Below are 263,299 nucleotides of genomic sequence, written 5' to 3' on the forward strand. Positions count from 1 at the left end.
ACTTAATTTAAAATATCAATTATGAATATTAATCATAATATTTTAATGATACTATATATGTATTATAAAACATATATATTTAAAAACTAAATTAAAATGATTTAAAATATGTCAGTATTTCAAATATCATTTATAAATACTGTATATCCAAAATCTAAAACTAAACAAAACATATTTACACAAACAATTGAAATTTTACACGTAAAGATGTGTGTGTTCTCACCTTCACGGTCCTGTGGTGCTTTTTGGACGGGTGGCAGCGCATGTTGCTGGTGTTGCAGCAGCCCGAGCATCGTCTCACCTCCACACACGGAGGCCAGATCAGGAAGTTGGCGGCCGTGGGATCGACCTGACTGCGTGGGATCTCGTAGATCACTGTGCGAGTCTTACAGACGGCGGGCACTGCCTCCTCTAAACACACAACAAACCCATAAACACACAGAACAATCACGGGAGCTTTGCAACATGAATGTGAATACTTGTATGTGTTGTTTTTACCAATGCTTCTCTTGCGTCTGGCGTGAGAGTTCTTGAGGTGTCTGCTATCATACAGATGCTCCTTATGGTAGCCTTGTTTAACATCCTCCAGCACCTCATTCTCTGCACCGAAAGAATGAAGCACAAAAGTCAACAATGCAACATATTTTGGCTTGTAGAACAAGCTAACATCCCTCCCTCACTATTGTCAAGAAAGAGCGCCCTTGAACCTCTTTGTGAATGCAATTGAAAAAAAATCAAGAAAACCCGGTCTGATTACTACTGTAAATAAAGAATACAGGTGTCGGTCAACCTGCCAGCACACTTCATATGAAAAACTTCCTCCTTTACACACAGATCACAAAGCAAATATATGCACCACCAGAGGACACACAGAGAAAACCCAGACTCAACAATAAGATGTTCGGAAAGGATTGTGTCTGTGAAAACGCTTTAAGGACCACAGGACTGTTAGTCTGACCAAAGTGTGCAGTATTTAATCATGCTGTGCCGCAGAGCCATTCAGCCATACAGCGGGACGACGGGGGACAGAGATGCCCCTGTTGTTGCCCCCGGAAACCAGCCCAATGGAGGAGGAGGGTGGTTTTAATTCAGGGTTGAGCACCGTGGCCGACCAACCCGCTCGTCTTTTCACACAGTCGTTAGCGGAGCAACAGACCTCACAAACGCAAACACTGCTTGAGCTTCAGCCTCTTTTCTCTCCCAAACACACACTTGCACGCAGAGACGCACACAAACTGAGGAATTCGACATGAATAAAACATTACAGCAGCGCTGGCATTCAGCCGCACTCAACTCATAAAGGCGGCATGACAACAGTATAATGGAGAGAGTCTCTTGACCTCCCTCAGGCACCAGCCACACAGACGCAGCTGTTTGCATTTCAATTACAGCGCTTATGGGCCAAATCGAATTTGAGACTCATATCGTTATGGCTGCAGCATTTCCTCATTAGATGCGCTGGAAGTTTATATTTGAAGCACGAGGAGATTTTAACCCTTTCAGTTGGCTCGGTAAATTCATTCTCATTCGTCGCCGTCAAAAGTTTCCAATCAGGATCAAGTGAACTGAAACCGAAACCAGCCAAATCGTACAGGGCTGCCTGCCTTAAATGTGATTCGTGGGGTGTGCAAAACGACATATTTTATTGCGCAAACAACTAGTCAGTTTTGAAAATATGTAGTTTTGCGTATGTAGTTGCGCATCTTTCCAGTGTAAAGGCAGCTGGAGATGACGAATTACGATTGAGAACGCAAATAAATGCCAGAAATAGGACCAATAGCAACGCAGTATGCAAATATTGCAATGACATCATCACAAACATTCTATAAACAGATTTTTTTTAGAACTCTGAATTCTAAAAGGTTTTTTTTTTTTTGGTACACAAAACAAACACTTATTGAAATTTCTGAATATGAATGAATTATCGCTCAAACACTTCATGATTGGACTGCTTTTTAATAAACGAGACAACCCTTTAACAAAAATGTTATGATATAGGCTAGTTTACTGGATATTTGCATTTTCAGGGTCTAAAGGCCCGTTCACACCAACTATAAAGATAACGATAAAGATATAGTTCTAAAAATCGTTCTCAATATTAAAGAATAGCAGAGTCCACACCACAGCTATAACGATAAAGGCACAGAGAAACGATATCGTTGGAATCACTTTCAGAACGATTTTTTCCAGCTGATGAATGATACAAACATTGACACCCAATCAGAATGAAGTTCCAAACGTAGGTTCGGGAGGAGCCTAATCATTCAGTCCTGTCAATCATCATTATGAACATATAAGCAGCATTCTTTGGACCGCCCCAGCATCAATTCTTCCAGCATTCCTCCACCTCCCCTTCTCCTCCTCTATTTCTGTTATTCTCCCTCTAGGTAGTACCCCAATGGGTGGGGGGTTGAACTCAGAGCTCGGGTTCGAGCCTCCACTGAGGCCAGCAAGCCAAGTTTGTTTACCATTAGCCATCAGGACTAGAAGGGCAGGCGAACTCGTGAAATTCATCCAGCTATCACAAGAATTTAAAGCGGCAGATGAGTGTGCGCTTAGAATAAACAGACGATATCGTCCGCTGGTGTGGACTCTAATATCTTTATCTTTACAGTTATCGTTCTTGGTGTGAATGGGCATTTACACTGATCTTGACATTGACGTATTTAATTTGGTGCCGCCAAAACATGACATAATTTACCAAGTTCAAATACTCCAGCGACACATGTGGCGCCACAAGTGCAGGAACGGCACTGTGGTCTCTAGGCAACAAGTGCTGAGGCGTTCACTTTAAACTCGATTAAACGTCGAGGTCCATGAACTTTGAATGCAGTGAAAGATTGAGTGAGTCTCCTCTGAAAGGATATTTCCCAGAGTCTTGTTCTCCTAACAGTGTGCCTCAACGCCTTGGTGACTTGACACGTTTCACTCGTGAACAAACCAGTGTTTTGTGGTAGTTGTAGTCCTTATTTAGCAACTTGTTAGTAAGTGAGTTTTAACAAATCAGTTGAGTGAATGTTTCAATGAGTCACTCTTAGCATTAACTTCTTGCCACCTATTACATTAAGATGTAACCTGCACAAAGGGCCACTGAGGAAAACCGTAAACGAATCTGAACAAATCTTTTGCCTTTTGAAAAGACTCAAAAGATTCAAATCAGTGATATGAATCACCGCTAGCCGCCATTGCCTTTTAAGATTAGGATGTACAACTTACTCAACCTACTCACTGGTCTTATTAAATAATAAGAAAAACAGTGAGATTTTTACCTAAGAAGTCAATCTCCAGGATCCTCTGGAGGTCGCTGATGCTACGGATCTCACTGTTAGAGAGTCTCTCAATCAGCTCTTGCGGAATTGGCGCTTCCTGTGAGAAAAAAAAAAAAAAAACCTTATTCAAAAATACTTCAAATTAAGTTTGTTGTAGCATGTCATAATATTTCATCAGTTTCTTTTAAAAATCGATAAAGCTGTTTTTTTTAAATATATATATTTCCGGACTTTATATAACTTTATAAAAATAACCAACATGCAAGAAAACAGAAAAGTCCCATTTAGACCCTCATGATTGTCAAGCATTAGGTTAAAAAAAATCTCACATTTTCATCTTTTTGTGAAAAAACACGCTTTGTGGATCAAACCCTACCAATTCTTAATATGTATAACTCAAAATGCATAAACACACAAACAATCCATTAAAAACATCGTGAATAATTAAGTGCACACGTGTGTTGAAAGTCCAGTGAACTTGATGGTTAGATGTTGACTGAGCTTACCTCAGCGGCTGCTGAAAGCAGAGAGAAGCAGCAGAAGAGAAAGTAGATCAGCGCGGCTCTCATCTCCCCTGTGGTCCAAATGTGTCCCAGCGCAGGCGAAACCTTCCCGACCGGAGCCGCAAAGATGCTCCAACCGGCGTGGAGCCAGGGAACATGCCTTTCCACAGACAAACCTCTCAAAGCATAAACTCTTCACAAGTCCAACAAGTTCACAAACCGAGCCCGAAAATCGACTCTATGAAAGCAAACGAACCCCTGTTAATAAATTCTTGTCGCTTTTAATCCACTAAATTAAGTCAAACCCACAAATCAGTGAGCAAGATCATTTCACAGAAAAAGAAAATATGAATGAAGCGATCCTTCATCCTTTCACCGCATCAGAATTTTATAGAAAAAAAAATTCTAAATCCAAATGTACTCCTATAGGCTCAAAATAGTGGTACAAAGAGTCCACATTTATCCAAAATAGTCCATTTTTATGCACCGTCCACTCTGTGTCCTCACATAAAAGTGGTTTGGTTCAAACTTGAGCAGGTCTCGCGGCGTGGAAAGGATCTGACAGTGAATGAACTGCAGCTTCTCTCATCTCCTCATCTTAAACTCAACGAGGCGCACGCCCCCTCAGGACGAGCTAATCTCTGCTAACCACGAGCCTTTCAAGTCACCGCGTCAGTGAATGTGAAAACTGCGGTGGTGAGGATTTGATTCATCTCAGTGACTCAAATCTTAAAAAAGAAGAAAAAACAAAATTTCATTCAGAGATCCTTTCTGCGGGTTGCGTCACGACGAGCGACATCAGTCACTCAAAGCAATCTGTGTTAACACCGTGTTTGTTTACATATTTGTTCAGAAATTATCTACTACTACAAATTGGAATGTTACTTGAAAGATAAGCCGTCGCGTGCATTAAAATAAGGAATATATTTTGCTTTATATTCCGACTCTGGAGGTGAGTTACACTTACGAAAAATAACCATGGTTTTAAAACAAATAAAACTAAAAACCATACTGTTACTGTAGTTGAATGGTTACCACAAATTAACCATGGTTTTGCGGGACTAACCGTTTGTAGTAAAAATGTGGTTATACAAATGATACGCTAAAAAAATCCCTTTTCGTAGCAAGGTGTTTTCCTCAGAGCTATTATAAAGTTAATAGTTAACACATTTCGTTCAGATTCAGACAGTGTTTACATTAGCCATGTTCTGTCAGACTAATATCTAACAGGAGAAATAGGGGTGAGTGAGTTTCAGGGTCTGCTGAAGCCAGTGTTCTCCTCAGTTTTAGATGGGTGAATCCTTAATTAGCCCCACTGAGACAGGAAGCATCACAGACTGACAACTATTGAGGAGAAGTGATAGGAAAGAAAGCAACACTGAATAGGCTACAAGGGGGAAAAAGGAGAAGGTGAAGACAGCAGACTGCAGGAGGTGAGCACATTGTCCTAGAGTTGAAACAATAGTTGATAAAATAGACACAGCATACACTACTTTCCAAATTGGGTTTGGTGCGATTTGGTGAGGTAAAAGTGAATAACAGAATTCTCTGGAAGCTTTCCATCCATTCCGCTCATATCAAAGACAGGAATGCGTTCTGGTTGTGCATGTTCTTGTTTCATTTCATATGAGTGTGTGTGTGTGTGTGTGTGACAAGCATGAGTTGCATTCCTGACCCTGGCTTTAGCCGTAAGATGGAGAGGAATGTGTGAGGACCCACGCACACACACACACCAAAGCTTCAGCAGGTGAAGAATCTGGAAACCCAGCATCTATATAGTTCATGACTGACATCTCAATGAAGACAGAGGGGGAAGGGGTATGAGGTCAGATTAGCTGAACTGAAAGGGCTGATACAGAAAGACGTTTTGATATGGATGGCTATGAAGTGACGGTTTGATATGGAGGAAAAAGGAAAAGCAAATGAGGGGACATTTATTATGGCTGTGGTAAAAATAGGCAGAGAAAGAAGGGACTATGGGAGTTGAAGTCCCCTGAGACGCCGCCTTGCCAAAGAGAATGAGTCACGGCGCAACCACATCTACCAGTAATGTGTGTGTGGGAAACCTCCATGGAGCACAGAGATGCATACTTGTACCTTTTCTGTAAGACGGACACACGGATACCCACACATACCTCGAGCACCGGTGGTCCATGCCAAGCTGGGATTCCTGCCAAAACCAAAAACCTTTGCTCTCCTTCCCATCCATCCAAGCATGAGAATAATAAGTTGAACTTCTATCGTGTACAAACACTGCACGCTTGCTAGCTGGTCAAGCTCTTGACTTGAGGGACTTTTAAAGAATAGTTTATAGTTTATAGTCTATTCACTCTGATGTCATTCCAAACCTGATTTAGTTTATTCTGTGGAATGCAAAATGAGAATTTAATCAAAGCAGTTTATAGTGTTAAGTATTATACTTTATGTAAATTTAGAATAATAACATGTGGAAAAATCCAAAATTTGAGTACCTCCCTACTATATAGTATACGGAAAAAAGGTACACTAAAAGAGTAGTTTGTCCGAATATATAATATTCAAAAAACAGTATAGGCAGAAAGTACCTGGATGACCTACTACTACCGGTGCATTCGATGGACATTTTACTATCCCATGAAGCCACTGGAGAAGATTTATGAATGGCAGTGAATTGACATGACTGATGCTGGTAGGTCATGTTATAGAAACAATATGGCGAATGTAGTACATACAAATTTAATTCATACCACCCATATTCACACTATAGAGAACATTATATGCATTATATTTTGAATAAAAAAAGGTTAACATTTTGAGATTTTATGGTAACACCACTTGACATTTTTATTTCAACATATCTGAAGAAAAATATTTGTAGAAAATGTTATAAAAATAAAAAACAACAACATAAAAACTATTGCACTAAAGGTTTTCTGAAGCTATATGAAACAAACAAATTTTAGACAATATGATTTTATATGTACAGAGCCCCACTTATTAAATTTTGGCCATATTTTAGTTAAACTGTGGCAATGATTTAATTTATTCCCACAACTTTGGAGAATAAATTGTTCCCTCATTTTAGGTATATTGTGGCCATGTTCTACTAATTAATTCCCATGATTTACCTAAAATAAGGGAACAAATTAATAAACCATGGGAATTAATTTTTAATTTGTGGCCACAATAATTTGTCAACCTGATTTCACAGGAAAATGTAACTATTTCACGAGGTGCCGTTTTGTATGAATTTACACAATGTGAATTGTACAAAAACATAACATTTTTAGAATAGTCAAGTCAAGTCACCTTTATTCATATAGTGCTTTTAACAATACAGATTGTGTCAAAGCAGCTTTACAGTATCAAATAGGGACATAGTGTGTCGGTAATGCAAAAGGACAATAGTTAACACTCATTTTTCAGTTAAAGGCAGTTCATCATTGAATTCAGTGATGTGATCATCCAGCTCAGTTAAGTTCTAATAGTATCTGTGCAATCAAGTCGACGATATCGCTGGAAATTAAGTGTCCCCCAACTAAGCAAGCCAGAGGAACCAAAACTCCATCGGTGACAGAATGGAGAGAAAAAAAAACCTTGGAAAAAACCAGGCTCAGTCGGGGGGCCAGTTCTTCTCTGGTCAGATGAACCAGCAGTTTGTGCTGAGGACTCATCTGGTTCCCAAGGTCTTGTCCTGATGGCCGTCTAGGAAACAAGGTCTTCACTGGGGATCTGTCTCTGGGGCTCATCTAGTTGTTCTGATCTCCGTTGACATTCAGGGCTGTAGAGGTCATCTCTAGGTGCTGATCCACCATCTGGGCTGGATATGGACAGGATCTGATGGCTACAGTGACCTCGGAATAAGAAAGAAACGGACTAATATTAGCGTAGATGCCATTCTTCTTACGATGTAACAAGTACATTGTGTATTATGGGAAATGTTTCCGGTTCCGGTTGACCTAATTAATGCAGCCTAACAATCATTTAACAGATTTGAATAATAGAAATGTGTTAGGGAGATGGGTTTTTAATCTAGATTTAAACTGACAGAGTGTGTCTGCCTCCTGAACAGTGTTAGGTAGATTGTTCCAGAGTTTGGGCGCTAAATAGGAAAAGGATCTGCTGCCGCGCCCCGCAGTTGATTTTGATATTCTAGGTATTATCAAATGTTCAGAGTTTTGAGAACGCAGTGGACGTGGAGGACTATAATGCAATAAGAGCTCGCTCAAGTACTAAGGTGCTAAACCATTCAGGGCTTTATAAGTAATTAGCAAGATTTTAAAATCTATACAAAGTTTAATAGGGAGCCAGTGCAGTGTTGACAGAACCAGGCTAATATGGTCATACTTCCTGGTTCTAGTGAGAACTCTAGCTGCTGTATTTTGAACCAGCTGGAGTTTGTTTATTAAGCTTGCAGAACAACCACCCAATAAAGCATTGCAATAATCTAGCCTCAAGGTCATGAACGCATGAATTAATGTTTCTGCATTTGACATTGAGGGCATAGGTTGCAATTTAGATAAAATTTTGAGATGGAAAAATGCAGTTTTACAAATGCTAGAAAGGTGGCTTTCGAAGGAGAGATTTCTATCAAAAAGCACGCCTAGTTTCCTAATTGATGATGAAGAATTGATAGAGCAGCCATCAAGTTTTAGACATTGATCTAGGTTATTACATGCTGAGGTTTTAGGTCCAATAATTAACTCCTCTATTTTTTCAGAATTTAGCAGTAAGAAATTACTCGTCATCGCTAAGATTGTTAATTTAGCCAATGTATTGAATAAATATCTGGGGTTATGTTTGTTTTCTTCTAAAAGAGACTAAAAGTAATTAGATCTAGCCGTTTTTAATGTTTTTCTGTAGGATAGGGTACTTTCCCACCATGCAATATGAAATACCTCTAGTTTTGTTTTCCTCCAGCTGCGTTCCATTTTCCGGGCTGCTCTCTTTAGGGCACGAGTGTGCTTATTATACCACGGTGTCAAACTGTTATCCTTAATCTTCCTTAAGCATAAAGGAGCAATTGTATCTAAAGTGCTAGAAAAGAGAGAGTCTACAGTTTCTGTTACATCAAGTTTTTCTGTGCTATTGGATATGCTGAGGAGTGATGGTTCTACCATACTTCTAACAAGGAGTAGAATTTACAGTTTTAGCTATATGGAGTTTACACAAGACCATATAATGATCTGAGATATCATCACTTTGCTGCAGAATTTCAACACCATTAACATCAATTCCATGTGACAGTATTAAATCTAGAGTATGATTTTGACAATGAGTAGGACCTGACACCTGTTGTCTAACCCCAATAGAGTCCAGAATGTCTATTCTTTTTCATTATCAACATGGAAAGTACAAGCATGAAAGTACATCAGTGAATATTAAAAAGACGCAAGCAGATCGTACGAAAATGTACTAATTCATAGAAATTATTCAGTTTGCAAAAATGTGAAATTGTTACGAATTACCATGACATTGTGTTGCATGTCATGTGCTCTTTACAGATGCTATTTGTTCTCATTTATCTCACATTCGAGCATGCCGTGCCAACTTTGAAAATGTGGAGGCATGAATAAGAATGAAGAATTTGGTGTCCCAAAGTACTGGCTCTTATGAAAGCGAGTGAAAGTTGAGCAAGTGAGAAATAACGTGTCTTGAAATGTCATGTAGCATCGGTGCCAGAACAGTGGGACCAAAATATGTTCATCTGTAATGGAGCTTTGCAGTGGAATGACAGCATCACTTATTTTGGTTTGCTCTGCAGCACTCATGAGTGGACAAAAAAAAAATATATATAAATGTACGTACAAAAGTATTATTGATGGGGGAGGAAAAACCCTCTGCTCTGTCTCTACTCTGCCTTCTCTTTCAATTCCTGCACTGTTCATCATCCCCAGTGTCTCTGGCTCCTGCAGAGCTTCAGTGTTGTCCGGAGGAATTAACAGACCAAGACCTCTGCCACCAGAGACAAGCCCTCAAGCCCTCACAAGAATAACAGTGTGTTGCAATGCTTGAGCGAGGAGAAAAAAATTAAGGGAAATTCCCGGGAGCAGTCCAGACAGTTTACACAAAGAGACACAGACTAGACTTCTCTCACCATCCTCCAATTACTGGCTTTGCGTATTTTCTTATCATACGTAGACTGTGTGTGTTTGTGTTTGTGCATGTCTCATCTCATCCCTGTAAGCCATTTAATAAGGAGACCCTAAGATGGAAGAAGAAAAGAAGGAAAGAAAGGTGTGGTTGAGCATGTTTGCTGTACCTGGAAGGTGTATTCTTTGCAGCGCGTGTAAGTCGTATCAAAAATGTCTTTACGAAATATTAACTAGCATCCTTGCTTCTCCCTCAGTGTTGGGGAGTAACTAGCTGTATGTAGCGGTGCTGCTAACTTAACTTTTCAGTAGCGTGACATTAGCTCAGCTATTCTCAAAATAGCGTCGATTTTCCTTTAACAAGCTACTTTTTTCCAACATGTAGCGGTGTAGCATGACAAAACTCTCCATTGCTGTTATGGTTTATGTCACAGTGCATTATGCTAACAGCCTTACAGCTAAGCAAGGCGAATTGAAATCAACATGAAATCCAAATGGACTTAATTTGCTTTCTTAATAGATGTTCCTGGTTTAATTCCAAAAATAATTTTGTAATGTTTCAGCAAAATGTAGCATCTTGCTAGTAAAGCTAACCAATAGCAAAATGGTTACATACCACTCCTTACAAAGAAAACAAACAAAAAAAACTCACATTCAGTTTCTGTTCTTGTATGTAACTCTGACCTTTTAATTTAATAAGTTCTCAATGGATAAAATTTAGTCTGACATTTATCCTCCTTGAATATTCTGTTTTACTTACTTTAATATATCACATTATGGAAGTGGAAAATTGGTTACATAAAGACCTTCAAATTGACTTGAATCAAAATATCTTTTAAAACATTCTCTCTCTCAAACTAAAAAGTATTAAAAATTTATTAAAAAGTAAAATATAAAAAAAATAATAATAATAATTTTCGTTAATTGAATTAAACCTCAAATAAAATAAAACATAAATATTAGACGAAAAATGCAAAAAACTGAAATGAAAATTTGCCTTTAGTTTAAAAATAGAACTAAGAAATAATTAAAAAAAAAAGACAAAAACTAGTAAAAATGACAATTGAAATTACACATGAAATTATTAAAATTAAAACTGAAAAGGCTAATTCAAGCTATAATATAATAATAAAAAAATTATATTGCACTCAAGTAGCTTTAAGAAACCTGACTTAAAGTCATGGACAACTAAAATTTCTACGGTAAATATAAAATTTCACAGGAAAAATACAACAAAATAAAAATTACCAATTAATTTTGAATTCCTGTGCAACATAATCTTGAACTAGCTGGCAGCTAAACAAGCTCAAGTTTCAAAAGGAGCTTCCCTAACCCTGGTCTGCATTAGTAGGTAGGTCAGAGAGGACATCAAAGCCTAAGAGTAAAGCCTTGTTTGGCTGCTAACCAAAACCTATTGTGCGTTGTTGCAGGAGCATTTGGATGGTAGCCAACCAAAGGCTTATCCTAGATAATGCACGAATATGCTTAAATATGCCAGAGTTTACTCATAGGTACTACTGTCATACGTCAGATGCCATCTGCACGGTGAGGATGCAGTTTGCTTGTGAGAGCAGCCAAAGAGGTCAAGACCGATGATGTTGCACGGCTATCAAGACCTGCTGCAATCAGCATGAAAATAAAGCTTTGTTTTGATATCTATGATCTGACACACTCAAGCAGGAACATGCTTACATGTGTGTATTGCAGTGTGGAATGCTCTTACTCTCAGAAACAGCGTGGTATAACTTTATCTGCATTGTGCAAGGCCAAGTCTCTATCTTACAGCATTTGCACATGCGCAGTTATTGACCTAAGTATGCTAAATCATTAGTGGTACTTGGTAATGCTGCATATTTAGAGTTAGGGATTTGAACAAACCCCTAAAGCCCAAATTGTACTTACAGACTTTCATTGTGTACTCAATTTGATATCATACATGAACACAGGCTTCAAGGTGCATGTGTGAGCTGAGCATACAAAGTATGCACAATTCTGTCATGACAACTGTCTGAGAGTTTAGCATGGTAATATTCATGGCAATATTAATGTGTTTGGTCTTAGCAAAATAAATATGCTACCTTGCTGCTGCTGTGACAGAGCGAGTACAGAGACTTGCTACTGTCAAGACATCCTGCTGTGAGCATGTAGGAAATACTGGCCCTGCACAAATAATATATGAAATAACCCCCATATTTAACATACATGAAATCACCCCGTAGCAGATCTATACAGGTGGAGCTGGGGAAGGTGGAGGGTTTCTGACACACTGAAACTGCTACAGCAAGCACTAGCCAAGAATTTTAACGTTGAGCACATTAAACTTGTATGCTAACAGATAGTTTTGCACCACTCACATTTCCTTTCAAATAATTTTATACCAAATATTGCCATCACCTTAGTGAAGGATAACCCCCATATATAGCATACATGAAATCACGAAAGGAACCAATCAGCTGGGCCATGTGAATAATGATGTCATTATGTCAGATTGAGTTAGAACCTATCGGGCTGCGCCATCTAGGGTTTCATGACATAACTTGAATTATATTTATAAACATCGGACTGCGTGCAACTATGTTGATGCCAAAAATTGAATTACGTTACGCACACTGTACATATATATTAGCATACATGTAAAAACCAAAGTATACTGGTTTTTTACTTTACCCTAATTTTCCTGGAAACCAGGAAAATTTTCTAGGTGTGGAAAAGAATTTCACAGAAAATATAATAAAATGCAAATACATACATTATATATATATATATATATATATTTGCCAAATAAATTCAACACATTTGCACTAGAAAGTTTCATCATTATCAAGTGCCTTTGCTATTTCTCTCCCAAAGTTATATGAATTAAAAAGGTATTTTAATCTTTATTTCTAGAGTATCTCTTAATCCACTCACACAAGTGCTCAACAACATGGGCATGTGTCTGTTGTTGCATCTCCAGTAATTTGTTAATGTTGTTGTATTTCTTCAGCTTCATTATCCACTGTAAAATGGTCCAGAAAAGTCGCCGCCTTGTGAAACCATCATGGGTGCGTTCCATTTCACTTTAAGACACACTCTCGCAAACTTCCTGTCACTTGCCATCAGGGAATCCCTGCCACCATTTTGAAGTACGTTCCACTTCATCAACTGGACATGGAAAGTTTATATGAACAGACCCTAAAAATAGTTTTAGATATGAAATTGGCAATGAAGATACGAGTCAACACCAGGGAAGCCCTATGAACATCCTTAAACCACTCATTCCACTTAAGCATGCTAATTTTGCATGCTAGAGTCACATTTCCTTTCGAAGTAGTTTTAGACAAAAAAAAAAATAGCTCATACTTGAATCCCCACCCTGTCTCCTCACCAAAATAACCATCTATGGAGCTTACAATGCCTATTTTCATAATGAATAACCTCATCTGCTCATTATTTCCATATGCATATTCCCATCCAGAAAACTCCCATTTTCTATTGGCTATATTGAATTGTAAACTATAAATGACATGGTTGGGAATATCCATTTGGAATTTATATGTAGAGGAGGTTGTGCATATTAACACTAGGCATTGTAAGCTCCATGTATGGTTATTTTGGGGAGGAGACAGGCAGAGATTATACATCGGGCTAATCTATGAGAAGTCTTATAGATAAAGCTGAAGCACATAGATAAGTGCTTTCCTGTTTTCCATTTTGATTCCTTATCTCCTATGCTTTTCTTCTTCTTTATATGCTAAAACAAAGGCTCTTTCTTTGATTGCTTCCCCTTGCTCTCTGTCTGCTGTTGTATTTTTTCCCGTGTCCTTGATCTTGTGTGTAAGATTAGTGGTCGTCGTGGCATTGTTCTGTTTATCATTGAGCAGATGTGCTGAGCACTGCTGAGTGGCCCACATCTTCCTCTCTCCTTCCTCTTCCCTTTTCCTCTGAGTGACAGTGATGAAGGTATTTGGGTAAACAGGACTCTGTGTTGATGGATGGGTCAGTAAGCAGCTGGTGTGTGAGATCACCGGCAGCCGTATGACAAGCACCTGCGAAAGACTCAGAGGAAACAAGCACCAGACACACACTTGTTCATTCTTCTAATCTATATTTAGAGGTTTGTTAAAAGGGTTCACCCAAAAATGGAGTTTCTGTGCACATTGATTCGTTTTAAACCTATATCATGTACTTTCTTTGATGGAATACTAAAATAGAGATTTTGAAGAATGTTCACGCTGCTCTTTTCCATATAATAAATACACATATATAGTTTGATGTTATAGGATTTTTGAATGTACAAATGCTGTATTTATTTGATCAAAAATACAGTAAAAAGTTATATTGTAAAATTGTATTATATTTAAATTTTAAAGCTTTATTTTGGCATTTTCACCTTTATCGCAATGGTGCTGTATGTCGGCACGCTCCACACAAGGCTATTGGCGCAGACATAAATATTTAAATTTTCTATTGGGATATATTTTAAAATGTAATTTATTTCTGTAATCAAAGCTGAATTTTCAGCATCATTACTCCAGTCATCAGTGTCACATGATACTTCAGAAATAATTGTAATATGCTGATTTGATGATGCTTATTTCTTATTTTTTTTCTGGATTTTTTTTTTTAATAGAAAATTACAAATACAATTTTCTGTAGTACAACCTGAATTCTGTAAATGTTTTGAATGAAATGAAAACGAAAATAATTTCAAATCACATGAGCCAATATTTTACTCACAATAGAACATAGATAACATAACAAATGTTTAAACTGAGAAATTTTACAATTTTATGCACAAAATGAGCTAATTTCAAATTTGATGCTTGTTGCAAGTCTCAAAATAGTTGGGACGGGGGCATGTTTACCATGGTATAGCATCTCCTCCGTCTTTGACGTATTTTTCATTTAAGGATGCCCCAAATGTTCTCTATAGGTGAAAGATCTGCACTGCAGGCAGGCCAATTCAGCACCCGGACTCTTCTACTACGAAGCCATGCTGTTGTAATAGCTGCAGTATGTGGTTTTGCATTGTCCTGCTGAAATACACGTTGTCTGGAGGGGAGCATATGTTGCTCTAAAACCTTTATATACCTTTCAGTAGTGTTGTCACGGTACCAAAATTTCAGTATTCGGTACCAATACCAGTGAAAATCCACGGTTCTCGTTACCAATTTCGGTACCAAAGCAAAACACAAAAACATGCTGATTAAAAAACACTATTTTTATTAATAAAGTCAAACAAAAATAAAATATACAAAAATCAATGCCATTCATTATACTTATTTAAAATTGTGTTTCAAGTTTTTCCACAAGTAATAAAAGTATGAAAAAAAGTAAACAAGTTTCACCCAAAAGTTTTTGTCATATTTCTGCTGCTACTGAAAAACAACTGTAAACTGTTGTCTGTTTTAGGGTTTGCTGGTGTGTTTCATGATCTTCCTCAGCCTGCGGCTGTAAAAGGAAAATATGATATACTTAAGTAAAGCAATGGACTGAGTCTGACCAAATGCAACATTAGATTATTGACAATAGCTAAAATAGAATTTTTCAGTAAATAACAAACCTCAGCTTTTTTCATAAATTTAGATACGATTACATATATTTTAAGTCAAGTGTATATCAAATAGATGGAAACTGTAGTATTAAAAACACTTTACAATAAGATTCCATTTGTTAGATAACATGACCTATCAATAAACAATAGTTACAGCAATTATTCTTATAGGGTTAATTTCAAAATTACATAAAATACATCAAATCAAAAGTTCAATCTGTTAAAATTATTCAATGCACAATGAACAAACATGAATGACCAAGTGTTTGTATTAAATAACATTCAAAAACATGAATTAATGTTGTAAAAATATATTGTTCACTCACTGTAAGTTGATGTTAGATAACATGAAGTCATGTTAATGAATGGTATCTTATTGTCTATACAGGAGATAAAATTAGACTACTTTCATTTAATCCAAACTGTGTACATATTTAATTTTAAAGGGCTTTTAAAACCTGCTAGAGTTATCTAGCCAAGAATAACAACTAAATAAGTTAGCTTTAAAAAAAAGCCCAGAACTGCTTTTCTGACGGACTGATGTGACACAAACACTGTTAACAATTTGTACATTCTCTAACATGCATATTTTAGATACACAATTCATTTAAAAGCCTCTGGTGTGTAAAAATAGTAAATACCATCATGTCCTCCTGTTTTTTTTTTACCCTAATAAAAGTTATTGGAGCATTAAATAGTTAATAAAGAAACTTAATTCTAATGCTATATTAGCGTTAGCCGCGCTTATGCTAACGGCAATGTTTATTTCAATCCGACATTCAAATTAAAATATGGAATAATATTCATAACGAAAGATCTAAATATTAAAAATTCAATTGAAACTTACCTGCTTGAACTGTTTCATTAGATCCGGGTGTCGGTCTTTAAAGTGTTTTGTTAATTTGATGCGTTTCCTCCTTTTGAGGTTGCCATGTCTCAGTGTTTTTATGAAGAGAGTGCATCTGTGCACCTTTCGGATTGCGCAGCAAGAACCGGATTGACCATTTACTCGGTACCACCGGTACTTAAAAAAACCTGGTACCGTAACGTTTTCATTTTTTTAGTACCGACTTGGTACCAAAGTACCGGGTCTTTTGACATTGACAACACTACCTTTCAGCATTCATAGTGCCTTCCAAAACATGCAAGCTGCCCATACTATATGCACTTATGCACCCCCATACCATCCCTTTTCAAAATGTCTTGCTTTTTCAGCCCTTTGTTGCCCCCATGCCAACTTTTTTGAGACCTGTAGCAGGCATCAAATTTGAAATGAGCTCATTTAGTGGATAAAAGTGTAAAATTTCTCAGTTTAAACATTTATGTTCCATATGTTCTATTGTGAATAAAATATTGGCTCATGTGATTTGGTATGTGGTTTGTAATATAAATGTCTAAAATAATATTATTCAGAATAATTTTATAATAGAACCTAATTTCATTTGCTTATGTTGAAATATGATGCATGAAGACAATCTGCCTAAAATCTCCTTTTGTTTTGCACGTAAGTCATACACACAATATTAAAAAACAATACCACTAAATAATAACAGAAAATAATTTTGGATGAACTATGCTCTTGCATAAATAATTTCCTTAATTTATTGACAAATAAAATTGATAAGCCCTCGCATCTGTTTTGAAGCCACACCTGTTTTCTGCTCTAATTAGGGTGAATGCCATTGTTCTCAGAAAACAAACTCTACAGTACATGCACCAGTGCAATGCATTATGCCAATGAAAGGTGTTTTTGGACCACATGACGCAATTTATGATTTGTTTGGGTTGTTTTGGGGAATTTTTTTTACATGCAAGATTAGCACAATTAGCAACGCGGTCACGAGCGCAGGGGCTTTGCGAAGAGTATTGTGTGAGTTGTATCGTTCATCCGCAGTGTCTTACAGAGAGGAAAGAGAAAGGCGTGAAAGCGCAGTGTTACTCACTGGAATAATGAGGTCATTTTTGTCTGATCACACAATGCTTCCAGTCTTCCCCCGACGTTAAAGATGAAGCTCTATTGGCGGGAAGCAGCAGTATTGTTCTCACTTTAGTGTCAACACTGTGTGTGTGTGTGTGTGTGTGTGTCTGAGAGTGTGTGTGTGTGGGAGCGATAACTACAGCTAGGTGACATCATCAGTGCAGAGAAAACCCCTCATTAGGAGTGATTCATCTTATTAGTAGCATTTCAAAAATGCAGCACGTGGGGCCCAAAGAAAGGGTACTCGCGGTCAGCTGATGACGACGAGCTTAAATACACAGACAAACACACGCACATGGCCACACACCTGTGCAAGTGGGCTTTTTGAGCTGCTTCATTTGAAGCCTGGTCAGATCTGCCCACAATAATAGATCAAAAAGGTCTCGCTGCCTAGCCCCAGCTTTTATGAGAGCTTTTAAAAATAAAGTGTGTATGTGTGAAAAAGAAAAGAAAAAAGTTGTGACGGTGGTACAAACACTGCTTTCTAAAGACAGGTGCACTGATGGGCATATATAGGCCTACGTCAAAATGATCTTTCTCACAGTACGTGTGGGCGATGTATTGATCATTTATAAAATATTCTATATGTTTGTGATGACATTTTAAAACACCTTTTTCCAAAAAACACTGTTTTATCCATGACTTGTGAGTACAGTAGGCCTATGTGAGTGTGAAGTCTATATTTAGCGTTAAATATATTAATATAATTAGAAATATTCGTGGAAATCCCTCTGCACTTTAAAATCATAGTAGAAAAAAATATATTTAAGTGATTATTGTTTATTACCATTTATTGTTATACTGGAGCATAATCTTATTTTATGTATTTTATGTCTTGCTTTAAACATTTTGCATACTTTATAAAAAATGATTGTTTGGTAAAAAAAAAAAAAAAAAAAACTTTTTAAATTTATAAAGTTATCCTTTATGATTAAATACTGAGATGTAGGCCAACACAAATATCATAAAAGTAGAAAAATAAATAAATAAATACTATTTTTAAATAAAATATACAATATCAGTTAAAAATATATAGCAGGGTATAAAGAAATATAAAGAATGTAGGCTTACATACATTTTCAAATGGCTGTAAAATTATAATTTTAGAATATATATAATATATCAAATATAAAAGAAGTTCTAAAAAATGCAATAAAATATAAAGAATGTTGACTTACTCAAATATTGTCAGATGGCATAAAATTAACTTGCCAGATATAATATATTAAATATATGAGATTATATATAGCCTATTTTTTTTTTATCTTGTACTGTATATTTTTAATAAGCACACTGTATCTAGCGAAAAAATATATATAAATAAAATATATAAAATATATTTTGGTGTATAACAAGCATGAACCTCTAAGATCTGTAGGATCAGAGAATCCACAAAAGCCAAAGTGCAGTAATGACAGTGTTGAGTGTATTTATGTTGAGATTGAGTGCTGAGAGTGCAAGTCTGTGCTTGTGAGTGTGAGATGGAATGACTTTCAGTAACAGCCTGTTACATTAGTATGAAAATAAAAAAGTCTGTCTCTATCACCCTGAAGAAGAATTAAACTATCCTAATGATCAATGTTGAACATCTTAGGTACATATGTGGGTGAAAGACAGTAAATCAGGCTTTTCTTTCAATACTTGACAAAAACCAGTCATGTATGTGCTGGGAAATACTCTCTCCCCAACATCACTAATATTTTTGTATAATTCATTGCTTTTTCTTTTTTTTTTTACCAATACAGTCATGCATGACTGGTCTATCTCAGATAAACCAGGTTTGGCTTAACCGCACAGGTTATCTTTGAACTGCACACCTGTTGGTACTTTAAAGGCTGGCAGGTGAGTGTAGATGAAGGGGAGCATGAGACGAGGGAGGGACGGAGTGAGAGGAGGAAGGAGAATGTGTGTGTAATGTTGGCAGTAATTGTCTCTTTGGCCTCGTGCCTGGTTTGTAATGGCTGCTGCTTTTTAATGGCACTACAGCAGTTTGAGCCAGTGAATGAGGACATACTGTTACAGTAAATATCATAAAACAGAGCAGACAATCTAAACAGGATGCCTCTGTGGCAGTGTCCTTCAGTATGAGCTGGCGGGGAGAGTATTGTTTTTATGCTTCCTCTGTGTTATGACTAGACATTAAGCTGTCAGGGTCTTTCACACACTTGTTTAACAGACACAATCTCTTATGGGTTGCGTGTGTGAATATATATATATATATATATAACCTGTGAGCATGTCTTCAAAAATGTGATTTAAAATTACTTTCACTTTAAACTATATTTAAGATTGTATATAATTGAAATGCGATGACTTGTTTAACAATATACTGGTAAAGAGGATCTCACTTGAATGTGTCAGCTTATACTTGTTAAATTACGCCCTCTGGTGGCATTTGTACTCATTTAATTAATTTGTTCCCTCATTTTTATTTATTTCTTTTTGAATGGGGACACATAGTACTAATTTGTTCTCTTCTTTAATCTTTGCCATATTGTATTAATTTTAGTTATGTTAAATAGTAGCCAAATTGTACTAGTTTGTTTCATTGTTTTAATTGAGTTAAATTGTGGTTATGCTGTACTAATTTGTTCCCTCATTTTAATTTATTTAAATTAATTTATTTAGTAATGATTTATTTCCATAAAATTTTGCCTATGTTGTATTCATTTAAGTGTTTTACTTCCATTAATTCATGGTCATGTTTACTAATTCATTCCCTCATTTTACTTTTGGGAACAAATTCTTAATTCATAAACATGAGAAATATGTTTTGTCCACATATTGCTTCACACTATATTAATAAACTAATAATAATTTTAAAGGATTAAAAAAAAAAAAAAAAAGTACAACATAACAGCACAGTTTTGTAACACTTATCGTTTGTTTTTACAAACACTCCGGTACACATGAAGTATTAAATGACTGTCAATTACCGTATTTTTGGTAGCTGTTTTTTTTATGCATGTGAAAGTGCCATAGACTCAAAATCCACAGTTTTGCCATTAGTACTGTATGTTCAAAAACAAACATCCGTCTCAAGTCTGACAGCCGCTCTCTGTCAGGTCCTTTGAGAAGCTCTTCAGCTCGCTGCATTTCACCTCCAGTGCAGATCCAGCCCCACATTCAGACTCGGACGGCCAGCGCTCAACCCACGTGTCCTTACCCAGCGTATACACATACCTAAGAGAGAAAACAACACAGAATTATGAAAAACGAACCATAATACGTACATTTTCTGTGACTAATGCTGCTCACCTCTTGGATGTGCTCCCTGCATGCCAAACATCAGTGATGGGCCCAATGATCAGATAGTCCTGACCCTCTCTCAAACCAAGTCCTGTCCTACATCTTGCATGAGAGAGAAATATACTCCTCTCATTCTCGTTCAGGCCTTCCTCTGTCCCTACACAAACACAAATGGAGATCCATGAGCCAGATGGCAGTTACATGAGAAAATCAGACTCTAGTAGACGTACCCTCTTTAATAACCTGCACAATCTCCATCTCATACTGGTCATAGTGACTCTGGCTGACACTGACTAGTTTGACCCTGTAGGCTGAAGAAAAGACACATTTATTGATGAGAGGATGTGACATCATGATGGCTTTCCCTAAAAAAACACATTCATTTGACAGAAGAAACACTCACCATAATGTAATCCATTGCACACAGCGGCCTTCCTCTGTTCTTTACTGAAAGACGAGGAGTCTTCCTTCATTACACAACAGTCATCTATGAAGAAAGGTTTATAACTGCTTTATAACTGGTTAAAGATGTTGATTGAAAACACAAAGTCCAACTAAACTGACCCTGTGAGCAGCGACACACATTGTCTTTGCAGATCTGATCAAGCTGCTGTTTGTCTTCAGGAGGAGAGTAGAACCTGCTACAGCGTTTATCTGAAACAACAGAGTCCGGAAACACAATAACACTAATATAAGCACTTCAAACTAACAAACTAGTCAATAAAACAAAGATAACTAGAGTTTATTTGACAAGAAAGTGGTATTTCATTCTTTCCTATTTTACAAAGGGAATCCCTTGTAAGGAGATCCTCATATTTAAGGGTGCATGGTAGAGGTCTTCACAGGTCCAAAAATTCGTGCTGCACCGAACCGACCCAGACCCGTATTTTATTTGAAAGTGGGACCCGAACCCGTGCAGACCCGAGAAATGCCTTAAATGTACTACCTGGACCCGACGCAGACCCGACCATTATTCGAAAGTTGGACCCGAACCCGGCCCGGGAAGACACAGACCCGACTGCACCCGATCGCCACATATTGCACAGCAAATTGCTATTAAGTCAATAACAAGTTGCGAGAGCAAAAAAAAATTCCCTTAGTACTGTTAGTAGCCTTCTCCCTGACTGCGATGCATACAATCCTCCTAGACAATAAATTTCCATCCATGTTAGGCTGTTCCTCTCTATTGCCGACTGAAAGAGCCTTCTTAATCCACTAATTATTGCTTTAAAAGTCTATTTGCTGTCACGGTCAGTGACGGATGACTAATGCAACTTCGCAGTTTTTTTTTTTTTCTTCTCGAGTCAACTTCGACTGTTGCGTTTACGCAACAATAATGATACTTTTTGCTGGTTGTAATAAAACTCGGAGCAATTCTTTTTTAGCAAAAAACGTGCAGAACAAGAAGCTTTTTTTTTTCCAAATCACTCATGAAGGAATCCATGATCACTGTCCGCGTGCAGTAGGCTACATTAACTCTGGGTCGGGTCCCGGGTCCTCGGGTCTCGGGTCCTCTGTGAAGACCTCTAGTCCATGGCACCAAAATGTTTGAAAACACCTGACATAAAGCATGTTTAAAACATCTTGACCTCATCAGAATCAATCATGTTATGTTAAAGGCAGGGTAGGTGATTTGGTTCCAAAACATTTTTTGTTATGTTTTGAAATTGCCTACTCTACCTTTAATCTTTACGTTTCACGCATAAAATGCAGCAATCCACTTAATAGAGATTTTAAAACAGAAATTTTTTTTCCCCCCGCATTCCACTACCCTGCATCTCGCATTTTTAAATAAAAAAAAACGTGTTCTGTATGAATGGCCCACAAGTGTGGTAAATCGCATTAATGATTTTTAATGTTAATGTCGCTTAAGTGCTCAAAAGTCATATACACCAAGAATTCCTTGAGGGTGAGTATATCAGTATTCATTTTTGGGTGAACTAACTAACCCTTTAATAGCATATTCAGTTGCTCAGAAAAGTAACAACACACTTCAATTTGCAGAAACAGTGTGATGCAAGCTAAACACCAAAATATTATGCTTAATGGTTTAGGTTAGCAGCCTAACTTTAGCAATATAGCTAATTAAACATGTGTACTAACCTTTGTTGTAGTACTGGTACACTGTGACAGTGGAGGGCTGAAGGAGTCCCACTTTAAATTTCTGATGCAGTCTGAATGAGATCACATCTGTCTGAGTACTGGACACCTGTTTAGGACATTCAGACAAAGACAAACATTCAATGCAAAAAAGAAAAAGAACTATAATGTTGGTGAAGGATAGGGCAGCTCGGCATCCGGTTGTTAAGTTACCCTAAACAGGTGAATTATGAGGGATCTTCTGTTGCTCAGGTTGTCCACCACTTGGAAGTTGTTGATGTAGCGATCCACTGAATTTGTGAGCTAGAAAGTCACCACAGACGTTATCACTTCTATAACCTAACAAGATGCTGTGCTGCATACTGTCTTCATAGGTAGCTGCCTACATAGTTGGCATCCTAACTGTCAAGGTGACAGATTTTAAGTGCTCTTTTTAATTAGTGACGTGTGCCACACAAATAGACCCAGTTAGAATTGATTCCAATAGAGCTTGATGTTAATGTTACAAAGCACAAAAAAATGTTGGGTAGAAAAGTCCACTGGTATTAAATGAAACATTTATTATAATACTTATAATCAACTTTTTTCAACCATCTTGGATGTAGCTTTTTGCAATGCATTATGGGAATATTAAATTTGGCAAAAATTAGACTTTTCATGTTCCTCGAGACACTTGAGCACAGTTGTGATGCTGTCTAGGTAGACTACTATAACACAGTTAGCTACAGAATTAGCTGCTACCACTAATGTAATAACACAATATGTCATGTTGGTCTTACCAACTCTAAATCTGAGTTTTCAGGCTCAAAGCCGGTGGGCAGGCTGATATCCAGAATCGCCATCCTCACCTGGCGTCCCTCCAGAGCCCTTGGGGGTGCAAAGCAGTGAATTATGGGTACCGAACCAGTTTATTTAGCCATCTAAAAAAAAAGATGTCTACCTATAACTGCTTACCTCACGTTGATATTGAGTCTGTATGACTTTTCTACATCAGGTGGGAGTTTTTCTAAAATGGATCAAAGAGTGATCTTTTATTAAAAGATGATTTGTTTTTTGATTAGTTTTTTTCACTTCCAAGAACTTGCAATGAAAAGTATTGTACTGTAAAATTACATGTAAATGTCACTGTAGATCTATCCAGACAGTAGATTTTTACTGTACAGAGTAAGGATTTTACCATAGCATTTTCACAGTCTTTTTCCATTCAAATTAAGATGATTTTTTATACACAGTAAGGAATCATAAAACAGAGTTGAGAACACACCATTAGTCTCAGCGATGGAGACGTCCAGCTGAAAGCCGTTACACGTGCTGTTCTCATACACATCAGGAAGCTGGTGGTACACTGTTACTACCTGGGATTCATAAAACACGACAGAGACAGGTTTGGAACTAAATTACGTCTTGATTTTATATTCTAATTCAATACTTCAGTGAAGATGTGGGGATGTAACACCTCTAAAACACCCGTGCCCTTCCCAGAAGCCTCCACTGTGAATTTCTGGTCAAGAGGCACCTGGAAGAGATAATAAAATTGAGTTACTGTATTTCACTCCACTCTTCCTTTCTTTTAATCTATAGCATTATTATACTGCCAAATGTCAAAAGTGCATTTGTTAATGCAACAATGCATCCATGTAAAATCAGCATAAATCTCTCAGCTCACATGCATATGTTCCTTCGTTCACGCTTTACAACATTAAATACATAAATATCACACCAGCTATGTTTTTTTTTTTTTCAATGTTTTGAAAAAAGTGGTTGCTAACAAGTGGCTAAGTTGGACTAAAGAGTTTGTCTGGACATTAAACGTCATTATGATGAACAGGTAAACTCATCAACTCATTAATCTGCTTCACAGCCTCAGTGTGTTTATAATCACACTTTTGCAAACTATTCTAACACAAACTTTCAGGAAAATGTTTTTAGGGGGAATGTTTTGTTTAAAGGGCACATCGACGGCAACTTTTACATGGTGTTTGCATATAAATGTGTCATAACAGTGTGGTGTACACAACCACTCTACAATGACAAAAATACCCAAATAACCTAAACAGTCTCAATAATCAAGCCGTTTTGATTTCCTGAGCAGTGTGACATCATAATGCTTAGGCCCCGCCCATAACCTCTGACGGACTGTCCCATATCGTCCCGTATCAGCATATTTCCACCCTCAGCCAGTTGCACGCTGTCCTCCAATTTCTCTGCGCTCGAGCAGTTCAAGTCAAGTCAAGTTGAGCTTTATTGTCATTCCGCTACATGCGGGGGCATACAGTGGAACGAAATGTTGTGCCTCACAGGACCACGGTGCTACATAAATACAGGCATACATCAATGAAGTAAAACAATATAAACCTATACACAACTATCCTACTGATAGATTTTGACTATAAACATACTACACATACATTTTTTTTTTTTTTTTTACCTATACATACAGGTGCTGGTCATATAATTAGAATATCATCAAAAAGTTGATTTATTTCACTAATTCCATTCAAAAAGTGAAACTTGTATATTATATTCATTTCATTACACACAGACCGATATAATTCAAATGTTTATTTCTTTTAATTTTGATGATTAGAGCTTACAGCTCATGAAAGTCAATAATCTGTATCTCAAAATATTAGAATATTTACATTTGAGTTTGAATAAATGACCATCCCTACAGTATAAATTCTGGGTATCTCTTGTTCTTTGAAACCACAATAATGGGGAAGACTGCTGACTTGGCAATGATCCAGAAGACGAACATTGACACCCTCCACAAAGAGGATAAGTCACAGAAGCTCATTACTGAAAGGTGTGGCTGTTTACAGAGTGCTGTATCAAAGCATATTAAATGCAAAGTTGACTGGAAGGAAGAATTTGGGTAGGAAAAGGTGCACAAGCAACAGGGATGACCGCAAGCTTGAGAATACAGTCAAGCAAAGCCGATTCAAACACTTGGGAGAGCTTCACAAGGAGAGAACTGAAGCTGGAGTCAGTGCATCAAGAGTCACCACGCTCAGACGTCTTCAGGAAAAGGGCTACCAAGCCACTTCTGAACCAGAGACAACATCAGAAGCATCTTACCTGGGCTACGGAGAAAAAGAACTGGACTGTTGCTCAGTGGTCCAAAGTCCTCTTTTCAGATGAAAGTAAATTTTGCATTTCATTTGGAAATCAAGGTCCTAGAGTCTGGAGGAAGAGTGGAGAGGCACAGAATCCACGTCACTTGAAGTCCAGTGTGAAGTTTCCACAGTCAGTGATGATTTGGGCTGCCATGTCATCTGCTGGTGTTGGTCCACCGTGTTTTCTGATGTCCACAGTAAACGCAGCCATCTACCAGGAAATTTTAGAGCACTTCATGCTTCCTTCTGTTGACAAGTTTTATGGAGATGCTGATTTCATTTCCCACACTGCCAAAGGTACCAAAAGCTGGTTCAATGACCATAGTGTTACTGTGCTTGATTGGCCAGCAAAATCGCCTGACCTGAACCCCATAGAGAATCTATGGGGTATTGTCAAGAGGACGATGAGAGACACCAGACCCAACAATGCAGATGAGCTGAAGGCCACTATCAGAGCAACCTGGGCTCTCATAACACCTGAGCAGTGCCACAGACTGATCGACTCCATGCCACGCCGCATTGCTGTAGTAATTCAGGCAAAAGGAGCCCCAACTAAGTATTGAGTGCTGTACATGCTCATACTTTTCATTTTCATACTTTTCAGTTGGCCAAGATTTCTAAAAATCATTTCTTTGTATTGGTCTTAAGTAATATTCTAATATTTTGAGATACTGATTTTTGACTTTCATGAGCTGTAAGCTCTAATCATCAAAATTAAAAGAAATAAACATTTGAAATATATCAGTCTGTGTGTAATGAATGAATATAATATACAAGTTTCACTTTTTTAATGGAATTAGTGAAATAAATCAACTTTTTGATGATATTCTAATTATATGACCAGCACCTGTAAACTAAAAAATACAAACTATACGAGTGCTTCAGATAAATACTGTACATGTGCGAAGAGAAACATTGTGAGTCAGCCGCTGGCTGGGGAACAGCGCAGGATGATTTGTAGTGCATGAGCATGTAAACATACATATATTACTGAGTCTTTTTGTGGGATTTGTATACACACAGCAGTGTGTGTGAAAAGTGACTAGTGCGCATAGGAGAGTGTGCTACTACAGGTGGTTTGTACAGGCCCACTCACCTGTGTGTAGCACACTTCGATTGCACAAAAGAAGTTGCATAAGTTTCAGATGGTCCATGTTTCATGAGGTAGGGGGTTTGTATGGGGTTTCAGAGAGGGGCGGGGTGATTTGAGTTCAGGGCTCTCACAGCCTGGGGGAAAAAGCTGAAGCTGTTGAGCAGTCTGGCAGAGCGGGCTCTGATGCTCCGGTACCGTCTTCCTGATGGTAGGAGCTGGAAGAGACTGTGGGAGGGGTGTGTGGAGTCCTTCACGATACTATTGGCTTTGCTGGAGCATCGTGTAAGGAAAATGTCCAGGATGGAGGGGAGAGGGGCACCGATGATCTTGCGGCTGTGTTCACTGTCCGCTGGAGGGTCTTGCGGTCTGCTGTGGTACAGTTCCTGTACCAGACAGTAATGCAGGTGGTCAGCACACTCTCAATGGTGCCCCTGTAGAAAGTGGTGAGGATGGGTGGAGGGAGACTTGCTCTTTTCAGCCGGGCGGAGAAAGTGTAGGCGCTGTTGTGCCTTCTTGGAGAGTGACATGGTGTTGGTGGTCCAGGTGAGATCCTCTGTGATGTGCACCCCCAGGAATTTAGTGCTGCTGACTCTCTCCACAGTCGAGCTGTCGATGGTCAGTGGGGGGTGATCACCGGAGTTTCTCCTGAAGTCCATCACAACCTCCTTTGTCTTACTCACATTGAGGGACAGGTTGTTAGTGCCACACCATTCAGCCAGCTGTGCCACTTCCTCTCTGTAGTGCGTTTCATCATTGTTGCTGATGAGACCTACCACTGTTGTGTCATCAGCGAACTTGATGATGTGGTTGGAGCTGGACTTGGCAGTGCAGTCGTGGGTCAGCAGCGTGAAGAGCAGTGGGCTGAGCACACAGCCTTGTGGGGCACCTGTGCTCAGTGTGGTAGTGCTCGAGGTGTTGTGGCCGACACGGACTGACTGAGGTCTTCCGGTTAGAAAGTCCAGAATCCAATTATAGAGGGAATTATTAAGGCCCAGCAGGTTTAGTTTGTTGATGAGCTGTTGTGGGATCATTGTGTTAAATGCTGAGCTGAAGTCAATGAACAGCATTCTAACATAAGAGTCTTTGTTTTCTAGGTGGGTAAGAGCCAGGTGGAGGGTGGAGGAAATTGCATCGTCTGTAGAGTGGTTTGGACGGTATGCAAACTGGAGTGGATCGAGTGTGTTGGGGAGGCTGGTTTTGATGTTGTGCATGACTAACCTCTCAAAGCATTTCATCATGATTGGAGTCAGTGCTATGGGACAGTAGTCATTTAGACAGGACACAGGTGATTTCTTTGGTACCGGTATGATTGTTGTGGATTTGAGACATGTGGGGACGACTGCCTGGCTCAGCGAGGTGTTGAAGATATCTGTTAGGACATCTGTCAGCTGTACAGCACAGTCTTTCAGTACACGGCCAGGTATGTTGTCGGGACCCGCAGCCTTGCGTGGGTTGATCCTAGATAGGGTCTTTCTTACGTCGGCTGGGGACATACAGAGTGCCTGGTCGTTGGGAGGTGTGGGCAGTTTTTGTGCAGGTGTGTCATTCTGCATTTTAAACCGTGAATAAAAGTGGTTGAGTGTATCTGGGAGGGATGTGTCATCATCACAGGCCTGTGGCGGGGGCTTGTAGTCTGTGATGGTCTGAATGGCTTGCCACAGACTCTGTGTGTCTCTGCTGTCTGTGAAGTGATTGTTGATTTTTTGAGCATATGACCGTTTTCCATTTTTGATGCTGCGGGACAGATTAGCTCTTGCTGTTTTGAGGGCTGAGTGTTATTGAGTGTGTTATTTCAGTTGCAGTGACAACAATGACTACGTTTACCTGGACATCAGTAATCTAATTATTTACCTTATTCTGAATAAGACAATATTATGTTTAAGGTGTTTACATGAGTTGCTTTTAGAATAATCCTTTCATGTTCCTGTTTTACATGTTATAGTACATAGATCGATTAATGGCATACGTCATTACGTCACCACGCGATGCCATCTGACGTCCCCTCCAGAATTTCACGTAGAAACATATAGTTTGTCTTCGTGATGATGCCGTATATAGTTTTGGTGTTTCATTTTTAATTTTATAAAAGCTTCAAGTGCAGTTAATTATTTGTACGTGCACACAGATGACGGCGGTGTTGAAGCTCTTTTATTTGCCATCAAACAGTTGATCGCTGCCGTGTGTGTATCCTGTCGCAAAATGTAAAAGTGAATATTAGAGTCTTCATTTTCCCCCAACATCAGAGCCACTGAGGACGCAATGGATTAGTTTTGTTTTTGAGGGTAATGCGCCAGAGAATACACTTAAATTCATTTATGTCTAAAAAAAATATTTTATTCCAGACTGCTTTCTGAACGAGGGACAATTTAAGGCAGGTTTTGCTAAACATTTAACTCAAGGATGGATCAATACCCACTGTTCGTGATCCAGCTGCACCTCCAGAAGTAGTAAGTCTCATACTTTATATTTTTAATGATTATTTGCGAATCGTCATTCCTCTTCCACAGAAGAGAGGGGCGGGGTGAGCAGAGCTCATTAGCATTTAAAGAGATTTGAACCGAAATGGGTCGCAATGAACAGAGTTAAAAAGGGTGTTGTTTTACATGACCATTGAGGAATTTTAACCTGAGTATGTTGCAGATATTTCATGAAAAGTGAAGACCCTAAAGAATCATACCAACTTGTGGAAAATGGGCATTCGATGTCCCCTTTAAATAAAGACTAAAAGAGTTGTTGAAGCTTAATGATGGTGACATTGATGTTGTGATCGTGAAGTCACTTTTTACTTCTGACAACTGAATTTAGGCTTGACAAGTCATAAAAGTTGTGTTCATTTGTAAAGTTTATCATGATGTGACAAATTGTAAGAATCACAGAGCCATTTTCTGCAATAATCCAAAAGTCAAAGGGAACCAGAGAGATATGATTTCTGGTCTACAAAGAATCACTGCAGCTCTCTATTCCTGTTCACTCTCAACCAAGTTTTCATGTAGCATTTGTCAGTCATGGAAGCCTATTCTGATTGGTTGACACACACAGTCTCTGACCAAGATAATTCCATAAAAGAGCTCTGTATATTTAAGAACGAATGTCCAGTTTCATGCAAGAGTGAAGGAAATTCGAACTCATGCATTACATGACTGTAATTTCACATTACAATAATGCATTTTCAACATTTGGCAGTATATTGCCATATTTGTCTACAAAAGACAGTTTTGAAAGACTGAAGATCGCACCCGTGAAGATCGGGCCACATATGCCACTTTTGGATTGAAGGTCCAGCGTACGTCACTGCGACCGGGAACACTGAGCTGCACCAACAGATTGAGGTCATCGGGAGGAGGCCTCTTCACCAGGTACTCAGACAGCACCTGTAGCACCACCATAGTGGACTGATGGGAGAAAAACAGTCATTAATGTACCTCAAATACAGATATGAGACAATTAGTGAAGGTTTTCTTGTGGTTTTTACCTGAGTAGAGCCGTATCCTCCTCCAATGCCACGCTCCTCGTTCAGCCATCGAAAGGGGGCGGCTGCCTCTTCCATGTGGCCACCTTTGATCAGCGCTAACAACGCATAGCCAGTAGCTTCCAGCGTGAAGAAATAATTACTAGAGTCAGGCCAGTGGGTACGATCTGTTGATGGAAAATAAACAAAGATGAGAAAAACAGGACAATACAAAGCTAGATATTTTTTGTTTTCAAAGGCTAAGTACCAGGCGAGGCTAAATTTAGTAACATGCTCTTCATGCAGCCATGGTTGGATACTGCTAAAGCGTAGCATGCTATAGCCGCTGTGTACGGCCTCTTCACCCGGGTGAAATGTTCCCTTAGATACAACGCTGCTTTTCTGGTCTTGTCCTGCAACAATTAAATGGAGAAAATAAAATCAGCACCACTGAACATGTAAGAACGTGTTAATAATACAGTAGTCCACTGGGCCTGGTAATACAACATGAATTAGTTTTGTGCCTTTGTTTACTTAATATTAGATTTTCTGAGGAAACTGGGAAACATACTTCAGGTGTGAAGGATGCTGAAAAAGTGGGATTTTTTAGAATCATTATTTTTATTTTTATTTTTTTATTGGTGGACCTCCCTTCAGTATTGTGGGTACACTGAATAAGGTGCTTTTTGTAAAAGCTGCTAAATATTTTCCTAAAAAAAAAAAAAGTTAAAATGTTCTTAACTTTGTTGTATTTTCTTTTTTGACAAAGTAATTAATTTTAAAGTAACTTAATTTACTATTTATATAATAAAAATTATATGCATTTCATATATTAGACAAAATGTACAATTATTTAATTTCAGCTACTGTTTCAACCATTTAATTTCTCTTTAGTTCCAATTATTTAATTTTTCTCGTTCTAATTATCATGCGAAGCGTTAGTTCTGGCAGGTCACGTTAGTCAAGCTTGCATCAGCTGACTCTCAGCTGATCCACGTCTACCTATAGTAATACGACACCTATCTCAGCATTCATATTTAAGGTCCTTCAGTATTATCAGCAGACTTTACGTTGCTCAATAGCTAATGACCCTCCTCCATCCCCAATTCCTCCTCTCATCCAGTCAGGATTCGGCCTTCTGATTCTCTTTTGGATCAGGCTAATTTGATCCATGTGCATTAAATTATTGAACATTTATGTTGGTTCTGTTCTGTTACCCTAGGAGGGTTATTGCTGCTTCTCCATGCTCTTATCCATGCTAGGCTGCATGGATGCGCAAGGGATTTCTTGCCCAGAACAGAACCATACCACCAATCCAAATTGTATTATTTTATTTAATTCTAATTATTCAATTTATCTTTTTATCTTATTATTTAATTTAGCTTTTATTCTAATTATTTAATTTAGCTATAGTTTAATTCAGATGTTTTTAGCCATTTTAAAGAGTAATGACTGAAGTTACCTGTATGTTGAGGCCTGGCTCTTGGCAGGAAACAGCATTTTGTGCCTCTGCCAAAGCAATGAGCACGAATGCGGTCAGAGACACTCTGGATTCAGAGCCTCGCAGGCCTCCCTGTATCACAACACAGCATAATACAACGTATTAGTACTGTACCCTTTCACTGATTTTTGTAAAACTACTCCAATTAATTACACGCAGTTATGAACTCCCACCGTCATACTGGTGTCGTAGACAGGATTGTCCTCCTGAAAGGATCCATCAGGACGCTGTTTATTCTTGAGCAGGTACACCAGAGGGCCACACAGATGCTTCTCATTGACGCTAATAAATGATTTTGCCATAGAGAAAACCTTCACCACGTATGCAGTGATCCTGAGATGGACAGAACATAACATAACAGATGAACTCTACAGAGAAATGTTCAACGTGAAGCTATAAATCAGTAATGTGTCAGCATTAATACCATGTGCTGGTGCCTTCTTTGGCGTAGGGAGGATATGAGTCATCCTTTTTCCGGTAATTAAGTTGATTTTCATACCCTGAGTATGAAAAAAGTTAAAAGATCCTTTATTTTGTCAATATCTAAAGTAATGGTGATGTTAATCCCTATTTGAGTCTCACCTGTCTGGATGTATTTGATGGCCTCTTGTCTGCGATCTTTTCCCACAGCATCCCAGTTTCCACTGCGGTCCAGGTAATGGGTGGCAATGAGGGGCAGCGTGGTTCTGGCCAGGTTCTGCTCCACACACCCGCCGGGCATCCAGATCAACGCTGCCAGAGAGTCCTCCTTAATGGAGTTATCAATGCTGTCTGCCAGCAAATTACCTGAAGAAATTATATTTAAAAAACAAACTGGGAAATTCTTGACAGTTGACATATTATCACGACAATCAAATATCCATAATGTAATTGAGGGATAATACTCAATTACTAAGATGTTATGAATATTGCTTAATAAAATGTCAAACCTCTGACATTGACAGATGTCTGTGGCAGAGATTTTGGCACAACTGCGTTCAATTGCATCTTCTCCACTTCTATCTGCTGTCTACCAGCTGAGATCAAGGAAACAACAATAAACATATAAATAAATATATATAATAAAATAAATATAGAAATTCCCCAGTGTTGGCTTGTTTTAAGAGGTCTCTAAGGACTTTTTACAGCCGCTTATTGTTGCTGTATTTTAATATTGCTGCTGTATTTTGTTATTGTATTTTGCATGTTTTATTATATGATTCTTTGTACTGTTGCACTTTTGAGTAAAAGCACTTCATAAATAAAATGTATTATTTTTATATAAATGAAAGCATATACAGTAAATAATGAATTATTACACACACAAACATCCATATAGATAGACAGATTACACATAAATAAAAAAAGCTATATTATATATTTTCATGTGTATTGTTTATATATATTTATACAACAGTTCTTTCTGGTCCTCGAATCTGATTGGTTGAGAGGAGAGCTATATTCTAGCGATACAAGATCTCCAACCGTTTCACCATTTGTATAATTCTGCTTGCAGTATTTCTCACAGCGAATGTCATGGTGGATGCTCAAATCCACTATAATTTTATAAATACTGTTTTTGTGTCACAATGTAATTTTAAGAGTTTTAGGTGAGAGTGTTTAGTTTAGACTTCAAATATGTGATTTGTTAATAAAGATAATGTCTATTTGAAAATTTGCTTAAATGTTTTCAGAGATGTGAGCTCCAGGGCATCAGCGGCTGCTCAGCACCAATGAACTCAGAGAGAGCACCTCACCTCAGACAGATCATCTGGAATTTTCCACTGACTCTGATGTCTCTATAGTGGTTAAACATGAGATAATTTATTTTGGGTAAATCTAACGGGTAGTCTTCGGTCTCATTAATCTATTATTTGTTCCAGAGCAAATAGTTTTGGCTGAGGGCAAAATCTCATCACATTATATTTTATGTAACTTCAATGCTGTATATCAGAGCGCTGCCTTTGTACTTTTAACTGAATTGCCTAGAAACTTTTATGATAGCTATTGTTTTCGTTTATTAAATATAATTATTCAATAAATATTTTATATAAATAATTATGGAGTCAATTTAATGCCGAATATATATGCAAAAGAAAATACATTTTTGCAAAAAGAAAATAAGTTTTGCAAAAAGAAAATAAGTTTTGCAAATAAAAATAAAGAATTGCAAAATAGATAAATAAAACAGAGCAAAAGCAATGATTTTGCAATACATATTTTCCATGGCCATATCTACTAATTTATTTGCAATGCAGCTTTTATTTTGCGTTTCAGTCAAGTTTGAGCTTGCGATACCGTTTTCCCTTTGCACTTCACGTTTCTGCGCGTCTCACTTTGTGGCGCTGTTTTGACATGGGGGTGGAGTCAGGGGACGGGGGCGTGTCTAACAGGCCTGGGCATGCCTCCCTGGAAGTGACGTCATCGGCCCGAGACGCAGATCACAGCTGATCCAGGCACCGTCACTGAGCAGAGGCATGCGGGTGGATCATTTCCTTTTATTCACTAGCTTTAAAACATGCATGTTTTCATTTTATTAACAAATGTATATGTGTATTAGCAGCGTTTGCTCAAGTTAAAGAAGTTGTTAATATGAACATCTGCTGTTTATTTCTCTCAATGTGTGCACACTTTTATAGCATTAAAATGTGTATTGTTTCATCTGGTTAACTAAATGTGCATTAATAGTGCTTGTTTAAAATCTCTTAACCTGTGCACAGCGCTCTTTGTTTACATTAGTTCAGAGTTACTGCTAGTTTTAATGTAAAAGAATGCAATTAACTTCACAAACATCATTAAAAAGGTCTAAGACTCAAGCTTCATATCCATCTCGACTTCGTTTTTCATTTACATAACTCCTGGTATAAATTAAGAAATGACTGGCACTGGAAGTTTAAAAAAAGATTAAAAAGTATTTTTGGTTTAGTTTTGTCGTGGCCACGAGATATTAAGTCGTGGGAACATGATAATACTGTATGTCGTGGCCATGAGTTTAATCATGCATAAACAAACCCGCGTGACCATAGCAACCTGGGATTATCAGAGATTGATCAAATATATTTATCCATCCCACAGTCCGTTGATCGTGTCTTTTTATGTAATATATGTGTATATTAGGCTATTATTATTATTATTATTATTATTATTATTATTATTATACAGCCCTGAACGTTAAGAGATCGAAATGAAGGGAAAATAAATCAAATACATAACAACGAATATAAAAATATTACCAATTCTAATAAAATACATGGACTTACAAGACTTGTGGGATGGATAAAAATGTTTTCTTGTCGGCCTATTTTATTATACTTTATGTAACATTTATTCATAATAAACTTAATTCGAATGTTGTCTACATCGCGATACAGTCCAGTACGTAGCCTATGGTTAACACTTCAACCACCAGAGGTCGCTGTATACCTAAAAGCGCCAGCGGGTCAAATTTACCCATGCCATGACTACTGTTTTGATATGGCTAAAAACTTAGTATGTCACTGTATTATGCCACTGTCTTCACAATGTCTAGAGTCATAAAATTATTATTTTTAGTCATCAGCTATGTTTTTGTCCTGTTGTTTTAAGTTCACAGCTATTTTTAAGCAGGTTACACTAATCACTTTTCTTAATGATGAATAAACCAGCCTGCAATTACAACGAGAATTACGAGGAAATAAATACATATTTGGGTGTTGTAATATTACAGCTAATAAAATGTTTCAAGATAACCCATGTTATTTAAATGACTAAAACACCCTAAATAGACTATTATAAGCAATACTAATTCACCACATTGCAAAGGATGTACAATGACAAATTCAAGTGCACAGTTTCACCTAATTAATTAATTTGTTTAGTTATATAATTTATCATTTGAATAAGAGAACAACACCAATAAACTTGGGGTAATCATAAAAATTGTTTTATTCATTACATCATAATTCAGATTTTTTTTTTTCAGGAATAAATAAGCAACACAGTAGCGAACCGTAAACAATAAAAAATTGCAAACACAAATTAATATTTAATCCAAAGTTTGAACATTTATGAGTAGAGGAATAAACATCTAAAACATCTTCATTTGAACGTGATGACAGGAATTATGCGTAAATTTGTCCTGATGGCGCTTATAGGTATAAATGCCCCATTTTTGTTCTGGTTTTATCTAAACAATTTTTTAACAATAAACAGGGATTGTAAATAACACAATTTTAGTAAAAGTCAATGATTGTAAGACTTGGATATTTTTAATTGAAAATATACTATGTAGCCTATTTGAAAAACAGCCATGGGTAAAATTACCCCGTGGTGGTGTTAATATAATAATTTAATAATGTATTTTTTTTTTTGTATAATTTCTTAATTAAAAATAAAATATTAATAAATACATCTCTGATAATCCCAGGTTGCTATGGTCACGCTGGTTTGTTTACCCATTAATATATCGTGGCCACGAGAAATTTAAACCAAAAAGACTCAAGCTTCATTTTTTTTTTAAACTTCCAGTGCCAGTCATTTCTTAATTTATGCCAGGAGTTATGTAAATGAAAAACGAAGTTGAGATGGATGTGAAGCTTGAGTCTTAGACCTTTTTAATGATGTATAGTTTGTGAAGTTAATTGCATTCTTTTACATTAAAACTAGCAGTAACTCTGAACTAATGTAAACAAAGTGCGCTGTGCACAGGTTAAGAGATTTTAAACAAGCACTATTAATGCACATTTAGTTAACCAGATGAAACAATACACATTTTAATGCTATAAAAGTGTGCACACATTGAGAGAAATAAACAGCAGATGTTCATATTAACAACTTCTTTAACTTGAGCAAACGCTGCTAATACACATATACATTTGTTAATAAAATGAAAACATGCATGTTTTAAAGCTAGTGAATAAAAGGAAATGATCCACCCGCATGCCTCTGCTCAGTGACGGTGCCTGGATCAGCTGTGATCTGCGTCTCGGGCCGATGACGTCACTTCCAGGAGGCATGCCCAGGCCTGTTAGACACGCCCCGTCCCCTGACTCCACCCCATGTCAAAACAGCGCCACAAAGTGAGACGCGCAGAAACGTGAAGTGCAAAGGAAAACGGTATCGCAAGCTCAAACTTGACTGAAACGCAAAATAAAAGCTGCATTGCAAATAAATTAGTAGATATGGCCATGGAAAATATGTATTGCAAAATCATTGCTTTTGCTCTGTTTTATTTATCTATTTTGCAATTCTTTATTTTTATTTGCAAAACTTATTTTCTTTTTGCAATACTTCATTTTCTTTTGCAAAACTTATTTTCTTTTGCAATTCTTTATTTTTCTTTGCAAAACTTATTTTCTTTTGCAAAACTTTATTTTCTTTTGCATATATATGCGGCATTAAATTGACTCCATACAGACAGTTCAAAATCAGGCTCTTTGGTTAAAACGGGACAGACATAGAGTGCATTTATGGTTTCTGAGTTCATGACAGGCAGGGTTAAGAGTTCAATGGCGGGTCCTTGGGCTGTGACAAGGCTACTAGAGCCTACAGGGAGCTCGGGTAAGGTTTCTGGGGTCGTGACTGGACTAGTGGGGCAAAAAACTGATTCATAGATTGAAATGGGACAAACACATGGTTCTACATCAGACGCAATGCTTAAATCAGAACCGACAGATTCAGACTCAACAACAGCATTGAGACAGATAGACAACTCAAGTTTAGATTCCTTGACGGAAATGGGCAGGACAGACAGTTCAAAACCAGATACATTAGATGAGACTAAACGGATGAACAGTTCAAAATCCATGGCCTCCTCGGCCGGTTCAGAGCAGGACAAAAGTTCATAAGTGGCCTCTGTAGCCATGACAGGATGGGACGAGGATTCACAGATGGCCTCCTTAGCCATGACAGGACAGGACAAGAGTTCAGGGACAGCCCTTCTGGCTGCGACAGGACAGGCAAAGAGTTCACAGACGGCCTCCATAGCAGCAACAGGACAGGACGAGGATTCGCAGATGGCCTCCATAGCTGTGACAGGCCAGGACGGAAGTTCAAGGACAGCCCTTCTGGCTGCGATAGGACAGACAAAGAGTTCATGAGTGGATACCACTGACACCTCCGAAGGTTCTGCAGCGGTTGCTGCCACCTCTGGAGGTTCTACAGTGGTAACAGTCTCTTTGACCGCGACACGAGAGGCTGAGAGTACATTGCTGGGCGCCACCACCATAAAAGGAGCTGAAGCGAGCACTGCCTCTTCGGGAGGTTCTGCAGCATGTCCCGCCAGAAACTGCAGGGGGTGCCATCGCCTGGGGCAGTTCTGAAGTGGTGTACGCAGCCCAAACGCAACATAAAGCGATCCCCATCATGGGAAGCGCTTTGGACAGGGGAATAAGAGCAGGAACAGGAGGGTTAAAGTGAGCTGGTTTGGGGATACCAGCTACACTTGCAGACATCAGTGGTGCATCCCTCACACTGGATACCAGACTAGGATACTGAAGGACTGACCTTGAATATCTGGGTGTGGCAGACAGGACGTGGCAAGACACTGGCTGATCAACTGTAACGTGACGTGGGTCTGGATGGTCAGCAGTGACATGAAGAGACTCTGGAAGGTCAGCTGTGACGTGACGTGGCTCTAGACGAACAGCTGTGACGTGACTCATGACGATCGACTTTGACTTGACTTGATTCATGACAATCAACTGTGACTTGACTGGACTCACGAGGATCAGCTGTGATTTGACTGGACTCACGAAGATCAGCTGTTATTTGACTGGACTCACGAAGATCAGCTGTGATTTGACTGGACTCATGAAGATCAGCTGTGATTTGACTGGGTATTGTTGTGGCCGCCATTTCAGTCACGGACTCGGTGTCGCATTCTTCCTCCGCAACACCAACAGTAAACAAAGAGCCAACAGTCATCAAGGCATAATCCGTAAACTGAGCAAGTGACGAACACGGTCTATCACGTCTAAGCTCAGAACGTAAAGGTTGATTAACGCCATCACAAAAAAACTCTATCAAAAGACAGTCCGGTAAATCAGAATAGTTCGCGATGGCTATAAATTCACGAATATGGTTCTCTAGCGATCGCGGACCTTGTCTAAGGGCTAACAAGATTCATGCTGTGTCCATACCTGGCCAATGTTCCTCAGAAAAGCCTCTGGATCCTTGTGTGGCCGAGTATTCTGTAACGGGGCAAACGAGATGTGAGACGTGCGGATCCATGTGCAAAGCTTTATTTAACAGACGTGGTCAAAAACACAGGCAGGGTCAAAACATCAGCAAACAGGTATAACACAGGTAAGACAAAGAGTAATCCTAGGGCAAACGTGGGTCTTTGATCGGCGAACAACATCCAGAGGGCTAGAGAAGAGGGGTAGTCCAATAACAAGAGCAATAATCCAAACGAGGTACAACCAGAGTCCGAACGGCGAGACAAGGGTTAATCCAAGATACACGGGCAGGAAACAGGAAACGAGGCTATAAACAAAATAAACTAAACATAGACTTAGAAAACAAGGAAGGGCTCCGTAATGTAGCTACCACTAGGAGAGCGATAAACTCTAGACAATACTGGAACTAAACAAACACAGAATGGCTCGGTAAAGCAGCTAACACTTGGAGAGTGCTAAACGCAGAACAATACTCGGCGATCTGACTGAGGAAGTCCATGGCTTAAGTAAAGTGTGTGATGGGAATCAGCTGTGTGTGTGTCGTCAGTGCAATGGATGATGGGAATTGTAGTCTGGGGGTGACGTGCAACAGTTAGTGTAGTGCAAGAGTCAATGTGGTGAGCGAGTGACCTCTGACGGTGAGTGAATGGAAGTTCATAGACCGGATTTGTGACAGTGTGTGTGTGTGTGCATTTTTGTGACAAATGAGGACATAAATTTGTATAATGACAAGGGTATGACATAGGTATTACAAGGAGAAGGTGACTTTTCAGCACATGTCCCCACTTTTCAAAACGCTTATAAATTACACTGAATGAAGTGTATTGAAAATCTGAAATAGCACAAAGTTTCCTGTAAGGGGTAGGTTTAGGTGTAGGGTTGGTGTAGGGCATTCAGCAGACATTCAAACTAATGTTTTATTGTGAATATGAGATTGAGCTGAAGAATGAATGCTGTATCAGATGCAGGCAATCACACTTGCTCAGTCCATCTGTCTCTCATAATAATTTACATAATACAGTGAGCTTCTAATATAGTAATACAATAAACTTAACGTTTCTTTGTTACTAAAGTGACGTTTTCAAATTAGTAACGGAGGCTTGGGCTCAGCTGTTAAACTGTCAACTTCAGATCTGAATCTGTACCGGAAGGAAGTAATGCTGCACAAAAGAGGGTTTTTAAAGACACTCCGTTGTTGTCTCTATTTTGATTACACACTTGTGTCATTGAACTGTCATATAAACACAATTTCACACTCGTAGCCATGCGATATGGCTATATATCAGCCATGCTGATATACAGCCATATCATGTGGTTACGAGTGTGATATTGCTAATATACAGTATAGAGAGAGAGATTATACATAGTACTATACATAATACAAATTATAATAAATATGTAATATTTTTATGCATGATTTTGTACAATTTACATTTATTATTTATTATTTTATTACATATACATATTTTTCATGCATAACGTCCCATATATACTGTGTAGCACTCTGTGGGGAAATGTTTAAAGCGTGATATTTTGTGTATACCCAGCAGGCACAGGATGTCAATATAACATTAGGCTGACGTTGGACATAATGTCAGACAGACATTGCATTTTGGTTGAGAATGAAAATTGGGTTGACGTCAGTATTTGACATTGACTTAATGTTGGATTTTGGCTACACAAACGAAAAACAACAAATATCAACATCAGCTGACGTCGGTATTGGACATCAAATTAACATTGTCATTAGACGTTGAACTGACATTGAATTTTGGTCACCCAAAGTCTCAACCGAAATTTAACCAAATATCAATGCCTTATGACGTTGTGTACCTGCTGAGTATAGTTTTATTGTTTAATATATTTATTCTAAAATTATACACACATTTTTTATATCAAGCTTTCATGCTTAAAGACCCATTTATATTGTGTTACATAGTTATATATAATTATTTTTTTATTAAATATTGATACTTTAAATCTTATTAAATGTATACTGTTATATAAAACTGACTTTTTAAAAATTAATAGATTTTTTTTTTTTTTTTTTTTTGCCATTACATTGATCACATTTAAACTCATTTTTTTCCAGCCAGTCTTACCGCTGTCAGAGGGGTTCAGCACATAGCTCCTCGCTTTAATTGTCTGGATGCCTTCGACCTAAAACATTTATCATTCTACACAGTTATTGGACCAACATTTAAAAAAAAAATACACAACATGTACCAAGCAATATATCTAATATAATATATTTCTAATATTATGCGTGAGACCAAAGACAGAGCAGGTTTTAGGAGCTCACTTACTACGACACGCAGATTCTTCCTCACAGCATCCTGCCCCATGGAGGAGGCAGCGACGGCTGTGACCTGTAGAGGGAGCTCTCCTGTTTTCAGAGGGATGATGGTGTATGAAATCAGCTTGGAGGAGCCGGCCGGTACCGAAACCTGCTGTCTGTGCTGTCCACTAAATGCTACGCTACACATGTCCGCTGTCTTCTCCAGAATCACCATGACCTGCAAACAGACACAGTGTCCATGTCAGGACACAAATAAACTAAAGAGAGAAAGTGGTTGTTTTGTGATATTGTGAAACCGACCTCTAGTTTTGAGTTCTTGTAGTTGTGGACCACAGCTTTGATTTCCACATGTTCATTTCTGGACACTGAGTGAGGCAGCCGCAGATCTATGAAGAACGACTTTGATGCCCGGACGTTATATGGTTCAGCTACACAGACACCTGTAAAACGATCACAAACCAGGAATAATCTCATTCTCAGGGACAATAATTTTGACAATACCTTTTTTTACGTTTTTTTAAAGCTACTAAAATTATAGTGTCAAATGCTTTTTAATACTTTTTCTTGTCAATGTTGTTGTTAATCTTTTTAAACACTAATTAAACATAATAAAAATATTTGTAATTCGTATGCAAAAAAATGCTTGACCTGTAGAATTAAAAGCTATTAAAAGCTTTTATTAATAAAATAACTATTAATAAAAATATTTTAATTAATATGCAGAAATACTTGACATGTAGCATTAAACGCTAAATAATTCATAATAAAATATTTGTAATTCATATGTAGATATATTTGACATGTTGCATTAAAAGCTAAATAACTATTATTAAAATATTAATTAAGTCATATGCAGAAATGCTTACCATATTAAAAGCAAATGAATTAATAAAATGTAATGATAAATATATAATAATAAAATGTGTAAGTCATATGTAAATATACTTCACATTTTGCATTAAAAGCTAAATAATTATTAATAAAAATATTTTTTAATTCATATGCAGAAATGATTGACATGTAGCATTAAAAGCTAAATAATTAATGATAAAATATTTGTTATGAAGATATATTCAACGTTGCATTTTAAGCTAAATAACTATTAATAAAAATATTCATAATTCATATGCAGAAGTGCTTGACATCTAGAATTAAAATATAAATAATTAATAAAATATATGTAATTCATGACAAGTAGTATTAAAATCTAAATAAATGTTAATATATTTATAGTTCATATGTGAAAATGCTCAACGTGCACTATTAAAAGTTAAATAATTATTAAAATACTCAAAATTCATATGCAGAAATGCTTGACATTTAGGATTAAAAGCTAAATAATTATTAATAAAATACACATAATTCATTTGAAATGTATCATTAAAACCTAAATAAATGTTATTATTATATTCACAGTTCATATGCGAAAATGCTCATAATTCATATGCAAAAATTCTTGATGTAGTAATAAAAGTTCAGTAATTATTAATCAAATATTTGCAATTCATATCTTTTGATTGTAATTATTTAGTCATTGTGACGGAAATAAAATTATTTAAAATGGATTATGCATATCAGTTACTGAACACTTAACACACATAAAAACAATGTGTATCAGTTGTAAGAAAACAATATTGGCTGTATTCTATTCTAGCTTATAGAACTTGTATAAAAGCAATTGCGCTTTATGTTTTGCACAAGAAAAAGAAATTTAGATTCTGCTATTTGTGGTTTTGAAGACGGAGCCATTTACCTTTCTGAGGTGAAGCACTGACGGCTAGAAACCCCCACTGAGTGATGCTGTCAGGAAGAACAGTGTTTACTGGAAATACAGCCAGCCTGGAATAAAAGCATGGAGATACACTTGCATCACTGAACATGATAAAAGTGAGATGTCTACACCGAATCGAAGGACAAACTCCTACCCATCAGACTTGGTGACACTGGGTAGCCTGATGTAGGTCCACAGCCACGACTCGAAGAACTTGCTGCGCACATAAATGTCCTCTAAGTCAGCTAAATCATCTTCATCGAACTCTTCCACCTCCTCCTCTTCTTCTTCTTCATCATCATCATCATAACTGTCTTCACGTGCTGAATGGATGGAAGGTCCCGGATGCCCTGCAAGACCGAAAAGAATCATCTCATCAGGAGCATGAAAAACACGTCGTTCCTCAACAAGATAATCTACATGAAACTTGCGGGCGCTGATGGTGGGTACAAGGGTGGTGGTTGGTGGAGGAGTGGTTGTCGGAGGTCTGGTAACATCACCGAGCTCCTCCCCTCTGTACTCCGCACAACAGCGAAGGAAAGCCAGCACGCAGCTCCAGTCCTCTGTGATGTAGAAGGAGCGACGGTAGCAGGAATATGGCATGGGAATCTCCCTCATGCCGTCCACACAGCATCTCTGCAGGAACTCGTCAGAATATACCTTCTCTGAGAGAAAAGAATGTGTTTAGGATAACCTAGCTTTACTTTTAACACTTTCATATCACCGCTTCTCTAACAAATTGTAACATACCAAACTTTTAAAGGATTTCTTATGTAATAATGACAGAGACTTACCCAGTTGCTCTCTAAGCTGCAGTTTGGCAGCAGAACGTCTTCTTCTAGATCTATTGGAACAATCTATTCCAAACAAACCAAAGAAAACACATTGTTAAAATGAAAGGTTTTCTATTGGTATAGATGGTTCCATGAAGCACCTTTAACATCCATAGAATCTTTCCAATGCACAAAAGTTTCTTTATAGTTAAAAAAGGTTCGTTACATTTTTAAAATGTTCTTCTAAGAAATAAATGGATCTTTTAGGAATGGATCTGTTCGTTGGAGGGTTCTTTGGAAAACCAAAAATGGCTCTTCTATGGGAGTTGACTGGATTGGTAAAATGGGGCATTTTGAACTAGACTGACTGCAAGTTTGTAATCACAATCACAATGAAGAGGATGAACATTTCGTCCGAGTAATCGACTAGTTGGAAACCAAGAAGGCAACTGTAATGTGGATGCTGAAGGTCAAGTTCACCCTCAAGCACATCTCAATGTAATCCCAATGATAGTTGGGATCACTGCCATATAGTGTTGTTTTTGGCGGCCTGTTTTAATTTTAGTTTTAGTCTAGTCTGTGTGTGAAGCTGTCATTTTAGTTTTTATTAGTTTTAGTCACGTTCATACTCTTTTTAGTCTAGTCAAGTTTTAGTCAACTAAAAGTCTCAGCATTTTAGTCTTATTTTAGTCAGAATTATCCATGACTATTTTAGTCTAGTTTTAGTCGACAAAAACTGATGACATTTAGTCTACATTATACAGGAATCTGAAAATTGTACTTTAGTCTCTTTTTAGTAATGCAATTCTATTTAACCCAGTCAATATAGTATAAGTACCTAGTAGTATAGACGAAACCAAAATTTTCTTTTAGCCAAATCCATTTCAAACAAGGTTATCTTATTATATTATTGTTAACTTATAGACTCAAGAATACATCCATTCCAGACACGGAAGACGCTCTGATTTGAATTTACAACATTTATTTTACCAACCAAACATGTTAGAAGTGTCACGGCCCTGCTGGTGTGCCCTGGTTGGCCACCAGATGTCACTGTGTGTGTTAGCACATGGCTTATTGTTTGTTGTTTGTGCCATGTGCTTTCCTGTCTATTGTCTGACCCCACCCTCCTTGTTATCTCATTATTGTTTCAGTTACTTCACCTGTGTCCTCCTCGTTTGGCTCCCCATATAGTCTCCTGGTGTCTGCAGTCCTGTGCTGTTTCGTTGTCAATGTTGGATGTTTGGTATCGTGTGTGGGTTTGTCTATGTGTGCTGTAGCTCTCTGCCTGCCTGCCTGCCTGTTTTCCCCCTCGGGGTGGTTTTTGTTCATCTTTTGTTTCTTTTTTTAATAAAAGACCCACTTTTCTCCTGCACTTGAGTCCTCGCCTCATCTCTCGACCGATCCCTGACAGAACGAAACAGCCAAATGAGGACTCAGCGGAGAATGGGCTCACACCATCCACCAGCCTCTAACGTCAGCAGCCCCCTCTACCAACGTATCCTCCAGTTCCAGGCCCTGAGCTCCCTCCGTCAGCAGGGCACTGATGTGAGGAAGTTTGCCCTGAGGTTCTGTGGTGCAGCAGAGGGTTTGGGGTACTATGATGCGGCCCTCAAGGACCTTTTCAATAGTGCCCTTGAGGAGCCCCTCAAATGGTGGAGGATGAGGGGGCTGGACCACCTGACGTTTGGGGAATTTGTGGAGTTCCTGGCACGTTCCCCAGCTAGGGTAGCTGGAGTGCCTCAGGCAGTGCTCGCCGAAGCTGCAGCACCTCCAGTGGTGGCCGACTAAGCTGCAGAAGCTGCAGGGCCCCAGCGGCAATCAAAGGGTGTCAGAGGCCTCGTCTGCCGCACCCAATACCTCCAGCCCGCTTCCAGAGCGTCCCGGGCTGATACGAAGCGTGCAGGAACCCCCACTGATGTCAATGCGAGCGGCGTGGTCTGCTCGCGCTCCCGAGGCGGCGGTACCCGCTCACGTTCCTCCCGAGGCTGCGGTACCCGCTCACGTTCCTCCCGAGGCTGCGGTACCCGCTCACGTTCCTCCCGAGGCGGCGGTGTCCGCTCACAAGGCTCCCGAAGCGGCGGTGTCCGCACACGTTCCTCCCGAGGCGGCGGTGTCCGCTCACAAGGCTCCCGAAGCGGCGGTGTCCGCACACGTTCCTCCCGAGGCGGCGGTGTCCGCTCACAAGGCTTCCGAAGCGGCGGTTTCCGCACACGTTCCTCCCGAGGCGGCGGTTTCCGCTCACGTTCCTCCCGAGGCGGCGGTGTCCGCTCACAAGGCTCCCGAAGCGGCGGTGTCCGCACCACGTTCCTCCGAGGCGGCGGTGTCCGCTCACAAGGCTCCCAAGCGGCGGTGTCCGCACACGTTCCTCCGAGGCGGCGGTGTCCGCCACAAGGCTCAGCGGCGGTGTCCGCTCACAAGGCTTCAGCGGCGGTTTCCGCACACGTTCCTCGAGGCGGCGGTTTACGCTCACGTTCCTCCCGGCGGCGGTGTCCGCCACAAGGCTCAGCGGCGGTGTCCGCCACAAGGCTCAGCGGCGGTGTCCGCACCACGTTCCTCGAGACGGCGGTTTCGCTCACGTTCCTCCCGAGGCGGCGGTGTCCGCCACAAGGCTCAGCGGCGGTGTCCGCCACAAGGCTTCAAGCGGCGTTTTCCGCACACGTTCCTCAGGCGGCGGTGTCCGCTCACAAGGCTTCCGGCGGCGGTTTCGCACACGTTCCTCGAGGCGGCGGTGTCCGCCACAAGGCTCAGCGGCGGTGTCCGCCACAAGGCTCCCAGCGGCGGTGTCCGCTCACAAGGCTCCCGGCGGCGGTGTCCGCCACAAGGCTCAGCGGCGGTGTCCGCCACAAGGCTCCCAGCGGCGGTGTCCGCACCACGTTCCTCGAGACGGCGGTTTCTGCTCACGTTCCTCCCGAGGCGGCGGTGTCCGCCACAAGGCTCAGCGGCGGTGTCCGCTCACAAGGCTTCAGCGGCGGTTTCCGCACACGTTCCCGAGGCGGCGGTGTCCGCCACAAGGCTTCAAGCGGCGGTTTCCGCACACGTTCCTCGAGGCGGCGGTGTCCGCCACAAGGCTCCCGGCGGCGGTGTCCGCTCACAAGGCTCAAGCGGCGGTGTCCGCCACAAGGCTCCCAAGCGGCGGTGTCCGCCACAAGGCTCCCAAGCGGCGGTGTCCGCACATTCCTCAGCGGCGGTGTCCGCACACGTTCCTCAGGCGGCGGTGCCCGCCACGTTCCTCCCGAAGCGGCGGTGTCCGCACACAAGGCTCCCGAGGCGGCGGTGCCCGCTCACGTTCCTCCCGAGGCGACGGTGCCCGCTCACGTTCCTCCCGAGGCGACGGTGCCCGCTCACGTTCCTCCCGAGGCGGCGGTGCCCGCTCACAAGGTTCCCGAAACGGCGGTGGCCGCTCACGATTTTCCCGAAGCGGCGGTGTCCGCACACAAGGCTCCCGAAACGGCAGAGCCTGTCATTGCCCGTTCCCAGGTGGCAAATCCACACATACCGCTGTGGTGGCCGCGGGCTCTGCCCTGGGTCCCCATCCCGCCGGCGCTGCCTCAGTCCCCAGGTCCCCCTCTGCCGCTACATGGGCCTGGCCCACCATCTCTCCCCCTGATCCGCCTCCGGCCCACCGCTCTCCTAGACATATATTTTTTTTTTCCTCTTCTCAGTTTTAGTGTGTGGAGCGTCTAGAATCCGCTCCTTAAAGGGGGGGTTGTGTCACGGCCCTGCTGGTGTGCCCTGGTTGGCCACCAGATGTCACTGTGTGTGTTAGCACATGGCTTATTGTTTGTGCCATGTGCTTTCCTATCTATTGTCTGACCCCACCCTCCTTGTTATCTCATTATTGTTTCAGTTACTTCACCTGTGTCCTCCTCGTTTGGCTCCCCATATAGACTCCTGGTGTCTGCAGTCCTGTGCTGTTTCGTTGTCAATGTTGGATGTTTGGTATCGTGTGTGGGTTTGTCTATGTGTGCTGTAGCTCTCTGCCTGCCTGCCTGTTTTCCCCCTCGGGGTGGTTTTTGTTCATCTTTTGTTTCTTTTTTTAATAAAAGACCCACTTTTCTCCTGCACTTGAGTCCTCGCCTCATCTCTCGACCGATCCCTGACAAGAAGCAGTGGCAGAGCCAGGATGTTTTTATAGGGGTGGCCAGGGAGGGGCCAGCAACCAGTCTGGGGTGGCACAGAAATCTTCCTTATTTCAATAGAAAAATGTGATTGACTATAAAGTATTGGACTGTTTTAGTGCCTAAAACACAACTGAATACAATTAATTTCTACTAAATTGTAATTTAGATATTTGTGAATTAGATAAAGTAATGCTGAGTGAATATGACAACTTGAGTCTATTCCCCACCTCCAGGTATTTTAATAAAGGGGATCTCTATAGCTTTATTGCTCAGTCAGCTTGGTTCTGGTTCTCAAAACCCCCAAAAGCTTGTTCTCCATCATTGCATACTCATTGATGAGACATGCAGATAGTGATAAGAATTGGTTATTAAAAAAATAAATAAAAAAAGCACATAAACGCCAGAATGTAAAATTAGTTAATTTATGCATTTAAATTGTTTCATTTTCATTTATAATTGCACAATATTTTAATACATGCATTTGAGAGACGTTGAAGTGGTGAAGTTGAAGTGCGCTTCTGAAAAGTCTCCCGTTTGATGTGGTCATGAAGAGATACGGCGGTTCCGTGTATTAATAAATGCATTTCTTGTCAAGAAAAAAAGGGCCAAAAACTACAGTTTTGAGTGGGGTGGACAAAGGGGTGGCCAAGCTTAGGTCAGTGGTGGCCACTACCTGGCTCTGCCCCTGGTTAGAAGTACACGCACATAAATTGTTTGTTGTCGTCTTCTAAATAATGCCGCGTGTGAGTCTGCGCAGCTCCTGAAGCGAGTCACAGGAAACATAAATACTGCAAAATAATATATAATAACGAGACGAAATAACATCATAACATTTCGTTTCGTCTCGTTTTGGTCAACGAAAATGAAGAAACATTTTAGCATAGTTTTTATTTTGTAAACCACATTTAGTCTTGTTTTTATTCGTCAGCAATATTGCATTATACATTTAATTATAGTCATCGTCACATGACCAGCATTTACGTTGCGTCTCGTCTCGTTTTCGTCACTTGATAAAGGTTAGTTGACAACGATATTTAGTCAGAATTTTCGTTGATGAAAGCAACACTACTGCCGTAACAATGCATTAACCTTAACCGACAATAAAATATTGTTAACTATCTGCAAAATTTTAAAAAGGCTGTTGTAGCAAATTAGCTCAAAAGGGAAATGTATATAATTAATTACAATTAATTATGATTAATTACAATTATGTATATCAGCTGCCAGCAATAACTGTAGTAGAATTAAATTGCCATCAACTAATCTGTTCGTCCAGCGAACATTCAGTGCAAGTTCATATCAACTCTAAGAAAAGATATTTTTTGTGGCCACAGGAAATACTTTCCTAAGTATGAATGCATTAGAGCATGTAGTAAGCATCAAAATCGTAAAGGGACATTATCTACAAGCAGAATCAGAAACTCATGTAATTTGTGCACAAGAGTTGTATTAACTAAACACTAACACCAACTAGTCTAACAAACAAACAAACAAACATACATACACTCACTCACGTGTACATACAAAAGGGGAGCTGAAGTGGATGAATGAAGCCAATAGAGAAACCAGAGAATGCAGTTATGGAAAATGAGTCAGAACCACCTGAGTTAAAAACCATCAGTGTCGTTTTACAAAGGGGTCTACCGCTTAGACTAAACCTCTGTTTCGTTTAGTTAAATGTACAATACTTGCATTGCCTTGGTCGTTGAACAAGTGTCCTGATGCAGTCTTGGATGAAAGTTTTGATGGTTTGAAGGTTTGGTGGTGTTGGAGTTCCTCAAGTTCTTCTGGGTTTGAAGGATGATGAACTCCAAAAGATGTTATCCTGGCTCGGTGGTGATTGGGAGTTTCTTCCCAGGTAGAAAGTGAAAATGAGCTAAGAGAAACATCGGCTGAGATCCGAGGATCTTTGGTTGAATGGAAAGTCAAGGCCGCAAGGCCTGGCGCAAAACTTAAGGGTTGCTGAGGAGCTCACATCCTCCTCATCCTCTTAGGATCTAAAGGAACTGCAGACTGGCAGGCAGGTTACTGATGGGAGAGCTTTATGTGATATAGAGGTCACACCTCTGGGGAGTCAAAGAGCCAATGGTGACTTTCACTTTTGGAGGGAAAGTTTACGACTCTGTCTCTGAACATGGTAATTTGCATATGTAATTCGCCTGGGGTTAATGCAAAAACTACTAAAGATTCTTAGGACACTAATATGTTGCATAGGTATCAACATGTAATATTCACTATAGATTAGATCCAAAGACGAATTGATAGAGACCAAACATGGTCAAGAACAGTAACAATATACACAATGACCTGAAGGATATGCGTGTTCATTCAAAGAAAGGTTTTTTTATTAATTAGTTAGAGAAGAGTCCATTTTTATGGCATAATGTCTTTCCTAAGGTTCAAAGATGGTGAGAGGGAGAATTCTCAACATGCCATTAGGTCATAAAGTTTGAGGTGTTCTGGTTACCTGAACCTGGTTCCAGGGGCCTGGAGTCATTCACAGACATACTGGCACCCAGTATGTGTATTGGGTGAGGGGTCTGTGATTATTTGTTAATCTAATGAATAATTGATTTGTTAAATCTAATGAAAAATTGTGTGTCTGATTTGTCCAAATGTTTCACTGTATAAACTAAAGCTATATGGCTAATAGTTAACATTAATCTATTAACTAACAGCATGTGCAATGTGTCACGCGCAGCTACTGCGTTGGAGACGAAGGAGCGCGGAGACGAAGGGGAGTCATATTCAATAGTCTTTATTCATCCAAAATCAAGACACACAGGGACAAGCAGGACACACACACACGTAGCTGGGGATTTGATGAACAATACTGGAACCCAGAATAAGGGACAGACAGGAACTTATATACACATGATAATTAAACTAAATAAGATAACTAAACACAGCTGACACAAATAAACCAATAATTAACTAATAAGAACAGGAACTACCAAATAAGGGCAAACCAGGAACACAACGGGAACACACATGTGACACAATGTATGCCAGTGTACTACCAAAGAAATATATTTCTTCTGGATTTTTGATGATGCATTTGTAATTTTGGAATTAAAATTTAAAACCATTTCATGACAATTTGTGTTGCTATCCTCATTAGCTTTGCCTAATTCTGAAACTTTGGATTTGTTTTATATAAACTCCCAGTCAATAGTTTGGGGTCAGTATGATTTTATTATAAAGAAATTAATATTTATATTCACCAAGGTGGCGTTAAAATGATCAAAAGCGAGAGTAAAGATGTTTATAAAGTTACAAAAGATTTCTACTTCAAATACATGCCAGTAGAAATCAAAGAATCCTGAGTAAATATTGAAAACAGTATTGTGAGACAAGCGTCCATAGTAATGAAATTTATTTTAGGAAAAAAAAAAAATGTTAATGCTGTGTATGCGTGTAAAGAACCTTTTTTGTAGTCCGTGTATCCTCCTGTGCTGGAATGAAACAGCCATATTATTCCTGCCTCCTCCTGCGGTGCAGCCCATATCACCCTGACCCACCACCTCCCACACCTGAATCAAAGAGATATGAGGATCCACGAGGCTCTGGAGAGGGTTCTGGAGTGAAAACTACATCATCACTCACCTTCTTCTGCGTCAGACGGTTTTTACTCAACAGGAAGATGGCATTATCCACAGCAACCAGGCTGACCTTTGCCCCCGGGTCTCCTTTCACTTCAAATGTAATGCTGCTGCCTGGCAGGTATGAATTGGCCTTTTCTCCTTCCACTGGACCTACACTGAGCTAATACAAATCACAAATACAAAAAAAATAATTATAGTTATTTAACTTAAAGGTGCAGTAGAACATCTTGGAAAATGCTAACTTTAGCCTGATAGCACTGAAAGCGTACGTCCCACCCTCCCTGCAAACGCATATACACACACACAGACCAGACGACCAGAAACAACATTACTACAATACAGGTGCATCTCAATAAATTTGAATGTCGTGAAAAAGTTCATTTACTTCAGTAATTCAACTCAAATTGTGAAACTCGTGTATTAAATAAATTCAGTGCACACAGACTGAAGTAGTTTAAGTCTTTGGTTCTTTTAATTGTGATGATTTTGGCTCACATTTAACAAAAACCCACCAATTCACTATCTCAACAAATTAGAATATGGTGACATGCCAATCAGCTAATCAACTCAAAACACCTGCAAAGGTTTCCTGAGCCTTCAAAATGGTCTCTCAGTTTGGTCCACTAAGCTACACAATCATGGGGAAGACTGCTGATCTGACAGTTATCCAGAAGACAATCATTGACACCCTTCACAAGGAGGGTAAGCCACAAACATTCATTGCCAAAGAAGCTGGCTGTTCACAGAGTGCTGTATCCAAGCATGTTAACAGAAAGTTGAGTGGAAGGAAAAAGTGTGGAAGAAAATGATGCACAACCAACCGAGAGAACCGCAGCCTTATGAGGATTGTCAAGCAAAATCTATTCAAGAATTTGGTGAACTTCACAAGGAATGGACTGAGGCTGGGGTCAAGGCATCAAGAGCCACCACACACAGACGTGTCAAGGAATTTGGCTACAGTTGTCGTATTCCTCTTGTTAAGCCACTCCTGAACCACAGACAACGTCAGAGGCGTCTTACCTGGGCTAAGGAGAAGAAGAACTGGACTGTTGCCCAGTGGTCCAAAGTCCTCTTTTCAGATGAGAGCAAGTTTTGTATTTGCATTTGGAAACCAAGGTCATAGAGTCTGGAGGAAAGGTGGAGAAGCTCATAGCCCAAGTCGCTTGAAGTCCAGTGTTAAGTTTCCACATTCTGTGATGATTTGGGGTGCAATGTCATCTGCTGGTGTTGGTCCATTGTGTTTTTTGAAAACCAAAGTCACTGCACCCGTTTACCAAGAAATTTTGGAGCACTTCATGCTTCCTTCTGCTGACCAGCTTTTTAAACATGCTGATTTCATTTTCCAGCAGGATTTGGCACCTGCCCACACTGCCAAAAGCACCAAAAGTTGGTTAAATGACCATGGTGTTGGTGTGCTTGACTGGCCAGCAAACTCACCAGACCTGAACTCAAGAGGAAAATGAGGAACAAGAAACCAAAAAATGCAGATGAGCTGAAGGCCACTGTCAAAGAAACCTGGGCTTCCATACCACCTCAGCAGTGCCACAAACTGATCACCTCCATGCCACACCGAATTGAGGCAGTAATTAAAGCAAAAGGAGCCCCTACCAAGTATTGAGAACATACTGTATACAGTAAATGAACATACTTTCCAGAAGGCCAACAATTCACTAAAAATGTTTTTTTTTTTATTGGTCTTATGAAGTATTCTAATTTGTTGAGATAGTGAATTGGTGGGTTTTTGTTAAATGTGAGCCAAAATCACAATTAAAAGAACCAAAGTCTTAAACTACTTCAGTCTGTGTGCATTGAATTGATTTAATACACGAGTTTCACAATTTGAGTTGAATTACTGAAATAAATGAACTTTTCCACGACATTCTAATTTATTGAGATGCACCTGTACATCATGTGTCATTCACCGGTGAGAAAACGTTATAGTACAGTTAGTAACAGTACTACAATACCAGGAAGGAATATCAGGTTGTTGGTGTTTGCCTGCCATTCTCGCTCTGTCTGCACAGCGTACGTGAACGCGCTGATGACGTATCCTGTCTGCGCAAAAAGGGTGCGCAGAGGTATGCAAATACACATGTTGACAGGCAGGTAGGAAAGTCAATAAAAATGATCGGAACGAGCGTTTTGATTGGACGAACATTTCTTGGTCTTACGCCTTCCACAGAATATATAAATAAATACTTAGCAATCATTAAGTTAAGTGGTCTAAATGTATTTATATCAGGATGTGAAGAGACTTTCAACCAGCATAACAAAAAATGTTTCTGAAGACAGTCAACTATTGCACCTTTAAATTAAGCTTTTTAAACTTATTTTTGCACAAAGTAATCATTGTGGTGGTTTTTTTCCCCAAAGTAATCCTTGTGAAAGTAAAGTAAAGCCAGAAGCAGACACATCTATGAGATATTTTGGATCTAATATAACAAGTATTATGTTCATAGGTTTTAAATTAATATTACTGCAACTATGAAATTTCTCTTTTACATATTTTTAGTATTTTTACTATTTTTGCGTTATTATTTATTGAATTATTATTTATTCAATAATTTATATACACTAAGATTCAAAAGGTCACAAAATATTTTATACATTCACCAAGGCTGTATTTATTTGATGAAAAAATACAGTAAATGTAGCAACACTGTCAAATATTACTTCAATTTAAAGCAACTGTTTTCTATTTCAGTACATTATAAAATCTAATTTATTCATGTGATGCAAAGCTGGATTTTCAGAATCATTGCTTCAGTCTTCAGTGTCACATGATCCTTCAGAAATCATTCTAATATGCTGCTCAAGAAACATTTATTATTATCAATGTTGAAAACAGTTTTACTGCTAAATAATCTTGTGGAAACTGAAACATTTCTCGATGGAAAGGATTTTAAAATAACAGTATTTCTTTGAAATATAAATATTTTATCATTATAGATGTATTTACTCTCACTTTTGATCAGCTTAATGCATCCTTGTTGAATAAAAGTTTGTTTGTTTGTTTTTTAATGTGCATGGTAACATTTAGAAAATGTATTTCTTCTTTAAATTTTTTATTCTCTTTTTTTAAACCTTCAGATTTTTTCTTATCAAAAAACATGCAAGTGAATTGGGAAAAAGATGTACATGTGTTTTTTTATTTATTGTTTTTTTTTATTATTATTATTTTCTTTGCATTTTTTGTCTTTATGATAGGACAGATGAGAATTGACAGGAAGCGAAGTGGGAGAGAGAGGGGAGCTGGATCGGGAAAGGTCCTCGAGCCTGTAGCGCAATGGCGTTGTATGTCAGCGTGCTGCCCACAAGGCTATCAGCGCCGACAATAAATGTACACGTGTTTTTAACAAAATTCAAATTGGCTACCATATAAATAAGGCCAATATTAAACTCTCATGGTAGGAGAATAAGAATAATTTGAATAACAATTTAGTTTTTGGCCTCCAATGTACCACGAAGCACTAGAATGTGCATCTTTCCTGTTAAAAATTGGTCACGGAAGTCGCATGAACTCACCGAACCAACACACCGGTCCTGCACATCCACAAACACAGAGTCTGCCACCACTTCCGCCTTGTGTTGCCATGGCAAAATGTAGTAGGCCACAATGCGAAACGCAGGTAGCATTTCTGAGGTAATCAGCAGAGGAATGTTTATGATGACCAGGTCTTTAACATTCATCCTTACAGCGTGGATTATGTTTCCTTTACTTAACACCTACAGAAACAATCATCAGTGTATTTAATACTGAGATTCCAGTCATTCTCATAATCTCACAAAATGTTCCCAGTCACAAACTCACGGCATACGTCAGTTGCTCCACAAGTTTTCTTCGTTCTGGTGGGATAGATCTGATGTGAGCTTGGATGGTGAGTGAGCCACCCACCACCACTGGACTGTTGCCCACTGAGATGTGCAAGTAGTTCCTGTAGTCATTAAAAGAGACATATGGCTGCACACGCATCTCTTGAACAGCCTGCTGTTCTGGTTTCAGTGAAGGATCTGCTGTCTCCACCTATATAAGAATACAGTATAGTCAAATATAAGAATACAATATTCAGCATACAGGTAAAACACAATTTTGTATTGTTTCTGTATGCGTTTCTGTGAGTGACTTACCTTCAGTATCTGTGAATCATCATATGAGCTGTACTTCTCAGGCATGTTGATGGAGACTTTGATGGTGCCGCTGTGTACGGTGAGTGGGCTTTCAAGAAAGCTGATTTTAACAGGAATATTATGGACTGGAGATCCATCGTGGTCACTCACGGTAACCTAAAAAGCAAAACAAATTCACTAATATCAACAATGCAATCATGGCATTGGGTTAGATTATTGGTTGGATAGTTCACCCAAAAATGAACATTGCATTTACAAAAAAAATTAAACACACAAATACACACGCGGACACACAGATGATGATAGATAGAGTACCTCTTCCTTTTCAAAAAACATTCGTTATTTGTCATTTTTCTATCATTTAAAGTGTCAAAATATCATGTGGTGTGCCCGTCTGGCCAAAACTGCTTTGTTTTTTATGTTGAAATCCATTCAAAGGCAGGATGTTGCATCATATACCAATTTTCTTAATGACCCATGGAAGCATCAAGCAGGTTTGTAGCTCTCTCACAAATTTTGTAAAAAAAAATAAATAAAAAAATTTAACAGCTGGTATGTAGTTACCACATTTGGATATCACAAAAACAATGAATATTAAATTAGTTCTACAAATATTAATTTTTTTCTCTCCCGTTGCGTTGCATGCCATGGGGAAACTCCTGTTTACTCTGAATTACTCTGAAGCCTGATTTGTTCACGTTTGTGTAGCTGCGCAAACAAATGCCGCTTCAAACCGCCAAAAGGGGTGGAGCCGACTGATCTACTGTGATCGGCTGTGAGCGTCATGTCGTCAGAATCTTTCTCCTTCAGTGCTAAGATAATCTCCCTGCTGAATTCTGAAGTAGTAAGAAGCAGAAGGAAGAAGCCATCCGGCAAATTAGAACAAATTTCTGAGCAAATCTCCAACAAATTTCCTAGCAACATTGTTTCAAACGTCGCACCGTAAGTGTGGCTCACTCCCTGCATGACTCAGACGGTGCACGGTGAGTGCGACACTTGCCTGGGCAGCACTCATGCTGAGGCTGCACTCACCAGGACAGAGTGCTCTCATTGCAAGAGCATGAGTCTCAGCCTGCTTTGCTGATGAATTGCCTTTTTTCATGGAGGCAGTCCTCCCCGGTCTTCTCATTTCTTCCCTCTCAGAAACCTAGGAGGAAGAAACAGCGGGGCAACGGGACTCAAACATCAGGCTTGAGCAAACTTACACTGGCACAGGTCCCGTGTGCTTCACTCTCCCCCCAATGCCTTGACTCGTCTGTGTATTTCACAAGTGATGATCAGCGCCCCTCGTCAACTGCGAGCGGCTTGATCTTTTTTGGCAGGTCTGGCGAGAATGTTCCAGTGAAGATCCAATACGCCCAGTGTGGACAGCAAGCTGATCCACTTTCTAAGGCTGTGGAGGACCTCGGCTTGGACTGGTCAGCTCCTGAAGAGCCTGCCCATGGCAGCTTAGACGAGTGGTACCTGCAAGGATCCTGTCAACGATCCACCTGCCAATGGCCCACCATGTTCTTCCAAGAGGTTCACGACAAACTCATCAGGGCTGCGTTTGCCAAAAGTATCGTAAGCCCACGTTGATCGTAGCTCCATTGGTTTCAATGGGTCTATGATGTACTTAAGCTTACAATGCTTTTGGGAAACGCAGCCCAAGACATGGCATTTCCCCTACTCAGCAGGTGTTCATTCCTCCACTTCTGCCGCTCTCACCACTGTTGATGGCTCTGTAGAAAGAGGTTATTGCAAGCTTCCCCCTCTTGAAGAGGTGGTCGCCGCACATCTCTGCCCTCCATCAGCCCTGAGATTGAAGGTAGAGGTCTTCACGGGTCCAAAAATTCGAGGAGACCCGTAAATGTGCTGCACCGAACCGACCCGGACCCGTGTTTTATTTGAAAGTGGGACCCGAACCCGTGCAGACCCGAGAAATGCCTTAAATGTACTACCCGGGCCCGACGCGGACCCGACCATTATTCGAAAGTTGGACCCGAACCCGGCTGGGAAGACACAGACCCGACTGCACCCGATCGGCACATATTGCACAGCAAACTGCTATTAAGTCAATAAGTTGCGAGAAAAAAAAAAAAAAAATTCCCTTACTGTTATTAGCCTTCTCCCTGTCTGCGATGCATACAATCCTCCTAGACAATAAATTTCCATCCATGTTGGCTGTTCGTTCCTCTCTATTGCCGACTGAAAGAGCCTTCTTAATCCACTGATTATTGCTTTAAAAGTCTACAGGCTGTTATGGTCAGTGACGGATGACTAATGCAACTTCGCAGATTTTTTATTTATTTTTTTCCTCCATCTCGAGTCAACTTCGACTGTTGCGTTTCCGCAACAATAACGGTACTTTTTGTTGGTTGTAATAAAGACTCGGAGCAATTTTTTTTTTAGCAAAAAACGTGCAGAACAAGAAGTGCGTTACACTTTACTGCGTGCGTGTTCAATAACAGGTGCGTCTCTTCAGTTTTGTTTCAGCTTTTTTTTTTCCAAATCACTCATGAAGGAATCCATGATCACCGTCTGCGTGCAGTAGGCTACATTAACTCCGCCCGCGCTCTGCTTCTGGCGGCTGAGGTAACGCATGTTTTTTTTGTTTGTTTTGTTTTTTCTTTCACCTTATTTCCCGCTCACAATTTTCTCATCCTAATTTTACAAACTGCAAGTTACAAAACACACGCATGCTGACTGACACTGATCACTGGCGGGTGCGGTGTTCTCCGATCGACTCGGGTATTACACACAATGTTAAACAGACCCGGGACCCGAAGTAATAGATTGGGACCCGACCCGGACCCGGCTGACCATTTAAAATATAGACCCGAACCCGTACGGGTCCCGGGTCGGGTCCCGGGTCCTCGGGTCTCGGGTCCTCCGTGAAGACCTCTAATTGAAGGTCCATGCAGCTCACCCATCTAAGCCCTGCAGGGCTACCTCCGCTCTGGCAGGCAGGGCTTATAAAGCAGCTGGCCAGGCTGGCTCAGCACTTCACATGATGGCGGTGATCCAAGTTTTTCAGGCCAAACTTCTCCGCACCATGGACGAGGCTAGCCAGAGTTCCAATGCCTCTAAGGAGCTGCGCATAGTGACTGGCCTGGCTCTGCGTGCTACAAAGGCCACTGCACAAGGCCATGGCCAACCTGGTGGAGCCGGAGTGCCACCTTTGGCAATTCTGACAAGATCGCCTTCCTCGACTCCACAGCTCTCCCAAGGGACTATTTGGCCCTGCCATGGATGTTTTTGCTGAGAGATTTAAGGCAGCACAGAAGTCATTGCAGGGCATACTTCACTTCCTGCCGAAATGCTCCAGTTCGGTGGCTGGTAAAAGTCGCCACAAGGCTTCAGCCTAAATCTGAGCCTGGGCTTCAGCTCCAGTTTCCGCCGAGGCTGGACTACCCACAAAGAAGTGTCGCACTTGCTCTCCATTCCCCCTCTTAGCTCTGGCCGATTGAAGCTCTGTTCAAACTGGACCCGTCCCTCTTACTCAGCATGTGCCCAAACAAACTACTGCTGTGACAGCAGACCGACATACTCAAAAGAGAACTTCTCATCTTCCCACTACCACAAGTGCCTCCTTGCAGCGACATACCACTCAAAAAACTCAGACCACTTGCTGTCTGGCTCCAGGCTTGGAAAGCCATTCTGGATGTGTCAAGAGGGATTCTAAAAACCATAAAATGGGGTTGCTCACTTCAGTTCCCTCGCAGACCACCTCGCTTCATAGGTATTATCCAAACTTTGGTATGGAACAACAATGCTCACATTCTCCAGTCCGAAGTGCAAAACCTGCTTGCAAAAGGAGCCATAGAAACGGTTCTTCTAGCGAGTCAGGCTTTTCTAGCAGTTACTTCCTCGTTCCCAAGGAAAAAGGGCCCTTGGGAACCATGTACTTATGAAATGGCCTTTCAAGATGCTGACTTTAAAGCATGATTTTCTTGGGCCAAAAATCAATGAAAAAATCCAGTGAGTCATCTTCCTGGGGACAGTTATCGATTCAGTCCAGATGTAGGCATGGATTACATTGGAACTCTCCCTGACAATTCAGCGGCTAGCAACGTCATTCAAACTTGGGACTTCACGTCCCCTCAGAGTTTTCCAGAGGATGCTTGCCGCATCCTCTGTGATTCCTCTGGGCCTGATTCACATGCGGCCCCCTCCAATATTGTCTCAAAGGCCATGTATCGTCCCTTGTTTGGTGACTGTTATGTTTTAATTTCAGGGTAACCCACCGCTGCTTCAGAACTGTGGCCCCTTGGAAAACCTCTCGCCTGTTTTAGTCAGGCATCCCATTGGGACTGACCTTCAGAAGGAAGGTGGTCACGACAACTCGAGTTGGGGGCACTGTAAGAGGACAAACTGGCATTCGGCTCCTGGTCAAACCAGGAGCAATGCTTGTACATCAACCACTTTGAGATGATGGCAGTTTTTCTAAAACGAAAATATTAATATACACTATATAAATGAAATTAAAAGAACACTGTCCTTTTATGACATGGGTCTCCAAACTCGGTTCTGGAGGGCCTGTGTCCTGCAGAATTTAGCTCCAACCCTAATTAAACACACCTGAACCAGCTAATCAAGGTGTTACTAGGTATACTAGAAACTTCCAGCCAGGTGTGTTGAGGTAACCTGCAGGACACCGGCACTCCAGAACTGTGATTGGAGATTCCTGTTTTAGTGATTGACAGCCTGTGGTCACCATTCACTTTCATTTTATGGAAAAGAGCAGATAGGAAATTTTGCTGCATTTCTCCATTTCTTTTCTGCAAATGAAGACAAAAGGTTTAAAACAACATGAAGGTTGAACTTTATGTCTTCAAGCAGTAACTGTCGCAACAGAAATGAAAATTACCGTCATGGCTAATGGCAGGCCAGGTTTGAAATACTTTGGTGTGTCTCTGATGGAGAGCATGTAGGGTGACATTACAATTTTAATACCAGATTTCTCTGCTTCCACAAGGTCGCTACCTGAGGGGAAGAAAGGAGACAGGTTTTTTTTTTTTTCAAAATAAAAACTTTGGAGTGGTTGCCAATGGGTTGCTATGCAGTTGCTATTGGATTGTGAGTAGTTTTAAGTTGTTTTTCAATTATTTTCTCACCTGAGCTGGTCATTACTGATGCTTTGACATACACAGAAGACCCCAGTAGGCTGTTTGTGTCAGGATAGGCCTTCTTTATCTCTTCCATAGTCAAACTAACTTTTCCTCCATTCAGCTGCAAAATAATATGTGGAGTAACAAGAGTCTTGTACTATAAAGATGATTTAAGGTACTTAAACTGAAATTTTTTTTCTTGTTTAACCACTTACATCATTTAGTTGCTTCATAGATGTGAGTTTCATCTTCTCACCATCAATTTCAATACCAAACAGCACATACGCAACACCTTTCACTGGTTCACCATAAAGATACCTGGAAGAAATGCATATGGTGACCTCAAAATATTTGGCAATTCAGTAACACAAGTGTAAGAATTCAGTACACTAGCATTCAAAAAGCTGCATTTAACTGATCAAAAATACAGTGAAAACAGATTAATTAAAATATTTTTTTGCAATTTAAAATAACTCTTTAATATATTAACACATTTTAAAATATAATTTATTCATGTGATGCAAAGCTGAATTTTCAGCATCTTTACTCCAGTTTTCAGTGTCACATAATATTTCAGAAATCATGCTAATATGCTGATTTCTTTGATAAATAGAATGTACAAAAGAACAGCATTTATTTGAAACATAAATCTTGTGACATGATTTAACTGTCACTTTGGATTAATTTAATTCATTTTTGCTGAATAAAAGTATTACTTTATTTAAATGAAAGACAGAAAGAAAGAAAAATGTAAAATAATAGTAATATTAATTTTGAGTGCACATTTTTGTATAAGTTTCAGTTTCACTCACTCCATGTCCAATAAAGAAATCTATGTATTCCGTTGTCTGGTCAAATATCTTCCTTTAATCTTGACTAAGAGATGAATCAAACAAATAAAACTAGATCTTAAATATCACGCATGCGGTAAAGAAAACTCCGTGAGTCTGCTGTATTCCAAAGAACGGACACCGACTGACTTCACAGTCGCGATTCTTAAAGAGCCAGTACACAATTTTAAAGGGGTCCTATTATGCTTTTTCACTTTTTGAATTTTAGTCAGTGTGTAGTGTGTATGTTTGGGCATAAAAAATATCTACAAAGTTACAAATTTCAAAGTCCACTCCAAATAGAGATATTTCGTATTTTTAAAAATCCCTTTTCAAGAACTACAACGAACGGCTTGTTTGGACTACAGTGTTGTTTTCCGGGTGTTGTGACATCACAAATTGGCCCATTAGAATATCATTAAAATAAATCCTGCCTATGGAAATTCGGATGGTTTGGGGGTGGGGAGGGGAGATGTCGTGGTTAGAACGCTTGGGTGCATCAGACAAGATGACAACAACGAAGAAGTGCTGCTGTAGCGTGAAGTTTTCTCAAGTTATCACACATGCACTTGAATAATTATGTATGTAAATATGTAGGTTACAATCATGAAAACGTTTTTATAAATTGCTGACAGTATAATACTGGATAATGATGTAATCTGCAGAATTTACACTTCAATTATGAGACTACAGTGTTTCCCATACATTGATTTATTTGTGGCGACCCGCCACAATATCAAAACTGACCGCCACAAACAGATTTTCCAAACGGCTGTTACTTCGTTGAATAAACGTTACTGGGGAAAACTCGATCTCTACCACTCCAACAGCGCCTCCTGCTGGCACAGAATGAATTTGCATATAAATGCTGCCACAAATAGAGCGTCTAGGGCAGTGGTCTCAAACTCAATTCCTGAACAGTTCTGCAGAGTTTAGCTCCAACCAGCTCCAAATCACACCTGCTTGGAAGTTTCTAGTATTTCTGAATACCTTGATTAGTTGGATCAGGTGTGTTTGATTAGGGTTGGAGCTAAACTGTGCAGAGCTGTGGCCCTCCAGGATTTGAGTTTGAGACCTATGGTCTAGGGGAAACACTGGACTATGGTGTAAATAAATTAAACTGTATAACAATTCATGTTATAATGTGAGACTCAAAGAACAATAAATATAATACATATTACCGTGGCACTTATCTGTACATAGTAAATGCAGTTATTTTAAGCGGTTGTTGACATCCTATCTAAAATGTGATTTGGCCAAAAAAAACAAAAAAACAACAACAATAACATTACTACTCTAATATGTCTTGCAATATCCGTGCATGCAAAGGTTCTGCGTGATCCTCTTGTTCAGTATTCTCGGGGCCTGAATTGATATGGCAATATTGAAGCCAGACAGAACTTGCTGCTTTGGCAAGGGGCGGGGCAGTACTGAAACGCCGTCTAAGCTGTTTGCCAATCACAACGCACTGGGACAGCTAACAAATCACAACACATTTGTACCAGGCTAGGGAGAAATATGGAATGATTTTCCGGACTATTTTCAAAAGTAATTGCAAATTGTATTTTCAATTGGGTTTTCCACATGTGGGCGCATAAATTGTGACATAATCCAAATGCAATTGAAAATCTTGCATTACCGTTTGCATTTTCGCGAACGCACAGTGACTGCCACATTTTAAATGAAAAGGCAAAGTCCATTTGCAATTGTATTTCCCATGTCTTAAGAGTTATGAGCCTGTCATATTTAAATAGCAATATTAATTACCACATTTGGTTTTTCACTTTCTCTGCGTCACACATGTAACCTGCCAAAACTCAAATGAAATCACTATTCCTTTTGCGTTTGAATTTCCGATGTCTACACGGAAAGCTGTCAATCAATGTGAGGGGGCGGGACTATACTAGGGGGCGTGTTTGTATTGGGAAGTGATGTCACTCACAGACGACCGTGCTGAACGCTTTGATTAATGAAGGTAATTGGTTAAGGCTCCGCTAAAGGCAGCTGTCAGTCAGTTCGTGCCTGTGTGAACCAACAGACAACCTTCTTGGCACAATACATAATTCTGTCTTTTTTACCCCAAATGCAGCGATTATACCCTGCTAACAGTGGGAGCAACAACGGTACGCACAATAGGTCAATATTCACTATTAACGAAACGCTTTACACCTGTCTCAACATCTCACTGTTTCTCTCACTCCGATTTACACAAATGAGTAAACAGACAGTGCAATTCTACACTTATGGTTTCCTACAAATGCAGAAAATACAAAGGATTAGGCTACAACATCACTGAACTAAATTATACCCATATGCAAATCACATTTCTTATTAATATATATTTATTAACAATAAAGATTAAAAATAAGAAAGATGCACATTACAAATACGTTGTTGTAAATGTGACCCTGGATCACAAAACCAGTCTTAAGTCGCTGGGGTATATTTATAGCAATAGCCAAAAATACATTGTATGGGTCAAAATTATTGATTTTTATTTTATGCCAAAAATCATTAGGACATTAAGTAGAGATCATGTTCCATGAAGATATTTTGTAAATTTCCTACTGTAAATACATCAAAACATTGTATCTCTGTCAAATATTGTCCTATCCTAACAAACCATACATCAATGATGTATAAATCTCAGTTTAAAAAAAAAAAAAGACCCTTATGACTGGTTTTGTGGTCCAGGGTCACAAATGAGAAACTGTGATGAGTCGTGCAGCAGTAATAACGTAACAAAAACATATACAATTTCAAGCAAAATGATCATATTTATTCAAGCATTTAACATAAGTTTAATTAAATGTCAGTAATGAACTGCATAAATTATAGCGATCACTAAGGTCCTCTTTCCCAAACGCCTACAGTAAGATTTAGTTGATACAGTATCAGCTCGCCATCAGTAGTTCTATACTGCCACCTGCAGGCGCAGTTGTGTAACTTAGAGAACAAGTTTTGTTATGTTGAGTTTGTGAGAAAAATAAGTTGTGATAACTAGAAAACAACTTTTATGTCGTGTCGAGACCACAAGAAAACAACAAGGGGAAAAAAATGCATGGCTGCTTAGAACTTCCGTAGTAATAGAGAACGCATCACCTGCCTCAAGATCTTTTACTGTTTAAACTCCGATTGAGGCACATAAACAAACAGACAGTGCAAATCTGCACGTATTTACCTATTTGCCATCTATATCTTATTCCTATCTTATAATAGAGCACCTGCCTCAAGATCTCTCAGTCTGTTTACACTCCAATTGATGCACGTAACAAAACAGAAAATGCTGCTACTCCTGCTCCTGCCCTAGATGAGTCTTCACACCAACGATCACAGAACATGCCACAGCCAAAGTGAATTAATATTAAAAATCATGTGCATCAATCGCAGTGTCGGGTGGCTGTACACAGTGAGAGATCTTGAGACTTGCGCGACGCTTTGGTGCCATGGGACATGTGCTCCATAACGGATTAAAACTGTTAAAATTAAATTATATATATATATATATATATATATATATATATATATATATATAGGTGGAAATGGGTAAATAAATATAGATTGGCACGTTTTTTTTTTTGTTTTTTTAAATATTGAGGCAGGTGTAGAAAGGAATAAAATGTACTGAAATAAGTGTAGAATGGCTCTGTCTGTTTACTCAGTTGCATCAATCGGAGTGAGAGATGTTGAGACAGGTGTAAAGCGTTTCGTTAATAGTGAATATTGACCTATTGTGCGTACCGTTGTTGCTCCCGCTGTTAGCAGGTTATAATCGCTGCATTTGGGGTAAAAAAGACAGAATTATGTATTGTGCCAAGAAGGTTGTCTGTTGGTTCACACAGGCACGAACTGACTGACAGCTGCCTTTAGCGGAGCCTTAACCAATTACCTTCATTAATCAAAGCGTTCAGCACGGTCGTCGAGTGACGTCACTTCCCAATACAAACACGCCCCCTAGTATAGTCCCGCCCCCTCACATTGATTGACAGCTTTCCGTGTAGACATTGGAAATTCAAATGCAAAAGGAATTGCGATTTCATTTCAGTTTTGGCAGGTTACATGTGTGACGCAGAGAAAACCAAATGTGGTAATTAATATTGCTATTTAAATATGACCGGCTCATAACTCTTAAGACATGGGAAATACAGTTCCAAATGGACTTTGCCTTTTCATTTAAAATGTGGCAGTCACTGTGCGTTTGCGAAAATGCAAACGGTAATGCAAGATTTGCAATTGCATTTGGATTATGTCACAATTTATGCGCCCACATGTGGAAAACGCAATTGAAAATACAATTTGCAATTGCTTTTGAAAATAGTCCGGAAAATCATTCCATAGAGAAAGGTATTGAAATAATGTAAATTATGTGAAAAATAATGTGTTTTTCGAACCACCAAGCATGAGAGCATGTTCTAGTACACCCCCAAAACAAAATCAAACTAAATAATATAAAATATTTGCTATTGAATCCAAGCAAAAATATAAAATTGTCAAAAAAAATTTAAAATCCATACAAATTCAAAGTGTTACTAATTTTGTCCAAATACATTGAGGTAATTCAGAACAGTTTGATACAAATTGATCACACACCTGGCTGTTATTTCTACCTCCAACTTTTCTGCGTCTAGTCTGAGGTGGGATGTCTTTGGAGTCAAAGTGACATTAAATGCTGGGAGGACTTAGAAGAAAGAAGAAATGCTGTTAACCAACCAGCAGAGAAATATCTAGTAGAATCTGAAGGTAATATGAAGGACTTACCGTATTTCTTGACTTCAAACTCTCTGCTAAAAATGTTCTCTTTTGCCTTATAAAACTTTGCAACAACTTTCCACCTGCCCTCCCTAGAAAGAAGATACTTAGTCAGCAGCCATATATTTAAAGTGTCAGGTAAATCAATACCATTCTTTTGTCAAATCAATTATTATTTTATAATATATAATATCTGTTTTGTGTGCATACTTGACCACAGATGAGAGGGGGTAGGTGTTAGAGAGTATGCCATCGATTGCTTGGGCTCTGGACATAACATGTACTGTAATACCATCTGGATTCTGAAACATGTACAAATTGTACCATAAAGCATTGTTCCAGAAAATTAAAATATTTCCTCGCAAATACTGTATGCCAGTGACAGTCACCTGAATCTCCAGAGAAATGGTCCTCTCAGCTGCACGGAATTCAGTGTCAGACACAAAAGCCCTGAAACGCACTGAAAAATTACAGTGATCAGCAAAAACAGAATAAAGTTCATTATAAATGAGCAGTATGACAAGTGCTTGTGTATGTGAGAGCAGACCTGTGTCTCCAGGGTTGTAAACCGGTTTATCGGTCTGAATGAAGATGCATCCAGAGCGGAACGACACCGGTAATACTCTTTCTGCACGATGGAATCCGCTAAACTGAGCAACCAGCTTCACATATTTCTTCCTTCCATCTGGTTGTAGCACATTTGGATCAATCTAAATAATAAGACAACATTTCATTATGTTCAGCACGCAATATTTAAACAAATTTAACCAACAAAGTTTTCTCTGAACTAGAACAAATACACTCATAGCTAATTTCACCTCGATGGTTTTGAGGGCGCTGTAGTTGTTTTCTGAATTCAGGATAACAGATCCCATCATTAAAACAGTTTGGGAGGCTGGATAATCATAGACCGTGATGGAGACTTCTAATGCCTGGGAGGGTTTGTGAACCTCCAGCAGGATGTTCTGTTTTGTTCCAGGCCTTATCTTTGCTGGAGCTAAAACATAAAACCTGAACCAGAACACACATATCCAACATGTTGTCAGTCCTCTGTCGTGTGTGTCATGTGTTCCCGCCTCTTGTTTCCATATTCGGTCATGTTCCTGTCCTTGTTTAGTGTGATTATTGGTTTATTCTGTTCAGGTGTGTGTATTTATCAGTGATTGTCATGTGTATTTAGTTCCTGCCTATTTAGTTAGTTTTTGTCTGCTCTACTCGTTATTCCCCGGTGTTCCTGTCTGTGTCAACCTTGCCTTGTCTTGCCCTGTCCTGATGTCACCATTAAAGACTATTATTTTGAAGTATCTCCTCGTCTGCGTGTTCGTCGTTCCTCCCTGCTGTGTGCACCGTGACACATGTTTAGTTTCCATATTCAGAATTATTTTAAATTATTCTGTTTTTATGCTGCAAGATGTAAAAATGTCAAGGTGGCCTATAAATAAACTGCCTAAAACTCAATAATAATAATAAATAATTTAAAAATGTTTGTTTGTATAGCTCATGAGTCATTAAGATAATAATAATAATAACAACTATTATTATTATTATTATCATTATTTTATTATAAACTAGAAAAAAGCCATGCACAGCCTGAAATACTACTACTAATGATTGACTGATTGATTGATTGATTGGTTGATACACTGAACAAAATTATAAACGCAACACTTTTGTTTTTGCCCCCATTTTTCATGAGCAGAACTCAAAGATCTAAGACTTTTTCTATGTACACAAGGCTAAAAATCTGTCTAAATCTGTGTTAGTGAGCACTTCTCCTTTTCCGAGCATTATCATGCTGCAACATGAGGTGATGGTCGTGGATTAATGGCACAACAATGGGCCTCAGGATCTCGTCACGGTATCTCTGTGCATTCAAAATGCCATCAATAAAATGCACCTGTGTTCGTTGCCCATAGCATACGCCTGCCCATACCATGACCCCACCGCCACCATGAGCCACTCGATCCACAACGTTGGCATCAGCAAACCGCTCACCCACACGACGCCATACACGCTGTCTGCCATCTGCCTCGTACAGTGAAAACCGGGATTCATCCATGAAGAGAACACCTCTCCAAAGTGCCAGACGCCATCGAATGTGAGCATTTGCCCACTCAATTCGGTTACGATAACAAACTGCAGCCAGGTCGAGTCCCCGATGAGGACGACGAGCATGTAGATGAGCTTCCCTGAGACGTTTCTGACAGTTTGTGCAGAAATTCTTTGGTTATGCAAACCGATTGTTGCAGCAGCTGTCCGGGTGGCTGGTCTCAAACGATCTTGGAGGTGAAGAAGCTGGATGTGGAGGTCCTGGGTTGGTGTGGTTACTCGTGGTCTGCAGTTGTGAGGCCAGTTGGATGTACTGCCAAATTCTCTGAAACGCCTTTGGAGACGGCTTATGGTAGAGAAATGAACATTCAATTCACGGGCAACAGCTCTGGTGGACATTCCTGCAGTCAGCATGCCAATCCCTCAAAACTTGCGACATCTGTGGCATTGTGCTGTGTGATAAAACTGCACATTTTAGAGTGGCCTTTTATTGTGGCCAGCCTAAAGCCCTATTCGGACTGGATTAGTTTCACAAGGAGGGTAGATGGTGTAATGTTAATTTTCCACAGGACGTCTGTAATATTAATGGCCAATTCGCACGGGATAAGAAATCGCAGTAAAATTACCAGAAGTGGGAGGAGTAACTCGATTTACGTACCGCCGTCACCTCCCTGTCATCATGTTCACGCTACATCGATCGATTTATTAATTACATTAAATTATGATTGGATTCTGTTTGCAGTAGGAACTTACCAAAAGCTAACAGAAGTCCCGTGCCTCTAACAAGTGCTTTCGACCTTCTTTTTGATCTGAATAGTATGCATTGTCATATGCAGAAAACATTTGAGGTTTGCCAGACTTGTCCCACTGCCTAGAATGCAACTGAATGCTATTTCAAGCATGGAAAAAACACGGAAAACTACTTTAAATGGGAAATTACGGAATATTTACATACATATTTACAGCTGGTCTATTCGCACGGGATTAGTATTACCTGAGGTAATTCTTCCGGACCTTTTTACAGAAGATAAAATTCGCCATAATCTTTACTGACATCGTCCGTAATGATTACTGAGATGGCACATTCGGACGGGACTAAAATCACTGAGAAGCTCTGGTAAAAAATTACTTTACCCCACCTCTCCATGTAAAACTAATCACGTCCGAATAGGGCTTAAGGCACACCTGTGCAATAATCATGCTGTCTAATCAGCATCTTGATATGCCACACCTGTGAGGTGGATGCAAAGGAGAAGTGCTCACTAACACAGATTTAGACAGATTTGTGAACAATATTTGAGAGAAATAGGCCTTTTGTGTACATAGAAAAAGTCTTAGATCTTTTAGTTTTTTTGTGAAAAATGGGGGCAAAAACAAAAGTGTTGCGTTTATAATTTTGTGCAGTGTAGATAGATAGATAGATAGATAGATAGATAGATAGATAGATAGATAGATAGATTTAACCAACATGCAGAGTGCCGGTTTGCTGTCATGTGACAAAAAAACAATATAGGCAATATGTCACAGTCACTGCCGGAAGGAACACGGAGCCGTGGATAACACAAAATAGTCTTTAATAAATCCAAAAGCACAGGGTATATCCACACAGGAAACAGGAGATGACACACGAACACAACATAGTAGACCAGACAAACACTAACTGAACGGACTGGGGCTTATAAACACAGGATAATTGGGGAAACACAGGCGCACGGGATCACAATCAAACTAAACAAGGACAGGAACATGACCAAATAAGGGCAAACAGGAACAGAAACAGGGGCAAAACAAGACAAAACAGGTCCATGATTTTGACACAATACAGGACCCTCATGACTGTGTGTCAAGATTATTAAAGTCTCTTATTAAAATCAAATAATTGGGCCTTATTATTAAAAGATTTGTTCAGGTCGCCAAATGGTACATAACCAAAAAAAAAATAGTAATATTCATTATTTTAAAAATGTTGTGTTTAAAAAAAAAAAAAAAAGCTTACCTTGAAAACTATGTTTGAAAACAACTTATGAAATGATTAATGATTAAGATCTCACACCTGACGGTAATACTATTTAACATATTCTTCAAATAAATGAACCTGTTCTCTGTACATTGATCAGGAATCTGTTTGTTAGCTTTAAGGTCATAGGACAGAGGGCAGTTACTTACGTTGCAGATTGGTCTATGAGCGGATCACTGTAAACACAGATAACACACTCAGTTACAGATAACCCTATTTAAACCACAATTTGATTTTAAACACAACAGAAATGTATAGTGACAATTGTATATCCAACTATTTCCATAAACATTTTTCACAACAGATGCATACGCTATTCGTAGTTGACAAGATAAACAACATTATAAATCAACATCGAGATGAAAAGTAAAATCTTTTGTACATTATATAAAAGTTATTAATATTAAACAACCTTTGAGAGGAAGTCTGGCCATCGGAGACGTGACAGAACAATGCCGTCCATAACAGCAGTGGAAAGAGCATCATCCTGCTGGACTAAACTCTCACAATATGTCAGAGACAACAGCAGGAGAACTGAAATACCCCTAATATCCCTCCCATTAACCCACAACACAGTCATCTCCAAACTACTTGTGTAATGTTTGCTTTATTCTAAGCACAAACAAATGGCCACATATCTGACAAAATTCAAACAAATTCAGGGTTTCAGCATTAGAAAGATCTCTAACTTAAACTATTCTCAACAAAATGCTATTAAAAGTATGAAAAAAAAGTGTTTTTAGTACATTGTTATAAATGTGAACAGCTTTTTTTTTGGCAAAGACATTAAGCTGTCAGGGTTTTTCACACCCTTGTTTTACAGACACAATCTCACATGGGTTGCATGTGTGAATATAGAAGGAACCCATAAGCACATCTTCAAAGATGTGATTTAAAATAAATTTCATATATTTATGACTTTATATTAGTGGTAGGCATAGATTAATTTTTTTAATCTAGATTAATCTCACTGTAATCTTGGAATTAATCTAGATTAAAATGGCTCATTTGAATTCTGCCAAGTAGATCAGAATAAATTCACTACTAGTAGTAAACAACTAGCAGTCATCAAGAATTTAATATTGATAATAACATTGAAGACATTGTATGATTATTCCTTAAAGATAAGGTTTTAATAGTTTTAGTAGTAGTAGATTACGTTCTGCCCAATGTCTTCAAGTGAAACCGAACTTTTATTTTGACGGGTTGCCGTGAAGATAGTTTTTCTCAAATGAAACGCTGGAATGCTCATGAAGTGACTCTCAGAGCAGCTCTGGAGATGTTGTTCATGTATGTCCTCATTTAGTGAGACGACAGACGTTAATATCGCCGCAAGCCTCACGCGGTCTTCTGTATGAGTAGTGAACAAACCCGTGCGTCTGCGCCATACACACAGAAGTCATATTTAAATAGACGTTTTGCGGCTTAATATTTACAAATAGGAGTGGGAGTGTGCTCACTTGTGTGTGCGCTTACGTGTGTATGTGTGTGTGTATGTGTGTGTGTGCGAACCGGGGCGGAACTCCGCTGTGCGCGAGATACAGAGAGCGCGACCATGTAACGTAGAGACAGAAATGACTTGCCGATTTCCATTGGCAAGCTTCTTAAAAATAAATTTTCCGTGAAGCAAACCAGGCGGCTTCATAGCTGCATCCATGTTAGCACGCATACACACAGGTTCGAAGACTCGTTCTCTCACCCTACAGTGCTATTCGGCTAGGTATACATCCGCGCTAAAATATCAAGGTGAAAGTCATCATAGCTTGCGTATATAGACCCAGCTCCCAACCCAACTTTGAGAATAGATTAACGGCGATATTTTTTTTATCGCCCGATAAGAGTCTCACGTTAACGCAGCAGGTTAACGCCGATAACGGCCCACCACTAATATATTTGAAATGTGATGTCTGAATTTATATACTGGAAAGGATAATCTCACTTGAATGTGTCAGTTTATACTTGTTAAATTGCATACTCTGGTGGTTGTGCTCATTTTATTAATTCCTTCCTTTATTATTATTTTTTTTATTTAAAAAACAGGAATACAGTGTACAAATTCGTTCCCCTCCCTGGGGTCGACGGTATCGCCGGCGATACCAGATAGCTTTTTTAAAATCAGTGCAAAAGACACTGAAAATACTCTGTTGATTTTGGTCACACAAATAAGTGTTATACATCAATCGAAACTGTTAAGTGTCTAGTTTTATTTGTGTACACTCACAATAACAACACAACTTTGTGCTTTTGGACAAATAAGAAAACAAACAGGGTGCGCTCTCTGTCTTCTCCGTCTCCGCGAACTGTTTTTAGAAATGCGTCATTAAAATGAACTGTAACTCAGCAAATACTCAACACAGAGACATGGGAGTAATATCTATAGAAAGCTTGAAGTCTTATCGAAAACAAACATTCTGTGATGAAGTAACCGTATGAAACCAACACGATGTTCAGTCTGTCCCGTCTAACTCATTATCTCTAATGAAATCCCGCCGCTACGCGGCTGGCGCCGTTCATATGTAAATAGCCGCGTGGGACGTGCGCGTGAAAACGCCCAAAACAAACAAAGAGCGGAGATCCTCATTGCGGCTACTGTTACTGTTAGCACTGAGTAAAGGCAGGATTTCCCTCCAAAGAAGAACACGATTTCATCCAGTAGAGGAGCTCAATCTGATGAGTAACTAATGTTTCTTTTTTGCATTAGTTACTGTGTTATTGTGACATAAACTTGAACAGATTTACTAACAGTTAGTTGGGTTTTTACCAAACCACAACATGATGAATGCTACGCATCTAAGAATGTTTAGACCATGTTTATTATTAATACTCTGTTCACAAATAGATTTTAATAGCGTGCTAAACAATAATAATTAGTTTCTCAGATATAAAATATCATTTTGTGTAGTACAAAGTACATAGTTTTATTGTACAAAGCATGTCTGAGTCTGTGGCTATAGAATCATATCATAGGCTACTATAAAATCATACATACTAGACTATATGACTACAAAATCATAGTTTGGTTTTTCCCAAACTATAATTCCTGACTACAATGTTTGAAATCGTGTAAAACATTTTGAATATGATGGGCAATTCATTGTATTTAAATTCCATATGGCGCCATGATGTTTTCATGCTCTATATAAAACAATAAAAGTAATATGAGTGTACACTGTAACATGATGAATGCTACGAGTCTAAGTATGTTTTGTACATGTTTATTATTAATAGCCTACTCTGTTCAGAAATAGATTTTAATAACGTGCTAAACAATAATAATTAGTTTCTCAGATATAAGATTTTTTTCTCTTTTTTTATGATAGTACAAAGCATGTGTGAGTCTATGGCTACAAAATCTCTCTCTCTCTCTCTCTCTCTATATATATATATATATATATACATACAGGTGCTGGTCATATAATTAGAATATCATCAAAAAGTTGATTTATTTCAATAATTCCATTAAAAAAGTGAAACTTGTATATTATATTCATTCATTACACACAGACTGATGTATTTCAAATGTTTATTTCTTTTAATTTTAATGATTATAACTGACAACTAAGGAAAATCCCAAATTCAGTATCTCAGAAAATTAGAATATTGTGAAAAGGTTCAATATTGAAGACACCTGGTGCCACACTCTGATCAGCTAATTAACTTAAAACACCTGCAAAGGCCTTTAAATGGTCTCTCAGTGTAGTTCTGTAGACTACACAATCATGGGGAAGACTGCTGACTTGACAGTTGTCCAAAAGATGGCCATTGACACGTTGCACAAGGAGGGCAAGACACAAAAGGTCATTGCAAAAGAGGCTGGCTGTTCACAGAGCTCTGTGTCCAAGCACATTAATAGAGAGGCGAAGGGAAGGAAAAGATGTGGTAGAAAAAAAGTGTACAAGCAATAGGGATAACCGCACCCTGGAGAGGATTGTGAAACAAAAGCCATTCAAAAATGTGGGGGACATTCACAAAGAGTGGACTGCAGCTGGAGTCAGTGCTTCAAGAACCACTACGCACAGACGTATGCAAGACATGGGTTTCAGCTGTCGCATTCCTTGTGTCAAGCCACTCTTGAACAACGGACAGCGTCAGAAGCATCTCGCCTGGGCTAAAGACAAAAAGGACTGGACTGCTGCTGAGTGGTCCAAAGTTATGTTCTCTGATGAAAGTAAATTTTGGTAAGTAAGGACCATGGTATCCCTGTTCTTAATTGGCCAGCAAACTCACCTGACCTTAAACCCATAGAAAATCTATGGGGTATTGTGAAGAGGAAGATGCGATCTGCCAGACCCAACAATGCAGAAGAGCTGAAGACCACTATCAGAGCAACCTGGGCTCTCATAACACCTGAGCAGTGCCACAGACTGATCGACTCCATGCCACGCCGCATTGCTGCAGTAATTCAGGCAAAAGGAGCCCCAACTAAGTATTGAGTGCTGTACATGCTCATACTTCTCATGTTCATACTTTTCAGTTGGCCAAGATTTCTAAAAATCCTTTCTTTGTATTGGTCTTAAGTAATATTCAAATTTTCTGAGATACTGAATTTGGGATTTCCCTTAGTTGTCAGTTATAATCATCAAAATTAAAAGAAATGAACATTTGAAATATATCAGTCTGTGTGTATATATATACACAGATGTTCCTGATATTAACATGCTCACAAATGTTTTGTTTTTTTTGGTTGTTTGTATTTTATTGAATCAGATACCAGCACCAGATGAATCCTGATGTCTCTTCAAACTGTTTTCCTCTGAGAGCGCTGTACCAACATCAAATGTTCAACTACACTGATATTCTATGTTAAAACAAGCTCCTTTTCTACTGATTATGTTTTTTTCTTCTTGAATGCATGGAAAGAAGTAGAAACACTTAAATAACACGTAAATATCAGGTATGATTTACTTGTTTCACTTGTTGAACAGAATCTGTTGCAGTAATGACTCAAAGTCTGTTCACATCTCTGTGGTTAGATCAGTGTGCACAATAATGTGTCTTTGACCTTCATTATGTATGTTTTGATTATACTGTGTTGTAAATAAAATACAAATAATATAAAAAAAACTTTTTTTCAATCTCCTCACATTCTCTCCTACCTGCCTCAAAGTCACAGTCACACTGATGGGCCATCAGGGGCCATTAGGGGAGGGCCCTTTGTCTCTCAGGTGAGACTCACTTAATATTCATGGCCATTGCCAACTCCCTCGCATATAGACCCTCGACCACAAAACATGTCTTTGTTTTAAATCAATATATTGTTTTCTGTGAATGAGTAAGCAGAATGATTTTTCACATAATTTTGAAGTAAATATTCTAGCCTACAAGACTGATTACTCAAAAGTCTTATTCAGAACTATTTAGTGTGGGTTTTATGGCCTTATTTCAGCTACATTTTTTCCCCAAAACCTACTAACCACGCATAATATTTGTTTTCTAAAAAATGCAAACATGTACATCCATCTTGGTCACATATTATTGTAGCACAGTTTGTGCTGATTACAAAAAAAATTACATGTTGGTCAATAGTATGTTTTAAGTAGCTGAAATAAGCACAAATATCAGGGCATGTCAAAACATCTCAAGGGCCCCAAAATGACCTCAGACCCCAGAGGGTTTTAATATCTTAAAATTTTACATTTTATTAATCATTCCCTCATTTAGTTATGTTAAACTGTAGCCACTGTCATGGTTCTGTTAGTTTGGACTTTCAGTTTGCACCTTTTCCCCGTTCGTTATCATGGTTTTTGATTTGATTTCATCATTCTGTTCAGGTGTGTGTCGTTAGAGTCCTCGTTTGCTGGTGTATTTAAGCTGCTCTCATTCTGTTCTTTATTGTACAATTTTATACGTCAATTGTGTGGATGTGTTGCTATTCTCCCTTTTTGTGGATTATATAATTATTATTATTGTGTCTATATTGAACAGTTTGCCTGTCCTGTTACGGCCAAGGAGGCCGTTTATGAACTCCCTGTCTGTTCCAGTCACGGCCATGGAGGTTGTGCCCGAACTGTTTGTCCACCCTGAACTGTCTGTTTATCCTGTCATGACCACGGAGGTCGTTTCCCTTTCGACAACACTCCCGGAAAACCCCATCTGCCATGAATTCCCACCCAGCCTCCCTCTCGCACCTCCTCTCATGAGTCATCTACCATCTTCTGCCCTGTTGCCAGTCCCTCAGCTCATCCTCAGCTTTACAGCTGTGGAGCGGATTCGCTTCCATCTCGGCCCGTCGACCCAACGGCTCCGCCAGGCTCCCTCGTCCCTCCGGCTCTGCCTGGGTTGGTCGTCAACCTGCTGTCGCCTTGGGACTACACTCCTCTGGCTTCGCCTCCTCCCTCCGTCCCTCTGGCTCTGTTAGGCTCCTCCCTCCCTCCAGCTCCACCATGGTCTTCTGTCGCTCCGTCTCCACCACGGCCTTCCTGATCCCCGCCTGCACCTCGGTCGCCTGAGCCATCTGCTCCGCCTTGGCCCTCTGAATCCTCCGCATTGTCCTGGCTTTATGGCTCTCTCTTACGGCTCTTTCTGGGCTCCCTTACCACCGGCTTTGCCTCCATCAGTTGGCCCCTGGAGTCGTCAGCCCTTCCTTCATTATGGCTCCTCCCTCCATCGGCTCCACCGTGGGCCGCCTTCCTGGCTGTGGTCTGGGACCCGCCTGGCTCCTCCCTCTGTCCCCTGGCTTCTTCCTTCATCAGCTCCGCCACATTGTACCAAAATGTTTCTTTGTTTTAATTTTGTTAACCCATGGCCAAGTTGTACCAATTTGTTTTGGTTTTTTGTTTGTTTGTGTTAAATTGTGACCAAAAATGCCAACTTGCAACTTGTACAATATAAAGTACTTCACAGATTTCACTTAACCGGACAGAAATTGTTTAAAATGGGATTCACTTCAGAAACATGTTCACATTGCACCCAAAATGAAACAGATACATATGTTCACGCCCTTTGGTATTGCACCCCAATTAAAAATTTTGGGAAAAGGCCATTGAATCACTATCGGTCACTATGGGATGTCACATCCCAAATTCGCCATCAGTTTGTTTACTAGGCGATATGTTCATAATCAGTTTAGACAATATAAACAGTCAGTTACTCCTGGTGGCGCTAGCTATCGCCAAGAAAACTATCCTCATGAATTGGAAATGAAGAAATTCCATACATGTCGCATCCTGGAAAAATCTACTAATTGATTATATCTCAATGGAAAATCTATCCTGTTCATCTCATAATACAGTAGAATTACGCCCCTTCTGGTCATCTCTCATTACCCATCAGTATGTTTGTTTGTCCAATTGGTTCTACATTTTGGCACATGCAAATATTGTCACCTTATAAACTCTGTCTTTTTTTTTATTTATTTTTTTCCTCAGTTTTGTTTTGTTTATTTTTTCTTCTCTTTGTCTTATATGTTATATGTTTGGTATATTATGTATTTGGTACATGTAAACATTGTCACATTCTTTACTTGCATAATAAAAAAAAAAAAAAAAACATTGTGGCCACATTGTACTAATCGGTTTAGTCAATTTTGCTAAATCAAGGCCAAGTTGTACCAATTTGTTTTGCTGTTGTATTAATTTGCACCCTCATTTTAATTTATTTTCATTAAATTGTGCCTATGTTGTTTCATTTGTTTAGTCGTTTTATTTCCATTAATTCATGGTCATGTTGTAATAATTAATTCCCTCGTTTTACTTTTGGGAACAAATTTTTCAGTTTTCTTATGTCCTCAAGGTGCAATAGTGCAATATGTCCTCAAGGTATTGGTTTGTTTTTACAAACATTCTGTAACAAAAGTAACATTAAATTACTGTCAATTTTTTTTTATTTGTAATGCAGGTAAAAGTGCCGTAGACTCAAAATCCACAGTTTTGCCATTAGTACTGTATGTTCAAAAAAACAACAACATTTGTCTCAAGTCTGACAGCCGCTCTCTGTCAGGTCCTTTGAGAAGCTCTTCAGCTCGCTGCATTTCACCTCCAGTGCAGATCCAGCCCCACATTCAGACTCGGACGGCCAGCGCTCAACCCACGTGTCCTTACCCAGCGTATACACATACCTAAGAGAGAAAACAACACTGAATTATGAAAAACGAACCATAATACGTACATTTTCTGTGCCTAACGCTACTCACTTGTTGGACGTGCTCCCTGCATGCCAAACATCAGTGATGGGCCCAATGATCAGATAGTCCTGACCCTCTCTCAAACCAAGTCCTGTCCTACAGCTTGCATGAGAGAGAAACATCCTCCTTTCATTCTCGTTCAGGCCTTCCTCTGTCCCTACACAAACACAAATGGAGATCCATGAGCCAGATGGCAGTTACATGAGAAAATCAGACTCTAGTAGACGTACCCTCTTTAATAACCTGCACAATCTCCATCTCATACTGGTCATAGTGACTCTGGCTGACACTGACTAGTTTGACCCTGTAGGCTGAAGAAAAGACACATTTTTTTGATGAGAGGATGTGACATCATGATGGCTTTCCCTAAAAAACACATTCATTTGACAGAAGAAACACTCACCATAATGTAATCCATTGCACACAGCGGCCTTCCTCTGTTCTTTACTGAAAGACGAGGAGTCTTCCTTCATTACACAACAGTCATCTATGAAGAAAGGTTTATAACTGCTTTATAACTTGTTAAAGATGTTGATTGAAAACACAAAGTCCAACTAAACTGACCCTGTGAGCAGCGACACACATTGTCTTTGCAGATCTGATCAAGCTGCTGTTTGTCTTCAGGAGGAGAGTAGAACCTGCTACAGCGTTTATCTGAAACAACAGAGTCCGGAAACACAATAACACTAATATAAGCACTTCAAACTAACAAACTAGTCAATAAAACAAAGATAACTAGAGTTCAATTAAAAGATAATTAAAAGATAAAATTTGATGTATAGTTATTATTAAATATACTACAAGGCAAGCAGAGGACCATGCAAACTTTCACTTTTCCTCCCATACAGCAAAACGCATAATGTGGCATAATGGATTAAATTTAATAATAATAATAATAATAATAATAAGGGACTTAAGGGTATTCTGTAGTCTTTCACTAAGATGATAAAGACAATTCATTAGCCTATAAGTCTTGTTGACACAAAGATACATACAGACCAGCAGATATGAACGTGCATTATGAAATGCATTAAGTGATATTAAAAGGACGAAATGCGTTAAATTGCACGTTAAACATTTCCTCCCATAGAAAATCATTTTAAATAAAACACATGATATAGCTTAAATGGACAAAGACAATGATATAAAAGAGCTGTAGACCGTTTATTCTATTAGGAAAAACATTGTGTTTATTCTGGGCTCACCTGCCTGTACATTAGGCTATGTATATTTTAATAATGATGAGGAGCATATTGAGTTTGCTCTTAATCATCTTGCTTTCTATCATTTTGCTCTTTATCATACATTATGCCACATTATCCCACGTTTTGCAGTATGGGAGGAAAATATATACATATTCATTATATTAATAAACTGTATATTGAATTTGATATTTTAATAGCACTATCTTAATACATTAAGCCATATTAAGTGTTTATGGCTTTCTGCGGGAGGAAAACGCTTCACGAGAGACTTTGCACATTGTGTTCATATTCTGCTGTACTGTAGCCACGGATTTGCGGGTCTTGTCTTTTTCTCCTACAGGTAACTTGCGGGACCCTGTATGTTATGATATTAAATTAGTTTTAATCGTTTAACCACCACAGCGTCTCGTCTCCATTGGCAACATGCACGATTCGTGTCGAATGCAAGTGACGTCGCAGTAGCTGAAAGTGCAAGCGGCGATTGCAAGTGACATTGTAATTTAGTTTCTTTTTTCTTGTCTTCACCACCTGGCTACTGTTGTAAAATGTTGAGAGATTCAAACAAAAAATAATCAATAAATAGACCGAAATAAAAAATAAAAAAGACTGCAAGTGACGTCACTGGCGGAAGCGCAGGTGTCTGAGAGTACAAGTCTGAGAGTGCAAGTCTGCAGCCAGACCCTTCTTATTTTTTAAGCTAATGTCGCTAAAGTGCTCAAGTCATATACACCAAGAATTCATTGAGGGTGAGTTTATCATGGGCTAATTTTAATTTTTGGGTGAACTAACCCTTTAATAGCATATTCAGTTGCTCAGAAAAGTAACAACACACTTCAATTTGATAGCAGAAACAGTGTGATGCAAGTTAAACGCCAAAGTATTATGCTTAATGGTTTAGGTTAGCAGTGCACTTTAGTAAACATAGCTAATTGAACGTGTACTAACCTTTGTTGTAGTACTGGTACACTGTGACAGTGGAGGGCTGAAGGAGTCCCACTTTAAATTTCTGATTCAGTCTGAATGAGATCACATCTGTCTGAGTACTGGACACCTGTTCGGGACATTCAGACAAAGACAAACATTCAATGTTGCCTTCATTTACATCATGTTAAACAAATATGAACTATAACGGTGGTTGTTAAGTTACCCTAAACAGGTGAATTATGAGGGATCCTCTGTCGCTCAGGTTGTCCACCACTTGGAAGTTGTTGATGTAGCGATCCACTGAATTTGTGAGCTAGAAAGTCACCACAGACATTATCACTTCTATAACCTAACAAAATGCTGTGCTGCATACTGTCTTCATAGGTAGCTGCCTACATAGTTGGCATCCTAACTGTCAAGGTGACAGATTTTAAGTGCTCTTTTTAATTAGTGACGTGTGCCACACAAATAGACCCAGTTAGAATTGATTCCAATAGAGCTTGATGTTAATGTTACAAAGCACACAAAAATTTTGGGTAGACAAGTCCACTGGTATTAAATGAAACATTTATTATAATATTTACAATCAACTTTTTTTCAACCATCTTGGATGTAGATTTTTGCAGTGCATTATGGGAATTCTCCATGACATTAAATTTGGCAAAAATTAGACTCTTCATGTTCCTCGAGACACTTGAGCACAGTTGTGATGCTGTCTAGGTAGACTACTATAACACAGTTAGCTACAGAATTAGCTGCTACCACTAATGTAATAACACAATATGTCATGTTGGTCTTACCAACTCTAAATCTGAGTTTTCAGGCTCAAAGCCGGTGGGCAGGCTGATATCCAGAATCGCCATCCTCACCTGGCGTCCCTCCAGAGCCCTTGGGGGTGCAAAGCAGTGAATTATGGGTACCGAACCAGTTTATTTAGCCATCTAAAAAAAAAAAAGTCTACCTATAACTGCTTACCTCACGTTGATATTGAGTCTGTATGACTTTTCTACATCAGGTGGGAGTTTTTCTAAAATGGATCAAAGAGTGATCTTTTATTAAAAGATGATTTGTTTTTTGATTAGTTTTTTTCACTTCCAAGAACTTGCAATGAAAAGTATTGTACTGTAAAATTACATGTAAATGTCACTGTAGATCTATCCAGACAGTAGATTTTTACTGTACAGAGTAAGGATTTTACCATAGCATTTTCACAGTCTTTTTCCATTCAAATTAAGATGATTTTTTATACACAGTAAGGAATCATAAAACAGAGTTGAGAACACACCATTAGTCTCAGCGATGGAGACGTCCAGCTGAAAGCCGTTACACGTGCTGTTCTCATACACATCAGGAAGCTGGTGGTACACTGTTACTACCTGGGATTCATAAAACACGACAGAGACAGGTTTGGAACTAAATTACGTCTTGATTTTATATTCTAATTCAATACTTCAGTGAAGATGTGGGGATGTAACACCTCTAAAACACCCGTGCCCTTCCCAGAAGCCTCCACTGTGAATTTCTGGTCAAGAGGCACCTGGAAGAGATAATAAAATTGAGTTACTGTATTTCACTCCACTCTTCCTTTCTTTTAATCTATAGCATTATTATACTGCCAAATGTCAAAAGTGCATTTTTGTAATGCAACAATGCATCCATGTAAAATCAACATGAATCTCTCAGCTCACATGCATATGATCCTTCGTTCACATTAAATACATAAATATTACACCAGCTGTGTTTTATTTATTTTTTTCCATTGTTTTGAAAAAGGTGGTTGCTAACAAGTGGCTAAATTGGACTAAAGGGGTTTTCTGGACATTAAAGTTAATTTCATTATGATGAACAGGTAAACTCATCAACTCATTAATCTGCTTCACAGCCTCACTGTGTTTATAATCACACTTTTGAAAACTATTCTAACACAAACTTTCAGGAAAATGTTTTTAGGGGGAATGTTTTGTTTAAAGGGCACATCGATGGCAAAATTCACTTTTACATGGTGTTTGCGTATAAATGTGTCATAACAGTGTGTACACAACCACTCTACAATGATAAAAATCCATTCACTTTTTTTAACCCCCAAATAACCTAAACAGTCTCAATAATCAAGCCGTTTTGATTTCCTGAGCAGTGTGACATCATAATGCTCAGGCCCCGCCCATAACCTCTGACAGACTGTCCCGTATCAGAATATTTCCGCCCTCAGGCACTTGCACACTGTCCTCCAATTTCTTTGCGCTCGAGCAGTTGCAGCGACAACAATGACTACGTTTACACGGACATCAGTAATCTAATTATTTACCTTATTCTGAAAAAAACAATATTATGATTAAGGTGTTTATATGAGTTGCTTTTAGAATAATCCTTTCATGTTCCTGTTTTACATGTTATAGTACACAGATCGATTATAATGGCACACGTCATTAAGTCCCCACACCATGCCATCCGACATCCCCTCAAGAGTTTCACGTATAAACACATAGTTCGTCTTCGTGATGATGCCATATACAGTTTTGGGTGTTTCTTTTTTAATTTTATGAAAGCTTCAAGTGCAGTTAATTATTTGTACGTACATACAGATGACGGCAGTGTTGAAGCTCTTTTATTTGCCGTCAAACAGTTGATCGCTGCCGTGTGTGTATCCTGTCGCAAAATGCGGGGAAAAGTCATACATGACAGTAATAATGTGATTAAAGTGTCTACATGTCTGTACTGCACTTCAGTAATGCGACTAAAATAGGAATAATAAACATGTCTTAATTTGATTTGTGTTTACTTCGATTATGACTTTAGCTGGATTAAGGTCATCAAAAATCTCTGTTTACATGGTAGATTCTTAATCAGAGTATTGTCTTAATCATATTTAAATCGGAGTATTGACGTCCACGTAAACGTAGTCATTGTCTCCTAAGCAATGCAGGTATTTTGTAGTTGGATATAAAAGTGAACATAAGAGTCTTAATTTTCTCCCAACATCAGAGCCACTGAGGACGCGGTGGATTAGTTTTGTTTTCGAGGGCAATGCGCCAGAAAATACACCTAAATTCAAGCCAATTTAAGGCAATTTAAGGCTAAAAATTTTACTCAAGGATGGATCAATACCCACTATTTCAATAGGATCAATACCCACTATAACCTAGAACATTATCTAACACTTGATGGCTGCTCTGTCAATTCTTCTTCATCAGTCAGGAACCTAGGTGTGCTGTTTGATAGCAATCTTTCATTTGAAAGCCATGTTTCTAGCATCTGTAAAACTGCGTTTTTTCATCTCAAAAACATATCTAAATTGTGACCAATGCTCTCAACGTCAAATGCAGAAATGTTAGTTCATGCGTTTATGACCTCAAGGTTAGACTATTGTAATGCTTTATTGGGTGGTTGTTCTGCACGCTTGATCAACAAACTACAGTTGGTCCAAAATGCAGCAGCTAGAATCCTTACTAGAACCAGGAAGTATGACCATATTAGCCCGGTTCTGTCAACACTGCACTGGCTCCCTATCAAGCATCAGATAGATTTTAAAATCTTGTTAATTACTTATAAAGCCCTGAATGGTTTAGCTCCTCAGTACTTGAGCGAGCTCTTATCGCATTATAGTCCTCCACGTCCGCTGCGTTCTCAAAACTCTGGCCGTTTGATAATACCTAGAATATCAAAATCAACTGCGGGCGCCAGATCCTTTTCCTATTTAGCACCCAAACTCTGGAACAATCTACCTAACACTGTTCGGGAGGCAGACACATTCTGTCAGTTTAAATCTAGATTAAAGACCCATCTCTTTAGCCTGGCTTACATATAACGCACTAATACGCTTCTATTATTCAAATCCGTTAAAGGATTGTTAGGCTGCATTAATTAGATCAACCGGAACCGGGAACACTCCCCATAACACATGATGTACTCGTTGCATCGTAAGTAGAATGGCATCTACGCTAATATTTGTCTGTTTCTTTCTTATTCTGTTTCTCAGTCCGTATCCGATCAGATGGTGGATCAGCACCAAGAGATGATGTCTGCAGCCCTGATCGTCAGCGGAGACCAGGACACCCAGATGAGCCCCAGAGACATATCCCCAGCGAAGACCTCGATTAAAATATAATAAAACTAAAAATATAACAAAATAACTAAAAATATAATAAAATACCTAACTACATAATACTACTATTGTTAGAACTTGCAACAAAATTAAAATAGAAATATAAACTTTTGAACTGCGGGTTTCGTCTGGTCAGAGGAGAACTGCCCCCCCGACTGAGCCTGGTTTCTCCCAAGGTTTTCTTCTCCATTCTGTCACAGAGGGAGTTTTGGTTCCTTGCCGCTGTCGCCTCTGGCTCGCTCAGTTAGGGACACTTAATTTCTAGCGATTATCGCCGATTTGATTGCACAGATACTATTTAAACTAAACTGAGCTAAACAATGACATCTCTGAATTCAATAATGAAGTGCCTTTAACTGAAAATTGAGTGTTTAATCTTATCATTATACATTACTGACACTCTGTCCTCCAATTTGATACTGTTAAGTGCTTTGACACAATTTGTATTGTTAAAAGCGCTATATAAATAAAGGTGACTTGACTTGACTTGACTATTTGTGATCCAGTTGCACCTCCAGAAGAAGTAAGTCTCATACTTTATATTTTTAATGATTATTTGCGAATCTTCATTCCTCTTCCACGGAAGAGAGGGGCGGGGTGAGCAGAGCTCATTAGCATTTAAAGAGACATGAACCGAGATGGGTCGCTATGAACAGAGTTAAAAAGGGTGTATGTTGCAGATATTTCATGAAAAGTGAAGACCCTAAAGAATCTTACCAACTTGTGGAAAATGGGCATCCGATGTCCCCTTTAAATAAAGACTGAAAGAGTTGTTGAAGCTTAATGGTGGTGACACTGATGTTGTGACGTGGAGTCGCTTTTTACTTCTGGCAACTGTATTTAGGCTTGACAAGTCATAAAAGTTGTGTTCATTTGTAAAGTTTATCATGATGTGACAAAAAGTGTAAGAATCACAGAGCCATTTTCTGCAATAATCCAAAAGTCAAAGGGAACCAGAGAGATGTGACTTCTGGTCTATAAAGAATCACTGCAGCTCTCTATTCCTGTTCACTCTCAACCAAGTTTTCATGTAGCATTTGTCAGTCATGGAAGTCTATTCTGATGGGTTGACACACACGATATCTGACCAAGATAATTCCATAAAAGAGCTCTGTATATTTAAGAACGAATGTCCAGTTTCATGCAAGAGTGAATGAATATTGCAGTATATTGCCATATTTGTCTACAAAAGAGAGTTTTGAAAGACTGAAGATCGCACCCGTGAAGATCGGGCCACATATGCCACTTTCGGATTGAAGGTCCAGCGTACGTCACTGCGACCGGGAACACTGAGCTGCACCAACAGATTGAGGTCATCGGGAGGAGGCCTCTTCACCAGGTACTCAGACAGCGCCTGTAGCACCACCATAGTGGACTGATGGGAGAAAAACAGTCATTAATGTACCTCAAATACAGACATGAGACAATTAGTGAAGGTTTTCTTGTGGTTTTTACCTGAGTAGAGCCGTATCCTCCTCCAATGCCACGCTTCTCGTTCAACCATTGAAAGGGGGCGGCTGCCTCTTCCATGTGGCCACCTTTGATCAGCGCTAACAACGCATAGCCAGTAGCTTCCAGCGTGAAGAAATAATTACTAGAGTCAGGCCAGTGGGTACGATCTGTTGATGGAAAATAAACAAAGATGAGAAAAACAGGACAATACAAAGCTAGATATTTTTTGTTTTCAAAGGCTAAGTACCAGGTGAGGCTAAATTTAGTAACATGCTCTTCATGCAGCCATGGTTGGATACTGCTAAAGCGTAGCATGCTATAGCCGCTGTGTACGGCCTCTTCACCCGGGTGAAATGCTCCCTTAGATACAACGCTGCTTTTCTGGTCTTGTCCTGCAACAATTAAATGGAGAAAATAAAATCAGCACCACTGAACATGTAAGAATGTGTTTATAATACAGTAGTCCACTGGGCCTGGTAATACAACATGAATTAGTTTTGTACCTTTGTTTACTTAATATGAGATTTTCTGAGGAAACTGGGAAACATACTTCAGGTGTGAAGGATGCTGAAAAAGTGGGCTTTTTTATAATCATTATAATTTTTTTTTTTTTATTGGTGGACCTCCCTTCAGTATTGTGGGTACACTGAATAAGGTGCTTTTTGTAAAAGCTGCTAAATATTTTCCTAAAAAAAAAAAAAAAGTTAAAATGTTCTTAACTTTGTTTTATTTTCTTTTTTGACAAAGTAAAATTTAAGCTTAATTTACTGTTTATATAATAAAAAATTATATGTATTTCATATATTAGACAAAATGTACAATTATTTAATTTCAGCTACTGTTTCAACCATTTAATTTCTCTTTAGTTCCAATTATTTAATTTTTCTAATTATCATGCGAAGCGTTAGTTCTGGCAGGTCACGTTAGTCAAGCTTGCATCAGCTGACTCTCAGCTGATCCACGTCTACCTATAGTAATACGACACCTATCTCAGCATTCATATTTAAGGTGCTTCAGCAGATTTTGAGTTGCTCAATAGCTAATGACCCTCCTCCATCCCCAATTCCTCCTCTCATCCAGTCAGGATTCGGCCTACTGATTCTCTTTTGGATCAGGCTAATTTCTAAAATGTGTACATTAAATTATTGAACATTAATGATCTCTGCAATACATTTATGTTGGTTCTGTTCTGTTACCCTAGGAGGGTTATTGCTGCTTCTCCATGCTCTTATCCATGCTAGGCTGCATGGATGCGCAAGGGAGTTCTTGCCCAGAACAGAACCATACCACCAATCCAAACTATTCAATTTATCTTTTTATCTTATTATATAATTTAGCTTTTATTCTAATTATTTAATTCAGCTATTGTTTAACTCAGATGTTTTTAGCAATTTTAAAGAGTAAAGACTGAAGTTACCTGTATGTCAAGATCTGGCTCTTGGCAAGTAACAGCATTTTGTGCCTCTGCCAAAGCAATGAGCACGAATGCGGTCAGAGACACTCTGGATTCAGAGCCTTGCAGGCCTCCCTGTATCACAACACAGCATAATACAACGTATTAGTACTGTACCCTTTCACTGATTTTTGTAAAACTACTCCAATTAATTACACGCAGTTATGAACTCCCACCGTCATACTGGTGTCGTAGACAGGATTGTCCTCCTGAAAGGATCCATCAGGACGCTGTTTATTCTTGAGCAGGTACACCAGAGGGCCACACAGATGCTTCTCATTGACGCTAATAAATGATTTTGCCATAGAGAAAACCTTCACCACGTATGCAGTGATCCTGAGATGGACAGAACATAACATAACAGATGAACTCTACAGGGAAATGTTCAACGTGAAGCTATAAATCAGTAATGTGTCGGCATTAATACCATGTGCTGGTGCCTTCTTTGGCGTAGGGAGGATATGAGTCATCCTTTTTCCGGTAATTAAGTTGATTTTCATACCCTGAGTATGACAAAATAATTTATTGGATAAATATCTGAAGCAATGGTGATGCTCATCACTATTTGAGTCTCATTGCACCTGTCTGTATGTATTTGATGGCCTCTTGTCTGCGATCTATTCCCACAGCGTCCCAGTTTCCACTGCGGTCCAGGTAATGGGTGGCAATGAGTGGCAGTGTGATTCTGGCCAGGTTCTGCTCCACACACCCGCCGGGCATCCGGATCAACGCTGCCAGAGAGTCCTCCTTAATGGAGTTATCAATGCTGTCTGCCAGCAAATTACCTGAAGAAATTATATAAAAAATAAAAAAAAACTGGTAAATTCTTGACAGCTGACACATTATCACAACAATCAAATATCCATAATGTAATTGAGGGATAATACTCAATTACTATGATGTTATGAATATGGCTTAATAAAATGTCAAACCTCTGACATTGACAAATGTCTCCGGCAGAGATTTTGGCACAACGGCATCCAACTGCATCTTCTCCACTTCTATGTGCTGTCTACCAGCTGAGATGAAGGAAACAACAACAAATATATAATAAAATAAATATAGAAATTCCCCAGTGTTGGCTTGTTTTAAGAGGTCTCCAAGGACTTTTTTTTACAGCCGCTTATTGTTGCTGTATTTTGCTACTGTATTTTGCTATTGCTATTGTTGCTTATTTTGTTATTGTATTTTGCATGTTGGCATCAGCGGCTGCTCAGCACCAATGAACTCAGAGAGAGCACCTCACCTCAGACAGATCATCTGTAATTTGCCACTGACTCTGATGTCTCTATAGTGGTTAAACATGAGATATAATTCATTTTGGGTAAATCTAACGTGTAGTCTTTGGTCTCATTAATCTATTATTTGTTCCAGAGCAAATAGTTTTGGCTGAGGGCAAAATATCATCACGTTATATTTTCTGTAACTTCAATGCTGTATATCAGACCGCTGCCTTTGTACTCTTAACTGAATTGCCTAGCAACTTTTATGATAGCTATTGTTGCGGTTGTTTATTAAGTATAATTATATACATATATATATTTATATATATATATATATGGTAATACAATAAACTTAATGTTCTTTGTTACTAGTGACGTTTTCAAATTAGTAACGGAGGCTTGGGCTCAGCTGTTAAACTGTCAACTTCAGATCTGAATCTGTACCGGAAGGAAGTAATGCTGCACAAAAGAGGGTTTTTAAAGACACTCCGTTGTCTCTTTTTTAATTACACACTTGTGCCATTGAACTGCCATATAAACACAATATCACACTCGTAGCCATGCGATATGGCTATATATATCAGCCATGCTGATATACAGCCATATCACGTGGTTACGAGTGTGATATTGCTAATATATAGAGAGATAGAGAGAGATTATACATAGTACTATACATAATAAATTATAATACATATTTACTATTTTTATGCATGAATTTGTACAATTTACATTTATTACTTTATTACATATACATATTTTTCATATATAACGTCCCATATATATCGTGTAGCACTCTGTGGGGAAATGTTTAAAGCGTGATATTTTTTGTGTATACCCAGCAGGCACAGGACGTCAATTTAACGTTAGGCTGACATTGGACATAATGTCAGACAAACGTTGCATTTTGGTTGGACTGTTATATAAAACTGACTTTTAAAAAATTATTTAATAGATTTTTTTTTTTTTTTTTTTGCCATTACTTTGATCACATTTAAATTCATTTTTTCCGGCCAGTCTTACCGCTGTCTCCTTTCTCAGAGGGGTTCAGCACAAAGCTCCTCACTTTAATTGTCTGGATGCCTTCGACCTAAAACACAAGATTTATCATCATATACTACACAGTTATTGGACCAACATTTAGAAAAACACACAACATGTACCAAGCAATATATCTAATATAATATATTTCTAATATTATGCGTGAGACCAAAGACAGAGCAGGTTTTAGGAGCTCACTTACTACCACACGCAGATTCTTCCTCACAGCATCCTGCCCCATGGAGGAGGCAGCGACGGCTGTGACCTGTAGAGGGAGCTCTCCTGTTTTCAGAGGGATGATGGTGTATGAAATCAGCTTGGAGGAGCCGGCCGGTACCGAAACCTGCTGTCTGTGCTGTCCACTAAATGCCACGCTGCACATGTCCTCCGTCTTCTCCAAAATCACCATGACCTGCAAACAGACACAGTGTCCATGTCAGGACACAAATGAACTAAAGAGAGCAAGTGGTTGTTTTGTGATGTTGTGAAACCGACCTCTAGTTTTGAGTTCCTGTAGTTGTGGACCACAGCTTTGATTTCCACATGTTCATTTCTGGACACTGAGTGAGGCAGCCGCAGATCTATGAAGAACGACTTTGATGCCCGGACGTTATATGGTTCAGCTACACAGACACCTGTAAAACGATCACAAACCAGGAATAATCTCATTCTCAGGGACAATAATTTTGACAATACCTTTTTTTACGTTTTTTTAAAGCTACTAAAATTATACAGTCAAATGCTTTTTAATTCTTTTTCTTGTCAATGTTGTTGTTAATCTTTTTAAACACTAATTAAACATCATAAAAATATTTGTAATTTGTATGCAAAAATGCTTGACCTGTAGAATTAAAAGCTAAATAACTATTAATAAAAATATTTTAATTCATATGCAGAAATGTACGGAAGTTCTAAGCGGCCATGCGTTATTATTTTTTTTCCTTCTTGTTTTCTCGTGATCACGACATAAAAGTTGTTTTTTCGTTATCACAACTTATTTTTCTCGTGATCTCGACATAAAAGTTGTTTTCTCGTGATCACTACTTAACTTTCTCGTGATCACGACATAACAAAAGTCGTGATCACGACATAAAAGTTGTTTTCTCGTGATCACAACTTATTTTTTCTCATGATCTCGACTTAAGAGTTGTTCTCAAGATACACAACTGCGCCAACAGGTGGCAGTATAGAACTATGATTGGGGAGTTGTATCAGCATACTGTACGCGTTTGGGACAATATTTATTTTATTGTAGACGTCTTTTCTATATCCACAAGATACAGTATAAGAGCGCAAGGTTATCTTTCGATCATTTGCACCTCAAAGGGGGCATTCCAAAACGCGTAACGTTACTCAATTCGTTAAGAGAGTGTTTTTAAAAGACCAAACTCAGTAAATACATTTTTGATAAATTATAATAGCCTGTACAGACAAGCAGATGAGTCGAACGCAACGCGTTTTTTCTTATAGCCTAACTGTTTTCTATGGGTAAAACGCTTAACGCGTTAAACACATTGCATTCTTGTTATGGACTTATTTGTTTATCTGTACATGGAATGCTTTATTAATTATGTGTTTACTGAGTTTGGTCTTTTAAAAACACTGCCTTAACGCATTAAGCCTACGCTTAACGTGAATTAAACGAATTGCATTCTTATTATGGGCTCATCTTCTTGTCTGTATGAATTACTATTAGTCCATGGGCCCAGGCCACATTTTTCACTAATTGGTACCACCCAAGGTGGCAAATTCTAGTTAGATTTTTTTTTTTTAAATCCATATCTCTAGATGATATTACAACATGATAACCTTTTGTTAGTGGTAGCTTTGTCACAGAAATCAGCCTTCAATGACACTAACCGTTGAGCCAGATAATGAAAATATCTTGTAACTTTATTTGAACAGAGCATGTCATACAAAGAAGAACAACAATTCTACCTTGTTCATGAGCTTATTTGGTCATTGCAAACTGTTTCTGTTTGCAATGAAACAAACAAAAAAAGGTATGCTACCTTCAGGTAGGTCTTTAGCAAGATCAAGGATGGGGCTGTAGCCTCTTATTTTAGCTGCTCTGAGTAGTATGTTCCATGAATCTACAGGTGCATCTCAATAAATTAGAATGTCGTGAAAAACTTTCTTGTAAGTTATTTCAAAAAGTGAAACTTTCATATATATTTTATTATATGATTCATTGCAAAGTAAAGTAAAACATTTCAAAGTTTTTTTTGTTTTAATTTTGATGATTAGAGCTTACAGCTCATGAAAGTCAAAAATCAGTATCTCAAAATATTAGAATATTTACATTTGAGTTTCAATAAATGACCATCCCTACAGTATAAATTCTGGGTATCTCTTGTTCTTTGAAACCACAATAATGGGGAAGACTGCTGACTTGGCAATGATCCAGAAGACGAACATTGACGCCCTCCACAAAGAGGGTAAGTCACAGAAGGTCATTACTGAAAGGTGTGGCTGTTTACAGAGTGCTGTATCAAAGCATATTAAATGCAAAGTTGACTGGAAGGAAGAATTTGGGTAGGAAAAGGTGCACAAGCAACAGGGATGACCGCAAGCTTGAGAATACAGTCAAGCAAAGCCGATTCAAACACTTGTGAGAGCTTCACAAGGAGAGAACTGAAGCTGGAGTCAGTGCATCAAGAGTCACCACGCTCAGACGTCTTCAGGAAAAGGGCTACCAAGCCACTTCTGAACCAGAGACAACGTCAGAAGCATCTTAACTGGGCTGTGGAGAAAAAGAACTGGACTGTTGCTCAGTGGTCCAAAGTCCTCTTTTCAGATGAAAGTAAATTTTGCATTTCATTTGAAAATCAAGGTCCCAGAGTCTGAAGGAAGAGTGGAGAGGCACAGAATCCATGTTTCCAGTCCAGTGTGAAGTTTCCACAGTCTGTGATGATTTGGGCTGCCATGACATCTGCTGGTGTTGGTCCACTGTGTTTTCTGATGTCCACAGTCAACGCAGCCATCTACCAGGAAATTTTAGAGCACTTCATACTTCCTTCTGCTGACAAGCTTCATGGAGATGCTGATTTCATTTTCCAGCAGGATTAGGCACCTGCCCACACTGCCAAAGGTACCAAAAGCTGGTTCAATGACCATAGTGTTACTGTGCTTGATTGGCCAGCAAACTTGCCTGACCTGAACCCCATAGAGAATCTATGGGGTATTGTCAAGAGGAAGATGAGAGACATCAGACCCAACAATGCAGATGACCTGAAGGCCGCTATGAAAGAAACCTGGGCTTCCATACCACCTCAGCAGTGCCACAAACTGATCAACTCCATGCTACGCCGAACTGAGGCAGTAATTAAAGCAAAAGGAGCCCCTACCAAGTATTGAGTACACATACAGTAAATGAACATACTTTCCAGAAGGCCAACAATTCACTAAAAATTCACTTTTTTTATGAAGTATTCTAATTTGTTGAGATTTGTTGAATTTTGTTAAATGTGAGCCAAAATCATCACAATTAAAAGAACCAAAGACTTAAACTACTTCAGTCCGTGTGCATTGAATTTATTTAATACACGAGTTTCACAATTTGAGTTGAATTACTGAAATAAATGAACTTTTCCACGACATTCTAATTTATTGAGATGCACCTGTATATCCATAGGTGCCACAAGGTTAGAGTCATCATCCGAACAGTGTATTAAACACTCTGACTGTGTAACACTTGCACTTTGTTCTGCCATACTTCTCTATTCTGTGATGTACATTGAAAATAACAGAAATACCGGTATATCAAGAACAAGGAACATTTAAATATGAGGTGTTAAAAATAGCATCAGGACTAGCCGTTTCCAATTATGTCATGTGTTAGTCTGTGCAACAAAGTATTGTGAAGTAATCGAACGTGAAATTTCGAAATCACATGAAATTTCAGCCGTCTTGCACTACTTCCATCTCTGCATCTCCACACACTCAATCTTTTTTTAATTATTAACGAAGTTGTTATCGCATAAAACAGGTATCAAATGAAAGAGTGGACCTTCTGCTTCACAGTGACACTAGTACCTTGCTTATAGAACAAAGATGGTCGGAGTAATCTTGATTTGAAAATGCATCAAATTAAACAAAGTTGCAATCATCGGTCATTTCTTTACTCATTTTCACACAGCTGAGTCATAGCTCAAAATAAACAGCAGGACTTACCTTTTCAGATGATGCTAGTGGCTTATCATTACAACAAAGTATGGTGGAGTAATCTGGTTTTGAAACTAGCACCAGGCATTGTTGTTGCATAATATACTATTTCATATACAGTTCATACATATTTTTTCAAATTGCTAGGTCATGGATTGTCCCACCATCATGGTTCTGATATCACCAGATTACAGACAGTCTTGTCTATCCTTATCTGAAAAGATATCCCCCCTAACATCAATATCTTTTGAGATAGATATACAAATATAACAATTTAATATATGCAAAAAATTGTATTATTTAATGTGAAGGCTAATATAAAATGTATACAACAAATATCATGTCAAATTATGTCAGATCTGGATAGTCCTGACTGTCCTGAAAAAATCAACATATAGGATGTATGGCTACCTCTTACAATAGACTTCATACAAACCTGCTGTGCAGATACTGTAGGACGATAATGGCTAAAATAATGATTGTCCCAAAAGATTAGTAAAGCTACTCATTTGAAATGGTTACCATGTTTCAAAGTACTTATATGGACTCTACAAACAAACTGGTACCAAAGAGATTTTGCCACCTTAGGTGGTACCAAATTCTGGCTTGGCCCATGGACTATATGAGTATATACTGAGTTTTGTCTTTTAAAAACACTCTCAATTAACGCATTAAGCCAGGTTAAGTATTTTAGAATGTTCCTGTCAAGGTTGCGTTCGTTACTATAGCAATAGTAATGTCGAAATCACAAGAAAATTAAGTTGTGGTCACAAGAAAATTAAGTCGTGATAACGAGAAAACAATTATGTCGTGATCACGAGAAAATTAAGTCATGATCACGAGAAAACAACTCGTTATGTCGAGATCACGAGAAAATTAAGTCGTGATCACGAGAAAACAAGAAGGAGAAAAATAATAATGCATGGCTGCTTAGAACATCCGTAAAATGCTTGACATGTAGCATTAAACGCTAAATAACTAATAATAAAAATATTTTCAATTCAAATGCAGATAAACTTGACATGTTGCATTAAAACCTAAATAACTATTATTAAAATATTTATTAAGTCATATGCAGAAATGCTTAATGTATTAAAAGCAAATTAATTAATATTAATAAAATGTAACGATAAATATGTAATAATAAAATGTGTAATTCATATGTAAATATACTTCACATTTTGCATTAACAGCTAAATAATTATTAATAAAAATATTTTGATTGACATGTAGCATTAAAAGCTAAATAATTAATGATAAAATATTTGTTATGAAGATATATTCAACATGTTGCATTTTAAGCTAAATAACTATTAATAAAAATATTTGCAATTCATATGCAGATAGACTTGACATGTAGCATTAAAAGCTAAATATCTAATATCAAAATATTCATAATTCATATGCAGAAGTGCTTGACATTTAGAATTAAAAGATACATAATTATTTAAAAAAATATGTAATTCATGACAAGTAGCATTAAAACCTAAATAAATGTTATTATTATATTCACAGTTCATATGCGAAAATGCTCATCATGTACTATTAAAAGTTAAATAATTATTAAAATATTAATAATTCATATGCAAAAATTCTTGACGTAGTAATAAAAGTTCAATAACTATTAATAAAATCTTTTGATTGTAATTATTTAGTCATTGTGACAGAAATAAAATAATTTAAAATGGATTCTGCATATCAGTTACTGAACACTTAAAACACATATTGCGCTTTATGTTTTGCACTAGAAAAAGAGTGCAAGAAATGTAGATTCTGCTAGTTGTGGTTTTGAAGATGGTTTTACCTGTCTGAGGTGAAGCACTGACGGCTAGAAACCCCCACTGAGTGATGCTGTCAGGAAGAACAGTGTTTACTGGAAATACAGCCAGCCTGGAATAAAAGCATGGAGAGACACTTGCATCACTGAACATGATAAAAGTGAGATGTCTACACCGAATCGAAGGACAAACTCCTACCCATCAGACTTGGTGACACTGGGTAGCCTGATGTCGGTCCACAGCCACGACTCGAAGAACTTGCTGCGCACATAAATGTCCTCTAAGTCAGCTAAATCATCTTCATCGAACTCTTCCACCTCCTCCTCTTCTTCTTCTTCTTCTCCATCAACATAACTGTCTTCACGTGCTGAATGGATGGAAGGTCCCGGATGCCCAGCAAGACTGAAAAGAGGCATCTCAACAGAAGCATAAAAAACATGTCGTTCCTCAACAAGATAATCTACATGAAACTTGTGGGCGCTGATGGTGGGTACAAGGGTGGTGGTTGGTGGAGGAGTGGTTGTCGGAGGTCTGGTAACATCACCGAGCTCCTCCCCTCTGTACTCCGCACAACAGCGAAGGAAAGCCAACACGCAGCTCCAGTCCTCTGTGATGTAGAAGGAGCGACGGTAGCAGGAATATGGCATGGGAATCTCCCTCATGCCGTCCACACAGCATCTCTGCAGGAACTCGTCAGAGTATACCTTCTCTGAGAGAAAAGAACATGTTTAGGATAACCTAGCTTTACTTTTAACACTTTCATATCACCGCCTCTCTAACAAATTGTAACATACCAAACTTTTAAAGGATTTCTTATGTAATAATGACAGAGACCTACCCAGTTGCTCTCTAAGCTGCAGTTTGGCAGCAGAACGTCTTCTTCTAGATCTATTGGAACAATCTATTCCAAACAAACCAAAGAAAACACATTGTTAAAATGAAAGGTTTTCTATTGGTATAGATGGTTCCATGAAGCACCTTTAACATCCATAGAATCTTTCCAATGCACAAAAGTTTCTTTATAGTTGAAAAAGGTTCTTTGAATTTTTAAAATGTTCTTCTAAGAAATAAATGGATCTTTTAGGAATGGATCTGTTCGTTGAAGGGTTCTTTGGAAAACCAAAAATGGCTCTTCTATGGGAGTTGACTGGATTGGTAAAATGGGGCATTTTGAACTAGACTGACTGCAAGTTTGTAATCCCAATCACAATGAAGAGGATGACCATTTCGTCCGAGTAATCAACTAGTTGGAAACCAAGAAGGCAACTGTAATGTGGATGCTGAAGGTCAAGTTCACCCTCAAGCACATCTCAATGTAATCCCAATGATAGTTGGGATCACTGCCATAACAATGCATTAACCTTAACCGACAATAAATTATTTTGTTAACTATCTGCAAAATTTAAAAAAGGCTGTTGTAGCAAATTAGCTCAAAAGGGAAATGTATATAAATAATTACAATTAATTATGATTAATTACAATTATGTATATCAGCTGGCAGCAATAACTGTAGTAGAATTAAATTGCCATCAACTAATCTGTTCGTCCAGTGAACATTCAGTGTAAGTTCATATCAACTCTAAGAAAATATATTTTCGTGGCCACAGAAAATTCTTTCCTAAGTATGAATGCATTAGAGCATGTAGTAAGGATCAAAATCGTAAAGGGACATTATCTACAAGCAGAATCAGAAACTCATGTAATTTGTGCACAAGAGTTTTATTAACGAAACACTAACACCAACTAGTCTAACAAGCAAACAAACAAACAAACATACATATACTCACTCACGTGTACATACAAAAGGGGAGCTAAAGTGGATGAATGAAGCCAATAGAGAAACCAGAGAATGCAGTTATGGAAAATGAGTCAGAACCACCTGAGTTAAAAACCATCAGTGTCGTTTTACAAAGGGGTCTACCGCGTAGACTAAACCTCTGTTTCGTTTAGTTAAATGTACGATACTTGCATTGCCTTGGTCACTGAACGAGTGTCCGGATGCAGTCTTGGATGAAAGTTTTGATGGTTTGAAGGTGTTGGAGTTCTTCAAGTTCTTCTGGATTTGAAGGATGATGAACTCCAAAAGATGTTATCCTGACTCGGTGGTTATTGTGAGTTTCTTCCCAGGTAGAAAGTAAAAAGAGCAAAGAGAAACATCAGCTGAGATCCGAGGATCTTTGGTTGAATGGAAAGTCAAGGCCGCAAGGCCTGGCGCAAAACTTAAGGGTTGCTGAGGAGCTCACATCCTCCTCATCCTCTTAGGATCTAAAGAAACTGCAGACTGGCAGGCGGGTTACTGATGTGAGAGCTTTATCTGATATAGAGGTCACACCTCTGGGGAGTCAAAGAGCCAATGGTGACTTTCACTTTTGGTGGGAAAGTTTACGACTCTTTGTCTCTGAACATGGTCATTTGCATATGTAATTCACCTGGGGTTAATGCAAAAACTACTAAAGATTCTTAGGATGCTAATATGTTGCATAGGTATCAACATATAATATTCACTCTAGATTAGATCCAAAGACGAATTGATAGAGACCAAACATTGTATAAGTGAGGTGATATTAACTAGTGATCTATCATAAGCATGCACAAAACAGTATACAACACAAAAGAATATATACAAGAACAGTAACAATATACACAATGACCTGAAGGATGTTTTTCTATGAACTAATTAGAGAAGAGTCCATTTTTATGGCATAATGTCTTTCCTAAGGTTCAAAGATGGTGAGAGGGGAGAATGCTCAACATGCCGTTAGGTCATAAAGTTTATTTATATTTACATTTAGTCATTTGGCAGACGCTTTTATCCAAAGCGACTTACAATTGGGGAATACATGAAGCAATTCATCTTGAAGAGGCAATCAGACAGACGAAGTTCTCGTAACACCAAGTATCAGGCATTGTTCAAATAAGTACACGCTATAATGGGAAGGAGAGAAAGATAAAGAGAAAGATTAAGTGTTTTTTTATTTATTTTTTTTATAAAGTTTAGGATGAAGTCAAGTAGTGTGGAAAGAGATGAGTTTTCAGATGTTGCTTGAAGATTGACAGGGATCCAGCATTCCAGATAGGGGTGGGAAGATCATTCCACCAGCCAGGAATGGTGAGCGAGAATGTTCTGGAGAGTGATTTTGAGCCTCTCTGTGATGGTACCATGAGGCGTCGCTCACTAGCAGATCTCAGACCTCTGGAGGGGATGTAGATTCGTAATAGTGAGTGGAAGTAGGAGGGTGCTGAGCCTGTGGTCGTTCTATATGCAAGCATCAGTGTCTTGAACTTGATGCGAGCTGCAACTGGTAGCAAGGAGATAAAGAGAGGTGTAACATGGGCTGCATTCTGAATCATTTGTAGAGGTTTGATTGTGTTTGATGGAAGTCCAGCCAGAAGAGCATTGCAGTAGTCCAGCCTAGAAATGACAAGGGCCTGGACAAGAAGTTGTGCAGCATGTTCCGTCACAAAGGGCCAGATCTTTCTGATGAAGTTTATCTGGTCTGGCTGAGGTGTCCTGGTTACCATGGTAACCGGGGGCCTGGAGTCATTCACAGACATACTGGCACCCAGTATGTGTATTGGGTGAGGGGTCTGTGATTATTTGTTAATCTAATGAATAATTGATTTGTTAAATCTATTGAAAAATTGTGTGTCTGATTTGTCCAAATGCTACACTGTATAACCTAAAGCTATAGGGCTAATAGTTAACATTAATCTATTAACTAACAGCATGTGCAATGTGTCACACGCAGCTACTGCAAAGTAGCGCAGAAACAAAGGAGAGTCATATTCAATAGTCTTTATTCATCCAAATCAAGACACACAGGGACAAGCAGGATAAACACACGTAGCTGGGGATTTGACAAACAATACCGGAACCCAGAATAAGGGACAGACAGGAACTTATATACACATGATAATTAAACTAAATAAGATAACTAAACACAGCTGACACAAATTAACCAATAATTAACTAATAAGAACAGGAACTACCAAATAAGGGCAAACCAGGAACACAACGGGAACACACATGTGACACAATGTATGCCAGTGTACTACCAACGAAATATATTTCTTCTGGATTTTTGATGTTATATTTGTAATTTTGGAATTAAAATTTAAAACCATTTCATGACAATTTGTGTTGCTATCCTCATTAACTTTGCCTAATTCTGAAAATTTGGATTTGTTTTATATAAACTACTGGTCAATAGTTTGGGGTCAGTATGATTTCATTATAAAGAAAATCATATTTATATTCACCAAGGTGGCATTAAAATGAACAAAAGCGAGAGTAAACATTTTTATAAAGTTACAAAAGATTTCTACTTCAAATAAATGCCAGTAGAAATCAAAGAATCCTGAGTAAAAATTGAAAACAGTATTGTGAGAGAAGCGTCCATAGTAATGAAATTTATTTTAGAAAAAATACATTAAGTGTTAACGCTGTGTATGCGTGTAAAGGACCTTTTTTGTAGTCCGTGTATCCTCCTGTGCTGGAATGAAACATCAGTCCTGCGTCACTGAAAACAGCCATATTATTCCTGCCTCCTCCTGCGGTGCAGCCCATATCACCCTGACCCACCACCTCCCACACCTGAATCAAAGAGATATGAGGATCCACGAGGCTCTGGAGAAGGTTCTGGAGTGAAAACTACATCATCACTCACCTTCTTCTGCGTCAGACGGTTTTTACTCAACAGGAAGATGGCATTATCCACAGCAACCAGGCTGACCTTTGCCCCCGCGTCTCCTTTCACTTCAAATGTAATGCTGCTGCCTGGCAGGTATGAATTTGCTTTTTCTCCTTCCACAGGACCTACACTGAGCTAATACAAATCACAAATACAAAAAATTGAATTATAGTTATTTAACTTAAAGGTGCAGTAGAACATCTTGGAAAATGCTAACTTTAGCCTGATAGCACTGAAAGCGTACGTCCCACCCTCCCTGCAAATCGCCATCCAAAGCCACGCCCCTTGAACACATATACACACACAGACCAGACGACCAGAGACAACATTACTACAATACATCATGTGTCATTCACCGGTGAGAAAACGTTATATTACAGTTAGTAACAGTACTACAATACCAGGAAGGAAGATCAGGTTGTTGGTGTTTGCCTGCCATTCTCGCTCTGTCTGCACAGCGTACGTGAACGCGCTGATAACGTATCCTGTCTACGCGAAAAGGGTACGCAGAGGTATGCAAATACACATGTTGACAGGCAGGTAGGAAAGTCAATAAAAATGTTCGGAACGAGCGTTTTGATTGGACGAACATTTCTTGGTCTTACGCCTTTTAAAGAATATATAAATAAATACATTTAGACCACTTAACTTAATGATTGCTATCAGGATGTGAAGAGACTTTCAACCAGCATAACAAAAAATGTTTCTGAAGACAGTCAACTATTGCACCTTTAAATTAAGCTTTTTAAACTTATTTTTGGACAAAGTAATCATTGTGGTGGGGGTTTTTTTTCAAAGTAATCCTTGTGAAAGTAAAGTAAAGCCAGAAGCAGACACATCTATGAGATATTTTGATCCTTGTCACATGATCCTTCAGAAATCATTCTAATATGCTGCTCAAGAAACATTTATTATTATCAATGTTAAAAACACTTTTGCTGCTAAATAATCTTGTGGAAACTGAAACATTTCTTGAAGGAAATAATTTTAAAATAACAATATTTCTTTGAAATATAAATATTTTATCATTATAGATGTAGTTACTCTCACTTTTGATCAGCTTAATGCATCCTTGTTGAATAAAAGGTTGTTTTTTTTGTTTTTTTTATCTGCATGGTAACATTTATAAAATGTATTTCTTCTCTTTACATTTTTTATTCTCTTTTTTAAACCTTCAGATTTTTTCTTATCAAAAACATGTAAGTGAATTGGGAAAAAATAAATGTACATGTGTTTTTTAAATGTATTTATTTATTTATTTTTTTCGCATTTTTTGTCTTTATTGTGATAGGACAAATGAGAATTGACAGGAAGCGAAGTGGGAGAGAGAGGGAGCTGGATCGGGAAAGGTCCTCAAGCCTGTAGCGCAATGGCGTTGTATGTCAGCCTGCTGCCCACAAGGCTATCGGCGCCGACAATAAATGTACACGTGTTTTTTTTTTTAATTTATGAGAATTGACAGGAAGCAAAGTGGTAGAGAGAGGGGGGGTCGGGATCGGGAAAGGCGCAGACAATAAATGTACATGTGTTTTTAACAAAATTCAAATTGGCTACCATATAATGAGGCCAAGATTAGACTCTCATGGTAGGAGAATAAATAATTTGAATAACAATTCAGTTTTTGGCCTCCAATGTACCATGAAGCACTAGAATGTGCATCTTTACTGTTAATAATTGGTCACGGACGTCACATGAACTCACCGAACCAACACACCGGTCCTGCACATCCACAAACACGGAGTCTGCCACCACTTCCGCCTTGTGTTGCCATGGCAAAATGTAGTAGGCCACAATGCGAAACGCAGGTAGCATTTCTGAGGTAATCAGCAGAGGAATGTTTATGACGAGCAGGTCTTTAACATTCATCCTTACAGCGTGGATTATGTTTCCTTTACTTAACACCTACAGAAACAATCATCAGTGTATTTAATACAGAGATTCCAGTCACTCATATAATCTCACAAAATGTTCCCAGTCACAAACTCACGGCATACGTCAGTTGCTCCACAAGTTTTCTTCGTTCTGGTGGGATAGATCTGATGTGAGCTTGGATGTTGAGTGAGCCACCCACCACCACTGGACTGTTGCCCACTGAGATGTGCAAGTAGTTCCTGTAGTCATTAAAAGAGACATATGGCTGCACACGCATCTCTTGAACAGCCTGCTGTTCTGGTTTCAGTGAAGGATCTGCTGTCTCCACCTATATAAGAATACAGTATAGTCAAATATAAGAATACAATATTCAGCATACAGGTAAAACACAATTTTGTATTGTTTCTGTATGCGTTTCTGTGAGTGACTTACCTTCAGTATCTGTGAATCATCATATGAGCTGTACTTCTCAGGCATGTTGATGGAGACTTTGATGGTGCCTCTGTGTACGGCGACTGGGCTTTCAAGAAAGCTGATTTTAACAGGAATATTATGGACTGGAGATCCATCGTGGTCACTTACGGTAACCTAAAAAGCAAAACAAATTCACTAATATCAACAATGCAATCGTGGCATTGGGTTAGATTATTGGTTGGATAGTCTACCCAAAAACATTGCATTTACAAAACAAATTTAAACACACAAATACACACGCGGACACACAGATGATTGATAGATAGATAGATAGATAGATAGATAGATAGATAGATAAAGTACCTCTTCCTTTTCAAAAAACATTAGTTATTTGTAATTTTTCTGTCATTTAAAGTGTCAAAATATCATGTGGTGTGCCCATCTGGCCACAACTGCTTTGTTTTTTTTATGTTGAAATCCATTCAAAGACAGGATGTTGCATCATATACCAATTTTCTTAATGACCCATAGAAGCATCAAGCCGGTTTGTAGCTCTCTCACAAATTTTGAAAAAAAAAAAAAAACAGCTGGTGTGTAATTACCACATTTGGATATCACAAAAACAATGAATATTAAATTATTTCTACAAATATTTATTTTTTCGAATGGACTCTCCAGTTGCGTTGCATGCTATGGGGAAACTCCTGTTTACTCTGAATACTGAAGCCTGATTTGTTCACGTTCGTGTAGCTGCGCAAACAAATGCCGCTTCAAACCGCCAAAAGGGGTGGAGCCGACTGATATACAAGTCGGCTGTGAGCGCCATGTAGTCAGAATCTTTCTCCTTCAGATCATCTCCCCGCTGAATTCTGAAGAAGTAAGAAGCAGAAGGAAGAAGCCATCCGGCAAATTAGAACAAATTTCTGAGCAAATTTCCAACAAATTTCCTAGCAACATTGTTTCAAACATCGCGCCGTAAGTGTGGCTCACTCCCTGCATGACTCAGACGGTGCACGGTGAGTGCGTCGCTTGCCTGGGCAGCACTCACGCTGAGGCTGCACTCACCAGGACAGAGTGCTCTCATTGCAAGAGCATGAGTCTCAGCCTGCTTTGCTTATGGATTGCCTTTTTTCATGGAGGCAGTCCTCCCTAGTCTTCTCTCCCATTTCTTCCCTCTCAAAAGCCTAGCAGGAAGAAACAGCGGGGCAACAGGACTCAACTATCAGGCTTGACCAAACTTACACTGGCACAGGTCCCGCGTGCTTCACTCTTCCCCCAATGCCTCGACTCATCTGTGTATTTCACAAGAGATGATTAGCGCTCCTCAGCAAGTGGACAGAAAGCTGATCCACTTTCTAGGGCTGTGGAGGACCTCGGCTTGGACTGGTCAACTCCTGAAGAGCCTGCCCATGGCAGCTTAGACGAGTGGTACCTGCAAGGATCCTGTCAACGATCCACCTGCCAATGGCCCACCATGTTATTCCCGGAGGTTCAAGACAAACTCATCAGGGCTGTGTTTCCCAAAAGCATCGTAAGCCCAAGTTGATGGTAGCTCCATTGGTTTCATCGCAGCCCAGGACATGGCACGGCCCCTACTCATCAGGTGTTCATTCTTCCACTTCTGCCGCTCTCACCACTGTTGACGGCTCTGTAGAAAGAGGTTATTGCAAGCTTCCCCCTCTTGAAGAGGTGGTCGCCGCACATCTCTGCCCTCCATCAGCCCTGAGATTGAAGGTCCATGCAGCTCACCCATCTAAGCCCTGCAGGGCTACCTCCGCTCTGGCAGGCAGGGCTTATTCAGCGGCTGGCCAGGCTGGCTCAGCACTTCACATGATGGCGGTGATCCAAGTTTTTCAGGCCAAATTTCTCCGCACCATGGATGAGGCTAGCCAGAGTTCCAGTGCCTCTAAGGAGCTGCGCATAGTGACTGGCCTGGCTCTGCGTGCTACAAAGGCCACTGCACAAGGCCATGGCCAACCTGGTGGAGCCGGAGTGCCACCTTTGGCTTCTGACAAGATCGCCTTTCTCGACTCCATAGCTCTCCCAAGGGACTATTTGGCCCTGCCGTGGAAGTTTTTGCTGAGAGATTTAAGGCAGCACAGAAGTCATTGCAGGGCATATTTCACTTCCTGCCAAAATGCTCCAGTTCAGTGGCTGGTACAAGTCGCCACAAGGCTTGAGCCTAAATCTGAGCCTGGGCTTCAGCTCCAGTTTCCGCCGAGGCTGGACTACCTACAAAGAAGTCTCGCACTTGCTCTCCATTCCCCCACTTAGCTCTGGCCGATGGAAGCTCTGTTCAAACTGGACCCGTCCCTTTTACTCAGGATGTGCCCAAACAAACTACTGCTGTGACAGCAGACCGACATACTCAAAAGAGCACTTCTCATCTTCCCACTACCACAAGTGCCAGTTCCCTGCCTCCTTGCAGCAACATGCCACTCGAAAAACTCAGAGCACTTGCTGTCTGGCTCCAGGCTTGGAAAGCCATTCTGGATGTGTCAAGAGGGGTTCTAAAAACCATAAAATGGGTTTGCTCACTTCAGTTCCCTCGCAGACCACCTCACTTCATAGGTATTATCCAAACTTTGGTATGGAACAACAATGCTCACATTCTCCAGTCCGAAGTGCAACATCTGCTTGCAAAAGGAGCCATAGAAACAGTTCTTCTAGCGAACAGCGAGTCAGGCGTTTCTAGCCGTTACTTCCTCGTTCCCAAGAAAAAAGGGCGGCTCAGGCCCATTCTCGATTTCAGGCATCTGAACCATGCACTTATGAAATGGCTTTTAAAGATGCTGACTTTAAAGCAGATCCTAGTGCAAATATGCCCCGGGGACTGGTTTTTATTGGTGGATCTGGAAGATGCTTACTTTCATATCCAGATAGCCCCTCATCACCAACCGTTCTTGAGATTCGCGTACAAAGCGGTTATCAATATGCAGTCCTAAAACATTTTTGTCTCTGACCCCACACACTTTTATGAAGTGCATGGACACAGCTCTTTCCCTTCCGAGACAGATGGGAATTCGCATTATAAAATGCCTTGACAATTGCATTATACAATATCATTATACAATTGTATTGTACAATATCTTGACAATATCACATTATAGTCCTCCACGTCCGCTGCGTTCTCAAAACTCTGGACGTTTGATAATACCTAGAATATCAAAATCGACTGTGGGCGCCAGATCCTTTTCCTATTTAGCACCCAAACTCTGGAACAATCTACCTAACACTGTCCGGGAGGCAGACACACTCTGTCAGTTTAAATCTAGATTAAAGACCCATCTCTTTATCCTGGCTTACACATAACACACTAATACGCTTCTATTATTCAAATCCGTTAAAGGATTGTTAGGCTGCATCAATTAGATCAACCGGAACCGGGAACACTCCCCATAACACACGATGTACTAGTTACATCGTAAGAAGAATGGCATCTATGCTAATATTTGTCTGTTTCTTTCTTATTCTGTTTCTCAGTCCGTATCCGATCAGATGGTGGATCAGCACCAAGAGATGATGTCTGCAGCCCTGATCGTCAGCGGAGACCAGGACACCTAGATGAGCCCCTGAGACATAAATTATAAATTATTATTATAAAAATAGACAGAGAAACAATAAATGCATTAAACTATACATTACAATTTATAGAAAATAAATAATAAATAAATAATAATAAATCGTATAAATGAAAAACTTCAAATATGGTCAGAGGAGAACTGGCCCCCCGACTGAGCCTGGTTTCTCCCAAGGTTTTTTTCTCCATTCTGTCACAGAGGGAGTTTTGGTTCCTTGCCGCTGTCGCCTCTGGCTTGCTCAGTTAGGGACACTTAATTTCTAGCGATTATCGCCGATTTGATTGCACAGATACTATTTAAACTAAACTGAGCTAGACAATGACATCTCTGAATTCAATAATGAAATGCCTTTAACTGAAAATTGAGTGTTTAATCTTAACATTATACATTACTGACACTTTATCCTCCAGTTTGATACTGTTAAGTGCTTTGACACAATCTGTATTGTTAAAAGCGCTATATAAATAAAGGTGACTTGACTTGACTTGACAATTGGCTTATGTTATCTAGACCAGAAAAGGAACTCATTGCTCACAGGTCGCTGCTGCTCGGGGAGCGGCTTGGGCCAAAAATCAATAAAAAATCCAGTGAGTCGTCTTCTGGGGGACAGTTATCGATTCAGTCCAGATGTAGATTACATGGATTACATCGCAACTCTCCCTGACAATTCAGCGGCTAGCAGCATCATTCAAACTTGAGACTTCACGTCCCCTCAAAGTTTTCCAGAGGATGCTTGCCCCATCCTCTGTGATTCCTCTGGGCCTGATTCACATGCGGCCCCCTCCAATATTGTTGGACTGTTATGTTTTAATTTGTTGGCGACTGTTATGTTTTAATTTCAGGGTAACCCACCGCTGCTTCAGAACTGTGGCCCCTTGGGAAACCTCTCGCCTTTTCAGTCAGGCATCCCATTGGGACTGACCTTCAGAAGGAAGGTGGTCACGACAGGTGTACGAGGACAAACTGGCATTCGGCTCCTGGTCAAACCAGGAGCAATGCTTGCACATCAACCACTTTGAGATGATGGCAGTTTTTCTAAAACGAAAATATTAATAAATACTATTACACTATATAAATGAAATTAAATGAACACTGTCCTTTTATGGCATGGATCTCCAAACTCGGTTCTGGAGGGCCTGTGTCCTGCAGAATTTAGCTCCAACCCTAATTAAACACACCTGAACCAGCTAATCAAGGTGTTACTAGGTATACTAGAAACTTCCAGCCAGGTGTGTTGAGGTAACCTGCAGGACACCGGCACTCCAGGACTGTGATTGGAGATTCCTGTTTTAGTGATTGACAGCCTGTGGTCACCATTCACTTTCATTTTATGGAAAAGAGCAGTTAAGAAATTTTGCTGCATTTTTCCATTTCATTTCTGCAAATGAAGACAAAAGGTTTAAAACAACATGAAGGTTGAGCTTTATGTCTTCAAGCAGTAACTGTCGCAACAGAAATGAAAATTACCGTCATGGCTAATGGCAGGCCAGGTTTGAAATACTTTGGTGTGTCTCTGATGGAGAGCATGTAGGGTGACATTACAATTTTAATTCCAGATTTCTCTGCTTCCACAAGGTCGCTACCTGAGGGGAAGAAAGAAGACAAGTTTTTTTTTGTTTTTTTTCAAAATAAAAACTTTGGAGTGGTTGCCAACAGGTTGCTATGCAGTTGCTATTGGATTGTGAGTAGTTTTAAGTTGTTTTTCAATTATTTTCTCACCTGAGCTGGTCATTACTGATGCTTTGACATACACAGAAGACCCCAGTAGGCTGTTTGTGTCAGGATAGGCCTTCTTTATCTCTTCCATAGTCAAACTAACTTTTCCTCCATTCAGCTGCAAAATAATATGTGGAGTAACAAGAGTCTCTGATTTAAGGTACTTAAACTGAAGTTTTTTTCTTGTTTAACCACTTACATCATTTAGTTGCTTCATAGATGTGAGTCTCTTCTTTTCACTATCAATTTCAATACCAAACAGCACATACGCAACACCTTTCACTGGTTCACCATAAAGATACCTGGAAGAAATGCATATGGTGACCTCAAAATATTTGGCAATTCAGTAACACAAGTGTAAGAATTCAGTACACTAGCATTCAAAAAGCTGCATTTAACTGATCAAAAATACAGTGAAAACAGATTAATTAAAATATTTTTTTGCAATTTAAAATAACTCTTTAATATATTAACACATTTTAAAATATAATTTATTCATGTGATGCAAAGCTGAATTTTCAGCATCTTTACTCCAGTTTTCAGTGTCACATAATATTTCAGAAATCATGCTAATATGCTGATTTCTTTGATAAATAGAATGTACAAAAGAACAGCATTTATTTGAAACATAAATCTTGTGACATGATTTAACTGTCACTTTGGATTAATTTAATTCATTTTTGCTGAATAAAAGTATTACTTTATTTAAATGAAAGACAGAAAGAAAGAAAAATGTAAAATAATAGTAATATTAATTTTGAGTGCACATTTTTGTATAAGTTTCAGTTTCACTCACTCCATGTCCAATAAAGAAATCTATGTATTCCGTTGTCTGGTCAAATATCTTCCTTTAATCTTGACTAAGAGATGAATCAAACAAATAAAACTAGATCTTAAATATCACGCATGCGGTAAAGAAAACTCCGTGAGTCTGCTGTATTCCAAAGAACGGACACCGACTGACTTCACAGTCGCGATTCTTAAAGAGCCAGTACACAATTTTAAAGGGGTCCTATTATGCTTTTTCACTTTTTGAATTTTAGTCAGTGTGTAGTGTGTATGTTTGGGCATAAAAATATCTACAAAGTTACAAATTTCAAAGTCCACTCCAAATAGAGATATTTCGTATTTTAAAATCCCTTTTCAAGAACTACAACGAACGGCTTGTTTGGACTACAGTGTTGTTTTCGGTGTTGTGACATCACAAATTGGCCCATTAGAATATCATTAAAATAAATCCTGCCTATGGAAATTCGGATGGTTGGGGGTGGGGAGGGGAGATGTCGTGGTTAGAACGCTTGGGTGCATCAGACAAGATGACAATAACGAAGAAGTGCTGCTGTAGCGTGAAGTTTTCTCAAGTTATCACACATGCACTTGAATAATTATGTATGTAAATATGTAGGTTACAATCATGAAAACGTTTTTATAAATTGCTGACAGTATAATACTGGATAATGATATAATCTGCAGAATTTACACTTCAATTATGAGACTACAGCGTTTCCCATACATTGATTTATTTGTGGCGACCCGCCACAATATCAAAACTGACCGCCACAAACAGATTTTCCAAACGGCTTTTACTTCGTTGAATAAACGAGCACGGCATGTTTCAAAATCGAAACCGGGTTTTTAATCGCAGGTGTTTTTATATCACTATTTCAGAAGGAAACTGACTGTCTTCAGAAAAGTTTGGATGTCATTTTCATTTCATCTTGCACGTAATGCCTGATAAAGCAGCGTTTGTGAGCACAGCGTTACTGGGGAAAACTCGATCTCTACCACTCCAACAGCGCCTCCTGCTGGCACAGAATGAATCTGCATATAAATGCTGCCACAAATAGAGTGTCTAGGGGAAACACTGGACTATGGTCTAAATAAATTAAACTGTATAACAATTCATGTTATAATGTGAGAATTAAAGAACAATAAACATAATACATATTACCGTGGCACTTATCTGTACATAGTAAATGCAGTTATTTTAAGCGGTTGTTGACATCCTACATAAAAGGTGATTTAGGCAAAACAAAACAACAACAACAATAACGTTACTTGATATAGCAATATTGACGCCAGACGGAACTTGCTGCTTTGGCAAGGGGAGGGGCAGTACTGAAACGCCGTCTAAGCTGTTCGCCAATCACAATGCACTGGGACAGCTAACCAATCACAACACGTTTTTCGGAAGGCGGGCTTTCATCAAATCCGGAACAAATCGAGCCGTTTGTACCAGGGTGGGGAGAAAGGTATTGTAATAATGTAAATTATGTGAAAAATAATGCGTTGTTCGAACCACCAAGCATGAGAGCATGTTCTAGTACACCCCCAAAACAAAATCAAGACTTAAAAGAGCATAATACAGAATATTTGTCAAAATGGTACACATGAATAAAGTAAGTTTACAAATGCAAACAATCCAAAACAAAAATATTCAAAGCTAAAATGCACTAAATAATATAAAATATTTGTTATTGAATCTAAGCAAAAATATAAAATTGTCAAAAAAAAATTAAAAATCCATACAAATTCAAAGTGTTACGTAATTTTGTCCAAATACATTGAGGTCATTCAGAACAGTTTGATACAAATTGATCACACACCTGGCTGTTATTTCTACCTCCAACTTTTCTGCGTCTAGTCTGAGGTGGGATGTCTTTGGAGTCAAAGTGACATTAAATGCTGGGAGGACTTAGGAGAAAGAAGAAATGATGTTAACCAACCAGCAGAGAAATATCTAATAGACGCTGAAGGTAATATGAAGGACTTACCGTATTTCTTGACTTCAAACTCTCTGCTAAAAATGTTCTCTTTTCCCTGAACAAACTTTGCAACAACTTTCCACCTGCCCTCCCTAGAAAGAAGATACTTAGTCTGCAGCCATATATTTAAAGTGTCAGGTAAATCAATACCATTTTTTGTCGAATAAATTATTATTTTATAATATCTGTTTTGTGTGCATACTTGACCACAGATGAGAGGGGGTAGGTGTTAGAGAGTATGCCATCGATTGCTGTGGCTCTGGACATACCATGTACAGCAATACCGTCTGGATTCTGAAACGTGCCAATTGTAACATAAAGCATTGTTCCAGAAAATGTAAATATTTCCTTGCAAATACTGTATGCCAGTGACAGTCACCTGAATCTCCAGAGAAATGGTCCTCTCAGCTGCACGGAATTCAGTGTCAGACACAAAAGCCCTGAAACGCACTGAAAAATTACAGTGATCAGCAAAAACAGAATAAAGTTCATTATAAATGAGCAGTATGACAAGTGCTTGTGTATGTGAGAGCAGACCTGTGTCTCCAGGGTTGTAAACCGGTTTATCGGTCTGAATGAAGATGCATCCAGAGCGGAACGACACCGGTAATACTCTTTCTGCACGATGGAATCCGCTAAACTGAGCAACCAGCTTCACATATTTCTTCCTTCCATCTGGTTGTAGCACATTTGGATCAATCTAAATAATAAGACAACATTTCATTATGTTCAGCACGCAATATTTAAACAAATTTAACCAACAAAGTTTTCTCTGAACTAGAACAAATACATTCATAGCTAACTTCACCTCGATGGTTTTGAGGGCGCTGTAGTTGTTTTCTGAATTCAGGATAACAGATCCCGTCATTAAAACAGTTTGGGAGACTGGATAATCATAGACCGTGATGGAGACTTCTAATGCCTGGGAGGGTTTGTGAACCTCCAGCAGGATGTTCTGTTTTGTTCCAGGCCTTATCTTTGCTGGAGCTAAAACATAAAACCTGAACCAGAACACACATATCCAACATGTTTAGTTTCCATATACAGAATTATTTTAAATTATTCTGTTTTTGTGCTGCAAGATGTAAAAATGTCAAGGTGGCCTATAAATAAACAAATAAACTGCCTAAAACTCAATAATAATAATAATAATAATAATAATAATAAATAATTTAAAAATGTTTGTTTGTATAGCTCATTGTTTAGCTTTAAGGTCATAGGACAGAGGGCAGTTACTTACGTTGCAGATTGGTCTATGACCGGATCACTGTAAACACAGATAACACACTCAGTTACAGATAACCCTATTTAAACCACAATTTGATTTTAAACACAACAGAAATGTATAGTGACAATTGTATATCCAACTATTTCCATAAACATTTTTCACAACAGATGCATACGCTATTCGTAGTTGACAAGATAAACAACATTATAAATCAACATCGAGATGAAAAGTAAAATCTTTTGTACATTATATAAAAGTTATTAATATTAAACAACCTTTGAGAGGAAGTCTGGCCATCGGAGACGTGACAGAACAATGCCGTCCATAACAGCAGTGGAAAGAGCATCATCCTGCTGGACTAAACTCTCACAATATGTCAGAGACAACAGCAGGAGAACTGAAATACCCCTAATATCCCTCCCATTAACCCACAACACAGTCATCTCCAAACTACTTGTGTAATGTTTGCTTTATTCTAAGCACAAACAAATGGCCACATATCTGACAAAATTCAAACAAATTCAGGGTTTCAGCATTAGAAAGATCTCTAACTTAAACTATTCTCAACAAAATGCCATTAAAAGTAATACATTGTTATAAATGTGAACAGCTTTTTTTTGGCAAAGACATTAAGCTGTCAGGGTTTTTCACACCCTTGTTTTACAGACACAATCTCACATGGGTTGCATGTGTGAATATAGAAGGAACCCATAAGCACATCTTCAAAGATGTGATTTAAAATGAATTTCAACTTAGACATCACATTTCAAATATATAAAGTCATAAATATAGTTTGAGTTTATATACTGGAAAGGATAATCTCACTTGAATGTGTCAGTTTATACTTGTTAAATTGTATACTCTGGTGTCATTTGTGCTCATTTTATTAATTCCTTCCCTTATTATTTTTTTTAAATCAGGAACACAGTATACAAATTCGTTTCCCCGTTTTAATATTAAAACTTACATTTTGGCCACATTTTATTAATCATTCCCTCATTTAGTTATGTTAAACTGTAGCCACTGTCATGGTTCTGTTAGTTTGGACTTTCAGTTTGCACCTTTTCCCCGTTCGTTGTCATGGTTTTTGATTTGATTTCATCATTCTGTTCAGGTGTGTGTCGTTAGTGTCCTCGTTTGCTGATGTATTTAAGTTGCTCTCATTCCGTTCTTTATTGTCCAATCTTATATGTCAATTGTGTGGATGTGTTGCTATTCTCTCTTTTTGTGGATTATTGCCTTTAGGATTTATTAAAGATTACCTTCATCATCGTGCACTTGTGTGTTTTACAGCAGCCGACAAGTGACAGAAGACCGGATCAAAAATGTGAAAGCGGCGTGTTTTTGATTTCATCTCATTTTCGTTTTTTGATCAGTGTGTGTGTTTTTTTTTTTTTTTTCTTCAATGGATCACTTTGCCGCCATCAACCTGCTCTGCCTGGAGCAGGGGAACCACTCCATCAAAGGACATTTGGAGAGAACCGTCTGTCTGCCCTGAATTATCTGCCTGTCCTATCACAACCACGGAGGTTGTGCCCGAACTATCAATCTGCTCTGAACTATCTGTCAGTCCCGTCACGGGTCTATATGGAGGTCTATATTGAACAGTCTGCCTGTCCTGTTATGGCCAAGGAGGCCGTTTATGAACTCCCTGTCTGTTCCCGTCATGGCCATGGAGGTTGTGCCCGAACTGTTTGTATATAAGTTGTTGTTAAGCAGCGCAGCTAGCTTATAAGCGTTAGCAATTATCGTTATATTTTTAAAAACCGTGTAAAAACGTTACCATATGAGAAGACATAGCTGGTAAGTTAACCTCAGTTTGCTAATATTTTAACTATCAAGTCTAGTGACAGCTTAGTAACATTGTTTGCACAGCTAATTGGTCATTTTTTGTCATGTGGTGTGTTTATAAGGCTTTGGAAGATGGGAGTGTGAAGATCTGAAGCAGTGAAGTCCAGCTGTTATGAACCACCTCTACTGGACTGCAGCTTCACTCCTGATGGAGGCCAAGTGGAAAAGCATGGTCTGCAGTGAATGTGATCTAAACTTGTGTTTGCTGCTCCCGTCTGAGAGAGGAATACTGCAGGTCACCACAGGCTCCACGAGAACGCAGCACTGTCTGTCTTCACTACACCTGCTCCTCTTTCCAGATCCCTCCAGCGGATCAACAACATCAGGCTGATGGCGTGTATCTAGCACAGCATTCACCATTTAACACACTTCAACAACACATTAGTGTGATACCCTGACTGAAAGATTGTTAAATGTTTTTAAATGGGTCAGATGGTATATTTTTCTTTCGGTAGAATATGTTTTGTGCATCTATATGTGTTAATTAACAGCTGCAATGTTGTGTTTTTGGTTGGATATTAATAGTGCTATGAAATAACATTTGTTATGATTTAGTGCTGTATAAGTAAAACTGAACTGAATTAACCATAAATGCAGATATGCTTGATATATAGCTAATGTAAACTTCATAAACAAGTTTTTATACAGTAAGACAATTTGTGATTGTGGTGTTTTTTTTTTTATTGATGGTCAACAAAATGGGGCCATTCAAAACCTCCTTCCTCTGTAAACTGTCTTCTAATGTCTGACACAACACATGCAGGTAAGGGCTGTTCAGAACACCACAGGCCCAGCGGACAACTTGTCTGTACTGTTACAGACTTACAGGTAGTTGTGACCTACCTAAATATAGGCAACTTGTAATTGAAGAAAACACAATTATTCAGATGGCTTTCAAATCTTTAATATACTATGTATTTATACATACAAGTATTTAGCTCAGAGTAATAAATGATCTCTGCCCTAAACACACTCGTGTCTGCTGGCCTGGAGAGGTCTGTGCTCCTGTCTGAAGTGCATAAGGCTATCTGTAGCACATGGGTTCAGACCTGAATACACACAGACTCAAGGTGGGGACCTAAATTGAGGTCAGAAAGTTTCCTGTAAGGGGTAGGTTTAGGTGTAGTATGTTCTAAACCGTTCTAATCTGCTACAAACCAAAAATATGTACATTTTCTACACAAAAAGGATACATACTATTTAGGGCATAGTATAAATAGGCGAATTGTGACGGGCTATACATATCAACAGCATTCGATCATTTTAAACAAATCTGAGTTACAGCTGTCAAATAAACCTAAACAAAATAATTTCCCGGTGTATAGCTAACGTCCATCAATACTCAGATTTTAATACGCTTAAGACAATACTCTGATTAAGAGTCTACCATGTAGACAGATATATTTGATTACCTTAATCCAGCTAAAGTAATAATCGAAGTAAACAAATCGAATTAAGACATGTGGAGTATTCCTATTTTAGTCGCATTATTGAAGTGCAGTAGACATGTACACACCTTAATCAAACTATTACCGTCGTGTAGGACTTTTCGCCACATTTTGCGGCAGTGTTCAACCTTTTGAAGGCAAATAAAAGAGCTTCAACACTGCCATCGTCTGTGCACGTACATATAATTAACTGCACTTGAAGCTTTCATAAAATTAAAAATGAAACACCCACAAACGGTATATGGCATATCATCACGAAGACGAACTATATGTTTATATGTGAAATTCTGGAGGATGTCGGATAGCGTCGCGTGGTGACGTAATGACGCATGCCATTAATCGATCTATGTCATAGACTGTAAAAAAAAATGGACGTAGTGTCCGTGACGTCACCCGTAGGTTTCTGTAAAGCGTTTTTGAAGCCTAAAGTGGGCGGAGCCGACCGCCGCCATCTTGGAAGCGGGTCACCGCGCGTCACTCCCGGATAATCGAAAATGGGCAAAAAGGCGGGACGTGGGTGAAGCTGAGCTGAAACCACGCCCCTCTGTAGTGACAGCAGTGCTGCTGTGCAAAGACAGAACACCATAACTTCGTTTTTGGTCGAAAATGAGTTATTGATCATTTTGGGACATTAATGACCTCCTTTATCATGTGTTTAAGTATCGGAGAAAAGCCCCGGAGAAACCAAGGCAGAACACAGTATAACATCAGTTACCGCGCTTTGACTTTGTTTTGGAAAGCTCAGATAAGTTACAGTGCTCTGCATATGTTTGCATTCGTTCGTCGATAAGTTACACGGTATTTTGCCTTTGTTTTACTGTCCATTAAAGTCTACCGCGTTTATTGTGTACTTCTATATCTGTCGGCACTTCATTAGACAAACAAATGAGAGAGATCGCGATCTAACAAACTGCTCCATATAACAAAGCACTGTAAGCAATAACGATTAAAAAACATCTAATTGCCAGATTCCCAGTGTCCTACCTATAATTATTTTTTTCTGTACAAATACAAATCATTAAAGCCAGTTTTCTAAGTTTCGCACTAGAGTTTCACACTCTGGAGCAGAGCTCGCGGCAGTCCACCTGTCACTCAAGTGGCCACGCCCTTAATTATGCAGAACTTTAAGGCTTAATATAATTTAAACGGATGAGTTATAAAAAAATTCACCCCCCTCACAGTTGTCACGAAGGGCAAAATTAGCTATATAGACCAAAATAATTTTTTGTACCAGGCTGTAAACATGTTTTTTTCTGCTGTAAAGTTGGGCATTTTAACATGGGGAGTCAATGTGATTGACTCCCTTTTGGAGCCAGCCTCCAGCGGCCAGTCGATGAATTGCAGTTTTAGTCACTTCCGTGTTGGTTTCACTAGAGGGAGCGGGAGGTTGCCGCTTGATCTATGTACTCTAACACGTAAAACGGGAACATGAAAGGATTATTCTAAAAGCAACTCATGTAAACACCTTAATCATAATATTGTCTTATTCAGAATCAGGTAAATAATTAGATTACTGATGTCCATGTAGATGTAGTAGTCAATGACTCGTAGAGCCACTGGGCAATCGACCTTCTTTCCGCCATGATGGATCTACAAACTCCCGCCAAACCGTTCGACTGCAATATTTCATACAAGGTTATATGTTGCTCAGGCAAACAATCCAACGCAGAACTTTTATAATGATCAACCAATGGTGGCATAAAGACCGCCTTCTCTGATGCTTGATAGACACCCCCTCATTAGCATGTTGAGTTGAGGAAAAATAAATACTGAACTACATTCAAAAATGAATAAACGTTTGAAAGGGGTTTGAAAGTTTAGCATTTCCTTTAGCATTTTTGTTATTATTTCCCCCAACATTCGTTTAATTTGTTTAATTATTTCTTTTCTCGCACATTTAATTATTTATATATTTATTTATACAGGAATATGTGGATTTATATATTTATTTATTTATTTGCACATTTATTTATATATTTATTTATGTATTATTTTGTGGATTTATTTGCGTATTTATTTATTTATTGCTTTTGCAGGTTTGGTCCTCCATACTCTTCGGTCATTTTTGACCGAAAAATTTTATATTTTGAAATTTAAAAAATCTTAGCTTCATCGGAATGAGATTACACTTGGTGACTTTTGTCACATTAGCAATATGAACACACAAAAAAAGCATGGACATGATTCGGATAAGTTAAAGAGTCCAAAAAAAAAAAAAAGTTACACTTGACTTCTTCGCGGTCAAAAATGACCGACATAGGAAATGGGAAATACGAAAAAATGTGAAAACTCAGTGAATCTTTTGGTGGTACAAACTACAAATCAGCCACTGGTCAGAGAAAAAGTGTGCAGCAATCAAGGGGTGACTCTCTAGAATATCAGGAGTTCAAAATAGACACCCACACATGCGCGCGCGCACACACACACACACACACACACACACATAGCCTACATATATACACAGAAATGAACTGGTAAAACTGCAACAGAGCAAATTTTGAAAATATGTTAACATTAATTGAATTACATTGAATGAAATATCAATTAATTACAAAATGTTTATATAAAGTGTTTTGAATTATCACTATCTATTCCTTATTTTGTTGTTAATTATCAAATACTGAGTAACAAAAATGCTTTCTATGTGTTCACTTTCTAACAAGATTTTAATGTTTGACTGTAATCATAACGTAAACCTGATACTTATCTAACCACAAATATCTAAACCTTGACAAAAAGTAGTCTTTTAGAATGTCTAGATATATATCTAATAGCAAAACCTAAAAAAATTAAGAAATTATGTCTAAAAAACAACGGGAATCCAAAAGCCTCTCTATATATCTATACAGGTTGCTAATACAAGAGGTTACGCAACATTACACAAGTTTTTATTTTTTAATGCCTCCAGATGGACCAATTCAACTCACTTTAAAAAAAAAAGATTTTAAATGCCTTCACTCTATTTTAATGTGAAATATTGCATTTATTAAAGAATAGTAAATAAATAAATAAATAAATATTAATTCTAATGGAGAAAATAGCTCATTAAAATTGTATAAATATTGCATAGTATCATAAAATTCCCTAAAAATCATAAATAATCATCAAAAAATATTATTGAACAAAAATACATTACATTGATTTTCCTGAGAAAATAAAAAATAAAATTTCAAGGCTTCGGTCACTTTTGACCGCGAAGGAGGCAAGTGTGACTCCTAAACGAAGAGGGCCAGAAGGATTGATCTATGCTTAATATGAAACAGATTTATGTATTTATTATATTATCTTTAGTTATGAAGGCTATTTAATTAATATTGAAAGAGATAAAGCAAAGACTTCTCGAAAAACAATGTTAGAAATCATGAATTAAGCTAATTTTTCTTTAAAATATTTTGTGGTCAGCCATTTAGACGTAATAACCATATGGTAGATTAAATACATTTTTAGTAACTTATTTAGATTGGGTTCCCCTTAACCTAATTAGATTTTGAGTTCACATCACAAATATATATTGAGTTGAAATAACTTTTTATGTTAAATTAACTAATTTAATTTAGCAAATGCCACTGATTTACAGTGTATGACATTTCACTATAGGCCTATGACTTCAATAAGTTATAAAATATATATAATTAATAATGATAAAGTATATAATTATAAAAGATTCAGTGACTCATTCAGGTGATTTGCCACCACCTAATCGAGGTTGTAGTTTCATATTTAAATACATTTTATTTTTCTATCATATTCTGTTCTATTCTATTCTATTCATGTTTTATATAGCATATAAGTTTTTTGTTCTAAAGATGTTTCTCCCAACATTATGGTAATGTTCATAAAGTAGCCTGCAATCATAAGGACATGAATACTGTTCTCAGAATGTTTTGATAACAACATAACATTTAGCAATTAATTATTAATTTAGAAATTATATTACATTACAATAACGTTCTAAGAATGTTGTTCTAAAAATGTTTTCTCTCAACATTATGAGAACGTTCATCAGGTACAAATAACGTCCGAAAGACGTTCCAAGAACTTTGTTCTAAGAACGTTTCTATCAGCATTATAAGAACGTTCATTATGTACAAATGACGTCCTAAAGACGTTCCAAGAACGTTGATTTAAGAACGTTTTCTATCAACATTATGAGAACGTTCATTAAGTACAAATAACGTCCTAAAGACGTTCCAAGAACGTTGTTCTAAGAACGTTTTCTATCAGCATTATAAGAAAGTTCATTAAGTACAAATGACGTCCTAAAGACGTTCCAAGAACGTTGATTTAAGAACGTTTTCTATCAACGTTACAAGAACATTAACAACGTTATAAGAACGTTCCAAAAACATTATTTTAATAACGTTTTGTACTAACATTAACACAACTTTTAAAGAACGTTAGTGAATGTTCTGGGCACGTTCCCTGTTAGCTGTGTTGGCCCTCCAGATCCTCTGCATTGTCCTGGCTTTACGGCTCTCTCTTACAGCTCTCTCTGGGCTCCCTTACCACCGGCTTCGCCTCCATCAGTTGTTCCCTGGAGTTGTCAGCCCTTCCTTCATCATGGCTCCTCCCTCCATCGGCTCCACCATGGGCCGCCTTCCTGGCTGTGGTCTGGGACCCGCCTGGCTCCTTCTGCTCCTGGCTCCTCCCTCCGTCTGCTCCTCCCTGGCTTCTTCCTTCATCAGCTCCGACACATTGTACCAAAATGTTTCTTTGTTTTAATTTTGTTAAATCATGGCCATGTTGTACCAGTTTGTTTTGGGTTTTTTTGTTTGTTTGTTTGTTTTTGTTAAATAGTGGCCACATTGTACTAATCTGTTTTGTAAATTTTGTTAAATCAAGGCCAAGTTGTACCAGTTTGTTTTGCTGTTTTAACTTAAATTGTGGCCATGTTGTATTAATTTGTTCCGTCATTTGAATTTATTTTTTATTCAATTGTGTCTGTTTCATTTGTTTAGTTGTTTTATTTCCATTAATTCATGGTCATGTTGTACTAATTCATTCCCTCGTTTTACTTTTGGGAACAAATTTTTCAAAGTTTTGTAACACTTTTTGATATACAGCACAATATGTCCTCAATGTATTAGTTTGTTTTTACAAACATTCTGTTACAAAAGTAGCATTAAATTACAGTCAATTAACATTTTAGGTAGTTGTGCATTTTTTTTTTTGTAATGCATGTAATGCATTTGTAATGCATGTTGTAATGCTTAGACTTAAAATCCACAGTTTTGCCATTAGTACTGTATGTTCAAAAAACCAACATCTGTCTCAAGTCTGACAGCCGCTCTCTGTCAGGTCCTTTGAGAAGCTCTTCAGCTCGCTGCATTTCACCTCCAGTGCAGATCCAGCCCCACATTCAGACTCGGACGGCCAGCGCTCAACCCACGTGTCCTTACCCAGCGTATACACATACCTGAGAGAGAAAACAACACAGAATTATGAAAAACGAACCATAATACGTACATTTTCTGTGCCTAACGCTACTCACTTGTTGGACGTGCTCCCTGCATGCCAAACATCAGTGATGGGCCCAATGATCAGATAGTCCTGACCCTCTCTCAAACCAAGTCCTGTCCTACAGCTTGCATGAGAGAGAAACATCCTCCTTTCATTCTCGTTCAGGCCTTCCTCTGTCCCTACACAAACACAAATGGAGATCCATGAGCCAGATGGCAGTTACATGAGAAAATCAGACTCTAGTAGACGTACCCTCTTTAATAACCTGCACAATCTCCATCTCATACTGGTCATAGTGACTCTGGCTGACACTGACTAGTTTGACCCTGTAGGCTGAAGAAAAGATTTATCTTTCATTCATTTATAGATGAGATCATGATGTGACATCTTGATAGGTTCTGCCAAAAACACATTCATTTGACAGAAGAAACACTCACCATAACGTAATCCATTGCACACAGTGGCTGTCATCTGTTCTTTACTGAAAGATGAGGAGTCTTCCTTCATTATGCAACAGTCACCTATGAAGGAAGGTTTATAACTGGTTAAAGGTAAGTTGTTGATTAAAAACACACAATTAGTCCTGCTAAACTGACCCTGTGAGCAGCGACACACATTGTCTTTGCAGATCTGATCAAGCTGCTCTTTGTCTTCTGGAGGAGAGTAGAACCTGCTACAGCGTTTATCTGAAACAACAGAGTCCGGAAACACAATAACAAACTAATATTAACACTTGAAACTAACTGACTAGCAAATGAAACAAATATAGCCGCAAGCAGCAATTAAGGAGCCAAGCACTAAGAAGGCAAGATAAGTCACGCCAGCATGGCTGGGAACATCAGACCCATTTCATCAACGAACAATTAAGGACGTATTTATGATTTTAGTCAAAATGGCTGAAAAATCAAATAGAGTCACTAGTAATATGATTGAAAGATTTATAATTGTATTTAATTGGTATTAATGTTCTTGGCATAATCCAAGCAATCTAACAAGAATAGTCACATGACAAGAGTAAAAACCGCTTACATGCTATTAGCATTTTCAGATTTATTTTGTATGTCATATTAATGGTTTATCACTTTTGACCAATAGAAGGCACTGTTACCAAATTGATGTGGTGTGGTCAGTGTGAGGTTGCAATAGCACACAGAAAGTTTGGTGTCAATATGTCAATGATTTGCAGAGACACGCATCATTTCAGCAAATTTGTTTATGCGTTAAACGATAAGCATTTTGCACATTGACAAAATCCATAACATTTTGCCAGCATGGTCGGAAGATGATCTGCATCAAATTTAGTGAAAACCAGATGGTCTAGGAGGCGTTTGAGTAGAGTTTCAAAAGTAGAGTTTCAACATAAATCAAAATAGCAGACAAGAAGTTCAACTGACTACGGAAAAATGTTCTTGGCATGACGCAAAGAATATACTGAGACCAGTTTCATTACAATAGGCTAATATACTCAAAAGTTCTTAGCATTTTTGCAAAAATTGTCAAACTTGACCATAAGGTGGTGGTACCCTGAAACTTGTTCAGTACCATAAGGGTATGGTGCCAAAGACACATACCAAGTTACGTAACAATACGCAAATTTGTATCATTTGCATTTGTAAAATACAGAATTTTGTGGCAAAAATTCAAAACGGCCAAAGCCCAAAATGGCTGATATGGGAAAATTGGGTATGGTTCAATTAAAGAGATCAGTTTTGTGATTTTTGGCCAAACCATTCAGAAGTTCTAAACGAAAATATGTATTTTTCATATCTCCTGACCACTAGGTGGTGCTGAGCCGAAACTGTGCAAGTTGCCTCAGGTCATGGTTATTATAACACAAACCAAGTTTGGAGATATAGCCTCGTGTCCATTTTTGCGTGCTCTACCTCAAATTCATTCACACGTTATTCGAGAATGGTTTAATTAATCAACTTGAATTCCATAAATTTTTGCCAGCATTGTCTGAAGATGATCTGAGGCAATTTTGGTGAAAATCAGACAAAGTGTCTAGGACAAGTTTGAACTATTAAAAACTGCAAAAAATCTTGACCATAGAAATTAAAATTTTGGTGTCCAATTGACTCGGCATGAGCCAAGGTATCAGAGGAAAAAATAATTTTGCTTCTAAAATTTTCAGTGCGGAAGAAGAAGAAAAAGAAACGGAAGTGGAAGAAGAAGAATAAGAACCCCAACTATTACAATAGGTGCCTACGCACCTTCAGTGCTTGGACCCTAAAGATAACTAGAGTTCATTTTAGAAGAAAGCGGTATTTCATTCTTTCTTATTTTACAAAGGGAGTCCCTTATAAGGCGATCCTCATATTTAGGGGTCCATGGTACCAAAAACTTTGAAAACACCTGACAAAGGCATGTTTAAAACATCTTGACCACACAGAATCAATCATGTTATGATAAAGACAGGGTAGGTGATTTGGTTCAAAAACATTTTTTGTTATGCTGGTTGAAAGTCTCTTCACATCCTGTTATCAATCACTAAGTTAAGTGCTCTAAATGTATTTATGAGTATTTATGTCATCTGTGGAAGGCATAGGACCAAAAATTATTCGTCCAGTCATATCCCTCGGTCCGATAGGCTATCCTACCTGCCTGTCAATGTATGTATTTGCATACCTCCATGCACCCTGTTCACCCTGCCCTTAAGTATAGTAAATCACATTAATTTTGAATGCTAATGACGCTGTTCTGAATGTTTGCTTGTGCATTTCTATGCAATTAATATCATGTTTAGTTGCTCTTAAAAGTAACTGCATGCTTCTCTGCATTATTCATGCCATATTCATCTATAGCAGAAACAGTGTGAGGCGAGTTAAACGCCAAAGTATTATGCTTAAGGGTTTAGGTTAGCAGTGCACTTTAGCAAACATAGCTAATTAAACATGTGCACTAACCTTTGTTGTAGTACTGGTACACTGTGACAGTGGAGGGCTGAAGGAGTCCCACTTTAAATTTCTGATGCAGTCTGAATGAGATCACGTCCATCTGAGTACTGGACACCTGTCCGGGACATACAGACAAAGACAAACATTCAGTGCTGCCTTAATATAGATCCTGTATAAGGGTGATTCTTAAGACTATGGGCACTTTTATGTTCTTTGGTCATATTTTTAAAAATACATATAATTTTGGACAAATTCCTCTTTCTTTGTCAAACTAACAATAAAACCACCTTTAAAACTTTCCACCACAACACTGTAATGTCCCTTTAAAAAGTTTGTGTGAAAGATTGTTTTGGTGGTTTCTATGGAAATGTTCAGTAACATCAGAGCACATGTTGGACATGGAGGAAATTAAAATTTTCATCTACATCAAATAGAAGAAAAATCAAGGTAAATATTGCTTGATCAGTTAATATATTTATTCTACGTCATTTCCAATTATACTGTACCTTCAAGGGTGTTTTTAAAAAGCTAAAAACTTTAAGTTAAATAAGAGTATTTTGCATACATGAAATGCTAAGTATTAATTCAAAGCTAATCAGTGAAGCTATCTTCCATTTTTTCACAAAAACCTACAGAAATGTAATTTCCACCACACTGCCTCTGTGGTGGAAATGACATGTATGGTTACAAAGAACAATTGATTATGTTTAATGACTTTGTGAATTGAGTTTAATGAGTGTGATGAGTTTAAGACTTTTTCTAATAAATATCTCTGCTGTTTCTCTACATTCACGTTAATTCATTGTCATTTCCACAATTCTTGAGTGGCATAAGTTATTCTATATTTAAATAACAGCTGTATATTGAGATGTGGTGGAAATGACATTTGTTCATTGCCGGTCGGAAAAATGTAAAATATTAACAATTTCTCTTGTAATCTAAGTTTGTCCTCTTACAGACCTTAAAACTAGACAAATTATTTAAACTTATGAGACTGTGTTACGTGACTTTTGAACAAGACTTTTTAACTTTTTATATTGTTTTACTTCATTGCTGTATGCCTGTATTTATGTAGCACCGTGGTCCTGTGAGGCACGACATTTCGTTCCACTGTATGCCCCCGCATGTAGCGGAATGACAATAAAGCTCAACTTGACTTGACTTGAAGTTTTTTTTATTCAACTTCACAAGGCTAAAAAAGTGCCCCTAGTTGAAGAAACGGCCATAAACTATAATAGTGGTTGTTAGGTTACCTTAAACAGGTGAATTATTAGGGATCCTCTGTCGCTCAGATTGTCTACCACTTGAAAGTTGTTGATGTAGCGATCCACTGAATTTGTGAGCTAGAAAGGCACAACAGACATTATCACTTCTATAACCTAACAAGATGCTGTGCTGCAAATTATTTATGTAGGTAGCTGCCTATACAGTTAGCATCCTAACTGTCAAGGTGACGGATTTGAAGCACTCTTTATAGTCAGTAATTCTGTGCACCACACAAACAGACTTGACTCACAGATGATTTCAATAGAGTTAGATGTTAGCATGTTGCTAAGCTAAAAGTGCGATGCTCAACATAAAAAATGTTGGGTAGAAAAGTCAACTCATGAAACATGCATTATAATATTTATGATCAACATTATAATCAACTTTTTTCTCAATTTACACTATCTTGGAAGTAGCTTGTCTCAATGCATTATGGGAATTCTCCATGACAGATACATGCAATGCTGCTTAATCTGGCCAAAATTAAACCTAAAATTAGATGTTTGGAGTGCTGTCTAGGTAGGCTACAAAACAGTTAGCTACTGTATATAATTAGCTTCTACCACTAATGTAATGCCACAATATATCATGAGATTGGTCTTACCAACTCTAAATCTGAGTTTTCAGGCTCAAAGCCGGTGGGCAGGCTGATATCCAGAATCGCCATCCTCACCTGGTGTCCCTCCAGAGCCCTTTGGGGTGCAAAGCAGTGAATTATGGGTACCGAACCAGTTTATTTAGCTTTCTAAAAAAACGATATCTACCAATAACTGCTTACCTCACGTTGATACTAAGTCTGTATGACTTTTCTACATCAGGTGGGGGGTTTTCTAAAATGGATCAAAGAGTGATACTGTAAAATTACATGTAAATGTCCCAATACATAAAGTTTTTTACTGTATAGAGTAAGGGTTTTACTGTAGCATTTTTACAGTCTTTTACTGTTAAAATTCAGATAATTCTTTACATATAGTAAGGAATCATAAAATTGAGTTAAGAACGCACCATTAGTCTCAGCGATGGAGACGTCCAGCTGAAAGCCGTTACACGTGCTGTTCTCATACACATCAGGAAGCTGGTGGTACACTGTTACTACCTGGGATTCATAAAACACGACAGAGACAGGTTTGGAACTAAATTACGTCTTGATTTTATATTCTAATTCAATACTTCAGTGAAGATGTGGGGATGTAACACCTCTAAAACTCCCTTGCCCTTCCCAGAAGCCTCCACTGTAAATTTCTGGTCAAGAGGCACCTGGAAGAAATAATGAAATGTGAGTTACTGTATTTCACTCCAAAATTCCTTTCTTTTAATCTATAGCATCTCTCAGCTCACATGCATATGTTCCTTTGTTCTCGCTTTACAACATTAAATACATGAATATTACACCAGCTATGTTTTTTTTAATTGTTTTGATAAAGGCAGTTGCTAACAAGTGGCTAAGTGGGACTAAAGAGGTTGTCCAGACATTGAACGTCATTATGATGAACAGGTAAACTCACCTACTCATTAATCTGCTTCACAGCTTCAGTGTGTTTATAATCACACTTTTGCAAACTATTCTAACACAAACTTTCTGAAAAATGTTTTTACAGTAAAGGGGACATCGGATGCAAAAATTCACTTTTACATGGTGTTTGCATATAAATGTGTCTTTGCAATGTGTGGACACAACCACTGTACAATGATAAAAATCCATTCACTACTTTTTTAACCCCCAAAAAACCTAAACAGTCTCAATAATCAAGCTGTTTTGATTTCCTGAGCAGTGTGACATCATATTGCTTAGGCCCCGCCCATAACCTCTGACGGATTGTCCCGTATCAGCATATTTCCGCCCTCAGCCAGTTGGACGCTGTCCTCCATTTTCTCTGTGCTTGAGCAGTTGCAGTGACAACAATGCAGGTGTTTTGTAGTTGGATGTAAAAGTGAACATAAGAGTCTTCATTTTCTCCCAACATCAAAGCCACTGAGGACGCAGTGGATTAGTTTTGTTTTTGAGGGTAACGTGCCACCAAATCCACCTAAATTTGTTTATGTCTGCGCAAATCATTTTACTCCAGACTGCTTTCTGAACGAGGGGCAATTCAAGGCAGGTTTTGCTAAAATGTAAAAACTCAAGGATGGATCAATACCCACTGTTCGTGATCCAGCTGCACCTCCAGAAGTAGTAAGTCCCACACGTTATATTTTTAATGATTATTTGCAAATAGTCATTCCTTTTCCATGGAAGAGAGGGGCGGGGTGAGCAGAGCTCATTAGCATTTAAAGAGACATGCACTGACAAGGGTCGCTGTCAACAGCGCTGTTTTTCACAAGGTAAAAAGGGGGTTGTTTTACACAACCATTGACGAATTTTAACCAAAGTATGTTGCAGACACTTTGTGAAGACCCTAAAGAATCATGCCAACTTGTGGAAAATGGGCATCACATGTCCCCTTTATATAAAGACTGAAAAAGTGGTTGAAGCTTAATGATGGTTACGTTGAAGTCGTGATCGTGGAGTCGCTTTTTACTTCTGGCAACTGTATTTAGGCTTGACAAGTCATAAAAGCTGTGTTCATTTGGAAAGATTATCATGACGTGACGAAAAAATCATAAACTTTTTGGTCACAGAGCTTATTTTCTGCAATAATCCAAAAGTCAAAGGGAACCAGAAAGATATCATTTCTGGTCTACAAAGAATCACTGCAGCTCTCTATTACAGTTCATTCGCAACCCGTATGTTTTCATGTAGCATTGGTCATTGAATGTCTCAACCAATCAGAATAGGCTTCCATGACTATCTGAACAAGATAATTCCATAACAGAGCTCTGTATATTTAAGAACGAATGTCCAGTTTCATGCAAGAGTGAAGGCAATTCTAACTTATGCATTACATGATCATACTTTCGTGTTACAATAATGCACTTTCAACATCTGGCAGTATACAAAAGAGAGTTTTGAAAGACTGAAGATCGCACCCGTGAAGATCGGGCCACATATGCCACTTTTGGATTGAAGGTCCAGCGTACATCACTGCGACCGGGAACACTGAGCTGCACCAACAGATTGAGGTCATCGAGGAGGCATCTTCACCAGGTACTCAGACAGCGCCTGTAGCACCACCATAGTGGACTGATGGGAGAAAAACAGTCATTAATGTACCTCAAATACAGATATGAGACAATTAGAAAATTTGAAATATTTGATAATTTGAAAGTTTTTTTCTGGTTTTTACCTGAGTCGAGCCGTATCCTCCTCCAATGCCACGCTTCTCGTTCAGCCATTGAAAGGGGGCGGCTGCCTCTTCCATGTGGCCACCTTTGATCAGCGCTAACAACGCATAGCCAGTAGCTTCCAGTGTGAAGAAATAATTACTAGAGTCAGGCCAGTGGGTACGATCTGTTAACAGAAAATACAGATTAGAAAGATAAGACCACACGAAGCAAGATGTTTAATTTGTTTTCAAAGGCTAAGTACCAGGCGAGGCTAAATTTAGTAACATGCTCTTCATGCAGCCATGGTTGGATACTGCTAAAGCGTAGCATGCTATAGCCGCTGTGTACTGCCTCTTCACCCGGGCGAAATGCTCCCTTAGATACAACGCTGCTTTTCTGGTCTTGTCCTGCAATAAAAGTAGAAATAATTTACAATTAGCACCACTGAACATGGAAAAACATATATGTTATTCAATTTCAGTTTTCTGGTGGGCCCGGAAGTACGACATGAATCAGTGTTGTACCTTTTGACTATTGACTTGTATTTACATAAGTGTTTTATTTAATTTAAAAAACAAAGTGTTTTTTTTTTTATTATTATTATTAAAAAACTGGGGAAAAAACTGGGGAATATACTTCAGGAACTCAAGATGCGGAATAAGATTCTGCTCTTCCGATTTCTGTTTTCTGATTGGTGGAGGTCCCTTCAGGATTGTGGGGAGTGTACATTTAATGGGAAGCATTTTCTTTGTTAAAAAAAAAGAAAAGTCTAAATATTCCTAACGTCATCGTATTTTAATTTTTGTACCATGTTACTTTATTTTAATGTAAATTTCTATTCATGAAATAAAATGTGACATTTTATATTTTGGAAATAAACTTGCAATAATTTAATTCAGTAATTTTCCTAATTATTTCATTGAGATATTGAATTAATTATTTAATTTAGACATTATCCTAATGAGTTAATTTAGCTATTGTTCTTATTATTTAATTTAGCTATTTTTTATTATTTAATTTAGCTTTTGTCCATATTTATTTCAGCTATTGTCTTAATTATTTAATTCAGCTAAAGTTTTAATTATTAAATTTAGTTTTTGAATTATTTAATTTAGCTATTGTCCAGATTGTTTAATCTAACTACTGTTTAATTCACAGGTTTTTAGCAGTTTAGTAATGAAGTTACCTGTATGTCAAGATCTGGCTCTTGGCAGGAAACAGCATTTTGTGCCTCTGCCAAAGCAATGAGCACGAATGCGGTCAGAGACACTCTGGATTCAGAGCCTTGCAGGCCTCCCTGTATCACAACACAGCATACATACAACGTATTAGTACTGTACCCTTTCACTGATTTTTGTAAAACTACTTCAATTAATTACACGCAGTTATGAACTCCCACCGTCATACTGGTGTCGTAGACAGGATTGTCCTCCTGAAAGGATCCATCAGGACGCTGTTTATTCTTGAGCAGGTACACCAGAGGGCCACACAGATGCTTCTCATTGACGCTAATAAATGATTTTGCCATAGAGAAAACCTTCACCACGTATGCAGTGATCCTGAGATGGACAGAACATAAAAACAGATGAACTCTACAGAGAAATGTTCAACGTGAAGCTATAAATCAGTAATGTGTCAGCATTAATACCATGTGCTGGTGCCTTCTTTGGCGTAGGGAGGATATGAGTCATCCTTTTTCCGGTAATTAAGTTGATTTTCATACCCTGAGTATGACAAAATAATTTATTGGATAAATATCTGAAGGAATGGTGATGCTCGTCACTATTTGAGTTTCACTGCACCTGTCTGGATGTATTTGATGGCCTCTTGTCTGCGATCTATTCCCACAGCGTCCCAGTTTCCACTGCGGTCCAGGTAATGGGTGGCAATGAGTGGCAGTGTGATTCTGGCCAGGTTCTGCTCCACACACCCGCCGGGCATCCGGATCAACGCTGCCAGAGAGTCCTCCTTAATGGAGTTATCAATGCTGTCTGCCAGCAAATTACCTGAAGAAATTATATTTATAAAAACAAACTGGGAAATTCTTGACAGTTGATATATTATCACGACAATCAAATATCCATAATGTAATTGAGAGATAATACTCAATTACCATGATGTTATGAATATTGCTTAATAAAATTTCAAACCTCTGACATTGACAAATGTCTCCGGCAGAGATTTGGGCACAACGGCGTCCAACTGCATCTTCTCCACTTCTATGTGCTGTCTACCAGCTGAGATAAAAGAAAATGTACAGTCATGGCCAAAAATATCGGCACCCTTACAATTCTGTCAGAAAATACAACACTTCTCTCAGAAAATTGTTCCAATTGCAAATGTTTTGGTATTCACGTGCTTATTGTTTTTGTTCCCTGCTAAAAAAAAAAACAATAGAAACCATCACAGAAATTCCAATGGTTTCCATTAAAATACCATTATAAAGCATTAGCTTTTTCCAGTAAAACCATTATAAAATTCCTTTTTGTAGTGTGTTTTGGGCATTTTTCCTATGGGATTTAACATCCCACCAATAGAATCCATCACATACCAGTAGACATTATAGTTTCCATTAAAACCAATACAATTCCCATTATAACCATTAAAACCATTACATTTTCTATTGTGTTTTTGGAAGAGTTCTATTGATTTTTTCAGCAGGGTTTGCACTGCAACAACAAAAAAAACAAGAGAAGAAAAGTCAAACTTGATAAAATTTCACACAAAACTCAAAAATGGACTGGACAAAATTATTGGCACCTTGTCAAAATTGTAAGAAATAATTGCTTTTCAAGCATGTGATGCTCCTGTAATTTGTATTTAGACACACCTGTGGCAAGTAACAGGTGTGGGCAATATGGTAATCACACTTGCAACCAGTTAAAATGGAGAAAAGTTGACTCAACCTTTGTGTTGTGTGTCACACTGAGAATGGAGAAAATAAAGAAGTGTAAAGAGTTGTCTGTGGATTTGAGAGGAAAAATTGTGGAAAACATGGACAGTCTCAAGGCTACAAGTCCATCTCCAGAGATCTTAATGTTCCTGTGTCCACTGTGCGCAATATCATCAAGAGGTTTACAGCCCATGGCACTGTAGCTAACCTCCCTGGACGTGGACGGAAGAGCAAAATTAATGAAAAATTACAACGAAGGATTGTTTGAATGGTGGATAAAGAACCCAGATTAACTTCCAAACAAATTCAAGCTGATCTGCAGACAGGGTACAACAGTGTCAGCCCGCACTATCCGTCACCATCTGAATGAAAAGGGACGCTATGGTAGGAGATCCAGGAGGACACCACTGCTGACACAAAAAAAGCCAAAACTTATGTGACAAAACCACAATCCTTCTGGGAGATCGTACTGTGGACAGATGAGACAAAAGGTAGAGCTTTTTGGTAAAAGGACATCATGGCACTGTTTACAGAAAAAGAAATGAGGCCTTCAAAGAAAAGAACACAGTCCCTAGAGTAAAACATGGTGGAGGTTCAAAGATGTTTTGGGGTTGCTTTGCTGCTTCTGGCACTGGATGCCTTGACTGTGTGAACGGTTTCATGAAATCTGATGATTACCAAAGAATTTTTGGGCGCAATGTAGTGGCCAGTGTCAGAAAGCTGCGTCTCCACCCGAGGTCATGGGTCTTCCAGCAGGACAATGACCCGAAACATGCTTCAAAAAGCACTCAGAAATGGTTACAAACAAAGCACTGGAGAGTTCTGAAATGGCTAGCAATGAGTCCAGATCTTAATCCCACAGAACACCTGTGGAGAGATCTGAACACAGCAGTTGGTAGAAGGCATCCTTCAAATCTGAATGACTTGGAGCAGTTTGCAAAAGAAGAGTGGTCCAAAATTCCAGTAGAGAGGTGTAAGAAACTCATTCATGGTTACAGGAAGTGACTGATTTCAGTTATGTTTTCCAAAGTGGGTGCTACCAAACTTTAAGTTAAGGGTGCCAATAATTTTGTCCAGTGCATTTTTGGGGTTCTGTGTGGAATTGTATCAGATTTGACTTTTCTTCTCTGTTTTTTTTTTTTGTGTTGTTCCAATGTAAACAACACAAAAGTAAATTCCCCAGTGTTGGCTAGTCTCTAAGGACTTATCTTTTTATCTTTTTAAATCTGCTAATTTGTATTATTGTACTGCATTTTGTGTTTTATTATAAGATTCTTTGTACTGTTGTGCAAAGATCATTTTTGTATATATTTATTTTATACGTATTTCATTATATATCATTTTCATGCATAAAGACCTATTAATATTGTGTAAAATTGTTAAAAATTGAAAAAGGCATAAAGTGTTATATTACAATGGCAAGACCTTAAATTGATTCTTGATTCTTAAATTGCCATTACATTAATTTCACAATTTTTTTGATTTCACAAACTTTATGAGTTTTTGGACAAAAATACAAAGAAGAAAACAACAAAGCAGAACAAAAGACAAGATCAACTTAATAACTTGATATAAAAAAAGGGGGTAAATAAAAGTGTGGCTTAGGAAAACAATGCACAATCAGTATCATACAATAAGTGATAAAGAAAAACAAAAAACAAACAAAAAAATGCTAGAACTAAGATTCAGTCTATGTCCGACAATGAAACATGATCCCTGACATATTGCTTGAAAGGGCCTCAAGCTTTATTAAACTGGCTAGATGAGCCTCTTATAGAATATTTGATTTTCTTCAACTTCAGAAAAAAGAGGACATCACAGATCCATTGTTTTGGAGTTGGAGGCCAAAAATTATTCTTAGGCAAAAATTATTCTTAGGAATATGAAATTGCTCGCACATCTGCTGGAATGAACAGAAAGCCCCCTCGTGGTACAAGTCATTAATTTCCCTGATGCCTTTAGCATGCCAAGATGTAAAAGACTTATCAATTATTGAAGGATTAATCACAATTAAAGTAAAATTTCCAGCCAGTCTTACCGCTGTCTCCTTTCTCAGAGGGGTTCAGCACAAAGCTCCTCACTTTAATTGTCTGGATGCCTTCGACCTAAAACACAAAATTTATCATCATATACCATTACCACAACATGTACCAAGCAACATATCTAATATAATATATTTTCAATATTATGCGTGAGACCCAAGACAGAGCAGGTTTTAGGAGCTCACTTACTAAAACACGCAGATTTTTCCTAACAGCATCCTGCCCCATGAAGGAGTCCGCGACGGCTGTGACCTGTAGAGGGAGCTCTCCTGTTTTCAGAGGGATGATGGTGTATGAAATCAGCTTGGAGGAGCCGGCTGGTACAAAAACCCGCTGTCTGTGCTGTCCACTAAATGCCACGCTGCACATGTCTTCTGTCTTCTCCAGAATCACCATGACCTGCAAACACAGTGTTTAGGTCAGGACATGAATAAACCAAAGCAATGTTGTGTCGCTTTGGCGCTTATGGGGAAACTCCTGTTACTGAAGCCTGATTTGTTCAAGTTTGTGTAGCTGCACAATCCAATTGCACTCTAAACCACCAGAAGGTGAGGAGCCAATCACTATATAAGTCGGCTCAGAACGCCATTTTATGATTAACGTGAGGATCAACGCCCCTCGTCAGCTGCGAGCGGCTTGATATCCTTCAGACCATCTGAGGAGGAGATCGCTGCTGATACATTCTGGCAAAGGCTGTGGAGGATCTCAGCCTCACTTGGTCGGCTCCAGAAGAGCCCGCCTATAGCCTCCTTGACGAGTGGTACCTGAAGGGACACTGTCACCAATCCTCCCACCATCAGCTTGCTCCGTTCCTGCTCGGCCTGTCTTATTCCCTCTACTTCTACCGCTCTCACTACTGTTGACAGCACTGAAGAAAGAAGTTATAGCAAGCTCCTCCCTCTGGAAGTGGCGGTAGCTGCTCATCTGCGCCCTCCATCGGCCCTGGGGTTGAAAGCCCATGCAGCGCATCCATCTAAGCCCTGGAGGACTACATCAGCTGGTGCTGGACTGCCACCTTTGGCTAAATTTAACAGAGATCAGGGATGCTAATGAGGTGAGCCTCGTTTGTTCTGACCAACCTCTATTTTCTACTCTTTCCACTTTTAAACTTCCCAGCACAGAGGAAGTAGTCCATTGTATTCACAAATCTAAATCTACTACTTGTCGCTTAATTGGATCATATTCCAACGTACTTGGTTAAAGACTGTTTAACTTCTCTTTCTTCTTTTAATTACCAATATCATACACTCTTCGCTTGTTTCTGGTATTGTTCCGTTTGCACTAGTGTTGTCAAAAGTACTGACTTCGGTACCAGTTTACATCTCGCTGGATAGTCGATGCTATAGCCTTGGCTTATGCCTCAGCAGGCTTGCAGTGGTTGGTGAGATTCTATTGGTGAGATTTGTGCAGCCACTGGCTGGTCGTCGCCATCTACCTTTGCCAGATTCTATAACCTGCAGGCACAGATATTGTCCGCTTAATTCTACCTAATTCCCATTTGTACGTGGAGAGGGTTATGTTATGTAATCCTTAGGCTCAGGTCTCATTATATGGTCATGCTTACATGAGCCCTCAGTAAGAGCACTCCGGGGCTGGGCTTGCAGAGCGGCTTTGTTCTGCACTTGCTTGTAGCACGGCCCTATTGCATGCTTTCTACATATGTGTTAGAGCAACGCAATGGGAGAGACCATTCGATAGGGAATGCTCCGGTTACAAATGTAAACTTGGTTCCCTGAGATAAGGGAACGAATGTTGCATAAGTTGCTGAGACTTGATATTTATCTACTTTGGGTCCTAATTAGGCGACGACCAGCACATTAACTATTTTGCAGCGCTGCTTACTTTAGAAAGCAATAAAAGTGCCCCTTCCCGCGCCCAAAACCAGTCTTTGTTCTGCTCCATTTCACAGACGCTGTGTGAAAGCAGAATTTTAGAATGACCAAAACTCATTTATGACACTTTATTCACCAGGAAGTACAGCTCGTTCCACGCGTCATACGTCATTACGCTATTTTTACTCTCACTCGGATTACAAAAGGAATAAACCACCCCTTAGAATCCGATCAAAATTTTAATCAGATCTGGCCAATTCAATACGATTGACGTGTTTACATGTGATTTTTTTATTCTCCCCTTCTGGCGGGTTTTTGCAGCTACACAAACGTGAACAAATAAGGTTTCAGTAACCGAGTAAACTGTAGTTTCCTCATAAGCAAAGCGACAACGCTTGTTCCCTTATCTCAGGGAACCAAGGTTAATGTTAGTAACCAGAGCGTTTTGTGATAGTTTGAAACTGACCTCCAATTTTAAGTTCCTGTAGTTGTGCACCACAGCTTTGATTTCCACATGTTCATTTCTGGACACTGAGTGAGGCAGCCGCAGATCTATGAAGAATGGCTTCCATGCCTGGATGTTATATGGTTCAGCTACACAGAAACCTGAAAAGAAAACAGAAAAGGTTATTTTTTATAACTGATTTTTTGCTAGTTCTCAGGTTTTAGACAGCTAATTGAATCTACTAAAATTACAGGTGCATCTCAATAAATTAGAATGTCGTGGAAAAGTTCATTTAATTAATTCAACTCAAATTGTGAAACTCGTGTATTAAATCAATTCAATGCACACAGACTGAAGTAGTTTAAGACTTTGGTTCTTTTAATTGTGATGATTTTGGCTCACATTCAACAAAACCCACCAATTCACTATCTCAACAAATTAGAATACTTCATGAAAGAAGTGAAAGTGAAGTGAGATACGGCCATGTATGGTGACCCATACTCGGAATTTGTGCTCTGCATTTAACCCATCCAACGTGTGCACACACAGCAGTGAACACACACACACCGTGAACACACACCCGGAGCAGTGGGCAGCCACTTATGCTGCGGCGCCCGGGGAGCAGTTGGGGGTTCGGTGCCTTGCTCAAGGGCACCTCAGTCGTGGTATTGAGGTGGAGAGAGCGCTGGACGTTCACTCCCCCCACCTACAATCCCTGCCGGCCCGAGACTCCAACTCGCAACCTTTGGATTATGAGTCCAACTCTTTAACCATTAGGCCACGACTTCCCCAATTTAAAAAAAAAAATACAAATTTTTGTGAATTGTTGGCCTTCTGGAAAGTATGTTCATTTACTGTATATGTACTCAATACTTGGTAGGGGCTCCTTTTGCTTTAATTACTGCCTCAATTCGGCGTGGCGTGGAGGTGATCATTTTGTGGCACTGCTGAGGTGGTATGGAAGCCCAGGTTTCTTTGATAGTGGCCTTCAGCTCATCTGCATTTTTTGGTCTCTTGTTTCTCATTTTCCTCTTGACAATACCTCATAGATTCTCTATGGGGTTCAGGTCTGGTGAGTTTGCTGGCCAGTCAAGCACACCAACACCATGGTCATTTAACCAACTTTTGGTGCTTTTGGCAGTGTGGGCAGGTGCCAAATCCTGCTGGAAAATAAAATCAGCATCTTTAAAAAGCTGGTCAGCAGAAGGAAGCATGAAGTGCTCCAAAATTTCTTGGTAAACGGGTGCAGTGACTTTGGTTTTCAAAAAATACAATAGACCAACACCAGCAGATGACATTGCACCCCAAATCATCACAGACTGTGGAAACTTAACACTGGACTTCAAGCAACTTGGGCTATGAGCTTTTCCACCCTTCCTCCAGACTCTAGGACCTTGGTTTCCAAATGAAATACAAAACTTGCTCTCATCTGAAAAGAGGACTTTGGACCACTGGGCAACAGTCCAGTTCTTCTTCTCCTTAGCCCAGGTAAGACGCCTCTGACGTTGTCTGTGGTTCAGGAGTGGCTTAACAAGAGGAATACGACAACTGTAGCCAAATTCCTTGACACATCTGTGTGTGGTGGCTCTTGATGCCTTGACCCCAGCCTCAGTCCATTCCTTGTGAAGTTCACCAAATTCTTGAATCGATTTTGCTTGACAATCCTCATAAGGCTGCGGTTCTCTCGGTTGGTTTTGCATCGTTTTCTTCCACACTTTTTCCTTCCACTCAACTTTCTGTTAACATGCTTGGATACAGCACTCTGTGAACAGCCAGCTTCTTTGGCAATGAATGTTTGTGGCTTACCCTCCTTGTGAAGGGTGTCAATGATTGTCTTCTGGACAACTGATCAGCAGTCTTCCCCATGATTGTGTAGCCTAGTGAACCAAACTGAGAGACCATTTTGAAGGCTCAGGAAACCTTTGCAGGTGTTTTGAGTTGATTAGCTGATTGGCATGTCACCATATTCTACTTTGTTGAGATAGTGAATTGGTGGGTTTTTGTTAAATGTGAGCCAAAATCATCACAATTAAAAGAACCAAAGACTTAAACTACTTCAGTCTGTGTGCACTGAATTTATTTAATACACGAGTTTCACAACTTGAGTTGAATTACTGAAATAAATGGACTTTTCCACAACATTCTAATTTATTGAGATGCACCTGTATATAGCCAATTGCAATACTTTATTTATATATTTATTTTTGTCTATGTTGTTTTTAATATTTGTAATAAGCACTTTTTAAACACTAGTAACTATTAATACAAATGTCATATGCAGAAATGCCTGACATGTAGCATCAAAAGATAATTAATAAAATATTTGTAATTCATATGCAGATATACTTCACATGTAGCATTAAAAGCTAAATAAATATTATTACAAAATATGTAATTCATTAAACACAGCATTATAAGCTAAATAAGTGTAATTATATTAATTCGTAATTCGTATGCGAAAATGCTTGATATGTAGCAGTAAAAGCTAAATAAATAATAAAATATTCACAATTCATATCTTTTGATTGTAATTATTTATTTATCATTGTGACAGAAATAAAATCATTTCAAATTGATTCTGCATATCAGTTATTGGACACAAACATAAAAACGATCTATATTGTTTTTAAAAATTGTATTCTATTCTTAACTGTTGTATAGCTAGCAGCAAATGTGCTTTATTGTTTGACTGAACTAGAATTGATTTTAAAATAGCTGTCTTTGTGTACAAGGTTTTGTCTGGCCTTGCACCTAAATACATCAGTGACCTTCTAGGGCTGGGCGATTTGAGCAAAACTTCATATCTTGGTATTTTTTGGCTGATGTGCGGTATTACGGTAGGCTATATATTTGGATTAAAATAAAGTGAATGTAAGCATGAAGGCATATATTATGTGCAAAAAGGGTTAAAATCACATTACATTCTAACATTGTAACATTGCAATCTAAAAACAAAAATAATGCTTTTAAAGCAGAAGTTAAATTTACTAAACTAAAATTGAAAATAATAATTAAAAAAGTACTGACTAATTGAGTAAAAAGGCTATTTTGATTACCCCATTACACTTTACAGTTAGTGCCATCATACAAATACACTTACTTGTCGGTTATTTTCCAACTACAAATATTTCAGCAAAATTTTAGTATATTTTAGTCAGAGTTATTGCGCTCCGTCTGTTTGGCGCGCATGCGCGCGGCGGCGGCCGTTCTGAATGGTCTGTGAAGTTTAGCGGAGAATCGCAAAGCAAAAGCTCACGCACTTCTGACTGCAAAATGGAAATATTTCCATGGCTTTCTAACATTTACAGATGGAGAATATACCTGTGAAATGTAAGTTATGCGTTAAGGAAAACAGCACGTCTCCGTCAGCGGCACACGCAGCCTTTCTGTCAGAGCTGCTTTAAACTGAAACTATAAACTAGGCTATTATATCTTACGATTTTTTTTAAAGCCCTTCATATAAAGCCTGATACAGAACAAATTGTATTATGCACTTTCTTCTCAGCAGTTCAGTCTGGGTCCTCCCTAGATATTTTTTCAGATGTGCTCGTAAACTACTTAGGCCATATCGATATTAACGGTAATATATCGATATATCGTAAAAACTCGATATACCGCCCAGCCCTATGACCTTCTGATTCCTCAAAGAGTACTTAGGTCTAATAATCAGCTTCTCTTAACTGTTGTCGCTGTAAAACCAAGGGTGGTCGGGCTTTTTCAGCTGCTGCCCCTAAACTTTGGAATAGTTTGCCTGTAAATGTGATCCTTCACTAGCTAGTTTTAAGTCTGTCCTCAAATCTTATTTGCTTTCTCTAGCTTTTGATTAATGTTAGTTAAGGCTATGATGTAAATTTGCTCTGATCCTGTTTTATGATGCATGTTTTCTCTTATGCTTTTTATATACTGTATTTTGTTGTACAGCACTCTGTTGCTTTTAAATGTACTATAGAAATAAATTTTGACTTGACTTGAACTAGAAAAAGAGTTTTGATTCTGCTACAAAGAAGCTCTGTCAGATGGACAAAAGGACAGAGCAGTTTGTTTACCTGTCTGAGGTGAAGCACTGACGGCTAGAAACCCCCACTGAGTGATGCTGTCAGGAAGAACAGTGTTTACTGGAAATACAGCCAGCCTGGAATAAAAGCATGGAGAGACACTTGCATCACTGAACATGATAAAAGTGAGATGTCTACACCGAATCGAAGGACAAACTCCTACCCATCAGACTTGGTGACACTGGGTAGCCTGATGTCGGTCCACAGCCACGACTCAAAGAACTTGCTGCGCACATAAATGTCCTCTAAGTCTTCTAAATCATCTTCATCGAACTCTTCCACCTCCTCTTCTTCTTCTTCTTTCATCTTGTCAGCATTAATGTTCTCATGTACTGCAATCTCAGGTGTGCGGATGCGCTCAGGGGTCGAAGGTTCGCTGACAATAGTTTTTAAAGGATAGCGATAAACATAACGCTGGTAAGAATTTAGCTTGGTGGTGGTGTGTAGAGGGGTGGTGGTTGGTGGAGGTCTGGTAACATCACCGAGCTCCTCCCCTCTGTACTCTGCACAACAGCGAAGGAAAGCCAACACGCAGCTCCAGTCCTCTGTGATGTAGAAGGAGCGACGGTAGCAGGAATATGGCATGGGAATCTCCCTCATGCCGTCCACACAGCATCTCTGCAGGAACTCGTCAGAATATACCTTCTCTGAGAGAAAAGAATGTGTTTAGGATAACCTAGCTTTACTTTTAACACTTTCATATCACCGCTTTTCTAACAAATTGTAACACACCAAACCTTTAAAGGATTTCTTATGTAATAATGACAGAGACTTACCAAGTTGCTCTCTAAGCTGCAGTTTAGCAGCAGAACGTCTTCTTCTAGATCTATTGGAACAATCTATTCCAAACAAACCAAAGAAAATACACTCTTGACATTGAAGGTTTTCTATTGGGAATGTGAATGTTGTAGGTAAAATTCACCCTCAAAAGCATTTCAATGTAATCCCAATGATATTTGGTATCACTATAACAATGCATTAACCTTAACCGACTATAAATCATTTTGTTAAACACTGGCAAAATTTAAAAAGGCTGAATAGCAACTGTAGCCTAAAGCTATATGTCTAATAGTTAACATTAACCATTCTATGTATTAACTGACAGCAAGTGCAACCTAGGCCAGCATACTGCCAATTAAATATATTTCTTCTGGATTGTTAATCATACATTTGTAATTTTGGAAATAAAATTGAAAACCTCCATTTCATGCCATTTTGTGTTGCTGCTATCCCCATTAGCTTTGAAGCTCTGGGTGTGTTTTATATAAACTACTGTTCAAAGGTTTGGGGCCAGTATGATTTTATTTAAAAAAAATTAATACTTATATTTACCAAGGTTGCATTAATTGATCAAATGTGACAGTAAAGATGTTTATAAAGTTACAAAAGATACTTCAAATACAGGCAAGTACAAATAACAGAATCCTGAAAAAAAATGTATCATGATTTCCACAAAAAATGTTAAGCAGCACAACTGTTTTTGGGATTGATAATAATAAGAAAATTCTTTAACAGTAATTAAGCATATTAGAATGATTTCTGAAGGATCATGCAACACTGAAGACTGGAGTAATGATGCTGAAAATTCAGCTTTGCATTAAAGGATTAAATTACATATATTCAAGTACAAAACAGTTATTTTAAATTGCAATCATATTTCACAATATTATTTTTTAATCAAATGAATGCAGAAATCAAAAACTGTTTTTCACATTCATGAATTATATGCAGAATATAAATTATAGAGTATAAGTGCAGAATTATGAGACTGTGAGATAAATACAGCATTCTGAGAAGAAAAGTCTGAATTGTGAGATATAAACTTGTAATTCAGAATTATGAGGGGGGAAAAAACAGAATTGTGAGACAAGCGTCCATAGTAATGACATTTATTTTAGAAGAAATAAATAAATGTTAACGCTGTGTATGCGTGTGAAGGACCTTTTTTGTCGTCCGTGTATCCTCCTGTGCTGGAATGAAACATCAGTCCTGCGTCACTGAAAACAGCCATATTATTCCTGCCTCCTCCTGCGGTGCAGCCCATATCACCCTGACCCACCACCTCCCACACCTGAATCAAAGAGATATGAGGATCCACGAGGCTCTGGAGAAGGTTCTGGAGTGAAAACTACATCATCACTCACCTTCTTCTGCGTCAGACGGTTTTTACTCAACAGGAAGATGGCATTATCCACAGCAACCAGGCTGACCTTTGCCCCCGGGTCTCCTTTCACTTCAAATGTAATGCTGCTGCCTGGCAGGTATGAATTTGCTTTTTCTCCTTCCACTGGACCTACACTGAGCTAATACAAAGCACAAATACAGATTTCACCTTAATGCATCCTTGTTGAATAAAAGTATTATTTTTTTAATCTGCATAGTAACATTTAGAAAATGTATTTCTTCTTTACTTTTTTTAATTCTCTTTTTTTTAAAAACCTTCTGAATTTTTCTTATCAAAAACATGTACATGAATTGGGCAAAAGACAAATGTACATGTGTTTTTAACAAAATTCAAATGGGCTGATATATAATAAGGCCAAGATTAGACTCTCATGGTAGGAGAAGAAGAATAATTTGAATAGTAATTTAGTTTTTGACCCCCAAATGTACCATAAAGAGCAAGAATGTGCATCTTTACTGTTAATAATTGGTCACGGACGTCACATGAACTCACCGAACCAACACACCGGTCCTGCACATCCACAAACACAGAGTCTGCCACCACTTCCACCCTGTGTTGCCATGGCAAAACGTAGTAAGCCACAATGCGAAACGCAGGTAGCATTTCTGAGGTAATCAGCAGAGGAATGTTTATGACGAGCAGGTCTTTAACATTCATCCTTACAGTGTGGATTATGTTTCCTTTACTTAACACCTACAGAAACAATCATCAGTGTATTTAATACTGAGATTCCAGTCATTCTCATCCCAAAATGCAACCTAGGCTCATTGAAAATACGTGCCTCTATATACATTTCTGCAACACTGTAATTACATACCTATATTTGCAAATCACTGCCATTTCCAGTTGAAATGAACACCAGAGGCAGTAAAACCCCGACAACTTTTATTCCTTTTCACACAAAGTATGATTAAGAGATACAGAGTTTTGATTAATGAAGCCTAATTTTAATTACTAATTACTTGCAGAATATCATGTTATGAATTTAAAACAATTTTAACATCCTGCGCAATTTGAAAACTGATACTTTTGAACATTGTCGTCACATATACAGCTACATATGCATGAGTTTTATAATTCGGTAGGTTTGCTCGCTAGCTCACGCGATACAGCGTTGCACTTAAGCGAAACTACGGTTCGACAAAAAAGCTTAAATCCGCATAAGGAAGTTAAAAGAGCACGTCTGCATCAACAAATGTGTTTTTATATCACTTTTGCATTTGTTAACACTATCAGGTAGGTTTAGGGTTGGGTTTGGTGTAGGGGATACAGCCACAATACGTACTTCAAGCAGCGTAATAAAAACGCAGCATTTTGCATGTACCAATGCAATAAAAATGTGCCACGTCACATATTAAACGTGTTTTAGCGCCACTCTCTGGACATTTCACTTTGAAACTGCCACGAAACAGAGATGGTCCTCACTGCAGAACACAAGATCCAGGGGGTGTGGTTGGATCTAGATCCAACTCCTCCCACCTTACATTTACCTAAACCTACCCATCTCCACCCCTAAACCTACCAATCTCCACCCCCTGGATTTGAAGGGCTACTGGCGAAACATGCAGTAAGGTACGTAATTACGGTGTTGCAGAAATGTACATAGAGGCACATATTTTTATGAGCCAGGGTTGCCAAAATGTCCCCAGAGACAAACTCACAGCATACGTCAGTTGTTCCACAAGTTTTCTTTGTTCTGGGTTAGATTTGATGTGAGCTTGGATGTTGAGTGTGTCGCTGACCACCACTGGACTGTTGCCCACTGAGATGTGCAGGTAGTTCCCGTACTCGTTAAAAGAGGCATATGGCTGCAAACGCATCTCTTGAACAGCCTGCTGTTCTGGTTTCAGTAAAGGATCTGCTGTCTCCACCTATATAAGAATACATATATTCAGCAGACAGGTATAACACAATTTTGTATTATTTCCGTATGCGTTTCTGTGAGTGACTTACTTTCAGTATGTGTGAGCTGTACCGCTTAGGCATGTTGAGGGAGACTTTGATGGTGCCTCTGTGTACGGTGATTGGGTTTTCAAGAAAGCCGATTTTAACAGGAATATTATGGGCTGGAGATCCATCGTGGTCACTCACGGTAACCTAAAAACAAAACACATTCACTAAAAGAATAATGCTAACATCAGGTACTAATATCAACAAGGCAATTATGACATGGAATTATATTATTGATTGGATAGTTTACCTAAATTGATCATTGTGTCTTCATTTACTGTAGGGCTGTGCAAATAATCGCAAGGTCGCCGATAATGAACGTGATATTGCATAGCTTGTCAGTGAACTACGGCTCTGTGTAGTAAATGCTGCTCCATCTGAAAGCACGTGAAGGAGATTTACTACTAATCACAGAACCGGCTTTACTGAGGATTGCATTCGATTATTTGCACAGCCCTAATTTACTATATATATATATATATATATATATATATATTTGTGTGTGTGTGTGGTGTGTGTGTGTATAAAATGAAAGTGAATGGTGACGACAGCTGTTAAGCCATTTTTTTTAGTGAATGACTTTTGATAATTTCAGTCACAAAAACAGTGTATGGCTTCAGAAGACACGGCATAAAGAGAAAAAGTCGTATGGACCGCTTTTATACATTTCTGTTAAATGAAATCATAATTAAATGGTAATATCACAGAAATATAATAATACATTATTCTAATATAAATATTAGAATATATTTTTTTTTAAACTTCAACGAAATCGGCTGAAAAAGTAGTACTGAACTGACATTAAATAAGTAGTAGTAAAATGAATAAACTTTTAACTGAAATGAAAATAAATTAAAGTAATTAAAAATATATTTAAAAAAAAATAGTAAAAATGACAAATATACATAATAAAATTACTAAAACTTCAACTAAATTTAAAATATTAATAAATACTATTACACAATATAAATGATACTAAAAGAACACTGTCCTATTTAGAGTCTGGCAGCCTGTGTTCACCATTTACTTTCATTTTATGGAAAAAAGCAGCTAGGACATTTTGCTGCATTTCATGTCTTCAAGCAGTAATCGTCACAACAGAAATGAAAATTACCGTCATGGCTAATGGCAGGCCTGGTTTGAAATACTTTGGTGTGTCTCTGATGGAGAGCATGTAGGGTGACATTACAATTTTAATACCAGATTTCTCTGCTTCCACAAGGTCGCTACCTGAGAAGAAAGGAGATGGGTTTTTTCCAAACCAAAACTCATAATAATGGTGCTAAAGAGTTTGGAGTGGTTGCTAAGGGGTTGCTATGCAGTTGCTACTGGATTGTCAGTGGTTTAAAGTGCCCCTATTACGGATTTTTGAAAATGACCTTTCATGCAGTGTGCAACACAGCTCTAAGTGAATGAAAACATCCAGCAAAGTTTTACATCTGAAAGTGCGCCTTGTATAAAATTATTGTCTCTCAAAAGAAAGAGTCGACTCTGAATCATTGAAACGAGTCGTTTTTAAAACAAATCCCAAGCTGTTTCATGTTGATGTCAACATGAAACATTAGCATATTGCCCGCCCACTTGTTGGTCTTTTCGCATTGGTCTGAATGAAAATGCAAATTCATTCTTTGCCACTAGGTGCCGCTTTTGGAGCGGTAAAAATAGCGGTTTCCCCGGTAACGCTGTAAACAAAGCAGCACTGCGCTCACAAACCTGCTTTATCAGGCATTACAGGCATGATGAGATGAAAATGAGACCAAATCGGACCAATCACCGCAGATTAGCGTCACACAAAGGAGGGGTTTCGAAAAATGAATCGTTTGGGAGTCGTTGAGCAAATAAAAATAAATGCATATTATAAGACAATGAAAGTGTTTTTTGACCTCGCATGCATTTCAACCTGTTGTTGGGGACTCCCAAAACCAAAATATGAACCTTTCGTTACCCATAATAGGGGCACATTAAAATTGTTTTTTAATGATTTTCCCACCTGAGCTGGTCATTACTGATGCTTTGACGTACACAGAAGACCCCAGTAGGCTGTTTGTGTCAGGATAGGCCTTCTTTATCTCTTCCATAGTCAAACTAACTTTTCCTCCATTCAGCTGAAAAAAAAAAGACTCAACAAGACTCTTGTACTATAAAGATGATTTAAGGTACTTAAGCCAGAGGTTTTTTTTATGTTTAACCACTTACATCATTTAGTTGCTTCATAGATGTCAGTCTCTTCTTTTCACTATCAATTTCAATACCAAACAGCACATACGCAACACCTTTCACTGGTTCACCATAAAGATACCTGGAAGAAATGCATATGGTGACCTCAAAATATTTGCCAATTCAGTAACACAAGTGTAAGAAGTCAGTACACTAGCATTCAAAAAGCTGCATTTAATTGATCAAAAATACAGTAAAAACAGCAATACTGTATTGTGAAATATTTTTGCAATTTAACAAATGTTTAATATTTTAACACATTTTAAAATATATTTTATTCCTGTGACGCAAAGCTGAATTTTCAGCTTCTTTACTCCAGTTTTCAGTGTCGCATGATCCTTCAGAAATCATGCTAATATGCTGATTTCTTTGATAAATAGAAAGTACAAAAGAACAGTGTTTATTTGATAAAGAAATATATATACACACACACACACAGTATATATATATATATAATTTTTTTTATTTTTTTATTTTTTCAATCCATTCAAATTTAAAGTGTTACTTACATGTCCAAATACATTGAGGTAATTCAGAACAGTTTGATACAAATTGATCACACACCTGGCTGTTATTTCTACCTCCAACTTTTCTGCGTCTAGTCTGAGGTGGGATGTCTTTGGAGTCAAAGTGACGTTGAACGCTGGGAGGACTTAGGAGAAAGAAGAAATGCTGTTAACCGACCAACAGAGAAACATCTAGCAGAATCTGAAGATAATATGAAGGACTTACCGTATTTCTTGACTTCAAACTCTCTGCTAAAAATGTTCTCTTTTCCCTGAACAAACTTTGCAACAACTTTCCACCTGCCCTCCCTAGAAAATCAAAAAGATACTTACTCAGCAGCCATATATTTAAAGTGTCAGGTAAATCAATATACATTTTTGTCAAATCAATTATTATTTTATAATATCTGTTCTGTGTGCATACTTGACCACAGATGAGAGGGGGTAGATGTTAGAGAGTATCCCATCGATTGCTTTGGCTCTGGACATACCATGTACCGCAATACCATCTGGATTCTGAAACATGTGTCAATTGTACCATAAAGCATTGTTCCAGAAATATTTCGGTCATGCTTTATTTTAAGGTCCAATTCTCGCTATTAACAAACAATTAACTATGACTTTTGCCTCAATACAATTTGCTGCTTATTAATAGTTAGTAAGGTAGTTGTTAAGTTTAGGTATTGGGAAGGATTAGAGATGTAGAATATGATCATGCACAATATGTGCTTTATAAGTACTAATAAACAGCCAATGTGTTAATAACAGGAATACTAATAAACAACTAGTTAATAGTGAGTGTTAGTTCCTATACTAAAGTGTTACCAATATTTCTTTGCAAATACTGTAATGACATTTATGTCAATGCCAGTGACAGTCACCTGAATCTCCAGAGAAATGGTCCTCTCAGCTGCACGGAATTCAGTGTCAGACACAAAAGCCCTGAAACGCACTGAAAAATCACGGTGATCAGCAAAAAACAGAATAAAGTTCATTATAAATGAGCAGTATGACAAGTGCTTGTGTATGTGAGAGCAGACCTGTGTCTCCAGGGTTGTAAACCGGTTTATCGGTCTGAATGAAGATGCATCCAGAGCGGAACGACACCGGTAATACTCTTTCTGCACGATGGAATCTGCTAAACTGAGCAACCAGCTTCACATATTTCTTCCTTCCATCTGGTTGTAGCACATTTGGATCAATCTAAATAATAAGACAACGTTTCATTTTGTTCATGTTCAGCATGCAACATTTAAACAAATGTAACTCTTCACTCTGAACTAGAGCAGATACATTCATAGCTAACTTCACCTCAATGGTTTTGAGGGCGCTGTAGTTGTTTTCTGAATTGAGGGTAACAGAGCCTGTCATTAAGGCAGTTTGGGAGACTGGATAATCATAGACCATGATGCTGACTTTTAATGGCCGGGAGAGTTTGTGACCCTCCAGCAGGATGTTCTGTTTTGTTCCAGGCCTTATCTTTGCTGGAGCTAAAACAGAAAACCTACACAAAAACATACATATTCCATAACACACAACATGTTTTCACTTTCCATATTAAAAAATCATTTTAAATTAATCTGTTTTTTTGTGGTGCAAGAAGTCAAAAATATTAAGGTGGTCTAACCTAGAAAGAAAATTAAAAGAAATTATGGACAGTCTGAAATTCAGTAATAATAATAATAAACTTATTCTCTGGTTTTTCTTTTAGAATATTTCTTTATATGCGTGTGTGTATATATATATATATATATATATATATATATACAGTGAGGAAAATAAGTATTTGAACACCCTGCTATTTTGCAAGTTCTCCCACTTAGAAATCATGGAGGGGTCTGAAATTGTCATCGTAGGTGCATGTCCACTGTGAGAGACATAATCTATAAAAAAAATCCAGAAATCACAATGTATGATTTTTTAACTATTTATTTGTATGATACAGCTGCAAATAAGTATTTGAACACCTGAGAAAATCAATGTTAATATTTGGTACAGTAGCCTTTGTTTGCAATTACAGAGGTCAAACGTTTCCTGTAGTTTTTCACCAGGTTTGCACACACTGCAGGAGGGATTTTGGCCCACCTCCACACAGATCTTCTCTAGATCAGTCAGGTTTCTGGCCTGTCGCTGAGAAACACAGAGTTTGAGCTCCTCCAAAGATTCTCTATTGGGTTTAGGTCTGAGACTGGCTAGGCCACGCCAGAACCTTGATATGCTTCTTACAGAGCCACTCCTTGGTTATCCTGGCTGTGTGCTTCGGGTCATTGTCATGTTGGAAGACCCAGCCTCGACCCATCTTCAATGCTCTAACTGAGGGAAGGAGGTTGTTCCCCAAAATCTCACAATACATGGCCCCGGTCATCCTCTCCTTAATACAGTGCAGTCGCCCTGTCCCATGTGCAGAAAAACACCCCAAAGATGATGCTACCACCCCATGCTTCACAGTAGGGATGGTGTTCTTGGGATGGTACTCATCATTCTTCTTCCTCCAAACACGTTTAGTGGAATTATGACCAAAAAGTTCTATTTTGGTCTCATCTGACCACATGACTTTCTCCCATGACTCCTCTGGATCATCCAAATGGTCATTGGCAAACTTAAGTCGGGCCTGGACATGTGCTGGTTTAAGCAGGGGAACCTTCCGTGCCATGCATGATTTCAAACCATGACGTCTTAGTGTATTACCAACAGTAACCTTGGAAATGGTGGTCCCAGCTCTTTTCAGGTCATTGACCAGCTCCTCCCGTGTAGTTCTGGGCTGATTTCTCACCTTTCTTAGGATCATTGAGACCCCACGAGGTGAGATCTTGCATGGAGCCCCAGTCCGAGGGAGATTGACAGTCATGTTTAGCTTCTTCCATTTTCTAATGATTGCTCCAACAGTGGACCTTTTTTCACCAAGCTGCTTGGCAATTTCCCCGTAGCCCTTTCCAGCCTTGTGGCGGTGTCTCTAGTGTCTTTGGACAGCTCTTTGGTCTTGGCCATATTAGTAGTTGGATTCTTACTGATTGTATGGGGTGGACAGGTGTCTTTATGCAGCTAACGACCTCAAACAGGTGCATCTAATTTAGGATAATAAATGGAGTGGAGGTGGACATTTTAAAGGCAGACTAACAGGTCTTTGAGGGTCAGAATTCTAGCTGATAGACAGGTGTTCAAATACTTATTTGCAGCTGTATCATACAAATAAATAGTTAAAAAAATCATACATTGTGATTTCTGGATTTTTTTTAGATTATGTCTCTCACAGTGGACATGCACCTACGATGACAATTTCAGACCCTCCATGATTTCTAAGTGGGAGAACTTGCAAAATAGCAGGGTGTTCAAATACTTATTTTCCTCACTGTATATATATATATATATATATATATAAACATTTTTATATTCATAAAAGGAATAATTAATTAAATAAATACATAAATATGGGGGCCATTTTGCTGTCATGTGACAAGAAAACATAAAAGAGGGAATACAGGACCCTCATGACTGTGTGTCAAGATTACTAATAAGTTTTTTAATCATATTTATCAAATAACTTCGCCTTTTTATTACAATATTAGTTCAGGTCGTTAAATGGTATAAATGATCTAAATAAGTAAATCATGTTAGGCCTGTGTTTAAAAAAAAGCCTACCTTGAATGATTGAAAACATGAAATGATTAAGATGTAGCCTTACACTCTCATACCTGACTGTTATACCATTTAACATTTCTGAGTCATTAAATAAATGAACACGGAGTCTTGGGGAAATTCCCTTTCTGTGTACACTGATTAGGGATGTGTTGAGTAATTTAGGCATAGAACAGAGGAGCTGTGTACTTACGTCGGATTATGGTCGATGACCGGCTCACTGCAAACACAGATAACACAGTTACAGATGAATCCAATATGAACACTATTTTTATTATAAATACAATTTTATATCCGACTATATCCATTAAAACAAAAATCACAAAATTCTCTCAGAAGCACAAAATACACGACACACAAAAAATATATATACTTACACTTTTCGCATATTATGTCCCCAAACTGTCCTCTTGCTATTCATTTGACAAGATAAACACATAAATAAATGTCGAGAAAAAAAATACAATTTTTAAGCATTATTAAATAAAATATAGACGCACTGTCTTTGAGAGGAAGTCTGGCCATCGGAGATGTGAAAGAGCAATGCCGTCCATAACAGCAGTGGAAAGAGCATCATCCTGCTGAACTTACCTCTCACAGTATGTCAGAGACAATAGCAGGAGAACTGAAATACCCCAAATATCCCTCCCACTATCCACAACACCGTCATCTCAAAACTTTGAGGAACTCTTGTGTAATGTTTGCTTTCTGAGCACAACTGATATCTGACAACTCAAAAACAACACAGGCTTTCAGCATTAGAAACATTACTTACTTCAACTATTGTCAACAAATTGCTATTAAAAGTAGATTTTTTTACTCAAGAAAATTTGAGTCGAAAAACTCACTATCCCAGGTCCAAGACCTGGGTGGGGGGCCAACTTCACGGTCCCGATACCAAGGTGTTTCTATGCTGTTTGCAATATGCGTTGCATTCTCAGTGTTGCCGCAAGGGGCGCTACAAACCATAGTTCATGAAAGTGAAAGTGACCTGTGGCCAATTATCGTGTCTCATACTCGGAATGTGTGCTCCCATACACACAGCAGTGAGTAGTGAACACACACCCAGAGCCTCAGCTGAAGTAAATAAAATAAAATAATAGACACCATCACAAAATTAGTTTTACTGGTTATAATGGGACTTGTATTGCTTTGAACGGAAACTGTAATGGGGTCCCTGTGGGTCTCTACTTGTCGCCTTCTATTGGTGGCTTGTAAAAAACACTAAATCCTAATTGAATATGTCCCAAAACACACTACAAAAAAAAAAAGTTTTTTAATGGTTACAAGTTGATGGTTTGTAATGGTATTTGTAATGGAAACCATTAGAATTTCTGTGATAGTTTCTATTGGGGTCATGGTATGGACCCTTTTCACAAGACTGTGATGACACGTTTCAACGTTCATCAGCATCATAAATCCTCGAAAGTTATATTTTGATTTATATATTAAGTTATATAAGAAAGTTATAATATATATATATATATATAAATATATATATATTTTTTTTTAATTGTATGTACATTTGTAACACTTTACTTTGTATTATATCACATTTGCATCAAATCATAAAAATAAAAAGAGTTAACAAAAAATAGTTATTGATAATGCGAGGGTGTGCAGCATCTATGCGAGGGATGGTAAATTTGACATTGCTTTCTCTTCTGACTGCCGTTATCAGTCTCTCTCAATTTTTTTCCTCACTGCTCCCAATGTTTACCGAACTATGATGACTTCTGCTGCTGAGAAATCCGTGAAATGGGAAAAAGATCCATTGAGGGTGGAAGAGAGCTGTATATTCACTCACCCCACCTACAATCCCTCCTTCCTTTTCCTTCTCATTTTTATTTCCGTCAAAAAAATTAATAATGGGACTACCCTGACTAAGGTCTATTGCGGATATTAGCATGAATGAATGAGTAAATCCAACAAGTTCAATGCTCAATGCTTGAAAGTTGAAACAGAAAACCCTGACACACTCCTCAATATGAAGGAATTTATTTTTTTGGTAAATAATTACTAATTGTTTACCATAAGATGATATGTGTAGGAATCACAGCTATACAAATTAGACCTCACTGCCCGAGTCCGAGTCACTGTAATCTGCAACCAGAGACTTTCCAGCACACAAGTCAAAGCCTTTGTCCTCCTCTGATGGGCTTTCTTTACGCGTCTCTGTAGTGCAGCTGTGAGTGTTTTTGTCTGTGCTTGAATTCACATTATTTGTCAGAGAAGAATGTGAGTCCATGGAGTTTGTGTCCACAGCTGCTGGGTTAGTGTCAGGGGACGAGCTGGAGGTCATAACATTGGCGCTTTCAGTCTTGCTGCTTTCTGACTTCCTGCGTACCAGGATGTGCGAACTGGGTGTCGTAGAGCTGAGTGCTTTAGCCACGGCTGCTCCTCGACCCTGCTGGCCTAACTTTGACAAGAGGCTCCCAGCAGCTCCTCCTGCTGCTAAAGACGGGCTACTGAACCAGGAACGAGATGATATCTGTAGCCTTTTCGACTGCTTTCTGTCATCATATGCTGGAAGAAAAAAAGATTTATCCAGCTCGTCAATTATAACAATAAATTTATTGAAATAAATCAATAGAGTAAAATAAAAATAAAAGACACAATTTAATAAAATGAAAAAAAAAAAATAGATACACTGATTGATTGATTGATTGTATTTCAGTTGAAATGGGTGCAGATTAATTCATCAGTAAATGAAAAGGTAAACAGATGGGTCAAACTCACAGTCTAGACTCTGGAAGGTGAGCAGTGAAGCTAGTTTCTTATCTTCTTCTCTTTCCGGTAACAAAGGGATCGACAGACCAGTCCTCATTCGCACTGCATTGTCTTTCTCCTCCTCCTCAGCAATCACTTTCTTCTCAGTCTGTATTTGCAAACCAAAAATAGATTACAATGCAAACCTTTCATTACGGATGCAAATCCGCTGCAATGGGCAACATATAACTCACCCTGAACTTCCTGCGGAGGGCGCTGTTAAGCTGAAAGTCGTCCTTCCACCCGGACTGGTGCTCTTGAAGCTCAGTGAGAGACGGGATGGCGGCACGCAGCTTTTCTTTATCCTTTCCTCCATGATCTAATTTATACATGGCGTCTGTCTCCAGCTTCTCTTTCTCACTGTGCTCTGAAGAAAGAAAAAAACACATATTGAGCAATAATGTCTTGATGATTGGCATACATTAACAGCAATTAATGACTTAATGTTGTTTTCTTCATATCATAAATATTAATACATTTTAAAGAATATTGAAAAGTTAATATTGACAAAATGATGACAGACAGATGGACGAACAGAGAAACAGATAGATAGGCACATGGATAGAGAGGAATGGACAGACAGACTGACGGATGTATGGACGTATGAACGGATAGATAAATAGATAGATAGATAGATAGATAGATAGATAGATAGATAGATAGATAGATAGATAGATAGATAGACAGACAGTCCGCTATATAGACAGATGGAGAGATAGACAGACAGATAGACAGACATATGGACAGACAGACACACTGACGGATGTATAGATAGACATACAGATAGACAGAGAGACAGTTATATAGACAGATGAATAGGTAGACTGATTGATGTACAGACAGACAAATAGACAGACGATAGACGGATGGATAGACAGACAGACAGACAGATAGATAGATAGATAGATAGATAGATAGATAGATAGATAGATAGATAGATAGATAGATAGATAGATAGATAGATAGATAGATAGATAGATAGATAGATAGATAGATAGATAGATGGAGAGACAGACAGACAGATAGACAGACACATAGACAGACACATAGATAGATAGATAGATAGATAGATAGATAGATAGATAGATAGATAGATAGATAGATAGATAGATGGAGAGACAAATGGAGAGACAGACACATAGACAGACACATAGACAGACAGACAGATAGAGCTATATAGACAGACAGACAGACATATGGACAGACAGACTGACTGAAGGATGTACAGATAGACAGACAGATAGACAGAGAGACAGTTATATAGACAGATGAATAGATAGACTGATTGATGGATGTACAGACAGACAAATAGACAGACGACTGATAGATAGATAGATAGATAGATAGATAGATAGATAGATAGATAGATAGATAGATAGATAGATAGATAGATAGATAGATAGATAGATAGATAGATATGATTTTTTGACAGCTGGAGTTGGTGAAAAGGCCAATTATTATACTATAATAACATTATAAACATGAGTTTCACACCAGTAGTGAGTATCTGCTCATTCTCAGCCATGTCCCATCTTTCTTCCTTCCTTTGCGCTCCAGTCACGATGACATAATCACAGGTGGCCGGGTCTGTCTGCATCTCTATGTAGTTCACACACAGATGGCACTTCATCCTGAACCTGTGAAACACAAGCCTACAGGTTAAGATATGCTGCCTTGCGATATATGAACTGATCATGAAACTGAAATGTAGGAGACTGGGATGCTACATCACCTGTATATTGGAGTTGAGTAGTAATTGCCCACTTTCTTCTTCTCTGCATTGTATCGAACCCCTTTAAAGACAGAATAATTAAATACATACACATGAATACAACTGACAAACTATGTAAATTTTACATGCTATATACTGCAGAAATAGAGTAGTACAGTATTATGCACAACATCAAAGTCATACCCATGCCGATATGATTCTTGCATCCATCACACCAAATATTATACGGCATCTCAAATCTGAAAACACAAAACACAGACCTTCAGCACATGTGAATCAAAAACAGTGAAAGAATTCACAATATTGTAAATGATTGTGTGTTACCGGATGATGAGGATGCCCTGAGACAGTTTCCTGGCCCGCTCCCGCAGCGGGTGTGTTTTCCAGTAGCCGTTGATGGAGCCATGCTGTTATGAGAGCATGATACACATATATCAGAAAGAATTTTTAATATACATGCTGTAACATGGTCTTGCAAGACAGAACCGAGTAAATTGTATTTGCCATTCTCACCTTGGCTGGATCGAAATCAGGAGGATAGTACTTGTTCACTCCTTTACGTTCACCCTAAAACAGAGAACAAACATTAACATGATCTTTTTTTTTTTTTAAATAAAAGGACCAGGGTTATTGCTTGTTATTTTCAATAATTGAAACAAAGCTAAAATAAAGCAAAATATAAATATGAAAATATGTAAACTTTAAAATAAATAAAAATTACAAAATAAAATTAAAGCTACATAGAAATATGAAAACAATAAAACTAATAAAAAAGCACATTACAAAATTATTAAAGCTAAAATTAAAATAAACATACAAACAAAAGCTAATTACAATTATTAGTAAATACTACATATACTATTAACACATCCATACCATCTTGCTGGTTTAAGATCAGCTCCAGTTGATTTTAATATCAATAAGTGTACAACTGCAGGAAAAACATGACAGAGAAAAATTATTACACATATGATGTAGCCTATCAGATTCTTATAAATGACATATGTGACCCTGGACCACAAAACCAGTCATAAGTAGTACGGATATATTTGTAGCAATAGCCAACAATACATTGTTAGGGTCAAAATGATCGATTTTTCTTTTATGCCAAAATCATTAGGATAATAAATAAATATCATGTTCCATGAAGATATTTTGTAAATGTCCTACCGTAAATATAGCAAAACTATGCATTCCTAAGGACTTCATTTGGACCACTTCAAATGCAATTTTCTCAATATTTAGATTTTTTTTGCACCCTCAGATAGTTTCAAATAGTTGTATCTCGGCCAAATATTGTCCTATCCTAACAAACCATACAATTAAAAATAAGATATATATATATATATATATATATATATATATATATATATATATATATATATATATATATATATATATATATATATATATATATATATACACACACTTATGACTGGTTTTGTGGTCCAGGGTCACAAATATCGCCTTAACTCTAACAAATAAATAAAAATAAATACTATTTTAATACATTGTTTTTATCATGGACATGGTGCTATGCCAGGAATATTGCAATCGTTCCGCACCACAGTATAATAAATATCAAAATACCACGGTAGTAACACCACAGTACATTAACAGTACTAGCTTGTTAAACGGCGCAAAAATTAAAACGTTTTATAAAACGCGTTAAATATAGGCATATTAAGTGTAGCGTTAGTTGCCATTAGGATCAACTGATAAACGATATCTGTATAAAAATAACCAAAACCAGTCAAATAGGACCAAAACAACAACCAATGCGCATACTTTGTGTTATTTACCTTAACAATTATACAAAACATGTGGAAATTACGAAGTAAATTAAAGTAATTTCGTGCGTAAAGATACTGACCAAACAACCATTTGCGTAAACAGCGTCAGCGTCGTTTCTTCGTCACCTCACGTTACGCGAGAGACGTGCGTCAACTGCGCCGCCTGCTGAGCGGAGGACACACGACGACCTTCGAGAAACACATCTGACAGGTAACTTTAATTCTGTTTATACGTTTCCAACAACTTAACGTCCAATAACGTTAAATATTATTACGCAGATAGGATATCTGAACAACGGGGAAACCCTCTAAGATGGAAAACTCCTGTGTGAGTCAGTCGTGAGGTGTAAATAATATGCTGTCTTCTGTTGGCTCGCATTCACACGGACTAACCCTGCCAAATTGGGATTTCACTTGCAGGTGGGCATTTTCCCGCCAGTGAGGGATAGTGGAACATCTCTGGAGTTTGTCTTCTGTGAATGTGTATCCAGGTGGACAGAAAAACTTGGACATGTGAGGCTTTTTCCAATCCATAAACATACATGACATGAGACAAACAGCTTACTAAATACCATTTTCACAAACCAAAAACAGTTTGGAGTTTGCATTGAAGTAATTTGTAATGGCGCAATGGACCTTTCTCACAATTTCCGGGTTCCTCAGCAGCGGAAGTCGTCGTAGTTGGGTTAACTTCAAGAACAGTTAATGGGAGAGTACCACAAATATATTTCTTGCATTCCCGTTTGCTCAAAAAGCAAAAGAAAACTCCACAATAGTATTTTCATGACTTTCAAAAAAAGAGAGAGTCACAGTCATGACTCCATAAACACACAAAGGTAAGTGCTGGTCCAGTGTGATGGAGGGATGTTGAGAAAGGTGTGAGTGGATGAGGAGTGATGGAAGAGGCAGGAGCTTCTTGTGCGCTGGTCAGATTTACAGCATAAACAGCCCTCGCCTGGCGAGTTTGAGATTCCCCACTAATTCCCACAGAATGCTTCCTAACACTGGAATGCTGCTCTTGCATTCCTGCCCGGAGCAGACGAGCCCTATATGGGCCGGATGGGAGACCCGCTGGAGTCGGAATGCAACACAGCTCCGGTAAGGTCATCCATACCTTAAACACCCCTGAGGAGTGACCCCGAACAAACACACTTCTCACCTGTCCTGAGCAGATACACATTTTATTCTGTTTGTAAAAATTTAGCCGAGGAACCAGGTGTTTGTCTGTAAACCACCAGACGCATATGAGAAAATGTGTGGTTTTAAATGCAGATTTGCTAATGTAATTTATAAAATTAATTTTTTTTTAAAAACTGAAATTATTTTATGATTTTTGATAATAAAAAAAATCATAAATAATAAACTTATATTCTGAATTAACGTTTGTCACATTCTGAATAAAATCTGAATTGAATTTTATTTTTTATTTTTTTACATAAACCCTTCATTCAAACAAATATTTCAGTGTTTTTAGGATTGACACTTTTCAGTTGTATGACACATTTCAATCAAACTGACTTGAGTGGTTTAAATTATGTATATTTTATGAATACATAATAAAAGTGAAGTATTTCATTACATTATTCAGACGTATGAACATTCAAAACATCAGTTTGGTAAATGGCAGAACAAATATATTTGCTTTGGTATAAATTGAGCTTTAATTAATTGATTTTTTAATACACACACAAAAAAAAAAAAAAAAATGTCTAAATGAAACATTATTTTTGCCAGGATTTTTTTTTGTGGACTTTAAATCCTTCGATATGAAAATGCCACGCATAAGTGTCACATATTCATAAACCATTTCGATATTATATCATAATGATTTTTTCCACACTATTGACAGTTTTACTGTAATAATTAAAACTTTTTTAAATTTTAAAACCCACATTGGTTTGTGTAGAACTACTGTAATTCATTAACAGTGTTAGTTTAGTATCACTGAGATCATTTAATATCACTTATTAATATTTTGAATCAGTGTTTATGTTTCCATATCCATTTTAATTTTAGTTGAAGTTTTCAGTGATTTTGTTGTCGTTTTTGTTATTTTTAGTAGTTTTTGTTTTCTATATATATTTTTTCTGTAACACTTTACAATAAGGTTCATTGGTTAATATTAGTTACATTAGTAAACATGAACTAAGAATGAGCATTACTTCTACAGCATTTATTAATCTTAGTTAATGTTAATTTCAGCATTTACTAATGCATTATTAAAATCACAAGTTGTGTTTGTTAACATTAGTTAATGCACTGTGAACTAACATGAATAAACAATGAACAACTGTATTTTCATTAACTAACATTAACAAAGATTAATAAATAGTGTAATAAATGCATTGTTCATTGTTTGTTCGTGTTAGTTAACACATTAACTGATGTTAACAAATGACACCTTATTGTAAAGTGTTACCATATTTTCTATATGGTTTTTTTATACAAAAACCAACCACTATTTTAGTTATTTTACCTGCAAATGTGCGTTTTTTTAGATGTTTAAGCCTTTATTTTGGGTAAGTTTCACTACTTATTGTAAAATTAAGAGATTAATGTTATATTATAACCTGGAACTTGGATTTAGGAAATAATTACATTAGATCCAAAAGATAGTTTTAGCAACACAGCGCAGATGCTACAGAACACAGTTAGCTGACTCGCTGTATGAGATTGTGTGCTACGCTAACATATTACTTCACAGGCATTACTGGCTTGTACTTTTACATCCATAATATTATAAATTTACAGTTTATGGTCTGTCATTTTACAGTGCTGTAATTTTTAAAGATTTCATATTATTTTAAGGTGAGCTTAAAGGTGCTGTATGTAGGATTGCAGTCCAAATTCATAATATTGGAGAGGGTTTTTTTTCACCCGGCCCCTCCTACTCAGACTTGACGCACACGCAGGTTGCCAGATTAATGACACCAACAGGAACGAGCGCACATGACGATGAATGAAATTAAATATGCTGTGTTTTCCGCCAACTGGCAACCCGGAGTGCCGAAATACAATTGGGTAAACTGGCAGTGGGCGGGTTTCACAAACCATAACAAACACAGACATTCTGGGCCGGAATGCACATTTTCAAAGGAGAATAACTGACTGTAGCATTGTTTTTCAGATAAACATGTTAATTTAGCATGTTTCTTAAATATCTGCAAACATATTATGGTATTTTTATGCTTTAGTAGAGTCAAAATCCTACATACAGCACCTTTAAAGGGTGCACTACTATGAAAAATCACACAGCTTCAGTGTAACATCAATATGAAAAAGTATAATTTCATAGATATTGTTAATAATAGTTGTTCATATTAAAATATGTATGAACTTAATACATGACCTAGACTATTTATTTAGCAAAAATCCTGTCATTTTAATAAATATTACATGCAATTTATTAAAAATTATTGCCGCTCCCATTAAGCTCAGTGTGCTCTCTTTAAGCTCTTCCACATTGAACGTCTATGTAAATACTTCATAAATAGACTTTAAATATTAACTGATGGTTGTCAATTTAAGTTAAGTTAATCAATTGTCTATGGATTCTGTCAACTCAAATCTGCAGAATGGCTCTGTCCTTTGGCAACTAGCATCAACTTCTCCAGATGTAAATCTGGAAAATCGGGGCAAAAATCGTGTAGTGTATTCATCCCCATGAATTAAATGTTTTATTGGTTTGTTTTATTTGATTTTTGAATGTGTTACTTTGCTGAACGTGCACTAGTCTAGATGTTACAATGTGCTTAAATGACACTTCACTATGAATATAAAACTGATCGACTTTAATGCCTTGTTGCTTGATTTTAGTGTTCTGTTTTTTTTTTTTTGTGATTATATTTTTAGTTATCCTTAAAATAAATATTATTTTTTAATAAAACATGATGTGAGCTTAATGGGAACAGGAGTGTGCTTAAAGGGTACAAAAATTAACTTTTTGAATTTAATGATGTATATCTTAATTGAAATGTTTTTGTCATTTAAAATAAAATTAAATATTTTTGTGTGAGAGATTAATATTTTATTTTAACATAACTTTTTGTACTGAAACCAATATATTGTGCACTAAAAATGTCTCAATGTAGACTTTGGTGGGCTTAATAGGTACGTTTACCCTAATGAAAATGTGTTTTTATGGTTTCAATTTAAGTTCATGTATTTGTTAATGGTTTTAGTTAACTAGTCCTGTTCATTAATATATGTTATTTTGCATCCATCTTGCCCTAAGAATTTTCTTATCAGAAGACAAAGTATGAGGAATGGCGAGACTATGAACTTTTTTTTAAGACTAAATCCATGAGTGCATGCATAGGTGAGCTCTTGTGATTTGTACCAGACAGACAAAGCTCTTTTCCCCTCTTTCCGTCTGATGGGCCGTGAGTCCACACCTCCCTTCCATGTCACCGTGTGTTTTACAGTGTGTGAGTAAGACTGTTTTTCCACTCTGTGACTTTGATATGAGATTCCTGCCTCACTCAGACGGCCTCAGATTCCTAAGAGGCTCTGTCAGGACATGCCAGAAGGGTTGCCGTATCCCCCACTGTACTTCCAAAAATATGATACACTTTGGTGCCCGAATACCATGTTTTTCATGAAAACTATTTGATGTGGTTGGGAAAATTAGCCTAACAAGAAAAATAGCTACTTTTATATGAGTCAGATGTCTGTATTCCCTGCCACCACCACACCCCCTCCCAAAATTGGTGAGGTCCAATCAAATTTAGAAAACTGTTTTATGAGGTGCTGATATATTCAAATTTAGAAAACGTGTAAGCATGAAGGTCATTGAACATAAGTCGGGGCGTAAACAGATTGTAAAAAACCATATGAATGAGATGAATGAATTCAAACAATTTAACCACTAATTTGCCCAACTGTAAAGTAGTTACGAATTGCCATGGAATTGTTGTGAAATTAAAATTAAATTGTTATTAAAAATATTATTTTGGTGTAAAGTTCAACCCTGTTTCCATAGTTAATAAAAAAAAAAAATCATTTTCTTTCTTTAATTTGGGCTAAAATTAAAATGAAAAAAGATGATTTTTTTTTCAACCCCAATTATTAAAAATTGCCATGCAGATCTTTTTTTACTTTCACTTCTTCATCATCATCTTTTCCAACTTCATGAAAGGACTGAATCATCCATATCTATGAGACGACAAACAGGAGTATGGACTGAATAATAAATGGTATCAAAAATAAATTAATTATACTTTTATTTCACTGGCGAGACAAATTCATAGATATTCTATTCCAAATCCATTCCGTCTTACGGATTTAATTCACTCTTTTTACCTAGGGACAGACATCCTAACTTAACTCTGGTCTGGATGAAGACATCTAGTTTTAACAAGCTTGTAAGGAGCTTTGAGCCAACAGCATGGCAACAGCACCAGTGGAAACTGATCTAACTGTAATCTTTGTCATGATGGATGAGTTAAAAAGTTATAAATAACGACAGACTCTAGCTGAGAAGAGATTGCTATGTAAGTTTCCCTTAAAGTAGACTGTTTTATGGTCCTGTGTCAGGTTTTAACTGCCTGACAATTGGCTGAAATCCTTTTCCATTGATCATATTTTAATACTGATGTATGTCTGACTGGAAAACATTTAAACTACACACAATCCCAGCTCTTAGGTATTCTACTTGAAAATAACGGCATTGAATAAGAATGGAGCGTTGTCCTGAAAGATTTGGTAATATTTTATAAAACCAAACTATATTTTGCATTGCATTATACCTGAAGGAAAGGAAAGTCCTGGCTTTCTAGTAAAGCCTTGTTAATTTATCTTTTTATACTTATAAACGCTCAATAAAATATGTCCACTGGGTAGTTAAAGTTGCATTACACAGACAAAAGTGCTTAGAACAGTAAAACAATTACAGTAAAGAAAGAAAATAGTGGAATTCAGTTAAAATATATAAAATTTGTCAACCCTGTTACCATCCTAACTCCTTTTATTACAATAATTCTGTCAAAATTGCAATATGTTTTCAGAAAGTAAACTCAAATAATGTCATGTAAATGTCTCCTGATTTTAATAGGGGACAAGCTTAGAATATCAACCCTGTTACCATATTTTTAAATAGTAAATGATTACAAAAAATAAGAGATTTCACTTTTGCCAGTATTAAATTCTCCTACTAAGAGCCTTAGAGTTTCATCATGGTTAGGTAATGACTAATTGAGCTATAAAACTGTCAACCCTATTACCTAATAACCTTTTATTACAATAATTCTTTCAATGAAATCACCATACTTTCAGGAGGTAAACACTGCAAAGTTAAGAAAATGCCTCCTGTTTTACCAATAGAAGACAAATGTAGAATATCAACCCTGTTACCATGATTTTAAATAGTAAAGGATTACGAAAAATGAAAAAATTATTTTATGTCAGTATTGAATTCTCTTATTAAGAACCCTGGATTATTATAATGTTTAGCAAATAGTGTCTAGCATGCAAGTAATATTTATCAAGTAATGTCTAATAGGGCTGTGCAATTAATCGAATGCGATTGTCATGCACATCTCATCAGTAAAGCCACTTTACTGATGAGGTGTGCATGAAAATCATATTTGATTGATTGCACAGCCCTAAAATTGTCTAACTGAACTGTAAAACTGTCAACCTTGTTAGCATCATAACTTTATTATTACAATAATTCTGCCAAAATTACAACATCCTTTTAGGAAGTGAACTCTGTAAAGGCAAGTAAATGGCTCCAATGGCTTACAAAGTTTACAATGTCAACCCTGTTACCATGATTTTTAAATTACGACATTTATGTTTATGTCAGTATTAAATTCTTTTTATACAAAGAACTTGTAAGTATCATCATGGTGAGAACAAACAGTTAATGTCTAACAGAAAACTGTAAAAAGTCAACCGTTATTTTTTTGAGGGTCTATATTAATTTAGCTTCAGATGCCATAATGCAGTTTATCAACAGCAAGAGACATTATTTGTTTTTAATCAATTTTGAATAAATGCACCCTTTATATTTTTAAATTGTAAGATCCTCTTGCATACAGTGGCCCCAGTAAGAAATATCAAAGCCAAAATATTCAACCCAAACCCACTTTTAAAAACGGAAAATACAGACAGACTTTTAAAGTAAAATATTTCACAAAAAGTAGATTAATTGGTTCTGGCATACAAAAACAGAAAAAAACCTCCATATTCATACATTCACTAAATATCACCATGGGTCCAGTTGTTTGAAAGTAACTAAGTTAATTTTGTAACTAAGTAACTTGTTTGCAAACACAGATTGGTTTGATATTTTGCTACCTAATGCAAAGAACGGTTAAGTGTTATTTAAATGTCCAAATATATTTGGGGTCTGCTGTACAAAACCCTTCACTCAAATAGCACAAGACAGCTAAGACTAGATATCAATGCAAGCCATGCGCATTCACTTATTTCTCCAGTGCTGCAGGATTCATGTCTTCATAGTTAAATAAGGAATGTAGATAGCGAAAAAAAATCACATTTTAATAAAATCCCCAAATTTATGTATTTGAAGACAGCCATTATTCTTGGAATTTCCATTCAAATAACTTCTGTCATCTATTTAGTTCTTTTTAATTATGGACCTTCCTTCCATCCTTCATGCATTTAACCCTTGCTTTTCGGTGTTCACCGCATTGTATAAAATGTGTGTAAAAAATGCCGATTCAATGTGCTTAATCGGCTCAACCTCCAAGATGACTACCCTTGTCAGATGTCCCACAGCTTTAAGCAATTTACCCCCATTTTCCATACTCTCAGCCCCTCAAGACTTGGACAAATACCAGTGAACTTCCCAAAAATTACAGAAAGTTGCCTCCAATCATAGCCATGAGACCAGGTGAGAGACTGGGAGTGGAAGGGTTATTCCGCCTCCCTCCCATACTGGCCGCACCCCATCATCCCCTCCGCCCCAACAGCTCTGACCCGCTTAGATGGTTATAAAAGAGACGGTGACTCTGGCGCATCTTAACATCACCTGCGCTCTCATCCTGAAGAAGAAAAACTAGGCAAAGAAAAGAAGAACAATGCGTTCACTACTGAAGATCATTGTTCTGCTCTTTTGCTTTCAAGCCGGAGAAGGACACTGGCTTAAAACGCTACTGGGTAAGACTGGGGGTCATGACCTTTGGGGAGAGGGCGACTAAATCTCTGTAGATTTGTTATAGGGTCACTATTGACATTTCAAATCTGTTTTTTTTCTTGTGTAGACCACAAAAGATATTTTGAAAACTGTTTCAGCAGGTTTTCTTGCCTGTACAATGGAAGTCAATGGGGTCCTAACAATATTGGACTCAATTGACTTCCATTGTATGGACAAAAGCAGTTAAATATTCTTCAAAATATCTTCTTGAGTGCTACTAATTTAAATTTGACCTCAAATCATGTGCCTTTGCTGGAAAAAGTTTCTTGCTTCTATTTTTCTAAGTTATCAGATGATAAAACTGGCGAGCAATTTCTACTAAAAAATTCAATAAAAACACTCAAATGAGGACTCATGATTTGAGCCAGTAAGCGACCACATATCGATGTGATAAAAAACCATGTATCAATGTTCTGGCAACCTTTCGCAACATTATTTTGCACAAGCAGAGAATGCAAAATTGTATTTATTTTTTGCTTATTCTTTTATAGACAAAGACCTTCGTGGTGAAGAACGAAGAGGAGGTGATGGTGAGGAAAAGGAGGGTTCAGAGAGGCAGTTGGAAAGGTCGATTCGGTCGCCCCGCAGCGCTGAGTCCCCATGCGCTTTGCACTCCATCCTACTGCAGGTGCGAGACCTCGGTCTTGGCTATGACTCGGATGAGACAGTGCTGTTTAAATACTGCAGTGGGACCTGCCCTCGCCTCGCATCCAACCACGACCTCACACTCACCAACCTCCTGCAAAGCGGCGTCCTTCAATACACCGGCCATTGGCACCATCAGCCCTGCTGTCGCCCCACACATCATGAAGACATAGCCTTTCTCGACAACCACCATCGCTGGCACAAAGTGGAGAAACTCTCTGCTGCTGCATGTGTCTGTATGGGGTAGAGACGAGGGTGGCCAGTCGAAATCTGGCTACATAAAGACTGTCTGTTGATTTAGACTGCCTTGAAGTAAAATAAGGGCTGATTAAGGTACATTAATTCAGGAAGTAATAATATGTATTGAAATGTATCAAGATATATATTTTGCTTTCTTTGATGACATTGGCTAATACTGTGTTTGAGAACGTCAAAACATTCAGTTTTGGTTAATGACAACACAATGACGTGTTTAGGTGGCTGATTCTGAGTCAAGATCCGACGAATTGTCCATCCAAACCAAAAATGGAATATATTTATAAATTATTTATTTATTTGTAAAACATTTTTACTACCCAATAAATTATTGTTAATCTTTATTTTTCTTCTTGTAAATATGTATAGTTCTTATTAAATATATAAACAGAAGTTGTGTTTGTTTTGTTAACTACACTCAATTACAATAATGAACTTGGAAAAAAGCCAACATAAAAAACTGTAAGCAATAGCTATTGAGATGTTAAAAAGTAAAATATAAAAAAAAACTATATGCAATTAAAACAAAACAATATATTTTATTACATACAAAATATGAATAACAATCAAACTGATGCAAAACAGTGATTCACATATTCAATGAGTCCTGCTCATGTGTTTGGTGTTCAACACGCACTACTCAGCTGTCTTCCACAGCTGCATCCTCTGGCTCCGCCCCCCACACCTGAACACACCCCTCCATAGCAGTCAAAAGGCGGGGCTCCGTTGGGTGGAAGGACAGTGATTGGACAACAGCTTTCCCAACAGGCATCTTTAAAGTCAGGGAGCCCTACAAACAGAGATTACAGGATGACAGCTTTATTGCTCATATTAAACTTGACATTTTATCATAGCATTTTTTTCTGTGGGTCAAGCGACTTATTCTGCCCACCTCCACCAGATCCCAGAAGTAAACATGGCCATCTTCTGAACAGCTCAGAATGTGTGTGTCTTTATCAGAGAGACAGCAGTCAAGCTTATAGCCTTTATTGACATGACCAGAGTACCTGTGAAGGAACACCATAGACACACACACACACACACACACACACACACATTACAAAATGAACATTGAAATGGAAATTGTATATAGGACTAGAAATAATACATTAATGTAGTTTATTATTTTATTGTTCCATTTAACTAATATTTTTAACAAACAGTTTTAGATTTTTTTTTTTCAGTTTGAAATATGAATTTATTTTACTGTTACGTTTAACTACACTTTTCAAAATAGTTTTAAATATGCATGTTGTTAACTTGAAATATGATTTATTTATGGGCTATAAATTACATTGTTTAATTACATTTTTTTTTAAATAAAAACAATTTTAAACATCTCTTTATTTGTCCATTTAAAAAGTGATTCCATTTAGTTTTCTGTCATGTTTAACTACAATTCAAATAAACAGTTTTGAATAAGAATTTGCCAATTTGAAAAATTACTTAAATTAAATTTAACTCTGCTATTAATTAAAAAAAATTATTAATTTTATTGTTGTTTAACAATGTTTTTAAACATGAATTAAATAAGTAACTTATTTTTAAAAGTAACTTATTAATTTATATTACTCTGATATTGAAGATTCATTTGTTCATTTGTCATTTTGAAAAGTCATTATTTTATTGTTACATTTAACCATGCTTTTTTATTTTAAAATTAAATCATTTGTCAAATTAAAAACCTATTTATTTATTTATTCAACGGTTACATTCAACTTCACTTTTAAGCATTTTAAATGTGCATATTTATTTGTTAATTGTCAAAGTGATGTCTCTATTTCCACTTTTTGTTTTTAATTAACACGTTTATTGATTTTTTTGTTTTTGTTTTTAAATAGCACTCAAGGTTCTCCCTACTCTTGACTTGTGGCAACTACCATTGCTAGTTTTAAACCTAGTTTTACTGTATTTATGTAGTAGTTTGATCTGTGTTGCACATACTCTCCCAGCATCTCCCCTGAGCTTTTGTCCAGTAGGCGCACCGTGGAGTCCAAACTAGAGCTAAGTGTGCACTGACCGTCCCGACTGAAACACACACAAGTGATGGGACCTGTGAAGCACACAACAGGCGCGTTAGACATCACACAGTACAAAAAGCATGTTCTCATTCCCTCATGTGTGTGATATAACTCACTCCCAATGAAATCGACATTAAGCTGCCCCATTCGTAGGTCATATCGCCTCACTCTTCCATCCACAGACCTGATATACAGTACAACACACTACAGTTACTTCTGTAAATCCAAACCTCAGATACTCATATTCTAACATCATATCCTTAGTTTGGTTCTGACCCAGTCAAAAGCTCATGCTCTGAAACCTTCAGGCTGCTGATCCCATCTTGAGCCTCGTCCAGGATCTGGATCGGCTTCATCTGCCTGGATCTAGTGTCCCAACACCGTACAGTCCCATCAATGGAGCCTGAAACAAAGAAATAGTGAGATCGAGATTCGACTGTTGTTATTTCCATAAGCATTTATGATTAAAATCAAGTCTTACTCACCTGACAGCATCACAGTAGCCTCCTCATTAAACTGCACACAGTTTACTTTCTAGGGAACGAGCGTAAGATAGATAAGACATTTTTAGTGAAAAAAAAATCACCTATATAAAATGTATTATATTTATTTACAATAATATACTGCAATAGTGAGCCTTGTCTTAGCAAAAGCAAATAATAAATACAGTATGATATAGGGATGGGCGTATTGATCCTGAATTGTAGATTTCCATGGTTACCACTACAGTAAGCATGTTTTAACCATGTATAAACTAAAATATTACCTAATAAGTTGCAATTAAGGCGTTAAAATGTTATGAATGTTAAAATGCGTTTCAAATATAAAGGTAAGTGGGTATCATTACCCATTTTACTCTTAGTAATTTAATAAATTAAGACATTTCATAATTTAAAAGTTCAGTTTAGAGGTATCATATCGGTATCGATATTGATGATACTGCCCTTCAAAAGTATCGGTATCTTGTCTAAAACAAAATAAGCGGTATCGCACATCCCAGTATGATATTGTGGCGGGAAATTGCAACGGTAACCGTCTCACCCCGGCGTGCCCGCGAAGTTTGCGGGTCACCTGACCAGACCCCACATCCCAAAGGATGACTGTTTTATCCGAACTGCAGGAGCACAGCTGGCTGTTGTCATAAGAACTGCGAAAAGTAAGTGAAATTAACGCAAACCAAACACGAAAGCAATGGTATTTTAATATAATGTAAGGTTACACTTTAGTCCACTTTAAACATTCTACAAAGCAACTACATGCCAACTAATTCTCATTCATTTGCAACTACATGTCTACTAACTCTCAGAGTAGACTGTTAGGTTTAGGGTTAGTCGAATAAGTTGACATATGTGATCCTGGACCACAAAACCAGTCTTAAGTCGCTGGGGTATATTTGTAGCAATAGCCAAAAATACATTGTATGGGTCAAAATGATCAATTTTTCTTTTATGCCAAAAATCATTAGGATATTAAGTAAAGATCATGTTCCATGAAGATATTTAGTAAATTTCTTACCATAAATATATCAAAACTTAATTTTTGATTAGTAATATGCATTGCAAAGAACTTAATTTGGACAACTTTAAAGGCGATTTTCTCAATATTTAGATTTTTTTGCACCCTCAGATTCCAGATTTTCAAATAGTTGTATCTCAGCCGAATATTGTCCGATCCTAACAAACCATACATCAATGGAAAGCTTATTCATTCAGCTTTCATATTATGTATAAATCTCAATTTTGAAAAATTGACACTGAAGACTGGTTTTGTGGTCCAGGGTCACATACTTGCACAGTTTCTCATATACTCAGTATGTTGTGGGCCCATCAAAATAAAGTGTTAGAAGATATTAAGCAGACAGTCTACTAATACTCTAAAGGCTGCTAGTTGACATGTAGTTGCAAAGTTACTTACTGTTAGTATGTATAAAGTGGACTATCGAAATAAAGTGTTACCTAATGTAACGCAGAAATACATACCAGTCCACGTCCAGCACTTCATATCCGTGACCGGTGTAAGTCTTCAGCAGAGTCCCGCGACTCACACTCCACAGCTTCAGAGATTTATCACCGCCGCAGGTCAGCACATAATTCCCATCAGCTGCAAGAACAAGAACAATCTCATTATACAGTAAAGGTCTGCTTAAAGTTTCTCTGTGTCACAATGCACAGCAGCATCGTGTGGTACCTAACGTTACTTTTCTCAGCGCTAGATTATCACTATAAGTATTTTATAGATTTTTGTAGTAGACACTTTTTATAGATTTTTGTAATAGACACTTTTTATAGATTTTTTTTTTATATATAGACTCTTTTGATGCCAAATACTCTTTTAGGTTGAAATTTTTTACAGTTTTGCACTGTAAAGGTCTCCATGAAAGCAAATAAAAACCATATATTTTAGCTTCTTGAGAATAACTAGGTAATATTTTTCATTTAGTAATACTAATAATAATATGGCCAACAACTGATATAGACAATATAATGTGGATATTAATATGGAGTTACCGTTGAAGCGCACGGCTCTCACGGCGCCCTGTTGACACTCTACGGTCCGCAAAAGATGCTGCGGCAGCTGAGGCGCTTGAGGACGCGGCTGCGGAAACGCCATGACTATTACCACAGCTTCTGTTACACGCTAGAAATATACATAGTAGGGACATTTAAAGCGGTTAAACTACGACAAGCTCAGAACTACTCCACAAACTGTCTGAAAACAGCGTTTTCTTCTGCTGAATGTGTTGAAGCAGTATGGGGCTCAATATCGCCATCTGATGTTTCGGAGTACATTTGTTTGCGTAATTTGAGAGCTTACTCAGGATGTCATTGTGGATGTTTAAATATTTTTAGTTTAAATATTTCCATCATAACCAGATATCAGTGCATTTGATGGAAAATGCATCTACATTTACACAAAAAATATTTATAAAACCCTATTCTGCATTAGAAACCAAATATGTTGTGTATGTATTTTTTCTAATAAAAGGTTATTTTCACAGTCTATACACTAAAGATATATGATACAGAGTAATAACAGCAACAAACAGGACACAAAATTGTGCAACAATATTTTACTTAGTCCAAATGGACCAGATCACATATACAATCAAATACTGTGTAATATGAACAATCTTTTAGACAATAGATGAATTGAAGGACTTCCCACCCACATCATAAACATATGACTGATTATCAGAATGTCTCTGTATGCATGAATAATAATAATAAAAAAACTATTTACTATGACTAAATTATCATAAAGAGTTTATTGTACAGATTACAAAAAAAGTTAACCTGAGTTTCACCTTTTGTTACTTGGCATGTTACTCTAACAGAAAAAACTAAACAAATAAAATGCCATGTATTGTGGACTAAAGTTCAATCCAGATTGTTATCTGTATCTGACCAGTAATGTCATTCTAATTTTTAAAAAAAAAAGAATCTAGCACTCATTATTGTCCCAAACTGGGGATTTTTCAAAATTAGGTGTTAGACTTTTACAAACGACACTTTAAACATAACTACAGACATGCCAAACACAAGCAAAAAAACACTGTGGTTTAAGAAACGCAAGCTATTTCTTCTTGCCCTTTGTGGGTTTGGCCAAGAGCGCAGGGTCAATCTGATCTGGACTCAGTCCTTTGACGGAGAACAGACGTGCAGCCCGTTCCTGCAGCGTTCCTCCACACTTCATCCCTCGTTCCATCAGCTCTTTCTTCAGCCGCTCCAGACCCAAAGCCTCCAGCTGCTCCGGCCCACTCACAGACAGCAGATCCAGCGGACCCTCCACCTGAAGAGAGCGAAAGACCAGTCAGGGGTGTGCGATATTGGCAAAAATAAATAAAATATTTCATAGATAACGATTATTAGACGATATTTTGCTGAGTGTGTTATTCTGCTGGTATGTTAAGGACTGTCGTGGACAGCTTGACTCCTAAAGTTTTTGATATTCTTCATATGCTGTGTGGTGGTCAGTTCACACTGATAGAAATTAAACTTCTCCAATAAGTTTAAACTGATTTTTACATTTTATGGGCATTTTTACCTTCATCAATCCATTTTTATTCATTATCTTTTGCTTTATCTTATCCATTATCATTTAATCATTGATTTAGAATAATAAAACATTTGGGCTGTTACCAAGCAAATTAAATCAGTATCAATAAAATTAATCTTTGCAATGCAGAGGAAACAATGCAGGACATGAATGGATTTAACTTGCAATTACAAATCCATGAATAATGTTTTGATATTAAACAAAACCTTGAATACGGTTATTCAAAAATATTGATGTGAAATGAACACTGCCAGTAGGTGGCAGCAAGTCACTGGTAGTAAGTGAGTCATTGCGATTGAACCGAATCATTTAAATGAATCATTGGAATGAATCATGTTGCTCAGAGACGCAAAACAGTGCTGCGGCTTTGTTTGGAATTATTTTTGTCGAAATGGAGCAAAAACAGGCAATATGGTGTCTAAAACGCAAGTTTCTCAATTAACTTGTTTTTTGAACTGTTGTAAAATATCAATATCACATTTGTAATCATGGTAATTAAAAAAAAAAAAAAAAACGGCACTCTTCATGTGAAATTGATTAAATATATGAAGTAGTATAAATATATAAATTTTCTGCCCGATTTTCTTGAATTTGTGATCATTCTAAATATATTTCATTATGAATCATGCAGTGAAAGAACGCACTCTAAATGCACACGCGCTCCAGTGTAGACTTTTGAATGGTTTTCGCAAAATACTCGATAATGTCAAATCACACATCATTAAAAACAATTACGATATTATCACAGAAGATATATAAAATCGCACACTTGTCAGTCAGTCAGTATTACCAAAAAACATTTCCAGCATGAAAATCCACGGTTGTGGCTAGAAGGGATACCGCACCGACCGGAAACGAACAATGAAATTAATTTTCGATCTATTAGATCGTGTTCTATTAACGTTTACACCCAACCCTAAACCTACCCCTTACAATAAGGGAAAAAAAAAAAATAGTAATTGTTATACAGTGGGATAAAATTTACGCTGTATTGATGTGCGCACGCCCAGTAGCGCCATACGTATCCCTTCTAGCCTTCACCAAAATCCACTTCAGAAGCAGAACATCTCACCTCCTCCTGTGCCTGACTGCTCTCGGCTGGGCCACTTGGTGCTTCTGTGGGCTCAACCTGCGATTTATCCTCTTTGCTGGTTTCAGCTGTACACTCCTTTTGCACCTCCTCCTCCACCTGTGTTGGGGAGCTTGGTGCGGGACTCTGGGAGGATTTATCCTCTTCGATGCTGCTGTTTTGAGCTGTACACTCCTTTTCTGCGTTCTTCTGCACCTCCTCCTCCACCTGTGTTGGGGAGCTCGGTGCAGGACTCTGGGAGGAGGAGCTGCTGGAGCTGCTGGGCTGGTCCTGAGGGTCTGTCCTGTCACTCCCCCTGGTGGCAGAAGGCGGCACAGCTGGTTTGGGAACATCTGAACTGCATGAAGCCCCAGAGGTGGACGGAGAAGCCTCGCTGTCGCTGTCATCACTTCCTTCACCAGAGCTGCCCATCTCCTCCAGTCCTCCGAGGCCAGTCCTAGTGGATTAAATGAATGAGTGTTACAGTTAGCGATTGAATTTAGTGATTCTAGTCTGCAAGATCAGCATTTTCTTTGACATATGTGAAATCAGCTCACCAGAAGCATTTCTTCTTTACTTTCTTTTCACTGTTGGCTGGTGTCGGACGCTTGCGACTCGGCCCCTCATCCGCCTTGACGAGACCACTAGAGGAAGCCTGCATACCTGCAAGAACAGACAACTTTTACCTTCACTGTCAATAATAATTAGGTTTGGGAAACATACTTGAATATTTACAATATGCAATATTAATGGGGGGTGTCAAATCAATTAGTCGTGACTAATCGCATCCTAAATAAAAGCCTGGGTTTACATAATATGCGTGTGTGTTCATGTCTATATAAATACACACACATACACTGAGGGAAAAAATTATTTGATCCCCTGCTTGGACCAATTATTTTTTCCCTCTCTGTAGATATGTATATACTTAAGCAATATACATGTAAATAAAATATACACATTACTCACACATATATTATTTCAAATCACAGATTTTTATTTTACGCAGTTAATCATGATTAATCGATTTGACAGCCTTATTTCAGCCCTTATATTAATAATAAAAAAAAACTTAATTATATCTAACAATTATAAATATTTCATAATATATTCATTTGAATTAACTATAATTTTATATAATATTGTTATAATATTAATGATACTAAATAATAAATATATTATATTTGATATATAATTTAGATTTTGTTTAAGCTAATTTCATATAACATCTTTCTAGGAAATAAAGATCATTTTCAGAATTGTAATATTTATTATTAATTATTTAGTATTATTGTTTTTGGCTATAAAATCAAGCAATGTGAAATTACTTGAACTTGTGAGTATGAGAATATTAAATAAGGAAATATTTTAGTTTAATGTAGTCTCTCATTTTAATCTCAGTACAAAAAAAAAATTCTGATTCAAGTGAATTTAGGTGGTGTATTTAAATGATTTTTTTTATATTTAACAAATCTTCAAAAGACCTTGGGATAATGGTGCAGTGATTTAACTTTCACTCACTAGGATGAAACTAAATATGTAAACAATGCTGTTTATGGCTATTTATCATTCTCCATTGTGTAAATATACTCTAGCACTACTATAATAACAAAACAGTAGATGTGTGTAATTTTTATATATGAAATGAATTCAAGTTACCTTTCAATACAGAGTCCTCCAGTCTCTCTGAGAGGTCGTGGCACTGCTGTTCATAATTGGTGTCTGTGAAATAATGTTTCGGCTCAGCCAATTTCCTCTGAATCCTCTCCAGACGACGCTGCTCCTTCTCTGCCTCTCGATCCGCCTGCTTTTTCAGCCAATCTGCCATTCTACAAACACGCATTCAAATTCAATTATTCACACAAAAGACGACCTAAAGGTGGAGCAGAAAACACCAAATCCATAAAACAATTCAGTCAATAATCAAACAAGCATGCTAAATGGATACGGCAATCATCAGCATTACTCTTTCTCATGATTGACGTCTCTCAGTCTCCTTCCACTCAGATCTCTACAGGCCTCGCGGTTAGTGGTCTTTTCGATTTGTGCACCCAGGGCCCTCAACATAGAGCCAAATCCTACAAAACAAATGAGTTTAAAACATCTTAACGGAACAAAACATTTACAAAACTTTATACAACTTCCATAAAATTTAAAATAAACACTAAAAGAGAAAACAAACACTAGTAGAACTCTATCATGATTGGTTCCAAATTGTAAATGTGTCCAAAAAGGGACATATTTATACGAAAGAACACCTTAACATATACCAATTAGCCAAATATCAACAACCCATCACATTCTAACATTCACAAGCTTCAAAAAAGATCAACATTGATGTTGTGGACTAGTCTGTTTACCTCCTTTGCCTCCACATAAGCGAGGCTCCACACGGTACACAACTCCAGCCTGAAGAGAGTCGCTCCTGTGAGATACGCGGCCATTACTCTTCACATACAAATCCGCGAAGGAGGCACCCTGACAGAAAATAACACATATTTCAGGTCGTTTTAACCATAATAATCGGCATCAAACTAAACCACCAACACAGAGTTACAGCACAATCCCGATTTCAGACTTCGGCTAACTTACTGTAATCACGGACCACTCACCTCTTTAACGGCAAAATGATCGATAAGATCGCTGACAGTCGAGCCCGGGGCGACAGTAAGGTTAGTAAACCTCAAATTTGGTGAAACTACAAAGAGCTCCATGGTTTCTTCTCCTCTGTTCTCGAAGACGCGTTTATAAACTTCCGGAAAAATCACTCAACTTCCTCTTCTTCTTTGGGTTTTTGGCGTATTCCGCAGATATCGCCACCTACTGTTTTCATTCATACATATCCAGTCCCATCTCTATTCATAGTTTATTTGACACGCTGCTTTTTTATTTATTTTGTTAAAGAAAGCAATACATTTTGGATATTTTCTACATAGTAATGAGCTCCATGAATCCAAAAGCACCTTGCGAAAAGCCTACCTTTTCCCACCCTTACGAGAATTAACCATATTTTTATTACAAACAAACAAAAAACATGGTTACTATAATAGTTATACCATGGTAACCACAAATTAACCATGTGTTTGCTACACTAACCATAGTTTAACCGTGGTATTTGTAGTAAATCTGTGGTTATACAAACGCCAACAACCATGGTTACTACACGTACTATAATAAAACCATGGCTACGTTTTTAAACGTCGCAGATTAAACTCTTATTTTGAAAAGTTCCCAGCGTGCTCTGCTGCGTATGACGTTTCAACATGGCGTCGCTCTGCAAGGTGATGCACAACGTGAGCTCCAGATCATCTTTACTACCAAAACACTGCGTTTTTACCGCGCTCAGATCATTATGCAGCTCGGATGCGAGCGGGGGAGATGGTAAATCAGCTGCGAGGGTGAAGAGCGGGTTCGCAGCCGCATACGAGCAGCATTCGGACCTGCGGCAGAGCGGCGATCAGAGGTCCGAGGACGAGACCTCCTTCGCGTCGCTCCTGCGGCGCTCCGCGCTCATGCAGATGGGTCCGGCCAAAGACAAGATCGTCGTCGGGAAGATCTTTCATATCGTCAATGAGGATCTGTATATCGATTTCGGCGGGAAGTTCCACTGCGTGTGCAAGAGGCCCTCCGCGGACGGGCAGAAGTACCAGCGGGGCAGCAGGGTGAGGCTGAGGCTGGAGGATGTGGAGATGACCTCGCGCTTCCTGGGAGCGACCGTCGATACGACGCTGCTGGAGGCGGGCGCCACTCTGCTGGGACTCATTGAGACCAAGACGGAGTAGCTGCCATTGAGGACACTCAGACTGAACGATATGTGAACGAATGGACTCTGTATTGTGAATGAGATATAAAATTTAAAATTGCACTTCACGGATTTTGATTTTTGTTTATTTTTATCTATCTATTTATCTATCTATCTATCTATCTATCTATCTATCTATCTATCTATCTATCTATCTATCTATCTATCTATAATTCTGTCTTGCTCTCTCCATACATTAGATCTATATATAAAATTTAATTGTGTGTATATATATATATATATATATATATATATATATGTGTGTGTGTGTGTGTGTATAGTGCTGTCAACTGATTAATCGCATCCAAAATGTTTGTTTACATAATAAATATACACAGTACACACATATATTATGTACATATTAGTACACACACATGTATACATTTAAGAAAAATTGTTCATATATTAAATATTTATATATAATATAAAATATGAATATAAATACAGACCTGTAAATACATGTAAATATTTTCAAAATATATACTGTATATGTGTATTTATATATACATAATAAATATACACCGTACACATTATGTACACAATCTTATTTTGGATGCGTTTGACAGCACACACATATATACATTATATATATATATATATATATATATAATACAGTACCGGTCAGAAGTTTTAGAACAGTAGGATGTTTAATGTTTTTTTTAAAGAGTTCTCTTCTGCTCACCAAGCCTGCATTTATTTGATCCGAAGTACAGGAAAAAAACTGTAAAATTTTAGAATATTTTTACTATTTAAAATAACTGTTTTCTATCTGAATATATTTTAAAATGTAATTTATTCCTGCGATTTCAAAGCTGAATTTTTAGCATCATTTCTCCAGTCACACGATCCTTCAGAAATGTCTTTATCATCACTTTTGATCAATTTAAAGCATCCTTGCTAAATAAAAGTATTAATTTCTATAATTTCTTCGCCAATAAAAAAATTTGAGAACTCTAAAAAAAAAAAAAAACTTTTGACCGGTACTGTGTGTGTGTGTGTGTGTGTGTGTGTGTGTGTGTGTGTGTATACATACATTCCCTAAATAAAATATATTATTTAGGGAATATATAATAAGGAACATTTCATATACATGGGAAATACTGTATATGTATTTATGCACACACACATACTGAAGGCTCATTCCCGCCACGGGTTGAAAAAAAAAAAAGTCAGAATTAGGAGACAGAAATTCAGAATTATGACTTTTTCCCTGAATTCTGAGTTTACATCTTACAATTCTGTTTAATTCCATGTGGTTCCACAATGGAATTAAAAATAAAAAAGGTAATTGCGATTTTATATTTTTCAATTCACAATTTTTATTATTATTATTATTATTATTTTTTTTTGAGTTTATATCTCACAATTCTTTTATATATAGCTTACATAAAGTTCAGATTATTTCTTGGAATTGTGAGGAAAAAAGTCTGAATAGTGAGATATAAACTGAGAATTGCAGGGGGAAAATGCAATTCATCAGCCATTGAAAAGCCATAACATACCAAGAAGTTATGTTTGTCCTTAATTTGCACTTCCCTAAATTAAGAAGCAGCATAAAATAAAAGATATAGTGTAGCACAATTCCCTGAATATCCTATAAGAACTTGAATTATTTTTTATATAAATAATTGCACAGCAAATCACAGTGATCATAAATGCTATCAAAATCATACACTGTCAAGATCAAATAAAAATTACATATCTTTAAATATCAAGGCCATAATGCTAAATTAAGCTACATATGCATGAGGTACAGTAAAATAACCTACAGCATAAGGTTAGTGGCATGCACTTAATCATGAAAGCTATGTTAAGTTGCTCTCTGAAATGCTGCAATATATTTTTCTGTTAACATTTAGTGGTTCATAATTGATAAACGCATCTTGCATAATGAGAATATCCATTTTTTAATCAAAAAGCATATGTGATGGTTAGTTTGAATGCGTTTTAAGGCAGCATGTACTGTATTGCTCAGGCATCTTTGGGTGTAATGGCTTAAGCTGCAGTTGAGGGAGTGATTTTGGCCCTTCTTATCCAGCACGATATGATCTTCACACATCAACCACACATGGTCAGGTACAGCCACTGTAAGAGAGCGCAAAACAGCAAATGATTTAATTGCATTTTCTTGAGAAAATATACAAATTAAGTTTTAATACACTACTAATGTAACGTTCCACCATTTTGAAAAGTATACTGTAGGTGATACCTAGAAGGTAAGAAATGACCCACCTCACTAACATTGAGCTCTGCGATGCCTGAGCCCTCTTTGTCCAGCTCTCTAAAAGTCCCTGTAAAAAAAAAATTATACATTTAATGAGTCATTTTAGCAAAAAATTATTATTTTTGTTGCAAAAACAGAATTACAATGTGTAAATGACGTACTGAACATGGCCTCCAGCTTGACCAGGCAACAGACAAAATTGTCGAAGTCAATCGTATCTCCATCAGAATATCGCGCCACAATTACTTGATGTAGCTTGTTATTGAGTTTAAAACCTGAAAACAAAGAAAAGCATCATTTTAAGCCTTTGATCTTGAATTAAACTACCGATCTCAGATCAGTTTTATATATTTGTAGACATTTTTAATGCAACAAATTTATAATTTAAAGGAAGAGTAGTAGTTTATGGTCTCTTATTAGCCTGTAGGGCCAAGCTCTCCATAGAACAAGCAAAACAAGCCTTGAAAATTAATAAAAGAAAACATATTATACACACACTCCACATTTAATGGCATTAAGTGATTTATTAATTGCATTTAATAGAGTATACTATAAATAAAATAACTGTAGTGTGTTTGTAAAAGCTGTTTTATGCATGTTTTGGCCGGAGTTTTTGTTGCATTTACACAAATTTGACCAGTAGGTGTCACCAGCGTAAGGTCTTTCGCGCGCTTCAAAATAGTGAATCGTTTTGCAAAGGAGTTGGTTCAATTGATTCAAAGCTTCGTTTAGTTCTCCCACCACTAGATTAAACGTAAACTTAATTTGAAATCCTAAAATCGATAATTGCCCATGTTCAGTAAACATATGAACCGGTTCACTTCAGTAAATCAAAAACACACGGCACCATCAATGTAGTCCGATTCACACACTAATCACTTTCATCACGTACTGTTTTTTTTTTGTTTGTTTTGAATCAAAAACATACAGCATTACCAGTGTAGCCAGATTCACAAACAAATGATTCTTATTAACCGTTTTTTAAACATAAATCACAATCAGTGAAGTCTGATTCCTAAAAGAATTACTCTTATGAACTGGTTCTTAGTTAATCAAAACATACAGCCTTGATTTCCAAAAAAAAAAACATGTGCAAGTAAACCAAAATACACCAAATTAACCACAATGATTTAAAATCAGATTTGAATCAAATCTGGATCGATACTCCTCCTTAATCCATATAAACAAAAAGATAGCATGGTCAAAGATTTTTCACAAGATGAACATTAAAAACTCTTTATTACCAGCTGACTCCACAGCGAGGCGCATTTCATACGAGCTCATTGTGCCAGATTTATCCAGATCAAACTGTCTAAAAATGCCCTGCAAATGAAAAAAAAAAAAGAGTTTGAGTTGCCACCATACTATTCATGTGGCGAGTGATGCACCATCAGTTTCTCACCAGCCACTTCCTGATTTTATTCCACAGAATCTGGAACTCCACAATTCCCAGCCGAGCACTGCCATCTTTCTGAGTTTGATCGGTCAAGGCCAACAAAATCAACCAAAGGATCAATAATCAGATTAAATACACACACTATTAGATAAGCAAAAGTTGCTTAGCATTTTACAATCTAAGGATACATCCATCAGGCTGACCATGCACCTACACGCCTCCAAACTGAACCCATCTGTCTTCAAGTCCCTGTCTGAAGAACACAGAAGAGCCGAGGTATTTCTCAAGTACACAGACCAGACATGAACACTTAAAAGTGTCAGCTGAGCTTACGTTTGCCAACCACTCGGTTCAGAATGGTCCTGAGCTCATGAACTGAAATCTCCATGTCCTACAAGAGAGTTTAGATCAAGTTTAATCTAATGGAATACACAATGATATTAATGAAAACAGACAGACAGAAACACACCTCTCCAGACAGCTGCGCAAACATTTTTTTAAAAGAGTCTTCCATGTTCTCTTCTGAAACCTCCTCCTGTGGATAAGAATTTTTTTTGTTGTTGTTTTTTGAAGAAAATGTGAGCAGTGTGTGTTTCATTGGTGTTTTTCAGGGCGGAGCTATGCGGTAGCTAAGGTTATTTAAGTGTTTTATTTAAATAACAGAAAAGTCCTTACTTCATCCTCGGGGTTAAATGAAATCTCATCATCCATTTCTCTAAAAAAAAGACAGACAGAAAGAAAGTAAGAAATATTTTTTCTCTATTTTGAAGCGATGCTGCACAATTACAAAAACAACAACACATAAGCTTTGTTTATTTTAGTTGAACAGTCAAGTCACTTACTGAGTTTCTGACTGTTTCTCAGTGAAGACTCGCAGGACGAAATCGGCTTCTTTTGCGGGCTCAAAAGTGGAAGGGACTATGAGATACTCGCCAGGTGGCAGCTTCAGTCGTGTGCTGACTTCCCGCAGGTTAATGAAGGTTTCTGAGCGCGCACAGGATTGGTGACGCAAGAAAAAGTCCTTCTTGAGGTGAACGCTCTGGGAACCATGAAACTAAGTAACAGAAGAAATTAAGAGTTTATATCACAAGTTCTTCGCTTTCAAAACAATTAGGAATTGAATGTAATTTAGAGGTGAAAGGTGTAATTTCTGCATAACCAGACAGATTTGAAAAATAATTTTTCGAACAGGTTTCCTGAACATTTGCCTGACTGTCATTGGTCAGTAAAATGAATAGCTCTGCCCCAAACTCATGCCATTGGTTGAGCCACTGTTGCTATGCTGTGTTGGTGAAAAACTCAAACAAACAGAGGAATGTTTTGAAAACACCAGAGACACAGTCTTTATACATTTAGGGAAAATCAACCAACAAATGGCTTAATTAAAGTCTTAATAAAACCATATTACAAGCATGTATTTTAACACACTTCACCTTAAATTCATTTAATACTGAAAAGATTCCATACCTCTTCTGGGACCTAAATAAAAACAGGAATAAAAGACAAGAAATTAGTCAACAATGATATTTATTAATCAAAGTTTGTGACTGTTGTATCTAGATTTTGTCCTCCAACCTCATATAAGGCGAAGCCGATGGTGTGCATGTCCTGCCCTTGCTTGCGGTAACGACGCCTGTCCTTCTGCATCAAGGCCACCAGGAAGCTGCAGGCCACCTCATCATCCTCAGGATCATCATCTTCCTCTAGCAGCGTGATCTTATACTGAGGATTTATCCAGAATGTATCTGACAACAAAAAAAGACAAGTGTGTAATGCAGTATGTCTTAGCTGATGCATAGGTTTCATTGGGACTGTGTGAATGGATCTCACTGGGGTGGTTCCTGCAGCCCCCTGCTGTACTTCCTCTCCTCCAGGTGCCGTTAAACTTAATCGTGTTCCAGAAATTTTGAGAATCTTCACTCAGAGCATCTGGCGTGAGGTTACAGATCTCCAGACGAGAAAATTGGCGTTTGAACTCCTGAAATGACATCCTGTGGCCAGAGAACAGAGCATCAGTAAAATTATGTGAAGGGAAATAGAAATGAAAATTTAGTAAACAGAGCAGGGCAGCTCAACTTCTGAATTTTTGAACCTGAAGGAGTTGATTCCAGAGAAATGATTCCAGCACATCTTATACAATTTTTACAATATATAGTTTACATATATATATATAAAAAAAAAAAAAAGAATCAATGACTAAAAGACTCACAGAACTCAAAAACAACAAAAAAAATATATATAAGAGTAAAATAACCGGAATGGATTTACCAGTAAATTAAAAAATGCGCTGCTCACACAGGCAACGACGTTACGTCTTTTTTTTTAAAAAATCACCATTCACACATCGGTTTCAAATTACCGGTAAATTCTCTGACATTATTAACGGAAATGACCTCTAAAGGGCTGTGCCTCCCAGTGTTGTGTTTGTAAACATGGAGGGGTATACGTGATCAGCGTTTTTGTTGATGGTTTCAGTTTTTGTGTTAAAGGTTCACATTCATGCAGTGCTTTTGGCCCAGAGATTTGGTAATCAAGGTAATAGACACTTCAGTTCATGCAGGGGAATCCAAAGCTTTGGGGTCGACTCTCAATTGCCAACACCTCAGAATCAAAGAATTGATTATTTTCGGGACTGACTCTCAGCCCTAATATAGAGTGCATCGTTAAAGGTGTGAGAACCATAAATATCCAATTTCTGTGGAGATTTACCAGAACTCGCCATCTTCCATGTGGTTGTTCATTTCCTCTCTCTCTGCTGGATCAATCCCATTCCACTCAGAAGAACTGGAAATTAAGTATAAGTGTTACACTATGAGCAAGTCTTGTATGAGAAAGTCTATCCGAATTCATTCTGATTGGTTGACTCACTTATCACTCCAAGCCCCTGTCCATTCAACTTGTCCCCAAGGGTTTCGGATGCGGATCAGCCTTTCTCTGCTGCCACGGAAATTCACCTAAAATTAAAACAACAAGAGTCTGATGCAAACAGTTACAATGGTAAATTAATGAGCTCCAGATACATTTTAGAGGTGATCCTGACCTCTCTGAGACCCGTGACGGAGTATGCATGCCCCTTCACCAGCTTCTTAAAGGTTACAGCCTCCATATCGAAGGCACTGGTGATCTACCAGACAAATGCACTCAAATTACACAAAAAAAATGAGTAAATGGATCCATAAATGCTGCATTGCATCTCCAGGCCTGTAGTAGGCGCTGTGGGGACTCACATCAATAGAGCAGCCCAACAGTGAGCCTCTCTCCAAGGCTTTGGCAATGATGCGGTGCAAGTCTTTGGGAGCTTTACCCAGCTCGTACATCTCGGCCACTCCACCTGTGAAGTCCTCAAAGCCTTCGGTGGTGGACCCTCCTGACAGAGCTTCATAAGAGCCATTCAGCCTACAGGCACATATGCACATGTTATGGTCCCTATGACTGTTATAAACAAAGAAGAACAGAGAGGAAGAGACTCACTTGGCATAGGCTTTTTCCAGCAGGGCACTCCAAAACTCATTTCCCTCTGCTGAGTGAACAAACATCAGCTCTTTATCCTTCACAGGCAAACGGTCATCAATCACAACGTCCACCCACTCGCCAAACTGCCAGAACTGCAGAACATGGGAAAAAACATATTAGTAAAACAAATGTAACCCAAAAACAACAACTCCTTTAGGTAAAATTAATGTTTTATAGTTCTAAAATATTAATCAAAAATATTAAATGATCAAAATAAGAATGAAAAGCAGAAGTTTAAGAACTTTGTATTTGTATTGTATCTGCTAATCTGTGTTCTACATTCATTAACAATCAGCTGTGCACCTGGAAGTGGAAGATGCCGGCATACTCGTCCGTAAAGCTTTGTCCATGAGGTACAACTCTGTGAAGCAGTCTGTCGTTTAAAGTCAGGGACCCAATGGCAGCTAACAGCCAACAGTCACCTGAGTGGAGAAAAAATGACCACAGAAAATAATAAAATTATCATGCTAAATATCTGTATGTACTACAATGCCCCATTAGGGGGAGCCCTCCACCCACAGCCAAAAAGGGGGTGGAGAATGTGTTTGTACAACGAGATAACAGCACAGTTTCAATACTGTACATTTACTCAGGATGAAAGCTGCTTTATCTCAAACACCCTTGTTAAAGCCAAACCCCTTTGGCTGTGGAGGCTTGAACCACGTCATGAGGTTTTCTGTGCTAAATGAGAGGTAAAATGCATATCTGTGATAAGCTTCACCATCCTCCTCCACCCTATATTTGCTGTACAAACACACACTTTGTTTGGCACTCACGAGTGCACACCCTCTCTCTCTCTCTCTCACACACACACACACACCATGAGCTGTGGCTTGCAGCCAGCGATCCCAGAGTTCTCTAATGCTACACACCCGTGTCTGCGTGACTCACCACTCAGGCATCATGTTTAACCACTCCCCACCAGCCAGGAAACACACAAACACACACACACTCATCTGCCCCCCCCCAACACACATTTCCTCTTTACAGCAACAAAAAAACTCTTCAAATTGTGTTATGAATCATATTTTGACTAAGAGGGATTTGCCATTAGTTCATTCATACAACCAGTGGTCATACAGCCAAAATATATAATACATGCAGTAAAATACAACACGTAGTTCCAGTTCTGGCTTCTGATTGGTTGATATAGTGTTCCAGTGATATACACCAAATCTATCTATCTATCAGTCCATGCATCCATCCATCTATTTCTATCAGTAAATCTATCATCTGTCTAACTGTCTGACTATCTACATCTATGCTAATACCTCAGTGTGTATGTCTATATGCTGCTTTTCTGCAAATATCATAACTGGCACGTTCAAAAGACAGTTTAAGGTTTCTACATTTGTGTGGCACCGTTCGACAGCAGTATGTGTGAAGTTCACAGACACACTCTGTTTTGCTTGGATTTAAGCTGGCGGATCACCCAAACTGCACTGAAGCACAAATAAAGCTCCTGACATTCAGTGGGCTAACGTGTGCAAGCATGCACAAACATACACACCCAGGCTAATACAGTACATACTCACCTAGGGCCCCCTGGCAAATATCTGTACGTGTGGCTCCGCCCACTATGAACTGAGGATTGTTTGACAGCTCCTGTGAACATTACGCAAGCAAACACAACACACAAGAGCAACACCTTAACCAAAGCGTGCTACTGTACCGGTCAACCTAAAACAACACACTTCTTTCATGATTTCACATCAACTGTGTCTTTAAACATACTTATCATACATTTGTGAGATGACGTTTTCACTCAATTTCTTTCTGTCAAATGCAAAGTAGTCCAAGTACATACAGGTATATTGTACAGGTTAGAGACTGTCAGTTAAGCTATGAAAATATTGTTTGAGCTTTGAGAAGGATACACAGTCCAATTAAATGTTTCAGAATATATAAACAAAACTTTGTTAAAATTAATTTTTTTAAAGAAGGATGGATATATTTAAATTTTGTCAGTCAATTAGGAAGTAATTTAGAGTACTTTTAAGAGTAAGAGTAAAGAAAGTAATTTCTTTAAGAGCTAAACTAAGCCTAACTCTAACTTACACATTACCTACAGTGTTGGAGCCATGGCTTAGTAGTTTTGCCTTGGTTTGCATGTGGGAAATGAGCATCTAGCTCATGTAATTTATCAATCTTAATCCTCCAACTTTATTTCCTGGCCTTTCTCTACTCTAATAATCAATGCAACTGAAAAACGTCAAAAACGAAAGCAAGAACCTTGTCTCAGTAATTAACACCAGAAATTACACCTTGGTTCTCATATGGGAAATTAAAGTTTGAGTCTAGCTCATGTAGTTTCTCAATCTTGTTCCTCCCATTTCTTTTCCTGTACTCTCTTTTGCATCCCAATCAATTAAGGTGTGAAGTTGTGCTACAGATAAAAACATGAGATTTGTCTTAGTAGTTAGAACCCATTGTTGTGTCTTAGTTCTAATGTGGGAAATGAGAGATCGAATCTAGCTTGTGTAATTTCTCAATCGTTGTCCTCCCACTCCCTCTCAATCAATAAGTGTTCAAATGTGCCAAAAATAGTGACTATGCAGTAGCTAGCAGTAACAGTCCGTGCTCTGTGAAACTCACAGTGGGCCTTATCCACTGCACATCACGTGTTTTGGAGGAGTGTGGCGCGAGCTCCTTGAAGCCCAGTGATTGAGGCACGGCAGGGAAGCAGGGGTCTTCAAACAGCCTCCCACTCTCCACACACTCTCTCTTCAGCTCCTCGTAGTCCTGATTCAGGAACTTGACCGCATTATCATTGTTTCCCATCCCTTCTGCCTGCAGGCGTTCCTTGTAGATACGCGACGACACTCCTCCAATTGAATACATACTGTAGCGCACCAAAAAAGGAAGTAGTAATTTAAACACATGCTTTAATCCAAAGTAAATCCCATATTTTTCCAAACCCATTTCCCATTCACTTTTTGTAACATGGAAAAGAGTGGACACTTCTTGGTTTGCGTTCCATGAAAAAAAGAAAGTCGTTCAGGTTTGGAACAACATGAGAAAGGGTAAAATATTACATAACTATCATTTTTAGATGAACTTCCCTTTAAACGATTATAGCTCCTGGGTTTCTTGTGAGAATCGAACCTGCAACCTTCTGATTACAAGTCTAGAGCTTTAACCGCTACACCAAACCAAACAAAAGACTCAAAGCGTGTGCATATGGCAGATGGAGACTGGTTACTAGAAGGTAGTACAGAAATAGCACCATCATTCGACAGCACACATTCAGTGTCTCGGAGCATTTAGCGCAAAGTGCTGCTGCTAAAAGGCTTATGATGCTTGCTTGTGTTTGCTTATGGTCAGCCGCGTTGCCATTATTAGTGCAGCAGCGTTCATGCAGATTTTAGTCCAGCTAGCTGAGAGAAATGCCCTCTACAACAGACACTCGATTAGCGCCCTAATGAGGTTGGAGAGAGGTTTACTAATGACTGGCTAATTCCATGTAGTCTTGTAATATGGTTACCCATCATCTCTGCAGAAAAAGAAAAAACATTGCCAGACCCTAATTACTTACATGAACCATGATTTCAGGGATAATGTCCATGGAGGGCAGTTCTCTAAGTGGTAGCTAAAGAAAACCACATAGACCCAGCTAAGAGAGCTTTGCTAGCATCGGACATTTAGTTCATTATCGTTCCTTTCTGGAACTGCAACTACAAAAAGACGAGTGAGTGGATATACCTTAAGTTCCTTGTGTGGGCAAGCTTGAGGAGGAAAAGGTCATTTAGAAATATATTGTAGACAGTAGAAGAAATCAGCTCATTGCTAATTTGCTAACATTCATGTTTATGTTGCAAAATGCATGTACAATGTGATGCTAATGCAATACCATGGTACCATAGTGTATATTCATCATATTTACATGGCAGTCCAAAGTACTTCAAATTATTAAACCATGATATATCTCCAAAAAAGTTAGTTTGTTGTACTTTTTTTTGTTGCCTGCATCATGTAAGTGTGTAAAAGTACACGTGTCAATCACATATAGTATAAAAGTACAGTAGATATTCTCCAAATACAGTTTTTACCAACTTTCTCTGAGTTGCAATGGGATAGATAATGTGGTATGTAAACACAGCATTGCCTACTGATACTAAATGTCAGCTGACTTGTGATGTGAAATAAATAGGCCAGACTGAGCATCAGCACTCTAGTGTTTGTTTTAGATGATAAATGAACACACCCTCAAAAACAGCTGCACATATTCACTCATGCTGCTTTATATAGTGCTATTACTGTAATATTTAATTCAGTTTGAGTTCATGTTTGTGCAGATGACCACAAACTAGACAAACCTAGAAAATGTAATATAATATTAATGTATAAATACACACACATACACACATGTACATGCAATGCAAGTATGATGCACGCCCTAAATGCATGAATAATTGATTGTGCATTGTGTGTATAATGTGGCCGCTTTGTTTTAAATTAATAAGACCGACTCACAAGCACTGTTAGAAATTTAATAAATACGCTATTTAAAATAAAACAATTAAAAAAAATAAAAACGTTTCGTCAGTTGCTGGAAATATAGGGCGAAGGTTTCCCACTTTGACACAGAACGGACGGATGCCACACATAGTTAACACGGAAAAGTGAAGCTAAACTTACCAGCGTTTAGTTGTCACTATGGTTTTCAGCCCAGCTGGTGCGTTTTAAAATAGACAGAGGAAAAGAGAGAATGATGAACGGATCAGTGCAGATGAGACACAACAATCAGGGTACCGCAGTGCACGGCCACGCCCATGAGGGAGGGACTAACGAATGATTGACAGGTGAGCAGTCGAATAAACTGCCTCTGAGCAAGATTTCTTAAAGGGACCGGAAATGCCGCTTTACTTAATCCAGTCATGTACAAAAACACAAGTTCGAACAGTTTCAAAAGTGTTTAATAATGTCCTTTTGAGAGAAAACATTCATAATAATGCACACACACTTTTTTTTTATTACACAGTGGTTAATTTTCTCCTAGTTTAAGGATGCTTGTATTTGTAAACGAAAATAGTGTGCCAATGTCAAACGCAATAAAATCATGCAACACTTTGGAAGTAAGACTGGTCGAAAGTGCAATAGACGATTTAAAAAATAAAAGTAAATACAAAAAATTTGACACATGTAATCTTAATAATTCACTCTTGAGTGGTGTGGTCTGGCGATGAGTCGTCTAAATCATAGTGAAATTCAGCCACTAAAAAAAGACAAAGAAATGTGTTTAAAAAGTATTTATGTATTTATCTATCTGCAAAATTGAATGTATATTCAAATTATCTAATTTTCAAAAATGTTATAGCACGACAAACCTGCTGAAAGTCCAGCTCAATGAAGCCACTTTGGTGGGGATCCATCTTTTTGAATACCCCTGAAAATGAGAGGTACATTTACTAATGATGCTCCAGAACTACAGGGGGCGCTGACCCTACACAAGGGCCCATTATAGGCCTTTATCACACTTCCGTGTTCGAAAAGTGGAAGAACTTCCGCTGCAGCCTCTATTAATGGCTATGCAGACATTTTCTATGATGGTTTTAGGGTCAAACCTGCTAAATTAGCCAAAATATTTAGTAAACAAACACTCAAGGGACTTACGGAACATCATCTCGAGACGCATGAGGCAGGCCACATAGTTATCAAAGTCAAGAGTCATGTCTGTCTCTCCGTAACGTGCTACCAGTAGCTGGAATATAGTGTTATTAAGAGTGAAACCTAGAAGAGGAAAGACAACATAAGCAGTGAATATTAAAATATGCCACCAAAAAGATTTCTATGAGAGTATCTGAGACTCACCGGCTTCCTTCAGCGCCAAACGCAGCTCTGGAGTGCTTATGGTTCCTGAATTATCCATGTCATTCTTCTTGTAAATTCCCTGGGGTTATTATAAAATAGAGCAACATGTCATGACATTTAGAAATTCTTTTAAATGGATAATTGTGTTAAAGGCGTCTGGTGTATCTCTTACAAGGTATCGCTGAACTTTCTTCCACAGAGTAGCGAACTCTCCCAAACCCAGTTTTCCATTCCCACTCTCCTGAGATACAGTTAAGCGAAATTTACAATTCAACAGCATACCAAATTCTTGTAATTCCAGGCTCAAGCACATACGCCATGTTAACACAAACAACAAAAAGTAATCAACTGCAGCTCAGAGGATACATCCATGAGGTTCACCATGATACGACACGTCTCCAAACTGAAGCCGTCTGTCTTTATGTCAGTTTCTACAAAACAACACATAAAGCAGCTCCTTAGACTCCGACTCTTCATTGGATCTCGAGCAGAAACTAAAGGATGCAAGAGTACTTACGTTTCGCGATGATTTTGTTTAAGATAGTCGTGAGCTCTGCGGCTGAGATTTCCATGTCCTACAGAGAGAAGTATGCATCGGTTGCTCTGCTTTTCAAAAAACATAAACGTTTACTACATGACAAGTCGTCTCTACTTACAGCTCCAGCGAGTTTTAAGAACATGCCTCTGAATCCAGAATCAACTTGATCATCTGAGACAGTCTCCTGAAAACAAGAGGAAGCACAGTTTAAAGAAATGTTCCCGGTTCAATAAGACCTTTTGACAATATCTTGATCACCACCAAAAATGTAACAATAATAATAAGTAGTATTGTTATTATTATTTATTTATGTATTATTTTTAGTAGTAGTGGTAGTCATTGTGTTTATTAATTAGTTATTTTTATTATTATTTATTAATTTGTTGTTATTATTATCATTATATTTATGATTGTATTTATACTTAATATTATTTAAAATTAAAAACTATAATTTAATGTATTTAAAAAATATATTTTCAGCATTAATCAACAATTTGTGGCAGTGGAAGATATTAACAGTCAATAGCTAAGTTTTTATCCGTTTATGCAAATTTTGAGATGCTGCATTTAAAAATGTTGTATGGAAACACCGAGTTGCAAATAAAATTTTAAAATTCCTATAAAATATGTATAGACTCAATAAAGCAGGATAATTTTTTGATCCGATAAGAATATTTGTACATAAACTGTGGAAATGTGTGGAAACACGTTCACTGATTAAATTCTTCAATGCGCAACAAAAAAACAGTAATGTGACTTTGCCTCAACAGATAAGACTGGAAACTAAACTTTCATTTTTATTATTGATACTTTGCACCAATTTCCCAGGAAGTGCTGATTTTGTTCTCTTGAACACATGGGATGGAAATGGTGCTTAATTTTCAAATGCTTTATGTGATATTCCAATTTTCTGCATAAGTTGAATTCGCAACTTTAGTTGGAAACTTAGATACTGTAACGCTGTTGACTTTTAAGAGCTTTGCAATCTTGTGAGTTGCTTACATCAGGTAATTCAGCATCCACAGGGTCATCACATGGTCTGGGAATAAACATAAGATTATGCAATCAAATTCAGAACCAAGTATTCAAAATAAAAATATCTACAGTCATACTGGCATATCGAGGGGTGAGAACCAGAAAGGCATAAGTGACATTTCACCAACTTTACAGGAGAGCCAAAACAAAACTTTTACCATAGTTTGATCTGACTTTGTGTACTGATTGCAATTGTTTATAATAAAAATTTGTACACTCATGGATGACAGTACTTTTGCCAGTAGAAAGAGCTCATTAAGAGCTTTCATTTGATATATATATATATATATATCTCCATTTCACCAAAAATGTCACTTACGCCCTTCTGGTTCTCACCCCTCGATATAGTAGATAAACTTTACACTGGTGAGATACATTACAGTGTTTCGGTCTGTTTTTCGGAAAAGACGCGCAGGCAAAAGTCTCCATCCTTGTTGGCCTCGAAGGTGGACGGCACGACGAGGTACTCTCCAGGAGGCAGCTTGAAGCGTGTGCAGACCTCTCTCAGGTTAACGAAAGTCTCAGAGCGAGCTTTCTGCGCGTGCGTCAGGAAGAAGTTCTTATCGAGGTGTACATTGCGCTGACCGTGAAACTGACAGAGACAAAGGCCAAACGGTGAGCCAGAAGTACTGCGATTAATGGTATGATTGGTCAAAGTAAACGAGTTTAACTCTTACCTGTGAAGGTAACTGTGGAAGCAAACAAAAAGAAATCTTAATGTTATACAAATGTGATCTGGGGGTTCTACTGAAGTAATTATGTTAATTTTCTCTCCATATATCATAATCACAATGTTTAGTCGGCTCCTTGTGTCTCTACCCACCTCATAAATAGCAAAGCCAATAGTGTGCATGTCCTCTCCTGCTTTCCTCAGACGGCGCCGGTTCTTCTGAATCAAACCCACCACGAAACTGCAGCCCACCTCATTATCATCTGGATCATCATCTTCTTCATCCAGCTTAATCACATATTGAGGATTCATCCAGAATGTGTCTGGGGAGCAATGAATGTTTGTTGTCAGCAAGATTATTGATTAAACAAACCAAACCAACCAAGCTTCGTAATCGTAACACCAAGATGCGTATAAAATAAAATACACAAAACTACAATGGAAACACATTTAGCCAACTGAATAACTGAAACACTTAAGATGTGCCACAAAAATCTCAATAGCTATGTTTTAATCAAAGTTGCGAATTTAACTTATGAGCAAAATTGTAAAATATTTCTCAGTAAAGCAGCATTACCATCCAGCAAGATGAAGAAAACTAAATCGTAACTTCCTGATAAACTGCCACCAAATATCAAAAAAGTGCATAGACGAAACATAAATAAATGCAGTTGTGTTTTATCTTACTTTCGGAGGCAGATGCCTACTGTTTAGGAGTAGTTTGTTCATTTCTGGGAGGTAATTATACCGAACCACTTCATTTCAGAATGACCAAAACAGCATTTCAGATTCTGTACAGCAACATTGATCTTGTCACCATCACCAGCTGGAGTGCCCTGGACTCTCACCAGAGGGCACTCCACCTCAGACTCTTGCCCCTGTACTCTGGACTCCATTTCCCATGTGTTCCTTGCCCCTCATTTGATCTTGTCATGTGCCACCCTTGTCTGTGTGTTATGTTCTGTTTGGTTCCTTGGTTACATGTGTCTTGTTCTCATTGGTTAGTTTTGTCATGTGGTCTCCTTGTCTAGTATAAAAGTTGTTCACACACACTCCAAGATCGCTGATTATTGCATAGCCATTCCCTGTTCCTAGTTTCTGAGTTTACCCTTTCCATGTTCCCTAGTTTACCTGTGTTTTTGATCCTTGGACTGTTTCCTTGTTTTTTTTTTTATTGTTTGCTGCCTGCCCTGGCCATTGCCTGTCTATTGGATTACTCTTTTGCCTATGCCTTGGGTTATACTGTTTGCTGGTGCTCGTCCCTGCCTGTTTTGACCACGTTTGGAAATAAATCCTTGCATTTGGATGCCCAAATCCGTTGTCACGCTCCCTATGTTACAGATCTGCTGGTTAGTCCAGTTATGCCTTCCCATTGCGCAAAGTCACATGACTTTTTTTGATGCGCATTGAGGAATTTATTCGGTAATTGTGTTTTCATTGTAGTTTATGAGCATGTTTACGAGCAATTTACCCGACTCAGTTGAGCACATAAGTATTTTTATGCATATTGTTAGAATTTATGCACATCTTGGACTTTCCATTCAGCATTTTTTATGCGATATCCCAAAATGCTAGTTAATAGACAAACTAAACCAAACTTTGTAACACCAAGATGCGGGTAAAATAAAATTAGCATAACTACAATGGAAACACATTTACTGAATAAATTACACAATGCACAACAAAAATCTTGATGACTGGATGTAGCTGGCAGCATTATTATTTAACAAACCAAACCAACCAAACTTTGTAACACTAAAATGCAAAAAAAAAATCTTAAAATGAGCATTAAAAATCCACATGCGCTTAACTCAGATGGATCATTTATCTATCTGATAAAAAGACATAAACCATGACCTTAATGCATCTACCAAATAAGTAACTCAATAAATGGATGCAGCCATCAGCAATATTAATAAACAGTCCGAACCAAACAAACTTTGAAATGCAAAGATGCAGATAAAATCTTAAAATGCACATAACTAAAACATATGCACTCAGTCGAAAAAGATAATTTTTCTGTCTGATAATTAGACATACTTATGAACTATGACGGAAACACATTTACTGAATAAATTACACAATGCGCAACAAAAAACTGTCACCAGCAATATTATTAAACAAACCGGACCAACCAAACTTAATAGTGCTAAGATTAACATATGCACCCAATTAAGGCGGATCATTTTTTTTTATACGATAAGAAGACACGGGCATAAACAAACTTTGTAACACTAAGATACAGATAAAATCTGTACTTAAAGGGATACTCCACCCCAAAATGAAAATTTTGTCATTAATCACTTAACCCCATGTCGTTCCAAACCAGTAAAAGCTTCGTTTGTCTTCGGAACACAATTTAAGATATTTTAGATGAAAACAGGAGGCTTGTGACTGTCCCAGTGACATCTCCAAAATGGCGCTACGGTGACACGGAGAGACACAGAGGAGACAAATCAATTGAGGTGGATCATTTTTCTATCCATAAACTACAATGGAAACACATTTGAAACTCAATGAATGGATGCAGTCCTCAGCAATATTATTAAACAAACCAAACCAACCGAACTTTGTCCATATCAATCAATTTTTGCACTGAAATGAAGCGATTCACAAAAATGAATTTGATTCCCGATGCCTGATGGTGTGTTTGTGTATTTTGTGCTCACAGGCGTTGTTTCTGCAGCCCCCAGCAGTAGAGCCTCTCCTCCATGTGCCGTCGTGGTTGGTCACGGCCCAGTGTTTAATTGAATCGCTGGTGATGGCGTCCGGGGTCAGAGTGCAGATCTCTATACGAGAGTAATGGCTAAGGAATTCTGAGAAGGACATCCTGAACAGACAGAGAAAATATATTATATGTATATAATATATAACGTGTAGAGAATAGGAAGGAATATAAAATCCAAGTGTCTAGATTACAGTATCAAGATCCATCTAGATCCATAGATAAAGAATTTTGTAAACACACCAGAATTCTCCATCCTCAGCGTTGGCATTCGGCCGCTCTGAAGCGGCAATACTGTTCCACTCGGATGAACTACATGAAAGAAAAAAGAAAAAATTCAGATAACCATCAGTGATGCTACTGTTTCCAAATTAGTTTCATAGAAGTCCATTAAAACTATTCAACGTATCATATGAGGCCATATCATATAAATTTGTCAGGATTTCAATTTGCGCAATTTACACCCTCTCGTTCACCCTTAAAATTAAACTTTTATTTGTACTGTACCTTTACGAATGGTATATGTAAATAAAAAACCTCTGCTATTAATGACTCATTTCCAAATTCAACAATTTATTTATTGATTTTGTATTAATATTTAACAAAAATACATTCAAAAGCATTGAGTAAAAATTGGGTTTCATTCATTAAAAAGTGTGTGGATTATTTATTTGAGTATGTGATTTTTATGTGGTTTCAATTGTTCCTTAATTTTTTGTAAATTTAGAACAAATTTTAGTTTGAAAGTTATTGGCGATAACTTTCATTTGTTCATGAAGATGTTTGTACGCAGAATACTCATGCTAATGAATGAGACCCACAGTTACACCACTGTTTTTTCCCTCATAATCAACAGTTTAAATAAAATCATTTAATTACTGTCATGATGCAAATTTTTTGCCTTGTCTTTGTGATTAACAAGATCAACAACCATTTTAATCACACAAGATTAACATTAGTTTAACATAGTTTTTTGCTCTTTCAGTTACATTTAGCTAATTGTTTGAACTCATAATTTATCTCTGGTGCTGGTGGTAATGAAACCGTACCCATCACTCCAGGCTCCGGTCCACTCCACCTGCCCCCAAGGGTTGCGCATACGAATCAGTTTCTCCTTGCGGCCACGATAGTTCACCTGAGACAAAGTAGAATGTACTCTAATGACAAAATGTATTATATTATTAAAAACAGAGGCCTGCCAATAGCTCTATTCATACCTCGGTCGCCCCTGTGAGCGAGTAAGCGTGGCCTTTCACCAGCTTCTGTCGGGTGACGGCTTCAGAGTCAGAGGCACTAGTGATCTACAACACAGAATTAAAAATAAAACAGGGATACCTCAAAATGGGCGGGGCTTATGACCTAAAAGTGATTGCTGATTGGTCAAATAATAATAATGATCCTATACAGGCAGAGGAATCTCACATCGATGGAGCAGCCCAGCAAAGCTCCAGCCTCCAGGGCTTTCTGGATGATCTGAAACATGTTGGAAGGAGCTTTGCTCAGATCATAGTTCTCAGCAATGCCTCCAGTGAAATCCTCAAAACCCTCGCTGGTGGATCCTCCAGACAGAGCTTCATAACAGCCGTTCACCCTGCCAGAGACCATAAAAGATTACATGAACGCACATGTCTTGGAGCTCAGTTTGAGAAACTATTTAAGACCTTGTTAAACAGTCTCATTTAGAGAATCTACTGTAAATCCTATTAAATGACGTTTTTGATACTATACAAAGATTAAAATGGACTCAATTGTTGTTCCACACACTTGAATGTCTACGAAAAGGATGGAGCTCCATTTAGGAATCCTGAAATTACTTCCTTCTCTTTTATGTGATGGTCAAATATTTACTGAGTGGTTAAAATGTAATTCATTGCAAATAACTAGCTGTAAATGTGCTGTAGATTTAAACCTATTAAATGGCAGAAATATAGAATGAAGAACAGAAAATCTATAAGTGCAGAAAAGGAAAAACTATGAAAACTAGGAAGAGAAAACTATACTGCTCAAAATAATCCACAGTATACTATAGACAGCTGCACATATTCTTTGTAGGCCAAAACCCAGGAATAAGTTAGCATTTTAGCATTTTTGATTTCATCATCCTGAAGTCAGTGTTTTTTAAAAGTGTTTTTAAGGTCCGTGGTGAACACAAGCTCAACATATGCTCATGTTTTATTCTACCACATACAATTCATCAGTAACACCCCCTTATGATTTTTTAAAAGCTTGTACGTGGTTGCTAACACGTGGCTAAATTGGACTACAGAGGTTTTCAGGGATATTAAACGTCATCACACCAAACAGGTAAACTCATCTAGTCACTAGTCAACTTTTACAGCCTCGTTGTGTTTATAATCTCGCCCTTGCAAACTATTACAGCTCAGTCTTTCAGGAAAATGATTGAAAGAGTTTTCAAAAGCCTAATGTTGGTGATGGTGAAGTCATGTGACCTTGGTGTAGTTCATTTAGCCTGTAGCTTAAGTTTAGCTTTTTACTTCTGCCGACTGTATTTAAGCTTTAAAATTAATAAAAGCTGTGCTAATTTTTGAAGATAATCATGATAAACAAAACTTTTTTTTGGTCACAGAGCTTATTTTCGGCAGTAATCCAAAAGCCAATGTAGAAATCAGACTGGGTTTTGGTCAAAGGAACTTGGTTGGCTTACAAAAGCATGTCATCACTGCAGCACTGCATTTCAACCCTATTATAAATGCTCACGTATGACATCACCACTTGTGGGCGGGGCCATTCCCTTAGTTCACATGAGGGTTCCAAAATTAGTAGGTCGCTGGCTGTAAACGCATTCTTACACACAACAAATGACACAAACAACAGCTGGTCCACATTATGTGTTCGGATGGCAATGTTAAACTGTAAAGAATGAAAGTAAGAAAGAAATATATAGCAAGGGAGTGAAGGCTACTAGCAAGACGGTGAGCACTAAGTTAAAAACATACCACGCAAAATGACACACCCTTATTCCAGGAATACACCTGCTGTGGGTAAACCCTGCTGTGCTTGTATGCAAAGTCCACTAACAACCAGATCTAAACAGAACGTGTTTTTTGGAACTAGCCTTTTAATTTACATAGAATTTTCCAAATGATAAATTAAAAAAAAATAATTATTATTATTAATAATAATAATAATAAAAAAGAAAATATATATATATATACAGTGAGGAAAATAAGTATTTGAACACCCTGCTATTTTGCAAGACAAACACTAACTTCGCATAGGCCTTCTCCAGCAGGGCGCTCCAAAACTCGTTTCCCTCGGCGGAGTGAACAAAAACCAGCTCGCCATCTTTCACCGGCAGCCGGTCATCAATGACAACATCCACCCACTCGCCAAACTGCCAGAACTAAAGGATGGAGGTGAAGGGTACAGACTCACATTATCTGTTCAATCTCAAACGTGTGTGAAACTGCAAAGACACCCATTTACAAATGTAAAGTCAAAAAGCAGTAAGCAAAATGCACTAAAAAGTACTTTTTGGACACTTATACTTTTGGAAATGAACTATGTATTATGATGGTTTTTAGATACTATGCTATTACTATGTTTTTGGTCAAGTACTATGGTATTACCATATACACTACCATTCAAACGTTTTTGAAAGAAGTAACTTTTGCTCACCAAGGCTGCATTTATTTGAATAAAAATAAAGTAATATTGTGAAATATTTTTGTTTTCTATTTGAATATATTTTTAAATGTAATTTAATCCTGTGATGCAAAGCTGAATTGTCAGTATCATCTTTACTCCAGTCTTCAGTGTCACATGATCAGAAATCATTCTAACATTATTTGCTGCACAAGCAATTATTATTATGAATCTTATTATTATCAATGTTGAAAGCAGCTGTAGTGCTTCGTATTTTTGTGGAAACCATGATACTTTTCTCAGGATTATTTGATGAATAGAAAGTTCAGAAGAACTGTCACTTTTAATCAATATAATGCCTTTTTGCAGAACAAAAGCTTGAAATTGCTTAAGAATTAATTTCTTACAGACCCTTTTACTGAATTTTGAATGGTAATATATGGTAAAACCATGTTTTTGGTCATGTACTATAGCACTATATATATGTATTTCTTAGATATGTACTGTATTACCACAATGTTTTATTATATAAGATTTTTTTGGACATTAACTATGTATTACCATTATTTTTTGAACCTATACTATGGCATTACAATTCTTTTTTCATTTATGAAAATGTGTTATAGTATTACCATGTTTGCTTGCCAAACAATTACAGTAGTATTCTTTAAAATACTTTGGAGTAGCATGTATGGTATATGAATATGGTTTCCATGGTAAATACCATCAATGTACCATGGTACCACCACAGTACCAAAGAGTGTTATATATTTTTGAATACTAATACAGTTTTAAAAGTACTGAGCAACAAACCACTGCACAAAAATAATGTCCATGTTGTTCATTAGCATGCTATATTGTAACACTATAATGACACATTTACTCTAACAGTGTAACTTGCAGATACCTGGAAATGGAAGATTCCAGCATAATTGTCACCGAAGCCCTGTCCAGGGGGCACCACTCGCGCCAGAACTTCTTCATTCAGGGTCAGAGAGGCAATGGCCGCTAGCAGCCAGCAGTCACCTGAGAGACAGCGAGACAGGAAGTGAGACTGTGACTGTGTTTACGACCGCACTGTGGTCTGTAACTAAAACAGCCACATACAGGCCTGTTTTCACTAAAATAGTTAATGGATATGGAAATGAAGTTACATATACTTGCATTTGGAATGAAAATTAAACTTGAAAAACCGTTTTTAATGTGACATTCAAAACGCCTGCAGACAAGCAAGAACAGACACATTTTGAGGGACGCAAATGAAACTCATGATCGAACCAGGCAGCCAATGAGCGCCATTGTGGTTTTCGTGTCACGCCAAGTGGTGAGCTGCAAATCTGAGACAGCAGACGCATGTAGAAAATGCAGAGACTTGAATGTGCCCTCCTCAAAAGACAACAGGCTGCTTTTCTTGCAGTCTGACACATGTATCGCATTAAGCGTGCATGTAAGTTTCTAATGCAAGACTTTACGGGAGAAATACAGCCAAGTTCTTCTCTCTTTAACTGCAGCCTTTAATAACAAAAGGGGTTGTGTGCAAAATCCCTCTGGCTAGTTTCTAGGCTTGGATGGTTTGTATTATGTGTTTGGCTCAGTCATTCGGTTAGTGGTAAACACAACAAACAGGAACGAATGAGGCAAAAGAAAGTGGGATTATGTATAGAAGGGGAGCGTAAAGTTACTAAAGTTACTAGTGTAAAGCTAATAGAATGTAAATTAACTGTTGAGATAGAAAATAGAGATAGAAGTTGGTTGCTCCAAGTCCTCCAAACTGTTAAGGATGGGGATAGATAGATAGATAGATAGATAGATAGATAGATAGATAGATAGATAGATAGATAGATAGATAGATAGACAGACAGATAGAAGCTAATAGAAAGACATAAATGCAATGAGCCTCAAGTGTTGCTTATATAGGCTACTATATTTTTAAAATAGTTATATTTAGTTTTAATTTCTTTCTTTTTAGTTTTAGTAATTTGAGTATTTCCACTTTTTATTTTAGTTGGTTGGCAACATTTCTAATTTGCATTTTTGTTTTGTTTTTCATATAATATTTCTATTTTCTTTTCTTTCAGCAAACACGTTTTTACTAGCTTTAGTTTGAGTTAACAATAACCACACTGGAACGGAGGTTAAAAGCATCCTTCAAATACCGACCCACCCTTATTCTAGGAATTTGCTTCTTAACAATGTTAACAATGAACTTAATTCATTATTAAGGCTTCGTAGAATTAATAATGGGCTTTACCATAGTTACAAATAGTGTGCATTATGCAATCAAATTCATTTCTTAAATTAGGGAGTAAAATATCACGTAAATTAACACCACCATATACATTCAAGAAACAAATCAGTTCAGTGGAATTCAGTTTTGATTCAGTCAATTTACACCAAAAATCTAACATTCAGGTGTAAATGCACTTATGACGCTTTAAAACCCACATTTTTGTAGTTACAGCCTATTTGTTGTTGCTTACAAACTATATTGGTGGCTTAAATACAGGTTTAGAGCCTGTTAAGATTAAGGAGAGCCAGTGCAAAAGTAACATAATTTTTACTTTCCATTCAAAGTAATGATGTAAATGATTAGTTACCTTTTATAATGAATCATGCAATGAAGCACATTTGAGGTTACCTGACAGAATATTTTTATAGTGTTGATTGCGCCACAGTAGGCTAATTTTCTGGTTGAGGCAGTTAAAATGTAAAGCACGCAGTACTGACTTGCAGGTATCCTGTGTTTAAAGAATTAAAGTAATGAAAGGAGAGCGACAAGAGATCTGTGACTCTGTGACTTGGAGACACGGTCTACAGAACAGGTTCTTCATATTTAGTCAAACCAAGAGGATTAACAAAGAATCTCAAAATTTGTTTCTTGCAGGTAGATGAATGTTTTTAATCTTTTACCCAGAGCTCCTTGACAGATATCCGTCCGTGTAGCTCCACCGACGATGAATTGTGGGTTTGAGCACAGCTCCTGCAAAAGACATCAACAACACCCTGTTTGAAATGCAGAATCAGACTAATAATGTGATCAGATATGAAAGGGAGAGCATATAGACACTAAAACATTGAGATTACATTCATATGTGGGTCTATATACAAAAGTAATCATAAAATATATTTACTTATTAAAATAACAGCTGTTAATCTGACCACATGGTGAAAATGAATAAACAGAATAAACAAAAATCGGCTCGAGTAACCATAACAACAGGTACTCTGGTCGAGATATTAGGATCATTATTGGGCGGATCATTGACAAAACATTATATGTGACCCTGGACCACAAAACCAGTCTTAAGTCGCTGGGGTATATTTGTAGCAATAGCCAAACATACATTGTATGGGTCAAAATTATTGATTTTTCTTTTATGCCAAAAATCATTAGGATATTAAGTAAAGATCATGTTCCATGAAGATATTTTGTAAATTTCCTACTGTAAATATATCAAAACTTCATTTTTGATTAGTAATATGCATTGCTAAGAACTTAATTTGGACAACTTTAAAGGCGATTTTCTCAATATTTTGATTTTTTTGCACCCTCAGATTCCAGATTTTCAAATAGTTGTATCTCGGCCAAATACAAAAGGTGCTTCACGGTTTATTTATTTATTTTTTTTGGCTAAATGGTTGCATAAAGAACCTTTAACATCTGAAGAACCTTTCTGTTTCACAAAAGGTTCTTTTTCATGAAAGACGGTTCTTTCATGAAATCAGATTATAAAAAGGTAAGAAAGAGAAGGTTCTTTAAATTTTTTTCTTTGTGGAACCAAAAATTAAACCTTTAAAGCAACCTTTATTTTTAAGAGTGCTATGCTAACAAACCATACATCAATGAAAATCTTATTTAAATCTAAATTTCTAAAAAATAAAAAAAATAAAAAAAACATTAAAAGAGCATTTGGAACGCGCCTCTATAATCCGAGAAGACTTTAAGACTTTTTAAGGTTGGACTGTTTTGCAACGCCGCTGAAACGCAACGCTCTCGACGCGACCCTAAAAAGTGAGACGCAGCCAAGAAGACGTCAGTTTGACTAATGTTTCTATTGAAGTAATTAAAAATAGCAAACAGAACTCAAGAACGCGACTTGTGCAAAGAAAGACGTACGAAAACTCTCTTGTTCGTAAAGAAAAGGATAACGGTCCAACATAACGCACTTTAAATAAAAATAGAAAGTGCATGATTTCCCGTTTAATCTTCACCAGTGAACGAATGATGCCCTTAATATTTAATTTAGCCTATGATACTGAAAGCATACCCCAGGTCTTTTCCAGACTATTCCTCTGGTTTTGTACGAGCTGGGTCCGAGTTCTTTAAAGCCCAAGGATTCGGGTGCGGTTGGGAAAGACGGGTCTGAGAACAGGGTCCCTCCGCTGAGACACTGTCTCCTGAGCGCCTCAAAGTCCTGGTTCAGGTATTTGGTGGCATTGGCGTTAGTTCCAAACCCTGCAGCCTGTGCTCTCTTCTTGGCCAGGGTAGAGGCGACTCCCGACATTTTCCACTTCCGAAGAGCCCAAAAATATAAGAAATGTAAAAATGTCTTGATCCTTCTAGTTTACTGTGACTCTCCGCCCCAAACTTTCCAGGCGTGGCCAGGCTGTCATGAGCGCGTTATTGCGCGTTTTTACGCACACAGTGAAGAACAGGAAGAAGTGCGTTAACATAAATACTCTTGACAGCTACTTGTGCTGAGAAAACAATAACACAGGCCTACAATACCTGACTGATCACCAGTTATTAATGCTGCATTTAGTACTATACTACAAAATGAATATTAAACTTGTTTACATAAAGTAGACTATTTTATCACAATGCCTAAGTTGGCAATGGCATGTGGAGAAACAATCTCAATTTCATTTTAAATTAATAATGGATATTGGAGTGTAAACAAGCTACTTGGGTGCACAGAGAACTTAGATTCGTTCAGACCACAGTCTATGGTTCAGACATTGTTCATTCTGACATTTTCTTCCTAACGGTGGAGATGAAGCCCACAACTCGATTAGCTTCACAACAGCGCCATCTGCCGGATGTTACAGTCGACTCAAAAGCGTGGATTCCTAATCGGTTGGATTTGTTTTGATTAATATATTAACCAAATTATAGGCCTATGTAGCCTAATTTAAACATTTGTTTCCTTACTTGAGCTCCTCCTTTTTTCAATTTGTATCGTTTATTGTTCGTGTTGCTATTTATTCTAGTCTGCCCGTCTCCTAAAAATATATATATATAGGCCTATCCATCGAATATTGATTGCTCATTCTTGTCTATTTGGGGCATTTTAGTAATTTAAATAACATGGGCTATCTTGCATTTTTTGATCAGTCATTACAAAATACAAATCATGCAGCCTAAGCGACATATTCAAGTGAGAGCCACCATTCCAGTAGGGTGTATACTGTTACTGTATAGATAGATAGATAGATAGATAGATACGGATGCTCAAAAGAAATATGCGCAAACTGAAAAAGAACATTCAGTAAAAAAAATAAATAAATAAATAACTGAACTGAACCCGTTGTAATAATAAATGTATTAGGCTATATATATATATATATATATATATGCCGGTGAACGTCTTAAACGTCCCGTCAGTCAATTGACTACACAGTAAGTGAAAGTAAAAACTGACGGCCGTTTCAGCGTTAGACGCTGCATTAATGGCGCATATTCTCTCAGAGACAACGAGACGAATCAATTTATGATAGGCTTATATAATTGTTTTAAATTATTCCCTTAATATTTCTATTGTGGCCCGTACATAGTGAAAACTAGTGAGAACTGTTTTTTCAGTGTTTGTGTTTTTAAATAAAGCTGGGATTAGTTTTAAATAAAGGATTAGTTCACTTCCAGAATAAAAATTTCCTGATAATTTACTCACCATTATGTCATCCAAAACGTCCATGTCTTTCTTTCTTCGGTCGAAAGGAAATTAAGGTTTTTGAGGAAAACATTCTAGGATTTTTCTCCGTATACCTATAGTGGACTTCAATGTGATCCAACCTGTTTTTGTACAGTCTATGAATCCAACGGGTTGAATATTCAACTGTGTTCACTATTAGATCGGCTACTTGCGTTCGGCACATTTTCGCAGCCTCCTCTTTTCTTTGTGCTTTTGACACTGCTTATCTTGTTCATGTCTACTTCTTCAACTAGCATTTCCGTCTGATTTGTCGTTATCTCGTTGTCCCTGCCTGTGTCTCGCTTTTTCCAACGTTGAGGTCTGCCTCACGCAACAGTCTTGCACGAACGCTGTGGTCTTTTTATCCCCGATAAACGAATCAGTCAAATCGCTCAATTCACAGTCTTGCCTCGTTTTGTGATATTTACAGTAACAGTAGGTCTTCATTCACTGGCTCAAACTGCTGTAGTGCTTTTAAAAAGCAGCAGCCATTACAAACTACACTGTAAACAATTTCAAGCGGTTTCAACTAATTATTATTTAGTAACAGTTCCACAGAGATTTTACGTTCAGTCAATTTCTGACTTCAAAGTGTTATCTGAATTGTTATTTTTTTAGTTGTCTCAACCTTTAGTGAACTAGTTTTATAGTCCATTCAACTAAAATATTTTAATTGGTCAAACATTAGAAGACTACAGCAAGTTATGTCAATTAAAACTTGTTTACTGTGCTTCATGTGTTACCTCAACTAAGCTTTATTATTTGGGCATTATAAGAAATTGCTGGGAAACTACATAAACATATTTTTATAGTTTAATAAAATTATTAAAAATGATTAACTGGTGTTTATCAATCACTAAAAACACACACTTTACAACACATTATAGCCTTTATAACATTCTTCATTTATAACATTTTTCATACAAACTAAAATACAGGAATGAAGAAAAAAGTCACCTACATCTTGGATGGCCTGAGGGTCAGTAAATTAACGACAAATTTTCATTTGTGGGTGAACTATCCCTTTAAAGCTCCAGTTGACACATTACATATGTAATGCAACTGCAAAATTAAACTTTGTTTAATGAACTAAGAAAAAACTAAACAAGCTAAACATAATGTTAGCAAACAAACATTTACAAATATTATTACTGTTCACAATTACATCTTTAAAATTAGGCAGAAGTAAAAAAAATACAAATAAAAAATTAACCAGGTGTTACTGTATATAAAATCAAATCACCTTTATTTACATAGCACTTTATACAATACTGATTGTGTCGAAGCAGCTTTACAGAGTCAAACAGGAAAACAGTTTGTCAGTAATGCAGGAGGACATTAACAAGTCATTATTCCAGTTAAAGTCAGTTCATTGGTGATTCAGTGTTGACATCATCCAGTTCAGCTCTCTTCCAACAATGTCTGTGCAATCAGCTAAGTGTCCCCAAATAAGCAAGCCAAAGGCGACAGCGGCAAGGACCCAAAACTCCATCGGTGACAGAGATTGAGTAGAAAACCTTGGGAGCAACCAGGCTCAGTCGAGGGGCAGTTCTCCTCTGGCCAGACCAAACCAGCATCGCGTGGTTTAATTCTAGGCTGCAACACAGGTCAGATTGAGCAGAGGACTCGTCTGGTTCTTGTGGTCTTGTCCTGATGGTCAACGAGGTCTTCACTGGGGATCTGTCTCTGGGGCTCATCTAGCTGACATGGTCTCCGCTGACATTCAGGGCTGTAGAGGTCGTCTCTAGGTGCTGATCCATCATCTGATCTGGATACGGACTGGATCTGGGTGGCTACATTCACCTCGGAAGAATGAAACAGACTAATATTAGCGTAGATGCCACTGAGAACAGTAAAGCACATTATAATTGTCGTAAAAACTCTATAAACATTTATACATATTATCTGGAATGAAAACAATAAACTCCTAGTCTTGAAAGTACAAGTAATTGCAGAGGAGCGGTCTGGTCACGAGCCAGTGTTTGGTGCATTTGGCCACACCCTGATGGAGAAAGAAAAGTATGAATTCTGAACAGAATTCAGCTCCAATCCCAACACACCTGAACCAGCTAATCAAGGTCTAACTAGGCATAGGCCTACTAGACTCTTCCAGGCAGGTGTGTTTTAAATCACGTTGGAAATTAACTCTGCAGGACTGTGGTCTTCCAGTACTGAGTTTGGACAAGAGTGTAAGCCTGTAATTAACTGAATTATATGGAAATTATTAGGCTGCATGAAATGTATTTTTAATATTTCTAAATGTCAAGTGTGCTACAGTGTGTTTTTCATAGAAGGTAGAACGGTTGTCACATTTTGTCACTCTACTGAATATTTCTCTGGCTCTATTTTTCAAAGTTATTATTTGAAGATAAAAGTTTTCAACTATTTGAATCATACAAAATTCACTTTAGCTATTTATTTTAATTTAATGTCAGTAACACTTCATTTTAAGGACCAATTCTCACTATTTACTAGTTGCTTATTAGCATGCATATTACTCGCATATTGACTGTTTATTAATACTTATAAAGCACATATTAATAACTTATCCTGCATTACCGTATTTTAGATCCTTTAATCCTACCCATCCCTAATCTTAACAACTACCTTACTAACTATTAACTAACTATAGGCAACAAATTAGGAGTTTGTTAAGGGAAAACTCTTAGTTAATAGTGAATATGTGTTCACTAATCTAAAGTGTTAACTTAATTTCTCATCTCCAAAGCATCAACATCTTATACATTTATTCAAACTACAGATCTATACTGATCAATGGAAACAAAAGATAAAAGACCATTTCTTTTTAATGGTTAAAATGACACTGATTGGGGTTATAACATTTTATTGTTGCTGTATTACAATTAAAAAATGTTGCACACCTCAATGCTTGAGCATGAGCAAATTTATTTATTTGAAGTGTTCATGTTCATTCAAAGTGACACATAACCAATCCATCATCATGCCTGTGATGATACTGATCAGCTTCACCTTTCCTGGACCTTATTTTCTAGCTCTTACTGTGATGGTGTAGTTTGTGGTGTGACATTTTGCATGAAAAAAAAAAAAAGGTTTGGGGTGTGTTGTTGACTTTGCCACAGAACATATACATTTTGTAGTTTCTACTGCAAGTCTAGGTGATTTGACAGAGGAAAACTTGCCCGTTACATTTGTATTTATTTTTTTCAATTATAAGAATGCTTTATTTAGGAATGTGTTATTAACATGTTGATGCATGTTTCAGCTTATTCATATACCTATAAGTTTCATGCCAAGTGTGTAAAAGCATCCACTTATGCATCAATGTATGGTATTTGACAAGTTGGGAACTTCTTGAAGTCACAATAGACAGCAAGATCAGACAACAGTGAATCTAATACTGTACGTTTCATTATCTGATTAAAAAAGCTATAGGAATAGATTACAGCCTGCAATGTATGTAGCAACGTGTATGTAGAGTCCGCGATTTTCCGCGTCAGCATAACTTAAAGCTGAAAGTACATGTAGGTAAACTGAAACAAGTGGGGAATAAGGGGGTAATGACTTGGAAAATTAAAGTATTTACACTGTTAGTATTTCATAAGCAAGGTGTAATTATTCTAGGATTATGTGGTATATATCCTACTGTGTTAGGCAACAATATTATGATTTAGAACAATTTGCCTTATTGTAACAACAAAATATATGATGCAACATATTCTTACACTACGTAGCCTACTGGGTAGCCTACTTATTGTATTATTGCAACTTATATATCTTACATGACATCGATACAAATAGTAAACTGTAGTATAATTTAGTAATTATAGTGAAGTTAAAAACCACCATAGTCTTTATAAATGTTGCCAAAGTTTACTAGAGAATATAAGCTATATTATTTACTAGTGTTATTTATGTGGGGTCATGGAGATTACTGAACAACTCAGCTGAAAATACGGGGTAATTATGTGATGAGCTGATTTGGTTTAGAAATTCCCATATGAAAATTTACCTGATGAAAGAGTATTGCTTATGGTCATCTCAGCAGCGAGTCAGGTCACCAGTATTGTACTGCCGAGGTGCAATACAGTGGAAAAGTAGATTACCTGTTTCCAGCTCCTCCCAGGATAAATAACAGCATACTACACAACACGTATAATTACTGTATAATTGATGTTTTTTGATAGCTGTAGTGCTGTTGGTGCACTTTGGGCTTCCGTATGTGGGTTGAGGCAAGTAGAATAAAATGTACTACAACCTTTTTCTTAACTACTGTGCAAACATACACCCTTGTTATATGTAGTTATTGTGTAAGTGTAACATCCGTGGGCTGTAATCTAAAGTGAAGCCTTGTTACCCTCTTGTTACGTGTAGTTACTGTGTAAGTGTAACATCCGCAGGCTGTAATCTAAAGCGATGCCTTGTTACCCTATTGTTACGTGTAGTTACTGTGTAAGTGTAACATCCGTGGGCTGTAATCTAAAGTGATGCCTTGTTACCCTATTGTTACGTGTAGTTACTGTGTAAGTGTAACATCCTTGTTACTCTCTTGTTACGTGTAGTTACTGTATAAGTGTAACATCCGCGGGCTGTAATCTAAAGTGATGCCTTGTTACCCTATTGTTACGTGTAGTTACTGTGTAAGTGTAACATCCTTGTTACTCTCTTGTTACGTGTAGATACTGTGTAAGTGTAACATCCGTGGGCTGTAATCTAAAGTAATGCCTTGTTACCCTATTGTTACGTGTAGTTACTGTGTAAGTGTAACATCCTTGTTACTCTCTTGTTACGTGTAGATACTGTGTAAGTGTAACATCCGCGGGCTGTAATCTAAAGTGATGCCTTGTTACCCTCTTGTTATGTGTAGTTACTGTGTAAGTGTAACATCTGAACATCTGATCCAAGAACAGAATGCAGAAAAAAACTAATTTGCAACCACTTATACAAAATACAAAGAACTGTAAAACACACACACACACAAACAAACACACACACAAAAAATCCTGTTCTACATTTATTTTTAATAGGCATATTGACAAGTTTTCCTTTCAGCTGTGGGCAGGAATTGACAAATTTCTGGAGATCTTTTGCATATGCTTGCAAAGTTGTCCCTGCAGTATATGAGGGAGCAGAAAAGTCCTCCCCCTCTGATGCAGTTTTCACCTGTGATCACAATTAGTGTTGCACAAAGCTTATATTTAACCAAATATATAAATTAAGGACTTCCGTGAGGACTCTGTGTCACAGCATTGTTTCAAGGAAAATCTGTAAGAGTTGCCAACACTGTGATACGGTAAAGCAATAAATAATAAAATAACAAAGGACAACAAAAGTACACAGGTAACTGGAAAATAAAAACAAGAACTTAATAGTATAACAAAATAGATAATATGCGATAGTAAGTAGGTGACAGACAGTCCACTCCGATGGGCTCCAATTCACCTTAAAGGAGTAGTTCACTTCTGGAACAAAAATTTACAGATAATGTACTCACCCCCTTGTCATCCAAGATGTTCATGTCTTTCTTTCTTCATAAAGGAAATCATTGAGGAATTCATCATTTGAGGAAAACATTTCAGGATTTCTCTCCATAAAATGGACTTCCATGGTGCCCCCGAGTTTGAACTTCGAAAATGCAGTTTAAATGCAGCTTCAAAGGGCTCTAAACAATCCTAACCGAGGAACAAGGGTCTTATCTAGCGAAAAGATTGGTTAAACGCTCCTCTTGTCTAGCTCTGCAAGAACTGTGTTTGTTTCCGGTTCATGAGAGTTAGGGTAGGTCTAAAAACTCTTATCTCATTTTCTCCTCCAACTTCTCTAATCATCAAAATTAAAAGAAATAAACATTTGAAATATATCAGTCTGTGTGTAATGAATGAATATAATATACAAGTTTCACTTTTTGAATGGAATTAGTGAAATAAATCAACTTTTTGATGATATTCTAATTATATGACCAGCACCTGTAGTTTCCCACTACTGCACCTCAAGGGACATGATTCGCTGCTGAGATGACCATATGACCATACCCGCTGCATTTTTGGGTTTTTAATTCAACACAATTAAAAAAATTATGTTAAAATACTCCAATTACAAGCAATATAAACAGCATATATGGTTGATATTTGCCCTTTACCTTTGTTAGATCACATTTAAGAATTAAAGTGCTACAACCTTGTATGGTGTTCAGGTCTGTATAAACGGCAGGGACAGAAGCACAAAACTCACACTTACACTCACACTCTTAGAGACTATGTAACACCACGATAGCATTGGCCTCATTTTCTGTACCGCCTAGGATAGTATCAACCTTATCTGGCTCATTTTCTGTAGTTTCTATAATGTTAACATTCCTGTCATCTGTTTGCTGCGTGTCACCCGAAGCAGCAGCAGCTTCAGGGGCAGGCTTACGAAAACACTGAAAGAGTGTAGTTTGTTTCATATCTCCTTTAGTGATTCAGATTAGTTCATTTCAAGCTTGCGCACTCAGTGCTGCGTAAGAGTTGCACAATAGCAATATTCGTCAACAGAAATACGGCATGATTATCAAAAAGTCGGTGCTTCGCAACACAGACTGGGTGAATTTTTGAATGAACGTGTGAAAGTTCTGTTACAAAACAATGTTGTTACGTATCATCGCGCTTTTTTAAGTGGGTCTACAGAAATCCTTTACCTTTCCTAGTGGGTCTACGGCTTATACCTGCGTATCACGTAGACTACACCACTGCGCTGCAGTGCCCCGCTTAACTTGATACTGCCGCCGCAGTACCCTGCTCAATCTGATACTTGCACTGCAGTGCCTTCTTTTTGGGGGGCTTCTGAATGTTCAAATAATCTTTAGATTCCTTGGATGACCTTTCCTTTATTTCAGTAACTCTCGCTTTTTGTCTGTTTTGGCATGCATGATTTGGGGGGCTATCGGACCTCGAGTAGAATAGTCTCTCTGAGCCCTCCATCACAGACATCAAGCCAAATCCATTTACCACTAATGCTAAGATTATATGGGCACACGAACTCGTGAAGTGAAGTTATTAACATAATTTTGGGAGGAGTACACCCATCTAATCTTCCAATTAATATCAGAGTAATATCAAAACAGTCTCTTCCGTCATTAGTTCTTTCGGCATTCCCCCACCTCCCCATCTCCTCCTTAATGCTTATTTATTTCATTTATCCTTCTGTCTAAAGGGGGGTTATTGGAGCTGGAGTAGAATAGTCTCTCTGAGCCCTCCATCGCAGACATCATGCCAAATTTGTTTAGCACTAATGCTAAGATTATATGGGCACACAAACTCGTGAAATGAAAGTTTCACTTTTTGAAACAAGTGACAAAAAACTTTTTCACAGCTCACATGAACTTTTCTCACAGCTTTACCATACAGCTCTCACTTTAAAACCTGCATCAGGCTTCAGAGAAACTTGAGTACGACTATAGGGCAGCATGTCTAATATTGCAAAAGTTCTTTCTAGGAGGCAGGATAGAGGAGAAGGAATCCTCCTTAAGACACATTTACTAAAGTAAAACTCTGAAAACAGTCCTGGTTTCCCAAAGAACCAAAAAAAGTGTAAGAGTGTTTTGAGTCACACGTTACAGCATTCTTGTTACCATACAATTACATAGGTGAGAAAGTGCCTATGTTATAAAAAAAAATGAAGTAAAAAGAAAAAGCAAAGAAAACCATATACTCACTATGTCACAATTGTATTTAGTACAATGTGCTTCAAAGAATTGCGTATTTTGCATCAGAGGGTTACATGATGTTAAACCAGTGTGAAACCAACACCTGCTACACCCCTCACAGCTTTACCATACAGCAGCTCTCACTTTAAAACCAGCAGTCTCACACAAACACTCACACATTATACAGGCTTCAGAGAAACTTGAGTACGACTACAGAACAGCATGTCTAATACTGCAAAAGTTCTTTCTAGGAGACAGGATAGAGGAGAAGGAGTGGGAACATACAAGAAGGCTATTCCCTTCAACAAGCAGGACTATCAGAGTCTGAAGAAGTGGTGTCTGGCGAATGGAACCCTGTTCTGTGACCCGACCTTCCCTGCTGAATCCAACTCTCTGGGATACAATGAACTCGGGCAGCAGTCCTCCAAGACCAGCGGAGTGCAGTGGAAGAGACCTAAGGTACTGCAGTGTGTGTTCGCTTTCTTCCACACAGGTGGAGTTTAGGTAAATAAAACAAAAAGTTTTTGTTTTACTCACCTAAATGAAAATGAGTAAATAAATAAAAAGTAGTAAGGTTAATTAAAGAGTAGTGAGGTTAATTCAATATAAAATAGTAACATCAATATTAAATATTGGATAGAGTTGAAATGCTAAAGAAAAAAAAGAGAGCGGGAGAGAGAATGTATTAAGGTACACTGCGATTTCCGTCCGATTTTGAGCCGAGTAGGGGCGAATTTCAGCTTTATCGTGCGTTGTTTGTTGTGCAGTGTACATGGGGAAAAGAGAAGCGATTAAACTCCTGACCAGCAATCGGACGTGTCAGAAATTTTGGTTGCCTTGAGCAACGAACAGATTGCCCTACACTCAAGACTTTTTCACTCATTGCACCTGTGCGAAATCATAATCAATCAATCAATCAAACTTTTATTTGATTTAAAAAAGACAATAGACAACATATACAACCCATAGCATCTATCACAGACATAAAGAGTTACAAAATACAACAATACCAGTGTCTCCAAAGCTTTGACTGATACCGTGGTAGTACTAACCCCTATATTTGATAAACCCACAATCATTTTTAGAAGCATTAAGCCGGCAGATAAATCTATGCATAAGATTTCGTAACAGTGCTTTAAAAGTGATTACTCTTGCACTCACAAACATTTCACTTGCACTATGCCATCTAGGTCTCCTTAGTAAGATTCTCATTGCATCATTATAAGCTACTTGCAGCTTCTGTAGACTAGATGCTCTGTAGTTACACCGCAAATGAGCAGTATAAAGTGTTGTACAGTATGCTTTAAAAAGTGACACCTTTACCTCATCTGAAATTTACGTAAAAGTATATTCGCCTGCATATAAATCAACTGCCGTTGTCTTTCAATATCCTCCTTGTCTGTGTTCAGTGATAAAATGTCCAAGGTATTTTACTTTCGCACACACAGTGAGACTCTTGTTAGATAACTTAAAAACTGGAAAATTTATACTTTATCCTCCTTAGTTCTGCAAATCATAACCACACTCTTAGCAGGATTATATCAAATATCATGTTCAAGACCGTAATCAGAACACATAGTTAAAAGCTGCGGAAGACCAGCACTGCTAGGACTAAACACCACAAGATCATCTGCATACATAATATGATTCACTAAAATATTCCCAATCATACAACCAGTTTTACAGACATTCAAACATCCAGATAGCTCATCCATGTAAAGATTAAACAGAATTGGGGACAAAATCCCTCCTTGTCTCACACCGTTACTAACCCCAAAAGGGGCAGAGACCTTATTGCCCCATTTTACTCGCATCATCTGGTGGCCATACCAATAAGCCAGGATTCTCACAATGTATTCTGGCACCCCTCTTTGTCTCATTTTAAAAAATAACTTAGCATGGTTAACCCGATCAAAAGCTTTTGATGCATCAATGAAACATAAAAACTGATGAATTTTTATCTCTATACTTATTTACTATTTCCTTTTAATGCATAAATGCAAAGATTAGTACCATGTTTAGCCTTAAATCCAAACTGGTTGTCTGTAGAATTAATAAAAACATTTAACCTAGCCAACAAGATGTATTCCAGCACTTTAGACAGGACACTAGCTAAAGCTATATAGTGATAGTGAAGGTATACCAACTATCTGCATGACGCTGCATTAATGGCACATATTCTGTCAGAAGAGACAATCTGTTTTTCAACATATGCCGATGATGGAATTGCAAAGTGTCTTAATTTATTCAAATTAAAGTAAATTAAAGTAGTTCATGTTAAACAAGTTGTTTTTGGAATTTCCTTGTCTGAAACAAAGCTGCTCTTATTTTCATTGATGATTGAATTACAGTTTAGCTATTTTAGAATTGTATTTATAGGCCCATTCATTATAGCCTATAATAGATCTAAATTAAATCATTTTCAATGAGAAGTATAAGCTAATTTAATCTTTTATTATCCTTGCTGCGCGTTGTGCGGTAATGCGCTATGAAATTATTGCGGGGCAAATTAATTGTAGTAGACCAAATTTAATAATAAAAGTAGCCTACCATAATAATAATACTTATTTTTTATTTTTATTATTAAATAAATTAATTAGAAATGCCAGATCCTCTCGATATCACCAACAGTGAAATAATTTAACAAATAACCCCAATAAAATTAGATGTTACCCCATGAAACATATTTTAAATGATCCGTGGTGTACTTTTTCTATTGTAGCCTATTTTATTCTATTTGAAATCAAGTCGGTGATTTTTGACATTTGCGTTCACAAGGAACAATGGGTAGGCATTTTAGTGATTAATAAAACTACTAAAATATTAAGTAAACTATTAAACATTTTAGAAATTTTAAAATTAAAAATGTAATTGTCGCCCTAAAATCTTAATAAACCCAAAGCTGTGTAAAGAGCCCTACAACTGTTACTCTCTGATCAAGAAAATCATAAAGGGGACTTAGCCTATATACCACGGTCTCGGTCTGTCTGAATATTCGATTCTGATTGGCTGACACCGGAGGTGCACTATTTTCTAATCATTCAACGGCCAGTCGTCAGTTATTCCTTTTTATTTTAAGCTAGTTTAGTTTAATCACTGATCTATATTAATGTGCTACTTTAATTGATGCGCGCTCATACACACACACACACACACACACACACACACACACAGAGAGAGAGAGAGAGAGAGGCTGTTTGTAGCCTAAATGTGTAATACATTTTATGTTGATCAAAATATCCAAAATATAAAGCTGCTTTTTGAAATGTCTACTTGATACTTTTCTCATTTAACACAAAAATGGCCTTAAATGATCTTTTGTTGGTCTCTTCACGGGCAAATTTAATTTGCAAATAAATTATCGCCACATCATGTATAATTAGATAAAAAATAATCGATTGACAGCTCTAATATTAAGAAAAGTAAGTAAATGAATGAAAAGAAAAATGTTAATACAACAAAGAAGAAATTATACAGTAGTTTATCAGAGATAAAACAATAAAATAATAATAATAAAAAAAAAACATATACGCCTATTGTTTTTCCGTATATGTTTGCATACATGTGGTGTCAGTGTGTACGCAATATACTCACTATGGTAACCGACAGCAGATCTTATGTTGATACTGTAGTGTTCTGCTACGAATGAAACCAGGCGGGTTCTCAGTCGCTGTGCGAGTTTATTAAAAGTCCACTGAAGTGCTTTTGAAACACGCAGCGTTATTCTATGTGTTGGTGTCATTTCAACTGAAACAAAAGACAGGCCGGAACACCGAGACCAGAGCCGTGGAACACTGGAGAAAAGCGCGTGCAGATCAGAGGCGCGCTGTAAAGAAACATACAAACAAACCCAGTGTTTATGGTATGCTTTTCAGACTATGCTTAACCTCGGCTTAATTTCAGCTATAGAATTGAAATTATATTATCATTATAATGCGATTTGACTACTTTGATGTCTACACTTTTTTAAAAAGCTTATTTCAGACATGAAATTCTGCAAAAATAATTTGTTTATGATTTAAAAAATACACATTTCAGCATTAGAATAATCAGAACAATCTGCAAAGTTTTAATTAGTTTACATGGTTATGACAACTAAAAATAAGAACGTTCTCTCTAGGTTATAAAAATACAACTTAAAATAACCTGCCGGGAACGTTCTGGGATAGTTCTTTTTAGGATATAAAATTAAACCTAAAAATAACCTGCAGGGATTATTTGGTTATTATTTGGTTCCCAAAAAAAATAACCAAATGGGAACGTTAGGGGAACGTTCTGTGTTTGTTGGGCTCCTCCTTTTTTCAATTTTTATCGTTCGATACTGTTGCTATTTATTCTATAGAGGAAAGCATCAGTGCTTCATGAGGCTTCATTTGCCCATCACTAACGTGCCATTCACCATACAGAAAATATTAAACAAGTGACCAATTTCAGCCGCAGCTTCAGCATCGATTTACGGATACGGATTCTAGACAGCATTTGATTGGACAGAAAGTTCGATGAGAAGATGAAGTGCAGGGTGATGTCATCAAAATCGTTGATTTATATTGGCGGAAGTGAGAGACTTTAAGTTTTGAATGCTTATCCTGTAAATGCGAATTTTTTCATTGTTTTGGAGCACACAAGCACACAAGGCTAACATATTCATACTAAAAGCCAAAAAACTTCCATTTTTATTTCATGGGGACTTTAAAGAACTTTAGAGTTACTGTTTTGGCCAAAACCTAGATAACAGTAAAATAATAGCTTACACTTGCTGCTCAGAGCTCTTACCCTCTCTAACTAACTTTGAACTCATTCTGTCAGGATTGGGTGTATATAAATATTCGATCCCGGAAACAGGTAATCTACTTTTCCACTGTATTGCACCTCGGCAGTACAATACTGGTGATCTGACTCGCTGCTGAGATGACCATAAGCAATACTCTTTCATCAGGTAAATTTTCATATGGGAATTTCTAAACCGAATCACACTCGAGCTGCGCACCCACATAAAACAGGACAAGACGGGAGTGTCAGGGCTCTGTCACAAAACCATGAATAACACTAGATCGAAGTGACAGAACCCTGACACTACCCCCCCTCAAAAGGGACGCCACCTGGCGTCCCCAACGAGGAACACCAAAAACAAGACAGGAACAAGACAGCACAAGAACATAAACATAACTACACAAGACAGACAAGACAAGAAATCAAAACACAAAGGAGGGGAGGGAGGGAGGGGAGCCAAGCCAGCCAACAGAACAGCCCAGAAAATAATAAATGGGGCCAGGGAGGGGCGGGAGGGTTGAGCCAGGGAGGCTCAGGCAGTTCAGGAGTCCCGGCCGGGGGCCAGGGCGGAGCCGGAGGGACGAACCAGGGAGGCTCCAGCCAAACAGGAACCCTGGAGGATGGCCAGGGTGGGGCCGGAGGGACGAACCAGGGGGGCTCCAGCCAAACAGGAGCCCTGGAGGATGGCCAGGGTGGGGCCGGAGGGACAAACCAGGGGGGCTCCAGCCAAACAGGAGCCCTGGAGGACGCCCAGGGTGGAGCAAGGAGCTTGAGCGGAGCCGGCAGAGCAAGGAGCTTGGGCTTGGGCGGAGCCGGCAGGGCAAGGAGCTTGAGCGGAGCCGGCAGTGCAAGGAGCTTGGGCTTGGGCGGAGCCGGCAGGGCAAGGAGCTTGGGCTTGGGTGGAGCCGGCAGGGCAAGGAGCTTGAGCGGAGCCGGCAGGGCAAGGAGCTTGGGCGGAGCCGGCAGGGCCAGGAATCTGGGTGGAGCCGGCAGGGCAGGGAGCTTGGGTGGAGCCAGCAGGGCTAGGAATCTGGGTGGAGCCGGCAAGGCAAGGAGCTTGGGCGGTGCTGGCATCAAGGCAAGGAGCCTGGGCGGCGCCGGCAGAGCAAGGAGGACGGGCGGATCTGGGACGGCCTCCTGGCCAGCTGAGGCCTCTGGAACGGCCTCCAGGCCTTGAAGGGTGGAAGACGCCTTCTTTCTCCTCCTCCTCCGTTTCTGAGATCGGGACGCTGCAGCATCGTTGGCCGCCTCTGGGGGCGCTGCAGCATCATCAGGCGCTTCTGCGCACATAGCAGCAACATCAACCTTCACTGGGGGCGCTGCAGCTTTGTCAGCCACCACTAGGGGCGCTGCAGCCTTTACGGCCAGCACTTCTGGAGGCGTTGCAGCAACATCAGCCGTCACTGGGGGCGCTGCAGCTTTGTTGGCCGCCACTAGGGACGTTGCAGCCTCTACGGCCACCACATGGGGTGCTGCAGCCTCTACGGCCACCACTTGGGGTGCTGCAGCCTCTACGGCTACCACTTGGGGTGCTGCAGCCTCTACGGCTACCACTTGGGGTGCTGCAGCCTCTGGGGGCACAGCTGCAGCAGGCCCATTCCTCCTCCTTCATTTACATGTCATCGGAGGACTGGGGACTGGGTTGTTTGTGAGGGGAATGGGAGGAGGGCCAAGAGGAGGAAGTCCACCCTCTTCTCCACGGTGGTAGACATACCCCACAAATTGCCAGAAGGACAATATCCCCAGCATTCCCATCTCCCAGGCATGGACGGGCTCATTAAGGCTGGTGTTAAAGATGTCCTTGAGCTCTGCATCACTGATGTTGAGTCCCTCCGCTACAAACAGGAACTGGTATGCAAAATCCTTCACACTGGTTTCCCCTTGCCGAAGGGAAAGGAGCCTCCTGTATGGAGCAGTCATCTGATGAGCGGAGAGGCAGGGAGATGGGAACAGGAAGATGCCCATAGTTCTGCTGAGTCCTCTATTGGCGAGTTCGTTCTGTCAGGATTGGGTGAAGGGATGAGAGCGAGGACTCAAGTGCAGGAGGAGAAGGGCTTTATTAACAATAAATAAACAAAAACTACAACGTAGGGGTAAACAGACTGGCAAGGCTTGGGCAGGGCAGGGCAGGGCAGGGCAGGGCAGGGCAGGGCAGGGCAGGGCAGGGCAGGGCAGGGCAGGCAAGGCAAGGCAAGGCAAGGCAAGGCAAGGCAAGGCAAGGCACAGACACCACATTTGACATTCAACGAACTCACACGGGACTGCAAACACAAGGAGATTATAAAGGGAGCAAATGAGGAGGGTGACGAGGTAAAACACAGGTGGGGCAAATTAACCAATAATCAGGAAACAAGGTGGGTGGGGTCAAGACAAATTGACATGAGAGCACATGGCAGACAGAAAACAAGGACAAAAGCCATGTGCTCACACAAAACAAAAACACAAGCACATGGCCAGCAATAACAATCATCAGCCATGTGCTAAACAGGACACGAACACGCAGCTAATGAGAATACTCATAAGCCGCATGTTCACACAAGACATGACAACATGAAAGCACACAGCCAATGAAAAACACAAGCTGCGTGCCACACAGCACAAGACATAACATGAATGCACGCAGCCGATAAAGACACGAACTGCGTGCAACACAAAACATACGCGGACAAAAGAGCGCGCGGCCGAGCGAACTCGAGACCGCACGCTCACACAACGAGACAGAACATGGAGCGTGAGTGTCCGAACCCCGACACCAAACCGAAACTCAAGACATGAGTGCCGGGATCCGAACACCACGCTCCAACACGAAACAAGGCATGCAGACAAGAGAGCGCACGCACCCACATAAAACAGGACAAGACGGGAGTGTCAGGGCTCTGTCACAAAACCATGAATAACATTAGACCGAAGTGACAGAACCCTGACACATTCTCCAGTCCATCCTCCCCACCACGAGGGACCACCTCCTCCGCCCCTTAAAGTGAACAAGGGACTATCAGCTAGATCCAATTATTACTAAATTAACACTGCTGAACATCATCACTTTAACTGATGTATTTGTTATAACATTACTACACTTTTTGATAAATCTTGATAGCTCAATTTTTACATGTGCTTTTTATGCGCAAATAAAACCTATTGTTATTCAGTTGTACCATTACATATTGTAACACTACCACCTCTAATTGTTCTCACATTGTCCCTTTTTAAGGAACTCTGCTCAAGCCCTCAGTTCATTATGGATGGTGCTACGCGGACAGACATCTGCCAAGGAGCTTTAGGTGAAAAAAGAGCCTTTTCATCAGTGTTGTTTGGGTGTTAACACAAACAAAAATAATAAATATAATTGCTATATCAGAAATTATGTCACATATGTGGCTTATATGGTCAAATTTCTCAAACACAATAAATAACAATTCATTAATTCATTTTTTTTTTTTAAATCCACTGTCCAGTTTCAGTGATTCATGTTGTTCTGATAGAAATAGATACGTAATTGAAATTGAAGTGATACAACTTAGTAACTCTTTCAATTTAAGATTTTATTCACCCATTTTGGTAAAAAATGTAAAATAAAGGGTGTATATATCACTGCAAAAACTTCCTTTTGGAACCTTTATTTAAATTTATTTATAGTTTTAGTATCTAATGAAGTATCTAATGATGTTTGATTCATTTGCAGGTGACTGTTGGTTGCTGGCGGCTATTGCATCTTTGACTCTGAATAATGAATTTCTGGAGCGTGTAGTTCCACATGGGCAGAGTTTTACAGAGAACTACGCCGGCATCTTTCACTTTCAGGTATAAGCATACAGTGGGATAAATAAGTCTGAGACCACACTGAAGATCTGCGATAAAAAAAAAAAATTTAACCCTGGAAGAAAAGTTACAACATTATAGGATAACAAGCATAACTTAAATCATATAAATATTATAATTTCAATCAAATTTTCACTCAAATGGTTATTTAATAATAGAATATCTAATAAAAAAATTAATAATTGTTATGAGGCGACAGGGACGAGAGACATGTGGATCCATATGCCAGGCCTTTTTTCAGAGACATGGTCATGAAACAGGCAAGGTTCTGACAGTGGAAAACAGGTATAACACAAGCAAAACAAAGAGTATTCCTAGGGCAAGTGCAGGTCTTCAATCAGCAAACGATATCCAGAGGGCTTGACAAGAGGGGTAATCCAATAACACGAGCAAAGTCCAGGCGAGGTGCAAACACAGTCCGAAACAGCAAGGCAAAAGGTTAATCCAAGATACACAGGCAAGAATCAGGTAACAGGCAATGTAAGACAAGACTAGACTAGACTATGAACTGAGACTGGGAAAACTAAGCCCCTTTCACACAGAGATTCCGGAAAATACATGTATAATGTGTTCCGTGATTTGTCCCGGGATCGTTTGAGTTTGGTTCATTCACACTGCCAGTGATTTTCCGGAATATGTGTGTGCCTTCACACACATCCCGTAAAGATCCCGTATAGACACGTGACATTATGATGTGATGGGTAATGTGACGCATACCGTTTCACTAAAGCTGGCGACGATCTCAGCTTCAGCGCGGATAGTGGGGAGCTCCCTGATCTCTGCTTCATTACAGTTTGCACATATTTTTTCGTCGCGAACGTTGATCTGCCTTCAAAACACCCGGTAAAACAGTCACACGATAACGTGCGTCATCACTACGACACACCCTTTACGGCATTGATCCGGCTTTTGTTCACACAGCGCTCATTCCGGGACTGAACCCGGCAAAGTTACTAGGTCCCCAAACTGGGATCGATCCCGGAATCAATCCCGGGACATGTTTGCATTCACACAGAAGGCACTCCTGCAATTTTCCGGGACCAACGTGCAGTGTGAAAGGGGCTCTAGACTGGCTCCGTAATGTAGCTATTGCTATGAGAGTGATATGCACAAACAATACTCCGTGGTGAGAAAGAGGAAGTCCATGGCTTATGAAGTGTGTTTGATTGGTTACAGCTGTGGGTGTAATCAGTTCAATGGATGATGGGAAATGTAGTCCAGTGTGAAGTGCAAGTAGTGTGAGAGTCAATATGATGGAAGAGCAACCTCTGGTGACAATCGGACAGAAAGCCACGGACCAGATTCGTGACACATATAACATGCAAAATAGCTTATTTTCACCAGTGGTCTCAGACAATTGGACATCATTTGAGTATTTATAACCTTTTCATTTCCACTAATAAATTAAAGGGACACTATTAGATTGTTTGGTGTTGTTCGTGTCTCTTCAGTTCTGGCAGTATGGTGAATGGGTGGACGTTGTCATTGATGACCGGCTGCCCACCAGAAATGGGAAGCTCCTGTTTGTTCATTCAGCTGAGCGCTCTGAGTTCTGGAGCGCCCTGTTGGAAAAGGCCTATGCAAAGTAAGTGTGTGTTTATTCATCATAAATTAACTGCTACTATTTAGCTGAACTGTAATGCTGAACAAAAACTACTGAGTCATCTGAAACGCTTGGTATAAACACTGTGCCAAACCACAGACTAGAAAACACACAATGTTCCTACAACATGTCACATATCTATGACAAACCAACAAGTGGCACTGATTTCTTCTGTATTTTTAAGGGTAAATGGCTCATATGAAGCTCTGACGGGAGGCCACTCCACTGAGGGTTTTGAGGATTTCACCGGAGGCGTCGCTGAGAGATATAAGCTGAGCAAAGCTCCTCCATACCTGTTTAAGCTCATGCAGAAAGCACTGAAGCTGAGATCATTAATGGGCTGCTCCATTTCTGTGAGTCTCTTGGCTTTCTTTACACATCATTTATTTCTCCAAGGTAATAAAAATTAGTGTATTGATATATAATATTTAATAGGACTTTGGATAAATCTTTCAGTGGACCTGAGGTCTAGTTAATGTGGAAATATCAAATGTTAGCTCACTTGTAGCTCACACTAAATACCACAAGTTTCAAGTGTGACATTTGTTATCATTGCTGTAATACATAAGTAGGGATGCACTGATAAACACACTGGCTGATATTTTGAATCTCATAACCAATATATTGTCCAATATGCAGTTTAATAAGTTTAGTAACAAGTTTAATAACAAAGTGGAGAGATACAAACACTGGTACAGTACACTGGATCACAGCGCAGGAGAAAACCAGGAAATCCAAGAAAAGGGCATCTACAGCAGAGCAACAACTGACACTAAACAAGGAAAACACAGGGGTATATATATATATATATATATATATATATATATATACACAAGTTAACCTGCGCTGAAAAGGGACAGGTGTGGGTAATTAGCTGTCAAGGAAATTAACAAGGGTTGCTATGGAGACAAACGAGGCAGCAAGGCAAATAGATTGTAGCCCCTTTCACACAGTAATACCAGTAAATTGCCGTAAAATTGCCAGCTTTAATGGTCAATACAAAAATGTGCTGCAATGATGTTCCATTCACACATCAGTTTCAAAATACCAGTAAAGTTCGTGGCATCATTAACCGGAAATTATTGGTACACAGTCAATCGCTAAATGTGTTATCTGCATCAGAATGAAATGATTGGCTCCGAGTAGACGTCTTTAGGCCGGGACACACCAAGTCGACAGTTGGCCATTGGCGAGCGTCTGTTGGGCTAGTTTGTTTGTTGTGTTCCACACGTCAGCTCTCGGCGGGGGCAGTTTGCCTGATTCACCTTGTTGAATCAGCGTAGGGGCTGTTGGCGAGAGTGAGAACTCTGATTGGATGTTCAGTTTAGCAAACGAGTCAGTGCCCGAGAATTAAAGAAAAAATTATGCAAACAAGCAAGTAAATAAAGGCGGCACAGACAGAAGGCTGTTATGCTACCTGATCTTACCCAAACATTCCAATATGCAAATATTTTCATAACAACATGAGCTGGTTAAAAATTAAGAAAGTTAAAAACATAACTCCTTGTTACGGTTTCTCCTTTTGAATGACGAATATAGACCTTTTTCTGAATGTGAAAGTCTCGCGTGACTGGAACAGTGCTTTACATTTCCAGTCTCTGGTGTTTCTAGTCACATTTACATATTTTCCAAGCCGATAATATAACGTGAAACCTATGAAAATGGTTTTTAAAAGCACATGGCCCCATAGTTTCATCACTTTACAGTGTTGCAGTGACCGTCTTTTTGCAGTAAAGGGCCTGTCATAGTTCAATGAGTGGGAACATGACACGAAGCAACGTGAGGTTAGCTGAACTGAAAACAGATGAGCGCACATACAGCTCCCAATCGGGACAAAGTTCACAGGATTTTGTCCACAGAATGATAAGAGCACATATTATTTTATTATTTCACACTCAGTATTTTAACTTATGGCTCGTTTCCACCGAACGGTACGGGTCAGTACAGTACAGTACGGTACGGTACGGTACAGGACCGAATACCCTGATCCAGCTTGCGTTTCCACCGCCAACAGTTCCCTATCAAAAGCTACTCTCGATGCTGCATTTCATGAGAACATTCTTTGTTCTCATGAACATTCAGTTGCTACTTTCCAGCATACACCATGCCTATCAAATAAGGGTACGTCTCGGGTTACTTGACTGTAACCCTGTTCCCTGAAAAAGCAGGAACGAGATGCTGCGTTTCAATAACGCTAATGTGAACATTCTTTGTTTGACCAGTTGTGAAGCACGTGTGCCAAACACGCCAAGAATTGGCTTAAATAACCTCAGTGGGTGACATCATTTTATTTGGGGGGCAGTCGTGGCCTAATGGATAGAGAGTTGGACTTGTAACCTGAAGGTCATGGGTTCAAATCTCAGGTCTGGCAGGGATTGTAGGTGGGGGGAGTGAATAACCAGGTGTATGTGCACTTGGATGGGTTAAATGCAGAGCACAAATTTCGAGTATGGGTCACCATACTTGGCCACACACCACTTCCCTTTCCCTTTCCCTTTATTACGTGCACCTGCAGGTTATAAATAGACATGAGACGTACACATCTTCAGGTTTCTTTGTCTTCAGAGACTGCATTGTGTGTGTGTGTGTCACACTGAAAGCAGTAAAGTGAAAGTTAAAAGCTTGTTGAGTAATCCGCAAAGAGATGCATGCCTCCTTGTTTACGGCTCATCTCTGAAGATGACTCGCATGAGTTTTGTTTTGAGTGTTTGGGGTAAGAGCATGCTGCCCTTGCGTTCGAGGGCGGCGACTGTGAGCACTGCGATTCACTTCCTATCCGCATGCTTTGCGTTTGGCTCGTTTTTCTTTTACAAAGAACTAGCCGCTTCGCCCTCGTTAAGATCGCACTTTGATCTGGCTGAGGCTCAAGAGGCGGGTCCTCCCCTTTCTCTCGTGCTCTCACCAGATCAGGGGGTTTTCGCATCCGCTTCCAAAGCGTGCCCCGGCATTTCTTTGGATTGGGAAGCGAACGCTGCTGCTCTTGATTTTGTAGAAATGGAAATTGAGAGCAACACCTCCCGAGCGCTCCTCCCGCGATTGTAAATCGAATGAGGAAATACTCGAGGTGATGACTCGTGCAGAGTGATCAGATTAAAGCTGGATTGGCCACAAGAGCAGTAGACCCCTATTTACCCCATATTTAAACACAAGTCAAAAACAATAGGAAAGTGTATCTTAGAGGAATAGACGGCACGGATGGGATCACGGACCGCAGCGGCGGGTTGTAGTGTATGACATGATTGACATTTGCTGGCTTTGGCTAGCCTTCAAGCTAACGCATACGTGCCTGTATGGAATATGATTACACATCGCTCCAGTAGAGTTATTGTAAGAAAATTTGACATTACACAGTTTACACACAACTTTTCCGTTTCCTTCTAATTCAAAATAATCCCACACCTTGCTGGTCTTTCGCGTGGTCATTTCGAGCTCGCTGCAATTAACTGACATGAAGAAAACGCATGCGAGGTCTGAGGTAAAAATGTAGTTTACACCCAGATACGCTTTTAAATATATTTAAAATGTTTTCAATGTAACATTAAAATGATGGTAATTTGAATGATAAAATCTCTCTCGTGTAATCGACTATTGTTTTCAGTGTCGACTAGACCCGCACATCCCTAGTCGTAGAACATCTCCCCTCTTAGACAGAGTCGAGCTGCAACCCAGATAGCACACGTACGTCTGCAAGATGTCTGTTAAAGATCTCTTGATCTGGAAAGCATCTGCTGTCTATAAACGTCTGACAGACGTCTGTAAGATGTCAGTTTTACATACATTCTAAATCATAAACATCTTAAAGACATCTAATAGACGTCTATTTGACATCTAAAAGGAGACGTCCTATAGACGTATTGCAGATGAGCAAACACCCTAAAAAATACGTCTCGCAGATGTAAATGCAGACATCAAATAGACGTCTCCGAGATGTACGTGTGCTATCAGGGAATAGCCAATATTTTCTGGTTCCCAGAAATGATGGGGGGTTGCGTCCAGTCTAGATCTTTGTGGGCTGAACCGCTTTCTAAGAATGTACAAGTTCAAAGTGTCGTGTTCTGATTGATGGTGTTTCTGTGGGAAAGCACCCTCTAGTTGCCCGCTTCATTCATGGAGCTCAGTGGTTGAGGCCGCCCACCAGAGCGACAGTCCCTTCGTCGGACTTGGCCTTAGTGCCCAAAGGGTCTGGTTGGGACCCCATTTTGAACCACTAGAGTCAGCGCCTGTCAGGTTTCTGACTCTAAAGATGGTTTTTCTCATGGCTATTACTTCTCTGAGGAGAATTGGGGATTTGCAGGCTCTGTCAGTCTCGTCATCCTGCTTAGACTTTGCCCCTGGGCTGGTCAAGCTATTTTGCATCCTCACCCTATTATCTTCCAAAAGTTCAATTCTCAACCGTATTTCCAGTCGTTCTTGAAGCCTTGTTCTGACCTCCTCCGTTCATGACACCGGAGCAAGAAGGACTTCACTTACTGTGTCCAGTACATGCTCTTCAGATTTACATCCACCGCATTAGCCAGTGGCGTAAGTCAGAGCAGCTTTTCATATGCTATGGCTGCCACTAGACAAACAATGTCACATCGGCTGAGGGATTGCCCTAACCTACGAGGCGCGCGGTCAAGCTTCACCTCTAGGAGTTATGGCCCATTCAACCAAATGCTATTTAAACCATGAATCCTATGCTAAGGCTCTGGAAAGAGGTCCTCTCCACACACATTTGTCAGACTCAATAGTTTGGATGTCCATGCTACTCCGGGCTCGCATGTCCTTGAGTCAACATCCCAGAGTCATGTCTGAGACCTCTTCAATGTTTGTGCACACACTACACAACCATGGGGGGTCCAGACACTTCCAGTGCGGCTACGTTGGTATTCTTGTTCCCATTAGTGTTATTAAAATGCAGTATCGAGAGTAGCTTTTGATGGGGAACATCTCGGGTTACTTGACTTTAACCCTGTTCCCTGAAAAAGCGGGAACGAGATACTGCGCCTCAATGCTGCACTGTAGACGTGCCTGGACGTTTCTTCAGACAAAGGTTTAACCTGAAGATGTGTACATCTCACGTCTATTTATAACCTGCAGGTGCACGTAATCAAATGACTTCACCCACCGAGGTTATTTAAGCCAATTCTTGGCGTGTTTGGCACACGTGCTTCACAACCGGTCAAACAAAGAATGTTCACATTAGCGTTATTGAAACGCAGCATCTCGTTCCTGCTTTTTCAGGGAACAGGGTTACAGTCAAGTAACCCGAGACGTACCCTTACTTGATAGGCATGGTGTATGCTGGAAAGTAGCGATCGATGATAAAGCGCAACAATAAGCACAACTCTGCCTCTTTTTGTTAAATGTGAGTTTTAATGAACAATAATAGCCATTATAAAAGTATAAGTATAAGAGGCTTATACAGTATAAGAGGAAATAAAGACAAAAGCAAACAATTCAGTCAAACGTATGCTACAAAGTCAGCGCTGTACTACGGTAAAGTTCAAAATAAATAAAGTTAAACATAACTTGGTGCTCAGCCAAAACGATATGACCAGGAACAAATAATAGATTCACGAGACCACGAATGCCTGTTAAATATAGGCTACCCAAAACTAATTGTATCTCGTCTTTACTCACTACAGAGACATCAGCGCCAGCGGCAAATGTCAGAGGGACTAGCCGAGCGTAAGGCTGCCCTAGGCAGATACATGAGCACTGAGCGCCCAGTGATCGCCTGAAGCTCCGAAATTGGCATAGCAAATTTTCAAATAGGCGCTATCTTTATAAATAAACCACAGATTTGAGTTTTAAACAACTGCATTCTCGCCTGAAAAACTCTTAAAACTACATTTCATGACACAACAGTAATATTTTGAAAATTATGCAGGTTCTTTGGCAATGACGTTTCATAAGTCCACAAGAACAGACAAGAACGCATATTGAGAAACGGCTATTGTTTGTGTGAAAATAAAAAATTATAAAATACACTTATATTTTTTGTGTTTGCGCACCAATGTAAATAAGCCTAACACTCATGGACAGCAGAGCCGAACGAGTGAAGAAGAAGCTTTATCCCCTTAGCACGCACAAGTGTTGATTCTAGTCAACCAATAAATGTTCTGCAGTGAGTTTAGCTCCACCCTTTTGGTACCCTTTGCTGTGCTAGGTACCCCAAACGGAAGGGTACCAAAAAAGTGGTACGGTACGGTTCACAATGGAAACGGACATAATTGCGTACCATACCATACTGTACTGAACCGTACCGCTCGGTGGAAATGAGCCATTAGATCTGAAAAAGACTCCAATGGGTGTGTAAAACTGTGCAAAAGTGGGAGAGTAGAGGGTGGGAAGAGGGGAGAAAACAACCAATAAAACACAGACCTACAACATTCTACAACTCATTATACAGACAAGTGAATATTAAATTATATTTAAAACAGAAATGATGTTTTATTAACAAAGTTCGGGAGGAGCACATTCAGATAATTAACCTGGCCAATTCATCATCAGCAATCACGCCGTCTATCCTATTAGCTGGAGAGAGAACCTCTATAAATAGCCAAGCCATCTTACCTTAATTCTCTCTACAGTCTTTCAGCATCCCTCCTCCACCCCGACTCCTCACCATCAGCCAGCTCCTACCCCAGCACGGGGAGGAGTACTCGGGGGAGCGCTCTAGGTCCGGGCTAAATGCGGAGCTCGGACCCCTCTCCCCGGACAGGGGGAGTACCCCACGTTTGGGAGGAAATACCGAGCTCGGAGCCCTCTCCCTGGACAGCACGCCAAATATGCATAACCTTTACGCGGTTTATTATATGCAAGTGTGAACTCGCGAAAGAATAAACGCACAGTGACTTTTTGTTTACTCTTCTTTGAATTTTCGGTCTATATAATTGTTTGCTGTGTATCACAATATTCCGTTGTGTCATTGCGTTCATGATCAGATGTACCACTGCGTCAGCACCCTTATTTGTGCATATTTCATTTGAAGAAGACATATATGCACTTACACGGTTATGGTTCATGTTTGGAGCACGAGAGAATATGAAACATGCTCACAAAAACTTGAAACACGCTTGCTTTTACAGAGATGAACTCTTTCATGTGATTTGAATTCTCCACTGTAATACGACCTCATGCATAATACAGCGCAGTGATTGGATAATAAAAGTTAATTCTCATGAATAATACTGAGAAAAGTTCGGAAAACTGATGACATAGACGTGTACTCATTAGTCAATCACCACTCCAAATGAACGCATATACGACGTACGATAAACTTTGCTAATCGAAATTGCTCCAAAAAATGAAAAAATAAACACTTTTCCCTTAATAATATACATAATGAGTGCTATTGTTGTTTTCACTGATGTGCAACTTGTCCATATATGATAACATCCCAAAAAAATGTGTTTTAGGGTTTCATGACACTTTAAGCACTGCAAGCCATGCATAAAGCACCAAACATGGATAGATTTTCTGGTACGTAAAACAAGTATTTTAAAGGAATTCCTGGCGTCTGGACCAAAAAGCTGTGCTTGAACACACTGCTCAGACTACAGCTGACTGTAAACTAAACAGTGTGTTCTGCGCCTGCCTGAGAGGAATTAACTGTCTATATCAGCAGCTATCAATTATGTATATATTTGTCATTTAAAAGGAGAAACAAGAACATACTACTTGTTGAATCGGGCAAACTGCTGCCACTAGATAACACACATATGTCTTTCAGATGTCAGTATTACATACATTCTAAATCATAAACATCTTAAGGACATCTAATAGACGTCTATTTGACATCTGATAGGAAATGTCCAATAGATGTATTGCAGATGAGCAAACACTTGGCTTGGTGTGTCCTGGCCTTTACTGTACATCAGCACATTCTGTGATTCTACTGTATAATTGGAGGTACATTTGCTGTCCAAAGTCATTACTTTTTTCTGCTTTCTTCAAATAGTTAGATTTTAATTAATTTATTTTTTTATTATTAAGATTTTGTAAGATTATAAATGTCTTTTCAGTCACTTTTGATCAATTTAATGCATTCTTGCTGAAAGTGAAGTTTAAATAGAACCTTAATAGCACATAGGCCAAATTTGGCTATATATCGGAATGTTTTAATTATTGGATTGATACTGATAACATTAAAAAGTAACATTTAATGGCCAATACAACAGCTTATATAAAATAAATAATAAACCGTTATGTTGCTATCATGTGGAAAATGTGGGTTTAATCCTGATCTTCTAATGTTTTTATCATTAAAAATGTCTAAAAGTCCAGTTCACAGGAAACAGAGACAAAGACAAGTCTGAAGCTGGTGAAGGGTCATGCCTACTCCGTCACGGGTGCAGAGGAGGTCAGAAACAGGCACTGACATGGAAATATGGATTTGATAAGAAAAAAAAAAAAAACTGAAGGAGCTCTAATGACTGTCATCTTACCTACAGGTTCATTTTTATGGCCGTCCGGTTCAGCTGGTACGTATGAGGAACCCGTGGGGTAAGGTGGAGTGGACAGGCCCTTGGAGTGACAAGTGAGTATCTAAACAGATCTTACTTCATCAAAATCAGTCCTGAGAGTCCTGTCAAATATTTCCAATGTCTTTTTCAGTTCCAAAGAGTGGAACAGCATCCAACCGGAAGAGAAAGCTAAATTGGTTTATTCTGCTGAAGATGGAGAGTTCTGGTAAGAGAACTTGAGCTTTTAACCTTAAAAAACGTAACCAATATATTAACGAATACTGACAAATCTTTCTCGTCCTGTCAGGATGGCGTATTCAGACTTCATACAGCAGTTCTCGAAGTTGGAGATCTGTAATCTGACTCCAGATGCCCTTTCAAGTGACACTGTGAGCCGCTGGAACTACAGTCAGTTTGAAGGTGACTGGAGGGTGGGATCCACCGCAGGGGGCTGCAGTAACTACAAAGGTAAATCAAATCAACCATAATGCACTTGAAAATATGTTTAAGTTTGGTTTTTAACCAACATCCAACCGTTCCTCCTGTCCAGATACATTCTGCTCAAACCCTCAGTATGTGATCAAGTTAGAGGAAGAAGATGATGATCCTCATGATGGAGAGGATGGCTGCACGATCCTAGTGGGTCTGATGCAGAAAGATTTTCGTAAAGACAAGCGGTTTGGACGAGACCCGAACAGCATTGGCTTCACTATCTATAAGGTACCTGGTTACGAACAATCAGTAATACTGTTAGTACTAGAGACAACGTTACTATCAATGCCACAAACAACCTCACAATCAGCAGTACAACCTTGTAACCATATTTTTAGCAGTCTTAGTTCCAGAAATGTTTTTTCCAATTCATTTTCTCCAATTTCTGCAAGGATAAAAAAAAATAAAGTCAATAAAGACTCGTGAACTAAAGCAACCTGCTCCAAGATGAATCATATTTCAAACTTAGATTTGAAGCAATTCTCTTGAGGATTCATGATTAGTGTATTTATTTATCTGGAGTTTGGTTTAAGAATTTTTTCCTTTAAATGAAGTTAAAATATTGCTTAATAGCATCTGAGTTCATGTTAGATCCTGTCTTGAAATGTTAATAATAATTAATAATAATAATAATAATAATACAAATTCTCTATGGAGAAGATTAATGTGATTTTACTTGCAGAATGCAACAGTTTTGTTTGTTTGTTTGTTTGTTGTTAATGTTGTAACTATCAACATTACAACTAATGAACATTTTTTGTGGTGTTTTTCAGGTTCCAGATGAGGTATGACATCTAAATGTACATAAGAGTAGTTGGACACCAGCTATGTAACCATTTGTTCTTTCATTTTAATGATGCTAAGAGCCCCTGAAAGGACAAAAAAGGGGGGAAATTATTGCAAAACTTTTGCGCAAAGTTCCTCTGGGAAATGTAAATGTTTGTGAGAAAATGCAAAGTTTCTCAGGGGAACACAATGCTTTTACAAGATAACTTTTTTTGCGAATGCAAAAGCATTAAAATATGATTATTCCTCCCATTTTATATATTTATTTTTTATTTTATAACATGTCCGCTTAGGGGCTCCACAGAATACATTTATACAAAACAACCTTTTCAGATTACAAGTTTTCAGATGCCATTTCATCCATCTGTGTTTGTGTTGCAGTTCAAGGGTCGCAATAACATTCATCTCGGTCCTGAAGTATTGCTGCGTCAGCGGTCCATTGCAGGGAGCAACACCTTCATCAACCTGCGAGAGGTGAGCGAGCGCTTCAAACTGCCTCCAGGTGAATACGTCATCATCCCCTCCACTTTTGAGCCACATCACAAGGGAAGCTTCATACTGCGCGTGTTCACAGAGAAAGAGGCTGCTGCCAGGTTTGTCCCAAGTGTTTTTAGTATGTTTTAACTAGAAAAACAAAAAAGAGAAAGATAAAAACCCCCCAGGAGATTATATAGTTCCAGTTTTAGACCATACAGAGAAGCTGTTGCACAGGTTCTGTTCTGCCTAGAGTGGATTGTTACACTAAAACATCTGTTTGTTTGACCAATAAATCATAACTGTACCCTAAACATTCTTGTATTTGCACCCAAATGCACGATGGATGTTTCTGACTCTCATCCCTGCAGCCTGATGGATACGGAGATCAGTGCAGATGTGGAAAAGGTGAATTTACAAACATAATGTGTATTATTATTTATATATAAAAAGACATTTATATAAATTCAGATATATAACCATATAAAATCAAAAATTACTTTTTGGAAAAAATAATAATGTAAATAATTTTGAAAACGTTTTTTTTCTTTCCCAGCAATACATATCCGAGAGTGATGTGGACCCACATTTCAAAGAGCTTTTCAATCAGATTGCTGGAAATGTAAGTCATTTTTAATGTAAGGCTGGTCAGTTTGAGGTCATTATTATTATCACACATGATCTTGTCTTCACTCTGCAGGACTCAGAGGTGTCTGTGTTTGAACTACAGAAAATCCTGGACAGTGTTATCTCGAAACGTAGGAAAACAAACATACCCAGTTTTATTCACACACACACACCACACGTGTACATATATATATATATATATATATATATATATATATACACACTGTATATACATGGCTCGAATTGAGGGGGGATGCAAAAAGCATCCCCTCATTAAAACCACCATCCCCCCTTACCATCCCCTTTAGATTAATAATGTTGTGTATTAGCCTATATAAAACTGATCATGCAAATGAAATGTCAAAATTCTCTACTAATTTATGAACTAATTAACGGCGATTGGCCAATCAGAACTCGGTACTGTAACAAGTTACGCACAAGCCGAAGCAAGTTCGCGCAAAATGGTTCAAGCGCAACTTCTGAAGTTCTTTAAAAAGAAGACAACAGAAGGTTGATTAGAATTTAAAGACGTTCCCCTGACATAAAGTTGTTGTGCTGTAGCCTATGTGTGACTGTGAGGGACTAAGAGATGATAGGAGAGCTGACATAGCCTGCAAAAAACGAAATCATTCACTGCGTGATGAAGCATATTAGAATGCAGTTAGAATGCCTTTATTATTCAAACATTGAAAGAAAAAACACCCATGTTGAGTTTTTATGTTTTTATATTAATTGCACAAGCAATGTACTTTTCTGAATTTCAGCACGTGTGCTCGAGCACAAATGTGCTATTAATTTTATACAACAGTGCAGAGCAACAAGGTGTTTCGTTCCTTGAATTAATCTGTTTTTGAATGAATCGAGGGAGCCAGTGATTCAACGGTCCATAGAGATGGACTCACTTGTTTCGTTTCTAATTGAATCAGCCGTTTTGAACGAATCATTTGATTTGAATGATTCAATAAATCATTTATTAAAACAGGTACTTGCTGCCATCTACTGGCGGTTTTATTGTCATCTTTATTTATCCATGACAGACCTAAACCAGCCAAGGTGCCAAGCACAAAATCACATTCAGCAAAATATTCCTCCATTTCAGGCCCCAGAAAGAAAAATAAACTTAGGCCTATAAATAATAGTTCACTTAATAAGGCTAATTTTCATTAAATAAAAACCTTTTAAATAAAATTGTAAATTATTTTTTGTTTTGTTTAAAATACATGTTGATATTGTTTGTATCAAAATTAAACATTCTTTCTCCTTTGACATGTTCAAAATTAAATAGAAATAATTTAATAACTACCATTTCTGTCCTTTAGTGTGACGTAATGTCCTATGGTGTGACACACATAAAAGAACCACAGATTAGTTTTTATCTCAAAATATCTTTATAAAAAAAACAGTTGAGTATTGCAATAGGGGAGATACAAATATCACTCAACTTAAAATGGTATAATTTTCAGCAGTTTTGAACGGATGACAGCAAAGTTTGTCTTGAAATTGTCCAACAAGTCATGGGGAAAAAATGATGTTAATTATAATTTCATATTAAATAAATAGCACTATATGAAAATAAGCATCTAACAATAAAGATAAATCTCTCTCTTACTATTTATGTATTATTAAGAGGGGTTTTTATTTCTTGATTTTTGCTATGTCACGCCGTAGGACGAATTTATGGTTCAGTTCAGTAAAAATGTAAAAAAAAAAAAAAAAAGCTGTGAAAGAACTGACGAAGTTAGCGACCCTTTATATTTTCTGAAAGATCAGACTTCACACTACATAAATATATGCATTTCTTTTTTTAAAACGGTTCTTTACAAAAAAGCATTTTTACTGCCTATTTGTCAACTACCCATATAGTAGTTGACTATATATATATATATATATATATATATATATATATATATATATATATAACGTTTTATTGTATTTCACACAGGAACTGATGTGAAGACTGATGGATTTAATATGGAAACCTGTCGTCACATTATCAGTCTGCTAGATGTATCCTTACTTCACTGGATCATATGAATGGATACTACATGGATTAATGCAGAGCTTTTTTTGTCAGCTGAACCCATTTGACCTTAAACATTTACTTGAAGTCCCCCCAGAGGATATATTTTAGTACTTTAGTAAATGTTGGATTACTATTTTATATATTAAATAATGTAATGTAAATGTAAATATTTCTTTTAATTTTACATTTTTATAATTTAATTAATTATTAGCTTTTCATCATCTCACAACCCCCCTGCAGTTCCATGAAAAATATCCAGGTGTTCGGGAACCCCAGTTTGGATTTTGATCACAGATTATCTGAATGTTATAATTGTGGATTAATATTGTCAACAGAGTTCATCATAACCTTTTATAACCCTTGACCTCAGTCCAGAGAGATGGCAGTGGCAAACTCGGCCTTGTGGAGTTTCACATACTGTGGATAAAGATCCAGAAATATTTGGTATAATATATATCTTGTTGTAAATTAAAGATAAATGAAAAATCGCTAATATTAGACAATAACTGATATGGTACCCTATCACAGAGCAACAACTTTGAGGGCATTATGTTTAGCAATGTTAAATACCGAATGTGTATTTTCTGTCATACCTCACCAGGAGGCTTTTAAGAAGCATGATACAGACAGCTCAGGCACTATGAGTTCCCATGAGATGAGAGATGCCGTGAAAGAAGCAGGTAATGAGCCTATGGCCCTTTCACACGGTAATACCAGTAAATTGCCATAAATGCGTGTAAAGCACCATTCACACATCTGTTTTTGAAAAGGTCCTGTTCACACATGATCTCTTAATGGTAATTTACCAGTAAAGATTTTATGTGTAAAAGATGCTTATGTTTAGTCTAAACATTGAGGACAATATAGTCATTTGTTTCTTCTAAAAGTGGTCATAATAAGGACTGCATTAATGGTTGTTTGTTTTTTCTTCACAGGGTTCCAGCTGAACAATGACGTACTTCAGGTGATAATCTCACGTTATGCCAATCAGCAGTACGCCATTGACTTTGATTCCTTCGTTGGCTGCCTGATTTACCTGGAAATGCTCTTCAGTAAGTTTTGCTAAAGATTATCCAGTTTAATGTTTTAAATTACTGTAAATAAATCACTATAAACAGTAATTATGACAATGGTTTACTGTAATGTTTTCATCTGTTCTCTACACAGAAATATTTGAAACATTTAATAAGAAGAACACCGGGAAAATCGAGCTGGATGTCCTTCAGGTGACGCACAAGTGTGAACGTGGATTAAGATTTTTTTGTATCTTCTCAATGTAGCATTTTCATTTACAGATGTGTTGTTTTGTGTTTTGCAGTGGCTCTGCTTGGCCCTGAGTTGAAAATCCACTCACCATAACTGCATCAGAAGTCAGTTAATTTCCTGCAATTGAACTGAAGAGGATGCAGCAGACCTGAAATACCCAAGAGTAAAATCAGAGTAAAATCAACCAGAGACGAATATTATCTAAACCTGGAATTGCTTAAAAAATGCAGTTTATTTATGGTGCTCTTTTGCTGAAAAATTGGCTATAATGAAGACGACAATCACATTTTTCATATTTGCATATTTGCAGATTTTGATAATTTATGTCCCGTTTACAAATAGTTATCCATGGTTTCCACCAAAATAGCATAGTACATTGTTTCTACCATAAAAATCATGAATTAATATGATATAGAATATCATGATATAGTATGTGTAATAAATGGTCACTGAAGACAAGTTGACTGAACCCAAGCGCAGAACCCAAAACATGAACTCACCAACAGCAGTTACAGTCAACAAAGCTATACAAGGTTAAGGCTAGAAGGGATACGTATGGCGCTACTGGGCATGCACACATCAATACAGCGTAATTTTTGTCACACTGTACAACAATAATTACTATTTTTGCAAGGGGTAGGTTTAGGGTTGGGGTAGGTGTAGATGTAATAAAACACAATCTAATAGGTAGAAAATAAAATTTCATTGTCAGTTTCCAGTCGGAGACGTATCCCTTCTAGCCACAAACGCTAGACAAAGACAATCATCTTCTTTTAGCTCTATGGTGAGTTTCTGCCACCTACTGTATTGGAGTGTGTAAATTCATGGCTTCATTAATATCATCTTAAATTATTCTAATAAGACCAGTTTTGTGCACAAAATCATTAATGCTTTAACAACATCCATCTGAGAATTATTTATTCCTAAAATAACTTTAATATCCCATTTCCTTCCTAATTTGATTACGTTAAGTTTTTTCTTTCTTGATTATATTTTCTACAGTTTGCTCTACATTTTCTATGCATTTTCAAACATCAAATTTGTCAGTATTCATTTTATTCATCAGAAATAATGTATTATTAAGTCTTGTGTGTCTGAATTGAAGGATCTACAGATCCTCAAATGCAACGTGTGTGTTTTGCTTCAAGAGAGCAACCATTCATTTGTGTTGTGCTTTAGTTTCTTTCTTTTATATTCATTTATTCATAAATTTAGAATTTAATAGTTTTACTATTTAATTTAAATCATACAATCATTTATAATAATCATTTTAACCATTTATATTGCCATTTCATTAATTCATTAATTGAGTAGTCATTTATATTATTTTAATATTATTTTTACATTGATGTTTAATCTTATAACTGTGTTTCAGTGGCTGTTTGTCTTCATGAATAAGGAATAAGAATGTTTATGCAAATTTAAGGTTTATGGTATGTTGTTGTGAAGCAGTTTGGTATAACATTTGTGTTTGTCAGACGAAGTCTGAGCATTGAAACATACGCAACTAAGATTATTCAATAAACTCTGCTCTTTTTTATCATAATCACTTTGTCTCCTACTTCTGCTCTTCTCTGGCTTTTCTCAGTCAACTTCAAGACTGTTAAAGGGCACCTGTTATACAAAATTCGCTCCTTTTTTAAATCCCCTTAAATCATAAGCTGTGTCTCAGAACAAGCCGTTTGCAGAATCTGTCAAATGTGAAGTAACAACTGCGAGTTTATATCTCACAATTCTGAGGAAAAAAGTCAGAATTGCGAAATATAAACTCGCGAGTTAAAGTTTTGAGGGGGAAAAAAAGACTATGTTCTCAGAATTGCGAGTTTATATCTCACAATTCTGACTTCATATCTCGCAATTCTGAGAAAAAAAAGTTTGAATTGCAAGAAAAAAAGGCAGAATTGCAAAACAAACTCGTAACTGAGAAAAAAAAGTCAGAATTGTGAGTTTATATCTCGCAGTTCTGACTTTATTTCTCAGAATTGCAAGTTTATATCTCACAATTATGACCTTTTAACTCGCAATTGCGAGTTTGTATCACGCAATTATGAGAAAAAAAGTCAGAATTGTGAGATAAAAAGTCGCAATAAGCTTTTTTATTTTTTATTCAGTGGCGGAAACGGGCTTCCATAGTAAAGGCACAGCCCTATTCTGCGGGTGAGAAACAGTAGCTAATTTGCATTTAAAGACACTCAAAACACACAGACACACTTTCGCTTCCACTCAAAATAGGCATTTTCAAAATTATATAATAAATGATCTGTGTGGTCTTTTGAACTGAAACATCACTAGTGTTGGGCTAGTTACTCAAAGAATGTAATATATTACTCATTACTAGTTACTCCTTTCAAACGTAATATTGTTACTTTACTTATTACTTTCTGGCAACAGTAATTAGTTACACTACTAGTTACATTACTTTTCTTCACGCCCCACAGAAGTTGTAACTGTGTATCTTCCACATAAAATTCTTCTAGAATGTTACTAACAACATATTTCTGCCTCATCATTTGACCAAAATCCACATTAGATGCGAAGTTATTACAAACACTCAATACTGATTGATAGTGACATCCAAGTAGAAGTTGTATTAATGATATTGTATTAATCTCATTAATTGTCATGTGTAGCTTGAAGCTAATTGTAATTTATCAAATCACATAAATTTGTAAGAAACTGTTTAATTTTCAAAAGATTTTTAATTATAGTAATATAATGTACCACATGCAACAGTGTTCAGATCATCCTTTTTCCTGACAAAATCAGTATAATGCAATATTTCTATCTGCTGAATGTAAGCTTTTCCATATTCCAAGCTTGCCTGCTGCACTGGGGACATCACCTGCATGTGCGAGTTGTGAAAATTATGAAAATAAATCTAGGAATTATTTGATTGTTAGATTTTAAATCAGCTGGGTTGAGGCATCAAAAGTAACTAAGCTGTTTTATGGATGGTAACTGTAATAGTATTACTGAAATCTTATTAGTAATTAGTTACACTACTAGTTAAAAGTAATATTATTACAGTAACTAGTTACTGCCCAACACTGAACATCACAGACACATTCTGGGGACACCTGAGACTATTACATCTTATAAAAATGGGCATGACAGGTGCCCCCTTTAATACAGTTTTGGGTACCAGACAAGACTTCTTATTAACGGATTTTGGGTATTAGGCAATTTTGCTGACTAATTGTTCTGTTACCAGAGAAAAACGTTTTTGTTTTGTTTTTCTTTTCTTCTGTTTTTAACATTAATTGTTTTAACTTTAATTATTTTTTGAATACTATAATATTTTGCATTTTGCCAGTGATTGTCAAAGTTGCTTTCAAGGGACCAGTAACAAAACGGACCAGTTATCAGCACAATATGACTGAAGCACAGTTCTTTTAATTGTGCATGAGCGGCGAGCGAATCTCTGCACGCGTTCACCCATAGGAAAAAAATATTGCTCAGTGCTTGCTTTTCCTAAGCTCAGGAGACTTAGATGAGATTCTCATATATCTCTCATTTTAGTATCAACAGCATTTCAGATGTTTCTCGTAAAATTCCTTAGGAGAAATAGAAGTAGACACAAATGAGACATGAGAAATATTTGAGAAAAAAACAAGAGAGTCAAATCTGAGAATGTGGTGGAAGAAACAGAGAATATCTCTTTATTGTCTTCCTGCAATCTCCAGCAATCTGTCCAGCATTGTGTATACACCACATTTTCCAAACACACTAGAAAGGACTTACAAGTGCAAGATGTTTACTATAAGAGCAATACCTTTGTTTTTTTAACAAATGTAAAACTAGTGTACCAGTGTTTGTTTGTTTCTTTTTTTTTTTTTTTTTGCTTTGTTTAACATTCACAGCGCATTTTTGCATGTATGTAAATATAGGTTATGGTTCCCTCTGTTAAATCATTGTCTGTGATTGAAATGGTGTGGATAAATGACATTGAAGCTAACGGGAGGGAAGAAAAAAAAAAAAGATCTCTTTAACATTTCAAATATTTCTCCTAGACAGAAATGAGTTTACTTTAAGACTGAATGGAAACTTTTGCTTGAGTCTCCTGCTTCTCAAACTTGTCTCCTGAGACAAACACTCTAACACTCTCACAACAGTCTCCTTTAAAGCTTTAAGAGAGATCTCCACAACATCACACACTGTGCTCAGATTTTTCTCAGTAGCTAGAGACTCTGGATCTCTCACATTTGTCTCCTCAGAAGTTTAGAAGAGATCTCAACAACCTCACACTCTGTGCTCAGATTTTTCTCCTACACCAAAGACTCGGGAGCTCTCACATATGTCTCCTCTAAATTTCAGAAGTGATCTCAATAACTTTACAAAGTGTGCACCAAGTCAAATTCCCCAATATGAGCTCAAACATTTCTACCATATAATATGTATTAATACTCAAATTGGTCAATTAATTATGCTCACTTTTGTTTCTAAAAGTGCAGGCTGTTGTTTTTCATAACAAATGCTATATAGATTAATTTAAAAAAAAGTAATTATTGGCCTGGTAAGGATTAATAGGCTAGCCTTATTATAACAAATGCTATAGTTAGGAAGTAACAAGTACAAGTCAGAATCGAGAGCCATGTGTAAAATATGTTCTAATGATGAGTGAAGGAAAAATCTGGCCTTCAAAAATTCCAAGATATGGCATAGGCCTAGATTAAACCATCAAGAGCCTGATGAACTGTTAAGGAGAAAGAAATATCAATATATAAGAAAAATGTTTGACTTCCCATGGCATGTTGAATTAGAACATTCCATAGCCTACAAGTGCCTAAATAATATAAAATACATTATATATCCTATGTAAACAAGTAATTGTAAACTAGGCTATTACTTTATTGCAGTTACGTTATCAGCCAACTTTGGTAACACAAAAGACCATATTACAAAAATAAACATATAACCAAACAAATAAATAAACCTTATGAGGGAGCATGACCCAGGACTCCAATAAAATGTCTCGGGGTACCCATGTAACCATGGTCCCCCGAGAGGGAACAAGACGCTGCGTCCCTCTAGTGGACACATTGGGGAACGCTGTCATTGTGACCAGTGTCTGAAGCACGTGTGAAACAACGCCAATCTATTGGTCCACATGGCCCGTGACATCATAGGCGGGTACCCGGAAGTATTAAAGGGCACCTGCTGACTAAGTCCCCAGTTCAGTTGTCTGAAGGAGACATAAACAGGCAGGCCGAAGGCATGGCAAGGGGACACAGCGTCTTGTTCCCTCTCAGGGAACCTTGGTTACCATGGTTCGATTGTAGCTCCGTGTAGCTTCACTTTTCTGTAGAATCTCTATCTTACTTTCACCTTCTGCTGTTTAAAGTGATAAAATATAACTTAATTCCCACCATATTTCTGATATTATCTATCAAACTAATTAACAAATTTGATCGTTCACTTTTAATCAAAAACCGCACGCATTAGCATTCGTTAGCCGGTTAGCTTGTCATTCGCGGTTCCATTCGTGTTTCTATTCGCGCCTATTATTTTCTTTTTTCTCGCTCCATTTAATTTCTCTCTGGCTCCGTTTTTCACGAGTTCATCAAACAACAGTGGTAAGTGAATTCATTCATCAACCATGGTGAGTAAAGGCTTCTTCTCCTGCTATTGTTGTTTGCACCGCTTGCCACATGTACAGTTTATCTCTCTCTGTCGGCGATGAGGGATTCACATGTGATAAATGCAGGGAAATAGTTAGGCTGACAGAGAAGATTTTAGAACTAAAGACACGCATCCAAACTTTAGTTGAGGATTGTAAGAATGTGAGGACTGTAGATACTGCTTTGGATGCAACTAGCTCAAGGAGTCCTGTACATTTTTTGGTTCTGGTTTACAGAGCCTCCGCAGTAGGGCGACTGGGTGACTGTGAGGTGGCATAGTCGCTGATCAAAACACCGCTCTTCCGTTCCGATCAGAACATCAAACAGGTTCTCCCCACTCAGTGACGCACCCACTGAGAAACCTGATGAAAGTGCTCTAGTTATTGGCGATTCTATTGTACGGAACGTGAAAATAGAGACACCAGCCACCATAGTCCAATGTTTACTGGGAGCCAGAGCGCCTGACATCTTGGCAAATTTAAAAGTGCTGGCTAATGCTAAACAAATTCAGTAAGATTGTTATCCACGTCGGCACTAATGATGTTCGACTTCGCCAGTCGGAGATCAATAAAAATAATGTTAAAGAGGTGTGTGAACTTGCAAATGCGATGTCAGACACTGTAATATCCTTTGGTCCCCTCCCTGCTTACCGGGGTGAGGAGATACGGTAGCAGACTGTCGTCACTCAATGGCTGGATGTCTAAGTGGTGCCCACAGAATAACAGGTTTTATAGACAATTGGACGAGTTTTTGTGGCAGACCTGACCTGTTGAAAAGAGATGGTCTTCATCCCTCCTGGGGTAGTGCCGCTCTTCTCTCTAGAAATATGACACATAGTCTTAGAGTTCGTACTTGATTAACTGGAGCCCAGGTCAGGAAGCAGACAGACACTATATCACACAGATATCACACTATAGAGACTGTGACTACAAAAATAAGTATTAATAAGTAATACAATAAGTAATACAAAAAGTATTCTCGTCGCTTCATAAAATTCAGATTGAACCACTGATGGCAGATGGACTATTTTGACTATGTTTTTTATACTTTTCTGGGCCTTGACAGTGTAATTTACTTGGCAGTCAATGGGACAGTCACAAGCCTCCCGGATTTCATCCAAAATATCTTAAATTGTGTTCCGAGGACGAACGAAGCTTTTACGGGTTTGGAACGACATGGGGATAAGTGATTAATGACAAAATTTGCATTTTGGGGTGGAGTATCCTTTTAAGGAAGGTTAAGGAAAAGAGTCCAACACCGTGGTATAATAAGCACACTCGCGCCCTAAAGAGAGCAGACTGGAAAATGGAGAGCAGCTGGAGGAAAACAAAACTAAAGGTATTTCATATTGCTTGGCAGGAAAGTACCCTATCCTACAGAAAAGCATTAAAAACTGCTACATCTGATTACTTTTTGTCTTGTTTAGAAGAAAACAAACATAACCCCAGGTATTTATTCAATATAGTGGCTAAAATAACAAAAAATAAAGCATCAGCAGGGGTTGACATTTCCCAACAGCACAGCAGTAATGACTTTATGAACCATTTTACTTCCAAGATTGATACAATTAGAGATAAAATTGTAACCATGAAGCCGTCAGCTACAGTATCGCATCAGTTAGTGCACTAATAGATCCCCTGAGGAACAATTCCACTCATTGTCTTCTACAGGAGAGGAAGAATTGTATAAACTTGTTAAATCCTCTAAACCAACAACATGTATGTTAGACCCTATTCCATCTAAACTGCTAAAAGAGGTGCTTCCAGAAGTCATAGATCCTCTTTTGGCTATTGTTAATTCGTCATTGTCATTAGGATATACTGTATCCCCAAAACCTTCAAATTAGCTGTTATTAAGCCTCTCATTAAAAAAAACACACAACTTGACCCCAAAGATCTAGTTAATTACAGCACGATCTCGAATCTCCCTTTTCTGTCAAAGATACCAGAAAAGGTAGTATCCCCACAATTATATTCCTTCTTAGAGAAAAATGCTATCTGTGAGGATTTCCAGTTAGGATTTAGACCATTTCATAGTACTGAGACTGCTCTCATTAGAGTTACAAATGACCTGCTCTTATCATCTAATCGTGGTTGTGTCTCTCTATTAGTGCTACTGGATCTTAGCGCTGCGTTCGACACTATTGACCACAACATTCTTTTGAATAGACTAGAAAACTTTGTTGGCATTAATGGAAGTCCATAAGCATGGTTCAAATCGTACTTATCTGACCGCCATCAATTTGTAGCAGTGAATGAAGAGGTATCATATTGATCACAAGTGCAGTATGGAGTACCTCAAGACTCAGTACTAGGGCCGTTACTTTTCACGCTTTACATGTTACCCTTGGGAAATATCATCAGGAAACACAGTGTTAGCTTTCTCTGTTATGCTGATGATACTCAGCTCTATATTTCTTTGCAGCCTGATGAAACACACCAAATTGAGAAACTAACAGAACGCATAGTCGATATAAAAAACTGGATGAAGAGTAATTTCTTACTGCTAAATTCTGAAAAAACAGGTGTTAATTATCGGACCTAAAACCTCCACATGGAATAACTTAGACCAATGTCTAACACTTGATGGCTGCTCTGTAAATTCTTCATCATCAGTTAGGAACCTAGGTGTGCTATTTGATAGCAATCTTTTGTTTTGACAGCCACATTTCTAGCATTTGTAAAACTAAATTTTTTCATCTTAAAAATATATCTAAATTAAGACCTATGCTCTCAAAGTCAAATGCAGAAATGTTAATTCATGCATTTATGACCTCAAGGTTAGATTATTGTAATGCTTTATTGGGCAGTTGTTCTGCATGCTTAATAAACAAACTCCAGATGGTCCAAAATGCAGCAGCTAGAGTCCTTACTAGAACCAGGAAGTATGACCACATTAGCCCGGTTCTGTCAACACTGCACTGGCTCCCTATTAAACATCGTATAGATTTTAAAATCTTGTTAATTACTTAAAGCCCTGAATGGTTTAGCTACTCAGTACTTGAGCGAGCTCTTATCGCATTATAGTCCTCCACGTCCACTGCGTTCTCAAAACTCTGCCCATTTGATAATACCTAAAAAATCTAAATCAACAGCGGGCGGCAAGATCCATTTCCTATTTAGCGCCCGAACTCTGGAACAATCTACCTAACACTGTTCGGCAGGCAGACACGCTCTGTGAGTTTATATCTAGATTAAAGACCCATCTCTTTAACCTGGCGTACACATAATACGCTTCTAATATTCAAATCCGTTAAAGGATTGTTAGGCGGCATTAATTAGGTCAACCAGAACCAGGGTATAAATGAATGGAGACCAACGAGATAATTAACTAAACACAGGTGCATAGGATAAGGCAATCAAACTAAACAAGAACAGGAAAGTGACCATATAAGGAAAACCAGGAACTAAGACAGGGGTAGAACAAGGAAAAACAAGTCCAAAACACTGACATATACTACAAAATAAATATTAAAGTCAAAAATTTCTTAACTTATTTCTTCATAAGATTTGTGTGAATCCGGCCCCTGAAGCCCACTGAGACCAACTGGATGTAGAAGCTGTTAGGAAGGACTAAGTTAATGCATGTGGTTTTGAATTTTTAAGCACATACAGATGTGGTGTTTGGGTGTCCCACCATGTAGTGTAGATCAAAGCAAACCATACTTTAATTATATTTTTCCAAGGGAACACCGTAAAGCCACACTGGCGTTTAGACAAGAGTTAACTATATAATGAAGTTAGATTGCAATGCTAAAATGGCAATGTTTTATTTGAAAAAGCTCTATTTTCAAGTATTTTTATACAATGCAGGTATGTTTTCTTTATTTATTAATTTAACCTTTATTTAACCAGGATAGCCTCTCTGAGATTAAAAAATCTCTTTCACTGGTGTGTCCTGTTCAAAATCGACAGCAATACAATGAGTTTGTTTCATCACAGATTTACAAAACAAAAACAAACTAAAAACACTTAAAACAATTACACATCATTGAGCCATCTTCCAATTACCGAATAATAGTTTTAAAATGTTCCAAAGACACCAAATTTTGTCATTTCAATTTCGATTGTAGAAGATTCCAGTCAGACGGAGCAGCATACATATAAGCCTTTTTACCCGGTTCAGTTGGAGCAAAGGGAACAGAGAGAGTATAACAACTTCAGAATAAAGCAAATATTTTTCCATTGAATAAACAACATATATATATATATATATAGGCCACAACCCCAAACTGGTTTTGTAAATGATTAAATAACAGTGCATTTACCTTAGTGGACAAAGAAGGTCAAGTTACTCTGTTATACAAAGTGCAATGATGCGTTGAAAGTTTACAATCTGATATGAATTTTAGAGGGCCGTGATAAAGAGCATTCAGAGAAGAAAGAAGATGGAGTAAATTGATACGCTACATCACCATAATCAAGTACAGATAAAAAAAAGGTAGCAGAAACTAGTTTCTTTCTTACATTACATGAAAACAAAACTTGTTTCTAGAATATAACCCAAGATTAATTTTTTAAGTTCTTTAGTTGAGTAATGAGAGCTAAGAGATGTGCATCATCAGCAATGAAGCCAAGGTATTTACACTCTTTTACTAACTCAATCACATTACCTTGTAAGGTCTTGAGAGAAATTAGTTTATTTTTCATTTTCTTTAAACTTAAAAATAACATACACTTGGTTTTATCAGCATTCAAAACAAGTTTTAAATTATAAAGCCGTGACTGAATGACATCAAAAGTTGATTGAAACTTATGCAGGGCATGCTATCCTGAAGAAGCACCACAATACAAGACAGTGTCATCTCCATAAAAGTGAAAATTAGCATTGTAGAAATTAGTATTGTCATAATCAAGACTACTTATGTAAATAGTAAATGAAAGGGGTCTCAATACAGATCCTTGAGGAACACCTTTGGCAATCTCCAATAGTTCAGATCTTCCATTGAAATAATCTAATTTAATTTAAACTTCAATCAACGGCGAACGTAATCCAACAGGGCAAGACTATAATCCAGGCGAGGTACAAACAGAATCCAAAAACAGCAAGGCAAAGGGTTAATCCAAGATACAAAGGCGAGAATCAGGAAACAGGAAATCAGGCACAAAACAAGACGTGACTAAACTAGAACTAGGAACTAAACAAAACTCGGAGATGACTCCGTTGCTATCACAGATGACGCAATATACACAAACAATACTAGAGACAGAAACATGGAATGGCTCTGTAAAGCAGCTAACACTAAGAGAGTCATAAATGCAGAACAATACTCGGCAACTTGAGCAGGATCTGAGTGTGTGTTATATAGAGTGTGTAACAGCTCTCAGGTGAGTGTGTGATTGGTGACAACTGTGTGATCAGTGCAATGGATGATGGGAAATGCAGTCCAGTGTGACGTGCAACAGTCTATGTGGTGCTACCTCCGATGGCGAGTGCACGGAAGACCACGAACCGGATTCATGACACTTGAATTCCTTTGCATTTCATAGATCTTATTTTAGGATTTTAACTGTCTATAATACAGGTAATTATAAATTATAAAATATTTTAATATTTATAAATTATAAAATATTTTAATATTTGTAATAATTGAAATAAAAATGTATAAAATAAAAATTATAATGTTAAAAATATTAAATAAATAACCTACAGAGAGGGATGCTTTCACAAACTGTCAACGCTGAATAATGTTGTAAAAAGCTAAGTTCAATGCAATAACGTTGTAAATGCTTTGCATTTTTTCCCCAAAAAATAAATCCTCCCTGAGACATATTTACTTAAGTAAAACTCAGAAAATAGCCCTGGTTTCCCAAAGAACACAAAAAAAAAAAAAAAAATCACACTTTACAAAACTCTTGTTACAATCTCTTATTTTGGTAGAGATTGCTTATCTATATCATTGTATCTAGTACAATGTGCTTTAAAGGGATAGTTCACCCAAAAATGAAAATTTGATAGCACACACAAATCCAAATTAAACCTTGCGGCTCGTGACTATACATTGATGTCCTAAGACACGAAACGATCGGTTTGTGCGAGAAACTGAACAGAATTTATATAATTTTTTACCTCTGATACACCGCAATGTCCAACCATCCTGAGCTCATTCACAACATCTGGCGTGTGACGCGTCAACGGCTCTGGAACATAGATATATATACAAAGATATATATATGTAGATCCTTACATATCGCGGCCCATAGAGACTGTCGCTAATGAGGCATCTATGTATATTTATCTATGTGCAAGAGCAGGTTGATGCGTCACGCACAGGATGTTGTGACAGTCGGACATTGAGGTTTATCAGAGGTAAAAAATTATATAAATACTGTTCAGTTTCTGGCACAAACCGATCGTTTCGTGTCTTAGGACATCAATGTATTGTCACGAGCCACAAGGTTTAATTTGAATTTGTCTGTGCATGTTTTTTTTCCTCCCAAAGATTGTGTGCCCATTGAAGGGCATTATATGACTGACAGACTGCAACGGTTTGAGTTAAAAATCTTTGTTTGTGTTCTACTGAAGAAACAAAGTCACCTACATCTTGGATGCCCTGGGGTAAGCAGATAAACATCAAATTTTCATTCTCGGGTGAACTATCCCTTTAAACAATTGTGTATTAATTTTGCATCACAGGGTTACATGATGTTAAACCAGTGTGACAACAACACCTGCTACACCCCTCACGGCTTTACCATACAGCAGCTCTCACTTTAAAACCAGCAGTCTCACACAAACACTCACACATTATACAGGCTTCAGAGAAACTTGAGTACGACTACAGAACAGCATGTCTAATACTGCAAAAGTTCTTTCTATGAGGCAGGATAGAGGAGAAGGAATGGGAACAAACAAGAAGGTGACTCCCAACAAGCAGGACTATCAGAGCCTGAAGAAGAGTCTGGCACAGGCACGGCTCTTCTGTATGGGCAGGTGGGGCAGAGCCCCACCAAAATATTCATCCATAACATAGACCTCTATATAAACTGAATCAATAATAAATTATAAATGTGTTCTTCATTCTGCAACAAATATTTTTCGGATTTTCTATACTATTTTAAGTCGTAAAGTAAGCAGTATATATTAAAATCTCGCGCATTGCCTTAGCAGGCATGCATACATGATACGTGGGGCAGACAGTGCCTGAGACCTCCCGAGCTCAACAGCGCCCCACAATTTCAGTAGCCCCTCACTGCAGAACAAAGATCCAAGGGGCGGGGTGGTAGGTTTAGGGGTGGAGACGGGTAGGTTTAGGTATATATAAGGTGGGAGGAGTTGGATCTAGATCCAACCACGACTCCCTGGATCTTGTGTTCTGCAGTGAGGGTTAGGGTTAGGGTTAGGGTTAGACCCCCTGGATCTTGTGTTAGGGTTAGGGTTAGATCCCCTGGATCTTGTGTTCTGCAGTGAGGGTTAGGGTTAGGGTTAGATCCCCTGGATCTTGTGTTCTGCAGTGAGGACCATCTCCACAATTTTGCAACGTAAATCTGTGGTGAAAAGGGGAACTGCAGCAAGCCGCTTATTTTCACGTTAACGTTACCTTAAGTGAACCTCGCTCCACCAAGACAATATCAATCCGCTTCAGCAATGTGTCTGCATCAGGTCAGTAACTATAGTTGGCATGTCTTTTTTTTCTATGTGGAGTAGTGGATCAAATTAACAAAGTAGGCTATACGTTAAATCCTTTAGTTTAAATGTGCTCACATGAATAGCCTTTATATGGTTCTGTGTGTTTGGTTTGTTTATTCTGAGAATAGACATATGATCTTCTTTCTTTTGCTCCACAACTTGTAACATTCTAAATCAACATTTGGAGGTGATAAATACTATATTAAGGCAATTATTATACAGCATTTTATGCGTGTAACATTACTTTGAGCCTGTCAATCAACATTAGCGCACCACCCACAGGATAATGTAGTAGCTCAAATAGTAGAGCATGGCGCTAGCAACGCCAAGATCATGGGTTCGATTCCCAGGGAAAGCAAGAGCTGATAAAATGTTAAAACTGTAACTTGAATGCAATGTAAGTCGCTTTGGATAAAAGCGTCTGCTAAATGCATAAATGTAAAATGTAAATGTAAATAATGCAAGGACATCTCTGCCAAAATTCTGTGTTCAGAGATTAGAATATAAAGTTTACAAAATAATCTGCCCCACCTACATTTAAGGTCAGGAGCCGCTATGGTCTGGTGAAAGGAACCCCGTTCTGTGACCCGACCTTCCCTGCTGAATCCAACTCTCTAGGATACAATGAACTTGGGCAGCATTCCAAGAAGACCAGAGGAGTGCAGTGGAAGAGACCTAAGGTACTGCAGTGTGTGTTTGCTTTCTTCCACACAGGCAGAGTTTAGACCCTTAATATTACTTTTGCATTACCCAATTACTTAAATGCAAAAATAAATAAAAAATAGTAAGGTAAATTAAAGAATAGTGAGGTTAATTCAATATAAAATCGTAATAACCATTTATACTACAGCGCTGTTGAATGCTTGAATTTGACTGGCTGATGAATGTTCTAAGGTGTGCAATTAGTTCCAGGGAAACAGTTAAAGTAGTTCCAGGCAGGTCTTGACCGCATTATATGACCATATCACTTTGAAAACAATTTCAGTTATTTCAAATGTCCTAACAGTTTACAACATTTTATTGTTTTAATATATGCAGAAAGCACATAGGCTACTCTTTTTTTTTTTTTTCTCCCACTCTCTCTTCTTTACAAATGCACACACACATCACTCACACACAGAAACGTGTTGTTTGTGTCACGATTTTATCAGTAAAATGGTTTAGCAACTTAAAAGCCACATGTCAGTTCTCACTGATAACAGCACTGCTTTTGAAGATGATGAACTTGCAGTATCACTGTTAGTAGAAACGCTGCTGCCGAACACTGATGAGAAACACAGACTCAGATAATTCACACACGCTTATTCTCAATATCTCTCTCTCGCTCTCTCTCTCGCTCTCTGTGTCTAATAACTTCATTATTAACTGCATTAGTCTGCTATTAATGGCTCAAACCTCCATTACTAGGTCTAAAATGACGTTTTGGAATTAGCAAAATTAATCCTAAATTAATAAATTAATCCTACTTACAAGAGCGTTTTAAGGACAAAAACCTGATGAATGTCTCTAAATACATCTGAAAAATATTTGAAATGTAGTAACCATAGTATGAACGGAATAACTGACTCTGGTCTGTTGTATTATTAGAAAATAATACACCCAAAGTGGTAATGCGGCCACAATGCGAAGTGGAGGTGCACTATTTTCTAATAATTCAATGGCCAGTCATCAATTATTCCTTACTTATACTACAGGCCGTTGAATGCCTAAATCTGACTGGCTGATGAATGTTCTAAGGTGTGCAATTATTTTCAGGGAAATGCATGGCGAGCATAGTTGCAGGCAGCTCTTGAGAGCATTACATGTCCATATCACTTTGCCAAATGATTTCAGTTATTTCAAAGGTCTTTACAGTTTAAAACAGCAAAATCCAAAACCCACGACACTGGCCAAACAAATAAATATAGTAAACAACAGTATAAAAAATACAGATCATTTCCATGTTTTTGCCAAAAAATTACGTTTTATTATGTAAGGAATGTGTAGCACCCTCACTACCTGATGAGGGGAGATGTAAATTGTTAAATAAACACAGGACACTGAGCTGCTGCTTCACCATCAGAGTCTCTGTATTTTCTCTAAAAACATTAAAAGCATTTTTTTTTCTCCATTTCAACATAGCTGAAACATGAGTAACATGAGAGCATTATAACTACATGAAATACATTTTTAAGGGGCAACATGTGCATGGTACTTTCCTTTAAAATGTTCTTTCAAACATATGAACTGTACAGGTATTCCAACACTTAATACACCCTTTTTACCCATTTAGAATATTCTCAGTGTTTCTGTTATGAGTTTCAGAGAACTCATAACAGTTAAATTTAGAAAAATCATCATCTTATATATGCATTTTATATACTCCCATAATGTGAGCATGACTTAATTAAATGTTACAATCGATTTGATGTACACATTTTAACTGATTAGCTCTTCGGGATGTCATCTGCATTTTTTTAAATACAGGAAATTATATGAAACCTAATCAACTATTTAACTTTTAGAACACACATTTATAACTGATACTGTTTTTTTGTCACATTTATCACAAATGTTATATTTGTATTTCGCTCGAATAAATTACATTGCAGTCACTGACTACGAGAACACGTTGTCTCCATCATTAGCATGGAATGTGTTATGATTAGTAGCCTAACTTGCAATGTTTTTATTCACATTAACTTTCAATGTTACATTCACATTAAATATTAAATCAGTCGTATTAAAAATATGTTAAGGCATGACACCCGTATCTGTTAATTAAGTAAACAGACGGGTTTTTATGCATAGTTAATAGATTACATTATTAGGTTACTTTGACCATTGCCCACTATAGAACATAATTTTTAAGAATTTCTGAATTTAAATTGATTTTTAACAAAAGACACTCCAGGTGGCTGAGCAGCAGCGAACTGTAAGCGATAGTTCCCATACTGATCTGGCAAACACCAACCAGTCATTGAGGTAATTCAGAATGTGTGCTGCGGTCAGATGAGTCCACATTTCAGCTTGTTTTTGGGGAAAACGGACATCAAATTGTCAGTCCCAAAGATGAAAGAGACCATCAAGACTTCAATCAGTGACAGGTGCAAAAGCAAACATTTGTCATGTTATGGGGGTGCATCAGTGCAAACAGCATGGGTGACTTGCATTTGTGTGAAAGCACCATTGACATGGAGGCATATATTGGGATTGTACAGAGACATAAACTGCCATCAAGATGACATCTTTCAAGTGAAGTCCATGGTTATTAGATCAAGACAATGTGCATGTGCTACAACAGCGTGGTTTTGTAGACACGTGTGGATGTGACTGTCTGGCCAGCAGATATTTCTCCTATTGAAAATGTATGGCCCATCATGAAAAGGAGAATCAGACAACAATGACTATGGACTGTTGAGCAGCTGAAGTGTTGTATCAAGTGTGACTGGGCAAAAATGTTGCTTCCAAAACTTTAAAAATTAGCATCCTTAATTCCCAGATGATTAAAATGTGTAATTAAAAGGAAAGGTGATTTGACACAGCGGTAAACATGCCTCTGTCCCAACTTTTTTGGAGTGTGTTGTAGCCATCAAAATCAAAATGTGTTTATATTTACAAAATAAAATTAAGTTGGCCATATTCTTGATTTTATGGCATTTAACAAAATGTCCCAACTTTTCTGCAACTGGGGTTGTACCAGGGCCGGGGATGGGGGGTGGGTTGTCTAGGAGGGGCAATGCCCCCCGAGATTCTTCTTGTGCCCCTCGATCATCCACTGGATACTTTAAAAAAAGAAAAAAAAAAATGGAAACATTAAATTAGTTACATATTAAAATTACCAGAGATATAGTGCAGTTGTATTTTCCATTCTACAGCTCCTTCACACTGACAGAATTTCATGTGAGATGTTCAAGCCATATTAACGTAATTTTAGATTCCGACTTGGAAAAAACGTTCACGTCCTCGTCCTTTTTATGAGCCGTTTCCAAAGCTTTTTCGCTTTATTCATGACACACGCTCCGCATATTTTTATATGTTTAAGTCATAAGTTTATATACACCTTGCAGAATCTGCAATATATTAATAGCCTAAAAAAGAATGGGGAAAAAAGAAAAAAAGATATTTTAAACTGCATGTTGTTGTTTATTTATTTAGTACTGCCCTGAATAAGCTTTTTCACATAACAGGTGTTTACATATAGTCCATATATGCATTTACACAAATTAAGCAGTTTAAAAGTTTACTTGCGCTTGATTTTCATTACCTGATGATCCAGACTGTTTTTATGATTTGTTTTTATGATGTGCCATGTTTGTCCTGTGCAGTCCTGTTCTGCCCGCTGTTGTAAGAAAAATCTTAATATGTTGCCTTGAGCATCAGTGAATGTTTGCAGTTTTTGATTATGACAACTCACAGTATTAAGAATCAGTTTTAAGAATTAATCAAGCAAGTAATCTTTTGAACTCGATTTTTTTGTGTAATTTCGGTTATTATTTAGTCTTGTGGTCTGTATGTAGAAATCTATTAGCCTATATAAAAATAGCTTATTTTAAAAAAGCTGTAGGCCTACTAAAAACAAAATACATTAAATAATCATTTTAAAATCATTAACATTTTAAAGATCTTGCAATGGTGACTTCAACTGTTCATGCATTTAATGTTCCTTTGAAATTACTTTTGGTGCAGTAAACAATCCTGAATAGTTTTCTTGCAAGACACATTAGAGAAAGCATTGAAATATTATTTAAATGTATTATATTTATAACTCAATTTAATTACTAATCAAAGTGAATCATTATGAATTTGCCAAAAATTGCTTTTGAATTAAACCAAACATCTATAATTCATGAAGTGAATCAAGTCTGACCAACCAGCCCCGTAGCCAGCTGAGGTCCGGACCTTGGTAAATGTCTCATGTTCAAAAATAAAATTTGTTCTCTGAACGACTAATTTGCTGTTGAACTCCTCATATGAATGTCTGCATGGCATGTATAATGACAATTTGCAAGAATTTTTGCGTCCGTGGTATAAAAACGATCATTGCGAGATGCTGACGAAGTAAACGAGTCTCTTTGAGAGAGTTGTGAGTAAGGACGTGGGCACAACCGTGTTGCCAGATCCAGCTATTATAAGCGTTTTTAGACTTGTCCTTTCCACTTAATTTGACACTTTAGAAAGTTAATAAAGTAGGAAGTTGTAGTTTGGGGTCAGTAATATCTTTATCTTATCTTATTTGCAAAAGATTTGAGAAAAATTTGGTTTATTTTTATTTATTTTTTGTTTTTAATAGCAATATATGGCAACACTGCATCGACAGCACTCAAACTGACAGTAATCAAAAAAGCCTATGGACAGGTTATTGCTGACAGGATACGACAGTCGGTAAGGGAAAAGCAAAAATATAATGATATTATCTGTCAGAAACTTTATCAGTGCTGTCAAAAACAGTATTTAACACTACACAGATCTGTAGAACAAGGTTACATAACGAAATGAAATATGCAAACACTAGCGCCATGAAGAAGTCTATGCTATATCATTCAGTATAGTAGTTAAATGTTCACAAATCATGTTATAAACATTCATAAGAGCACTAGACAAAGTTATCAGCTATATAGCAATGGTTATTAATAAAAACTATAACAGTAATACATTGTTGCATGAATAATAAACAACTGATAAAATGATCCACCCCAAACTATAGTACAGTAGGCCTATTAAGGAAAGCTCTTCCTTCTCCCTCTGTCTCTTCCTGATTTTATTTTAGTTTTGTTTATCTAAAATAATGTGATACCTTCATAGTGACCAAACCTGTGAACCACCAGTGCTTTGAGTAATAGTTTGACCACACGCATAGCCCGGTCATTAGCTGACCCCTGCTTACAGCCTCATCAACAAAGTTACTCAAACCCTCTCTTTTCTTAGCACCCTACCTCACTAGCTGCCCCTCACCAGCTATTCACACCTTACACGGCCTACAGAGTCGATCCCCATACAGACAGCCTAACGCCTCTGTACGTACTTGCACTTGCCTTCTGCTTCTCTCCCTCTGGTGTTCTCCCAAGTGTGCCAGTGTGTCTCAGACATTCCACAGACATCCAGCCCTGCCAGCTCACCAGGACCATCTGAAAACCCGGCAGAGCACGGTGATGGACATCCTTCAGCCCAAAGCAGCCAACAACCTGCAATGGCAGAGAAAGTAACAGCGAGACTGTGACACAAGTGGACACCTGACACCCAGCCTGAACCACCAGGAGCTGACCAGCATCATCATCTCCTTGGCCCACAATCTTCTGGACCTGACACCCGCTCAGCGAGAGAAGGCACAGAACAGATGCAAAAGAACCTTACAGAATGGTGCAACAGAAGAAAAACACCAGTCTTCAAGAGGCTCTAACAGCTGCTGGACACAAAGCGCAGTGTGCAAAAGCCACCAGACAGGACCTGGAAAGAGAATCGTTTGACACAAAGACACTGTTAAAAACAGCGTATGTGGAACTTAATGAGAGGGACACCAGAACTAAGGCCTTAGAAGGCCATCTGCATGCAGCCAGAGCTGAAGTCCAAACTCTGTCTCAGCAATTCAGCAACATTAACGAGGAGCTTGACATGGTTCAGAGAGAATTGAAACAATCCTATTGACTGTGCATGAGGCACCCTGCTGCACGTCACACAGCCAGCAGTGCAAATCCCCTCACTCCTGTACACAGATACGAAGGGGGGAGCCAAAGCCTTCTGCATGACATTTCACAAGTCAGCTTCCTGAAAACCTCTGCAGCTGCAGAAGGAAAGGGATTTATTCAGGCGAGCCCTGAAACAGCACATTGAGTGACACTCAAAGACCTCAACCGAATGGCCAGAAACATCCCTGCATTCACGCCAGAACTTGCAGGAGAGCATGATGTTTACGCTTACTTAAGAGAAATTGACTTATTCCTGCAGTCGTAGACCAGTGTGAACCACCAAGATACACTCTATCTACTCTGGATCACCTGTAGCCCAGAAGTACGACGCTTCCTGGCTCAACAGCCAGGACACATCCAATCGGACTACCAGCAGCTAAAACAAGCCATCATAAAGGAATTCTCAGACCTGAATTCTCACGGACTGGTCGCTGCCTTAGCCATCAAACAGAGCCGTCATGAAACTCATTATGAGTTTTATGGCATAAGACATTATGCCATAAAAATGGACTCTTCTCTAATTAATTCATAGAAAAACCTTTCTTTGAATGAACACACATATCATTCAGGTCATTGTGTATATTATTACTGTTCTTGTATATGTTTTTGTGTATTGTATACGGTTTTATGCATGCTTATGATAGATCACTTGTTAATATCACTTTAACTCATACCATGTTTGGTCTCTATCAGTTCGTCTTCGGATGATCTAATCTGGAGTGAATATTACATGTTGATACCTATACAACATATTAGTGTCCCAAGAATGTTTAAGAGTTCGTATATCAACTTCCAATGCAACCACTTTGCAAATTACCATGCTCAGAGACAAAGAGTCATAAACTTTCCCTCCAAAAGTTCAAGACACCATTGGCTCTTTGACACCCCAGAGGTGTGACCTCTATAGCTTTATCTGCTATCACATCAGTCTGCGGTTCTGTTAGATCCTAGAAAGATGTGAGCTAGGATGTGAACTCTTCTGGACCTTTACCTTTTTGTGCCAGGCCTTGCAGCCTTGACTTTCCATTCAACCAAAGCTCCTCGGACCTCAGATGATCTCTTTCTTAGCTCTTTTTCACTTTCTACCTGGGAAGGAACTCCCAATCACCACCGAGCCAGAATAACATCTTTTGGAGTTCATCACCCTTCAAACCCAGAAGAACTTGAAGAACTCCAACACCACCAAACCTTCAAATCATCAGAACTTTCATCCGAGACTGCATCAGGACACAAAGGAAATGCAAGTATCGTACATTTACCTAAACGAAACAGAGGTTTAGTATAAGTTATAGACCCAGTTATAAATGGCGCTGATGGTTTTATTCAGGTGGTAAACTGACTCTTTTCATAGCTTCATTCTCTGGTTTCCTGATGGTTTCATCCATCAACTCTCATTTGCCCTTTCCCCATGTATGAGTGATTGTATGTTTGTTTGTTTGACTAGTTTGAGTTAGTGTTTAGTTAATAAAACTCTTGTACACAAATTACACTAGTTTCTGGTTCTGCTGTGCAAATTAATGTCTCTTTACGATTTTGACCCCCGCTACATGCTCTAATGTATTAACAAAGCACTGCAGGAACAATATGACTGTAGTTCAGTCACAAGCAGATGCTGATGTGAATTGGAGGAATTGTTTTATGATAGTATTATATTTTAGAAAAATGTGTTTACTATCAAAAGGGGGGTGATTCTTTATAATGGCATTGATATTGGTGATTCTTTATAATTTATAAGAAATGTGTTAATGGCATTGATATTGTTGATTCTTTATCATTTATGATAAATGTGTTAATGGCATTGATGTTTAAATGTAATTTATGATAAATGATTTAATTGCATTCTGTGATTTAAATTTCTGTAACAATGATGTTTTAAATGTGAAAAGATTCTTGTGGGGGAAAGGGGGGCAACCTCTTCTTTTTGATCTTGTTTCAGGTATATGCTTGTTTGAAACGTGTAACGTGGAGAAAGATGATCCGGTCATCTGAAGGACAAGAAGGCCAGCAGAACTAGTGGAGCCAGTGGACTTCCACAAGAAAAAGGACTTCTTAAAGAACAAAGTGATCATCAGAACCAGAAATCCAGAGATTTCCAGACCTACAAGATTCAGAACTCCAAGCCTAAAAGATTTAGAAACCCTGAGACCCACCATGGGATGGATGGACCTGATGGAATGGCAAAGACTGCTTCTTCTAGAAGGACTGTTTCAAAGTGAAAAGAATAAACAATGGAAAAGAAAAACAAGGAGAGATCAAACCATTTCAGAGACTATTGACAGCAGTCGTTCCACCAAGATGGAAAACAAGTGGGCAAAGGACATATTACCCACACAAAGAAATGCACAAAGACACAGACTCACTGCACATGACACTAGAAAGACACAAATATATGCATACTCAAATGCAGAAAATATATTATTGTCTAGTGAATGCACACATGTGGACAAAGGATGTTCACATTCATAAAAAGGACAGAACACACGTGAAAAAAACAGTACATGCAAACACACACACACACACACACACACAATGTTGCCTGTTGATTGATGTTTTTGCTCCTTTGGCTTTTGGCTGTCTGTACTGTCATAATGTTTAGTACATTTAGAAAATCCCTTTTGCTGTTATGGTTCTCACGTGCTCCTCACCCAAACCCAAAAGAAATGTTTGTATGTCATTTTGCCAAATTTGAGAAAAGTCTCTATGATAAATTTTGCTTAATTGGATGGAGCGATAACCAGTGTGCATGAGGTGATGACCCAATGACGGGTAAGATTTTCCTTTGGCCAGAGGGGGACAACCTAAGACAGGGCTTCACCGCCACTGGGCACCTACCCAGGAAGGGAGGTGTAATCTGTGTAAGGAGTGGATGTGATGCTTCTTTTGGGCCAAGAGCATCAAAGAGGGACTGTAAGAAATTATAGTCTGCCTCGATCCAGCTTCCACTCCACAATATGTTTGATCATGCTCATTTCCCAAAATGGCTTAATTATTATAGAAAAGAAGAAAGTCAACAGTTATGTTGTTTGTAGACCATTTGGGATGATCACATCCTGAGCAAATGGTCACCAATTGTAGAATGGGTGCGGTGTGGGACACCGAGAACTACCTCAGACAAAGGGGTGTCAGAACTTAATTAACATACAGACCACAGCTGTAATAACAGGAGCAACTGTAACTGTATAAAAGGTTTGTGCTTAGGATGTTCTGGGTTCATTCCGACTCCGCTGAACTCAAGGTACTACATGTGCTTTGTCACTGCTATGCTGCAATCAAGATCTTCATCGTCCTCATCACTTTTTCTTACACCTCATTATAATGTTTTAGTTTAAAAAAAGAAGGTAAAACATTTAGGTATTGCAATTTTAAAGATGAAGAGAGAATTTAAATGTTGAATATTGACACAAAAAAAAAAAAGGAAAAATGTAGATCAGCTATGATCTCCTACACCAACAGCTGCATGTCTGAAACGCAGAATAATATTGTAATCAGATATGAAAAGGAAAGCATATAGACACAACACAACATTACCAACATGATCTCACAGAATTCCATGTAATGTTCACGGACTTAATTAACCTCCGAATCTGTGTTGGAATCACAGAATCGCCGAAAATTCCGTGATGGGCTCACAGAAAAAATTCCGTGATGGGCTCACAGAAGTGATACAATGTAAGTCAGTGACAGGCATCAGCCGTGCTCCACGCACGGAAACCCTTAGCATCAATATGCCGACGCGATACTGGGGAATTTATCGTCATCATTATTGTTCAGAACTGGGTCGGTTTAGGGTAGGGGTGGGGTCAGGTACTCCAGTGAAAGTATAACAGCATCGGAGTCACTCTTTTTACGTGGTCCGATGCAGCGCTGGTGTTGAACCAGTGAATCCGTGCATAGACCACGGCTGATGCCTTCTGTGAGCCCATCACGGAATATTCGGCGATTCCGTGATGCCACCACAGATTCGGGGTTAATTAAGTCCCGTGAACATTACACGGAATTCTGTGAGATCATGTTGACATTACATTCATATGTGGGTCCACACACCAAGATAAATATATATACTTCTTAAAATGACAGCTGTTAATCTGACCACCAGTGTTGCCAATTTGGGGGTTTTGTTGCCCAATTTAGCTACTTTCTCATTGTTGCTGCGACTTTTTTTTTTTTGATGTTTTGCGACAAGGAGGTATTTTAGCTATATATAAATAAAAATAGCGATTTTTTGGGAGATTTTTTCATTTTTACTTGGGCACACCCTGCCGTAGGCCCGTGACGTCTCTCGTTTGCTCTCAATCATGCCAAGGAGTCTGCGCAGTGAACACACCAGAAGTTTTCAAATAAGCTTTAATGACTTGATTAGCTGGATCAGGTGTGTTTAATTAGGTTTGCATTTAAACTTTGCAGGGCTGTGGCCCTCCAGGAACTGAGTTTGACACCCCTGCTTTATACTATATATAGATATTCTATGAGGTGCCAAAGTGCATCCATATATATATATATATATATATATCAGTGGCGTTCTGTCCATATAAGCTGCGAATGCGCCGCATACCCAGGCAGGCCGTCTGAGAGAATGAGTTCACGGGCTAATGAATATAAACATGATTATAAGTTGATCCCTTGTCATTTGAGATGTGATTTACAGCTTAATAAAGTGTTGGGAATACATATGTAAAATTATTTATTTGACAAACGACGGTAATTTTCTGTAAATCTACGTGAGTGACGGAAGCTTCCGGGTAAGCGGTTTCTCCTCAGTTTTGGCGCCTCCGCTCTGTGGCTGTGACTCTCAGGATTGTAGCGCGTTCTCAGTGATTTGCTGGTGTGCGCGTGATTTCATGCGCGAGGTAAGCTGTCCGAGAAGCGCTCGCCCAAGTGGAAAAACACGCTGTTACTGCCAGATCTCGATTGCCGAAAATTACATTGTGTTTGATGCAAAACTGACTCGACTAAATCATATGCAAAAAAACATAACTTTATATTTTCATGCTTTCTCAAGCAAAGCAAATTTTCAAAGTCCACACATTGCTGGTCATAGACAATGTTGAAGACGTTATTGTCAACAAGTGGTAAATAAATAAAAAAAAAAGGTTTATAAAAATGTATTTAAAATTTTTAATAACAAACATCAGGAAAAAAATAAGAAACAATACCTTTGTTTTCCGTATTGTGTCGCTTACAATAAAAGTCCTTCTCTGATTTTATTGTTGTTTGCAACGTTACTTGGCAATATTATTATTAATAATAATATTTTATTTATTTTATTTTATTTTTTATTTGTATTTTCATGGTCTATTATTGGAGTAGTGTCACTCGGGTGGGAATTGTAACTCCTATTCACTGGGAATAAAAAAAAATTAAGTCTTAATCTTAGTACTCAGTATACCCGGTTAAAAAGGTCACCGCTCGCCACTGATATATATACATATATATATATCTCAAGCAGCACAACTATTTTTAACAGGTTAACATTTCTATCTCCCTGTTTCTCTTTCTTTCGGCTCTGTGTGTTTTCTCAGTGGGATGGTTGTGAAGGTTCAGGATAAGGTTCGTCACCCAGACTGTTTCGTGTGCACAGAATGTGAGGAAAACCTAAGGCAGAAAGGATACTACTTCATAGATGATGAACTGTACTGTGAAACCCACACTCATGCCCAGGCAAAACCACCTGAGAGTCCAGACCTTTGATCATCTCATTGACCAGCTACTCAGTGCATGAACATCTTGTTTTAACCACGGACACAAAAGTTATACCACAATTCATGCACAGTCATGTCAACCAGATACTGAGAGACACGGTGCATCATCGTGTCATGTGTGCTGGGATGCAGTATTTTGCACTTACTTTGTAGTAATAGAGTGTGTTGACTGAAATAAGTTTGTATGAATGATGTTTTTGTTTTTGGAGAATCATAATATCTCTTATCTGTTGTATTTGAGCAGGACAGGGATGCACTTTGGTGACACATAAAACAAATTCCCAACGTTATGTGTCTTTTGTGTCTTTACATCATTTCCATCATGTTTGATGTGCTTGCAGAACACAAGCATTTCCTAATTTCACTTCTGAATTTTTTGTTATACTTAATCCTTTGTTATATTTTTTTATACTGTCATCATTTCCTTTACCTTTACCAAATTTACCCGTATTTACTTTGTTTTCATATTTGGCGACTTTTTGTGAAAAATGGTTCTAGAGATTTTGTGAGAGAGGAGAGTTTGGCAACACTGCTGACCTCCTGGTGAGAATAAATAAACAGAACTCAGCTACATAACCACAGCAACAGTAAAGGTCGTGCTATTAGCATTATCGGATGGATCATTGACAAAACACAGACAAAATACAGATTTACATAGCACAAATATATGGCAAAAACTTTTGCATTTGGCTTAAAAAGTCTTTAAGACTTTTATCTCCCGCTCTGACTCCCTCCCAGGCGTGGTCAGGCTGTCTTGATGCAAGATGAAACTCTAAACTCAAATAGTTGCACAACAGCGCCACCTGCCGGATATTAAAGTAGGTTCAGCCAGAGCGTGCCATCGGTTGGCTGTAGCATCACCGTTCATGCGTTTTGATTGATAGTGAGCTAATTCAACCATTTGTTTCATTACTTGAGCATTTTGTTTAATGGCACTACTGGATAGAACGCTGCCGCAATTCCAATAAGGAATGAAATTATTACTATGCCGACGCTTTATTTATCTCTGTGGGAGCCGAGGGGAAGTTATTAGGGCAGAGGAGGGTGTTTTGAGCCTGTGAGGAAGTTGAGCTAACCCCCGTTTCTAGGCAACCCTAAACAAAATTGGTGATATATTATGAAGAGTTGTCCATTTTTATTGAATTTCTCTACCTTTGATATAGCATGAGGTGAAATTTCAGCATAATCAGTGGCACAGTTTATGTGGCTCTTCCTAGGCTCAATTTACCCCTCACTGGGGGCAAGTTGAACCAAAAGACAACTTTTTTTTTTTTGGAAAGCCATATTTTGAAAGCAGTTTATTTTTGATAAATGTGATTATTCCCACGGATGCACAACATCGTGAAATCTATGTAGGCCTACATGAATAAATTGGACCCATTATTGTCATGTGCTCACTTTAAACACACCGAAAGTAAAAACAACTCAATCCCTATTTCAGCTACATGAAAAAAGTTAACAACAAAAATACAATAGCTCCATATATACATGGTTAGCTGAGTTTAGAGTCTAAAACCTTGACAGACCTTCAGGAAGCCAGATAGCTTTAGGATGAACTGGAAGTTGAAGCTGTTGGAGGAAGCACTGTAAACACGTTCATGTCTGTGGTTTTGAATTTGAATGTTAAACCAGCATGCATGGGTGTGGTGTTTGGGTGTCTGGCCATAGTGTAGATCAAAACATGGCCTACTTTCATCATATTTTTGCTATAACTTAATTCTAAAATGACAATCAAGGATTTTTATTCAACTCACTTAATTACAATTTCTAGTTTTGTATTTTGATAAGTTTTTAATTATTATTTTTTTTAATGTTATGAATTCCTTCATGTTCATATACTTATTTTGTGGTTTTAACTATCATTAATGGCCTCTCCTTTTTTAATGTGAATATATAATATGTATATAAACTTACACAATTAAAATATTATATATT

At 38.1% G+C, this 263,299-nt stretch overlaps 11 protein-coding genes across 18 annotated transcripts in view; 3 read left to right on the forward strand and 8 right to left on the reverse strand.

Moving 5' to 3' along the window:
• The window catches only part of pdgfaa (platelet-derived growth factor alpha polypeptide a), a 9,215-nt gene extending 4,822 nt beyond the window's left edge, over positions 1 to 4,393 (reverse strand). Inside the window, exons 1-5 of one of the 3 annotated variants that reach the window (XM_058760899.1) lie at positions 4,280 to 4,386; positions 3,776 to 4,010; positions 3,270 to 3,366; positions 499 to 600; positions 224 to 411 (exon numbers count right to left, since the gene is read on the reverse strand). In XM_058760899.1, the coding sequence (XP_058616882.1) occupies positions 224 to 411; positions 499 to 600; positions 3,270 to 3,366; positions 3,776 to 3,838 (450 nt within the window). In that variant the 5' untranslated portion in view covers positions 3,839 to 4,010; positions 4,280 to 4,386. Of the gene's footprint in view, positions 1 to 223; positions 412 to 498; positions 601 to 3,269; positions 3,367 to 3,775 lie in introns of all 3 variants that reach the window. The other 2 variants (XM_058760898.1, XM_058760900.1) reach the window with 2 other exon arrangements.
• A 14,056-nt stretch (positions 4,394 to 18,449) lies between these two features.
• LOC131530774 (A.superbus venom factor 1-like) lies at positions 18,450 to 70,962 on the reverse strand. The gene is given in 42 exon segments (XM_058761215.1): positions 18,450 to 20,540; positions 20,616 to 20,763; positions 20,837 to 20,917; positions 21,010 to 21,093; positions 21,171 to 21,260; positions 22,710 to 22,815; positions 22,920 to 23,009; positions 23,486 to 23,573; positions 23,661 to 23,712; positions 23,971 to 24,061; positions 24,163 to 24,222; positions 30,152 to 30,307; positions 30,388 to 30,551; positions 30,632 to 30,776; positions 31,826 to 31,936; positions 32,038 to 32,197; positions 32,289 to 32,364; positions 32,447 to 32,650; positions 32,794 to 32,880; positions 41,103 to 41,160; positions 41,307 to 41,516; positions 41,600 to 41,739; positions 43,053 to 43,138; positions 43,225 to 43,735; positions 43,865 to 43,927; positions 51,394 to 51,437; positions 51,439 to 51,500; positions 51,574 to 51,732; positions 55,098 to 55,298; positions 55,384 to 55,596; positions 55,701 to 55,856; positions 60,550 to 60,665; positions 60,797 to 60,911; positions 61,006 to 61,108; positions 66,211 to 66,298; positions 66,379 to 66,461; positions 66,580 to 66,671; positions 66,759 to 66,829; positions 66,917 to 67,079; positions 67,188 to 67,380; positions 70,585 to 70,611; positions 70,848 to 70,962. Coding segments are annotated over 42 exon segments (5,166 nt in total). The 5' UTR covers positions 70,922 to 70,962; the 3' UTR covers positions 18,450 to 20,395.
• Positions 70,963 to 78,051: 7,089 nt separating this feature from the next.
• LOC131530772 (complement C3-like) lies at positions 78,052 to 112,562 on the reverse strand. Its single transcript, XM_058761211.1, has 41 exons — positions 112,439 to 112,562; positions 112,176 to 112,202; positions 111,744 to 111,936; positions 111,473 to 111,635; positions 111,315 to 111,385; positions 111,138 to 111,229; positions 110,945 to 111,027; positions 110,777 to 110,864; positions 108,370 to 108,472; positions 108,174 to 108,288; positions 107,922 to 108,037; positions 102,892 to 103,047; positions 102,575 to 102,787; positions 102,289 to 102,489; positions 100,564 to 100,722; positions 100,361 to 100,490; positions 96,735 to 96,797; positions 96,095 to 96,605; positions 95,923 to 96,008; positions 90,450 to 90,589; positions 90,157 to 90,366; positions 89,937 to 90,003; positions 88,626 to 88,712; positions 88,275 to 88,478; positions 88,121 to 88,196; positions 87,870 to 88,029; positions 87,658 to 87,768; positions 86,488 to 86,632; positions 86,244 to 86,407; positions 86,008 to 86,163; positions 82,164 to 82,223; positions 81,972 to 82,062; positions 81,662 to 81,713; positions 81,487 to 81,574; positions 80,910 to 80,999; positions 80,708 to 80,813; positions 79,122 to 79,211; positions 78,961 to 79,044; positions 78,788 to 78,868; positions 78,567 to 78,714; positions 78,052 to 78,491 (listed from the first exon to the last, which is right to left on the reverse strand). The coding sequence occupies exons 1-41, from the start codon at positions 112,510 to 112,512 to the stop codon at positions 78,347 to 78,349; spliced, it is 5,199 nt and encodes a 1,732-aa protein (XP_058617194.1). The 5' UTR covers positions 112,513 to 112,562; the 3' UTR covers positions 78,052 to 78,346.
• Positions 112,563 to 120,063: 7,501 nt separating this feature from the next.
• On the reverse strand, positions 120,064 to 150,727 carry LOC131530773 (venom factor-like). Its single transcript, XM_058761212.1, is given in 43 exon segments — positions 120,064 to 120,878; positions 120,954 to 121,101; positions 121,175 to 121,255; positions 121,360 to 121,443; positions 121,519 to 121,608; positions 123,829 to 123,934; positions 125,073 to 125,162; positions 125,690 to 125,777; positions 125,864 to 125,915; positions 126,091 to 126,181; positions 126,283 to 126,342; positions 128,053 to 128,152; positions 128,154 to 128,206; positions 128,310 to 128,473; positions 128,552 to 128,696; positions 129,476 to 129,586; positions 129,689 to 129,848; positions 129,938 to 130,013; positions 130,092 to 130,295; positions 130,440 to 130,526; positions 133,221 to 133,287; positions 133,414 to 133,623; positions 135,523 to 135,662; positions 139,548 to 139,633; positions 139,720 to 140,203; positions 140,333 to 140,395; positions 141,498 to 141,627; positions 141,701 to 141,859; positions 142,234 to 142,434; positions 143,403 to 143,612; positions 143,695 to 143,838; positions 144,806 to 144,921; positions 145,682 to 145,796; positions 145,888 to 145,990; positions 146,473 to 146,560; positions 146,641 to 146,723; positions 146,839 to 146,930; positions 147,296 to 147,366; positions 147,455 to 147,617; positions 147,726 to 147,918; positions 150,244 to 150,270; positions 150,428 to 150,463; positions 150,551 to 150,727. Coding segments are annotated over 43 exon segments (5,193 nt in total). The 5' UTR covers positions 150,628 to 150,727; the 3' UTR covers positions 120,064 to 120,733.
• Positions 150,728 to 152,048: 1,321 nt separating this feature from the next.
• yju2b (YJU2 splicing factor homolog B) lies at positions 152,049 to 156,541 on the reverse strand. Of its 2 annotated transcripts, none has more exons than XM_058761360.1 (10): positions 156,425 to 156,541; positions 155,428 to 155,482; positions 155,065 to 155,118; positions 154,876 to 154,958; positions 154,735 to 154,790; positions 154,552 to 154,612; positions 154,314 to 154,456; positions 153,014 to 153,186; positions 152,790 to 152,928; positions 152,049 to 152,576 (listed from the first exon to the last, which is right to left on the reverse strand). In XM_058761360.1, exons 2-10 carry the CDS (start codon positions 155,428 to 155,430, stop codon positions 152,119 to 152,121), a joined length of 1,170 nt encoding a protein of 389 aa, XP_058617343.1. In that variant the 5' UTR covers positions 155,431 to 155,482; positions 156,425 to 156,541; the 3' UTR covers positions 152,049 to 152,118. The 2 variants fall into 2 exon arrangements, with proteins under 2 accessions (XP_058617343.1, XP_058617344.1); XM_058761361.1 differs by having other exon boundaries at positions 156,354 to 156,441.
• LOC131530877 (persephin) lies at positions 156,433 to 165,800 on the forward strand. Of its 4 annotated transcripts, none has more exons than XM_058761366.1 (3): positions 156,433 to 156,555; positions 156,765 to 156,857; positions 164,997 to 165,800. In XM_058761366.1, the coding sequence occupies exons 2-3, from the start codon at positions 156,824 to 156,826 to the stop codon at positions 165,395 to 165,397; spliced, it is 435 nt and encodes a 144-aa protein (XP_058617349.1). In that variant the 5' UTR covers positions 156,433 to 156,555; positions 156,765 to 156,823; the 3' UTR covers positions 165,398 to 165,800. The 4 variants fall into 4 exon arrangements, 3 of the variants coding, with proteins under 3 accessions (XP_058617349.1, XP_058617348.1, XP_058617347.1); XM_058761365.1 differs by having other exon boundaries at positions 156,543 to 156,672; XR_009268539.1 differs by lacking the exon at positions 156,765 to 156,857 and having other exon boundaries at positions 156,509 to 156,555; positions 164,997 to 165,116.
• A 124-nt stretch (positions 165,801 to 165,924) lies between these two features.
• Positions 165,925 to 170,176, reverse strand: wdr83 (WD repeat domain containing 83). 2 transcript variants are annotated; one of them, XM_058761362.1, is made up of 9 exons: positions 169,934 to 170,175; positions 169,406 to 169,526; positions 168,468 to 168,573; positions 167,912 to 167,960; positions 167,703 to 167,829; positions 167,543 to 167,610; positions 167,350 to 167,458; positions 166,298 to 166,412; positions 165,925 to 166,195 (listed from the first exon to the last, which is right to left on the reverse strand). In XM_058761362.1, the coding sequence occupies exons 1-9, from the start codon at positions 170,034 to 170,036 to the stop codon at positions 166,046 to 166,048; spliced, it is 948 nt and encodes a 315-aa protein (XP_058617345.1). In that variant the 5' UTR covers positions 170,037 to 170,175; the 3' UTR covers positions 165,925 to 166,045. The 2 variants fall into 2 exon arrangements, with proteins under 2 accessions (XP_058617345.1, XP_058617346.1); XM_058761363.1 differs by having other exon boundaries at positions 166,100 to 166,222; positions 169,934 to 170,176.
• A 305-nt stretch (positions 170,177 to 170,481) lies between these two features.
• sde2 (SDE2 telomere maintenance homolog (S. pombe)) lies at positions 170,482 to 175,403 on the reverse strand. Its single transcript, XM_058761781.1, has 7 exons — positions 175,164 to 175,403; positions 174,912 to 175,029; positions 174,518 to 174,629; positions 174,211 to 174,380; positions 173,109 to 173,214; positions 172,555 to 173,008; positions 170,482 to 171,215 (listed from the first exon to the last, which is right to left on the reverse strand). The coding sequence occupies exons 1-7, from the start codon at positions 175,263 to 175,265 to the stop codon at positions 171,000 to 171,002; spliced, it is 1,278 nt and encodes a 425-aa protein (XP_058617764.1). The 5' UTR covers positions 175,266 to 175,403; the 3' UTR covers positions 170,482 to 170,999.
• Positions 175,404 to 175,667: 264 nt separating this feature from the next.
• mrps28 (mitochondrial ribosomal protein S28) lies at positions 175,668 to 176,421 on the forward strand. The gene has a single exon (XM_058761782.1). The coding sequence runs from the start codon at positions 175,815 to 175,817 to the stop codon at positions 176,331 to 176,333; it is 519 nt and encodes a 172-aa protein (XP_058617765.1). The 5' UTR covers positions 175,668 to 175,814; the 3' UTR covers positions 176,334 to 176,421.
• A 1,074-nt stretch (positions 176,422 to 177,495) lies between these two features.
• Positions 177,496 to 202,623, reverse strand: capn1b (calpain 1, (mu/I) large subunit b). Its single transcript, XM_058761568.1, has 42 exons — positions 202,140 to 202,623; positions 200,782 to 200,851; positions 198,779 to 198,897; positions 197,496 to 197,629; positions 195,688 to 195,856; positions 195,483 to 195,566; positions 195,315 to 195,400; positions 194,509 to 194,577; positions 194,210 to 194,370; positions 191,694 to 191,863; positions 191,548 to 191,559; positions 191,251 to 191,462; positions 190,838 to 190,874; positions 189,954 to 190,019; positions 189,815 to 189,872; positions 189,664 to 189,728; positions 189,470 to 189,538; positions 189,298 to 189,376; positions 189,100 to 189,216; positions 188,814 to 188,872; positions 187,189 to 187,211; positions 186,082 to 186,328; positions 185,022 to 185,091; positions 183,790 to 183,908; positions 183,445 to 183,578; positions 183,201 to 183,369; positions 183,014 to 183,097; positions 182,842 to 182,927; positions 182,683 to 182,757; positions 181,804 to 181,964; positions 181,549 to 181,718; positions 181,441 to 181,452; positions 180,816 to 181,027; positions 180,649 to 180,688; positions 180,443 to 180,508; positions 180,307 to 180,364; positions 180,162 to 180,226; positions 179,980 to 180,048; positions 179,822 to 179,900; positions 178,739 to 178,852; positions 178,586 to 178,644; positions 177,496 to 178,438 (listed from the first exon to the last, which is right to left on the reverse strand). The coding sequence occupies exons 1-42, from the start codon at positions 202,374 to 202,376 to the stop codon at positions 178,412 to 178,414; spliced, it is 4,212 nt and encodes a 1,403-aa protein (XP_058617551.1). The 5' UTR covers positions 202,377 to 202,623; the 3' UTR covers positions 177,496 to 178,411.
• An 8,995-nt stretch (positions 202,624 to 211,618) lies between these two features.
• On the forward strand, positions 211,619 to 235,943 carry LOC131531156 (calpain-2 catalytic subunit-like). The gene is made up of 21 exons (XM_058761730.1): positions 211,619 to 211,902; positions 219,425 to 219,494; positions 219,896 to 220,014; positions 221,484 to 221,617; positions 221,820 to 221,988; positions 229,902 to 229,982; positions 230,074 to 230,159; positions 230,237 to 230,311; positions 230,393 to 230,553; positions 230,636 to 230,805; positions 231,351 to 231,362; positions 231,745 to 231,956; positions 232,209 to 232,245; positions 232,394 to 232,459; positions 232,538 to 232,595; positions 234,407 to 234,471; positions 234,863 to 234,931; positions 235,089 to 235,167; positions 235,423 to 235,539; positions 235,655 to 235,713; positions 235,806 to 235,943. Exons 1-21 carry the CDS (start codon positions 211,666 to 211,668, stop codon positions 235,827 to 235,829), a joined length of 2,100 nt encoding a protein of 699 aa, XP_058617713.1. The 5' UTR covers positions 211,619 to 211,665; the 3' UTR covers positions 235,830 to 235,943.
• Positions 235,944 to 263,299: the final 27,356 nt, after the last annotated feature.

Source organism: Onychostoma macrolepis, chromosome 22, assembly GCF_012432095.1.
Source record: "Onychostoma macrolepis isolate SWU-2019 chromosome 22, ASM1243209v1, whole genome shotgun sequence".
NCBI classification, from domain to species: Eukaryota; Metazoa; Chordata; class Actinopteri; order Cypriniformes; family Cyprinidae; genus Onychostoma; species Onychostoma macrolepis.

What these genes read in the sequence shown, in the direction of transcription:
- LOC131530772 (XM_058761211.1), bottom strand. Translation starts at nt 112,512, where the DNA reads ATGATGCTCTTTCCACTGCTGTTATGGACGGCATTGTTCTGTCACGTC. An exon ending in GGAAGAATCTGCGTGTGGTA is followed by an intron (nt 90,004 to 90,156) that starts GTAAGTGAGCTC and finishes CTTGTGTTTTAG; the next exon opens with GTCGAAGGCATCCAGACAAT. An exon ending in GCAGGGAGCACGTCCAACAA is followed by an intron (nt 78,492 to 78,566) that starts GTGAGTAGCGTT and finishes TTTCTCTCTTAG; the next exon opens with GTATGTGTATACGCTGGGTA.
- yju2b (XM_058761360.1), bottom strand. An exon ending in TACTCAACTCCAATATACAG is followed by an intron (nt 154,457 to 154,551) that starts GTGATGTAGCAT and finishes TGTGTTTCACAG; the next exon opens with GTTCAGGATGAAGTGCCATC. An exon ending in CACCTTCCAGAGTCTAGACT is followed by an intron (nt 152,577 to 152,789) that starts GTGAGTTTGACC and finishes TTTTTCTTCCAG; the next exon opens with CATATGATGACAGAAAGCAG.
- LOC131530877 (XM_058761364.1), top strand. Translation starts at nt 164,390, where the DNA reads ATGCGTTCACTACTGAAGATCATTGTTCTGCTCTTTTGCTTTCAAGCC. An exon ending in CTGGCTTAAAACGCTACTGG is followed by an intron (nt 164,469 to 164,996) that starts GTAAGACTGGGG and finishes ATTCTTTTATAG; the next exon opens with ACAAAGACCTTCGTGGTGAA.
- wdr83 (XM_058761362.1), bottom strand. Translation starts at nt 170,036, where the DNA reads ATGGCGTTTCCGCAGCCGCGTCCTCAAGCGCCTCAGCTGCCGCAGCAT. An exon ending in GAGAGCCGTGCGCTTCAACG is followed by an intron (nt 169,527 to 169,933) that starts GTAACTCCATAT and finishes TTGTTCTTGCAG; the next exon opens with CTGATGGGAATTATGTGCTG. An exon ending in AACTTCGCGGGCACGCCGGG is followed by an intron (nt 167,961 to 168,467) that starts GTGAGACGGTTA and finishes CTCGTTCCCTAG; the next exon opens with AAAGTAAACTGTGTGCAGTT.
- sde2 (XM_058761781.1), bottom strand. Translation starts at nt 175,265, where the DNA reads ATGGAGCTCTTTGTAGTTTCACCAAATTTGAGGTTTACTAACCTTACT. An exon ending in GGAGGACTCTGTATTGAAAG is followed by an intron (nt 173,215 to 174,210) that starts GTAACTTGAATT and finishes CTGTTCTTGCAG; the next exon opens with GTATGCAGGCTTCCTCTAGT. An exon ending in GCAGTCAGGCACAGGAGGAG is followed by an intron (nt 171,216 to 172,554) that starts GTGAGATGTTCT and finishes CGCTCTCTTCAG; the next exon opens with GTGGAGGGTCCGCTGGATCT.
- mrps28 (XM_058761782.1), top strand. Translation starts at nt 175,815, where the DNA reads ATGGCGTCGCTCTGCAAGGTGATGCACAACGTGAGCTCCAGATCATCT.
- capn1b (XM_058761568.1), bottom strand. Translation starts at nt 202,376, where the DNA reads ATGTCGGGAGTCGCCTCTACCCTGGCCAAGAAGAGAGCACAGGCTGCA. An exon ending in GCTGAGGATGGAGAATTCTG is followed by an intron (nt 194,371 to 194,508) that starts GTGTGTTTACAA and finishes CTGTCTGTTCAG; the next exon opens with GATGTCCTTCTCAGAATTCC. An exon ending in GCATGGTCAGCCTGATGGAT is followed by an intron (nt 180,049 to 180,161) that starts GTATCCTTAGAT and finishes GATCAAACTCAG; the next exon opens with AAAGATGGCAGTGCTCGGCT.
- LOC131531156 (XM_058761730.1), top strand. Translation starts at nt 211,666, where the DNA reads ATGTCTAATACTGCAAAAGTTCTTTCTAGGAGACAGGATAGAGGAGAA. An exon ending in CATCTGCCAAGGAGCTTTAG is followed by an intron (nt 219,495 to 219,895) that starts GTGAAAAAAGAG and finishes ATTCATTTGCAG; the next exon opens with GTGACTGTTGGTTGCTGGCG. An exon ending in TCAATCAGATTGCTGGAAAT is followed by an intron (nt 232,460 to 232,537) that starts GTAAGTCATTTT and finishes TTCACTCTGCAG; the next exon opens with GACTCAGAGGTGTCTGTGTT.